General features: G+C 39.4%; 4 protein-coding genes and 1 long non-coding RNA gene across 11 annotated transcripts; all 5 read left to right on the top strand.

Moving 5' to 3' along the window:
* The first annotated feature begins 2,415 nt into the window (after positions 1-2,415).
* LOC121298238 lies at positions 2,416-11,464 on the top strand. 2 transcript variants are annotated; one of them, XM_041225234.1, is made up of 2 exons: positions 2,416-2,697; positions 8,402-11,464. In XM_041225234.1, the coding sequence occupies exon 2, from the start codon at positions 8,459-8,461 to the stop codon at positions 9,587-9,589; it is 1,131 nt and encodes a 376-aa protein (XP_041081168.1). In that variant the 5' UTR covers positions 2,416-2,697; positions 8,402-8,458; the 3' UTR covers positions 9,590-11,464. The 2 variants fall into 2 exon arrangements, with proteins under 2 accessions (XP_041081168.1, XP_041081169.1); XM_041225235.1 differs by having other exon boundaries at positions 2,416-2,629.
* A 46,021-nt stretch (positions 11,465-57,485) lies between these two features.
* LOC121298081 (phosphatidylinositol 4,5-bisphosphate 3-kinase catalytic subunit gamma isoform-like) lies at positions 57,486-83,813 on the top strand. 3 transcript variants are annotated; one of them, XM_041224883.1, is made up of 11 exons: positions 57,486-57,639; positions 60,716-62,679; positions 66,273-66,338; positions 66,820-67,045; positions 69,834-69,928; positions 70,532-70,678; positions 74,109-74,199; positions 74,940-75,070; positions 77,734-77,845; positions 79,800-79,957; positions 81,376-83,813. In XM_041224883.1, exons 2-11 carry the CDS (start codon positions 60,754-60,756, stop codon positions 81,631-81,633), a joined length of 3,210 nt encoding a protein of 1,069 aa, XP_041080817.1. In that variant the 5' UTR covers positions 57,486-57,639; positions 60,716-60,753; the 3' UTR covers positions 81,634-83,813. The 3 variants fall into 3 exon arrangements, with proteins under 3 accessions (XP_041080817.1, XP_041080818.1, XP_041080820.1); XM_041224884.1 differs by having other exon boundaries at positions 57,486-57,616; XM_041224886.1 differs by lacking the exon at positions 57,486-57,639 and adding an exon at positions 59,883-59,901.
* A 12,072-nt stretch (positions 83,814-95,885) lies between these two features.
* On the top strand, positions 95,886-98,241 carry LOC121298359. The gene is made up of 3 exons (XR_005947277.1): positions 95,886-96,377; positions 96,846-96,987; positions 97,715-98,241. It is a non-coding gene; the product is annotated as an uncharacterized LOC121298359 (long non-coding RNA).
* A 7,924-nt stretch (positions 98,242-106,165) lies between these two features.
* Positions 106,166-187,237, top strand: LOC121298169 (laminin subunit beta-2-like). 3 transcript variants are annotated; one of them, XM_041225083.1, is made up of 35 exons: positions 106,166-106,260; positions 126,022-126,093; positions 142,664-142,833; positions 147,428-147,560; positions 148,455-148,528; positions 149,317-149,505; positions 149,602-149,665; positions 152,460-152,662; positions 153,335-153,455; positions 154,102-154,290; positions 155,222-155,401; positions 156,541-156,653; positions 158,102-158,181; positions 158,876-159,032; positions 161,658-161,798; positions 162,944-163,105; positions 163,280-163,401; positions 167,840-167,960; positions 169,131-169,323; positions 171,203-171,346; positions 171,823-172,054; positions 173,275-173,438; positions 174,162-174,386; positions 175,090-175,304; positions 175,920-176,016; positions 177,255-177,627; positions 178,875-179,059; positions 179,541-179,788; positions 180,296-180,502; positions 181,370-181,514; positions 182,590-182,797; positions 183,379-183,520; positions 184,867-185,043; positions 185,807-185,972; positions 186,140-187,237. In XM_041225083.1, exons 2-35 carry the CDS (start codon positions 126,030-126,032, stop codon positions 186,274-186,276), a joined length of 5,541 nt encoding a protein of 1,846 aa, XP_041081017.1. In that variant the 5' UTR covers positions 106,166-106,260; positions 126,022-126,029; the 3' UTR covers positions 186,277-187,237. The 3 variants fall into 3 exon arrangements, with proteins under 3 accessions (XP_041081017.1, XP_041081019.1, XP_041081020.1); XM_041225085.1 differs by having other exon boundaries at positions 106,206-106,266; XM_041225086.1 differs by lacking the exon at positions 106,166-106,260 and adding an exon at positions 120,559-120,640.
* Positions 187,238-189,752: 2,515 nt separating this feature from the next.
* On the top strand, positions 189,753-243,308 carry LOC121298065 (laminin subunit beta-2-like). 2 transcript variants are annotated; one of them, XM_041224845.1, is made up of 35 exons: positions 189,753-190,122; positions 190,465-190,541; positions 208,859-209,028; positions 209,416-209,551; positions 214,119-214,192; positions 214,716-214,904; positions 215,625-215,688; positions 219,381-219,583; positions 220,574-220,694; positions 221,514-221,702; positions 222,661-222,840; positions 222,930-223,042; positions 223,561-223,640; positions 224,286-224,421; positions 224,823-224,981; positions 225,347-225,474; positions 226,080-226,200; positions 227,892-228,084; positions 228,411-228,554; positions 228,936-229,167; positions 229,444-229,607; positions 230,307-230,339; positions 232,154-232,378; positions 233,109-233,326; positions 233,741-233,837; positions 234,274-234,646; positions 235,192-235,376; positions 236,578-236,819; positions 237,501-237,704; positions 238,130-238,274; positions 239,567-239,774; positions 240,346-240,487; positions 240,681-240,857; positions 241,853-242,012; positions 242,873-243,308. In XM_041224845.1, the coding sequence occupies exons 2-35, from the start codon at positions 190,505-190,507 to the stop codon at positions 243,007-243,009; spliced, it is 5,379 nt and encodes a 1,792-aa protein (XP_041080779.1). In that variant the 5' UTR covers positions 189,753-190,122; positions 190,465-190,504; the 3' UTR covers positions 243,010-243,308. The 2 variants fall into 2 exon arrangements, with proteins under 2 accessions (XP_041080779.1, XP_041080780.1); XM_041224846.1 differs by lacking the exon at positions 230,307-230,339 and having other exon boundaries at positions 189,755-190,122.
* The last annotated feature ends 485 nt before the right edge of the window (positions 243,309-243,793 follow it).

Consider the following 243,793-nt stretch of genomic DNA (forward strand, 5'->3'; position numbering starts at 1 on the left):
GGTTTCAAGACAAACTATTTCCTTGTGTATGCTGGATTTCCGTGTGTCCAGAAACAAAGGCACATGATTCCCGGTTCTACTTTGAGAAACATTTTCAAGAAACATTTTGCCTTTAGGAGAGACTCTGTGAGCATGAGTCGTCGATCATGTGACTGTGCAAGATGGTGACTCCTATAGAAAATGACATGGTTTGGAATCCTGCTACAATCAATCGTTGTATTGGTATGTATGCTGATGCATTGGAGTGTCATTTCGAGCTATCCTACAAGCCTCAGCAGCTCCTCAAAAGTGTCTGGATCCATGTGGGCAAAATTGCGATGACTTAAGCGTAGACCATTTAAAGGATGATGGTAAGCTCCTCTCCTCACGTTTAGGATCCACTCCCTTGCCCACATGGCTCTGTCCCTGTGCTTTCCCCAAGTTTTACAAAGTTTTAGTGCAATTATAAGTGCAGCACCACTCAATGCTGTGCTCTCCCTTCATAACGCTGTAGTCGGGGGCCATAGTAAAGAGACTGCCTTTACATGAGAATACAAGTGCCAGTTAATTGACTTTTTGTAGCATATGGGAGCCATGGCCATACAGTTTATAACCCATTCCGATACAGAAAGATGCATTAGGTTTTAAGATGCATCTTAACAGTTATGTTTGCTAAGCTGCTTTTTCATTTTGCCACTGAGATTTGAAATCATTCCTTCAGTTCAATCAGCTGCAGATCAAGATCAAATCAATTTCAATTGGCACTGTGACAGACCCAGTTAGGACTGTGGGCTGGTTGAACTCAATTGTCCGTTATAAAGGAAGCAAGAGTGAGGTTTTAAATTATACCGTCAGGGAAAGGAGGATTGTAAATTAATTCATAAATAGCAGTTATGTGAAATCTAGACAAGGAAAATTGCAATTCAGAGCTCCTGCACACTTTCATATTTTTTTAACAAACAAAAGGTTTAAACAAAAATTCAAATCCAAAAACAAACCAGCACCCAAGCTGTGGCTATCTTTGTGCAATAATAGAGAGCACACCCTACTGCTCCCAGACCTCTGTCTACACTAACTCTCCCTCTCAAACAAACCTTTCTTTGTTCTTTTTTAAATGGTGTGGTGCCTTCTCCAGGTGACTAACTGAACTGCATGCCTAGCACTCTCAGGTGAATCCCCCCCCGAAGGACACCACACCAAACCAATTATCTTACCACGTGGCTGTGCAGAGGGCGGCCATCTTGGCTTCAGGCTATTCCCCCACTCATGCCAAGATGGCTGTCAGCCACAAACACACATATTTAAATGTGCTGGGCCTCTGCTCTGTCACAGGCTGCTTCTCAATTTTAGTCATCCGCCATAGACATTTGTAATGCATTTTCTTTGTATTAGTAAGTGCCAGCAGTGATTTGGATCTGACAAGCTGTTCGTCTTCCTCAAGTGCACCAACTGATGCAGCATAACAATGAAAATCATTAACCCCGCCCCTGGCCCTGCTCGGCAGATCACTAGATGGCGCTAGCACTTACTTCTACACTTCGGCTAATCTAGCCTACGTTACGTGTGTTTGTAATAGGCAACTAGAACAGAAGAGCAACTGCAAATATTATAAAAGGGTTCAAACAAGACCTCTAAAGCAACACACACATTACATAATGCGAATGTGCTCAAAATAACTAAATGCATATTATAGTGATATTTCAACACATTATTATTTGTTTATTTAGCAGATGCCTTTATCAAAGGCAATTTACAGAGACTAGGGTGTGTGAACTATGCATCTCTTACCAGGATTTGAACTGGGGACCTCCTGGGTACAAGCCCTTTTCTTTAACCACTGGACCACATCAGAAATAAAAAAAACAAAAAAAAAAAAAAAAAAAAAAAAAAAAAAAAATACAAAAATAACTGAAAATGTGTAAAACTGAAATAGGTCACTGAAAAGGAGGGGGACACTTGTTTGGCTTAACACTGCTATTAGACATTTTGACAAAAAAACTAAAAAAAAAAACAACAACAAAAAAAAAAAAAAAAAAAAAAACACATTTTAATCACTTCCTGTTACCTCCTCTTCCCGTGGCTTCTTGTTTTGCTCCTCCCCTTCTGTGCCCTCCTCCCCCCCGACTTATTCCCACTCTCTGTGTCAATCATGCTTTATCCCCTCCTATTTGATTAGCCGAACCCGCCTTGGGCGAATCACTTGCTAATGATTTGATGTCCCACACCCACACCCCGCCCCAAACTGCTGCGTTTGTTTCAAACCCCTCCCTCTCCATATATCATTAATTTGACCACACCTTTTTGAGGGGGTCTGTCTCCACGGGGGGCAAAGGAGGTGGGGAAAGGGGTGGGGCGTGCTGGAGACTCTCCGGTACGCCCCACCTCCCTTTTTTTTTTTTTTTTTTTTTTTTTACAGACAAAGCCTGCCCCCTTCTTTGCCTGTTATCTTGATCTGAAACTCCCTATGCTATGTGGTGGCAGCCATTTTAATTTGGTCACTGTCTTTCTCAGTGAGACGCCAACCAGTCCTCCAAAAAAAAAAAAAAAAAACACATCCCGAGAACAGGCATTGGAACCCAGTTTCCCCTTTCTCAGCACCGCTGTCTTTGGCATTGTGTGTCGCTGTTTTGAAGACAGAGCGAACCTGATGGTACGTCGTCTCTGTGTTTTATAATACTGTACTGTTTGTGGAGCTTGGATTCACCACCCTTATTGAAGGTAACACAAACTATTTTCTATTTTTCTTTTGCGGGCATTGTTATGTCTTTTTGAAATGTCTGTTTTAGTTTTCGGTCTGTGACACACTCCCATAGTAATCCCTGGATCACATGCTCCGTGTCTTCTGTAAACCATTTTAATGTTTGTTGTGAGAATACTGAAGTAGGCTTGTGCGAAGAATTTAAAGAGACGCGAACCTTTTAATTTCTCTTGTTTTTCTTCACCTCAGTGTTACAGTTCATATTTGCCTTTTACAGGATGTATATCTCCAATTGTAGGAAACATTATTCAACAAGCAAATTGTTTACATTGATGCTTGCTAACGGTATTGTCTTCCTTAAAATACGTTTGTTGTACATTTTTCGTAAATTTAAACGAAGTTCTGAAAGTATTTGGTAGTTGCTGAGTAGCTTTTTAAATTTTAAAGCCAGTGTCCTAATAAGAAAACGGCAAAAAAATAAATAAATTGGGTAACTTTATTTTTTGACGCGTGGGTTACCGTATATATTGTAAGAAGCACTGCCGTACTTTTCTCCAGTACAGCAAGCATACCGCTATATTACCGTACGGTAAAGTAGTTCAGCAATGAACGTTAATTATGTATTCTAGAGTTTGTCAATTTTTGACAATGCTAAAGGTAGTGTTTTTTTTTAATGTTTTTGCAAGTTGTCAAACATTTGAGAGAAACTAGTAACCAACGTCTTTTGACTACTTCCATTGTTGGCGTACAGTATAGTTATAAAATAACCAATTGCCATTAAGATGTGTGCTCGAGGTGTTGCTGATGACTACCATATGGTAACAAAGTATTGCAACAAAAAAAAATATAGCGAGTATTAGTTTTATCACACACACCACACACAATATATATATATACCTATAATTTAGAAATATAGCTATAAGATATAGTTTAGTAGCATATATGGATAATAAGTTTGAAGTCATCGTTACACCTTGCCTAGCTTAACCTTGATGTCATTTGATTTGCTTGAGCTAATTTTGACCTTGGAATTGGGTTCATTATATCTAATATACACAGAGTATTTTGTAATCGCTGGTTTTATTGGTTTTTAGTGTCAGTGCAAATGGAAGACCCTGCCTACTGACAGTCTGGTGGTTAAAGGGTTATTGGCCTGTGTTTCTGTATTTATTAGTTTTTCCATTTGGGATGAAATGTTTTTTTTTTTTTTTTTTTTTTTTGTTTTTCAGGGACGGCCTTTTTTAAAAATTGATTCGTTTTCCAAGGAGACGCCACCACGTTTAAATATTCTAGAGAATGCAGTTCCAGTTTTCTTTGTCTGTTTTAGAGAGTATCTTTTATGGAAACTGATTTGGTGTTGTTTTAACTGAAAGGGGACTAGTGTTAAATATGGGGCATTGGAGCGTGCGTTTATATAGTGTAGTGTCACATGGTTCACACAGGATGTACAAGTTCCCGTAAACGCACAGATGAATTCCTGAGCAGCAGCTGAACTGCAGCCACCAGCTGTTTTGCGCCTACATGCCACAGAACTGCTGACTGTATTTAGGGTCATTTTACGGAATTGCACAAAATACAAAGAACTAGTTTTTAAACAGAGTTAATGGTTCTGTTTGACAATCTGTATGTAGCGCTACTTTTTGGTTTTTTTTTGCCTTGTTTGTTCTTTTGGGATAGTTTTTGTAAGTTATTATTTTTTTAAACAAAAAATAAATACTTGAACCCTAGCAGTTTGCTCACTGCAGCAGAATTTCAAGTTGCTATTGTCCCAGGACGAGATCTATTGATTTTTTCAAAGTGTTAGTTAATTTTTTTAACATTAAATAAATGCATGTTTATGTACATGTAGCTGATGCAGTTTGCGATGTACAGTAAGCTTGCATTGCAGCAGCATCTTACTGCAGCCAATTAAAAGAACTGCAGCGGACTGGGGCAAAACAAAACTTTATTATCAGTCCCCGTTCCAAGCAGGTTATCAGTCAGTCACATTTTAACTACCGATAAGAATAAGAATAATTAGGTTTAACGATAATAATCAAATTATTTATCGATTGGGACCCCACGGGAACACATCTGTAATATTTTAATGAAATCGAATATTCCATGAAATTAAAAACGTGTCTTGTATGTATTAATTTACTCTCAAGAATGTAATCTGTGTTTCTTCTAAAGTTGCTGAGAATGTGTCTGAACAAATACAGGGTGATGATGCAGATCAAGAATAAATTACTTTGTTAATGTATTTTATACATATTTTGTTTTAAATCAGTTCCAGCTGTAGCCGAAACTAGTAATATTTAACATTACTACATTGTCACGTGTCGCTATTTCAGAACATTTGTTTTGTTTAGCTTTTTGTTTTCGTTTTGTACAAAATAGTTTGCCACCCGTAGAATGCAAAATTATTGTACACAGTCTGCTGCAGTAATTATTGTAGATTTTTTTAAAATTAATTTTTTTATTCATTTTGGACACACACAAAATGTTCACTCGCTTAACAATATCAGTTGAGCTCTTCTAGGATACTAAACCCGCCCCGGATGCCCATGTCTACCAATTAGTGATGAGAGCCCAGAATGGTTATTGGCTGTTGTTAAGTGTCAATCAATAAATCCTGTTGAATTTCACGGTCTGTGTCACGTTTTTCACGGCGGTGAAATAGGTAAGGCCTTAGTAATGTAGTGCATAAGTGTAAGTGAATCCACGTGGGTGAAACGCTTCTCTGAGAACTCCAGTATGTGATGCATTTGTGGTTGCGACGTGGTTTGTAGATTGATTAGGCCTATACCTTTATGAGAGATTTTCTACATATCTTGGTTGCGATGTGGGCAGTCAGTCAATTAATAATAACTCCACATGCTTGTATGAAAGAGATATTATACATGTATGGAGACGCAAAATAAAATTATCAACCGGACTTGCAGCTGTTGAAAGTTCCATTGCAGGAAGGGGTAGGCTACCTCTAACGTACTGTTTGGAAAAATGACGATATAGTTGTATTCACTGAAGATAATGCAAATCTAAGCAGGTCCATTTATTCAGCACTTGTCAGGCGCGTCGGGTCCAGTTTATTTTCACACGCGCTGTTTATTTTACACATGCTGTTTTTAAAATATATATTTTTTCAGAGTAAAATGGGATTAAAAGGCACTGAATAAAAAGGACACTCAGTACTGCATCTCCAGCCAAGCTCCACCCCTTGTTCGCTGTATTTTTCACATACCTCTTTATAGACGTGCATACTGATAAATCCTAACCTGAGCATTCATTTTATCACCAAACTCCTCAATAATGAGATCCAAGTCATTATTTTATTGCTATAACATCTCAAAAAGCTCTGCAAATGTCTGATATTCTTTGAGCGCTGGATGTAGAAGCAGCTATCCCCTTTGTTTATGTCAGTGTTATCTCCGTGGTGCATGGGTCTATCAGATACGCCCCCCCTTTTTTTTTTTTTTTTTTTTTTGGCTTCATTCGGCTCCTATCGGTCTCACTTGGCCATTGAAAGGTTTTCTCGGCATTTTCTGGAGAGAAAACGACTAGTGACCTGTGCTTTATGTCTTTTTGATGTCGGACAGAGTCCAACATCAGACTGGAAAGGGAAAATTGTAACGTCGCACCTGGTCCGACGTAGGACCGCAAAGGGTTGATGAGATGTTACTGGGGAGGGGGGACAACGACTCTTTTTTTTTTACCTGTCTTTCTCTGTGGCAAAGACAGCGAATGAGCAGTGCGTTGATTGGTTGCTGGAGATTAGGGGGATTCAACTGACTCTGTCTGTTCGTATCGGTATCGATCGATATGGGCAGAGAATCGTCGGCTATCCGTATCCGGCTATCCAAGAAAATCTTATCGGTGCACTCCTAATGTGAACAAAATGATATCGCAAGTGTCTACAGGAAGCCATAATAGTGCTATAGTGTTTCGTGTTAGATTTTGAAATGTCATATTTTTAAGTTTGTCAGATTTTCATTATGTGGAAAACTACAAAGCGGTATGTCATTCAGTATGTTAACGTAACATTATTCAGCAGGTTTCATTCGACTTTATGAAGCCAAATTAGTTCATTCTATAGGGCGAGGCAAAACTTTTGGCCATAGCCGTAATGCCCCCTATATAATCTACTAAATAAAAAGGATTGTCCCCTTTCTCGTTAAAATGCCCTGTTGTTTGAAATTATAACCACATCACTGCCTATTCTTACTTTAATACAGTGTTGCATATAAAGGTGTTGATTTACGTTTTGCAAATGAACAAATATTCACATGCTTGGCTGAATGTTCAGCTGATATCCGAACATGAAAGTACCATGTTTGTCCTGGCACTACAATATTGCTGATCTAACTGTCACACCTTATCTTGTTATGTTTGAAATCGTTCTTAGTGGTTCTATTTAATAAATACTGATCATTTTTAAGATGCTTTGACTGAGTTCAGGAGCTGCTCTTCAGTTATAGTGTCCTGCCATAGACATGGTGTTCACTAACCTAAAGTGTCCAATGTGAAGGCAATAAGAAGTGGGCTTTAAAACTCAGAAAGAAAAAAAAACATGTAGGCAGAACTGTGAATACTAGATTGTGCTGTCGGGGAAAGTGTGGAGGTTGGCTGTGACTTGCTTTCTTAATAGCAATTAAATGTGATGCATGTAGATTAAGTTTAGCTTTTATGTAATGTCCGATTTATGTGTTGGATTATAGGCTGCAGTTCGATACTGGGAACGAGATGAGATTTGTTTTTCAGACTGGTTTCATGGTGCAGATGGAAATGTGGCTTTTTGTAAATTTGGCATTATGCTTGCCTTTACAGGATGCTGCAAAATGTTGAAATGTGTTGGTGTTTGTAATGTTGATATGTTGAGTATATTAACACTAGAACTGCCGTGGTTATACGCAACCTAAAACCACAAGTAACATGTTTTCTCTTGCATGTGTCACTCGGTCTTTTCAGAAAACAGGCAGACATCCCTGATATTATCAATGTACTTTGTCGCAGTCAATTATGGGCTTTATTCAAAAATGCTGTAGGCTGCCTACTCTTCCACTATGATGTGCGAGGTGTTGAAGACTTGACTCGGTGACTAATCTTTTGGAAACACGGTGGGGTGGGGTGGGTGTTGTCCCCTACAATTCTCTACAGTTTTCAAGAACAAAATCCTAAGTAAGATAAATGAAGATAACACATAGTAAAGAGAATTCATGGAAAGAATTGTCTATTCTTTTAGGGCTTTAACGAAGGGTATGTTTTGACCTTAAGAGGTTTGGAACACCTTACCGAAGAAAGGTTCGAATCTTCCATGGTACTAACTTGCATAATTTACTGGTGATGTCACCCATAGCTACTAGTTTTATATTTTATTGAAAATCCTATTTTACAGGTAAAATACATTATATAGAACAGTACGACAGAACCTTATTGCAGCCAATTAAAAGAACTGCACTGTACTGAATTCGCATTACTGAGTAGGTTCCTGGGCCCTGTTTAATAACCCTTTTAACAATCTCTTGCTTCCTTACCTAAAAGGCTAGGTTATAAAAAGACTAAAATGTAGTACTGTATAATCTCTAATTTTATACCCAAAGATATCTACCATACCGTACCGTGTCCAACAAGAATATGTATTGTATAGTTGTTGACTTGGAGGGATTTCGTGGTTTAATGGCTTGCCATTTAATGGTTTAATTGGCCTTCAACATCTTACTAATTCTCTATTTTTGTTGCTTTCAGGGCTGAACTTGAAGACTGTTTTGAGGATTTTCTGTTGCTCGTTCATTGACTAATGCCATGAATTGTGAAGAAGAGAGTGCAGAGAAGAAGGCAGTCCATTCCTGGTCCAGAATCTCCTCGGCTGGACAAACTGCATTAGTGGAAGCCTTGAGAGTGTTCAGCCCTATGTCAAAGGACCTTCTTGACACTGAGACACAACTGGTATCTTTCCTTGAGAGTCTTAAGGAAGAAGGGCACAAGGCCACTGTGCTGAGAAGCAAGGACGTTTATGGGTACGAATCCTGTATGGCAGAAACTCCATCGGTGGAAATGGCTTTGAAATCTGCGGGCACATTTTCTAAAGTCAAAGTGGTAAAGAAACGATCTGGAAAAGCTGCATCCAAGAAAAAGGAAATCAAATATACTTTAAGTGCTGCTTCTCAAATAATCTTCAAAAGACAACCAAAAATCCTGTTGAGAAATCTTTCGCAGGATACGCTAAGGCACACAATGGCAGTCCTATCAAAACCTTCATCCTCCACTGCACTCTTGGGGAACAGTAATGGAAAGCAGCCATGCTTGACATTAACAAAACTAACTGCACCTTCAGGGAGTCCAACTGCCAGGCTACAGATCCATTCAGACTTTAGGTCCCTTGGAATTTCTATGTCAAATTCTCTCAGAACGCCAAAACTATCAATAACTCAGGTGCAGCCATTGGAGAACGCAAGTAAAATGACGAAAGGAGTTTCTTCCTGTCCAGTAAAAATGTCTGTGTCACTAATTGGTGGCCCTGCACCCATGTGCCAAAATGGCAGAGTTTTGAGAGAAAGCAACAATTGCAAAACCTCTTCCATTAGGATCAGCAGAACCACCGGTGTGGAACCTGACAAGCTGTCTACGGACTGGACCGGAGTAGCTTCCATGAAAGTGTTGAACATCCAACAAGAGGTTTGTGTGAGGAAACGGAAAAGGCTAGGAGAAACTGAGGAGCTGCAACCGAGGAAAAAAACCTCTGCAAATTTAACCCTGGCTGATGAGGGTCCGGAGGAATCTGAGATAAGGGAGAATTACCTAAGGTCAAAGGTTATCAAGGTGGACGATACTACTTCCGACGAAGAAGTGAGACGGAAAGCCCAAAAGATCCTAAGAGTGAATCTTTCACCGGTGATAGAAATAAGACCTCTGTTGGCTTATCCTAGTCTCTGAAATCTGTTTAATAGAAACCTTTTGCATGTAAAAGATTCTGGCAGTCAAGGTTTTTACAAATGGCGTTGGATAAAAATTGGTTGTATGGCTTTGTGTTTTTAAGGAAGGTTTTCTGGTGTAGATTTGCTAATCTGATAGTATTTATTCCTGAGGGTTAAGGCTGTGTAAACCTATTGAAATGCTACAGCAGATTCAGAACAATGAGAAATAGGGGCGCATTTTATCCAGCAATTGTTTTGTATCCAAACATACCCCCCCCCCCCCCCCCCCCCCCCACCTGAGTGGAATGGGGGATTGTTCTGGATATCTTTGTTTTGTTTTTGTACATGCCTCTTAAATATGGTGCAATGTAAACATATGTACAACTGTTACGGAAACAAATTGTAATAATACTGCACTGTGATATTTTTGGTATTTTTAGTTTTTTTATTTTATGATTATTTAATTTACATTGTCAAGAAAAAAAAATAAATATATAGATAAGCCATGTCATTATTTTTTACTATGCAGTATAAAAGTGTTGTCTATTAATGGGGAGCAATTTATTTGTGTGTTTTCAGGATGACCTTTCTAATGTAATAACAAACTAAAACCCTGCTATGTATTTGCAATGTAGGCATAATCTGTTAAGGTGCCATTCACTCTGGTGTAAATCCACAGTGACCATCAGTTAACCTGTGCCTGAAACATTGTGGTTTGCACAAGGCTGTGCTATCTCTGGCCTGTGCTTTTATCCATTGCCTATAAGTGGGAGGGCAGGTGGAGAAAATACTGTAAATCAGGTTTGATGTCTTCTTGGAAATACCCTAGTCGCAGAGATTAACATTTATTTATTTTGCATCTTTTATATAAATAAATAAATACAATTAAATAGTGTACATTTAAACATATTAATTTGAAAATTTGGTTAAATGTGCTCCATGTTAAATAATAATAATCTTGTTGACAGCTGGATATATAGCCTTATTTAATTTCATTCTAAAATAAATATTTATGCACTTTTTTCCTTCCCATTGAAAACTGTTTATTAATCTCACTGTGGTGAGGCAAGATATGATTACAGACTGTTGCTTTATTAGTTTTTGGCCAAAACTGTTGCCATGTATGGAGCACCGATTTGAAATTCTGTACCCAAAGCAAGAGACAAGAAGAAAAGCTTTGCTGAGACTTGGGTGTTATTTTCCTGGCTAGGTGTTTTTTTTGTGAAATAAATCTTCCTGCAGAAAAAAGGCATTTACTGTACAAACCACAAAAACAATACCTGCAGCTAACTGTTATATAAAACTTTACTTTTAAATATCCAAAGACCACTAAATTATTTCTCTTGATGGGAGGGGGAGGGGGAGGGGGAGGGGTGCATTTTTCACTTAAGTATATTTTCCACTTTTTATTTATATTTTCAAATGAAAGATGGTGAGTATTACAAAAACAAATATTTTTTCAACACAGTCAAGTCCGTCCTTATTTCTAGTTGCTGAAAAAGAAACATTTATTTTCTTTTTGTAGGACTTTCACAGCTTGTCAACTATTCAGTGCAATAAAAAGTTCTTGTATTGGCAAACATGTAAAGTGTGTTTTTCCTGATTTACTTTTTTTTTCTTTGTTTGGTCGCTATGTAAATGATATTTAGCCATTGAAGTAAAAAAAAAAAAATTGCATTTACTTTGAATCGCATACATTATAATGCCACTGTTGTCCCGTTTTCAGCTTCCCTTGCATACCCTATTTGGCTGCTGTTAAGTTCCTGTACCTTTTGGAACATGCCCTTATGAATAATGTACAGCCCAATAGATGCATTGGCAGGTACTATAGTCACTGGTCCGTACTGAAACCCTATATTTTTTACATCCAAAGCAATAGTTTGCATTTAAATGTGTGTGTGTGTGTGTGTGTAATTCAGGAGTGTGTGTGTAATTCAGGAGTGTTTGTGAAACTGAATAGTTGACTTCAGAGTGCCACAAGCTGTTAAATCTCTACAACTTTGCACTTTTCTGATTCTTGAGTCTTTTGAAGAAAACAAAAAAAAAGGAGCATTTGGCTCACAAGTTTGTACTTGACTCTTGGCATTGTGTATATTTTATTAACAATTTTGCTTACAAGAACTTCTGAATACCAGAAATAGGTAACATGTCTTCAGACACATTCGTTTTTGTTCTCCCAACTAGTTCTCTATACAAGTGATGGTTTGTGAAAGTGTTCCAAGGCTTTGCTGTCAGTGTTGTATATTTGGTATTGTTCAGAAATTGTGGAAATAAACTTGGTTAAGAAAAACAGAACAGTTGTCTTGTGTCTTTTTGTTTTACATTGAATTTTTATTAGTGTTTTTTTTAACAATTTGAAGTTTTCTGAAATGTGTGGGACTTATTTAAGGAGAGTTTCTGATTCTTGCTTGGCTGTTAATCCTGTGCTTTGTCATGTTCAATGCCACTTTGGCTGATGCTTTCCTATACTGTTATCTTCCTGTATCTTAATCCATCGCACTCCTTTCAAACAAGAAGTTTAAAGGCCTGCTTCTATGATCTACTAACTCAACAGCCAGTTTCTGTACTGCACATTGCACATGACGTGAAGTGGTGCATGCTAACTAGTACTTTCAAATTATCATCTTACCGCTGAAGATATTTTGGTTCTCTCCTAGTGTTTTGTAATAGATAAACTGCTGTGTCTTTGCATATCTGTGGTGAAGGTCTTGCTGTATGTTCTGATTGCAGCTGAAACTAAGTCTGAAACCACAAAGTGATGCAGTACCAGGAAGTGGGGGCAACTTCATCTGTACTTTTAGAATCGTTTGAAATCTCTGCAGCTCTTTTAATGCAAAATAAAATCTGCACTGGCTTTATTTGGGGGGGGGGGGGTGATAGGATGGTGTAACGGGATCGGTTTAAGTGTGTTTCAATCTTTGTGTTGTAAAGGGTAGATGCTCAAAGATAGGCCAGTCACAGTGCAAACCTATCACAATTTGCATTAGTTGCAATAATGTGCAACGTTATATGTGGTCAGGTACTAAGACTATGTTAATAAAGAGCTGTAATATACTAATTTAAATATTTGTTGTCATCTCCAGCATTGCGAGAGTCTTGCAACATTTTTTTAAATAAAGGCAGTTTAATCCCATCAGATTCTATAGTGGTCCCCCCATCCTTCACTCCCAAATAAAGTGTTCGTATCACAAATCTTTTTTATAATCCTACTGTAATCCAGTAAAAGGTTTGTCCGACATAAGGTGGCGTTGGGTTTAAAAAAAAAATACAATAAAATCGTGCACGTACATTTATAGTGCTCAATGGGCCCGATCTTCGATCTTCACGCAATCCCCTCGCTGAATTTGTGCCTTGCAAAAAAGAAGTGCTTTGGCACAAAATGAGAGAGATTCCAAAATGACACAAAGCAGTTGCGAGACATTGGAATATAGCAGTTTTTTGAGCAAAATCGCAAATCTGTTTGTGCCTCGCAAAACCGTCTGTGCATTCACTACCAATATAGCAACTGCACACAACAGCCAAGCGAGAATACAGAATGATGGACAGTCACCATTAGTAATGGCATTACCCCGACAAGCTGCTATCATTGGTGTCGCCACAGTATGCACCGATATGACAACAGACGAGACCACACAATATATCATGCACACGCACAAACAGACCATTCAAATACACAATTGGCTCCATAGCTAGGTGACGAGTTTTCAAATTAATGTGCTGATAACGCCACTGTTTTATTGAATACGGACAGTATTGTATCACAAGGAAATACTATATAGGTTTCTTTAAAGGCCAGCTGATCCGACATAGCTGTATGTTTTTGAAGTAACATTTTTTTTTTAAAAAGAGGCTTTGGATACTGTCTACTTTTTTTTCTCTTATTTTTATTTTTTTTATATACAAGTTATGCCATGACAAAGTCTACTGTGGTAGCGCACTCTCTGATTTGTAAATGTAACGAGGTCATTCAACTGCAAAGTAAACATCAGTCAAGCATTTTTCTATACAAAATACACAGAAATGTGTTATTCATTCTACTCACCCATTTGAACATCATGATTAAGCCCAGTTTCTAAGGCTTTGAGTGTCGCCGGAATGGATTTTTTTTGTTATGACTTTTTTTTTTTTTTTTTTGTAAGAATAATAATAGTAATAATAAGATTGGCTATCCGAAGTGCAGCTTCTCACCCCAACACCTGTAATACACAGCAATCTATGGAATAGATTAATAAAGCAACAGGCCACAAGATGGGTGTATGTCATATTTATACAATTTACAGATGCGTGACAACACACAGCAAAAACAGGCAGGACAACCCCCCCCCCCCCCCCCCCCTTCATCCTCGAAATCTTCATTTCTATACTTTGATGGCACACATTGGATGCCGATATGCCTGTGGAGCAGTGAAGAACACTTATAACTGTATGTAAATACAATACTCAGTGATAAAACACACAACTGATCCGACCATCCGGTGTGTCCGGAAGGGGGGGGGGGTTGGGGTTCTGTACTATTGTACGTTTGTAGTATTGTACCCTATTCCAGAGTGGACTGTTACTCTGACACTATTTGAGCCAGCGGTGCGCCATTATTGGAACTAGCGTATTGCAATTATTGCGCAGATATTGGTCTATTCAGACAAATTAGGGCTTTCGCCCAATTCAAATTTGATTGCGCTATGTGCATATTGAATGTCCACCTAGAATACATTTGCATCACATGTTTCTAATTACCGATGCATTACCATATGCTAATAGGACCGCATTGAAGAAACAGAAGGAAGGCAGTGTGCTGGACAGAGGTGAGTGCATGTTTCCACATTCGTCTGTTGGGCATGGGAATAAGCTATAAACGTCACTATGATATGAACATGTTATATATGTTATGTAAACAAAAAAGAGGCTTATTGCTTGTATGTTTGTGCTGCAAATTGACTATGGCGATGCAGTATACAGGTTTGCATCACCATCAACTTTAGGTAAACTGGACTCGCTATGTCATGCAGCATTGAGATACAATACAAATACAAGATTTAATACTCATTGTATATTATGTGATTTGGTAGGCTGGACTTCTTTGGCTTTATACAGGTTGAAGCATTGGTATATAAGGCTATTCAATGTAAATTATATGAATATACTGAGAGTTACTTAGAGTTGTAATTGTTTTAAATAGTTGAGTTAGCTACTTTCGTGTATTTTGATTATTGTTTTAAATGTGATTTGCCTGTAACTTAATTGTATTTTATTGTGTACTTGTTGTTGTTGTCCGATTGACTTGCTGCTGCCTGCTTGGCTATGTCTCACTCGTAAAAGAGGTTTTAATCTCAATTTGACTACAAGGATAATATATATATATATATATATATATATAATATATATATATATATATATATATATATATATATATATATATATATAGATCTGCTGATTGCCTGTTGATCTACTAAAAGAAAAAAAGATATTGCATAGTCGGCAACTAGTTTGGGGTCATACAAGTACTAATATATTTGTGCACAGTTTTTGCAAAGGCTTTGCTGGGCACAAAAGTCGTCATCTTATATATTATAGATTATAAAATGACGACTTGTGTGTCTAGAAAAAAAACAGGTTTTCTGAATAAGGTGTCTAGAAGGGCTAATATTCCGATAGTATCCTAATACTAAGTGGTTATTCTGTATCACGTTTTCGGAATACTGGTATCCAGAATACAGACAGATTCATTCAGAATACCCTGTTTACATGGCATGGAATAGCTATTCAAATTTCCCACTATTCCAAGCACAACTGGAATCCTGATAGAACAGGACAACTGGAACAGGTGCCCGGATAGCAATATGGGTGCAGTCAATTGCACCTACCATGCGCGGCAGGTGCACAACCTCATAAAAACCCTGCATTATCTCCTCATTGTTTGCTCAGGTACTGGTGAATTTAATATGTTCCTCAGCACATCGCAGCAACTCGGTTATGAAGTGGTCGAGGTGGCGGGACACCGCTGCCCCTGTAGCCAGGATACACATACAGACAGACACTACCAATTGCCCAGACAAGGCATGACTGTGCAGGTTTTTTCTGGCCAGGTATTCATGCAGCGTGTGGCATAGATGAGTCAAGACGATATCTGGACACGATTTGCTCATTGCTGAGCTCCTCATATGTGTGCCATATATTTTACATTGAAACAATGATTTTAGCGTTTAATTATTATTATTGACTTGGCTTACTTAGTAGCCTAGTCAATTAACACAAAATAGATCATGGTGCCACATTGACAAGTTATGATACTTACAGGAGAACAGTCAATTCTTGTTAATATAAAGGAACCAACAACAAATTTTGCATTATACCAGTAATTTGTATTATCATGAGTAGCCTATAAGCCAAATGTATACTGTCAGTTTTTATTTAAGTTAGTCAGGGGTGCAGTGCTAAATTGTGCACAATTACAAACCACCTGCACATTAATAGAATAGGTGTGCTTCCTATTCCTATACAGATGCTCAGAATGAGCTGGAGGGGTTAGCGGCACATTTGTGCAGTCTATTCCTCCCAACATGTTGGAGAAACCAGAGATGTCATAGGAATTTGTTTTCAAATCTTGTAAGTACGCCCTGCTTTTAGGGAAAAATAGGTATTTGGGTGTTCGCCTCAAATGCATTGTGCACATCTGGCAACGCACGAGAAAATGTGGACTGGGGAAACCCCGGCAACAATTGTTTAAGACATGCTTTCAAAAGTTCTTAAACTGAGTTTTAACTGCCAGCAGCTTTAGTACATGTCATTATAATATTTGTGAACTACATTTACCTATCTCCGCCCCCTTCCTTTGCAAATTTATGCAGGAACGCCCAGAATTGCGTATTCATCTAAGGTTGAACTGCAAAGAAAAACTGCTGCCGCAAAACATTCCCTAAAAAGTTACTAATAGCAGTGCACATACTTTGGAGCATTTCACCCTAGACTTCTGACTTGTTTGCAACTATTACGACAGGCGCTACAGTTTAGTACATCTACCCCTAAGTAGGTTAAAATGTCAACAAATTTGGTGTCTTATCATTGTGAATGATCCTTTGTTCAATTGTTCTAATTCTGAGTTACCTTTTTTTTTTTTACTAAGAAATGCACAAAAACCCCCAAAGAATACATGACACTTGACTAGTTGCTATTTAAGCGTCTAGGAAGTATATTATTGTTTTTAAAAGATTAGTGCTGCTGTTTCATTATGATTCACTGTGGCATCATTGAGTATGAGATGACACATGAGTATATGGAAAATACTGCTATCCAAATACAACTGCATAAACATTAAAGAGATCGCCTATAGCTGACGTGTTGTTTGGCAACATTTAACAGTTGGGAAACTATTTCAACATTTAAACTGTTAACATCCTTTTTTTTTTTTTTTTTTTTTAAAGATTTCAATGTTTGATTCAGTATCCTATAAAATTGACTTAATTCAGAACAAAAATATATAAATCATGTTTATGTTGAAAAAGACATAGCAATATGATGTGCAAGCCAGGCACAGCAATGGTAAGTAATGTGTTTTTGTTTTAAACACTACAACCTTTTAAAATCCTCCCTAGTCTGAATAAGGGGTTTGATGGGGTAAAACCAGTTATTTGTCGCTCCTAGTCAAGTGGTTCGTTTTGGGATACCAATGCATTCTTGAGACAGCCTGTTTGAGCTGGTCTGCAAGGTTTCTTTTGAAGCTGGTACAAAATATGTGACAATATGCTTCATTTAGTCACTGAATATTCAGCTAATGCGACAAACAAGCTCCACAAGTTGTTAAGGCTTCACACAGGCACGCCTTTTAACATGTATATATTGATGCTTTGACATGTGAGCAATTCCATAAAGCCTCAAACTGTGGGTGTGCATGTTGCACATGACTATGAGAACTAACTACTTGATGATTATTGAGCCTTTGGTGGGATGAATTTTCATGGAAATAATTACCCAAATCTAATAGCGGGGTTAAGCAAATTTCTTAGGATCTCATCTTTTAAACAGCTACATAGTTATTCATGGGTTTTTTGTACATTATTTATGTTGTTTTAACCCTTTAAGTGTCTTTCTGATACGATAAACACGATAAATACGATAAACGCGCTTCAATTTATTGACTTACTGGGCCACCATACTTTGCCCATACAGGTTACGTACATCATTGTATATAGGAGGGATTGAATTTCACTCCCTGATTTAATGTTTTTCCCCAGAGAAAGTTTCAGCAGCAAGCAGAAAGAAAAACATCAGAGGAACTTCTTTAGGGCTAAGAAAGAAGCTGAAAAACACTGTAAATCTGATGTATTTGACTTATTCGATTAGAACATCTTATTCTGTCTTGTGTTTTAATATATATGTTTTTACAACATTTATAAATATCAAGAAACGAGTGATATAAGCAGATACTGTTTCATTAACAATTTATATCAATAACCTTTTTTCATTATTACTGATAATAATGGAATGAACTATTTGATTTATCAATGTTTATTTTGAGAAAATAATGGATATGTTAGTTGTGTCCATTTATTGCTGATAAAGACCCTGACAATAAACGTTTATTATGGCACTGCAATTGTACTATGTCTGTTTATAATAGTCAGTGTTCTGTAGTTTGTACTATTTTTTCTGTTAAGAACATTAAGAAAGGTTACAAACGAGAGGAGGCCATTTGGACCATGTTGCTCATTTGGTTGTTAGTAGCTTGTTGATCCCAGAATCTCATCAAGCAGTTTCTTGAAGGATCCCAGGGTGTCAGCTTCAACAGCGTTACTGGGGAGTTGGTTCCAGACTCCCACAATCCTCTATGTAAAAAAGTGCCTCCTATTTTCTGTTCTGAATGCCCTTTTATCTAATCTCCATTTGTAACCCCTGGTCCTTGTTTCTTTTTTCAGGTCAAAAAACTCCCCTGGATCGAATTTTGAATGCTTGAATCAGATTGCTGCGTAGTGTTCTTTGTTCATGACTGAATAGATTCAATTATTTTAGCCTGTCTGCATATGACATGCCTTTTAAACCAGGAACTCTTTCTAGAGCAGCAATATCCTTTTTGTAGCGAATTGACCAGAACTGAACACAATATTCTAGATGAGGTCTTACTAATGCATTGTAAAATTTTAACATTACTTCCCTTGATTTAAATTCAACTCTTTTCACTATATAAAAACCCGAGCATTTTGTTGGCCTTTTTATAGCTTCCCCACATTGTCTAGATAAAGACATTTCTGAGTCAACATAAATTCCTAGATATTTTTCATAGATTCCTTCTTCAATTTCAATATCTCCTATATGGCATTTATAATGGACATTTTTATTGCCTGTGTGCAGTACTGTACACTTTTCTCTATTAAATGTAATTTGCCTTGTGTCTAGATCTTTTGTGTTTGCCACTCCTCCTATTTTTGTGTCATCTGCAAATTTAACAAGTTTGTTTACTATACCAGAATCTAAGTCATTAATGTAGATTAGGAAGAGCAGAGGACCGAATAATGATCCCTGTGGTACTACATTGGTTACCTCGCTCCATTTTGAGGTTTCTCCTCTAATCAGTACTTTCTGTTTTCTACATGTTAACAACTCCCTAATCCCTGTGCATGCATTTCCTTGAATTCCTAATGTGTTCAGTTTGAAAATTAATGTGGGACTTTGTGAAAAGCTTTCTGGAAATCTAAATAAACCTTATATGCTTTGTATTTATCCATTGTCCATATTGCATCCTTAAAAAAATCAAACAGGTTAGTTAGACACGATCTCCAATTCCTAAAACCCTGCTGACTGTCTCCCAGGATACTGTTACCATATAGGTAATTTTCCATTTTGGATCTTATTATAGTTTCCATAAGTTTAAATATAGTAGAAGTCAGGCTTATTGGTCTGTAGTTACCTGATTCGGTTTTGTCTCCCTTTTTGTCGATCTGTATTACATTTGCAATTCTCCTGTCTGTCGGTACAACCCCTGTCTCAAGAAACTGTTGCATGATCTTAGTAAATAACTTCTTTCATTTCTTTGAGTACTATTGGGAGGATCTCATCCAGCCCAGGGGATTTATTTTGTTTCTTTTAAGAGCGCTTAGTCCCTTTCACGTTTCTCCCTCTGTTATGCTTATGTTATTTGAAACTGGATAGGAACAGGCCGACATGTGGGGCATGTTGTCTGTACCCTCCTTTGTAAAAAACAGTTTACTTCCTCCTTGAATGTTCTTTTGCTGTTATGATATTGGAAAAAACTTTTTGGAATTGGTTTTAGCCCCCTTGTTCTTGCTGTTTGAAAAATACTGCTTTGATAATAAGACATTCGGTGTATATATTTACGTTTATGTACAGAAATTCATATGCACACAACACAGTATAAATCTTTTCACTATGGAATTTCATTTCAAGATGGCAAGACCCTCACTGTGACATTGATTTGCCTGTTATTGTGATTATTATTGATTGTTATTCTACGGGCGATAGAGCCATGTTTTATTATATATCGTGCATGCTGTTGCTTAAGTGTGTTTGATATATGACAGCTTGTTGCTGTGTTTAGATTAGTGCGCATTCCTTAATGAAGTTCCCGTAGCTATACATGTGTTTTTTATAGTTCCTGAAGTTTTTATAGTCCTAACTACTTATTTTTTGATGAATTTCAAAGATTGAAAGGCAGTTGGCTAAAAATGTGCACACAAAAAAAATCACAAAACCACTCCGGTGAAACAAGGCCTTTTAATTTGCCCAAACATCACCATTTTTCAACAAAGATTTCAGGATGTATTGTAAGGTCCCTCAAGTAATAGAACACATTTTTATACATGTATCTCTTTTGAAAACACTAAGTGGAATACATAATACAAAAAATACTTAACAGGTCTTGTGAGAGGTTTGGTTTGATGTGCAACTAAATATGGCCAGACATGGCAAAGAAGGTCTGCGTGATTTAAAAGCAGACTCGTTTGTGCTTTGCCATGATGAAAACGGACAGGAACATTTCACATTAAAATTGAATGAACAAACCAAGAATCACAAGAATTATAATGAATCAAATAAAGAAAAACCCAGAGGTTTCTACTACATCCCTGGAAATCCTCTCTGCTCTGTACTAAATTTGAAAAATTACGTTAGTAAAATCCCTGAAGCTAGTGCTCTGAGTTTTTATTTACATCCTGGACATTCTTAGCGAAGAAGGGCTTTAAACACAGAAAATAATGTCTGTCACTGGTCACAGGTGTGATGGAAACCTTAAAATTACTGGGCACCGTCTTCAAGTGATCGAAAACTCCTGTCGTGCCTTATCGCTTACGAAACCCTACCTGTAGAGTGCTGTTCCATCGTGGCATTCTCCACACTGGTACTATTGAAGACCCTGCAGCTCATTCACATGCCGGCACCCTAAAACACTGTTCATTTGTTCATAAAACTAAAAATAAATTGTCTGTTCCCGCTCCTATTGTTGCTGTCTTTAAATTTTTGTGTAGTCGGCCCACATTTTTTTTATTTATTATTTTGTCCCGGCACTCATGTTCACGTGAATCCGTTATCTGCAAGGACTTTTGCCATTTTTTCAGGCTTGAATATTCCGCAGAGTGCCCATTAACCCTTTGCAGTCAATTTATTCAGTTTTTGTCAGGTGCGTCAGATCCAATTTATTTTCACATGCACAGTTTATTTTACACACGCTGTAAAAAATCAGGGACAGAAAAAAGTGACTCAACTCAAACATTTCAATGGACCGATTATAGTGGTATTATTACGACAGGATAGCTTCATGGCCCAAGCTGTTACCGACAGGAAGGGAGATTCAGAAAGCTGCAGGGCACATTAATTAATTAATTAACCCTTAGCGGTCCATTTATCAGCGCTTGTCAAGTGTGCTAGGTCCAGTTTATTTTACATGCGCTGATTAAAATAATTTTTTTTCAGCGTAAAACAAGTTTAAAAGTCACTGAATCGCAAAAGGACACTCAGTACTGTATTTCCAGCCAAGTCCCACCCCTTGTTCGCTGTATTTTTCACATACCTCTTTATAGACATGCATACTGATAAATCCTCTCCTGATCACTCGTTTTATCACCAAACTCCTCAATAATGCGATCCAAGTCATTATTTTATTACTATAACATCTCAAAAAGCTCTGCAAATGTCTGTGATATTCTTTGAGCGTTGGATGCAGAAGCAGATATCTCCTTTGTTTATGTTCGTGTTATCTCTGTAGTGCACGGGGCTATCAGATACAGCCTTTTTTGGGGGGGGGGGGGGGGGGGGCTTCATTCGGCTCCTATAGGTCTCACTCAGCCATTGAAAGGTTTTCTATACAAGCACACGCCTCCCTGCTACGTGAGGACGTACTTCGTTTGTCAGCAGTCTTGCCATATCGGGTACGATAAAGCAAAGCAGGCCAGAAAAACCGGCCACGGCTGGCCAGGGCAGCTGTGGCCAGCAGTGGAAACACCTCTGTTATGGCTGTGACTGGCCACTTATCTGAAGTAACGTTAGGTAGTCCAAGGTTAATGCTGGCTGTGGCCTGTGAAACCAGATATTAGACAAAAGAGGGAGAGATCTAGAACCTGGTTAAATGCAGCAGTGAACAAACAAGTCTTTCCCTGGAGTTGGAGGTCTTGCAGGAGAACATTCCCAGGTGGCAGAGCAGAAAGAGAAGTCCCAGTCCTCTAGTTTGAGCAGGAGTGGACAATTAAGAGGTGAACATCCTAAAGACAGAGCTGACAAACAGGGACATCCAGGGAGAGCAGGTCAGTAAGCTATTGTCATCCATGGAAGTAAGAACATGGTTTTACAGGCAACCAGAACAAAGACTGAAGGACAGGAGTCATCAGGAGCTTGGAGCTGGTGAGCTGTTCATGGAGGATTAAAATATATAAAGAAAATCTTTTTTGAGGTCGTAAACTTGATTTAATCTTTATTTCTGAATGCAATATGGCTATATTTAAGTGTGTTTAAATACAAGGTTCACAAGCCACTACCTGCTTGGGTGCATCATCATGTTGTAGCAATTACTTGCTTCCCACTGGCGATTTTACATAAAATGAACATTTCACAATGAACCCAGAGGATTCCTCTTTCCTGGAAAAATAATGCTTTCAATCTCCAGTAGACAATAGGATGTTATACACAAAACCTAACTGCCAATGAAGAACAGCAGTCTTATTTACATGCTTGTAGTGTGGGCGTGTTTTGTATCTAAGTTTGGCAGGGACGGGGTTATTTCCATCCCTGCCAAATACATGTGTAGAATGTGGCTGGGTCTTGATTTCAATAATTGATCATCAATCAAGTCCCAGCCACATGGTATGAGAAGAGGAGAACTCTGTTTGGCAGTGGTGTTTTGAGAAGAGAAGCCAGATAAGGCATTGCTCAGCCTGGCAGCAGTAAGTGTTTGGATTGTACATATTCCTTGTTGTGACTTATCTTTGGTTTAACTCTTTATCTTGGCCCTTGTACCCAGTGTTTGTTTTGTTCTGTTTAACTCTATGCGGTCCTATGTCGGACAAAGTCCACAATTACAATTTTCCCTTTCCAGTCCGACAGTATCAAAAAGACGTAAGTCTCTAGTCGTTTTTTCTCCGGAAAAAGCTGAGAAAATCTTTCAATGGCCGAGTGAGACCGATAGGAGCCGAATGAATCTGAAAAAAAGGGTCGGATATGATAGCCCCATGCACTACAGAGATAACATGGACATAAACAAAGGAAATGTGGACCACTAAGGGTTAATTAATTAATGTTCTGCAACTTTCCTGTTTCTGAGTCTGACGCTATCCTATCAAAATAATATCACTATAATTGGTCCATTGAAATGTGAGAGCTGAGTCACTTTCTGTCCCTGATTTTTTACATGCTTTAATAATTGGGCAGTTTGAAATATAGGGCTGGCTTAGTATCTTAATAGTTCCTTTCCCTGACCTGTCTCTGGATTGCAAAGTGTTTGTTTACAAGTTTAAGTTAACAATATACATTTTATTGAGAATTTCTGTTACAATCTTGTGAAGAAATTTCCGTTCTTTACTTACTAAATATTCAACCATACATTTTTGCTTGGTGATTTAAACAAGGGGCACACAATGGCATGGTGGTTAGCCTTGCTGCTTCAGTGCACCAGTGTCCCAGGTTCAAATCCAGCCTAGGGGTCTGTTTGTGTGGAGTTTGCATGTTCTCCCCATCTCTCCTCTAAATTTCCCCATGTGTGTCAGTGATGTCCTGCCTTGGACTGGTATCCTATCCAGGTTGTAGTCTGGCCTTGCACCCTGTGTCTGCCAGGTTAGGCTGTGGCTAACAGATTAAGCTATTGATGATAATGGATGGATTTAAACAATTTCTGTCAACCCAAACAAATTTGCCTCAGGTGAGATTCTGCTATGACCATAAAACTTAACATATTTTGGGTTCATAACAATTTTAAATCAAAAAGTAGTAAGAATTCCTAGTTTGTAGTTTTTCTTATGTATCTCTATCTACATTAATTGAAACACATCATCTGTGTTCATGTCCAATAGGTGGTAAACTTCCTTCCTTGTCCCAAGCAGCTAGAGGAATTCCATTTCCATGTAAAGTCGGTTTGCTTTATTGTCTTACCACCATGAGATAAGCGACACCAATTGAGATACTGATTACCCATCTGCTATGTTTGGCATCAGACATCTGTTACAAGAAAAAGTATTCTCGCTTAATCAATAGAATTCCCTTCCTGAAGGCCTTTAATAATAGTATGTTTGTTTTTTGAAACTTTGAAGTAGGGACTGGAATCATTTCCAAACAGAAAATCTTGGCTGCCAATAAACGTTCTTTAGAATTCTCCTGGTCACGATATGTCTTGTAATAAGTCTGATTTTCGAAAAGGATTTTTAAATTCTAATATTATATATTGTTTTTCTCTCACACTAGTATTATAGCAGATGTCATGTTTTAAAATGACAATGCACACACCAGTTACCATCTGGACTGTTCTTGACCACAAAGAATGAAATAACTACTTTGTTAAATCTTCCACTTTGTTGCTGGAAGGTTATTGATTGATTTTCATTTTATTCTGTTGTATCTTTAAGCAGTGGAATTTCCATCAGAAAGCAGAACCTTCTTTTGGCAGGGATACCATTGTCTCTATCGATGAAATTCCCAGTTGTTCTGTGTGTCAGTAACTGCATGTACTGAAGCAGCAGATGTCCTCAACAATTCACACGTTCCCTGGAAGCTGAATACATGTTTGTATAAATCAATGTCTTCTCCATCTTCGCTGGAACAGAGAAGTGCTGCAACATGCCACGCAGGTCTGATTGACTGCACTCTGCAAGCTGTTCCCTCGAAACACTCCAAAAAGACAAAAATGCAGAACGAAATGCTTTAGAAGCACTGGTGATGTTTGCTCCACAGTGGCTCCATGCAAAGCTTGAATCCAGGGCCCAATTCCCTAGTGTTACCGGTAATACTGCACTATGATACCATGACTTTCAAACAGGGCAACAGCGAAACTATTAAATGTATTGCATTTTACTACAGCAATTGCAAAAAGAAAAACACACTCACAGAGGCAGTTAAAAATCAACCTTTTCGTGCTTTCGCAGTGACAAGGCATGCAATTATAGTTGCATAACGCTGTTTTTGGCAAATGTGGTGCACGATCGATATCTGCCTTAGTCTAGTCAAATGTCCCTGCAATATTGTAGGAAGTAGTTTTTTATTAATTTCATGTTCAGGTAAGAAAAGCTTATCTCCCCTGATGCTACGTTAACAGACATAGTCAAAAGCAGACACAAGTTAATAATACTGTGCAAATGCTGTTATAGGTACTGCTCCTGCAGCTAAGATGAGGTAATGGTATAAAATTGTTCAACGTCTCTAAAGGGATTTCATTTTAGGAACCAAAAGGTTTGTGTCAGGCTTTGCTTATTACATTGGTGCCATGATTCACTAAGTCTCTGGAGGTGGTGTTGTGTGATGAAAGGCTCTTATTGGTATGCTAACCCCTATTGGCCAGTTAGTGGGATATGAAACTAGCAATCTCTAGAGCTTGATCCTTTTGTACAGTACAATGATTAAGATGTTTGTTTGGTAGGGCTTTGAACAGCCTTGGACAGGTAAGAGATCTGCTTTGCTTCTCAAGCTTTTTGCACTCTCTGTGTTGTTTGAAGTGAGTAACGCCACTGGAGGGCTCAGTGGTTCATAACACAGCTATGTTGGTCTGCCAGTGGTCTGTGGACACACCCTCACGCTTTATCAAGGTTTTATCTATTTCCTAGATGACAAAAATGCAGTATATAGTGCTCTGGGATCTTTGTTAATTTAAACATGTTAGAAAAGTTTAATCCCAAAAACACAGTATTCCAAACAAAATGCTGCATCATGGGTCACGACTTCTCTCAGGACTTTCGTAAAGATCTCCAAGCCATGGATGATTAAAAGCGAATTAAGAGTCTCCAGTAGATTACCTTATAAAAGCACAACCATTTGCAGGGTGAGTCATGCAGGTGTGGTTAGAATACCACATAGTAGGCACAAGGTTACTATGGCTAATTGTTTACCATATTTCCTTTCTCATACATTGCTGAATATATTTTCTCTCCAATCATTTTAAAGCCAAGTTACCTTAGAAACTAGTTATGCCAGTCACTTTCAGCAAACTTGTTTTAACATTACCAACATGTTATATTTTCTAAGATTACCAATACGTGTTCTTTTCTACAAATGCGATTCCTCGTGTAGCGGGCAGTGTTGGTAGTTTCACTGTTGTTTTGGATTTGAACCGCTGTAGGTTAAAAGCTGTAACTGCTTGTGTAAAAAAAAGGCTGGTTAAGAAGCTCATCTGGGGAGTGTGTGCTTTGTTGTTTTCCCTTATTTGTGCTTTTATTAGAAGTCCTTTCATAGACATAGTTCTAGGTGCAGGCACACAGGCATTCTCTCAAACCTGAATTAGGGCTGGCCTGATCGGTTTTTGTGTTGCCTTGCCAGATGATTTAAATCTGGATAATGTATTACTGTTTATTACTCTGCAGATGAAACATGCAGCAGTCTTAGACAGGCAGATAGTAGAAAAATAGATGCACCTCCATCTATTGTTGGTTTGCATCTGTTCTGGCCAACGCAATAGAAAAATCAGTTTCATCCCATGCACAAACAACACAGGATACAACAAGACTGAAGTAATGGGTTACTTGTAAACGCTGCATGGGCTTCTGTAATTTAGTGATGTTATTACAGTGCCTATAGTAAGTATTCACCCCCCTTGAATGTTTTCAGTTTGTTGTGTTACATCCTGAAATCTTGATGCATTTAAGTGGGATTTTTTTCCTTCGATTTACACAACCTACTCAACACTTTGAAGAGGCAAGAGAATGTTTAATTGTGAAACAACTGTTAATGAAAAAAAAACAAAAAACTGAAATGTCTTGGTTAGATAGGTATTCACCCCCCTGAGTCAATACTTGGTAGAATCACCTTTGGCAGCAATTATAGATGTGAGTCTTTTGGGGTAAGTCTTAGTGCAATGTTCGCCCATTCTTCTTGGCAAAATTGTTCAAGTTCTGTCAAGTTGGATGGGGATCGTTTGTGGACAGCAATCTTGAGGTCTTGCCACAGATTCTCGATCGGATTGAAGTCCGGGCTTTGACTGGGCCACTCTAGGACATTCACGTTCTTGTTTTTAAGCCACTCCAGTGTCGCTTTGGCTGTGTGCTTGGGGTCATTGTCCTGCTGAAAGGTGAATCTCCATCCCAGTCTTAGGTATTTTGCAGACTGAAACATGTTTTCCTCAATAATTTGCTCGTATTTACCTCATTTCATTTTGCCCTCTACCCTGACAAGCTTCCTAGTCCCTGCCAATGAAAAACATCCCCATAGCATGATGCTGCCACCACCATGCTTCACAGTAAGGATGGTGTTACCTAGGTGATGTGCTGTGTTGGGTTTGTGTCAGACATAACGCTTTGTATTTAGACCCAATAGTTCAAATTTTGATTCATCGGACCACAGAATCTTTTGACACATCTTTTCAGAGTCTCTCTCTTGTCTTTTTGCAAATTCCAAGTAGGGTTTTACATGGATTTACATACATCAAAAATGGCTTCCTTCTTGCCACTCTTCAATACAGGCCAGATTTATGGAGTACCTCAGCTATTGTTGACACATGGACAGTTTCTCCCATCTCAGCCATCAGCCATGGAACGCTGTAGGTCTTTCAGAGTTGTCTCTTGGTGGCTTCTCTGACCAATGCCCTTCTGAGCTTATTTAGGAGTGTCATAGCACTATCTAATCTAAGGAATGTATGAAATTTCCCCAGGATGGTGTTGGTTTTTTGGACTAAACCTTCTAGGTAGATTACCTGAAAAAGTCCAAAATAAAAATTGACTACAACAAAAAAGTGGTTTGGAGATTTCGTCGTAGGTAAAACACGACATGTCTTGCTTAAAACTAACTAACGTAATAAGTATGTTTTCATAAGTCAAATGAAACCTGCTGCTAATGTTATTTTAATATAAAAATATACAATATTTATATATGCTTTTGCGTTTTCCATATATATTTATGAATTAAAATAGTAAATATGTAAAGATTTATAAACTGTAAAGATGTTAGAGTTGTACTGCATATATAATAAATCCGTATATATATATATATATATATATATATATATATATATATATATATATATATATATATATATATATATATATATATATATATATATATATATATAATGTCTCAATCCTAAAATTATAGGTGTTGCAAATGTTTTGGTTATAGCTGTAGTTTGCGCAGGGTGTGGTCCCTGTAGTGTGATTTCATAGCTGTAGCTTGTAAAGGGTGTGATCAGTGTAGTGTGTAGCAGATATTTCCTACATAGGTTAGTATATAAATTAGAAATATTATCTAACTCTTATTAGTCAATGTAAATATCTTCAATTAAAATATCACAATTAAAATATATCCAATATCTCCTTTTTATGTTTGTAATATATAGCAAATGTAATACTTTAAACACTATTCTTGATTGGCTTAATAGGCGTAGCAAAGGTGTTTTTAAATTCTGTTTTAAATGTGCACAAGGTTTTGACTAGGTGCTAATTATTAGATTGAAGCGAGGTGTATAAATGAGTGGGGTTTGGGGAGAGAGCTGACCGGAGATTTCAGAGATCAATACAGGGGTTGCAGATCTTGAGGAGAGTGATCAGAGGGAATCCGAGTACTGTTGAATCTGAGGCTGTTGCAGAGATCCAAGACTTGAGTTACCTGTGTTGGAGCTGGCAGTGAAAACTGACCGTGGAGTTGTGCATTTTGGATGGTGTGCAGACATGAGGATTATACAGGACCCAGGGCGATGTGAGACACCAGCATCTGTGAGACTTCCTCCTGAGAGCGACCTTCCAATACAACTGCTACAGATCCTCCCCCTTCTCATTTCTGGACCGCTCTCCCTCTCTTTGAAGTATAGTTTATGGGTAAACTGGCCGAAACCTGGGTGTAGTTTGTTTTTTGTGTTTTACTTGATTGCTGCTATGTTCTTTGAAGGTACATTAATCTTTGAAATCCATATTTAGATCGTAGAGTGGCTTGGTACTGGGCAACATTCGATCTGGTGGTTTGTTTTGGTTTGTGGTTGTTCTCCATACCTTTTATGTATTTTGAAACACAGTTTGAGTAAACTTGAATCTATTTTAATTTCTTTGGTTTTTATGATCACTGGTTTGCTGCTCAACAGTTCTAGTTAGTCTGTCTTTGAATAGTTACAGATTGATTTGTGTGCCTATATTTGAGCTTTTGTTTAATAAAACCTTGACTAGTAAATTTTAACTTCCTGTGCTTTACCTGCCTTTAAGGCCTCTTATTGTACTGGACCTTCCCAGTTCACTAAAGGTGATGGCAGCAACACATGCTAACGCAGCTTCAATCTAGTTCACTGCCACCCTGGGGTTACTGCCATTCTAGTCAAAGAATAAAGGGGACAGTTACATACAGTAGCAGACAAAAGTACTTTAGAACCACCATGGTTATACTCATACCTAAAACCGAAATTAATATTCAAATGAAAGACAAACTATCGATACAACTGCAAAGTTGCATTCAAGCACGTCATATCAAACATCTGCACTGCCGAAACACTGTGTTTAAATGAACAATTAAACATAAAAGGGTTTATTATCTAACTTCCCACATATAAAGCACAACTTCAAAAAATGAAAAAAACTATAAAAATTACTGTAAACAGGCTGCGCTCTCTGTGCCCCTTTTAATGAGACCCAGACACACAGGTTTGAAGTTATGCGCACTTTTAATCATAGGAAAATAAAACAAAACAAACACCAAGCTCCCTTGGAGTGCTAACTACACTTTTAGGCAGGTCCATGACTAGCTTGCAGGACAGCCAAGCCTTTTACTTGTCCTAAAACAAAACAGTTTAACAAAAAGTGCTTCACACAGTACCTTTTGTGTTATGATTGAGCACACTTTCAATCAGACTCTCCACACAGCAGCAGCCCTGAGCAGACCGACTGCTCTCCTTAAATATCCTGCACCTGTCTCTAATTTACAGCAATAGCCAGGTGCAGGTGATAATAAACAATAAAACAAAGGGGGGAGGGTTGGCAGGGAGTATATTAACCCCCTCCCTGCTGTGCTACAGTACATATAAAACTGTAAAAAAAAAGTATTTTTTTAAATTTAAAATGAAAGTGACGTATGTTTTCTCTTGCATGTATCAGTTGGTACAGCTCTGAATCCAGGTTGAGCTGTATCTGCCTGCTGCTTTGCAATTTTCTGATTGAAATGTTTCTACCGAAGCACTGTGGCAAGCTTCAAGATGAAATCTCTCCTAATGATATTTTCCCTGGTGCATTCCCTGTACAAAACGAAGGAATTGATGGCTGCCAGATACAGTAGAGTACAATAGACTTGTATAAAAACAAAATAGAATATTGTAGGTTATATTAAAAAAGAAAAAAAAAAAAACATTTTGTAAAAGGCAGTCAAAGTGACTGCTTTAGTGGTTCCACGTGGGCAGGATTATAATTTCCTTAATTTTGCAATCCTGCCTTTGAAACGTCATTGGTATTTAATATATGTATTTAGGAAAAATCATAAATGGACAACAACATAACTTTCAGACACACAGAGTAATTTAAATTTGAAAACCTCAAACCGTCAAAATGATTGCTGTGGCGGTTCTAGTTTTTTTAAAAATTTGAAAAACTACAAAAAGTGATTTCTATAATTGAATTGTTCTATTGAAAGATATAGAGGTTCAGTTTTATAATAAAACAACAAATTATTACATAACATGCAAAAAATGAAAAATAACATGCAAAAACTAATTTCCCTTACATTAGTTTTTTGTGTGCCCATCGTCTGCTTCCTTTACAGCTTGCAGTCTTTTTTTTTATTTTAAAACCAGTTCCTGGTATCTTTCCGGAGATATTTTTGCCCATTTTTCAACACATACAGCTTTGAGTTCTACAGTCGACTTTGGTTTCCTTTTTGCAACAGCAGCCTTCAAGTCAATCCACACCATCTCGATGGGATTCAACTCTGAATTTTTTCAGAAATTCCTTTTTTGTAGACTTCGCAGAATGCTTAGGGTCATTATCCTGCTGGAACACAAACTTTCATCCTAAGCCTTCTAGCACTGGGTAACAAATATATTTCTTGATATTTTGGAGCATTCATTGATCCTTCTACAATACAAAGGTAGAAAGCCACAACCTCCACCATGTTTAACACTGGGCATTTCTTCAAATTCTACTCCTCTCTTCCTCCAAACATATTGTTAATACCTTGGTGAAAAAAGTTATAGTTTGGATTCGTCTGACCATAAAATTTGATAGTAGAAATCATCAGGCTTCAAGTATGCAGTGGAAAACTCCAATCACTTTCTTTTATGTATTGTTTTTAACAAAGGTTTGATTTTGATTACAAAAACAATTGATTCTACAAAGCTTCAAATAAATAACTTAGTTAAGTTAATTTAAGAGATCATACATTTACAGTTGTTTTTTTACAAAATAAACAGTGCTAGCTCTGGGGTAAAGGCTTGGTGAATATGGGAGAAAAAAAATCTTTGTTACAGCGGCAATTACATATATCTGTCATTCTGAGCATGCTCAATAAAAATGTCCGAACACTAAAATATCTTATGACAAATACCAATAAAATTTCACACTAACATAAATTCATAGCAGTTTCTGGTGGGAGACCTGTAGCTTTGTACATGCATCAATACAGAAGGTGACAAAACACTAAAGCTACGTTTCCACAGCTCAGTGTTGTACTTCTCAGGTTTAAGCTGATAAGCGTTCTTGTTGAGCACCTTGCTTTTGAGCATTGTGGGTAATTATAAATAATTTAACTTTCTCCATTGTTTGTTAAACTTAATATTGGTTCTCCATTCTTCTTTGCAGTTTATGTTAATATCTCAGCTTTTCAAAGAAAGCTTTGATCCTCAGCATCTATGAGGTCGTTTCCTTTTTGTGCTAACTCCACCTGCCTTGTGATTGCTTGACTAGTCATTCCTGACGAGACCCTAATGAACCTGCAAGCAGATGGAGGGGAGAGCAACCACTGGAACAGCGTGCCCATTCAGAACGGTGTTCAGAACAAGGTCAATAATATAAAAGTCATATTCAGTAATGCTTTCTGTAATGTGGTTTATCTAAGACCCTTCACACCATGCTGTCATTGTATTGCCCTGAGCATAACAGCTGCTGTTCCCTGGAAGGCTTCTCCTGGGCTGATAACTGAGCGTCTCCTGAGATGTGATGAGAGATGAATAAAAGAAACTCTGACTGTGAAACAGATGACACAAATAAAGCAGATACAACGATACAAGTGGGGGTGAGGGGGAACCCTAAACCCCTAAAATTTAATCATGTGACAAGAAGACTGTAACCCCCTGCTTTAATCATGATAAATATACAATTTGATTATTGTTGTATTTATTTTAATTACTGTGTGTATACAGCAGTAGTCTAAGGCTGATAATGTATCCAGTTATTATTGCAGCTTAATTGAAGGCTTGTTGTAGTTCCATTGCTAAAATGTCAGTCTCCTTCTCAGTCCTGTATCTAGCCTGTTCAATCTTACCTGCCAAGCAGTGTTTCACTTTGCAGTCGTAGTAAATAAAAGATCCACTTCTCTTTCTCTTTCGTAGTTTGTTTGCCTTATTTGTCATCAATCCATATCTGTCAAGCTTTATACAGGATTACTGTATTTAAAGAGATTCACATGAAATGAATCTTTTCCTAGCGGCTTTGTGGTCCAGTGGTTAAAGAAAAGGAGGTCCTTTTGTAACCAGGGGTTTCTGTAAAATTACGAGACCGAACACCATACCTACTGTGAAGCATGGATGGGGTAACATTTTTCTATGGGGCTGTTTTTCTTGTAATGGCACAGGTAAAATGGATTCCATAGCATACCAAATTATTTATTTTGAGAAATATCTAGAAATTATACATTTCTATTGAGGCATGTACACTTTTGACAACTGTGTGTATATATATATATATATATATATATATATATATATATATATATATATATATATATATATACACACACACACACACACACACACTCTGGGGTTTGACGTTCGAATGGAGCCAATGGGGATGTGGGTTGTGTAATGCTCTTAAATTCTGAATTCCAACCTTACCTACTGTCTCCTTGTGGGTAACTGTCAGAGAACAAAGACTGTCAGTGTGGCAGGGTGGCTTGAGTGGCAATGTAACCAGACCAGTCAGCTGACAAAAGACACAAAGACAGGTACTATGGGCGAAAGCGCTGGCGCGCCGTTTTTATTGAAAACAAAAAATAAATGAAAAAGATATACAAAAAAAAAAAAAACAGATTAGTAATAAATGCAATCAGTTAACCTGGAGGTGGTCACATTCTGCACTGGGTTTTTAATATCTGCATGGTCGACAGCAACTCTGTTAATTAATTCGCTGCCGACCACACAGTCTGGCAGAGACAAGATGCTAAACTGCCTCTGCCAGAACACACTTAAACTAAACAGTAATCAAGAAAATCACTGTTTTTACATCCCACAAAATGCAATCCCTCGTTTAAATGAACAGAAACAATACATTCACCTGTGCTAAATAAACACAACACAATACATTTACATTTATAAGCAGGGCTTTGCCCGGACCCCTAATTATGTACAGGGCTTTTCTTCTGCCTAGCCACAGTCAGCCATTTTGTATTGGATTGAGCTAGGAGGTGAAAAGTAGGGCTTGGCTGAATTCATTTTAGTGCTAGAAGCATAGTTTCACTTCTACTCAACCCCAAACTCAAGCAGTGGTTTCAACAACCCAGTAAGTGCGGTAAGGATTGCCTTACTGCACACCCTGGAGTGGGCTTTTCGCTTATAAAATGACTGACTTTTTTTTCTAGAAAATAATTACACAAAGTAGCATTTTGTAAGGATAAAAAGAAATCCTTCCTTTGTGTATCCTTCCTTTCAGAAAAAGTAATCCCCTGGGACTGTTTCATTTTTCTCTCTCTCTCTCTCTCTCTCTCTCTCTCTCTCTCTCTCTCTCTCTCACACACACACACACACAATGGTTGCATTCCTATATTTGTTGGGACTTCTCATTGACTCTCATTATATTTTTATTTACTATTTCTAACTCCAGTCAGATAACACTCCACACAAAGTGAAAGCCGACAATAAACTAAATATTTTGTCACTTTCTTTTTTTTTTTTTAAAGGCATATTTAGTTCTTAAAAACGTGTTTTATAAAGAGGGTATGTCCCCACAATGCTGTTTTTTTCAGGAGTTACTATCTTTGTGGGGACATTTTCTCAAATTTTGTCCGCACATTCATAGTAATAGCTGCCCTCCTACCACCCACACTTATATTTCTTTCTTTTGCTGGTGTTACATTGACTTCATTACAACACCCCATGAGCTGATTCTAAAGCAGATTTTTGTACCTTCAATATTTTTCCACCTGGGAGTTTTTCAAGTTTGTCCCTGAGAGGATTATGTCCATTTGCACACACACTCACGCACAAACACACACACACAAACACACACATACATACACCGCTTTCTTTAAACATCCATCTGCCTACTCCCCCACAGCCCTTTTAGATTTTGGGAGATTGGCAGAATTTCCCATGTAGATTCTTAAAGGGCTTTAACTGCTGCCAGGCACCTGCCCTAGCCTCTCTCCTCCAGGCAAAGCACGGTCCTCAAGGCTTTCCTCCAGCCTTCCAGACACGAGTCTGCCCTGTAATGAATATCCTTATAGACTCCAAGCTGTAGCAACTTGAGAAATACAACCCCATGTCTGTTTTTTTTATCCCAATCATTAATATTTATATTTTTACTTCCATTATAGAACAATATTCCATTCCTTCATAGGCACCTTTGCTTATAATTAGAGCACCGATCATGCCTTATTGAAACATTGCTTAAAGAACATTGAGCAGAGAAGTCTCTTAAAAACAACATATTCAATACAATTTGAAAGCATTTTTAACACCAATTACAGTTTGCATTTTCTAATTCAGTCAAATTATTAACTTAGCAATAACACCCAACGCAGGGGCAATTCCTAGGAATTATGGGCCAGTTTGTTGCATATAATAGTGACTTAGTGAACATGTTCTGAAAGACCTTGTGGAAGAGAATTGCTATATGTCAGTGATCGTGCGGAATGTGTGTTTATGTCTGCTTTATTGATTTTTTTTAAAGAATTTTAGTTCCTTGGCTTTCTACAAATACTTAAACTTAACACTTGTTATCTATTATATAATAATTTTCACTGAAGGTATGAGTATTTTGTTCTGTAAGTCGTGCAGCAAGCTGATGTTAAGCCCTGTATGTCTTTTTGAACAAATTCGTGGAACCAATATTTTTTCATGTTTTCATTCTTTTAAAGCAAATTTTGCTAGAATTAAGTTTTAGGAGACTTTAATTCAATTCTGCAGGAGGTCGCTCAAGCCTGGTGCTGTCAGTAGCCTGCAGCAATAATAGAGGACACCACTGGCATGAATTCCCAGCTATGCTAATTTAATATGCTTTGGGGTACCAATGTCACTTTTTTTGTCCTTGGTAGGTACCGATGGTAGATGCTACCTAAGGCTAGTGTACAATGAATTGCATCTTATTGCAAAGGGACAGAAAACTCTAGACTTAAAGCAATCAGCGATCCAATGCCCAAACACGAATATAAGAAGTGCAAAGGGTGAAATAAAAATCTTTCTGTACTTTGCAAAGGGCTTCGTTTTTTTATTTACGTATTTATGTTTAGCAAAGGGCTGTATTTTTAATTTGTGACAGCTTCAGTATTTTTTTGTAAACTTGCTTATAAAACAAATAAACTTTAAAATTAGCAATCGAGTCTCAGTACAGCTGCATAAAAGCAGCATGTTTTCACTCACTCGGGTTTGCTGTGTGTTCGGGAGTGGAGAACGGGAGAGAGAGAGGAGAAGCATAATTATAAATATCAATTGCTATGAGTGCTGGAAGCAGCAGCACCGTACTTGTTTTGTGTAGCATTCGTCCACCCTGATTTTTTAGTGTCTACTCGTTTTGTTTATCTATTTATTTTGGCCTCACATGGCGTGTGCTGTTTTTATTACAAACCTTTTATTTTCTGACTGTCTGTTCATTTATTAAATGCTGAGCGAGACCATTCGCTTAGCTCCACCAAACTCCACCTCTCTGTTTATTTCCTGGTTCCTGTTTCTGGTCTGACGTCTCCCACTCCGGCCGTCTTTGTGACAATGTCACATTTAAAAAAAAAAAAAAAAAAATTGCATGAAGAGGTCTCTTTGTACTGTGTGCTTATTTGCCAGGGCTGCTCCCAGCAGATCTCGTTGTTGATAAAGAATTGCTTGGTACAGGCTTTAGTTATAGTACAACATTGCGCCAGGTTACATCCCAAACAGGATTTTCAAGTCACGTGAACATAAGATACAGCTTCCGGACATGTTTCCATGTGTCAATTTGCACAGCTTTTTAACGTGAGAAGATGATTTTATCCATCCTTTTAAGTCGTACCATGTTTCGGCCATGCACTTTCTACAGTACAAGGAACGTGTGTGGCATGTGGGTGCTACATCACATTCTCACGACAATGGAGAGAGGATTAGGAGGTTCAAAACTGCACGAACAACCTGCCACTGTTCTGCACCTGTGTGGCACTGTGAAAGTGGTGTAATGTGTGGGCAGAATGCTTGTGAGATTATGGCTGGAGCCTTAATTGAATGATTGGACCTGTCATTCATTTCCACAGCTCTTCCACGGTCTTAACATCTGCTTATCTCCATCATTTGAATCATTATCCCTTAAGCTTGCAGACAATTCTGCTCATACCAGCATTAGACAGTGTGGGTTTGCAGGTGCAGGATCTATTTACATGGACTCCTTAAAACTGAGTACATTCTCTACTGAACTTTGTATTCAGTTTAGACCCTTACAGTCACTTCTATCTAATCATGCATCTTTCCCACTGATTATACAGGGAGCTGCCATCTTTATTCCTTTATTTGATACATGTTCCTTGGACAAGGCACCACTGATTTGAAGGAAATTGAAAAACAATCTTTTAGTACTGCTGTATATATATTGTCAGTTCAAATCTTAGACAAGGTCGTTCATTAAAATGATCACACATTGCTGTGGCTAGCAAGTTCATTGAAGCCAAGGTATGTAAGGTTCAGATGTCTACGCAATATATCTAAAGTTGAACTCTCCTCTAAATAACTTCCTTTCATATAAAACAGGAAGTTTTTTAGAAGGGGGAGGGGTATGTATTTTTCACTGCCGTTTTGCTCTGGGGCCTTTTTTTCCCTGTAGTGTTTTTTTTTTTTTTTTCTAGGTCTGCAAGCAGTTCCTAGTCTAAAAAATCAACGATTCACTTTATTCACAATCACACTTTCAACTCCTTATTTTTAGGCAGTGTGATTCCAGATACCAGCCTCACGCCTCTTACTTGAAAGACATTGATAACTCAAGATACCACTACCAGCTGGTTTCACACACTCTGATTAGCACTAATCTTGGATTGCCTAATGTTACAAAAAATACATTCTGTCCTTGGAGAGAGTCCAGTGAAAAGCAACCACACTAGTTTAAAGGTTTTAAGCAATGGGCATTGAAAGATGAGAGAGATAAATCAATTTAGCTTAGAACACAGAAGAATTAAGGGGACTTGATTGTAGTCTTTAAAATCTTAAAAGGAGTTGACCTTTCTAATACTTTAAGCGCAGCCTAGAAACCAGGACAAGTGTTGCAAATTAAGTGGATACAAGCATAGGGTAGGAGACACCTCTTCACACAGATTAGTGAGGGTGTAGAAAGGGTTACCTAGCCACGTTGTTGATGCAGAATCATAAGGATCTTTTAAGACCCAACTTGAAGATAAATCACCTAGTAGGAACAGAACAAGCATTGGTGTACCTCACCTACATATCATCCGACCTTGCTTTTACTATGACAGGCATAACGCTCCTTTAAATAATACAACTCATTAACGAAACATCAATTGTAAGCTACTTGGGATATTTTTGTTTAAATGTGTAGCATGGAGCTTTATGCTGGACAACCTGGGCAGGGTTTAGTAGAATGATGATAAACATGAATACAGAAACACGGCTCAGTACTGCTGTTCAGTGTATAAGTGCTTGTGTGAAATGTTATTTGAATCAACTCAATACAACTCTAAGTATAGTATAAACAGTCCTGGATACCTATATTTAGGCTGTAAAGTATGGCATTCAAACCCCTTTATGGATTTCTGGCTTTTTAGATAAACATCTGAACAGACATCAGTTTACAACATACATATTTATAAAACTGAAACGATAGCAATACATTTTTAACTTTTCAACATAAATAGGTTTATCACCAGATGCGCAAAAGCAACTGAACAAGGTAGATAAATAAACTTAGAAGAAAACATTTCACAGAAGCACACAGCACAACAAGTTATAAAAAAAGTCTAATTTAGTTTTATTTTTTTTCTGGGTTTTTTTTTGACAAGAGGGTATTCCTTTACCTTGAGTCTAAGACTGTTCAAAATCAACACAGATAATGTGCTTCTCCAAGCCACCTTTCTGCACAGGACACAGATGTCCGAAGTTTTATTTTTATTGCACTTGCCAACCTGGCATTGGCGTCTCTTGCGGCTCTCAGCGGGGCTGCCAACTTCAGCTGTGGGTACACGCTTGGCAGTCTCCCTCTGTTCCAAATGCTTCTTGCGAAGTTCCTGTGCTAAGTCTAAAATATATTCTCTCCTTGGTAAATTATTCTTATACATTGTAAAACACCTGAACAGACCACCATCGGGAGCCAGCTTTCACTGAATACTTCCGTGCCATCTCATCCAAAACATCAACTCCATATTTTGTTGTGTTATAAAACTCCATGGTCTCTGGTATTTTTTTTCACTAGTCCCGATGCTAACTGACTGACCAAAACAGCGCACCTGACGCGTTGACTGTCGTCCTGGTGGTCGGAAACTTTCCGCACTAACTTTTTATTGAAAAATATCTGAGGTTGTCCTGGAAGAAAACTTGCTTCCTTCTGCTCTGACAATGTTCCCCAACTCTGAGGACTGGTTTTTCCAGCAGGACAATGCTCCATGCCACACAGCCAGGTCAACCAAGGTGTGGCTGGAGAACCACCAGATCAAGACCCTGTCATGGCCAACCCAGTCTCCAGACCTGAACCCCATTGAAAACCTCTGGAATGTGATCAAGAGGAAGATGGATGGTCACAAGCCAAACAAAGCTGAGCTGCTTGAATTTTTGCACCAGGAGTGGCATAAAGTCACTCAACATCAATGTGAAAGACTGGTGGAGAGCATGCCAAGACACATGAAAGCTGTGCTTGAAAATCAGGGTTATTCCACCAAATATTGATTTCTGAACTCTTCCTAAGTTAAAACATTAGTATTGTGTGGTTTAAAAATGAATATGAACTTATTTTCTTTGCATTATTCGAGGTCTGACAACACTGCATCTTTTTTGTTATTTTGACCAGTTGTCATTTTCTGCAAATAAATGCTCTCAATGACAATATTTTTATTTGGAATTTGGGAGAAATGTTGTCAGTAGTTTATAGAATAAAACAAAAATGTTCATTTTACCCAAACACATACCTATAAATAGTAAAACCAGAGAAACTGATAATTTTGCAGTGGTCTCAATTTTTTCCAGAGTTGTGTGTGTGTGTGTGTGTGTGTGTGTGTGTGTGTGTGTGTGTGTGTGTGTGTATATATATATATAAACTTGCTTACTATCTATGAGAAAACTTAGTTTTAGTTTCTCTTACAGAGAAATTACAAACAAGCAGGTAAATTACAGTGAGAAAAAAAAATAACCGAGTAGGATAAATTTTAGTTTTAACAGAAATCAAACCGACATACAGAGGTAATATTTTTCATTAAGAAAAACAACTGCATCACACCCAACTACCGTTCTCTCTCCTCTTCTTGTCCCTCCCAATAGCAACCAATACACACTCCTGAATTGCTGGTACTGTACTGAACTCCCAACTCCCACCTAATAGGTTCTTGTTAACTGTCAGTAAATGTACTGTATTCAAGCCCCAAAAACACACAAGAGTATAGTGCTGCAGATCGGAGCCAGTTCTAAAATGACTTAAATCATGCATAAAATACTGCAGCATTTGTAAAGCATAGTATTATTAATAAAGGCCGCCCTCGTATAATCACCGCTGTCATTTTGATCAATTAAAAAAAAACGCTGCAACGACAAACTGAACTAATATGTGTGTGTGTGTGTGTGTGTGTGTGTGTGTGTGTGTGTGTGTGTGTGTATATATATATATATATATATATATATATATATATATATATATATGCTGTTTATGCTGTTTAATGTAATTTTATTCAAAGTAAAACAGGTTTAAAAGGCACTGCATATCAACAGGACACTCAGTACTGCATTTCCAGCCAAGCCCCACCCCTTGTTCACTGAATTTATCACATATCTCCTCATAGTGGCCATTGAATGGTTTTCTCTGCTTTTTCCAGAAAAACAAACAATTAGAGACCTGTGCTTGATGTCTTTTTGATGATGTTGGACAGTTTTTTTTAATTAATATGAAACTCTACTGTAAGCACTTTTCTAAATTCACAGCATGAAGTCATTTTTTGGCTGGATTCAAGACAGCCTCAAACAGGAATCTTTTCAAATAATAAGAAAGCGTACGTCCTAGTTTTTTTATAACCAAGCTCTCATTACTTCTTAACATAAGATATATACTCTTGTCTTTCTCAAAGCATCTTATTCAAGGTTGACAAATCCCGCTTTCAAGAGCCAACAGAAAAACCCTGCTATGAGGTGCCAAAGACTAAGCCTTATCTTTTGAAAGTCTAATGCCCTCCCCGAATTGTACTGTGTCTGAAACATTTTAATTCTTTCACTTTTGAACTCTACAGTCTCTGTGTAAATAAATACATCTGTTTATTACTGTAGTAAAACTTAAATCAATGCAACACTGTCTTTTTTTAGTTTTAAATGTAACTCTGTCCAACAGTTGCCTTTTCTTTTTTAATACAAAATCCTCCATATTTTTGGCTCACAAAAATCACCTCAATTAAAGTCACTACCTTTCTAATAAGAACTGATACTGTAGACAACTCTTCTACTTTAGCTTGCTTCGGCTGCCAAGTTTTCATAAATTTCTATAATATACAGAGCATCAAAAGAAACATATCACTATTATAACACATTTATTTTCAAAAGAAACAAGGTATATAAATGATGGACATTGATTAAATGATTTTGGTTTCTTTTTAATCACTCGATCATTCATCCTTGACCATGACACGCTTGGACACTGGATACGGAGTGATTTCAGCTGTTGAATTGAAAGCGTGAATAAAAACAATAAAGAAAAATCACAGAAAAAAAACAACATATCATGTTTGTCAAGAGAGCAGAGTCTTTGTGCAATCAATATGATGGAGGATGGACTAGGGCAGCGTACAGTGGCTTGCTGTCTTGGGTGTTCACAGCCAGCAATTTCAAACCTGGCGAGACAGTATAACCAGACACACTCTGTCAATGACAGGCCACGAACTGGGAGAGCAAGAGTCACAACACCTGCCCAAGATCGACAGATTATTTTACAGCATCTTCGTGATATCAGTTGTTAATCAGCACAATAAAAAGTCACTGCACCTGCTCTAAAACAGTCATTTTTTGATCACATCTAGTACATTTTATACAAATATAAGTGATAAGTTTCTTTTGATGCTCAGTATATAATGAAGAGAATTACATTACACCATAATATATCCTTATTCAGGTACCAAAAGGTATTTTGTTAGTTAATTTTGCTCATTATAGAAAGACCTTGGATTAAAAACTGCCGACGACCGAGTCTCTCTTCGACTGCCAAAACCTATTTTATCATCACCACTCTGCTACAAGCAGGTAAAGGCGAGGTCACCAGTGTAATTTTATTTCTTTAGTATGCCCACTGTGTACTACAGTTATTAAATCCAGTTTACACTTTGTCTTATATTCAAACATAACACTTCCTCTGTTATAATAACACATTTACACTTACATTCTGTTTGAATTATTCTAGAATACCTCTGACTAGCTTAAAGGCTCTTTTCAGATCAAGCTTACTTCTTTTCTAAATAACAAACTTGACTATGAATACACTCTCAAGCAATGTAGATACTTTGTTCCTCTTTTTTTACAGTTTTTGCTTGGCACAATAAAACTGAAATAGATGCAATACTGTTTTTTTTGTTTGAAATATAATCCTGTCAGAAGGGTTGCTTCTTTTTTCTTTTGCTGTACTAAAATGCTCTGTGTTTAGTTCTTTAAAAGCTATGACTTAATCTTCAGGTTAATTAAATGAGATTCCTTCTTCTGCCAAGGTTAACACAAGCTTCCACGCGCGATAGTCTTCATTATTTTAAAGATAGAGAAAGCCCTATTTAAATCTGACCAGTTTCCAAGCGTTTATATGCACTCTTATGACAAAGGCACACAGAGGAGCTTTTTTACTAACATTAACATTTGTTCAGTTTTCTTAATTCAAATCCTTGTAACCTGTTCAAAATTTGCTGCAATATTATTTATGCTGGTTGTATATTCTTTAAAACATAGTACAGTTATTACAATATTTTAACATTGACAGTACTGAACCCTTATTTTTAAAACACAAAAGGCAAGAGGTTAATTTTTAATTGGTACATGCTTGGCAGCAAATCAATCCTGAATATTAAAACTGCTATACTTTGATAGAGACTAACATCCTACTGCATTTACTTGAGGTTATTATATTAGGTTCCATATTTTTAAAATCATTTTTTTTTTACATTTGTTTTAAATACTTTAGTTTTTTCTTACTATTGTAGAACCACAAACCTATTTTAGTTCAATTGTTATTCATATAGTTTGCCATTCTGTTCTCGTTGGATCGGAATATTTGAGGTTCTGAATCTAATTAAAAAATACGTTTTTGCCTGATAAGGGAGGTTTGGAACTTTCAGCAGGTCGGCCTGACCTTACACATTCACTAGTAATATTTTTCTACTGTTATACTAGAATAAACTGGAATATAGAACCCTACAATATTCACAGAGACCAATACAGAGTACGTTACAAAAAAAATTCTGACTAGTGTGTTTTGACACTTCTGCTGACTTTGTATTCTTTAAAATACATTACAGTCATTACAATATTTGTTACAGTTTCACAAATGTTCAATTTGTACCCCAAAGATCAGCCTGCTTTCAGTAGCTGTCAGTGGAGGCGGCAGGATTTAATTCCTGGCTGGGTGACAAATTTTCACAGATGGACTGTTTATGACTTAATGACGTAAACGTAATGATATAATATGCGTACTGAGGACACTTTATCCTGTCAGAAATAGCACCATACTCTCCTAAAACGCACACTCTACCAAAACATTTTGACAGTCGGACATCTGATTTACCACCAATTGGCATAGCAGCACACATTTCGTAACGTTACCGAGCTACAAGTCACTAGTACACAAACAAAATGATTCTGACAAAAGCTCTCAAACATGTTTTCAGCTTCCCAAAGTGAGCTTAAAATTAAAAAGCTCTCATACAGTGACTAAAAGTGAATGTCAATACTTCCCTTTGAGCTTTAGAAAAGTGTCAGTTATATGGGAACAAAAACAAAACAGGAATAGAGGCATAAGTTGAGCACAACATACATCTCAGCTGCATCAGTCAACTTAATTCAAATTGATAAAATTAAGTGTAGGTACTTACATTACTGGCGAATTTCTTGATCGTCGGTTCGTTTTCTTTTCACAAAATTTGTCGGGACATAGCTAATGCGTAAAACACAAATATAGCTCTAGTTTACTGCAAAGTTGGCCCAACGTTGTGTATTATTATATTTCTTAGCAAACACCCTTATCCAGAGTGACTTACAATTGTTACAAGATATCACATTATCCTGCGTGCTCATGCATTAACCATACTGCAGCCTGCTTGCTTGAAAACATTTGTTTAAATTTTTTATTCCTGCTTGTGTCTACACTTACTATTCTGATACCAGGATTTCTAATATCTATATTCTACTTACTTTTGTTAGCCATAATAAACTTAATTTATTTTTGCTAAGGAACTTAAAATTAATCATTTATGTTTGCCTGTTACAAGTACTAAAGTAAGTATTTATGATTAACCTCTCGATCCTGAATCTAGAAAGCATATTTTTATAATTTACCCTCCGTCACAAGGCTGGTTGAGTGGTGACGTCAGACCCAGAACAACACACAGGACAGAGACGCGCAGTTTTGGTGAAGCTGAGCGCTTGCTTGCGCTCAGCATTTAATAAATAAACAAACAGAAAATAAAGATGCTGAACAAAACACGGTACTTGAGCCAAAATAAATAGACAAACAAAACAAACACTAAACAAACAAGTACCGTGCTGGTCCTCCAGCATGACATAGCAATTGCTTCCTTTTTCTCTATGGCCCCCCCGGCCCCCGGCCCCGTTCTTTCACCCTGAACACACAACCCCAAGTGAGTGAAAACATGTTGCTTTTATGCAGCTGTACTGTGACTCGATTGCTAATCAATCATTCAATTGGAGTCTCGGTACAACTGCACGTGAATTAATAAAGTGCAATTCCCCGTGCTCGCATATTATTACATTTTACCTGCACGTGAAGGGCTGTGCAATCCTCATGCCTAAATACAAATATACATTTTAAACCAATCATGTTACACAGACCCATATATATCCCGTGTACCAATGACTATACACCAACATTAACACACAACACGCAACATACAACACAAATAAATAGCCCAGGGGCGGGGCACTTTGCCACAGCCTCATATTTATTTTCCATTTTATTTATAGTTATTTTGATATACCGTATTACTTTGAATTAACGCAGCAGGGTTTATCTTAAATTGCTACAAACAGCTGCAGCTCGTATTCCAGGACAGTACTTATTCAAGGGTGGCGGTAATTAGAAGTATTATGGTTTTTGAAAGGGTATTTGAGGGAAGTGTATATTGAAGTTTATGTGAATCATGCAGTGGAGGGAATGAGTATATTGGCCAACATACAATTTATATAGACAATTTCACATACATTATGATGTGTGTACTTGTTGCCAGATTTTTTAGATATTTGAGGGAAGTGTATATTGAAGTTTATGTGAATCATGCAGTGGGAATGAGTATATTGGCCAACATACAATTTATATAGACACTTTCACATACATTATGATGTGTGTACTTGTTGCCAGATTTTTTCATTCAAACACATTTTCATAACCATAATTCAGCAAGATGTATTTATTTTGGTTAGTGAATCAGTGAATCAAACAAACAAATCTGTTGAATTGACTGAATAAACTGAATTAATCAAACTAATTGAGTCAGTAAAAAGAATCCAACTAATCTATCAGTAGTTTTCAGGCCAGAAAAAGTTTAAATAGCGCTCCTACCAGTTGTTAAAGCCTGGTTTCCACACGCACTAATAAATGAAACATCCTTTAAATTCCATGTGAATACAGCTTATCTCATTGTTCTGAGCTGGATGCTCATTTAAATACATCAGCATGCATTACAATAAAAATCACATTGTGGCAGAGCAAAGCTCTGCCCTTTAAATTGGCAGGGATGGGGTTAACTTCCCCTACCTGCCTGGGTTTATTATGTTCAGGTGGCTGGGGTTGATTAGTTGATTAGGTTGATTAACGATCAATCAGCGCCCAGCCACCTGATATAAAAGGAGGCCTCTACTTCTCATTTGGGGAGAGGGAGCTGAGGAAGCAGGTTGGTTTTTTTTGGTTGTTTGGAAAGCTTGAATCCAGTGAAGGCATTGCCCAGCCTGGAGATTGTTATTTTTGTAAATTTTGCTTTTTGTCTTTCTTTGTGTTTAAATTGTTTTGTTTTGGCCCTTGTGCCCTTTCATTTTTGTGTTTTTATTTATAATAAAATAGTTATTTTTTTGAACTGCAGTCTGTCTCTGGGCCTCTTTCCACTCGCCAGCCGGCCACACACATATTCATTCTGATTACCATAGTGTGAATCACTAAATTCACTATGCGTCATAATATGACAAGTATCACGATAATGAATACAATTGCAATAGTAAATACAGGAATCATTAGCGTGCACACCAATTGCAATTATCGCTCATCATAAAGTTTAACGCACGTTCATAAATGAGGCCCAAGGTTTGCATAATGAGGGGTGCCTGACTGGTAACCTGTTTTTCTTTAGTTTTTGAAGTTAACACATTACTCGGTTATTAGTTTCCTACAGAACAATTTTCAACCTGAATGAAATCCCATCATTTTCATTGTTTCTAATTGTAACTTACAAGATTGGTTTGGTTTTGTGGAAGGTAGGTTGACAGGTATGCATTGAGTTCCTTCAGGCTGCGTGTGATGGAGGTTTGTGACGAAATGAAAAGCACTGTTTGAACTACGTCACATTTTAAATGAACATGAATATTCTACAGTACGGTTTTATTCTCCATTAATTTAAACCTACAAAATGTGAATCTCCATTTTCAAAAGGCCGTTAGAATCTAACTGTCTAAAAGCAGTGGGAGTGTGTGTTGAAAAGGAAGTCATTTCACAGGTATGGCCAGAGAAGCATTCCTCAGTACTGCTTTCCCTTTTATCTGAGATTTTTATATTCATGTTTTCCAGTAGCAGTTAGACCTTTGAATTGAGGTCTTTTTTTCCTCCCCACATACTGTTATAAAAAAGTACTCTGCATTACTATGATACAGTTGCCATGAAATACATCTTGTAGAACAGGAGTTTGAAATTCAGTGACAGAAAACAAAATGCCAATACAACATATGTATTTATTACTTTCACAAGTCCTGTAAATACAGCCGGATTTTCAGATATTGAATATTAACAGAGCTATACCGTTTACATGTCTGCAGCCAGTCTCTGTGGGTGTTTTCTCTATTTTACTCCAATCTGCTTCTGTTAGTCTCTGTTTCATTCCTTCATAGTTTGCCTTTTTAAAACTGTAAACCTTAGCTTTAGTCTTTGTTGTGATCTGAGTTTGCCAATGGTTCTCTGACCTCTGTTTTAGACATTCTGTCTTCATTATCTGAAAAGACTAAATCAAGACATGCCCCCTCTCTAGTTGGTGCCTTGACAAATTGCATTAGGAAGCAGTCATTTGTCATTTCTACCATTTCAATTTCAGCTGTCATTTTATATGGGGGGGGGAATTGAAATCCACCATTAGTATGGCTTCTCCTTTGCTACACGCATTTCTATTGTCATTGTATAGCAGGTTATTTTGCTCGGTATCTGAATTTGGCAGTCTATAGCATGCCCCTATTATGCCCTCAGAATTTTTGTCCATTATTCTGACCAATATTGATTCTGTGTAATTTTCCATATTTAACACCTGGGCTTCAAGGCTATGTTTGATGTATAGCGCTACCCCTCCGCCTCTTCTATCCTGTCTGTCTTTCCTATATGGGTCAGACTGAGCATAAGTATGTTCATACATAACGTGACCTACGTAGTCGCATAGTTTGAGAGTCCATTGGTCAAGACGCAATGTAGATACTGTACATTAATGAACAATCACGTCATTGAAGTTCAAAGATTGTAAAACACGGGAACTAAACTACTAAAAAAACAACTCAAGAGGAGGGAAGAAAAATCAAATTACGAAGACTTTATATCTTCTGTAAATGTTAAATTTCACTAATTTGTATCCCCCCCCCCCCCCCCCCCCCCCCCCCAAAAAAGGATTCCATAAATCTTACCTGCGCTCATCCATTTGTTATATACCTGGATCTTCACAGTATATGCCTGCCAGTTTTGTCGCTCTGCCAAAGTGGAGTGCGGCCTTGCAGCCCCAACTCAGCCCCAAGCTTAGAATTATAATGGATGTTTAGCAATTTAACTATGATGTGATAGGTGTTACAGACACTTGGTTGTCTGAGAGTGATGGGGATGAATATAATATTTGTGGGTATACACTGTATAGGAAAGACAGGCAGGACAGAAGAGGAGGAGGGGTAGCGCTATACATAAGAAACAGTCTTGAAGCCCAGGTGTTAAACCTGGACAAAGAAAATAAAGCCGAATCAATATGGGTCAGAATAACGGACAAAAATTCAAAGGGCATAATAATAGGAGCATGCTATAGACCGCCAGATTCAGATGGTGAGCAAAATAATCTGTTATACAATGACATTAGAAATGCGTGTAGCAAAGGAGAAGCCATACTAATGGGGGATGTCAACTTCCCCCATATAAAATGGGAAAACCTGGTGAGTAGCACGAAGGATGAAATTGAAATGGTGGAAATGACAAATGACTGCTTCCTAACACAATTTGTGAAGGCACCGACTAGAGGGGAGGCATGCCTTGATTTAGTCTTTTCAAATAACGAAGACAGAATAACTAAAACAGAGGTCAGAGAACCATTGGCAAACTCAGACCACAACATGGTCTCATTTGAAGTGTTTTTTAAAACTCCAAAAGTAATAACTAAATCTAAGGTTTACAATTTTAGAAAAGCAAACTATGAAGGTATGAAACAGAGACTAACAAAAGTAGACTGGAGTAAAATAGAGAAAACACCCACAGAAGAAGGATGGTTGTTCTTCAAAAATGTAGTACTAGAGGCGCAAAACAATTACATCCCTAAAGTAGACAAATCTAAATGTAAAACTAAATTGCCAAACTGGTTTAATAGATCAATTAAAAAAAATATTCAGCGAAAAAAGGCACTTTATAGAGCATTAAAAAAGGACCAAAAAGAAAGTATGCAGAAAGAGTACACTGAACTGCAAACGCAAGTCAAAAAGGAAGTTAGAAAGGCCAAGAGAGAAATAAAAATGAACATTGCTAAGGGAGCTAAAACCAATTCCAAAATGTTTTTTCCAATATTACAACAGCAAGAGAACATTCAAAGATGAGATTAAATGTTTAAGAGATACAAATGGCAAAATCGTAGATGAAGAAAACAAATAGCAAATATATTAAATGATTACTTTTCACAAGTTTTTACAAAGGAAGATACTGACAACATGCCCCACATGTCATCCAGTTCCTATCCAGTTTTAAATAACTTTAGCATAACTGAGGCAGAAGTGTTAAAGGGACTAGGAGCTCTTAAAATAAACAAATCCCCTGGGCCGGATGAGATCCTCCCAGTAGTACTCAAAGAAATGAAAGAAGTAATTTACAAACCGCTAACCAAGATCATGCAGCAGTCTCTTGACACAGGGGTGGTACCGACAGACTGGAAAATTGCAAACGTAATACCGATCCACAAAAAGGGAAACAAAACTGAACCAGGTAACTACAGACCAGTAAGCCTGACTTCTATTATATGCAAACTTATGGAAACTATAATAAGATCCAAAATGGAAAATTACCTATATGGTAACAGGGTCCTGGGAGACAGTCGACAAGGTTTTAGGAAAGGGAGATCGTGTCTAACTAACTTGCTTGATTATTTTGAGGATGCAACATCGATAATGGATAATTGCAAAGCATATGACATGGTTTATTTAGATTTCCAGAAAGCTTTTGACAAAGTCCCGCACAAAAGATTAATTCTCAAACTGAACGCAGTTGGGATTCAAGGAAACACATGTACATGGATTAGGGAGTGGTTAACATGTAGAAAACAGAAAGTACTGATTAGAGGAAAAACCTCAGAATGGAGTGTGGTAACCAGTGGTGTACCACAGGGATCAGTATTAGGTCCTCTGCTATTCCTAATCTACATTAATGATTTAGATTCTGGTATAGTAAGCAAACTTGTTAAATTTGCAGATGACACAAAAAGTAGGAGGAGTGGCAAACACTGTTGTAGCAGCAAAGGCCATTCAAAATGATCTAGACAAGATTCAGAACTGGGCAGACACATGGCAAATGACATTTAATAGAGAAAAGTGTAAGGTACTGCACGCAGGAAATAAAAATGTACATTATAAATATCATATGGGAGATACTGAAATTGGAGAAGGAATCTATGAAAAAGACCTAGGAGTTTTTGTTGGCTCAGAAATGTCTTCATCTAGACAATGTGGGGAAGCTATAAAAAAGGCTAACAAGATGCTCGGATACATTGTGAAAAGTGTTGAATTTAAATCAAGGGACGTAATGTTAAAACTGTACAATGCACTAGTAAGACCTCATCTTGAATATTGTGTGCAGTTCTGGTCACCTTGCTATAAAAAAGATATTGCTGCTCTAGAAAGAGTGCAAAGAAGAGCGACCAGAATTATTCCGGGCTTAAAAGGCATGTCATATGCAGACAGGCTAAAAGAATTGAATCTGTTCAGTCTTGAACAAAGAAGACTACGTGGCGACCTAATTCAGCATTCAAAATTCTAAAAGGTATTGACAGTGTCGACCCAAGGGACTTTTTCAGCCTGAAAAAAGAAACAAGGACCAGGGGTCACAAATGGAGATTAGACAAAGGGGCATTCAGAACAGAAAATAGGAGGCACTTTTTTACACAGAGAATTGTGAGGGTCTGGAATCAACTCCCCAGTAATGTTGTTGAAGCTGACACCCTGGGATCCTTCAAGAAGCTGCTTGATGAGATTCTGGGATCAATAAGCTACTAACAACCAAACGAGCAAGATGGGCCAAATGGCCTCCTCTCGTTTGTAAACTTTCTTATGTTCTTATGTTCTAATACCTTTGCAAATGTATTATGTATATAATACTGCTTTATTAGTACTGAAAAAATAGTACAGTATTTAAACAAAGTGCAGGTAAAATATTTCTTTATAAGCAGAGTAAATATGCCCCTATGTCTATATGTAATACCCAAAACATATCTAAATACTGTCGCCCTCTAACTCTATATTAATACTGCTGGGGTTTCTGCAACAATACCGTATCAAAAATACTGTGAAATATGTAGAATGGCAGAAATAGCATCTGAATGTTTATTGAATGGAATCTTATAATTTAATGTATTATTACTAATTTATTTCACAGCTGGTGGCATGCAGACACACACATGGTTTAGAACAAGCAAAGAATATATGCAGAAAATTGTTGCTGTTGTGCTTTGTGCTTTGAATACAAGTATTATAATTAGGATTGTATTTTTTTCCATGGTAAAAATGGCTTGTACTTCACATTCTAAAAATAGCAAGGTGTTTTTTTTTTTTTTAAATCATACAAATAAAAGAAAACAATGTGGAATTTTAAACAGGAATAAAAAGCTTTGTATATTTATGGACATTTATAAAGGAGTTGAACATGAAGCAACACAGGGCCGTTCTCATCTTTTATAGTCTGAAAATAGAAGTATAAATATTGCTTTGGGTTGTCACGCTGTGACAATATTAATATACAGACATGGTCAGTCTGCATACATATCTATAGCAGTACTAACAGCTGACAAAACCATGTGGGAGTTGCTAATTTGCATAGTCACGTGCCCAAAAAATCTCTTTACAATGTTTCTGGAGGCCATGTTTCTCAATGTAAAAGCTCAATGTGTTATTTGTGGAAATGTTGTGCCTGGGAGTTTGTTTCATTATGTACGCTGGGCTTGGCGGAAGTACTAAAGGAAATGAATTCAATTACAAACATTGTGACTACATTTCTTTCACAGTGTCTTCAATGTTGAAATTATTTGGTTCACATTCTTATATCTGATATGATTTGAAGTCTTTAACTTTTTAAAAATGAGTTGACATAGTTAACCCAAACCAATACTGTAGTACACAAACCAGTACCAGAGGACACAGTTAGACAATTTTAGATGTGAATGGCCTAATTACAGTCAGTCACCTACCCAAGAAATCCAGTCATAGTTTTTTATAGGTTAGAAAACAGTAGGATTTCAGTGAAGTGAAATGGTATGAGTTATAATAAAAGAGTAAGGACAGGAGAGAAGTTTTGGATATTCTTTAAATGGGATATATTTCCTGTTATAGCGCTGTTGTTTTGTTAACATGTGTTATTGGATGTGTTATTGATTTATTGTTCTCTTCTGTAGCAGGTGGAGATCTGTACTGACTCTACTGACGTGTTCATAGTGCTGCAGGAGGAGGGCAGCAGTCGTCCAATACCCGCCTACACTCCGCTGTTCCCTCCCTTTTAGATGTGCTGAGTATGCGGAAGCACTGGTCCAGGACCAAGAAAGGCCGGGAGAAAGAAACCCGAAAGACAAAAAACAGAGAGAAAGGAAACCTTGGGCAGACCCCCAAAAGTATTGTGTTCAGCAAGCTGAAGGAGCCATGAGTGTAGGTCGGTGACCCGGGTCGTGCGAGTAGTGACGACCGGGGTAACGCTGCCAAGTGCAGCACCTTTTATTTTGTAGTTTTGTTACTGTTTTATTTTCCCATTTTCTTTCGCCTTTTGTTTTCTTTATTATTTCGAGCACCTGCAAGTGCATCTGCATTTGGATTGCTTATCAGCATAGGTATTTCTGTGGTCCTGTCTATCATCGCTGATAGTCAGACGACAGACAATAGCGCCCTCTGCGGGCTAAAAGAACTCACTGAACAAAGAAAGTGAATTAATAAAACTGGGCACCTGTGCGGTGTTTCAAGTATACCTTTCTGTCTCCCATGTGTCAGTAAAATTACCCACCACCCTTCCACACCTTCTCTTCCTTGCTTGCAGTTTTTTTCGGTAGTGTATCTGTGAAAGTGTGGGTTGCAGTGCGTATGTGTAGGGGTGATGCAGGTATTCCAGACAATGACAAACACAAAGTTCATGATTCAAGTTTTTTTATTTTCTTTTGTGGTGGGCTTGACAGTTTAAATAATAATGCTGACTCTACCAAACTATGGGTATCGCCAGCATATAAACCAAGGGGTTGCAGTTCTGAAATAATAATAATACAAAAACATAGACACACAACACAGTTGTGGTGATTAGACAGTGGTGCTTGTTTGAACGCAGGTGCAATGCAGTCTGGGTTTATCGCTGGCTTGAAGAGACAGCTCCTGGATTCATATTAGTTATCTAGCAAAGACAAATATACACAGTTACACAAAACAAACAAAACACTTGATTCATGATTCACAAATTAATCACTTCCTTTCTCGGTCCTAGTGGTAACCACATCAAAAGGAACAGATTGCTGGGGCCACTTCCCCTAAATACCCTCCATCACGCCCTCTTTCGGTGGCACAGCCAATCATGTCTCCGCCAATCCATGACTGACACATCCCCTACCGCATTAAGGCAATCACTTCTGGTATTGTGACTCCGCCCCCTTCCTGGGTGTTCGGCTTCCAACTGACCCTGGAATGAACTGCCAAACCATCCGTTACGGGGCACTCTGCTCCGATTATACAGTGCTCTAGAGGACTAGAGCGTGTTCCCTGGTACACCAAATTGTTTGTAGTACACATACAAAACAACAAGATTTCACTGAAACAATTCTCTGCAATTTTACAATTTTCAACTCTACTACCTCACTTGCTTTGACCCAGAAGACACTGCTGAGGTGAAATGACCCAGGACGTAAAACAATAAAAGATTTCCTGGAAGGCAAGGAAAGCAAATTGGGAATGTTTTTTAAACTAGTGTTTAAAAACGGAAATACATGTTTGCTATGAAATGTGGTTCTTTAAAAACTGCCATTTGTGACCTATGTGCAAATGAAAGTGCAACATGGGTAAAATGTATGGAATTATTTTGCTAAAATTACTTTAATGTTGATGGGCATTCATTTATTACATTATCTCAGCAAAAAACAACCATGTACCTGTAAATAGTACATGCACTCAAGAAAGGAGTTCTACTGCTCAACGTGTCATTACAGCCATGCAGTTACACTGCAGACCCAGGTGACCTTGCTTCACAATTGAACTAGACCTTACATCTTCTATATCTGCTGCCAGCCTGGTGGTTGACATACTCCACCACTGATGAGTTGTCTGTCCGGACCAGCACATGTGCCCCGGGTAGCACCGGGAGAAAGTGCTGGAGAGCAAGGTAAACAGGCTGTAACTCCAACGGCCCGACCAGGTGCCACGGCTCCTTTGCCTTCCCAGATTGGACCCTAACCCATGTTGGAGGTGTCCGTTGTCACCACCTGATGGTTCACCACTGCTCCAATCCGCACACCGTCATTGCAGTTGAGACACTGAGCGAGATACTGTCAGCCAACGGTGTCTGCCGTGCTTTGGATGCAAGTGGAATGCATTGAGCCACGGTTGCAGTGGGCGCATGCGAAATAAGCCCCAATAATTTGTGGCATAACATCAAGGTAACTCTCGATCCCTGCCGAAACAGGGAGAGGCAATTCTGAATAGCTGCTACCCTGTTGTCTGACAGGTATGCGCGCATCGTACTGAAGTCCAGCCGCAGCCCCAAGTACATCTTGCACTGCACCGGTGTAAGCCAACTCTTTGCATCATTGAGGGTGAGGCCCAGCCTTGCCATATACTCTGTCACAATCACCGTATGGGCCAATGCTCCCTCTTCTTACTGGGAACAAATCAACCAATCGTCAATGTAGTTCAGCACTCTGATCCCCTGCAACTGCAAGGGGGCCAGAATAGCATCCAACGCACTTTGAAAACGTACGAGGAGCTAAGAAAAGGCCGAAAGGCAGCACAGAAAACTTTTAAACGGTCTCAGATCATCCAGTGGATCAGTGGGGACCAGGACCATTCGGGTTATAGTGCATGCCTGGGGAGATTACTATTGGCTCGTCCTGCCCAGCGTTAAAGCACGGAGGGAGAGGGAGAGGGAGAGGGAGAGGGGGAGTAGCGTGGCCACTTGCTGAGACGCTTTGTGTTCTCGGTGGGAGCACTGTAGAATCTCCTCCACAGCTGCTTTCTTTCTTGCTCTCCCCAGCTCACCCCACGGTTGTCAGAAACAAACAAACAAACAAAAAACACACACACAAAAAATATTCTGTGTTTTTAGGCAAACCATTGGTACAATCAAAATATTTATTTAAATAACAATAAAAACAAACAACAAAAAGAGGGTGTGTTAAAGTGTGTTTGAAACTAAACCAATAACTAATTGGTTTACAATAAAATAACCGGGAAAAACACAATCCAGGATCGTTTTTGTATAAAATTATTTTTTATAGCATTTTTTAAAATAATTCTCACTGATATACTCAAATATTACACTTGTGTTTCTTTGACGTCCACTGCGTCTGCACCTGTTTATCAAAACAAAAAAGTTACCGTCAAAAGTTTACACAGCCCAGTGTATGTATATTTGGGGTATGTACACTTTTGACGACAACTTAATAAAAAAACGTCGATATTTACAAATACTCACTAATGCAAACAGTTAATAAATTCAAATATTCAGGACGCTTGTGTCTCCTGTCTTCTCTTTTTGTGACGCTGTAACGGCACTGCAGCTTCTTCCTGTTTAGATTCCATGGGGGAGGAGTTACTTACTATGAAGATCTTTTTACAAGGCTCTAAATAACGTTTTGCAGTTGTTTGTTTGCAGGGTGGTTTTTGTTTTTGTTTTGTTTTAAGCCTGCAGGCCATGAAGTTTGGAATAAAGAGTCTCTAAGCTAAAGTGTTCTAAGGTGTAGAGTGCAGGTTAGGAACTCGCAGTGCAAAGATGCATGTTTTACAGATTCCCTTTTACTTCCAGCCAAGCTCAAATCATTATTAATTGCATTGCTCTGTAGGATTGATTGCAACTGATTGATTGATTTGCAAGGACGGGTTGAACTACGAGATTAATAAAAACTGGTATGGCCACATCATCAGTTGGTGTTGCAATCAATATTGCAAGTCATTTTTTTTTTTTTAGTTTATCAATTTGCTATTTTGTGGCCAGGTATACATCTTTAGCACCAGTGCTTTATATTTTAATAGGAACAGATAACTCCAGTAAAACTCAGATTCTCTGATAGAAATGGTACAACAGTCAAAGGCAGTGGTTGAAATGTCACGGCCATGGTTTATTGCTGCACAATAAAATAAAGCAGCTGAGACAACACCAATGATAACACAGCACACTGGTGCTTTACCCGGACTAGACTTTTACAAAACAGATTTTCACAAATGGAAAAAACTAAAACCTACCAAAATAACAGCTCCCTTCAAAAGGTTGTCCTAGGGAGCACTCTCTTTCTACAGACTAGTCAATTTACATTGTTTAGGAGAATTTAGGAAAAGGAAAGTAAACTGGATTAAATGAGGAACTGTAAATGCATCTAAACATGTAAATAGCTTGGGAACCTCTCTCATTGCTTTTAAACACACCACTGACTGCGTGCATGCAAGGCAAGCTAGCTGAACAGCCTGCAATGGAGAATAAAGAGCATACAATGTTGACTTCACAATGAGTTCTCATTAAAAATTCATTAAAAACTAACTTGGATTAAACATATTTCCTGATAGCACTATGTAACACAATTTTTGTTCCTGGGTAGTAAGTGTTATTTCCTAATTGCTTATGCCTCAAAAGTATAGAAAAATGGCTATTATTTCCCCACAAACTTTGATTTTGTGACCAGGACAGGTAAATTTCAAAATATCACTATTTCCAATGAGAAAACGGGCGAATTTGTGTCTTTTCGTTCACATAAAGTCAGAAAAAAACAACATATGAATCCAAATTAACATGTATTTATACTAAAGTAATACAAAAATGACTACAAAAGATTTAGAAGTGAGTAGTTTTTCGAGATTTACGATTATACTGTAAATTTACTGTAATTTAAGTGCAGTTAATTTGTAATGCATACTTTTTAAGGGCAGGGCAGGTCAGGTCAGGGCAACAGTTAAAAAACAGAAGCCAAGTTAGAAGCAATAATTGTGTGAATGTTGGGCCCCAGCACCTTTCCAATTGTGTCTATTTGCTTGATGCTTGACAAGGTTGCCCCAATTGCTTCTCCTAACTTATGCTTTTGTGTTTGATATCACCACTTTAAACGGCTGTTGCGTTTTCCTAACTTGTTTTTTTTACATTGACAATAGATAATTATAGATATCACTTCTTTTTTTACTTCATCAAATAATGAATAAAGCGAGGGAAAGATATTGAATATTGATATTGAAACTTCATCAGGTTATGCACTTTGTTGTGTTACTGATGACTCTGATTTTATATTCCCTGCCGTGACAAGGGATGTCACCAACACGATTGTTAACATTTGAAAATATCAGTTTGAAATCACCTTATTTACTTTGCATACAATTGTACTGTGGCTGTGTAGATCAGAGTGCCAGAGTGCCAGACAACTTTAAGATGAAACTAAGTAATCTGCTTTCTCAGCTATGCAAATCTTTACTCAGGGATATTGTTTTTAAAAATAATTATGTTAACACTGGCTATATTGGTGCCTATATAAAAAAAAAAAATGTTCTGGAACTTTAAGCCTTATCATGCATTTGGCTTCAAGCCAGATCTGTTTTATGAACTAGGGTGTATTTAATTCTTTTGTTAGACTTGCCTTTCAGGTAATCCCAGTAATTTAATTAGGAATGAGGAAGTAGAAAGAACAATCTGTTCCTACAGTAACTCAGGTAATTCACAATAACACAAACAAGGAGAGGAAAGAATCAACGTATGCTCATGTCCTTTATCAGGTCCAAATAAGAAGCTGTGAGGAGAGTTTACAGGACTTTGCTAAAGTAAGAAGGCTCTTTTAAGATATGTAAGTATAAAGACCTGTAGTTACTCAGTGGGGCACGCAAGTAAATTGATTAGCTGTAGGGTTTGTTTACTACATTTCTATGAGTATTTATTTAAGTGTTTAAATATGCTCTCCAAACGAAGAGCAGGTGCAAACTAGCAAAGGGTCAGTCACGCAAAATATGGAATGGTATGAAGGTCTGGCATGTGGTGAGGTGTGGAACTGGACGGTGGGTATTGTTTACACAAAGGCAGGAAATATATGAGGGGCCTTCGTGTTTCTCCTCATTATATCATCAGAGCAATACCAAGTGTGAAGGGGGTACTTCCCTGTTAATTATATCGTGTACGTGTCTAGCACACCACTCACGTGATCCGGCGTGGTACGATATATAATAACAACGTTAAAATGTTTGATTTTCTTGTCAGGTGCAGCACCATGAACCTGCTGTATTGTGCAGGTGTGGCCGGCTAGTAGAAATGAATATGTTTGAATTGTTTTTTTGTTCCAGACTCCATATTGTTTTGCATTGTGTGTGTTTCTAACCCTAAAGGGTGTAGCCAGAATTACACTGACAGTTTGCCCTCTTTTAGTTTTTGAGCTAAAGATACACAATCTGGTTAATCTGCGAATTATATTTAAGATGACATAAAAAAAAAAAAAAAAAAATTTAAAAAAACTAGCAAAAATAAAATCATCACTAAATTATTTTGAACTATGACCTGTGCAGCAATTATTGTTATAAAGTACACATGGCCAAGCTTACCAAAGTGTTCAAAGTGCAATTGCACCAGTAAAATAAAACCGCCTCAATGCCAACATTGCTTTTGTAAAATGTTTTAATTGGTGAAATTGCATCGCTCTTGATAAATCTGGCCCATGGTTTCTTATTGACTTTACTGTGCTATCTAGATATGTGTTACATTATTTATTACATGCGCTTACGAGGGAACTCTGTGCGGGGAAATCAAATTAAATACATGCAGTTAAAATATATCCTTGGCTATGCAATGATTACATTTCTAAAGTAGCAAGGCCGCTGGTCTGGTATCAGAGAAGCTTGGTTATATTAACACTATCAGGTAGGTGAGAGGCCAATCCAATACTTTGTTCATGTTTTTTACACTGGAATTAGTGGAATAGATTTTTCAAGGACAATGCTGTAGACCATAAACAACAGGTTTTTTTTTTTTTATATATATATATATATATATATATATATATATATATATATATATATATATATATATATATATATATATATCTATCAGTTCCTGTCTAGTTGGTCATGTGGCCTGAAGGGCAGGAAGTTTTTTTGTGCCAGGAAGGAGCAGTTTTACATATTTTTGGGGTTTATTTTAAATCTGCATATTTCAAATTCAAGTATAAAAAACAAGCAGAGACCCAACAGATCTTCAGCAGAGAAAGTATTAATATTGCTAGTGCTAATTTCAAAACCTTAGCCCTTCTTTATTAATGTCAGCAATATACCTCTGTTGGCTATAGCAACAGAAAGACAACGGCACAGTGTGGCAAAGTGGTTTGTAGTGCTCCGGTGTATAGGTGATTTGAGGTGCTCCAACAAAGGACAAACACAAAGTTTACCGGTCAGGTTTCTTTTAATGCCCTTTAAACCTGGTTTCAAATAATAAAGCTGGCTCTACCCAGCAATGGGTATTGCCAGCAAAAACTGGACTCAAAATAATAAAGCTGGTTCTACCCAGCAATGGGTATTACCAGCTACAAAACAAAGGGGTTGCAGTCCCGAAATAATAACCACAGAAAACACGTCTCCAAACTGGGTGCTCTGGTGCAGGTTTGGTGCTCTGATTACTGGTGCTCGTGCGCGTTCAGATCTGGGCTTCTCGCTGCAGCTCCAGCTTCGTATCAGCCGTCTGGCAAAACAAACACAACACTTCTCAATGAACCCACACTTCACTCAAGGTTCCATCCTTGTCTCCTCCCATTAACCACAACAAAGGAGACGATTACGGCGTCACGTCCCCCTAAAGTACCCTAAGCCCCCCCCCCCCCCCCCCCCCCCCCGATAGCTAGTTCAATCACGTCTCCTCCAATTCATGACTGAAACTTCGCTCACTGTACTAGGGCGATGACTCCAGGTACCGTAACATCGCCCTCTTCCTGAATGGCCGGCTCCCAACTGTCCCTGGGATGAACTGCCCAACCATTCAGTAGGAAGCCCGCAGCTCCTGTTGTACAGTGCCTTCACCGGTCGAGAGGGAGAATGTTGATTTGGATTCATTCGCTCTCCGTCACACACAGGTTCCTAACATTGTATTGCATTATCTTTGGATAAAATAAAGCATTAATGTAAATTTACCCACTGTGCAATGCTGGGAGTAGGTTTGTTTATTGTTTAGAATTGCCTAATAATAATAATAATAATAATAATAATAATAATAATAATAATAATAATAATAATAATAATAATAATAATAATAATAATAATAATATCTAGAACTGCCAGGCAGTTTTATGACTTCCAAGCCCCAGTACCAGTACCAAAGACTTAAGCAATTACTGGAAGAAGCAGGTTTAGTTAAAAAAAATGCATCAAACAGCCATTTTGGTTTTAGGTCAACACCATTTTTTTAAAAGTCAGTTGTATTGATACAGTATCAGGGATGATGCTTGTGAAGTAACCATTCTGACATATTTGTGTTCCATTGTTACTGGGACAATAACTAACATGTTTGGAGTTTGTTGGACAAACGGTGTTCAAATAACAGCATTTTGCTGTTAAGGGTGCATTTTGATAAGATTTGTGGCAGCCATTTTGACATTAAAATTTATCACAGAAACTTCTGCTTCGCAAACTTGATGTGGGTTTGAATGCTGATGATATTTGCCATTTTAAAGAATGTTTTTAAGGACTGTTTTAAACACATATTTTTGGGTTAAAAAGAGGTTTGGGAAGTGACAATACACAAATAAACAGTACAGCAAATGAACTATATTCCATTAAAACAGTCCTTAATAAAATGTTCCTTAAAAGAGTTTTGTAAAATCATTGGCAAGAAATATATGGACAGGTCTGTTGATTTATGATATTAAACTTGCTTTTTCAAACTTACAGGCAGAGCTGGCAGCACTGGATAGTGCAGATCGACAGAAATGGACAGCGTATTTCAGGAGACGCAGTTTTGTAAAGACGATGATGATATCGCTGATCCCAAAACGATCGGCCAAGGTAACACCCTGACTTTCGACTGCCTACTTCCAACAAAAAAGGCCAACCATGATGCCAATGAGATCATCGCAGTGGAGGTAAACTCCCAGGCGAACGTACGTCAGCTGCGCCTTCACATCTGGATACAGGCGAAGGAGAAGAGCTGTCACCCTGAGATTTACCACATCACTGACCCTGAGTCCTACCAGCTGCTCTACATGAAAGGGGAAGAATGGTACGAGATCTATGATGACTACCAGATCCTGAAGACGCTGGACTCTGTGAGGTATTGGGGTTTACAGGGCATGAATAAGGGGACAATTATTGTGAAGGCAAATCCCAAAGACACAGAGGATAGTTTAAGATTTCAGGAAGACCTGAGTTACATGATTGGGCATGACATTAGTATGGCGGTGGAGAACCGTCTGGATGAGTTTAGCTTTGCCCGTAGGAAACTGGCATCTACAAGAAGGTTGGAGATCAGAAATCGTGACTACTTGGCATATGCCACAGAACCTTGGGCTGCCTCCACCCCAATTCCAAAAGACCTGGAAGCCATGCTCAACTACAAGGTAGCAACCACAGTCTATTACAATGGAACGAGCCATAAATTGAAAGCAGACATCAAGGAGCCACCAACTTCTCTCATAAAAAGCTTGCTGAAGATGATGGCTGAAAAGGGCATGCTTGTTGAACATGCAGAAAGTGGGTTTGTTCTTAAGGTATGTGGGAGAGAGGAATACATGACAGGAGAACGTCCGCTGTCAGACTTTCTGTGGATCCGACAATGCCTCAAAACCAAACAGGAAATCCAGTTGTCTATGTTACCCATTTCGACTTTACAAGAGGATGAAGTCCTAGTGGAAGACTGGCCACTGGTGGACAATTATACTGGGCTAGCCAACACCCATGAAGAGCTGGCACTGGAGAACAAAGACATCAACCAGATTCTGATGATTTCCCTCTGGGACTGCAACCAAAGGTTCAGAGTAAAACTACTTGGTATAGACATCCCGGAACTACCAAGCAAAGTCCCTCCCAATGTCTACATAGAAGCCAGCATTCTCCATGGTAGGACTGTCTTGTCTTCAGTTCAGTCGAAACCCATGCCCTTCACTGATGAAGTTCTGTGGAATGTGTGGTTGGAGTTTGACTTTTTACTTAAGAATGTGCCAAGAGGAGCAAGACTGAGCTTCACAGTGAATGGAATAGTCAACGAAGGCAATACAATGCGGGAAGGCAGGTCCCAACCACAAGGAGCAAGGACTGTAGATTATAAAGGCAAAGCCAGGATTTTGTATTTTGTGAACCTCCTATTAATCGATCACAGGTCACTTCTCTGCCAGGGGGAACATATTCTCCACATGTGGCCATTCCCTGAAAAGGAGGAGGAGTTGTTCACTTACGATGCAGACAAGATGTCCTCTAAAACCAACCCAGATGCTGCTAACTCGATGGCTATAAGCATCATCATGGATAGCTATCGCTTTCCAGTTGTCCTTCCACGTAGCAGGGCATCCAACCCTTCTTGCATTAATCCAGCATCTTCAGATCTGTCACCAGAGGACAATTCCCATCCCACCCCAGGTCTAACAAATAAGGGCCTTTTCAGGGGGTTCACAGAGGATTGTTCCCAGTATGGTGCCTCCTTACCCAAGTTCCTGAGTACCACTAATTGGGGTGACCCCATAGCCGTGCAGAACATCCACTGGCTGGTTAGCCACTGGGACCCCCTGGACTTGGACATTGACATTGCTCTGGAGCTCCTCAGCATTCACTTTGCCGATGAGCACGTTAGGAGGATGTCCATTAAGAGACTGGAGAGACTGCATAACGATGAACTGCTGAGATACCTACTTCAGCTGGTCCAGGTAACTACTCAATACTCACAGGGGATTGAGAAAAAAATCAAAACACTTGGTAAACACCAAATTAGACACAGTACTTCATAAGATGCAGATCAGCTTCAGTGACACTAAGTGTCCCTTTTTCAATATAACGCGTGATATTAATCTCTATACAAATAAAATATTCTGCAAATGATACAGATTAAGCATACAGCAGAGACTTCTCGTGCAATTTAAAAACAAACAAACATGGTCTTCAATAAGTTGCTGTGGTCATTACTGTGAAAATGGAGGTCAAAATGACCTGCAATATTTTGAATAATTTCTTGTAACAAAGGTTTTCATATTTGGGGGAGATGTGCTCGCGATTTTTAGATCCTTTGTATGGACTATGAACAGATAGCAGGTAGGAAATATCAGCTATCTTCAGTGGTTTAGCTTCATACAGGCTAGATTCAGTTTGATTTGTCGAGGCTACAGACGCATGCTGCTATTACTCTGCTTCTTTGTACTCAGAAGTTCTACAGTGGTGACCCAGTGGCCCCTGGAAGACGAGAGCCAGCCATGCATCTGTCTGCTTTGAGCTCACTGGCGCCTGGCCAGTAGGAGCCACTGTAGTGCCGTGAGGAGAAACAGTCCATGGCGATTTTTGCGTCCCTAATGTTTGGGAGCGGCAGAACCAATGCAATACAGCCCTCCCTTATAATCCCTAACAAAGACCAGCAACTTCTCACAGCCAGGACACAAAGCAACACTTCCCTGACTGTATGACAATGTCACATTTCTTTTTTTTTGGCTACATCTCAAGTATCATTCATCCAATTGCAAGGGTGTTTTTTTTTTTTTTTGCAGCTAATAGAAATCTACTGTATATCTTTAGAACCACCTGCGTTAATTTGATGAAAATTTTTAACTGTGAAGGCAGGTCATGATGATTGGTTGACCTATTAAAAGCTTGTGCAAATGTGATGAAATTGATGTTGGTGCTGACACAGGTAATATATTATTTACAGGGCTTGAACAAATACCCACACTACCTTAAACAAAGTGCTTGTAGTTAATTAACCATTTGATATTGCTATTTTAATATTGTTTCATTGTGCTCACAATGCCTTCAGCCAAACACATAGCTCTGGATCGACTAGATAAGCATACAGCATGCGTGCATATACCCCAGCCCTTAGCGGAGAATATGTAGTCTATAGTATGTTTCTACTGTAGTACCGTCAAAATCACCAAATCTACAGATCTAGCTATTGACACACATTCTACTCTGATACATATTATACACACCGTCTCCACATGCTAGGTATCGTCTAGAAACCAAAAACCTGCTTCATCTATGTAGTAAGTGCATTTTATTTGGGTACAATAAAGGTTTTCTGGTGTTTTTTTGCCTTCTACTGATTTCACATTGAATATTTTATAAATAATTAGTTCTGCTTCATTCTTCAGTAAATTATAATCCAGGGTATGCGAATAAAAACAACTGTAATTATACTTAAAAATATATATTTGTGTGATATGTATAGCACAGGACAGCAACCTCAGCAACCCAGAAAGAGAGATTTCATATCTCACTGCCTATCCACAGTGCCACGAGTCCCCTAACACATATTGTGTTGTTTGTGGTTCACCAGATGCAAAGCCGCACTCATTCGTCCTCTCCTTTGACAGCAGTTCTCTTTCTGTTGTGTTTCTACTCAATTTTAAATGATTCAGCGCCTGGCATTCCATGGAAACCCACATTTGACGAAATGAAAGTTGACAAATACTATTATATGTTATGTTGACATTTTTTTTACAGTTATAGAACTCTCTAGCAAGACCAGAATACATGAACAAACCAATTACAGTATTGGTAGTGTTCTGCCCATTACGTCGGTACATTCAACTACCCAATACAGTGGCGGCGGCAGGATTTAATTCTTGGCTGGGCCCCAAATTTTCACTGAAGGGCTGTTTATGACTTAATGACGTAAACTTAATGAGGTAATTACCAATATGCGTACTGAGGACACTTTATACTGTCAGAAATAGCACCATATTCTCCAAGAACGCACACTCTACCAAAACATTTTGACAGTGGGACATCCAATTTACCACCAACAGGCAGAGCAGCACAAATTCCATAAAGTTAGTCACTACCACACATAAAGTAAATTATTTCTGACAAAAGCTCTCAAACGTGTATTCAACTTCCCAAAGTGAGCTTAAATTTAAAAAGCTGTTATACAGTGACTAAAAGTGGATGGCAATACTTCCCTTTGAGCTTTAGAAAAGTGTCAGTTATATGGGAACAAAAACAAAACAGGAATAGAGGCATAAGTTGAGCACAACATACATCTCAGCTGCATGAGTCAACTGAATTCAAATTGATAAAATTAAACGTAGGTACATACATTACTGGCGCATTTGTTGATCGTCGGTTCGTTTTCTTTTTATAAAATTTGTCGGGACATACTGTAGCTAATGCGTAAAACACAAATATAGCTCTGGTTTACTGCAAAGTTGGCCAAACGTTCTGTATTATTATATTTCTTAGCAGACACCCTTATCCAGGGCGACTTACAATTGTTACAAGATATCACATTATTTCGTACACACAATTACCAATTTATACAGTGTAAATAACTAAACAGCAGCTGTACAAACTGGTTGCTTGTTTGCCTTGCAATGAAAGAAAAGTTCCTATGTGTTTGCGTTTAATTTCGATACTATACTATCGAAGACGCAAGCTCTCATATCTCAGCTGTCCAATCACCAATCTTTTTTTTATAACCATGACAACGGTACTGAGGTGGATGGGATGGATATATCTTTTGAACCACGAGGATGAGCTAGACTCATCGCAGAGGATTACTGTCTGATACGGTTTGGCATGAAATGTTTTTAATTGTCAATTGCTCCATAACTGGATGGGCCCATGAGTAAAATGGGCGGGCCCAGGCCCCTCAAGCCCAAGTATGATCCAATATAAAACAATATGAACAAAGTATGATATTTTATTTGAATTGTGTTACATTAGCATAATACCGATAAGGGTAATATTTCTGGAATGTTACCCAGTTCTTAAAAATAAAAAGGCATGTTGAGATTCTAGGAGTGTGGTTGAAGTTTACCCTTTTGCAGACGATTGGGTCTTCTAATTCATCCTGAGCCACATTGTGTATAAATATGTGTATAAATGATGATTACTAAAAATGTTGTTAGCCTTGTTTTTTTAAATTCAAAGTAATACTTAAGAAGGTCTTGGAATGTTTCAATCAGTAACTATGGACATGTTTATCTGGAACAGTGAAAGCACTACAGAACAATGGCCCAGGTTTGTCAAAGTCTTTGCACAACAGTGCAATTTTTTCACGTTTTATCATGAAAGGAAAATCAGATTACATAACGTTAACATTACATAACTAACAACAGTTGACAATTTTAAATACATCTGTGTAGCTTGTTATATAAAGAGACATAAACTTCATTGTTCTGCTATTTTTGCAAGCATGCTATCTAGTAAACTTCCAGGGCAGTTCCTGAGAAGACACTTGTGGGTTGCAGCAGTGGTTGAGAGATTTAACATCTGAAAAGTCTTTCTTTAACCACGTCTTTCTTATCGCTAGGCTTTGAAGGTTGAACCCTACCATGACAGCAATCTGGCAAGATTCCTGATCAGAAGGGCACTACAAGTAAGTGCACTGTACACAAATCAGGCTTTCGTGGTCATGTCACCCGGAGAGTGAAATTGTCCCCAGCTACTCAGGACGTTCTTTCCTGTCAGAAACCAACCAGCTGCTTCCCCTAATGACTGACATGCATTACTGCCAGTGAGATGCTTGACCCCGAGAACATTGCTGAGGGGAAATGACCTGGGATGTGGAAGAGTAACTGATTTCCTGAAAGGCAGGGCAAGCAAACTGAGAACTTTCTGTTACCTAGCATAGTTCCAGATGTCATGTTTTACAATGTTAGTGGTGTCACATGCTTCTTCATGAACGGCACATTTGAGAACGTTATGTTAAATGGAAGTGCATGACAGGTATTGGTTTACGAAATTTAGTTACATCCACTTTAGTAGCACCATTTTGTATGAATAAAACCGTGCATAAAAAATGGCAACCATTTTTAAAACAAAGCCCTAACTGCCTTTTTTTTTGTCCTTGTTAAAAGAGTAAAAGGATTGGCCACTTCTTCTTCTGGTACCTGCGGAGTGAGATTACTGCGTCCCCGTATTTCTGTGACCGTTTCGCTGTGATTCTGGAGGCGTACCTCCTGGGCTGCGGCCAGTCGATGCTGGAGGGCTTCCTGAAGCAGGTTCAGGTGGTGGAGAGCCTCCACAAAGTGGTCACTGACATCAAGAAGATCATCCCAGAAAAGAGTGATCTGCCAGCCAATGGTGAGGGAAAAACATGGGGCTTTATAACTAGAGATGTGTGAAGTTTGCAAAGTTTTTACTTGTAGCTTGTTATGTCAGTTAACAAAGGATATTTATTATATTTTCACTCTGAAAGATGTTTCTCCTTATTCCCCATCTTTCTCTCTTAGGTTCTCAACTGAATCATCTAATGTTTTTCATGTCTTTCTACCTAAAAATGTTTGTACCAGATATGCATGTGCCCATTTATGAGAAACAGAACAAAGGGTGTGCCCAAGTGGCTTGCCTGGTAAAAGCACGGTCGCTTGATGTGCAAGGTGAGTCATGCAGTCAGGGGAATGCAGGTGTGCATCCGGAGTGTGCAAAGTTACCAGTCTTTCCTGGGAATTCCAAAGGGAGCGTCACATTGGCTCTGGCACCCTTGTGCTTTAGGGAGGCAAAATCGTCAGAGACTGCATCATGCTACAGTGGACCTTACTGGCTAGGTGCCTGATAAGATGATTTGTGAGATTGGATGACACCTACTGACCTTCAGATCTCCTTAGCTGTTGTGGGGAATTTTTGCGGTGAGGGAACGTAATTGGACATTCTACATCAGGGAGAAAATAGGGGGGAAAATTATTGGATACTCTAAATTAAAAAAAAAAAAAACATTTGTTAATAGAGAAAGAGCTGGCAGTATCATTAAGGGTTAAAGAAACAGCTGCAGATTATAATTAGAAAATGGAACTGAGATTTCCCTAAATTGATGATGTATTTGTGTATGAGGTTTCCTTGACAACAGTTGAGGAGCTGGAAGCTGGAAGCTTTAATCAGTTCATATGTCAGGAAATGGTTTGGAGTTCCACGCTGCCTTAGCAGAGAGGGACTTTATGGTAAAGGAATACTGCAGCTACTAATCTCTGCTCTAACCGAGGAGTTTAAGTACGCCAAAGTCTGACTGGAAATAATAGACTCACGTGACAAATGCATAAAGGAGGCAGCACCAGTGTTGAAAACTGGAAGAATGGATGGCAAAGAAAGCTGTGGAAGATGCTAAGGCTGCCCTTCGAATCTGAGATATTATGGGGCAAGTTCAGCATGAAAAAGGAGGTTTTGGTCTCAGTTCAGCTCCTTCTACATGGCACAAGGCAACCCCGGCTCAACGAAGAAAGTGGTAGTCAATGAGGTGCAAAAGCAGGAGGAGAGAATCAGGTGTGTAAAGGCCATCTCCCAGGCCAAGCAGGGAGAATGGATGAGATGGGAGAGTGTGGAACAACGCAAGATCGGCTGGCAAGACCTATGGACAAGGGAACAGAGCAGGATCAGTTTCCTCATCAGATCAGCATATGATGTTCTCCCATCACCACAGAACCTAAACTTCTGGGTGGGTGAGGATCCCTCATGTCCTCTGTGTTACCTGCAACATTAAGGCACATTTTGACAGGATGTAAGGTGGGTCTTAGCCAAGGATGGTTTACTTGGCACCATGACCAAGCGTAATCTGACCAATAAGTTGCCACCAGTTCCATCAAAGCATTAAACCCAAAAGACAATATTCCTCCATCCAGGAGAGCAACCACCAAGAAAAGGTGTTAAAATCAAGCCTCGCTCAGGACAACTGGAAGCTGCTAGAGACTGGAAGATGTTGGCAGATGTTGGTCAACGGCTTATTTTTCCACCTGAGATTGCCACCACTAACCTTCGACCAGACATTGTCTTGTGGTCTGGATCAGCACGCCTTGTTCATCTTGTAGAGTTAACAGTGCCTTGGGAAGATGCTGTGGATGAGGCATATGAGAGGAAGAAACTTCGGTATGCTCAACTAGCTGCTGAAGCAGACAGCGTGGATGAAGAGGCTGAGTTTACCCAGTGGAGGTGGGTTGTCGAGGATTTGTGGTACACTCTACAACCAGGTTTCTCAGAGACGTCGGGTTCAGTGGCCAAGAGTAAAGAACTTATCTGAAGCAGCAGAAAGGAGCAGCAACTGGCTGTGGTTGAGACTGAAAGATTCTGGATGGGGATCTCAAGCCCAATAGAAAGAATGCAACGCTGATGTACAGGTAAGTAAGCTGGGCTGAGCTGAGTGGGGGATGGAGGGGGGTGATGCTGGGATGCCAGAATCACTATTGAGCCCTCTTGAGGTGTCGTGGGCTAGTCAACAAAACACAGGATGGAAGGTGCCCACTTGAAAACCCCAGAGATGCACTCTACTTAGTTCAATCCAGATGGTTGTCATGCTGATGCCCTGGGCAGACCGCACTGGGTTGATACCCGGAGCCAGCATCGCAGCTGTTGTGTGTGCTGATGTGCTGGGGAGGCAAAATGAGCTGATCCCTGGAGCCAGCATTACATTTCAGCAATCAACACCAGACAGAAGGATATCTACATCATCAGATGGAAAACAACGCAAATGGATGGATCACATTAGTTTATTGCAAAGCTTCTTCTTAGTTGGTGCTTATCTTAGTGAGAGCCGAGTTCAAATCAGCATGAAGTTCAACATCTAATCTCATGTAATGGAAATCTTAATCCCTAAATAGATGATGTATTTGTTCTAGAAAAATGACAGATACATAATTAAATAACTGAGAAAGTAAAAGGCAAATGTTGGGGAAGGCAAATAATTCTTGTGGACTGCCACACCCTTTCGTATTGTTGAATTTTAAATTGATTTTTTATTTTTTTTATTTTCCTTTTAAAGCAGAATAAAAACGTTGCATTTAGAAAATGTACAAAAGTACTTTCAGGATGAAGTTGTGGTCCTTGTGGTAGCAATGGAAGTATTGTACACACAGATACAAGCTTGTTTCTTTGTTTTCCACCCTAGCTGCGTTGAAACTTCAAGAAATGCTGCTAAACATCAGTCTCCCCAAAGATTTCCTGATACCATATGACCCGCGCATCAGAGCGGGCGAAATTCTGGTATGTACCTACAGTATTGACGCCCTTCTATCTTTTCAATAGCATGTTACTGGCTGTAGTCCTCCATCTGGGAACACAGGGGGTTCAGATAGAAAAGTCAGTTGGGAAATCTGGTTGGTTAGTGGCAAAAGAAACTCCCTGAAGCGCGTGGGGGGGAAAAAAAAAAAAAAAGGGGGGGGGGCGGGGGGGGGGGGGGGGGAGGGGGGGGACCCATAACTTCTTACTACGATACTGGGTTTGGGAATGAATATGGAAGGGCAACTCTAGCCGAAAAGCATGGCTTGAAAAATGCATTTTAATCTATGTTATGGTAACTTTAATCTAGTTACCATAACATTCTTACTACATATAACAGTACTATAACATTCTATATACATATAAAGTAGGCGTGGCTGGCAGTCTTGAAAGGTCACATTGTCAAGTGATTTGAATAGAATGAAAAAGGCTACTAAGTAATGACACAATAGTTACGCAGAAGAAATGTCAATGAATATATAGGTATGTTTTTAATTGTTTCTTGACACACATTAAGGCACATTTATCTGCTAGACTTTCTTATCTCTTCTATCCAATTCATTCCGCTCCCATTGCCCCCCTCCCCAGGTGGAGAAGTGCAAGGTGATGGCTTCGAAGAAGAAGCCCCTGTGGCTGGAGTTTAGCAGCAGTGACTCGGAGGGAGCCTCCGGCTCCACTATCGCAATCATCTTCAAACACGGGGACGACCTGCGGCAGGATATGCTGGTTCTAAAGGTGCATGCAAAGCAGTGGGAACAGCTGACTTTCAGCACCAAGTAGTTCTAGGGGTGCTATCTTAAAGTGTGGTGCATATATGTGTTTTCAAACAAAGAGCCGCAAAGAGTAAAAAAACAAAGAGCCACAAACAGTCAAAAACAAAGAGCCACAAACAAAGAGCCACAAAGAAAGAGTCAAAACAAAAACTCAAAAGCAAAGAGTCAAAAACAAAGAGCCACAAACAAAGAGTCAAAAACAAAGAGCCACAAGCAAAGAGTCACAAACAAAGAGTCACAAACAAGATGCCAGAAACAAAGTAAAAAACAAAGTCACAAACAGAGTCACAAACAAAGAGCCAGAAACAAAGTCAAAAACAGTGACAAGCAATGAGTCAAAAACAAAGAGCCACATACAAAGAGCTACAAACAGAGTCACAAACAAAGAGCTACAAACAAAGAGTCACAAGCAAAGAGTCAAAAATAAAGAGCTACAAAGAGTCAAAAATAAAGAGCTACAAACAGAGCCACAAAGAGTCAAAAACAAAGCCACAAACAGAGTCAAAAACAGAGTCAAAAACAGAGTCACAAACAGAGTCAAAAACAGAGTCAAAAACAAAGAGCCACAAACAAAGAGCCACAAACAAAGAAACGCAAACAAAGAGTCAAAAACAAAGAGCCACAAACAGTCAAAAACAAACACAAAGAGTCAAAAACAAACACAAACAAAGAGTCAAAAACAAAGAGCCACAAACAAAGAGTCAAAAACAAAGAGTCAAAAACAAAGAGTCAAAACAAAAATGCAAAAACAAAGAGCCACAAACAAAGAACCGCAAACAAAGAGCCACAAACAGCGTCAAAAACAAACACAAACAAAGAGTCAAAAACAAACACAAACAAAGAGTAAAAAACAAGGAGCCACAAACAAAGAGCCAGAAACAAGGAGCCAGAAACAAAGAGTCAAAAACAAAGAGCCAGAAACAAAGAGCCACAACAAGGAGCCAGAAACAAAGAGCCACAAACAAAGAACCACAAAACAAAGAGCCACAGAGTCAAAAACAAAGAGCCAGAAACAAAGAGCCACAAACAAAGCGTCAAAAACAAAGAGCCACACAGTTTCAAAAACAGAATAAAAAACAGAGCTGCAAAGATTCAAAAACAGAGTCAAGAACAAAGAGCCTCAAACAAAGAGTCAAAAACAAAGAGCCTCAAACAAAGAACTGCAAACAAAGAGTCACAAACTAAGTCAAAAACAAACAGTCAAACAAAGAGCCACAAACAAAGAGTCACAAAGCACCACAAAGTCAAAAACAAAGAGTCACAAACAAAGAGCCACAAACAAAGCATCAAAAACAAAGAGCCACAAACAAAGAGTCACAAACAGAGTCACAAACAAAGAGCCACAAACAAAGAGTCACAAACAAAGAACCTCAAACCAGAGTCCTGCGCGGGTCCAATTTTTTACAACCCACTACTACTATACCCGACCCGAACCCACTATTTAATCCAGCGTCTGACTCACTTTAATAAGACCTGCAACCCGAACTGAACGCTCAAGTGTTTGTCCTTTATCTGCTGCCTGCACCGACTGACTCTCACCCTCCCACACACACATAGATATTTCTACCATTCTCCACAGATTGAGTTTCTACAATAGGCCAAGGGTGGCCAAACTTCCTGACGCTATGGGCCGCATACCAAAAAGGAATTACAGTACCTGCTCCTGGCTTTGCTTCGTGACTTATAACGCACTGGGATGTGTGGATATTAGTTTATATCCCAGACCCTGTCGTACCTTATTGCTTACATATTAGGTAAGAAAGAGTGTTGGCGAGAGAGTGCAGAGAGTTTTTTCCTGAAAAAACATGTCAATGTAATTGGTCCATTTGAAATGTGAGGAGTGTCACTTTTGTTTCTTAAAGTAAACACGTATCTGTTCTAAATCCATGGAGTGTCGCTGTCTGCCTGTATGGCCCTAATGACTCAACTGAGCTGGAAGGAAAGTGGTTGTTCTTTGAAGTAAGTTTGCTTTCTTCTTCCTTGCTGACAACACTTAAACAAACACTGATTGATGGAGGAAGGACAATACCCACTTGCTGTCATAAGGATTGTTATCATCTATCTCTTACCAGATAGAGTGGAAAATAGTGTTTTTGTTGCAAGAGCTTTGAAGTAGAGACTAAACGTTGTCTGCTTTGTATCAAACAGAAAATCCAGAATTATTATTATTATTATTATTATTATTATTATTATTATATTATTAATAAGAAGAAGAAGAAGAAGAAGAAGAAGAAGAAGAATCAATCAATCAATCAATCAATCAATCAATCAATCAATCAATCTTTATTTTATATAGCGCCTTTCATAGTGGACCTCATTCACAAAGCGCTTTACAAGATGCAGTAACAACAAAAAAATCCATAATACTTTAAATACAGAGAAATGCATAGTACATGATACACAGTAAGAAACAAAAAAAAGCATACATTAAATACATTAAATACAGTGCATAATACATGAAACCACCTTTTCAACATATGCAACCTTAACCTTAAAACAGACCTGTGTGTTCGACTGGGTCTAGGAGAACAGGACAATACAGATTCCCAAAACCTCTCCCAGCAGCAATAGTCTGGTTTATTATGAATTAAAACAATCAGATATTACATGATCAGAGATCTGCATGGACAAATAGATTGCTTGTTTAACACAATCAGTGCATGTTTATTACTAGAAAGCAGCTCGATTCCAAGCTGAAAGTAATACGTTAACAATGTGACTATACCAAAAACACTAAAAAGGCAGGTAATAACCAGTGTACACTCACTAAAGATCACGTTTGAGTTTGAAAAGACGACGCCTCCTTCTTAACTAAACTGAAAACAACTTTAACAGATAAAATCAGTGGAAGAAAACAGTGGCTGGCTGACACCCACATCTAAAATATGTCAGCACACTCAATATTGAAAAAAAAAAAAAACATTGTACATTTTAACAACCAAGCCCGGGATAAAGATAGCAGATGCAACACACTACAAAATACCCAGTACAATAATAAATAAAAAACATTTCAAAGAGAATTACCAATCATTAAACAGTGGAAATAATGCAGTCAGCTTACCTTATAACAGACGAGAAGGGATTGCACAGCACAGGAGACATTTTGACAGGGACACCTGATCCATAACCTATGTGAAATGAAAATATCAGGTCAAAACTGATTTATAACCAGGGATGTGTTAATAAAAATATCAAAACAATCACGATTATGTTGAAAAAGATACCCCAGGAATAGGTACAAGAAAGCAGAAAGCTAGGGGAAGTAATGTGTTGTGTTTTAAACCCTACAGCCTGTCAGTAACACTTTAAGGTCAGTGATTTCCAAGACAATATTATGTCAAATATAAAGAAATAATAATTCAATCTGCTTGTTTCTGGTGTGTGTTTTGCAGACAATGGCAATAATGGACTCAATCTGGCAGGGAAGTTCCCTTGATCTGAACCTCATCCCTTATGGCTGCATCTCCACGGGTTACAATATAGGTAATCAACGCTCTTTTGTGTTCCGCCTTCCATATTTGGAATTGAGGAATAACAGAGCATTTAGGTTTCTGACCAGGTGCTTGTGACTGCTCTCCATCAATGTGCACAGCAACTGACATACTGTGGACTGTATCTCTCTCAGGATATGAAGAAATGGTCCACATCTCCTGCCCCTGTATAATTAAGCAAAGGAGTTAACGTCCACTTCCGTTTCAGTCAATGCAGCTTCCCACTTTGAAGCATGATCTTGACTGATCTTAAAAGCTAAGCAAGGGTACACTTGGTTAGCACTTGGATTATTGCTGTTAGTCACATATTGTGCTTGCAACTTCTATGCCAAAATGCTTTTACTTGAGTTTTGGAGATGCTCTTCAATTCTAACCTCCTGTCACAGACATGCGAAAAAAAGCCTTGATCAGCCAGAGTATCTTTATAGAAACCATCTTGTAATCAGCTACTTTGGATCAATCTTCCTTTTGTATTGCTGGCAATGCACAGATGAGCACTAGATGGTGCTGCCACTTACTAATGTTAAACCATTCTGGCTGATCTAGACTACATAAAGTTGGGACTCCTCTTGGGCCTCCTTTTCTAAGGTTGGGTGGTTTAACTTGACAGCAAAGAGATCTAAAGGAGGGAAATATATATTTTATATTTTTAAAGTCTTTATGAAGAGGCTCTGTGCATTAGGCTGGGATTGTGTAAAGGTGTGTGAGTGTTTTTCTTCCTGGTCTGTGCAGGGATGATCGAGGTAGTGAGGGATGCAATGACCATCGCGTCTGTGCAGAGGAGCAAAGGAGGGACGACAGGGGCCTTTAAAAATGACGCGCTGTTTGAGTGGATCAGGGAGAAGTGCCAAGTGCAGGAAATTGTGAGTTGGGAAGACAAAAAAAAATAAACATCTTCTTAGATAATTGCTGTCCTTCTTTAGCTTTATCTAACACCCGTGATTGAAATACATTTCAATTAAATGTTTACGAAGAAATATAAACCACCACTGTTACAATTTCATTTGTATCATCATCATCATCATCATCATCATCATCATCATCATTATTATTATTATTATTATTTCATTTTTTAACATCTTTTTACTTATTGTTTTTCTTAGGGTTGCCAACTGGCCACATGATTCCAGCACTTTAAGACAGGCCAGGTTATTTAACCCCTCTAAACCACAAATGAAGTGTGTGACTAGTAGGTGTGGTGCTTAGCACTGCTGCTTCACAGCGCCAGGGTTCTGGGTTCAATTCCAGCCTAGGGGTCGGTCTGTCTGTCTGTCTGTCTGTGTGGAGTTTGCATGGTCTCGCTTTGTTCACATGGGTTTTCTTCAGGTACTCTGGTTTCCTCCCACAGTCCAAAGACACGTTGTTCAGATTGATTGGTCACTCTAAATTGCTGTGTGTGGTGCTCTGCAATGGACTGGCATCCTGTCCAGGGTGTAGTCCAGCCTTGTGCCCTGTTTCTAACGGATTAGGCTCCGACCTATAAAGGATTAAGTGGATAATGGATGGATGTTTAATTGTAATAGCAATTCTATCCACAGAGCATTGTAACAACATGGATTAAAGTCATATCTATCAGAATAGTTCAGTTTCACACAGGGCTTTGCACTCACCCACACACTTTTTAGTTTAACCTTGTTAAAGGTTAACACAGTGCTTTGCACAGTCCCACCTAATCAGAAAAAAAAAGCCAATCAGTAAGTATCACCTGTATAGGTTTGATTGTTGGAAACAATCCTTGCAGGAAGTAATTCCTGCCCCCGGTCAGGTGTGTGCTTTTGCTACTTAGTAAAACAATTCAGTTTGTTTAGAAATAATTCACGAATTTCACATATCAATTCATTTGTGGTTTAGAGAGGTGAGTTGAAAAACCTGGCCTGTTTCAGTGTCCTGAGATTATGGAGCCAGGTGGCAACCCTAGTTTTTCTGTTGGTCTTTATTTTCACTTTGGTGGTGGTGGGGCCCATTTATTGTGCCACCGCTTTGTAATAGTACCCGGGCCTATATTTATCATTCGTGCATGCACAAGTATTCCCTTAACTGTGCGTATGGGCATTCAAACCAAAAGTGTGCAATTTATCAGCACAGACATTAGCGTGAGAATGCGCACGATTGTTTCCTTGTGTTAGAATGATGGTACTGTAAGATAAGAGCACACTCCTATTAAATCAGCTAAAAATCCACAATCAATGCAATATATAAAATAATAAGGTTCTCATTTAAGTATTGCTGAAATTGCAATGTTTGTCACATATAATTATTTCATAAATGATTGCCGTTATATACCAAATATGTTATTATTAATATTGTTACTGATATTTAGGCAGTAATATGATATAAGAGTTGGTTACCATCACCATGATTATTACTTAATAAACAGATGGCATACATGCCAACAGTCTCTATATGGCCAGGACAGTTCCGATGTCCTTGCAAATGTCTCACGTCCTGAATCGTAGTAAGAAAAGTCCGGTATCCTTTGAAATTCTTCACAGCTAGTCTGTGGTGTATACAGACAGCTATTGAAATGTTTTTAAGTGTTTTAAATGCAAATGTCCATGTGTGAACCGCTTCAGTGATAAATTGATAAATCAGAATTTAATTATGAACGCGTACAAACAAATCAAGTCATTTATTCATGCACAAATTACAAATACAGGCCCTGGTTTTCTTTTCTCATCCATTTCCTGTGTTACAGCTAACAGGACCCCACCTGACCCAACAGAGTCAAGCAAGGTGGGGTTCTAATATGTGTAACACAAGAAGTGAAGGTAAAATGGGCTTCTCCTGAGTAAAGTGTAAATAACGTTTAGGGAACAACACATCATAACAATAAGTAAGCTGAGTTCATAAGGTAAGACAACGTTCTTTGTGTAATCAAGGTTTTCTTAACACTTACTAGCATTAGCAGTCGCGCTGCATGTAATGATTATTTGCTTATTGGGACTGAGCTTGCTGCTGAAATCAGCAGGTGAGGACAAGCAGGTGAGGGTCATTGTTGTAGGATGGGCTGATTGCACCATTCAACATGGATTTCTGATAATTGCTCCTTTTCTTACTCTGTGGAGAACAGCAATCGCCACACCTCCAAGCAGCTGTCTCTTCAGCTGTTTCACTGGGAATGGTAAATTAACCCAATCAACAGCAATGACCCTCACCTGTGGTGAGCTTATCCAACTGCTCGGCTTGTGCAGCTGTAATTAGCGACTTTACCACTGGCCCCCTCTTTCTTTTGCAAGGATCTTTTGATTTAGTTGTAGAAACACAGGTTTTCCAAAATCAGCACTGTAAAAAAAAATCAAAGTATAGCCCCCTGGTGTTTAATCACATCCTTTACAGATAAACCAACCTGCTTCTCATTTGGTTTCTTCCTATAAACAATCCAATATTTATTTTCACTATAGCCAGCGGTTGTGTGGTTTGTATACGGGATGTGCTGTGGTGGTCTGATCAGTGAGAATCACTCTGTTCTACTACAGCAGTGGTGCACAGTAGCATTACCATACTCGTCTGTGCTTGTGTTCTGCAGTACTATCAAGCAATGGAGAGGTTTGTCACCTCCTGCGCTGGATACTGTGTTGCTACCTACGTCCTGGGAATCGGGGATCGCCATAACGACAACATCATGATAACAGAGCAAGGTAGGAGCAGGCAGGCCAGGGGCCAGAGAAATACATTCTGGCAGCCAAGTAACACAGCAGGTACACAGTATACCCCTTACACAAGTTTAACATAGTAATAGCATAGTGGAAGCATGGTTAAGCATTGTAAAGACCAGAGAGGAATGGCAAAGCATATTAAAAAAAAAAAAAAAATACATGACAAACTCTGGCAAACTATGGCAAATGCTTAGCATGACCATGTGGAAACTGTGCAAATCTACCATGGTAAACTCTTCTAAGGGACCTTGGTAACACAGGTTAATACCTAAGAGGTTGTCTGTAGTCTATGTAGCGTGCTGACGTCTCTTCCGTGTCCTAACTAGGAATGCATGGGACTGATTTCAAAGCACTTGGGTCCCTTGCTAAATTAGGCCTCATACTTTTTAGTTCCATCATTCGGTTGCCGTGCCGTCAGGTTTTGGTGAGCACTTGTATCCCTATAGATAAAACTACTGTATCTTCAGTAATATGAGCTGGACAATCAAGAACTTTTTGCTGATAGAGAGGCTAAACTGCAGAGGAAGCAAAAAATCAGTAAGAACAGCCACTAGTAGAATGAAAATGGGCCTATGGATTGGGTTTGGTTTTATGTGTTGCCAAAACTTGGTAACAATGAAAAATGCTTTCTCTGCAGTTAAGGAGTTAAACAACTGCTGTAGGACCTCAGAGCCCTCTGGTGGTGCTTTATGAAACAACATCTACTGTGTTAAACAAAAGAAAGGAGGGATTTTTGTCTTTGGCAATGTTTCAGGAGGGCGTGATTCATAATAGATTAAGCACCACGGTTTTACTGGCTAATTTGTTTTCAGCTGTGGATTTCTGATTGGCTCCAGTCTTTCAGTGTTTCTTTACTGCAGGGAAAGAAAAAAAAAATGTCATTGTTGTGACTAAAAATGAGCTACAGTACAACTCAAACTGGTCTGGGTTTTGTCTAAAAAAAAAAAAAAAAAGCTTGCCTTGATTTTCAGAGACAGTGTGGAGTTGAAAATCTGCTTTGGGGGACTTAGGTAGTGGTTTTGTTTTCTATATGAAAGCAATAATTAACGTCAAACGAAAGTAGCACTTGCTGTGAGATTTGTGGTCCCCCTTATTGAAACAATGTGACTTTTCAACTAGCTCCGCCTACGCAACTATTACAGTAGATAGGGTAGGAGGGGCTGACATGATTTCAATGGAATGAAGAAGGCTCTTCAGTACCAACACTTTGGGCTTACCAGACAAGTTCAAAGCAGCTTAAAACCAGGTAAAGACAGATTTCTATTCAAAAAATGGTATTAAGTCAATATTGGAGAACCCATAATTATTATGATTACAGACACCATAATATAGTAAGTGGAGTGTAAATCTGAAATTAAAATAAAGCTACTTACTCTTTAATTGAACTAAAAAACCTGGTTCTACAGCTATGGCCAAAAAAGTTTTGCATCACCATGTATAATGAATTGCCTGTAATTTTGATTTATAAAATCGGATGACACTTGTTGAATAATGTTACGTTCACATATTGAATTTATATATATATATAGCTGTAGACTGCTCTGTTCAGAAATGTTAGTAGCTGGTTGGAGCTGGGACTAGAATAGAATTCAAAAACAAGTGAATGCTGCTGCTGTCAGGGTTTCTGATTTTGTTTTTGTCTCTATTTAGCTCTGTTTACCCAAGAATAAAGAACCATTAGGTGGTATTAAATTGAAATATAAAAGCTAAGCCTAACCAGAGACCAGAGGACACAGTTTGAAATTAAGTGTATAATTTGGACAGAGGGTCGGAGAGTGGTGAGGGATATTGGGTTACCTAGTCATGTTGTTGATGCTGAACCATTGGGATCCTTTAGGACCCCACTTGGCAACATTTTGAAATCACTCAGGTGCTAGGAAGCAGACTGACACTGATGGGCTGAATGGCCTCCTCACTCATATCATAATTTCTCCAGGAAACCTGTTCCACATTGATTTTGGGCACATCATGGGGAACACCAAGCGATTCCTGGGTGTGAACAGGGAGAGAGTCCCCTTTGTCCTCACACCAGACTTCCTCTACATGATGGGGAGAGTCGGCAGGAAAAGCAGCCTCTACTTCAAAAGATTCAAGGTGAGGCCGCTACCAAACACCTTCACGCTCATCAGTGCCCATATGCAGTGGACAACAAGTTAGGGTTGGGTGACACACCAGTGTTGTTGTTGTTACAGGTATTTTTTGATGACTATAAAAAATATCGGCACAAATAAATGATATCATTCCTTTTTTTTGGTCAACTCTTGTGCATGACGCAAACTGGAAGTATTAAACTTAGGACAGATCCATTTGAACGTCATAGGGAGTATGTTGTTTCCATTTTTTATTCCAGAACTCCTATTTTATTGAATGTCAAGTCAACCATTTAATCAATCAGGCATCATGTTAAACCTTTTAAAAGGTTCATTTTGTTGTATGTTAATGTATTTATTTATTTTTCTCCTTCATGGTCTTAATACAAGAAGACCCTTAGAAAGGAAAGCATGTTCTGTTTTGCAAAAGATTTCAACATACAATATTATAAGCATTTTGGGCCTGTAGTATTATAGAAAAGCAGCTTTAAAAGCTACTTCAATTTGTGTATTTTAACATAGAATTACAAAAAAAAAAAAAAAACCTTCATCAGAATGTTAGTTATATCGTGATATAAATGGTATATTGTCTTGAACATCGAAAATATCATGATATACTTCTTGAGGTATATCGCCCACCCTACAACAACTGGAGCCAAGCTGACAAACACTGTGGCTAGTGCCTCCCAATTATCAGTGTTTGTGTTTTTGTACATAAACGGTGCAGATTTTGAGTAGTTTTCAGCTCTGTGGTATGTTTATAATCTTCATTTCCTGTAGCAGTGTTAACAGCATGCATTAGGGGTAGCAGCCAATGGTTGACTAGTCAAAAAGAAAAGTGACAGTCCATCTCAGAAAGTGGTAGTCTATCACGTCACGTGATTGTGAAGTGTGCGGTTTCAGATGGTAAGAAGTAGAGTCGCAGCTGCACTCCATTAACATAGAAACAATATATATTAGAATGCTTATTACATAATTCCAAGCAGTTTTCAAATGTAGCGCAGTGTTACGATATAGTAAGTTATAGTAAGTCCACCAGCAGAGAGCCAGTCATTATCAAAGACATGATTCATATTTTTTTATAAAGTGGCAGCTAGTCGACCTATTTGACTGTCAGATTAGCTATCATTCTACCCCTAGCATGTACCATTATACAAGAAAAGGGGTGTGTTTCAGACAAGTAGCCTAACATCGTGGGGTGTCTTGATCCAAATTAGTTTGGGAACCCCTGGTATAGAGAATGTTATTTCATTCCTCCTGTGGAGGACCAGATAGCACTTTTTAAGGAGTTTACAATCAAATGAAAGGTACACTTTAGGATTAAGGTCGGGTTAACGCGTAGCACAAATGCACTGTTTAAATTCTGGTTCTGCCATAATCTTCTAGAACTGTCTGCCAAGCATGTGTATTCGTTTTCTGCAGGAGATCTGTATCCGGGCATACCTGGACCTGCGCTCCAACTCCAACCTGCTGATCACGCTCTTCTCCCTCATGATGCTCACGGGCATCCCCGAGCTCTCCAGCACCGACGACATCAAGTACCTGAAGGAGGCGCTGCAGCTGGGAAAGGATGACAACTCAGCCCAGGAACACTTCCTCAATCAGATCAGCATCTGTGAGAACCAGGGCTGGACTGTGCAGGCCAACTGGTGGATCCACATGGTCGCCGGCATCAAATAAGAGTGACGGTTAGGAGACTGAGCCTGCGCGGTCTAGGCCCGCTGCTTTGCCACTCCTCTTAATCAGCATTACCGACTGCTGGCATGAAAAAGCAGGAGTGAGATTCAGCTCAGTTTGTGTGTCAGGTTGCCATGGCGCTGGTTGCGCCCAGATTTTTTTTAAGCATTTTCTGTCAGAAGCAGCAAAAGCAGAAACAGACACTCCTAATTGTACCAACTGTCAAACAAATTGTGATGTAATGGCAGTTTATTTTGATGTTAAGACTGCAGGGCAATCTAAGATACAACAGTTCCCAAGCCCAGTTTGGGAATATGACTATGTCATATGTTTATTGTACCAAGTTAAATGTGGAATAAATAGGGTGTACAAAATAACTAGTTCTGTCCTCTACGTGTCATTCATGCCATTTGGGTTCCAATTCTTGTTTTGTTCCCATGTTTCATGATATGACTTCTATTTTAAAAAGTTTGAGATTACTATTGTTCACAGCAATATTTCTCAGCTAAAAACAGAGAAAGAACTGCTTTTTGCATCATCAGTGTGAGACTAAAGGTAAGAGAGTGAGACTTGTTAAAGTTAGTCTACGTGTATTTATGATGGTTTTTCATGAAGTAGAATAGCAGATCTTTGTTCTTAATTCATGATCTCTGGTGGGAAAGTATAACGTTTGTAACTTTGGGGTGTTGAATGAAATATCAATTCAAGCTGGACAAGCCATCCAGTTATTTTGATTGAGCTCTCCATAGCGACCAGGTGCTGTCACTGAGGAGAGGGTCATTGGTATTGATTGGGGCCCATTTACCAAGTGAATTCATTCTCTTGCCTGCTGTTTCTCTTAGCCTCTTCCTGGAGCACAATGAACACATTGAAGCAGCTGTCTGTTCAATTGCTTAACTTGGAATCAACACCAACAGCCATAGCCTGTGTATAGCTCAGGGTATTTTTTTGCAGCTCTAATATCAATGTCATATCCCAGATAAAACAATAACTATGACTAACTAACAAGTTGCTATGTATATCAACAGTATATACAGAATAGTATAGAATGAGAAATGGCAATGAACAGTAATGACCATTTGTACTTAAGAACCTTGATGTCATTAGGCATGCAAATAAGGTGTTATTATCACGGTAACGTATATAAAAATGTGCAGAATGTGAAATAACTTTTGTTCAAGATTAATGTAATCGGTATAAGATGCAGATGGATGAATACACAAACAGAGAGACACCCCCCCCTAAAATGTAATACTTCCAATTCTACTAAATAATGTGAATACTAAGTTCCATTATAAATGAATAAGTGGTTTTCCAGCAATATGTGAAAATATAAGTGTGACATACGAATGAACAAACGTACAGACAGATACAAATATCCCTGGATCTAATATTAAAAAACAATAATAGAAGCTACAGTACAAGCTCTCTGTGCTCAATACAGGCCATGTTTTTCTTGCTATATGCATTGTCCACATATTTGTCACTTTGGCTTTCATTTACCCCCCTCCCTGGTGCAGAGTGGAACAGTCCTCCTACCGGCACTGTCTGAGTGCTGCCAACTGTCCAGGCTGTTCACTGGGTCCATCTGGAACCCCTTTCAAATTCAGTGCAAATTAACAGTATTTCTATTGTTGATTTTCATTCCTATGGCAGCATTTCCAACCACCAAAATCTGTCCATGCATCGAACATGTATTTAATTAAACTACAATTTCCAGTCATTATGAGTAAAACACAATCATTTATTATGCTAGCAATGTCGTTTGGGTTTGTTTTGGTGTAGTGGTTTTTAACCCTAAGTACCAACTAATGGACCAGGCTTTAGTTTCGACTCGGGACTAAATATTTTCTTTTCAATCTGCACTGGTTGCCAGTGCCCATAAGACAGCACTTGCAGACCACCTCTTTGAAGGGCAAACACTATGCCACTACAGTGATTGCCAGATGCAATACAAATTTCAAAAAGGAAAAAAATAAAAACCTGCACTGTTGGGGTGTTTCAACAGAAACAACTGAGACCAGCTCATACAAACATCATAGCAGTGGCAATGGAGTGAAGCGACAACATAGGGGGCCAGTATTCGACTGATTTGACATGAAGTTGTTTAAACTGTTCTGGAAGAATATGTGATCATTCTAATTCTTTTAATGCAGTTGGTGGTTAAAACCTGCAGATGACTGCAATAAAGTCTTCATCTCTGTTCATAGCACATCAGTGATTTGTGCATTCTTCAATAGAGAATGCACTCATTTGCACTAAAGTGTCTGCTACATATGGAAGGAGCACTTGGTTAAGTGTGTTGGGGTGGGGGTAAAGACTCTGCTGCAAATAATGTAATTGCAATAGTTCCTATATGGCAGATGCTATCTAATGCACTTTAAATGTTTGGTTATACTGTGTACTGTATACTAGGGTGCCAGAAAAATAAGCAGGGCACAGCCCCCTTCTATTTTAACCTACAGAAAGCATAACATTCATTGAATATCAGCCTCCATCCCACAATAGATTATGGTAAATAACACAAGACAGTTAATATTCCTTTTATTTTATCTTGATTATGTACTATTGAGAGACTGACTTTACCAGTGTCTCAGTCCACTATAATGTCCAGTATGCTACTGTCTAATAGCTGTCTTACAAGTAACATATTATACTAGATTATATTTCCAGAAAAGCTTTCTAGTACAGACATGTTTTTGTCTGTCACATATAGAACCACGAATAAGTCAAATAATTTGCAGCATTGCTCTGACTGAAGTCCATTAGCCCCCTTCTTCCCCCTACCCCCTCTCCCCTTGTCCGTCTGTCATGGATGGGAGGATTTTGGATGAGTGTGAGTGTGGCAGTGTGAAAGAGAAAGCCTGCCCTCCTGCTGGGTAGCACAGTGTTTTTGGTAACCATTTCCCCTTATTTGCCAGGTGGCCTCTTCCACACTCCAAGCTGAGCACTGCAGCACATCCCACTGGTAAGGGTGGTGGTGGTGGTGGTGGTTGGGGGGGGGTCATAAAGATATTATCCCTCCTCATCTGCATTACATACTACAGTAGAGGTGGTTGTTGTTTATGCTGATATTAATACTGAAAATAAATATCTTTAATCTTGAAAAATAACTCCCAAGCACCCCCTTGAACGAAGCATGTGTCTTTATTCAAACTCTACCCCCCTAGACAATCAGCATGCCTCTTCCCTTCTTTCTGTAGTCATGCAGAATAATAATAAAATTCATGACTTTTTGGCAACACTTTAGTTAGGGGTTATGTACATTCATCTTGTAAAGATATATATTGTAGCATTTCTAGACAATCAAAAATGAGTGTTTACCTATAATCATAATATATTACTGTTAATAGCATAATTAACAAACATGTTTATAGATTTATATAACTACTAAGGATACCTCAGTTAATTTATTACAGCTATTTATTTATTTCTTTGGGGGGGGGGGGGGTCGATGTTAAGGTAGGTGAAGAAGTGAATTTGGAGATAGATGCTAAGAAGCAGTTGGGCTAATACATGCACAACTTAGTACAATAAATATTAGTTGTATAACAAACACAAGTCACCATTGTAATAGTTTATTGGATTCAGACTTACAAAGAAAACAATCACTGCAAAGAGCAAGTAGCTTCAAGCTCTTTTTGTTTTCCTGCTGTCCACTTCGTGATGTTTGTATGAGCAGATCTGAGAGCTGTTTATCAAACCTTTGTATTGATATTATTTTAGTAGCCTGAGTAAAAGTGCCTTTAGCTGACTTGAATTTGCTAGCTCTGAAGTTGCTGTTTGTCTTTGTATCCTTGGAAAATCGCAGATCAAGTTGACAAAATACCCATGTAGGAACACATAAAGATATATTGGAGTGGAGTGTCACCAAAAAGGAAGAGAAAGTCATTCACATTGTGGTATTAAATTGACAGAGGGAGAAAGCATCTCTAGAATGCTTGAGCTCAACAGGGGTTAATTATATGAGGGAGGGCAGAAAGGGAGGGTGTGTGTTTGTATGTTAGGCTTGTTTAATCGTTGGGCGATTATGGTTTGAGGTGGAGTTAATCTGTCCTTGTTGGGGAGAGGCGGGAAGGGGGTTGAGGATGGGGTGAGCTGAGAGGTAAAGGGAAGGAATATAATCTCAAGCTCTGAAACTGGACTGGTTTGGGTCAGTCAGAGAATCTCTCACCATCTTGGCAGCAAGGAGAGTCATCTATCCTGCTTCCTTACCAAACGGCAAACCAAGGACCATTTGTTTTCTCAAGGTATTCTGCAAATTGCAGACACAATGCAACTGGAAGCAGCACTTGGAAGGTAAGTGATTAAATAGCGGTTATTGGAGGGGTGTGTGTTGTCGGTACAAATGCAGGAAGATTGAGGTCCTTCTTTTAGTGTCTGTCTATTTGTCTGTACTTTGGTGGCACTGGGGTGTAGCAGAGTAATGGGGCACGATTGGCTACACTGTCTGTCCAGCTGCAATAGCAATGAGTCCAAATGACAAACACATTAAGAAAATGTGAGTTTGTCTCATGAAAAATGTGTAAACAAGATCCACCTTGCAAACTGGTAGCACAGCCTGCAAAAGAATGGTCATTACAGACTACCATTAGGGACATCAAACCCAATGCAAAATAACCTTGACCTGAGTATATTGTACTTGAGTTTCCTTCCTATGGATAAGGAATACAATCAAAACAGTCTCAAAACTCAAGTGTACTGCAGCATGCCATGGTAAAGCATATGAAGTAAAGCGTAGTACTGCCATAGTAAAAGTACAGTAAAGAAATGTGAAAACCATGGTTAGTATTGGTAAAGCGGGATATACATGGTATATATGCGAAAATCATGGTAGTTGAACTTTTTCAGGGAATGGAAAGGTAGTTGGGGTGATATTTTTTTATTTTGTCTCTCTCCTGCCTCCACAGGCTCTCCCTCTCCCTGAAATAAAACCCCACCCTTTCCTGATATCCACACTGCTGCAGCATGACCTAGTTTTGTGGTTTTTTTGTGTCTGCAGTTGTGGCTGCTTGTATGATGGGTTACATGACTCATTGTGAACTTTTGGGTTGTCCTGTGCTACACTGTAACCGACACATTGTTTGTTCGTGATGTATTTGACAATTCTCCGACTTGAACTAACTTTTTAAACAACTGCTTTCAAATAATAATGCCTACTGTTGACATTTATCCTAGTTTTCAAAGCTTTAGTTGAAATTAAATAATAAAATAGTGTTGGGTATCCACAGTTGACCTTTTCAATGCTGTTCTGTAATTTACTGTGAATAAAGTTTATTTGAGAAGACAGACATCTTTTCATGGTCTCTTTGCTGTGATTGTTTACAAGATCCTCCAAACTTTATTCAAAGCATAAAAATTACAAAAACGCAGCAAAAAGGAAGTTGGAAGGTTACCAGCTGTGTATCTTTTATTACAATAACACATTTAAATGAAATATTTGGAAACTATGGTAATTTTTTTTTTTTTAAAGACAAGCCAAGCCGGTCCATATACAAGAAGTACAACAAAGGAGTTATTTATTTAGTTATTTTTTGGTGATGCCTTTTAATAGGATCATTTGAAAATGTACATGGTCTTTTTAGATGTGAAGTGGAAACTGAGGTAAAAAATAAATAAATAAATAAATAAATACAAATTTCAAGTCTGATGAACCTCAGGAGCTTTATTTCTTTACCTCAGAAGAAGAGGAGACAGAGACACTGGTGGTCGCAAGATACATATTCAGCTTACATGTAAAAAAAAAAAAAAAAGTAATTTATAAAAGTGTCCATCTTTAAACCATCCACTGAACTAACTGAAATCCCAGTTTTGAAAGGTGCTATACACATTGATCGCATTCATTATCTCAGAAAAGTCCCTTTTGGTATGGTTCACATCTTGAACACTGTAGTAGAAAGTTCTTCTACTACAAATTTACCACAATCATCAGGGTTGACCATCTTTGTCATACTTGCTTTACATTATGCTTGATACCGTTTTACTGCCTTAAACTTTTATAAAGCTGCCATGACCTAATTGTTCCAGCTCTTCCCTGCCTCCAGTATATAAACAGTAACCTGGATGTGATAGTGAACAGGCTTGCCTGCTGATATACTGTCTCAGCCTTGGCCCGCCCCTGCCTGGAAGCATACAGACAAAGCTGCTGATGCGCATGCTCACTTGGAAGGCAGTACCGAGTGTGTAATATTAGGGTGTAGTGTGTAGAATCAGCCCAGCCTTCTAATCAAGCAGCGCCCATGCTCCAAGCAAGATCCTGAATGCCAGAAATAGCAGCCTGTGTGGAGTCCCGAAATAACTGGAGTGTTCACAGGTCCGACGGGTAAGAAACTTTCTTTATTGCAGTCCTGTGTAATTGGACTTTGATTGACCTGGAATCATGGGCTAGTACTGTTGCTATGATACTGTCGTCCAAGGTGGTCTCATGAGGATTTCATGCTCTTATTCCTCATTGACTAAGTACTGTCATGATCATGTGGCTTGAAAGGCTTGAAAGTGGGCTGGTTCCAAGTAGGGATTCAGCTGGTCATTTATTTTATGTATATATATATATATATATATATATATATATATATATATATATATATATTATATATATATATATAGATATATAGATAGATAGATAGATAGATAGATAGATAGATAGATGGGTAACAGTGGTGTGCTCAGGTAAAAGATCAAAGATCTTGCAATGTTATTGTGAAATACTGGTAGCTTGATCATGTATATGTCATGACATATCAAACTGGATTTATATAAATACCAGCACAAATATGTATTTATTTTTATTTCATTCATGTCTTCTTGGACCATGTGGCAGAGCAAAGCTCTGCTCTTTAGAAATTGGCAGGGATGGGGTTAACTTCCCCTACCTGCCTGGGTTTATTATGTTCAGGTGGCTGGGGTTGATTAGTTGATTAGGTTGATTAACGATCAATCAGTGCCCAGCCACCTGATATAAAAGGAGGCCTCTGCTTCTCATTTGGGAAGGGGGAGCTGAGGAAGCAGGTTGGTGTTTGTTTTGTGGTTTTTGAATTTTCTAAATCCAGTGAAGGCATTGCCCAGCCTGGAAACTTTATTTTTGTGAGTTTTGTTTTTGCGTTATTTGTGTTTGAGTATCTGTTATTTTGCCCTTGTGCACTTTATTTTTGTTTATTTATAATAAAATAGTTATTTTTTTTGAACTGCAGTCTGTCTCTGGGCCTCTATCCACTCGCCAGCCTGCCACATTTGGTGTCAGAGGTGGGATAGCGCCACCTAGAGGCTCAGAGCAGTATTTTTGTTTTTTTTTTTTGGAATTTTTGGGAATTTTTTTTTTTTTGAAAAAAAAAAAAAAAAATGGGAAAGAAGAGCAGACAGCGACAAAAGCAGGAAAAGCAGCAGCAGCTGAAGAAATGTAAGCTGCTGCAGCCACCGCTGGAGGACCCGGCCAGCCTCTTCCCTTGGTGTTCCTGGTGTGGGAAGGAGGACCATCGTTGGCGGTCCTGCCCAGACGTGCCACCGGCAAACTGGTGTGGCCGGTGTGAGGAGGACGGCCACAACTGGGCAGGATGCCCCTACAACCAGGCCCAGGAAGAGGTGCCGTGTTCACCCCGGGCATCAGGGGCCACCCCACTACCTCCAGCACCACCACCTTCACCACCGTCCCAGGAGATCTGGGACTGGTTGATGCACCCTGAGGCAGACCTCGTCCACGATCTCCCCATAGTTATCAACACGCTGTGGCGTCGAGATGGGGAGAGGTGGGAACAGTGGGAGGAACAGCACCACCCGGCCTCCTTCCCAGAGGTTGCCCTCATGGTGGTTAATTACCTGGCGGTAGACATGGGAGATCCACCGGTCACTCCAATAAAGAGAGGTGAGCAGCCTTCCCGAGAGCCAGAGAGGGGTGAGGAGCTGCCGTCGCTCCCAGAGCCAGAGAGGGGGAGGAGCTGCCGTCGTCCCCAGAGCTAGAGAGGGGTGAGGAGCCTCCGTCGCTCCCAGAGCCAGAGAGGGGTGAGGAGCTGCCGTCGCTCCCAGAGCCAGAGAGGGGTGAGGAGCTGCCGTCGCTCCCAGAGCAAGAGAGGGGTGAGGAGCTGCCGTCGCTCCCAGAGCCAGAGAGGGGTGAGGAGCTGCCGTCGCTCCCAGAGCCAGAGAGGGAGGAGGAGCTGCCGTCGCTCCCAGAGCCAGAGAGGGGTGAGGAGCTGCTGTCGCTCCCAGAGCCAGAGAGGGGTGAGGAGCTGCCGTATCCCAGAGCCAGAGAGGGAGGAGGAGCTGCTGTCGCTCCCAGAGCCAGAGAGGGAGGAGGGGTGACGCTTCCGTTCCCCAGAGCCAGAGAGGGAGGAGGATCTGCTGTCGCTCCCAGAGCCAGAGAGGGAGGAGGAGCCTCCGTCACTCCCAGAGCCAGAGAGGAGTGAGGAGCTGCCGTCGCTCCCAGAGCCAGAGAGGGAGGAGGATCTGCCGTCGCTCCCAGAGCCAGAGAGGGAGGAGGATCTGCTGTCGCTCCCAGAGCCAGAGAGGGAGGAGGAGCCGCCGTCACTCCCAGAGCCAGAGAGGGAGGAGGATCTGCCGTCACTCCCAGAGCCAGAGAGGGGTGAGGAGCTGCCGTCGCTCCCAGAGCCAGAGAGGGAGGAGGATCTGCCGTCGCTCCCAGAGCCAGAGAGGGAGGAGGATCTGCCGTCGCTCCCAGAGCCAGAGAGGGGTGAGGATCTGCCGTCGCTCCCAGAGCCAGAGAGGGAGGAGGATCTGCCGTCGCTCCCAGAGCCAGAGAGGGAAGAGGATCCGCCGTCGCTCTGGCGCTCCTTTCGGGCCAGCCGAGGGCTCGGATCTTCCCGCTCCTTTCGGGCAATGGCGAGGAGGTAGTCTCCCCCGCTCCGGGAGGGGGCGAGGAGCCGCCGTCGCCCTCGCTTTCCCAGAGCAGAGAGGGTCTCGGGCTGCCCGCCCCTGAGGAGCCCTGTCGCTCCCAGAGCCAGAGAGGGGTGAGGATCTGCCGTCGCTCCCAGAGCCAGAGAGGGAGGAGGATGTGCCGTCGCTCCCAGAGCCAGAGAGGGGTGAGGAGCCGCCGTCGCTCCCAGAGCCAGAGAGGGGCGAGGAGCCGCCGCCGCTCCCAGAGCCAGAGAGGGGCGAGGAGCCGCCGTCGCTCCCAGAGCCAGAGAGGGGCGAGGAGCAGCCGTCGCTCCCAGAGCCAGAGAGGGAGGAGGAGCCGCCGTCGCTCCCAGAGCCAGAGAGGGGCGAGGAGCCGCCGTCGTCCCCAGAGCCAGAGAGGGGCCGGGCCGCCGCCTCCGCCTCCGCCACCAGAGGGAGCCGGGCCGCCGCCGCCGCCTCCGCCACCAGAGGGAGCCGGGCCGCCGCCGCCGCCTCCGCCACCAGAGGGAGCCGGGCCGCCGCCGCCGCCGCCTCCGCCACCAGAGCCGAGCCGGGCCGCCGCCCCGCCTCCGCCACCAGAGGGAGCCGGGCCGCCGTCGCCGCCTCCGCCACCAGAGGGAGCCGGGCCGCCGTCGCCGCCTTCGCCACTAGAGGGAGCCGGGCCGCCGTCGCCGCCTCCGCCACCAGAGGGAGCCGGGCCGCCGCCGCCGCCTCCGCCACCAGAGGGAGCCGGGCCGCCGTCGCCGTGCTACCTTGGAGATTCGGGGCCCCCTCAACCAAAGAAGGCTTGGGGGCTCCGACATCAACCCCGCCCACCACCACCCACCATAACAGCCCACCCAAGGGACATAATTGGACTCTTGGGGGGGGGGGGGGGGGGGGGGATTGGGGGGGGAAAGGGGGGAGTTGGCCGATTGCGGCCGGTGTACGTTGTACATTGGGGGAGGTGTGTGGCAGAGCAAAGCTCTGCTCTTTAGAAATTGGCAGGGATGGGGTTAACTTCCCCTACCTGCCTGGGTTTATTATGTTCAGGTGGCTGGGGTTGATTAGTTGATTAGGTTGATTAACGATCAATCAGTGCCCAGCCACCTGATATAAAAGGAGGCCTCTGCTTCTCATTTGGGAGGAGGGAGCTGAGGAAGCAGGTTGGTGTTTGTTTTGTGGTTTTTGAATTTTCTAAATCCAGTGAAGGCATTGCCCAGCCTGGAAACTTTATTTTTGTGAGTTTTGTTTTTGCGTTATTTGTGTTTGAGTATCTGTTATTTTGCCCTTGTGCACTTTATTTTTGTTTATTTGTAATAAAATAGTTATTTTTTTTGAACTGCAGTCTGTCTCTGGGCCTCTATCCACTCGCCAGCCTGCCACAGACCAGAATGCATTTTTTGTTTTGGGACAAGATATTGGTAACCCACACAGAAACTCATATTATTACAGACAGAGGAAGCTTTCATGTTTGTTTGTACCTGAATTGAGGCTCACAAATTTACCCAATTAATGTTAGGTACATTTTTACGAAAATGTGATTATCTTGCCCTTCATATGTTTGCAATTATAATTCAGAAAGGTTATATTAAAGTATATTTTTGTGTTGTTAATAAAAATTCTGTTTTTAGATTCTAGATTTTTTTTTTTTAAATCGCCTTACAATAGTACTGAGTAGTATTACTACAGTAAACTGCTTCATAACTCAGTATTTTGTACAAAAGTAACTTTGTACTGCAATACAACAGCAGAACAAATACTGCAAAAGGGATCACAACTGTAATATGGGTGCTTACAAAAATGCTAAAATGTGTTCAGTATTATCATTACTGTATATTTCTTTAAATAATGAAACAGCCTACATGTCAGTATTTAATAACTTTTGTGCAGGGATGTGTACAAACCTGATGCCCTAACAGTAGTAGTCTGATCCTTTTCATGTTGTGAGAGACGAGGGAGGGTGTGGTACTTCTTTGCGTTGTCTTTTTTTTTTCCTTTCTTCCGAGGTGCATTAATAGTTAATGGATTTTAGAGAGATTTCTGCAGGAAGGATCTCTGCTTAGAAATAAGGAAAGGGTAGGGTTTGGGGAATTGCTTGAAGACTAGTACGATAGCTTACGGTTTACTATATGAGAATGTACAGAATATACATTTTAGTTATGACTTTGTTGCATCCCATCTCCACTCTTTTTGTTTGGTACCAATAACAGTAGCTCAATATCTATTTTGAGTGAGTCTCTCGCTCTCTTTCGTTCTCTGCAGCTGGGCATGATGCATTCATTGCCTATTCATAACCCTAACCACCCCCCTCAGTCCCTAAATATCATGTTATCCCTCAATTCCAAGACTTGCATTCAATAGCCTCCTAATTTAATCACATATATGTACTACCTCTGGAAAGTTTGATTGAATGTCTCCATAGAATAGTGAAAAAACTTGAGCGTCTTCAGATGATTGAATTATAGAAACTACCCATGTGTTGAACAATATTAAGATATATCATGTTTCTTCATGTTTGACAATGTATTACGCAGCAACAGTACAAATCCAGCTTGAGCATGTGAATATTGGATTGCATACCCATGCAGTTATACTACTAATCAGATATAGCCATGCAGCTATACCACAGCGAATGAAACTTGCATCACAATTGAATTAGATTGACTGTGGTTCAGTTGAAACACAGCACATCTTGGTGCTGCCTCTTCAACCAGAGTAGACTGCAGTATCTGCCTCCACTGAGCTCACCTGTCCAATGTGAAGCCCCACAGATAGAAGGGAATCTCAGGATTGATTACACTTAGTCAGCTCCTCCAGTTCCTGCTGGTCATGTGTAAGTACTCCCTTGATAACCAGGCACTTATACACGATTATTCCATATTTATCATTATAATGGTCTGTTTATTACAGCACTATCATGAAAGGGTTACTTTTTAATTGGAGGGGCCACCAGATTTGTCTTGACTCATGTGCGAGGGTGTGTGAGGGTGTCTGTGTGTGTATTTAAGTCAGTCGACAAGGTGGAGGTCCTAACCACTAAAAAGAATATATGTCACTGGAGAACAAAAGAGGGAGTGTTTGTGTCGTTGCAATTAGCAGATGGCTGCAACTACAGTGTGAGTATTCCCAACAAATGTGCATGGATGAAGAGCCAGTCCTCCAAGCTGTTGACCTTCATGAAGCCAGTTTTTAAACTGCAACACCAAGGCTATTCATAATAAAATACCACTGGACTGTTCTTAAACCTGGTGAGATGACTGAGGTAGTATTATTTGTTTGCCTGCAAGTCTACTATATAGTCTACTATCTTTGTTTGTCTTGCATGTTTGTAAACAATATGTTGAATATTTATTACTGGCTTGAGAATTAAATGCAACTGAAGGCAGTTGTGTCATATACATGTTAGCAATGACGTCTTCAGGGACATATTTAAAAACAATAAAAGTTTCATAAAACTTCCACAGCTCATCACCTGTATGTAGGTACTGCATTGCAGCAGGCCTGCTGCAGCTCCATGTTACCAACCAGTCTATTCCAAAATATGAACAAGCTAGGTGTCTATGGTTTCATCACGTGACAACATAAAATTATCAGTCAGTTGTTACATCAAAATGTGCCTGTCAATCAGTAGCATGTAAGAGGTCATCATAGTTTTATAGCCTCAGTGCTATAGCACTTGCCGTCTCACATGAATCTCAGTGGAGAGAATGTTACACCTTTCAAACTTCAAGCTAACTCAAAAACGATTAATACAAGATAGATGAATTCAAGAGACCTGTCCTTTATAGCTATTAAGCACTTGTGTGCTAAATTAAGAAATACTAAAATAATTTGATAATGAAATGAGAAACGGTTCAAGGACATTGAAAAAGACTTCTTGTCAAACCATTTGTCATTGTATACGTTTCCTTTAGCTAGTCGAAGATATTGAGAAAGACTTCTTGTGGAAACGTCTGTCATTGAATATATTCAGTTTCTTTTTTGTATTTCTAATGACCGTTTTCCTGCATACAAAGTTCTCAGGAAACAGACCAAAGAGCAGTTTGATTGATGTGTCATGCATTTGCTGTATGAAACTGGAATGGTATAGCAATCACCCATGGGGAATTTGAAGGGGGATGTGATTTTAAGACTGGTCCAGGACTGAATAGAAAGAAACTCCCATAATGCCTGCTGGTACTATGCCATTACACCTCACCCTTCCTAAGCAGTAATTTTGCAGAAAAATATTTGTTTCTCATTGAAGTTTATTGAAATCCAATGTTCTCTAAAAGATGTGCCAACCACTAAGCCATGGGGCGTTGCCAAAATACACATCATAAAAACAGTCAGGAGTTTGGATTAAGAGTTTCCTTCAAGCTCATGCCAAGCTGTCCCTCTTCCCACTCTCCCAGTGATTCCTCTCCACGCTGAAGCAGGGAGGTCTCCTTTCTAAGCTGTCGGACCGTGGCTAAACTGTTATGACAGGCTGCGGCACTTTTAACCTCCCTGGATGTGAGGATCAGTCATAAACGTTGAGGGACGGGAGGGGGACACTCAGACTTTCTCGTTTCCTAGCCCGCTGTTCTGAAATGGAACAGGAATTGGACAGGCACAGTTATGGCTGTATTAAAATCTACCAGGGTTCGCGTTCCCACTTGAGAAGATGGGCCCTCTTTGGAAGGACCTGGCAACAGAAGTTTGTTTTTTTTTTTACATTTTTGTTTATTGTACTTTTGTTGAAGCTACTTCACGGTAAAAAGTATTTAAGGGGTGCTTTGTTAACTGGTAACAATTGGCAAAATTGTGTTCGTATTTTAACTTTAATCACATTAAGCAGAAAAATAACTTTAACTTTTTCTATGTGTTTATTGATCAGTTAGAAATACATGCTTACCAGTGCAGGCTTTCGAACAATCAAGCATTTCTGTTTCATCTTCAAATTAATTAATTTAATGACCAGTGCAGTGGCATGTCAAAATATTATCCATTTACAACCAATGCACAATATCTGGTAGTACATTTGTTTTTCATTTTACCTCCGCAGTATTAAGACTGGTCCCACGGGCAATGCAGTTATTACTGCTTTTCTGACAAATGTTTCTGATCTTTTTTTCAGTATATTGTGGCTTGCGACAGATCCTTTCCCAAGACGACTGATTTCCTCTGGTGTTCAGAGTCAGCTCTAGTTTCTAGCACCATTTGAAATCGGTTGTGTTGAAGGGTCTTGCATCAATTGGAGAAAATGTCGTCAGCGTCAAAACAGACCGTACGAGCCTTCAGCCATTTCATATACTGCAGGGCTCGAGTTCTAAAACTACAACCTGCAGTTTATATTATGTTATATTATGGTTTAAAATGTAAATACATGTTTGCTACAACATGTGATTCTTTCAAAACTACACATTTGAGACCTGTGCAGCTAGGAATACACGATAGGTAAGATGCATTAGTTTTGTTAGCTACAAATAAAAATCAGATTTATTAGATTCTAAAGCATACATATCCACTGTTTTTTGAGAATTCACCAGGAAAATGGTGCTTTCAAAATATTCAAAAGCTATACTGTAATTGTCTCTTACTGCTAACTGTTAAAAAGATGGCTTCTTTATTATATTTTGTTAATGATTATAAACCCCTGTCGGCTCCTTCGACTCTGTTTAAAATTAACAAGAGCATCTGGTAAATCATTGAACTAGTAATGGAACAGTCCCACACACTGCCTCCCAGCCCACTGATACCAACCCACAAGGACAGGTTTTCATTTATAGGATTCCACTATCTGCAGCCAAGCAACCCTCTCTCATAAATTACACAGAACACCACCGCAAAGCCCAACCCAGAAGGAATATATTTAGCAGAAACGTCTCTGCAAGGAAACCTTGTACTGATTCTAGCAAGGGGAACATTTGTCGTACTATCTGGTGTCTGAGTAGTTAAAGGTAAGTGGTAGCAAGGACAGTAAAAAGAGATTATTTTAGGGGGGAATACTTTATTATGACGCAATATTATATGCAGTTACAGTGGATACTAGTGTGTCGCCCAAGAGTCATTGAATATAAGATACAGTTCTATGGGAGTGCATTTCATTACAGTGTATTTTGTGTAAAATATAATGATTTGTTATGAATTTAGTAGAAATATCAATAACAGTTACTTTTTAAACTATTATACAAATAGATCTTGGGGTTTATTTAAGGTATGAATTGAGTCTTGAAATCTAAACATCTTGAACATGAAAGATTGAATGTATGAAAAACCTAAACAGTGGTAACACATGGAAAACTCCTCTTTGAAAGTAGCAGCAGTGGTAGCAATAGAATTAGCATTGTTTTGTATAGTTCTCGAGACAGTTTCATGATTTTGTTTATTCTGCTCTGGTTTATATGGTTTTTCGTCTGGAATCACAGCTTGCCATGCATCACCAGCTGCCAGAGCCCACAGCCAATTCATTTCCTGCAGCAAAGACTCACACGGGCTCGGACCAAGTGGCACTGTGCATAGGGAGGCAGAGCCAGGACCACACGAGGAATTCCACAAGCACTTATACAGGTGCAGCATGTGTTGATGATAAAAGTAGATCTATGGGAGAAACCAATGTTGCACATGTAACAGGCTGTGTTGTGTGGTGCACTGCCCTTACACATTCTCCCACCCGCCAGTCTGCTGAGGTTAAAAGCTCTGCGAATACAAGCGAGTCTGACTCCTTTTTGCATAGTGGTTGAGACACTTGCAGGTTCTTGCCTAGCCGTCGCCTTGTTACGCATACATGAAAACATAAGAACATTAAAAAAAATGAACAGGAGAAGCCAACTGGATACCTGATCCCAGAACATCAAGCAGTTTCTTGAAGGATCCTAATTAGTCAGCAGCAGCATACGCCAGCAATCCACTCTGTGGGATGAAGTGCCTGATCTGTGTTCTTTTGTGGTTTGATATGGTGTGATTTTCATCTCTTACAATCCTGTGAAAACAAACAAAAAATGTTGCGTTTCTGAGATACTTACCCAGTGATGACCTCTACATCTTAATAGATTTTGTGGCTGTGTGTTGGCTGTGTGTTGGTTGCGTGGTGTGCAAATGAAAAATGGCTTCAGTGTTTCATCCAAGCCCACCCCATCAGCAGCTGGTTAGTTGTTTAAGTAGGCTTGGTAAATACTTTGATATCCTTTGCGGATGATGTAATTTAACTATAAGTTCCATTCCGTTCCTCAATCAATGTGTGCTTTAGTTTTGCATGATTGGCTGATCGAACCTCTTCTATTTCTTCCTTCTGAAGGCTGTTTGGACGAGAGACTGCTGAATATTTCCTGGACCCCCCCCCCCCACTGAGGACAGCAGCAAGCCCTTGGGTTCAGAGAGTACCGGAGGAGATGGGAGGTACAATGAAACACTTGGTTTTCTTCCTTAAATGAATATCAGTGTGACAGGACACTTACTGTGGCTCACAGCTGTGTCCACCAAAGCTAATTTGGATAACATTTTGTAGGCATCTTTTAAGAACATAAGAACACTTACGAATGAGAGGAGGCAATTTAAACTCATCCGGTTCCTGATCTGGATCTCAAAACTCTGTCAAGCTGCTTCTGAAAGGATCCAAGTGTTTCTGCCTCAACAACATGACTGGGTAGCCCATTCCATACTCTTTCCACTCTGTGTGAAACTGTGTTTCCTTCACTCTGTCCTAATTCTATCTCTATTTAATTTCCAACAGTGTCCTCTGGTCCTGGTTTCTGTAATGTGCTTAAGGTATTGGTTTGGGTTACTGTAACTATGTTTTTTAAGATTTTAAAGACTTCAGTCATGCCCGCCGTGATTCTTTTTTGTTCCAGGCTTAATAGATTCAGTTCTTTCAACCTTTCTTTGGAATGCTACCCAAGGGAGCATTCCACAGTTGCTTTTCATATATTTTTATTATGTCAAAAATGTGTCCCACATGGCTGGTTTCACAGACTCCGATCAGCATTCATCTTGTGATACCTCATGTTACTTTTGGTAAGGTAATCCTAGATTCGTTCTAATCATGGTTTGTGAAACCAGACGAAAGTCAGCCACTTTGGTTCAGATTTCCTTATCTATTTCTGGCAATACACAGCGGTGCGCTCAGTGGTGCTGGCATTCATTAATATTAAGACACCTTGGCTGATCTAGCTTACATTATGTCTATAGAAGGCAATGAGAATGGAAAAGCAGCTTCTGGACTAAAGCACATTAACACAGACAAACAAAATGATTGTAAACATCATGCAAAATTAAGCGGCAAGCATAAATAATCCTCTACAGAATCTAGACTACATGTTTTTAAAGCCAGCCAACCTGTAGTGTGCACTTTATCAGACCAGGTGTGCAGAGGCACTGTGGACGGTTCTTCGAGAGCAGTCCAAACTCCAGCAATGAGTGGACAATGAACACCCAGGTAAAACCAATTAAATATGTATCTCCTCAGTACTGTTACCCAAACATACCCATTAACAAAAATTGTATCTAAGCCAGTGCATTCCCTTGTTGACTGACTACGCTGCTGGCCAGGTATCCCAGTTTGGGCCTAACAACAGGAGAACTGGCTGACATGTTAAACTGACACATTTCCATGAGAAACGCAATGAAAATGTGTTATCCGTCAGGTCCCAAATAAGCATGTATGTATCCAATAACCCCTTTAACACCATTAATGCCCTAGAAAGAAAGAACGAAGATATACAACTTACAATTTAAACTGAACTGAGCTGTTTCTTGCTACTTTTATCCCATGCAAACAAAGTGGGAGCTAACTTCAGACATAGGGCCCGTTGTATTTGTGTTCTACTGTATGAAAACATCATATCTTAACATTGTAACCTGAACATGCAGGGTCAAACTGGGAACAAGAGGGCCTGGCATAAACAGAGAATGCAACAGTGCCAGCAAGTTAACATGATGCATAGAACCTCTGCGCTACACCAGGACAGCACCAGCCAGAAAATCCTTCCCTGACCTGAATGAGTCCGATGGGCAGGAAGGACCCCTGTCCATCGGACTCTGCCGGATGTATAATATAACTCCGGTGATTTAGTTACAGTAACTGTAACAAGGGGAAAATGACACCACCACGATCTTTAAAGTGTATTTTGTTTTGATTATGATCATTTTAGTTCACAATTTTAAACAATATGTTACTACAGGCATATGGGAATTTATTGAAGGCACCAAGTTTTTCCCAGATAATAACAGATAGAGAATTTCAAAAACTCAATAAGGGTGTTTATGGCAAAATGAATTAAGATTATCATAGAGGAACATTAATCCACGAATGAGAATGGAACTGCAAGGGGCAAGTGAGTGGTTTACAGCCCTGCTGATGAGGGAAATAACCACAGAACTCCATGAAGTTATTGAAAGAACCCATGGAAGTATTTAAATCTAATTTAAACAGCTCTGCATCAGCTTAGCAACACAACATATTTTGTCATTGAATAGATTCCAGATGAGATCTGGAAAGAAGAAGAAGAAGAAGAAGAAGAAGAAGAAGAAGAAGAAGAAGAAGAAGAAGAAGAAGAAGAAGAAGAAGAAGAACGACTCTACAGTGCGGAATATGATGTTTTTTACTTCTAGAACTCAACACTTATAAGTTAGTAGCCTACAATACACAGATATTTTGGAGGAAATTATTTTGCTATACATTATGTCTAACTACACTGTAACTGCATGTGTGGGTGCACAGCAGTCAAATTGTAAATACACAACCTCTCGTGTTAATGCTGTGAGTTACAAAAGACTATGCAATACAAAATGTTTCGTTATGTAATTAAGCATGTTGTTGCATAACCCTATGTGTAGCTACAGTGTGCTTTCTCAGGCATCACTCGACACATCACCTGGGGGCAGCACTGCAAGAACGGAATCTAACACTGAGCTACTCAGGTACAGGATCGCTGGAGGAGGTGTTAAATCCCCACTGCATACCAACTCTCTTTTCTGTATGTAATCAAACAACATCCTTTTCAACATGTTAAGTCATCTCTGAGTCAGAATCCAAGTTGAGCTCATAATTTCAAGACCCAAAAAACAGACACTGAATGCATGTTGTATTCAACACAAACATATTACTAAAATAAGCTTTTGTTTCAAGGTGCCAGCAAGAAATCTTACATTAAAATCACCAGCACAGTAACTATAAAAGCAAAAAAAAACAAAACAACAAATAAACAGTGTTTCGTAGCGAGCCAGTCTTTGCAGTTTAGCTACCAAGCTGGAAAGGGAAACTGCTGTTTATCATTAACAAACACTGGGTCGTGAATCTTGGGCTGTATTGAAATGAAAGCTGACTCACAGCCATGCTCTGGGCAAGTCTAGATTGTAAAGACAAACATTATATCCCTGGGTTTTTGTTCTAAGCACTACACAGTGTTCTGTGACATTAAGACAAAACTAATGTTACCGTATAAATTATTATTATTTTTTTTTTTTTTTTGCAGGGAGCTACTGAGGCCCCCAAAAAAGTTTGGGAAGACACTGCAGTAGGAACAATAACACACCCTCGTCTGCAGAGGGCAGTCAACATTCAGCATTTTTTTCTGCTAGTGAGCAGAAAAAAAACAACCCATATATACTAGCCAGCATGACTGAGATTTCACATGGAAACATTACTGCATGTCAGCTAGAATGTGCAGTGTAACTACTGCAGGTTGATCTGTGCTGTAATGTCAAGTGCATCCTATGCACAACATACATTATTGAGTAGCCATGCAGTAATGTCAAGTGCATCCTATGCACAACACGTACGTATTGAGTAGCCATGGGATTTGCATGGGAACGTTCACTTGCATACTTACATCTGCATAGAATCTTGAATGTATACTTGTGTATATATATATATATATATATATATATATATATATATATATATATATATATATATATATATATATGTGTGTGTGTGTGTGTGTATATATATATGTTTTGGCACACACAGTATTAGTGTAAAAATCACAACAACTTCTGTAAAGGAGGTCCAGTGAATAATACACAAAAAATTAAAAGCCCATCACATAATTGTGTTTAATGATTTGTAAATGTAGTCTCATAAAGTGTTTCCAGATTAAACAGTGGAAACATTTTCTTGTACTAAATAATTTGGTCCATTGTAATAAATGATGTGGATTGCAATATTATCCACTAGGGGGAAATATCACACCATTTTCATATCTCCATCTAGAATAACATTAGTACTGTAAAAACTATATATATAGTTTTACCAATTATCTCACCTATATAAGACATAATAAATCACATTTAAGAAATGAACCAATCCTGTTTACGTATTTCAGTGCAATCTAACATCTTTTCCTGTGTACAGATGTCATCCTGTGATTAGAACATACAACACAATTCTACAATTAAAAATTGACACTTTTAAGGTTTAATCATAGCTCCTGAGTACAATCTTCAATTTTGCGATTGTGAGTACGTGGCATGTGGGTTTCTCTTATTGCTTAACTGCACAAGATGACAGTACTTGTGTAATAAGACACACTATCCACAAAACGCATTAACCTACAGTATATTTAAAATATACAAAACAGTAGTAAATAGAAAATAAAGACATTTCAGGAAAATCACCTACCAAATACTTTTTTCCCCAGCTTTGAAAAAGCTCCCTTTGCCTTTCACCTTGCTCTTTATATAGGCTACAGTGGGAACCCTAATTGGGCTGGCAAATCTCCAGCTGTAGCCAATTCTCTCCCCACAACCATTTAGCAAGAAAAACATGTTAACCACAACACTGGCCACTAGTGATGTTTACATGCCCCACAGCGTAAAGATGCGGTTAAAATAACTAGTTTTCTTATACCTTTAAATTCACAAGGATTCTGTGTTCACAGGGATAGCTCCTTACCTCGTCACAATAATATATATGTAGTTACACTGTATTAACAATTTAGTAATATTAGCTGCTTATATGCACATGTAAGAGTGTTGGTTGCAGTCAGAAAGATAATCCTTGTGGGTTTACAGCTGTGAAAAGCAGTGGAGGGTACATCACAAAGGATTATAGTACAGGCATGCACAGCAACTATAACAACAAAACGAGGAACGGTCCTGTCTGTAGCTCCAGTCTACTGTATATGAATCTGCATGCTATCCATTTCTTATCAGGCTTTAATCACACCAACACTGCACAGTAATGACCATCCTTTCTTACAAATTAACTACCCTCAAGTAATTAAAATAATTGTTAGACTGTGCTTTTAAAATGCAACCATAAATTCAAAGGCTATCAGCTGTGTTAGCAGATGTTTTATAAACCTAGCTGTATTTTAACATACCCCTATGCTCCTCCATCATTCTCATTTAGTCTTCCAGAACATATTGAAACATTTCTAAATGAGCACACACAGAAGAATACGTTGTTACAGTGAGGGTTTCTAACCATATAAACCATATAAGTAATCAATGGACAGGCTTTAGCGGTGCTTTGTAATTTTTGTCAATGGGGCTGCAGTTGTACAAAGACCTTGTCTAGTCCAGAACTACATGTATATAAACTGCATTCTTAATTCCAATGACCTTGTGTTTTATTCATGGAATTTGCATGTTCCAGGGCTGGTTCTCACACTAATTCGCTGATTCCACTCAGAGATCTTTCATAAAAAACTAGCTAACACAGTCCGGTGTCAGGCAATAGGTCAACAATGAGATATTACTTATGGGAAATGAAACTGTCTGCTAATTTCTACATAGGAGGCGAGCCCTAAACACATTGTCCTCAATGGCAATGCAGCAGTGAATGCAATGGTTTCAAACTTACAGCCAATGGAAGAACAAGAACAGCAACTGTGTAATTGAACCATCTGTAATTTTCTACCACAGAGATAGCTATTTTATACTATGATATACAGTACCAATCAATCAATCAATCAATCTTTATTTTATATAGCACCTTTCATCATCACAAAACGCTTTACAAGATGCATTAACAGCAAGAAAATCCATAATACTTTAAATACAGAGAAATGCATAATACTTTTGCTTGGGGATAACAAGCAAGCCAGAGTCGGAGGACCTCAGCTCGCAGGCAGGGACATAGCGAGTCAGCAGGTTGAGGAGGTACTCAGGACCTGTGTGATGAAGGGCATTGTAGGTGAGCAGGAGAGTTTTGAAAGTAATCCTGAACTTTACAGACAGCCAGTGCAGCTGAGCAAGATGGGGGTGATGTGATCACATTTTTTTTTTTATCTGTTAAAGATCCTGCAGCAGCATTCTGAAGTAGCTGCAGTCGGTTTATGGTGCGTGCTGGGAGACCAACATATAGAGAGTTGCAGTAGTCGAGTCGAGAGAAGACAAATACATGACAAAGAATCTCTGCAGTGGTCTATAGTACCAGTGGTCTAAAAGTATACCTTAGTTTTCCATTTGCCTTTTTACTTTAGGAACACAATTATTAAATGTAATTTTTGTCAATTGGATAATCAGGTTTTAGCAAAAATGTCATTTTTTTTTTTTTTACTTATTTGAAAAGGACAAAAAATGATGGTGGCATGTAATGTGAATATAAAATTAATCTGAGATAAAAAATATTTCTGGAACTTTTTTTCTGCACTGCAGACACATTCAGAACATATACAGTATACATTTTATAACTGATGGTGTTATTGGTTGACCAATGTTTCTGTCTGTTATTTTCATATAACCAAAAAAAAATACATTTCAACTTTTCTATCGAAGAAAACATTTGGAATAATATGGCATTATTGCCTTCTTGTATGAAGAAAGCAAAACACACACTGAATTGTTGATGTAGGTCTTTTACGAGTGAATACAGTTTTCATACAATACCCCAGACACAGTACTTGTCCACTCTTAGGAGTCCAAGCTGTTATTTAAACCTGGGACAAGGTGGTCACCTAATTAAATACCATTGGTTCATTCAAATCATATGTCACAGGTGACTGCAACAAAGGCATCCAGCTTCAATGACAGATCATAGCAGCCAAATAGTCATCAACAAGTTCCTGTCGGGAAGGATCCCCTCTGACCTCTACTTAAACTTTCAGTGTGAACACCATTTAACTGAGCATGGCTATATTTTCTCCACTCAGCATCCTTCATTCTTTTAAATCATCTCGTTTCCATCAATAAATCCATCTGCAGGTGTTGCTGCTTTTTCTTTCCTGTCACACAGCTTATAATTCATAGTTAACAGTTCCGCGTTTTGGGATGTTGCCATACTCTAGTCTGAGCTGAACAAGACCCCTCAAGCCTTCCATTATAAGATGAGGATCTGTTTTGCACTTCCATTGGTCTTAAATATGCAGGTTTGAAAGAAACACAAGTTATTCTAGCATGTTTCTTTCATTTTAAAACCTGATAAGTGGTACTACTACGGGCTAAAGAAAGTTTTCAGTTTTATGCCCTATTCTCACAACCTCTGATACATTTCCTGGATGTCTTTACCTAGTCAAAGCATGTTACTGGATTAAATATAAATAGAGGAAGTAGCTAGTTGGTTAATGACAGGAAAGAAACTGTTGATGGGGAGAGGACAAGTTCACCCTCCAGGTGAAATGACCAGGCAAGTGCATCTGAAAACATGTCTTGCAAACAGAGATTTCTTGAACCAAGTGTAGTACCAGATATCAGGTTCTAAAATAATAATAAAAAAAAGGTTTAATTCAAAACTGAGACCTGTGTAACAAATGGAATTGCACAAAACTGTTCCTTTGCCCTTTATATTTTGTTAAGACAGTTTTAGGGTACCTTGTCCTGAGTCAGGAGCTGTTCTTCAGTTCTAGTTGCATGTAACACAGGCTGGATCAGTCTATGTGTCTTTATAGAAGAGCCAGCACTATCTTTGGCTGATCTAGCCTATGTTTCATATATCAATGACAACTGGTACTGTAGAGACTGTCTCGAGGCTGACCAGGTAAGCATAGGCTAGATCTATAAAAAACATTAAAGAACATTAAAGCTACTTTCTCTTAGACTATTGTTTTCAGATATAGGCAGAAGAAATCTGTTGGTTGATTCAATGAAGCAGTTTGTTTTGGTTTGGAAAGAGAATAACATCTTTGATTACAATGTTCGGCAAACCAAGCCAGTAGCTTTATCAACAGATATGACAGTCTTATAAACACCAGCTTGTAGTTCAGTAGTTTCTGGACATATACCAATCACGAAATGTTTTAGTACTACTATTTATTGTGGAGAATGTGGAGTATGGAATTTTACAGAGAATTATGTTGTATATACGCTTTCTTTTGGCATCAAACCTAACTTGGTTTAAGGGCTTGCTGCCTGGCTGTGGACGAGGTGGAGACCCCCATTGATAAAACCTAGAAATTGTTTTTAAGAAAGGTGGACATGGGAAAAAAAAACACAACATTTGGCACAAATGCATAAGCACCTGTTACCCAAAACGATTGAAAATAGGGGATTACAGAATACATAATATCTGGCTTTCAATTAAAAGATAATGTGTGCTACTGTACATATCGCACGTATTTCCAGTTATTAAGTCCACCCCTTGCATGATATCAATATAGTTTACAGATTAATAAGCATAACAAATACCTAGCTTTTTGTGCGTGTGTAAAATAAGATATGGAAAGTGATTTTTTTTAAAAAATAAAATCAGTCGGTCTATTGCGCAGTAATATCGCATAGCTCCAAGTCAGCCTCTATGAAAGACTAAATGACATTCAATGTTGCAGGTATCTATCTATGCGGCTGACATCGCTTTCAGTGGCTCCTCCCCGCTCGTGGTGAGTGAAACTGGACTGTGAGTTGCGAGAGATTGGGCAGGTGGGGGCAGCTCAAGGAATAGGACACTAGAGACCTCTGACACAGGTGAGGGTATGTATTGTATGGTACTGTTCTTGTATTGGTTTTGTATAATAACGAGTGACTTCATTATATAAAAAAAGAGCCTTTTTAAACTTTGTAATAAAGTGAAGCTTTGGTGTTAACAAAAAAACAAACAAACAAACAAACAAAAAAAAATCGTGTGCGTACTAGTCTCATAATGGTGATTGAGATTAGCGACTTTCAAATGACAAATGACGGGAAAGCAGTGATTAGTGGTACGTTAGAGGGTAGATATTGTTTGTTTGAGGCTGCGTGTCATCATAAGTGACTTGAAACAATTACTGTATTTCAGAAAATGAAACTTGAAGGGTTTATATAGTGAAAGTTGCAGATTGGCTTGTTTGTTTAAATTGTAAGATAATTACAGTAGGCGTTGTTAGCACAGCGCAAAACAGGTCAAACAGTATGCAGCGCTTGAGAAAAATGCATTTATTTGAAAACTTTTTGTGCAGCAGTATTATCCATGCCAGTTTCTGAAAACAAAAGTTTTTTAATGACGTCATGTTATTCAACAGTAAATTCATGTTTTTCTTCTGGCGTTTAGAGCAGTATCAAGTGTTTAAGTTATATATATATATATATATATATATATATATATATATATATATATATATATATATATATATATATGTGTGTGTGTGTGTGTGTGTGTGTGTGTGTGTGTGTGTGTGTTGTGTGTTTTTTGTTATTATTATTATTATTATTATATTATTATTATTATTATTATTATTATTATTATTATTATATAAAACTTTTTACAGCCCATATGTCATTTATTTTCATTAAAACAAATGCAGCTCTCCACAGTAATATGTTACCTTCCAGTATGCGTCAGTTGTTGGTGGCAGTTCATGAAAAGGAGTCTGGTAAAACATAATCGCTGGTGCAGTTATCTTGTGTAATGACTGACTTGAGTGTGCATGTATAGTTTTAATTTGTGAAGCCTATTCTGTTTGTTATTTTTACTGATGTTTCAAATCGTGTGTCGCTTCTTTGCGTTTGTTTTGTGAAACGTTATTCTTGTCTTTGGGAAGCAGGTTGCCTCGTGTACTGCACGTTATGTTTTTTTTGTTTTTTTTTCTTACAACACCTGGAACATCTGTATCACAATGTGTCAGACTCCTTGAGTGACAATAAATAAACAAACATGACACTGTTGAGTGTTGTATTTAGTTATTTGTGTTTAATTTATTCATGAATGGTGTAATTTAGCAAGTGTGTCCTTGGTTGGTTGATGAAGACTAACACCTGAGGTCAATAAGGTGTAAGGCCACTGTAGACATCTGGGATGACAGAGAACTGAGGTTGTAATAGTTTAAACGTTTAAACAGTAAAGGAAAATAAAAAAATATTAAACTACAGAGTATGAAGAACTTGCATTGTTATTCCCTTTTTTTTCTCAAAAAGTTTACTGACTTATTGTATCTTGGTGCTTTGCAAACCACTGTAATTTAATACTGTGTGGGGAAATCAGTGTACAATTTGAAATAAATATAAAGGTCAAATATTAAGATGGCTATACATACGAATCAGTAATGTATATGACAGTTTACAACCATTTGCACAAAGATGTAACATTGTCAGTCTGCAAGATGTTTGCATTGTTCAGCATGCATACATAATCATATATGATCTTCTACCTCTTCTTATTCCTTCAGTGGAGATGGGTAATGCTAACCATAGTCTGTTTTGAGTTTGCCTCTTGCTTAAATAAGCTTATACCAACCATATGCCTGGAGTCTGATGGGTTTGTAGGTGTTTATTTACTTAGTCCAAAAGCATTTGAAAAGTTTACAATAAATAAAGAAATTGCCAGAAAACAGCTGATGTGTTGCAAATAGCTTTGCAGTGTGCTGTACAGTAGTTAACTAGAACTGGAAAGCATGGGACGAGAAAATGATTTATCTTGTAATTACTGAAGTTGTGTATTGTTTTACTCCATAGCTGTGCTTTCATACTGGCAGAAACCCTGGTACCTAGATTGTGATTGTGATGCAATACTAAAGGTGCTCTGTAGGTGGCGATGGTGAGTGGGTAGCTGACACTCGTTGTGATGCTCTGTATGGGCATTGATGCAGCAAGACCCCTGATGTTGATGCTTAAGAGTTGAATAAAAGACAAAAGATTAAAGAAACACCAGGCCACAACCATAGATAATTGATTTTTAATGTATTAGCAGCTGCAGTAGGCTTGGCAGAAGTCAGCGGGGCTGTAACATGTAACTGTGATTACACTGTGTAACACAATTTTTGTTCTTGGGTAGTAAGTGTTACTTCCTAATTGCTTATGCCTCAAAAATATAGAACATGGCTATTATTCCCCACAAACTTTGCCTTTGTGACCATGACAGTGATATTTCAAAATATCACTATTTCCAATGGGAAAACGGGCAAATGTGTGTCTTTTCGTTCACATAAAGTCAGAAAAAAACAACGTATGAATCCAAATTAACATGTATTTATACTAAAGTAATACAAAGATGACTACAACAGATTTAGAAGTGAGTAGTTTTTCGAGATTTACGATTATACTGTATTTAGGTCACAAAAGCAAAGTTTGTGGGGAATAATAGCCATTTTCTATACTTTTGAGGCATAAGCAATTAGGAAATAACACTTACTACCCAGGAACAAAAAATAAATAAAAATAATGTTCTGTCAGACTTTGAAATCTTAGCATTAATGTTAAGGCTTTTCCACATACTGTCAAAATAACAGCTGGATTTGAGGCAATTATTTTTTTCATTATTATGTTTGGTTTTCTCTCTTTCCTGGGAGTTCAAATAATCTAATTTTACTTGCATTTGAGGTTTGAAAGCTTCATGTCATAAACAGTACTGGAAGTAGCAGGGTGTCCCTTCAAAAGCTAATTCGCTATATAATTTAAGACCCTGGCAGCTGGTTTAGTTTGCTTCCGGTAAATGATTGAACACACACTGCATAGAGCTGCACGATTTGTTTAAAATGTCTTCAAGCAAAAAGACACCATCTGCATCAAAGAAATATTTCTGCTAAAGATGGGTCTGTCCGGTACAAGAAGGGGACATTTCATGTGTCTGTTGTTATTTTTATATTTATTTATGTTATTTTGTTTCATAATTTATTGATGGTGAAAATACAATGTCTTTAAATGGTGGACATGAAAAACAAAATATTCTACAATTTAGCATTTATTGTTTTTTAGGTAAGCATTTATATATTTAGGGTTATTTATTGTATTGTAACTCTAGAGAAAATGATAATTTTTGAATGTGACAGCAGAATTTGTTTTCAGCTTTAATAAATATTATGTTTAAGTTGAACTGTGCTATTTTTAGCTGTAAAATGCTGTGAAAAGCCGTTTTTACCATGAAAAAAGTACAGCCCATGGTAAATGTTAAGATTTTCAAGTACTGAAAGCAAAAAAGGTGCCATTTCCTTTAAACAAGCCTTTAGTAACATTAATCATCATGGCGTTAGAATAGCCTCAAATGAATGAGGATAATTGTTCCATGTAAAACAACTTCTGGAAACGTTGGCAATGCTAATACAGTGTGTCTCTCTGTGATAATATACCTTAAAACATGTCTGTCATGTAATCCTTTGATCTTTCAATTGAATCATTTTCTCAATTCAACTGAAAATTGTAGATTTGTCCAAGACAACGCAGAGAGTTGTGGATTAGTAAATAAAAAAACTGCCATCTTAGACATTAAAAGAGATGCATGTTCTTGGATTTGGTTGGGAATAGATATTAGCCTTTAAAATTCTAACAAAAATGTCTAATTATCATGGATGAAGAAGGACATTTCCACCTTCAAATGTGCTTCCTCAGTTGGGGCCCTGTTTGTTTCAGTGCTGGCTGTATTGAAGGAGAGAGGGTTGAACGAGCTGGGGTGCTTACAGATGGAGCAGATCCAAGTTTTCATGCCATTGTCCGCTGGCATTGTTTTATATTGGAGATTCCTATGGAGAAATCACATTGATCCGAAATTCATGTCCTTCATATTGAACAAGCAAGGCAAGTTAACCCTTTAGTGAACCTGTATGCTGAAATCTTAGTTTCATGTTGTATGGTAGTACTGTATATTGTACTGTAAAGTAATAGGTGTTCAGTCGCACTGGCAAAGTTCTGGTTGGCTAGACATTTTCCACTATCTAATTTTGACCACTAAACTGTATTATTTAAACCCTATTATTATAAATCCTATTTATTAATTTTTTTTAATAACCAAATGTTTGTTGTGAACTTTTGTCTTTATTAAATAGGTGCTGATGTTTTCTTGTTGGTAGTCAATTTCATCTTGACAAACTGCTCTTTGAAAAATGAACCACTAACAGACACTCAAACACACACATAAATGCACAAGCACACTCACACACACACTCACACACACACTCACACACACACACACACACATCCACCAGAAGATTTTAATATATACTCCTTACAGAGGAGTCTTATTAGCAATGAAGTACTTGTGCAGGATCCGCAGCTCTAACCAATCCAAAGTAGCTTCAACACAGGTCAAAATAAAGGGCCGTTACTGGTATCCATGGAGATCCCTTAACTGGAATGAAGAAGTGTAGTAGAAATTAAAAGTTCTGGCCACTTTGTGAAAGAGCTGGCTTTGCAAAACAGTTCAGAGCACTGTCTCCTAGAAATCAGTGAAAGTCGAGCAACGACTCTGAGAACCTCTCACATATCAGGAAAAAAAGTTTAGCGAGAGTAAACAATTAAAACTGCTTTCTCTTGAGTAAGCTTTTGAACCCTGGAGGCAACGGGCCCCATTTGAATTCCCTAAACTGTGGTGGTATTTAGACTCTGTAGTCGGCATCCCCAGTGGGGCTAATTACAAGATACTTTTGCCACTGAAGTGGAATCATGTTTTGGTTTTGTATTTGTATTGAAAAATAGCCTCATTTAGATGATATTGGATAATAATCAATTGTAATGTTATGATAGGCTTTTGTCCTTCTTATCTGCAGGAACTACACCGAGAGTCAACTCCTGACATCACATCCTGCTTTCCGTGTCAAGGTGTTCAGTCATTTAGAGACTAATTGAACACATTTCCTAAAGATATGGGAGACCCAGTTCAGTTCAAATAGAGTTCAGTCCTTAAGATCCCTCTATGTTGGTGTAACAGGGCGAGCAGCCCTGTACGGTATATTTTTAGAACAGGGTTTCCCCTCCACCCCTGTGTTATTTAGTGTTGTTTTTTATTATTATTTATATACGTAAGTGATGGCGAAAGCCGTGTGGTTTGTTTGTATTATAATTTATTTATTTGTATGTGTGTGTGTGTGTGTGTGTGTGTGTGTGTGTGTGTGTGTGTGTGTGTGTGTGTGTGTATAGAGTACTGTGCAAAAGTTTTAGGCAGGTGTGAAAAAATGCTGTAAAGTAAGAATGCTTTCAAAAATAGACATGATAATAGATTATATTTATCAATTAACTAAATGCAAAGTTAGTGAACAGAAGAAAAATCTAAATCAAATCCATATTTGGTGTGACCACCCTTTGCCTTCAAAACAGCATCAATTCTTTTAGGTACACCTGCACAAAGTCAGGGATTTTGTAGGCATATAGTCAGGTGTATGATTAAACAATTATACCAAACAGGTCCTAATGCTCATCAATTCAATATGTAGGTTGAAACACAATCATTAACTGAAACAGAAACAGCTGTGTAGGAGGAGTAAAACTGGGTGAGGAACAGCCAAACTCAGCTAACAAGGTGAGGTTGCTGAAGACAGTTTACTGTCAAAAGTCATACACCATGGCAAGACTGAGCACAGCAATAAGACACAAGGTAGTTATACTGCATCAGCAAGGTCTCTCCCAGGCAGAAATTTCAAGGCAGACAGGAGTTTCCAGATGTGCTGTCCAAGCTCTTTTGAAGAAGCACAAAGAAACGGGCAACGTTGAGGACCGTAGACACAGTGGTCGGCCAAGGAAACTTACTGCAGCAGATGCAAGACACATCATGTTTACTTCCCTTCACAATCGGAAGATGTCCAGCAATGCCATCTGCTCAGAATTGGCAGAAAACAGTGGGACCCTGGTACACCCATCTACTGTCCGGAGAAGTCTGGTCAGAGGTGGCCTTCATGGAAGACTTGCGGCCAAAAAGCCATACCTCCTATGTAGAAACAAGGCCAAGCGATTCAACTATGCACGAAAACACAGGAACTGGGGTGCAGAAAAATGGCAGCAGGTGTTCTGGACTGATGAGTCAAAATTTGGAATATTTGGCTGTAGCAGAAGGCAGTTTGTTCGCCGAAGGGCTGGAGAGCGGTCCGTGAATGAGTGTCGGCAGGCAACAGTGAAGCATGGTGGAGGTTCCTTGCAACTTTGGGGCTGCATTTCTGCAAATAGAGTTGGGGATTTGGTCAGAATTAATGGTCTCCTCAATGCTGAGAAGTACAGGCAAATACTTATCCATCATGCAATACCATCAGGGAGGCATCTGATTGGCCACAAATTTATTCTGCAGCATGACAATGACCCCAAACATACAGCGAAAGTCATTAAGAACTATCTTCAGCGTAAAGAAGAACAAGGAGTCCTGGAAGTGATGGTATGGCCCCCACAGAGCCCTGATCTCAACATCATCGAGTCTGTCTGAGATTACATGAAGAGAGAGAAGCAACTGAGGCTGCCTAAATCCACAGAAGAACTGTGGCTAGTTCTCCAAGATGTTTGGGCCAACCTACCTGCCGAGTTCCTTCAAAAACTGTGTGCAAGTGTACCTAGAAGAATTGATGTTATTGATGTGAATTGATGATATATATATAGATGAAGGCGAGCGGTGTGTGTTTTGTTTATTTATTATTTATTGTATGACAGCGCCATTTGTGTTTTGTTTTTGCAGCGTGGATGGGAAGCCCATCCACGTTTAATTTTTGTTATTTAATAAACGGCGCACGCCACGCCTGTAAACTGCAGATACCTTTGTTGTTCTTCATCCTTCTTCTGGTCTGACGTCACTGCTCAGCCATTTCCTGCCACAGTTGGATACTGTATACTTTGATTTTACATGTTCTCTAGAATTGTATTATTGGAGCAATGATGAAACTGTTAAAAAGACTAGCAATTTGTAAGTTAAAGTTTTAAGAAACGTCTCGATCTGGGCGTGGAGAAAATCTACCAGCCTACATTACATGAAATGTTTCATGAAATTGCTTTCTGAGAATCAGTACAGTAGGTCACCATTAACTGCAGTAGATTTTAAATAATACTGTCAATACTGAGTAATACTGTGGCCGTGTGGTGTGCAGGGTGAGTCAAACAGTCTATGGAGTTCAGGGTTGCATGCTCACTGTTCTAATCTGTCGATCTGGTGCCTCTGGTGTTCCCGCAGGTTAGGGTGGCAAAAAGTCACCCCACGACACTACAGCCACCCCGGCAGGGCTGGCCTTTGTGCTCCAGGGGCTGGGAGCAAGCCAACATCCAACATCCACTGTTGTGCTAAAGTAAACTTGACCCAAAGTGGGAGCTCGCTACATAGCCATAGCTAGGATAACTTGTTACTTCAGTATCACCTTACTGTAATAATATTACTTTTGTTTTATATACATTTTGTCCATGCTCACTATTATAAAAAGCTGTTATGTAACTTAAGTTTCTTTTTTTATTATTATTTCATTCCTTATGATTTGTGCAAAGTGGCATATATTGCAAGGATTACAATTTACTATTTGCTATATCCAGTACATTATTAAGATTGCGTATTTGTTATACTACAAACATTTTAATTACCAGACATACAGTTACATAGTAAACAAAGGTCACAACAACTGTTTCACAGGACAAGCCAAGCGAAAGAGATATAAAGAGTAATATAATGCTCTACTTTTTATTCACTAATAAGTAGTTTTTTCTGAAGAAACGAGTAACGATTAATAAGTTAGTTAGTTATTATTATTAAAATTATTAGTTGGATAACTTATTTATTTACTGGGGTCTTGAATAGTCCGTGTAGTATTGAGTCGGACTCGAAACTTGTTGTTGGAGGCGGGGCATCATTCAAGATGGCAGGGAGTGGATTGGCTGGTGCGGAAAGAACTGAAACAGGGTTGGCAGTTTGACTGGCTGGTTTTGATTGAGGGAGTTGTTTGGATCCAGCTGATGACAGAATTGTGGACCAATCATGTCTTTCCTGTTGATTTGCTCTCAGGTAGCTGCGAATTAGCCTTCATTATGGTGCCCTGTCACAGACATATGATTTCGCTTGTCTCAAGACCAGCGTCAGAAAGCATGTTTAAGTATCCTTTTGTGTTATCAGATTAGTTGTAGATTAGACTGTCTTCATGCTGGATTGATTTAAAATTTAATTCACAGTTAAGCACTTCAACGTACCAGCGGGCATCTGTGCAAAATAGAAGCTTGCTAGATCTGAAAGCTGTTCGCACTCAGTTGTTTCTAATTGCAATCAGAATCACTTAGAATAATTACAAATATCATAGGTAAGAGCACAGTGCAAATTGAAGCTAGTTAAATAAATTTCAAAGGATTTAATTAGCTGCTACTTGTCAATGTCAGAAGAACTTGCTGTGGGCGATGGTTTGACTTGGCTAGACACTTAGGAAGCTGCAGTATCTCCTGCCACAGGTAGTACATGCGGTCCTGCTGTAAGGTTGCAGTGTAATCTCTAATACCCTGCAGCTATCCTGCTATACAAGAGTAGTAAAAGTGGTCTGTCTCTTCAGGTAGGTGTATCTGGTTAAATTCGGTGTCTCCTGCATTAACCGTTACTAGGAGTCTGTCATAAACAATTGTATTCTATTTATTAGGAAGCGTTAACTATTGTAGAAGCAGTTAGGGAAGAAGTGCCTATTGTTAATCAACAAACAATAGCTGCTCTTCTTAACAAGAGCACACATTTACATTTGTATCACATTACTGCTGCAACGCTGCCATGTTAGAAACTACAAAATCAATCTCATAAACATTTACTGCAATATTTACAGTACCTTGGGGAAAGCATGTTACAGTATTGTGAAGTCAAATTGTGGTAAAACCTAACCAAGCGTAATAGAAGGAAAGTAAAAAACAAAACTGCAAAGATATCCTGCAAATTCCCCATAGTTAATGTTTATAAAATACAGTATACAGGTTAAGCAGAGAGCATCCAGAACTTCAAACATTCAATCAGAAGTGGTACGTGATACAAAATCAAGCTGGTGAATAGGTTAGCCAAGGTTTCAACCTTTTCCTACTTGACTGTGGACCCAATTTAATGAACTTATAGCTGAGAAAATGTTTTAAGAAATTGAAATTGATCAGAGGTTCTGACTGATCATCACTTGCTTGCTCGTCACTAGTAAATGCTTTGTGGGGGTTGAAATCCTGGTTATGCAGTCTTGCCTGGGGATCCATAGTGAGCATTACGTTCACCTTTGCTGTCACAAGAGCTTGGAATGAAAATATGCTAGGGTTAGTTCTCTCCACAATGACACTGCTATACCCCAGACAACAGACGAAGACAGATTGACAGTGGACACTGAGATCTGAGTTGGTACTACGTGAGGTGCATTTCAAATTGGGAAGAATGTAATAAAATAGCTTGGACCCTTATAGGTTTGCGTTATTCAGTTAATCTGTGTACATCATAATGTATGTTGTTTTCCGTTGGCCATTACTGATGATGTATTTGGGTTTCTAGTTCAAAGGGGTCTGAAATCCAATGAACAGAAATGATTTGGTTACAAGATGCCTTTTATAAAACTCTGAGTCCGTGATAAGCAGCAAAAATGCAACCTGCTATATCTGCAATAAGTAGTAAAAGTTGGCCATACATAAGCGCTATTACACAGTAGCATCAGTATACTGCATATCCTACTTAACTATGTATTTAACCACAGTACTTGGATATGGCCGAAGGGCATCAGATTATTAAGGTTTAGTCGTATGACAAAAATCCCTGCAAGTCACTGCACGTGTTCCAGTAAAAGCTGTCTGCAGCACGTTGTGCTGCAGCCTTTCATTTAAATCATTGATTGATTCAGTGTTCACACCAGGATGAAAGGCTGAGCCACATTCCATTTTCAGTCAGACATTTTACAAACAACCGTGCAGTACATAAGGTACACTAATTAAAAAATACTATTTATATAACAAAACTAAAAATAGGCAGCCATCAGTACCTGAAGAGCTTGGTGTTAATCTGTGCTTTAAGTATTACATACACATGCTTTCAATCAGTGTTGTGTATTGCATGTTTAACTTTCTTGTTTCTTGTGTCTCCTCAGTGCTGTGTGAGTCCCCAATCCCCTGCTTTGTTTTTGTACAGTTTTTATCACAGTTGCTGTGCAACATCCTTTCAAATTCAGGCTCTTTTGTTGCTGGTGTAATACAATACCAATGGCAGAAAAAAAAGCTGTGTTTGAAGTGCCAATAAGCTTGTGTAAATATTCTGGTCTTACCAAGGTTTACCTGTGCTGCAAAATAAGATTCTTTCTCTTTTCATTTTTTTTTTGTTTTTTTTGATTGATGTAGTGCTTTTGTAAGGGTGTGGGGCTGATTACACAGGAGACCGAAGTCCTCTTTTTATCTTTAAAGTCGGTGCTGCACAGCCTGTCACACCCTATCCTTGCCAATGTGTGAAAATCCTGCTCTAGAGAGGTCACAGGACTAGGTATGTCAACTTGTCCTGCACCCAGTACTGACTTCAAGAACCTCCTTAAAGTAATTATAGCTAGCAAAATAATTCCCTTAATCTGACCCATTTTGCACAGTAAAAGCATGGCTTGCAAATAGAGCTAAGCCTGTTTTATTAACACTTAATCAAGGAACTTGTGCCCTTGAAAACATGGTGCAAATCTAAAACCGGAGCAAACGCTTAATACATCTGAGCAAAGATTTCAAGCAAGTAAAGGTACTTTAGTTTTTTTGTCACTGATATTTCTGTTTTACACTTCCATTGATAAGCACTTCCAAAAATATAAATAGTAACAGACAACCATATATTTGAAGACTTATTCAGACCTTCAGACATGAACTGAATCAGCTTTTGCGGGTTCCGACATGCATACTGAGGCATGTGATATGTTGTGATTCACAAATAAATAACCTATTGAAAGCCTCCAGTTTTCCCAGTTGACTTGAAAAAGGTTAAAATGGACAATCACCTAGGAAACGGGATCATCTGCATTACATGAAATGTTGTCACCAGACTGTATAACTTTATATTAGGCTACACTAAACCATGAAAATGGTAATATACTTTAACCCTTTCAGAACTTTGCAAAAGGACAGCACTGCTATGACTAAATAAATAGTCACCCTTATAAACACGTACCAAAGTAAACTTGCATGGTACATCTGTATTGTAATAGTCAATATTAAATCAGTTACCATGTGATGGTCTCACGGTCACACCTTTTCTCACTTGCACAGTTTTTAGGGCAACTGATCTATCATTGTCTTAGTGGCAGCATTCAGGGGTTAAACAGTCTTTCATAAAGCAGTACAGCATGCCAGAGCAGCAGAAGCAACTTTTGAGTAATAGATGACTTGCCCACAGGGGAGAGAAGCTAGGAAAGTATCCCAGAGTTTCTGTTTCTAAATTAACCTGCAAGCACATTTAGAACTTGAGACTTTGCTCATGAAAGTTAATTGCAAAGTTTGCACTTGGAGCCCATCATGTGTGCTTTGCACCGGACCTTCTTTACATTTGTTCTGATCTGTGCTCACAAATTTAAACACCAACTGCTAAACCAATAAAGCAAAATCAAAACCAGCAGCAGCATGTTTAAAAAACCTGGGCAAAATGCAAGACAGCAATTCAGTCTCTGGGTTGAGGTGACTTGGTTGTTTGTTTTCTATATGGGCAAAATAGCTCAATTATCCAGACAGGATTTTAATGCAGTGGAAGTTTCTTATGTTCCTGTCTGCAAGGTTTACATCTTAGGCATGCTGTGTGAATGCTTTTTTGTTTCCAATAGTAAAATTATTAGACAAGTGCACTTTGCCAGAAAGCAATGGCCTCTTTAAAAATGGAAAGCAGGGGGGAATTTTAAGAATGTAATGTAGGCTTCTTAGAAAGTCAGCCAAGATACCTTTACAGAGGTGCTTTGCTAGGGTTTCTTAAAGTTAAGCTGTGCAATAGAGTTTTAAAGCTTACCAATACATTTCACCCCAACACTGCTATCTGTTGTTATGGTAAAGGACTGAATTGGCCAAATTATACAGTCAATACCTTTTAGAGCATTTTCCTGCAGTGGTGAATCACCATGGGTTTCATCAAACACTTATATTTATGGGTATTTATAGGATAACCACAGATGTCTGCTATAATAATAATAATAATAATAATAATAATAATAATAATAATAATTATTATTATTATTATTATTATTATTTATTATTATTATTATTATTATTATTATTATTATTATAAGTGTTTGATGCATACCTGGATGATTCTCCAATGTTGTTAAATGCTCTAACAAAAGCTACAATCTCAAAGCTACTCAAAATTGTCATTAGCAAACCAGAAATAAACAGTCCATTGTTTTTGTGTTCAGTTGAAGTTAGTATGTTCCTTTCTTTTAGCTTGGAGAATGTAGCCCAAAGTCTTCTAACAAACCGTCTTCTATGGCAATGTTGTAGCACTGCAACAACGGCAATCCAGTGATATTATAGTAAGGTGTAGTGGTAGCATATGGGTAGCTACAATGGTAAAAGCCATGAATGATGCCACAGTGTAGGACTTTCAGATTTTGGTGTACAAATAATATAGCATATCGGTACCGTAGAAGTTCAATATTTGATCCAAGTTCATTGCATTACCACTGCATGTTTTATTATGTTTTGTGGATTTTGTTAAAAAGCAGACATGGCTGTTTAGAGCTGAGACAGAAATAGGTGCTTGGCAGTGTACTACAGCACATCTTACCTGCATCAGGGGCAGTCTAGCATGCCAGCACAACACACCAATGGCACTTAAACTTTAAGAGAAGAGGTAATCAGGCTATGCCAACTCTATTGTTAATTGAAAGCATACTGTGGCCTCTAAAGGCAAAGCAGTATAACTGTTCTTGAAATAGAAGAACACAGCTCTCTTAGGGCTTAATCATCCAGCATGACACATACACAACCACATCACATCACCATATAACTTTTGTCTATAACCTAGCAATCGTGGTTTCACACAAAGGCTCAAAGATATTTCCGTGCATGAGTTTGTCTGACAGACTCACACGCTACCTGTTTGTTCCAACCAGGCTAATTTACTGTTTCATAGAAAAATGAAAGTGAACTACAACAGCAGTGTTATGCAATTCTCCCACACAAGTCAACGCAACCAAAGTTTTGTTTCTTTTCCAGTGGAATTGGCTTGGGGTAGCTTTGGATAACTGCAATATGTAGCCCATACTTAAACGCACATGTCATCCATGAGATGTATTCGTTAATGTAATCAACAGACACCTTTATCTTCAAAAAATACCAAATTATTAAAAGTTTCGACTTTCTGGTCCGTTCTACTGGCTTATACTTACGCAATGGCTATCGATATATCTAGAACAATTTCAACTCCTTCCAGATACCTCAGTGCTGTAAAGGTTGCCATGCAACCTATTGGCAGTGTTATGGCAGGTGTGTCCAGTTCCTTTATCAGAACCATCCATGTTAACTAATTACCCTGTTTAAAGTGGAAAATATTTGCGATTGATTCCTCCCCTGTGGAGGACAAAACAACAGTGCTGTCTTAGAAACCTGCCATGATGCCCCTTTCCTTTGCTTGTCCTTGTGATACTCTTAACTGAGACCGAACTAATCAGGAACAGCCTAGTAAGTCATGCACTTGAGTTTCCCTGTCAATCCCAGTGAGAATCCCAGTGTACCAGTATAACTGAATGCCTTGAAACTGTTCTAAATATTACCATTGATTAAATCAGTTATGAAAATCATTTTGCCGTGACCCCATCTTTGGAAAATGAACTGGAAGAGTTGATTGTAAAGCCTGAAGTTCTCCTAAGTTCAGTGCAAAGAGGTGCAGTTTTTTATTTGTTTTTTTTTTTCTAAGCTTGCACAAAACCTGCCTGCCAGCCCTGTCTGTTTGGCTGTATGGCCCAAAGAATAGACAGCTACATTCCGCCTGCCTAGAAACCAGAGTCGTCCTTTCATACAGTGCTTTCAGTGTGACAGATCCCAATTTGAATGAGAATTAGTCATCCATTTGCCCCATTACTCCATTTAGAAAAATATCTTAGCCTGCCGATTGGCTGCTGTTATTCTGTTTGTTTTCACACTGACTTGCCTTGACCAGTATGCTAGCAGTTTTTTTCTTTTTTTTTTTTTTTCACACACTGAATGTGAAAATTCAGAAAGTGTGTGTATCAGCTTGGAACCCCAAAGTCTCTCCACTGCTCATGCTGTGAGTACTGTACCTTTTACATTTTATTTTCAGTTGCTGCAGAACTGCTCCTGAAGTTATTTTAAATTATTCATATATATTTTATTTTCATTATTTGAATGGGTTTTAATTTAATATATTTTCCTTACTTTAAATATACGCTGTTTTTGTACTGCCTGTGTAATTGGTTTTTCTTCATTTAATCCTTCGTTTTCAGGCCTTTTCTTTCTTTAATGACTCAGTTTTCTCTTTTTGTAATTTCTGAGAATATTTACCTTTTATGTTTCATGCAATGTTCTAAATATCAGAAGTCTTAATATGCTTCGTCTGTCTATCTATCTATCTATCTATCTATCTATCTATCTATCTATCTATCTATCTCTATCTATCTATCTATACCTTTAGTCACTGCATGTATAATTGTACCATGTTAAGTTTATTATTTTATTAATTTATTAGAAGTTATTTGTTCAGGACTAGTCCGATGAGATCCAAGCATGTTTCATGGGACATCCTGACAGCAGGAACTACTTCTACCTCATAAAATTCACATCAATTAAAACAAAACTGCTTATAAAGAATTGTTTTTTTTTTTTTTTTTTATTGAAACCCGATGGCAAATGCTGTTATCATTTTATGGGAAGTATCCTTCTGTATGAAAAAATACAGTTTTTATTAAAAGCTTATATCACCCCTTGCAGGAACTGAAGGATCCCATAGAAGGGTACAGCATGGTAAATTAGCCCTGTAGCTTTGCAGTTACACAACTTTTCCCCATGATTGTACCATGCTTGCTTGTCTCTTTGACATGCTTTCTGTATGCTGCCCTTTGCCAGGCTTCTACTCTGTTAACGTTGGTGAGATTATGTAGGTTTAATCCCTGCAGCTATTTAAACTCTGTTTTAGTTTGATGCACAAGAGCTTTCCAGCCAGGCTGTTCTCACATTCAATTTGTGTGTGTCTGCTTCCATCACAGTCACATAGGCTATTCAAAAAGAAAAGGGGCATGCAGGCTATGAGAATGTGAGCTTTGATCGATCAATGTGTGATCAGAGGGGATCAGAGCTAACATAATCTTCTCAACATTAACATGGTGAAAGCCTAGCACAGCGTAGTCTACAGAAAGCACGGCTAGGGGGACAACAAGCATGGTGCAAGCAAAGGGAAAAGCCGTATATACAGTACTGCAAAATCACTGAGCCAATGTACCAATTCACTGCCATTCACAGAAGGGAAAAGTACCGAATATCTGAAGGCCCTTTAATGAACTCTGAAGGTGAAATTGAAGGTGTTGAATTTTGATATTAAGTGATCAAGTGCCAGGCAACCTCCTGTGGAATCTACACTGGTTACAGTACTGGAAGCTTGTCTCCATAGAAGAACAGTGGTCTAATAGAGATCTACAAATTCAGGCAGGGCCTCCAAGATAAACAGACTGGCACTGGTTGGAATATGTCAGATTGCCAGCACCAGTTGTAATATCAAAATACTTTATTAACACTTTATAAGTGCTAAATAGATCTTATAAAAGTGTAATGTAGTGCACAGGGGTAACAATATACTTACAGTAAATCTTGCTTGATATCTCTCTTTATAGATGTCACATTGTTCTTTATAAAAGACGCTTGGTACATTCATTGGAAGGTATTAGTGAACGAAAATTAGGAATTCCTCCCTGTCATTCTCTTAATGCTGCACTTCTGCTCCATCACTGGATTCGACTTCAAGAGGTTTCATGAAGAGTTTAGGGGCATGGAAAACACATGATTCATTGAAAAAGCAGTGCTCCGTTCATTAACAAATTGCTGATTTACCTGTATTTTATACTAGAAAATATGAGACTAAACATATCTGAAATTATTTTGTTAGGTGTGTGTTCTTTATTAAATCTTTTCAGAATTTCCCCACGCTTGTGTGGGTGAAGCCATTGACTGTGCCACATGGGGAGGGGAGGGAGCGGTTCCTGACTTTGACAGAAGAAGTCATGTGTGCCTAATAGATTATTCTTTACAAACTGGATTACTCAGTCCCCAGACAGTTAGACAGTTCAGTGGAAAGACAACCCCTGTATACTCTACAACTGTGGCTCCCAAGGACTTGAAAACACTTTTAACTGTACGATACTAGAAATAACTATACTGTAGGTAGTGAGAGTTCATGTATTGTTCTGAATAGTTTGCAGTCGTATACCAATATATATTTTCTATTCCTGTCTTCCTGGCTTCAGATAGGCCAATGCCTCTAAACAAATATAATATATATATATATATATATATATATATATATACACACACACATATATACACACACACACACACACACATACACACATATATATATATATATATATATATATATATATATATATATATATATATATATATTAAAGCAAAATTGTGCTTGAATTGCAAAGGGTAGCATATGGCTACGTGTCAGCAATGATTGTTTAATTCAAGCATGGAAAATATTTCATAACCCCATTTGCTACTGCCTGTATTATTGTACCATGTTAAGTTTCCTAACAGAGCTATACTGTTCTTAATGGATGATAGCGTTGGTACGCTAATGGCAACGTCACCCACAGTGATAACCATTCTCAGGGTTCAGTTAATTTGGTCTCTTCCTCCGTAAGGCAAGTTGTTCCCTCAATAATGACTCCTGGTTCATTAAGTGTATGCAGTTTGTTTTAGAACAGTGGTTTATAATCAATCTTGTCCCCACTTTAAACTTCTGGCTGTTATTATAACACGTGGTTCATTAGTATGCAGTTGTTTTAGAAAGGGGTGGTTATAATAGATTGTCTGACCGCTGTAGAAAACAGTAGGACAACAGTAGCTGGCTGTTGTATAAACACAGTATAAACAGTGAAAAAAAAATGTAAAAAGTGAATTAAAAAGTCACAGGCACAGCGCAGGAGCTTGTGTTTTGATACGTAGTGTATCACATTAATGGCTTGCTGAAATGGATGATGTAGCTGAATTTGAGCCATTTTTGTCAGTGACCACAAAACCAGGGACCTGGAATTTATTCACAGAGTAGTCAAGCAAAGTTCAAACCCTGGGCCTTCCCATTCACATCACCAGATATCTGGGGGTTAGGAACACCAAGCTCTGCTGCTTGACAATGTGAATTCCAACAGCAACTGTTTCCATCACTTGGAGACCAACTAGTGTATTGACTGATTGATTATCTGGTCGACTGATGTATATGTAGCCATACAGATGAGGGACACTGAGACATAACATCTCTTTCTGAGAACTTTGTGCCAGCACACAACAGCAGCTGCATGACAAAGGCAACTCATTGGTATAACACTAAAACACAAGGCTCTAGACATACCCCTTATACCACAGTAAATCTGATCATTTTGCAGTTTTCCCATGCTCTGTATACTTGGCCTTTATTATAGTTTTCTATGGTTTGCCATGTTTTTAAATTGACTTTACTATGCTTTGAATTGGTTGTACTGTGGGAAATTTTTAGAAAGGACCCTTCAAGATGTGCATTCTCAATACTGCTGGATACTATTTGGGGTGATTTGTGTTTTTGTGTTGTATAATTTAGAACTTCAGAAACCTGTAGACGTGATGCTGTTGTATTACACAATCTAAATCCTGTTTACTGTTTATATTCCAATAATTATGAATTCAGCAGGCAACGTGTCTGACACCCAATGTTGCCAAGATGTGAAAGCTATTTCAGCTTGTATCACCAGTGCTGTTAAATGCCAGGATTGTTAGAAGGATGTAATTAACCAAGATATACAATTGCTGTTCTGTTAAATGGCATTAAACAGTATTAAGAACATTTAATTCTGGGTGACGTGTTTGATTTTTAAATCCCTGTAGCTCACACACAGAGAAATCAAGCTGAAGCAGCGGTGCTTCTCAATCTGGTTCCAATTCACACATCAGTAAGAAAGCTTGTTAACAATCCTATTCCTCCAAAGGTAATGGGTTTAAGTTGTAGGTGAACACATTCTCTACCCCTCACAGAAACCTGCTTGCCATTATAGCTGTGAGCCACTCGCAGGGTATCGATTCATCCAATTAAGCAAATAGGCGTTTCTGGCAGGGAACTCACTTTAACCGTAGATCAAATCACATGAACATCAAGCATATTTAGATGCTTCCAATACCAATCGAATAGCTAAGACAAAGACTGTAGTGTAAAATGTGTATCATGTAGTCTTGTTATCTAGTCATGGCATGAGTTTCCTGACTGAACTGAAAAGGGTTCTAGCATTGTCCATGGCTCCAGGAGTATCTACACAGAAATTGCAGAAATTTAAAAAAAAAAAGAAAAAAAGAAAATGGTACCAATTATACAGGATGCTCCTTTACTATCTTCCATTTAAATATGCATTACTGTTCATTCTGTTAATATACTCTAACTACCCACGTCCCTTTCTCTACATTTAAAATCAGTCAAATCTAAACCAAACTAAGAAATATTCTCTTATAACTTAGTAATATAAATATTCTGAACCCAGACATGAACTACACAGTAGAAGCCTAGGATATTATCTCCTGGGGACTCTCCTCTTATTTCCTGATTCTTGTTACCCACATGTGCTTTGCTAATGACTGACTGCAATTCATAGCACATTGCACAAGTAGCAACCTTTTATATTAGCAATTACATGGATCGTTCTTAAAGTTTACTGTGGTAAACTGTGGTAAAACCGTAGCTACCTGTACAGTATTTATAGTCCCGCATGGATAACATTTTGTGAAGCATAGTAAATAATACATGATGAACTAGGATAAAGAACTGTTAATGTGTTGCATTAGCATTAGAAGAATGCAAATACACATATGGGTGCTAATTACAGTATTTTTCACACCTGGCCCTCTGTTAAGACTGACAACTGTGCTAAAGTGTGTAGAGGTTTTGTGTAGTGGACTGCTGTCTGCTGGGGACCACCAAATTCATTTAACTTATTGACCTGGACGAGATGCAATTCCGGCCCTGTAGCAGTGAAAGACAATGAGAAGCTTTAATTAAGGCTCTAGCCCTCTGATTTTACAATACTATACTGACAGAAGTACTGAACTATGAATAACAGGTTGCTTATTTTAATGTTGATGAATATTTTTATTGTTGGTAGTGATTTCAGAAACTAAATCTGCTGTTTTGCAAGCAAAAGAAGAAACCTGTTCCCATAGCACTCTTAGTGCTAAAGGTATATTTAGATGATATAAATAATTGTCCTCCAGAGTCAGGTATCTCGCTGCCAAGCTCCTGGGTGTAAAAAGACAGTTGGCTTGGGGATTGGACACCCACTCACCTTCAGTTGTCTAAGATGCTGCTGGGAGTTTCTTCTGAATACTATCAATATAGAGACAGTAATAATCAAGCAATAACCAGTCTACATCCTTTCATTACCTCCTGTTTTTCAGATTCTTGAATGGGGACCTGCTATAGTCCTCAGAGGCTCAGGATGGCCCTGCTCGCTGGCATCGTTATGCAGGGTAAGTGTGTTTGCACAGACTTTCTCTCCAGTTTTTACTGTATGCATTACAATAGTTTGTGATGATGACTTTTTCAGCTGTTTTCAGCTCAGCCACTGACTCACTGTGTGTGACAATGAGCAAGTCACTTAACCTCCTTGAGCTCCGTCCTTTGGATGAGACGTAAAACTGAGGTCCTATTCTGCAGCAGCAGATGTTGATGCGTAGTCCGCCACCTAGTCTCTGTAAGTTTCTTTGGATAAAAGTGTCTGCTAAATGACTAATAAATAATAATAAAAAGGTGAAGGACTGACAGCAGGGGATACAAGTGCAGTGCAAGCTTTCTCTATTACACACAGGGTTGATACTCAGCCCACCACGTTAATTCGGACAGATGAATACAAACACATATTTACCCTCATTTTACCGAATAGTTGATTGCTTCCTCTTCAAAAAAATATCCAACACCAATCATAAGCAATAAGTTCAGTGGTACCCAAAATGCTAGCCTTTTCCTACTAATGCAGGACAACGCATTTATTTTTCATGTTGCTTCCAAAATGGAGATTTCCACTGAGCCTTGTACTAGTCTTGGCAGTCACCGTTTCATAGACTCATTGCTGGAATTCTTTTAATACAGAAGTGGGCATGTATGTCTGACTGCTATTAAGAACAGCATTTGTTTTCACTTCAAACTATGCAAAACAGTGTATGCATTGTATACAGTACATATGTATAACTAAAGCAAATTGTGACAAGATGATGTAATAATGTAATTTCATCTCTGGGATCTGTTGGCAGTCCCTGTTTTTTTTTTTTTTTTATGTCTTTATCAGATCTCCCCAACATCATTATAATACGCAGAGAGGGAGTACTTAAAGACTGCCACTGGGACAGCGCTATACGACTGGGAAAAATCGCTCCAGAGTTCTGTAGGCATATCTGATTTAGTTTTTCCTCTGGAAATCAGTTGAAACTTTCTTTCCACTTAATTCATTACAGTCTTTTGGATTCTCTTTGTTTGCAGCATGGCGGCCCGTGTGAATTGTCATGCAGCGAGGCATCCTTGCCGTGTGTTAATATAAAATGTCACCCAGTGGGAGCCAGGCTTCTCTGGCAAGTGATGGGTCCCACTTTGCAGGGTTTGATTCAGAGGTCGAATCACATTAGAGGAAAGTGAGGAGAGACAACAGGGAACAAAGACACAAAGCATGGGAGGAGGCAGAAGGAGATAGTGTTTGGCATTTTTCATGTTTTTGTTACACTGAAGCATCGAAAGTATAAGGTTAATGAGTTATTTTTTGTGTGTTCTTCTCAGATACCAGAACTGGTGACTTAGTGAGAGCAAAGTGAAGCCAGACTGTGAGTAAAACACACAAAAAAATTAAGTAAAAAGACGATAGCTATTGGCCACACACTCACTAGCACAGCGTCTTGAGGTTATCTCGCTCATGGTGAACTACATCTTGGGAACTGTTTGTCTGAATTTGATTAGACTTCACATGGACACTGCTGTCGATGTAGAAGGTACATTGCAGAAGATCAATGTGGAAGGTCAGTCGTTATGGCAGTGGCACTGCATGCTAGGGAGAAGGAGTTCCGTGTTTGACTCTGGCACAGAGTAGAAAGGACAGGTGTTCCACCTTCATTAGCGCAGTGCAGCTCTGCTCTGGCAAGTGGGAGAGTTTATTGGAACACATGGACAAGGAAGAAGCCAGTGGATTACAGCTTGTGAAAACTGACAGAATCTTGAGAAGAAGGACTTCTGGGTAAATAGTAGTTTGTATTTTTGTATTTAGGTATTAGAGAACCAGTTACTGGTTCAAGAGCTGCAAAACATGTTAATACACTCAAGCCATTAGCTGTTACTTGTATATAGTTGGAAACCCTCCCACAACTACAGCATGCTGAGGAACCCTGAATGCACAGCCTTTATCCATGGGGGGTGTATAACATATTGGTAATAGGTTGTTGGGTCTTCAGAACTGATTCAGCTTGAGGAGTCTGCAAATGTTTTAATGGTTCTGGAGGAGTATGTGCCATTCCTCAGTTACTTACTGGATTACCTGAGAGATTCCATCAGGGAAGTTGGAGGTAAAAATTGAAAAATCAAATGTTCTCCAGAGTGGCCCATAGTGTCATCATATTTGTTCCTTGTTCTTGCACCAGGAAGACACAGCTTTTATATATTACAATATGCATGTGTGCACAACAACGAACCCTGGGAGATAGTGGCACCAAATGATACACAACAAACTGAGCTTTGAAGGGTATATAAAAGAGCAAGGACAGCAGGACTTCAAGGTCTTCCTTGAGATGAATAACGCTGATATTGAGCAGTCAGTGAAACAGCAGCTATGGCTACAGTTAACACAATTGACATAGTGTGTTTGTCATCTTGCTGGTCGTTAATCAGCTTTTCTGTAATACAGAACCCTGATCAGAATGTATGGTGGCTCGGTAAGGACAAAAACTAAATTGATGAGGAGATAGAATCGCCCATGATCTCATGATCCAAAAATAAATGATCTCGGGATCTCAACTTTTTTTTTATCTTGTGATCTCGAAATAAAGGTTTGAAACAAGATCCTAGATAATGTATCTTGTGAGCTTGACATCTTTCTTTTTTTCCAATTCATCAATGAGTAACCATAGACATGCAGTTTGCATAGAAAGTTACTCAGTCATTCGTTTTTGGCAACTTCAGAAGTGGCCCCTTTTCATCACAGAGAATTGTACATTACAGTATGGCGCTGCAGCAGCTGCTAAATACAAGAGAGCTCATTCCTGATTTGAGTATGCTTGCCTTAAGGGATGCCACACATATCCAGAGGTATGAGTCTCCACAAACTCTGTAGTGCAGAATTAAGAAAAACACAGGATCAAGTGTGCGTCTGAAGAGAATCTGGATTTCAAAACATGATGTCTAGACTATAAATTGGTTTTACGTTATGTTTTAAAATGCTTTGCCATGCTTCTTTTTTTATAATGCTTGCCAATGCTTACATACTTTCTTTAAAAACAGAATTGCAAATTTTCATTTGGTGTAAAACAAATATTCCCATGAATGTGTAGGTTATGTTGTACCCACACGTGTTTTGAATAGATGTGGGTGAAAACCCTGTGAAGTACATACAATATTGACTCTGATGATGGCGTTTGACTGCCTGTGACACAGAGCATTGCATGGACGATTACACATTGGGGTATATTCATATAAGTCTATTTAGTTTCTTTCTGTAAAAGTATGAAAAATGAAGCTTTCACTAATATTCTGATAATTTAAATGATGTCAGTATTTCGATCCCCAGCTGTTTAAATGAATGGAGTAGACTTTTTCAGCCTGAAAAAAGAAACAAGGACCAGGGGTCACAAATGGAGTTTAGAAAAAGGGGCATTCAGAACAGAAAATAGGAGACACTTTTTTACACAGAGAATTGTGAGGGTCTGGAATCAACTCCCCAGTAATGTTGTTGAAGCTGACACCCTGGGATCCTTCAAGAAGCTGCTTGATGAGATTTTGGGATCAATAAGCTACTAACAACCAAACGAGCAAGATGGGCCGAATGGCCTCCTCTCGTTTGTAAACTTTCTTATGTTCTTATGTTCTTATGTTCTTATCTTCTTATATATTCAGAGATATTATAGGGGTGTGCTGATACCTGTCCTTTAAGAAGGATGTAGCATCAGGTATTAAATAAATCCATTCATTTACAACTGAATGGCAATTAATCAGTGGCAATTAACTGCCGCATTGAGTGTTTTAAAAGCCGTTTGGAAGTGAATTTTCCTCTCATACGTTTTTACTGTCAAACCTAGGCCGTAAACTGAGGCAGTGTCTCGGATGACAGGGAACTTCACTTCCAATCGCCTTTTAAAACACTCAGATCAGATGTTAATTGCCATTGATTGGTACTCAATTGTAAAGGTGAGGGAAGGACACATTTTCTCGTTTTGTAATCAACACATTATGAATGGATTTATTTAATATCTGCCGGATTAAATACTTCTTAACAGGCAATTACGAGTATCAGCACAGCCCCTAATATTGAGTAAGGCACGGGTCACTGGTGTCTAACATCTTTGGAGGTCAGGGTATATTTGCATCTGTTTTTTTATGGATACAAACACATTACTGTTATTGAATGGACTCTACATAGATTTGAAAGGTTAACGTCTGATTTATTTCACTTGTCCAGCACTGAATTCATACTATCTTTAGAACCCAAACAATAAGCATTTAAACTCTGAACATCTGAAGAGAAAGTTTAAAAAGTTGATAATCCCCCCCTTATGAAAAACAGAGCTGTGTTGAGCCTAATTCACAGCCTATTTTCCAATATCGCATGGTATAAATCCTGTCCTTGGAAGTTTTATAAGTGCCAAATCATATCTTAGTGACTATATCTGTAACATTATAACATCTCATATACCTCTATTTACAGGCATAGATCATGGAATGCTGTATAAAAACATTTTTGATCTGAATCCTGCCGTCCTAAAATGCAGAAACCTGTTTTTCACGCACACCTCATTTTAAAGGAAACCCCAGCTGAATTAGTATAAAGTTAAAGAGTGGCAGTATTTAGATCTGCCGCTCTTAGATCATTAAAATAGACCCCACTGGCTATACACATGTGGGGGATGCATTGTTTCTGTGAACAAAAACACTGATATCTAGTTTCCCGTACTGTAAGTCTAAGACAGTAATCCTCACCATACGTCACAGGAATTCCAGTTCTATCTTACAGCTTCTCTGAGTAATCCTCTTCCATTCTCAAATTACACTTTATTAATCAAAAGAAACCAAAGGGAATTAACTGAGTTGCTAAAATGGGTCCAATTTCCTGCCCTTGTTTGTTCTGTAAGGAGATAAACCATGTTAGTATTATACACAAGCAGGACAGAGCTTCACTGCAGGGAAGAGGGTAACATTTCAGGTCCTATTCTTAGACACATCGTATTTACAAGGGATCAGGGGGGACGACTTTCATAAAATACAAATTACAATAGCTGTCAACTTTAGCTGTGATTTAGCGTGCACCTTACAATATGTTTTAACTTGCTTCACAACACTACCTTTGTTGTGCTGTAACTGGTTTTAAAATAGGATCCTCTGAATTTCTTAGAACAAGGGTTGCCAAAGTTGGCCCTTCCACTCCTGGTCTTTGTTCCAACCCTGTTCTAAATTGTTTAAATGAACCAATTAAACCTCCATCCAAACCCTGAAGTAGGTCATGATCTCATTTTACCTGTTAAACCTGGAGTGGAATGGCCATTCAGGACCGTGATTGAACAGCCCTGTCTTAGACTGACGTTGAAAAAGGTTTTGCAGAACAAACTGGGGAGAATGCAAATTTGACCAACTATCTCGTTGTGAATTTCACTGGGGAGAGGGGGGTCATAGATGCATTTCCAGATCAAAGATCCAAAAGAATGTCAGATAGATGTTGTTGTTAGAGGTACAGTAGATTTTTAGGCTATCAGATTTTCATTATCTATGATACAGGTATACTGATAAAGCATGTCTCACGCTACATAATATTATGGCATATAATGCTCCTGCATGTACTGAATGACAAGCTCATTTTTGAAAAATAACACAGCTATTCTTCATCAACTGAAGGTTGTGTCTTTAAACCACATTCTGTAATTTCAGAATGCTTACTACTGGTATTTTGTTGCCCCTGATGGGATAATAGATTTTTTTTTTTTTTTTTTTTGTTACACAGTAGAACCTTGAAAATCAGAACACCTCTCTTATCCGAACAGCTCTTCATAACCTGCCATGCTGTGTGCTGTGTTCTTCTGCCCTATTGTAGAAAATGCACTAAAGGGATTGTATTATATCTTTTAAGGAAGTTTCTTGTTGGGAAAGACAGTTTCACAAGTTTTAATTTCAAATGCAGTTATCTGAACAATTTGATTATCCGAACAAACACCCCCTGGTCCCATTTAATTTGGATATTAGATATTCTAAAGATGTATAATAAAAAATATCCCCCATACATCCATCTCATGTGATAATATACTGCAGTAGTGCATAGTTCCTCTAACTACAAAACACATTTTAAGAGTACAGTAAGATTTGTTGTATTAGTGCAGTAAAATTTGTTGTATTGGTACAGTAAGATTTGCTGTATTAGTACAGTAAGATTTACTGTATTAGTACAGTAAGATTTACTGTGTAAGTATAGTAAGATTTGCTATATTCGTACAGTAAGATTTGCTGTATTAGTACAGTAAGATTTGTTGTATCAGTATAGTAAGGTTTGCTGTATTAGTACAGTAAGATTTGTTGTATTAGTACAGTAAGATTTGTTGTATTAGTATAGTAAGGTTTGCTGTATTAGTACAGTAAGATTAGTTGTATTAGTACAGTAAGATTTGCTATATTAGTAGAGTAAGATTTGTTGTATAAATATAGTAAGGTTTGTTTTATTAGTACAGTAAGATTTGTTGTATTAGTACAGTAAGATTTGTTGTATTAGTACAGTAAGATTTGCTGTATTAGTACAGTATTTTTTCATTTGGAATTTCTGGTTATCTTTGGATCTGAGGTCGTATCATTTACCAGCCTCCTTTAATAGCAGCACCACGTGGTTTGCTGAATCCTCATTGTGCACAAGGGTGCATGTGTTTGCAGAGAATTAGTTACTCAGGCATTGGGTGGCAAGATGCCTGGATATACTGTATGTCAAGCAGAGGTCAACATGAGTACGAAAAAGGGATTGACTTTTTAACTAAGGAACTCAATGCACTAAAAAGCATTTTTAGTTCAACCTTGTTACAGTACAAGTATTATAAACCTCAATTATCATCTCAGCCAGACAGTAGAGTGGCCTTTAGCCGATTACAGTGGAAAATCATCTTAATACTTGCTTTAAATGGCGATATAAACTGGAAATTCAATTAAAAGAGTAACCTAAAAGCACATTTTAAAAGCGTCTTCATATCCATAAATATTGTTTGGTTTAGAACTGCATTAATACCTGTAGACAACTGACCTAGTCTTTTGTTAAGTGTCCTGGCCTTTGGTTCAGGGCTTCTCACTGGCGTTATCTAGCACGTAACGACCACAGCGTCAAATGGTAATTTTTAAATAATTTGTTTCTAGTCTCAAGAGTATTCAGAATACACGAGCAGTGTCACTAGTACTATGTAAAATTCAAAAGTTTTTAAAATACCTGTATTTTGTGTTTTGAGTTTACTCGGCTCATATGCTGGTACCTATTCTCTGTTGAGACCTATCCTGTGTGCCAACCTCAGCCAACTCCTTTTAGAATTGACATCCTGTTCAATGTTTTATTTGTCTTAAAATATAAATGAAGGGATACTGTTCTTACTTGTCGAAAGGAGCTAGCCAAACCAACTATGGTTCATTTTCATTGGATATAGCAGCAATTCTGTGCAGGATACATCTCAAAATAACTATTGTCTTTTCTCAGGCTCCAGTAGTTGATAGGTACATAATTTGTTAGGCTGATTTTCAAAGCACTTGTATATTTTTTCGTCTTATATTGTTGGTAGTTAAAAAAGACTGGCTGTCTGTTTGTTTTTTAATTCATCCCCCTTACCTTCAGAGTGCCTTGAGTTTTTGTCGTAAATGGTGCTTTTCAATATAATGGATTTTCTTTAACTCAGGAACATACATTGTATCCCATAGCGGACATTAGTCACCCATAACTATTAAAAACTCAATAGTACTACATTTATAAATACTAAATAAACTAACGTCAATGACAAACGACCCTTTCTATATCTTCAGTGCTTTTTTTTCTTATAACGCATGGATCTGGTGATGCTGTAGACGTATCGTCCATAACAAACAATGGTGCTAAATTTGAAGTCATTGAAAAAGACTTCTGATCAATTCATTATTGACTTTATTTTAATATTTATAAATATAGGACACAAATAACTTTGTCTAAGTGACAATAGGCTAATTATTGCTAAATACTCTTAGTCACATAGACAGAGGAGAGCAGATGTTGAATTTAGTCAAGGCTAATACTACTACACCCTCATTTCTCTTAATAGCCCCGTTAAGATATTTTTACACTTCAACACCTGGGGGTGGAGCCCACACTGAACCATGTGGTGAAAGAATGTCAACTAAAGCTCATTTCACCTTTGAAGACATTGAGAAAGGCTTCTAGTCAAAACGTATTTCAAAGAATTATACAAAGCGTAAATGGCATAAACATTACCTGGCAGTCATGAACGATGCTGCTTGTATAATTTTACACTCGAGTATGTAGGGACAATCAACATCTTGAGTGAGGCATTATTAAGACCTGTTCATGAAATATCATAATGTCAACAGCTCATCTCTGAAGGGCACATGGCAAAGTATAAAGTGTAGACTGGGAAGCAGCTGTCATCCCTCAACCAGATCTGGAATCAACAAGATCCTCTATTCTCCTTGTTGTTCAGTTAGCTCCTTTCATGAGTGCTACACTTGGGTCCAAAGATTTCAACTGGTAGTAATTAAGTGAATATATATATATATATATATATATATATATATATATATATATATATATATATATATATATATATATAATATATATATATATATATATATACAGTATTCTCTAATGTGCAGTCTTAACAGAAACCTGTTACAGTAAACATGTATTTTTGTTTAAAACGTGACATATGGTACTTCATTATATGGTATTTCAATAGATTCAAGAAATCTGTTTGCAAGCCATGCTTTCAGTTAGTCTTGCACTTCCCTGGTAATTTTGCCTGTAAATGTTCCTGAACTCTTTAGTGCTATCTTTCCCGTCAATAACCAACCAGCCGCTTGCCTTTATTGACTGACATCAAACAAGGTTTCAAGCATTTACTGTACAGTATTAAGAAGCAGTTGCTGCTTCTACTTGAGCAGCGTTTCCCCGGATTCTGGTTTTAATCCCATTTAAGACGGATTACTGGATTTTGTGATTTGGAGCTGCAACTTGGAATTGATGGAGGAGGTAGAAAGTGCCTCACCTGCTAATGGAACAGGCATTTCCTCTCTGTTAATGATTGACACAGGAAAGGCAAGTGTGCAGGTGTAGACAGAAAGTTGGCTCAGTAATGTAACCTTCTCAGGTGCTGTCATGATTCATGCAGCTAGAGTCCCAGTCAACACCACACTGGTAAGTTGTCTTGTAGCCTTCCCTTCAACACATTTTTCAAAAACATTTTGTTAAAGCTTTTGACGGAAAAGTGCTAAAATACCTTTTCAAACTTCACTTTGTGTATTACAGTGTATGATGTGGGCCATAGTTAGCAAGGTCTATAAAGAAGTAACAAACCAGTCATAATTTTAATTTAATGAGTGTGTCAGAATAGGGGAGGAAAGATGTAGTCCTGGAGGATAATGGGACTACATCCCAAAACAACTAAGTAATATAATCCACGTTCTCTTCAGCACTCTCAAGGTGTTTGTTTCTTATTTTATAACATTAACATGGCTTTTTTCTTTAAAAAAAGTAGTTGATTAAAGAATCTTAGTAGGGCCCAGCTGCATCTCCATGTAGTTTGACTGCAGGATGTAAATAACCCTAACAAACTAATTCCAGTAAATCTTATTAAATATATAAAGGTATTATCTTCACTTCACCTTGATGCTTTTGTTCAGTATCACAAACATTCTGTGGTCTTATGTAAAGCAAATAACACTTTTCACAGCTAAATTTCATTTAACAAACCTGGTCTCAGGTTTCCTAATACTGTGTGAAAGACACACAATTATGGTAAATGTGAGTTTGATTTTTTTATGTTGTTTTTTTCTACTAATTGATTAAGAACATTTCTTCCTTGCACATACAATACACCCTCGCTATAACGGCCTTCATTATAACGAACCTTCGACTATAACGAACCTGGCCTCTGGACCCCAAATTAATAATAATAATTAATAAAACCAAAAAAGATAACCTAAACACACACTGTCTGTCAACTTCCCGGTCTATATGCACGGGAAGCCACCTCCACAGTGAGTCAACTCTTTTGTCTTAATAAGAAGCGCTTGCCATGTAACTGCCTTCGAAACGAAAGCCATTTTATGTTGCAGCAGAGCTGGAAACTATTGTTTTGAAAAAAAAGAGTAACACAGGCATATCTCTGCCGTGAATACAGGTTGTCGAAAACCACTCTGTTGTTTGGCTTGTTCAACAAACATGCGGCAAAGCAAAATTGATTAAAGAAGAAAAGACTATTCATGTCGGAATGATTTGGAATAAAAGACCAGTTTGGGATTCTTGCATGTTGGATTAAGATTTGGTGCACTTTGAAATGATTCTTGTCAGATTGATTTTGAATAAATGTTCAGCTTCAATTCAGGATTGTTGCTTTTTGTACTGTGTTTTAATTATTTAACGAATTGGATAAAGCAAAGGCAGAATACTGCATACATGAGGTGAACAGGTACATGTAATTCTACTTTTATTCACAATATCATCTTATTAACTTACTGCAACAGTTCATCATTCATTTTGATTGTCCTTTCACTATAACAAACCCCACGATATAACGAACAAATGGCCTGGACCCCAACAGGTTTGTTATAGCGAGGGTGGACTGTATTTTAAGCCTGCACTTCCACATTCAGTTCCTATCCCTGTCTTTCTATTTCAGGTCACATGCAGGAACTGTCCTATTACAGAATCATAGGAAAAGCAATACCTGCTGATATATCATTCTTATATTTGGAACCCATAAGTCATTGCAGAGCTCTGAATTTGCCTCCAAGTTGCTTATGCTTACCTTTCCATTCATTGCTAGTCAGAACACGAACAATGCGGTGAGATAATTATTGAACACTACATACTCTACCTCCGGTCAGACTTGAAAAGGTTTAAATGGCCCTGGTGTTTCTTATCACAGAGATGGAGAGACAAAGGTTTGCACTTTTTTCAAGACCCCAGTCCCCTCTCCACCACTAGTTTCTAATTGTGATAGATTTCTACAAATGCTGCTACTCCAGGAATACAGGAGATTTGCTTTGACACTGCAGTTGGTCAATGCAGCCACTTCACCGAGAGGCAAGCTGGTTGCACAGGCACCTACCATTAAGCCTGTGAAGTTACAGACTTGGGCAAACACAACCCAGCTTTTTTTTTTTTTTTTTTTTTTTTTTTTTGTCTTTGTCAACAGAGATTTTCCCCCCAATTTAGAATTTCCAAATACGTTCCCTCCCCGCAGCAATTCCTCGCAACAGTTCTGAAGTCGGTGTGCGTCCTCCGATCCCATGATCAAGCCAATTGCCTGTTTATAAGCAGTAACTTAAGAGCAGATGTCGGTGAGCTACCAGCCTGTTATGGACAAAGGTCAGCTCTCCAGGTGTCTATTTGCGCTCACCAGGTTCCTGGCAAGTAGGGTCCAATGTAATACGATGAGGAGAAACAGTCCTTGTCGGTTTAGCCTCCCTAACCTGCGGGGGCACCAATGTGATGTGCCCTCTGGAATGCAATTAATCCAAGCAGTGACAGATGTAAATACTACTATTGTTGAAATAATTAATAAAGGGTCAGATATGAAAATGAAACATCCAGCCGTTCATCAAACAGCACTAAACAACGGTTCTTATTTTAGTGATTTTAATGGCTATGGTATATACAACCATCGCTGTTTAGACCTCCTTGTGTCATTTTTCTGTATTTATTTGCAGGATATGTGGGGTCTGTGTCAAAAGCATTAGTACTCATATACCAGCACACTAATGCTTTATTAATATGTATTTTCATTTTAAGAAAGACAAAAAGAACACTATCTGCAAGCTGAAAGAAGTGACCAAGTATTGTCGTACAAGTATTCAGCAGGGAGTGTATTCTGCAATTATGCTATCCAATAGCCAAGAAACGCCAATTAATTAAAGTTTAAGAGCATCTGTTGGGCAGAACGGTGGATAAGAGGACTTCACAAGCACTAGACCAGTCCTTTCAAGACTATTGAAACCAAGTAATTCACAATGTGTCTTTTGCTACTGTAAAGCTATGTTTACCCAGGGAGGGTCTTTGAGTACACCTTTCAGCATTCCAAGGACAGCAGTCATTCTTCATGAAAACAAATTACAGTATATGAGTTACCCAGCTTTCTACCGCCGCTTTTTAAAATGAAGCTTTAACAGCGCTGAGGAGATTCCTGAACCCTACCTAATCAGGTTGTGCGTGACCTTCCCCATATAAAAGCAAAACAGCGACATCCATTTGATTTGTTTTCAGTTTTTTCTCAGATAACTGCAGTGATGTTTTCTTTTACTTTGGCGCCTTCACAGTCTAGTCATGTGACTGACTGGACAAAATATTGCTTGTAGCAGACAAGACCGTGAATATTGAAAAACAAGAGGTACAGACAAGAGTAATGTGCAGCTAGCTTACCGTTTATCCGTCTGTTGGAGTGTATCATTATGTTTAAACTTTAAAAGTTAGTGTCAGACTTTTATAATTCAGCAATATTACCTGACACGGGGAATTACTAGATTTTCCCGACCATTGACATGTTATTTTGCTTAACTGTTTCTTTGACATCTGATCCTCAATGGCAATGCAGCAGAACTACAATGATTGTACATGGGGGCAATGGTAGCACATGGGCAGCTAAACTGGTAAGAGCCATTAGTAGAATGGCACTACAGTGGTAACATTTTTATACACATGGCTAATCCACTGAAGCACCATGCTACTGTACCAGTAGGTAGAGAGCTACCTTAAATTGTTACAGACTAGCCTGCAAAGTTTACCAGGAACTCATCACATTCCCTTTGCTGTGTCCCATGTTTGTCCGTATCGTAACACTGTATTTTTAAACATATTGGCGACTCACACAAAATGTGTTCTCAGGATCTCAGTGTATCCAGATCCCACTCCCTTCTGCAACAATGCTGGTTTTCTGTTCTCACAATACGCAGCTCATTTCAGTCAGAGCGGCTGCATTGTTGCAGGAGAGGACATGAACTGGATATGCTGTGATGCTTAGTAGAACAAATCTCTGTCTCATGGCAAAAGTTTCTGAGCAATTCTAGTTTATTTACCTATGATTTGTGAATAAAAAACAAGCAATAAATACCGAGATATGGACAACACAGGATACAGCAAAGGTAATGAGTTTCTTGTAAACACTGCAGGAGATACTGTAGCACTTTAACAAGAACATTCTACATTATTTGGTCCTGATCCATTGTATTGGCTTTGCTGGCAATGCTGTCTGCTAATTGTTCTCTTCTATGATTTGTTCAGGGTCAAACACTGCTGTGAGGGCCATAGTAGCACATACAGCGATGCTCTTCTCCCAATGACACATGATAAAGCAATGTTCCCCTGGAGTAGGTTGAGTCTATTTACATGAATGCTGTGGTTAGGGGCTTTGTGGTTATTTAAAATGTTTTCAGATTCGTCTTAATGCAAAGCACTGTGGTGCACCATCCAGCACGCTAATGCTTTAATAACATGTATCTTGATTTTAAGAAAGACAACAAGAAAGAAACCTAGCACTGTGCAAGTATTTGACAAAATCTTCAGAGAAGCTATGCAGTTAAGCCATTCACCAGCCAAGGAAAATGAATTAAAGCCTATGGGCTGTTGTCTATAGCTGTGGATTAAATAGGACCGCAGTCTCTGCAGCTCTCAGTCATGTACCTTTCACAAACACAAGACCAGTCTTTCCAAGACTATTGAATCAGAGCAATTCAAAACTGTCTCAAATTGTATCTTTTGCTTATTCCTTGATAGCATCCAACTTCTAGATTCCATGCCAGGGCATGCCAATCTGATCACCATGTTAATTTGTTGGCAACACAGTTTATCAAGGCCTTGACGAAAAAAGGAAAGGAGTTAACATTGCAAAATAAACTCTAAAAGTCCTTAAATACACTTTCTGAGCTGCTTGTTACTAGATTTATAACATTGACAGATTGACTTTGGAGTAAAGACCTACATAAACTTGCCCCTATGTGCCTTCCCCTTTCTCATCAGAACATAAGACAGTTTACAAAAGAGAGGATGCCATTTGGCCCATGTCTAGTCAATTCTTTAAAGTATCCAAATGATTCAGCATAAACAACAAGGCTTGGTAATGCGTCATACCCTCACCACTCTGCATATAGAAGTACCGCCTAACCTAAGTCTGCCTCCACTCAGTGTCCAACTTTGTCGTCTAGTCCTGATCTCTGTGCTGTGTTTAAAGGCTAGGGTTAACTTTGTCAACTACTTTAAAGACTTTTAAAACCTCAGTCAAGTCTCCTCTTACCCTTCTTTATTCTAGGCTAAATAGATTCAGTTTCCTCGAATGGTACGATAAGAAAGCAGCAGGATGCCTGTCATCCTGGTGACACTGTTGGTAGAGCAGCTGGGATTATTCATTCTGTCTCTCAGGGAAACGCTTTTCTCACCTCTGACACTGAGCTGCTGAGGAGAGATTTCAGTCCCTTTCCGGGTCGCGGAGCTTCTCTGCTCGGATCAGTGGCTCAGGAGAAAACAGACTCCCCCGTGAGACCGAGACACAGTAATTAGTCCTCTGAACTTGCACTTGATTGTGTGCACGGAGATAGAAGGGTACGTCATTCTCTTAATTGTGGAGCCACTGATATAGCTGGAATAAAGGGCAGGATTTGCATGAAATCTGCAGGTAGATAGAGGTTGTCTGCCTGACCTGTTTATACAACACACCTACATTCTTAATTATATCTGGAGAAGCACTGATAAATAATGATGAAACCTGCTAAGGACTTTATATTGCATAAGGTATTGATCGTACCAGTCTCTATGTCAACCTTACGTATGGACATACCTAGAGAAGCACTTCTTTATATGGGATTAAAATTAGTTGGGAAATTCATTTCCACTTTTTATTGATAGTATCAGAATCTGAGGGTACTGTATATGGAAGAAAAAGATCATATTTATTCCCATTTCTTCATGTGCAGACAGTGAATTTTACACGATACTGGTAACTCTTATTTTGTATGTACAGCCATGGCCATGGATGTATGTCGCTGACGTACGTGTTGTACGATTACTTATTTATGTATATATATATATATATATATATTATTTAAATCTTGGTGGTATGTTTTTAGTGCTCTTGGAGGTTAAGGGAAAGTTGAAGTTTACCTGAACACTCTCTGCCATTCAATCCTAAGCCTCTCTCAAGCAGAGACTTGAGTTGTGCTGAACATACAATGGTTTTATCTTGTTGAACAATGTACATGGACGGGCAAGTTGAGACCACCAAACTCATTGAACTTGACTTGACCTGGATTCTATCTCAGGCAAGGTGAAAGACATGAAAGGCCGAAGAATGAGTCAGCCGCCTACGCTTTCGTTCATATTTATTGCATTTGAATCCACCTTTACCATCACAGGCTCCCTTCATTCTCACTGCCTAAGAGCTAACCTGCTGAGAAAGGTTTGACTGAAGCTGCAGACTGCCTGTCATAATCATGCATAACCCAGATAACACAAAAAATGAAAACATTACATTGGATCTGCTCTTGTGAATGCTGCCTGAAATGACCTTTGGTCAAAATAGGTAGAACAAAAAAACAGTTATGACAAGAATAAGGTCTTTTGACAAGGGTATATCAGAGTGCGTGCGAAGATTAGTTACAGTAATGTTTTAGGGTTGCATCAATCTTGAAATTCCATTCCATTATATTTATAGGATAGCTAAACTGAATTCTATTTGCACTCCACAAAATAAAAAACTCCACAATTTTCTTCCAAAATAACAACTGAGGTTCAGGTTGTGCTGTTGTTGTTCCCATTCTGCCGTGCCCAAAGTAACAACCAGCAGATGACAGTAGACTCGTAGTCTGCATCCTTTATCCTGTTAAAACATTTTTTTTTTTTTTTATGAGATTATGTTCTGTTTGTAATGAGTCCTTCACCAGGGTGGCATACAACTATAAAATTAGATGTTTGTGTTTTAGTTAGCTTGTTCGATGTTAAGTATGATTAATAAACTAATAAATAGCAGAGATTCCATAATATAAACATGAATCCTACTTTTTTTTTTTAGCCAGCTTACTGCTGTCACAGTTTGCCAGCAATAAAAAATGTGTCTGTGTCTGTGTCCAACAAAGAGCAATCAAACTAACCCAGGATGCTAAAGGAATGAGTTACATAGATAGGTGGAGGGATCTGAATTTATTTAGCCTGGAACAAAGAAGAATTGGGGTAAACTTCATTGATGTCTTTAAAATCTTAAAATGAGTTACTGTGGTTGTTACAAAGTTAAACCCAGTAAGAAAAAGGAAACAACAAAGAGGATACTGTTGGAAATTAAGTGAAGGCACAGAGTGGTGAGGATATGAAATGGATTATGTTGCCATGTTGTTCATGCTGAATTGGAATCCTTTAAGATTCGACTTGACATAGTTTTGAGATTAACAAGCGACTAGGAACCGAACGAGCACTGATTAGATGAGCCAAATGGCTTCCTCTCATTTGCGAATATTCTGAAGTTCTGCTGTTGTTCTGTTCATCCTAATTGTTCTACATGTATTCATCTATCCCAATACTAAAGGATAATGCAAACGCCATATTTTGTGTAAGGACTCCTTCTGGTCTAACTGTGGCTTCTTCTACTTCCTCGGCAGCCCTGAGTGCTCTGGCCCAGGACCAGCCTTCTGTGCCACACGGCTGTACAGAGGGCAGCTGTTACCCGGCAACAGGGAACCTCCTGATCGGTCGAGCAAAGAACCTGCGTGCCACATCGACCTGTGGCTTGCAGGGCCCAGAGGAATACTGCATCGTCAGTCACCTCCAAGTAAGACTCATTTTAGTTTGATATTGTAATGAATCTCCTCCCTAGCGGCTTATGAGTTAATAATTCTGACAATAGCATAAGAAATGTACTTACCTCTTGACTACAGCGCTTGCTCTGCAGTTGAATGACGAGTCGAGCATCCTTGAGCCGTATGGTTTGTGGTTCACATCCAGCACCTCCTCTCCATTTAATACAGTGGGCTGAGATGCCACATCATTACAGTGGCACCCAATGGGAAGAATTCTGACCGCTGTGTTTGAAATAGTTAATTAAATTGGCATGTTGTGTGTATTATTATAGCTATAGCATGTACGCTGGCTTGTGAGACCCGTGATTCTCTAAACCCTGAATCCTTGGAGACAGCGAGTACTCTCGGTTATGAGCCCAGCGTTGAAACTCCCTTAAAATTTAAGTTTAAAAATACACCAACTATCTTCAACAGAATTGAGGTGGTACCAAAGATGATAGTGCTAGGATTAATAAGAGGTAAGAATATGTATTTTAAAATATTGGTTAGCGCTTTCTCTAAAGACTGCCTCCTGGATTAAGCTGTTCTTCTCTACACCGGTCTGCAGTTCTGAAAGAGTTCTATCTATTTTATTGCATGGATGTGCAGCATTGCATTTTTATATGGTTACAGTTACTATTTGTCACATATTTTAAGTAAATGAATAAAGAAGATGTGTAGCTGGGACAGAAACTCTTACTTTATAAATCTATGCAGGGAGAGCAGCATGTGTTTCCATAGAAATCCTTTCAGTACTAGTGTTTGCTTTGCTATAAAGTATGAAACATGAAGTGTTGTGAAAGCTCAAACAAGACGCTGAGCTGTTTGTTTTAGCGCTGTATAGAGCTGTCCTCATACACAGTCCCAGATGGCTACAGCAGTTGCCCTGAGCAATCGGGTGCTTGTATGAAGTGTGAAACGGCAGCACAAGCTTTTGTTTAACTCACAGCCTAAGAATCGTGTTATCTGTTCTAACGTGATGCCTCCTACCATGTGATCTGCAGTGGGGTAACTCTTTATGGACACTATGCAGCATTCAGAACACCTGCATTAAAGCTGTGTAACGCTGCATAACCTTATAATCCCAACAGAAAACACAACATAACATGAATAGAAACATCCGGGCTCGTTGTCATACCATTTGTTACAATAACTCAGCAAAAAATTTATATATATTACTTAAGATCTCCTAATTAAGTTTACCGTTTCTTCTACCTATGTTGTTTTAGAAAGGACCGATGTTATGAGATTATTAGGGTTGAAGGAGGCAGCATGGCCAACTGGTATCGACTGGTATGCAACTTTAATAACAAAGCCAAGATGTGAGTCTGAACTAAATCATGGCATATAAATTGTGTCTAATTCTGTTGTGATTAAATTTGTATCTGGGGCTGTAGAATAACTGCATGGCTAGAATTATACATTTAGCAGTTGAGGATATGTTTGCACAGTTTGGGTTGTATTTGTGCTATTGCTGTGTAATAAACTTATTACCCTTGAGTGTTGTGTAAACATTGGTAATCCACTACAGTACCATCTGTTCCAGTGTCATTGTTCCAAATCCATTGTGTTGCTATTGCTGGTGATGGTGTGGTTTGTAAAACCGTACCCTGGCATTATTTGGTATCCCAATGAAAATGGAATGTAAGGGGTCTAAACAAAACCAGCTGTGGCTTATCAATCACATTTTGAAAAAGAGAATCTCAGCCTTTTTTTTTTAAAATGGTTTGGAATACAGCAAGCAAATAAATAATGTGAAGCTTCTGCAATTTTCCTCTGTGCAACCTCTACAGAATCCGTTTGCCAGTACCTTAGAGTTTAACCTTTTACTTTAATGTAATCTCAGCATCGGCGTAAGGAAACTAAATTGCAATTAATGTGCAGCGTGAAACTTTTCTTATAGTACACAGCAGTCCCAATGTGCTTCTATACAAACTTCTGTGAGGGGTGGGAAGAGTTAAGCTGATTGGGGTGATGCAGGTCCTGTGCCAATGAGAGGGAGCTGGGCTCCACAGATTATTGCACTAATCAGAAAAGATCAGAATAGCAAAAAATGCCAAGCATTTGTAAACCTACAGCAGCTATCATGTGGGAATGGTCTCCAGTAGCAACACAGGCTGTACACACTTCGAAACAGAAAATGAGCTATTGAGTTAAAGAATAGGGAGGGTTCTGGTATACTCTCTGCCCTGCCCGGACTCAGCGTGAGTAATCAGGGTGCTTCTTTTCTGCTCACCACCCTTCTTTGCTGCAAATGTGCTGGTGCATTGGTACAAACTGCTACACAGTGTACCAGTTGCCATAGTACTGATTAGTGTACACTTGATTTTCATGTGGTTGATCATATTCTATTTTTTAGTGTCCCCATTGAAAAAATAGGGACCCTTATGTGTCCATCTGTCCGTCTGTCTGATTGCCATGCTGTAGAGCCATCAAGAGGGCACTAGTGATATTCGAAGATTATCTGTGTGTGTGTATATCTTTTTTTTTGTTTTTGGACACCTGGATTTACCTTTGTTTTCTATGATTTGTCTGCTAAGTAATCCAAACCAGTAAGAAAATAATAAATTATATTTAAAAATAGGCATTTTACATGCCATGATTGCTTTTAGTTTATCTGGACATCGTCAATGAATTGAAACATGGCAAGCAGCTTGCACAGTGAGAATGCCACGGACTCAGAGCTGTTTGTGGTTAAAACAGAAAGAGGTGTGTTTTTGAGCATGCTATGAGCTTTTAAACTAGTAGCAGTGAATCAGGGGCTAACCTATTCTAATGTGTTCTGAAAGAAAGAGACAGACTTATGAAACTGGAAAGGAAAACGAGAAAAATATATGCAGGTTAATTACATAAGTTTGCAAAAGCTGGACGTTGATTGGCTGGTGGTAGTGAATCATTAGGGTCTTAGAACCACTTACAATCGTGTACTTTATAATAACGGATTTGAACAGAGAGCAGATTGAGTTTACAGGTGAGGTCTATTTACAGGGGATGAACTGTGGCTAAAAGAAATACGGTATTCTCTTCCAATCAAAACCTTTGAGGGGGGTTGGGGGGCGGGCTGTGAATATTGTTAGAGAATGTAAAGTTTAGAGAGAATCCATATATGATCATTTAATCAGAAAAATGATCATTTTGAGGCAAGCATCTGTTTTATTTACTGATTGGATTATTCAGTACAATACAATACATTTCAATACATTTCTGACTCTTCATCTACAGTATACTTTTGTATCTTACGTTTTTTAATACAACAGAAGCTGATAAAAGCACATTATTTTGTGTTCTTTCATTTTTTACTGCACTGTTTTCCAGTCTTTCAATACATTAGTAGGTCACACCCCCTAGTTTCTGAAAAGCAAGTGTTGTATACTTATTCTGAGGGACAATTGTTCCATGATATTAAAAATATAAAAAGACAAAGTGATTCATTTTCCATTTCTGTAGTCATCATGGATGTTTAGCACAGTGAGGTCAAAATTAAACCAAAAGGTCTTTGCAATTCTGGACTAGATATAAAACATTCATTTACTGGTGTTGCTGTGATTTCCTTTAATTTCTTGGTTACAAGAAATCTTGACTCATAAGAGGAATAGGCTGCTGAGTCATGAATAGTCAATGCATTGCTCTAATGGGCTTCCAGCCTTCCCAAAGGAGTTGACAAAGTTAACCCTAACCAATACTTTAAGCACAGCACAGAAACTAGGACCAGAGGACACAGCAGGAAACTAAGTGGAGATAGACAGGACAGAGGGAAGGATATATTTTTTCACACAGTGTTGACTGTATGGAATGGGTTACCAAGCTATGTTGTTGATGGTGAATCATTGAGATCACTGAAGACCAGACATGGTGTTGAGATTAATTAGATACTAGGCAAGCATTGATGGGCACAATGACCTCCTTGTATGTTCTTATAAGAGCCATGCATTCCAACCAGGTTAGAGGAGCAGTTTATACCAGCACCTTATACCCCTTGGTCACAGAGAGATCAATCTTTCATTGTTTGCCTGTTCTTAGTTAAAATACCACTTCCTGTATTTATTGCCCATTTACCAACGATACCCAATTAAAACAGGTCAGTGGAAGCTGATTGGTGGAGGACCCAGACAATAAGCACACTTTGAATCAATAGCGGCTGATGAAATCTGAGACATGTGAGGCGTTAACTCTCTATTTCACAGCCACACGCACATTACAGTTAACATTATGCAATCAGGATTGTTAGTGCGCCACAATATGTAACTGATGAGTCTGTATGAGCATCCTCTTATATATTAAATCAAACTGTACTCACTTACTCAAAGCTGTTTTATCTGTGAAACACTGCGCTTGGTCAACAGATAACATGCAGAGCTCAGGAATCACTGCTGTGCACATGCTACAGGGGCAGCAGGGAAACCGCTCAAAGAGATTTTAGTGGAGATAGATTCAGAACATAGGAGGTCCCTTGTATCATTCATAACGTTTCTTATGTTTTTTATGTTCACTGTACATTAGTTCAAATACAATCAACCAAAGGCCATTCTTCTTAGCATTTCTCATTAGGAACTAATTTACTAAATGAGCATTGACGCCTTCCTGTAGGAATCAAAAAACTGTTTCCAGTGTGACTCCCGTGACCCCTACAACTATTGGAACAGGAACAGCCACCGAGTGGAGAATGTGATCTACCTGAAAGACCAGGACCAGGAGAGTACCTGGTGGCAGTCAGCTAATGGTGAGGGGTCTCTGCCCACACTTTTTATTTCTTTCTTTTTTCTTTTTCTTTTTGTCTTTCTTTCACTTTTCATACATAATCAAAGGGAAAGCAAAGAGTAAGCAAATATCAGCTTCTTCTCACATTTCCAAAGGCGTAGCCAGGAGGAGATCTGAGGGATTGCAAGACCACCCCAAGACTATTAAAGTCCATGTTCTCAAAAAGTATTTTTTAGTTATTACTATTATCACAATATAGTGTTAAAGCAGCTTAATACATTGAAGAAAGCTGTTCTGTTAGTATTTTCTTATGCATGTTTTATTTTGGCCAAGGTAAATGACTTCATTTTTATTTTGTCAGAAAAAGGTCCACAATTGTTTTGAAAAAGACCCGCTCCCCAGTAGTGCTGGCAATGCTCTCCTCCAGATTTGTTCCAATCCTTCCTTTAAACAGCCTCCTTCTCCAGGATGGTTACTCATCATGATATGCTTTATCTGCTAATATCAACAATCAATAGGTCCTTTTAAAGCACTCCATTGTTAGAACTTTCTATTATCATATGGGAAATATTGCTAGGTTAGGGCCAGTGCTCCTTTTTTACTGCACTGGTATCCTGCAACACATTCAGCATCTCTTTTCGTTGCTACTCGCCTACCTGTAAGCTTGAATGAAACCAGGATTCTGCCAGGCATTGTAATTAGAGGTCTAAATTGTGGCACCTCAAATATCCAAGATCCATGGCATTAGTTGTTGGTGTGGAATAGAACCAGGTTATACTTCTTGAGTGTTCTTGCTGTTGAGCCAACAATGATCATGACACAGTGAACTTGGCTGTTATTCTGAGCAGTGCATTCCAGTGGCGTGGGGGCACCCATTCCTAGCGTGCAACGGGACATGTTTGTGTTTGGCTTACAGGGGAGGAAAAAGTCAGCATTCAGCTCGACCTGGAGGCAGAGTTTCATTTCACTCACCTCATCATGAAGTTTAAGGTATTGTATCATCGTTTTCACACTTGGGTTTAATACTGTAGCAAGTACTCTACCTATACCAATCAGAGAGAGAGTTTAGATACTCAATTGATTAGTTTGGTTTAATAATAATGAATCCTGAGGAAGTACAGCTCAGTACAAGCAGTGTATGGTTTTTTCACCAGTGTATGCTGAACCACAGTTATGTTGTTACAAGGTCAATGAATTATTAAGAAGGGCAAGGTTTGAATTTGCTGGAAAAAATACCAAGTAAAGATTAAAAAATTGAAAAGTGCGAATCTATATGTCAGCTAACCCTGCACCTACAGGCCATACAGTACCTACAGACCATAGTGATGCCGGAAACGAGCTAACAACTTACGTCTTCCTCTATAAACCCCAGTTCATACAGCTTGGTTTCTGGTATTTGTACTCCTGTGCAGATCAAATGTTTAATGTGCTGCCCAATACAGTAGTCGGTGTGTAAGCAATTTTTTTTTTTTTTACTACACTGCTGGACTATCTCTCTGTTGCAGGCAACAAAGAGGTCTATACTCACTGATTGGTTTATACGTGTATACCAAATTAATAAAATAATACTTTGTGTGAAATAGTATATGTGTGTAAAAGAATATTATAGTACTTTGTATGTATTTATTTAAAATGTACACAGTCATACCAGGAACACTTCATTAAGTTGTTTTCAGGAGATCATTTTTCTGCTATCATTTACCTATGCATGTCACCCGTGTATTTGTCGGCCTTTGTATACAGTTTCAGTGTTCCCTCTGTTGTTTGTTTGCGACCAGACCTTCCGCCCTGCTGCCATGCTGATTGAGAGGTCAGCTGATTTCGGCCGCTCCTGGAAGCCGTACCGCTACTTCTCCTACAACTGCAGCAAGATGTTCCCCAGCGTGCCGGTGCGGGCGCTGCACCTCATCGACGACGTGGTGTGCGAGGAGCGCTACTCCGACATCGAGCCCTCCACGGAGGGGGAGGTCAGTGAGCCTTCTGAGCTGCTCTCCTTGCTATGGGATAACCGTGACTGACAGGGATTCCTTCTAAAAGGTGTGTCTATCTTTGTTTCTGTGCAGGTTATATACAAAGTGCTGGACCCTGCCATTGACGTGAAAGACCCATATAGTTTGGAGATCCAAGGTAAGTGCATAAAAAGCACAGAATGTTATGCTACAGACCGTGCTTTCATGGGTGGCAGTGAGCTGTTTTTAATAATCCCTTCACAAGTACAGCAGGGATGTCAAACTCAGTTCCTGGAGGGCCACAATGCCTTCTGGCTTTTGTTCCACCTGAGCTCTCAATTACTTAACTGTTCTAATTATTTAATTAATTGGACACATTTAACACTTCTGTCCAGGCCTCAACATTTTTTACAGGTAGTGTACCTTGAATCAAGTGCACTTTTGAAATCATCAGCTGTAAAATACCTTAAAAAAAAATATTAAACATGTCCAATTGAACAAATAATTTGATCAATTAAGTTAACTGAACATTGAAAACCAGAAGACCCTGCGGTCCTTGAGGACTGGAGTTTGACAAACCTGGTATACATGGTATACAGCAATGATGTTTATCCTGCTAAAGCAAGTTTAAAATCCTTCTTACCGGTTGCTTTGCAATCAAATTCAGACAGGTTCTGTGTTCTTATTTGCTGATTAATGAACAATACACGGGTTAATTTCCACTTCCTCAGCCTCTATAGAAATGAACCATCTGTGTTATTACTCCACAGTCACCTAACATATGTAAGCTGCCTGCCTTGGTCCTTGAACTTCTCCACATACAGTAACACAGTGCATAAATATTAACTGAAAAAAGGACCGGAGTTATGTTTTAAGAGTTCCATATTAATTGGAATATGTGATGACATACCATCATTTTGATGGTATAGCAGTTAGGCTCACAAAGTTCAAGGCAGACTTCATGGAGGGATGAAACCCCATCTGCTTTCTGATCAAGAAGAGTACATAGAAATCTACACAACCAAAGAATGTGGTAAACCAACACTAACAAATAATATGTCATGGTAAACTTGAACTTGATTTAGAAATACTAAAAGAAGTTTAATACATTCAATGGCAAATGATTTGACCTAAAAGTCTTATTTTTCAAAGCCTAAAGGTCTCCACACACCAGACACGATGCAGTTTCTTAATTGGCGATGAGACACTTTCGTAGCGACATGACCATACACACCAGAAGAGACATAGAGGCGATGCAACAGGTTTTGAAAACTGTACATTGTTAAAAATTGATCTTGACAAACTAGGATCAAGACTGGTACATAACTGTCAACATGATGTAGTGATGAGTGTCCTCACTGATGGTATTTCAACACATGGCAATAAATCAGTGATAAATCTGTATCTTTGTAATTGTGATGACTTTTGTCATAAAGCTATGGGTATTTTTTCAATAGTATTATCAATAATCAAATTTTTCAATATTATTTTGGATACTTCTTCACCCTGCTGGACCACATGCATTGAAGGTGTTCTCTGATTGATCAATGCCCTAGTTGATGAGCATCAAATCGCAAAAATAAGATTCAATCCTATTTATTTCACATCGCTCCAGTGCCCCTTCCGGGACGCCCTGGTGCCGATCCTGTAGCCTTAAGCCGAGAGCAAAATTCCTCAATTTGGTCAAAAGGAGAAAAAACACATTTTGCCATTGAATTTATTAAAGCTTCTTCTCGTATTTCTACACTTATCACTACTGAGTGCTGTATAGTCAAGAGCCAAGACTTTAAAGGCCAGGCAGGCCAGAAAACAAGTAGAAGAAACACAGTTTTAAACAAAGGTGTGGCCGAATATACAGACTATTGTTCCTAACCCCCTCTTTTATAGAGCACTCCCACATGTTCTGCTCCCAGCCTTGGTGTCAGGAGTACTTCCTTTCCCCACAGGTGCCCCCATTCTCCCTTTTATGTCTGTGTCAGTCCTAATGACTGTCAGTCAGCACCAGGCAACTAGTCAATTGTAGTGAATGGCACACAAGGCAGGTCTGCCACAGGTGGGTGTTGATATGCAGTTACATGCTATTTATTCAGCCAATACTTTTGCTTGGAAAGGACTGGGCTGATCCTTATGAAACCTCCACCACCTGCCAGTATGTATTGAATATAGACAAACAAGTATGTCAGTATATAACATATATCCCCCACCATATGTCAACATTATGCACAGAATAGTGTAGAAAAAGAGTGGCCAGGTTTCCTGTCAGCAAAAGTGGTTCTCCAGAGATATGCAATAATGTAAGTGTGGCATACAGGTGGTGTGGATGGATGTACGGACAGACAGATACCCACCTTTATTTGCAGAATATGATATTCTTAATAACTTATGCAAAATAATTTTATTACTAAGTTTCATGACAATTGTATTAGCATTTCTCTAGCTATATGCAGGGATAATAAGGAACCCCCCCCCCCAGGAAACTACTCCACTAACTTTGCTCAGGAGTGGTCAAAGTTGGCACTTCCAATGCTGGTCTTTGTTACAACCCTGTACCAAACCTTCATCCAGACCCTGACGTAGGTCATTTCATTTTACCTGTTAAACCTGGAGTGGTATGGTCCTCCACCCAGTGATTGGACACCACCGTTAACTACAGTAGTTGTGTGGTCAAAAATGAGCCCCGGCCACCCTGTCACATAAATCAAAGTGCAGAAAAGTTTAGTAACAGACCTGAAGATTATGTAAGCAAAAAAACACTTCAGTGTGTGGGATATATACTCTAATATCTACTCGCCCCAGGTCCGTTATAAATCACGAACATTACAAAAAAAAAAAGGAAACATGTTTTAATTAACAGAAAAGTTATTTTTAATAAATATCCTTCCACGTCTGCCTGACCTTAAAAAAAATTGTGAGTGTCTGTCGTGACTCTTTCCTTCCCCCCTGCTGTGATCTCCTTGCTCCCCTGTTTTCAGAGCTGCTTCGGATCACCAACCTGCGGATACACTTTACCAAACTGCACACGCTGGGGGACAACCTCCTGGACCGCAGGAGGGAGGTGCTGCAGAAGTATTACTACGCCATCTATGAGCTGGTGGTGCGAGGCAGCTGCTTCTGCTATGGGCATGCCTCTGAGTGCGCACCCATCCCAGGGATCAGCGGAGGAGTGGAGGGAATGGTAAGGGAACTTACAAAACCAAGATGAAATATAACTAACTAAGCTACCCAGCCAGGTATAAAGGACTCAGCTACTTCATTTTGGGGCTAGTGTGTAGACTATAGTTGTTTCTTAATCCTTTTAGACTTAATTGGTGATTTTCTTTTTAGACTACCGAAGATTTGACGTAAATAGCTGTGAGAATCTACCATATATTCTTTCTAACAAAACAATGTAGTTGCATGTACTAAACGTTTTCTTAAGAGTCACTTGGTATGGGTATGTCATATTACAGTTATCTTAAATAAAACATTCTTCTTGTTGTTTAGATTTATGTATGTTTGTATTGTAAGAAATACATAAGTAAGATATAGTGTTGCAGGGGAACAGGCTCATGGTTACACTCTGGTGTACCAGCTGTACTTATACAGAAAACACTTTGGGGCTCTGTTGGCCACAGAAGTGATTTTAAGAAGTCACCAAACAGAAATAATTATATATCATAGTGAAGCTAAACAAGAAGAATACATTAGGAGGCAGTTTTTTGGTGAGTGTATATCAAGCCACATTGTTGATGCTAAATCATTTGGAGCCCATAAAAAACAGCTAGATAATGTTCTGGATTAATCAGCAGTTAATGGTCTCATCTTGTTTGTACGTTTATTATGTTTCTATATTTCTTCTGTTTTACAGATCCATGGCAGGTGTGTCTGCAAACACAACACGGAGGGGTTAAACTGTGAGAAGTGCAGACCCTTCTATAACAGCCTGCCCTGGAGACCTGCAGAGGCAGGCAACCCACACTCCTGCAGAGGTAAATGGGATCCAGCGCTGTCCCCTGCTCTGTGGGAGCTACAGTATTGGGTCTTTTGAGGACGTGCCTGTGCTCGCAAGTGAAAGTGAATTCTAAATAGCAAACTAGCAAATTGAAAGCTGGTGCAATACTGGGGTAAAGAGAGCTCTCAGTTTGCATGATTTACTTCCAGGTAGTCTGTGGCTCTTACACTTCCTAGGTAATTTGACCTCAGCAGTGGCTTCAAGGAGAAATCATGTAACCGGCTACAAAGCATCTCATTTATTAGGGAAGCGGGATGAAACAAGGCATTGAAGATTTAGAGTCTCTCTGTCTACATGAAGGGACCTGGCATGGGCAGTGTTATTGCACATGTTGGCTATAAAATGTGTATCTTTCAAAGCTACATGCAAGAACTCCAGTGAATGAAAGTGCACAACAGGTAACACCAGATAGAAGTAAGTAAGATAGAAGTTTTGATCAACTGACAAAAATTCTGCCACAAGCACTTTTTCAAAAGGTAGGTTGAAAAAAATGCACCTCCTTTTCTTTATTTGACAGGAGACCATTTTCACACTCATTGTCTTCCCACACTGCCAAAGAGAAGACCGTTTTATAGCTATGAGCTAGGGCTTCATTGTTTTTTTGGGGGTTTTTTTCCCCTCAGAATGCATGTGCAATGGCCATTCCAAACGCTGTCACTTCGACATGGCGGTGTTCCTGGCGACCGGGAACGCGAGCGGGGGCGTCTGTGAGGACTGCCTGCACAACACCATGGGCCGCAGCTGTGAGATGTGCAAACCTTTCTACTTCCAGGACCCCAGCCGTGACATAAGAGACCCGTCCGTCTGTGTGGGTAAGTGGGGGATGACTGGGAAAGCTATTCACTCCAACAGGTAAAGAAAGCCAGACACGTCTCCTCACATGTGGAAAGATTCACTTTTATCTTTTTTGGGGGCAACACCTTGATTGGGTGCATACATCCTGTTGTTATCAGTCAAAATAAACAAAAAATGTTTTGAAAAGACCACCACCTTCTAATGCAACATAATGAGGGCCGAGAATACTACAGCAGCAGAGATAAGGCTGTATATGCCTATTGCCAGACAACTTGGGTAACTTGCCTAAGACCTCACTGTCTGAAGATGGAAGTTCAAAAAAATGCATTCTTTCCCCCCAAGCAGAAAAATACATAATCTAAAACGCAATTAAAAAAAATAAAACAGAAATAATATTCACAGTTAAATGTATAATCTCAATTATTTTGTTGCCAAGAGTCATTTCTGGTAATTCCCTCTCGGAGGTTAATTATATCATTAAGAAAGTGATTGTACTAATTGTCTGAAAACATTTTCCTGAGCGTACAGTAACAACACCCAAAGCAACAGTGTTATTAGAGAATAATAGCACGCTGGCATCAGAAGCAGCAGCACAACATGCTGCTTCCCAAATCTGACCGAGAGCAAAAAGAAACACTTTGAGATAGCAAAGCAAAAGACATTTGCAAACCTATACTAAACAAATCTAAACTAAGACTTAAACAAACTGACTTCATGTTTTACCTTTTTACCCCAGCTAGGAACAGTTTGCATTAATATCAAACTTTATTTTATTCCTAATTAGACTTGTTAAACAATTCTAGGGATATACCTTAGTAGAGAGAGAGTGCTTCATCTGTTTCTTATATTTGTTTCAGAATTTCAGTTTTGTTCTACAGTGTTCTGATTCTTTTGTCTGGCTGCACCATCCCATTTAAAGTGCTTCTGTGTGTGTCTCTATCCTGCCAGCCTGTGACTGTGACCCGGTGGGCTCCCTGGAGGGGGGGGTGTGTGACAGCCACACAGACCTGGACCTGGGCATGATCGGCGGGCAGTGCCGCTGCAAAGAGAACGTCAAGGGCACCCGCTGTGACTATTGCAAGGAGGGCTTCTACGGGCTGAGCAGGAACGACCCGCTGGGCTGTCAGCGTGAGTACTATAACACTGCTATAAGAAGAAAATGTGCATGTATAACTGTATATATATACAGTACAACTGTGTACTTTAAAGATGAATCAAATGAACTCTTGAATGTGCATAAACTGGTCATAATTCAATTGATTTATATATATATATATATATATATATATATATATATATATATATATATATATATATATATATATATATTTTTTTATTATATATATATATATATATATATATATATTATATATATATTTTTTTTTTTTTTTTTTTTTTTTTTTTTTTTTTTTGTTGTCATAAACTAATGAATAAGAGACCCTTAAATGTTTGATAGTTAGAACCTTGAGCTTGGCAATATTTTACATGGTATAGAATATACAGAAATGGCAAGCAAATCACAAGCCTCTTAACTCTTCCCAATGAAATAACTACTCTATCCAGTTTATGTAAGCCGAAATAATGGCGAAAAATAACCTGACAATCCTCTAATATACTGTAAGAACATAGCATTCCCAAACGAGAGGAGGCCATTCGGCCCAGCTAAGCCCCATCCGTTTCCAGCAGCTGATTGATTTCAGAATTGAAGTTGGGTTTTAAAGTATCCAAGTGATTCTGCCTGAACAACATGACCAGGTAACACATTCCATACATTCGCTGTTCTGTGTCTCCTTCCCTCTGTCCAAAGCCTTTGTTCACTGTAAGAACATAAGAAACCTAAAGCAGGTACACAGTGTGCCAGGAACATCAACAACACAGGGGTTATTCCTCGCTGGAATAAGCCACAGCTGAATTTTATACAGAGCATTTTACAGCACTGGGAATTCCCTCCTGGGTTGCATCAACCATCTACCCATGATTATCCAAGGTTTATCCCTACAAGGAAGAGATAATGCAGTCCAGATGGATTGTCTGTTTTGGTATAGCCTGGTGGGGTATACTATAGTTTTATCAAACCGAACCCTGAGTATAGCGAGGTTAAATGCATACAGAGACTGATGAAGTAGTGCTTACTGTATATTTAGAAATAGTAGTCGTTTCTTTCAGTGCATCTAAATACAGCACTGTTGAGTGTTTGATAGATATGTATGCTGACGGTAAATCCTATTCTATTCTATTCTATTCTATTATGTTCTGTTTGTCCACAGCCTGCAATTGTGACCCTCGTGGGATTATAATGGGGGGCTCCCCCTGTGATCAGGTCAGTGGGGACTGTTCTTGTAAGAGATACGTCACGGGACGCTACTGTAACCAGTGCCTGGTAAGTCTACAGATCTTGCATGCGCTTGTTATTAACCTTTACTGATGGGGCTGCAGAGTTTTTGTAACTCAGTATAATGTATGCTTAAGTAGCTTTTCCCTAATATTTGACGTTTTCAGTGATTCTGAGTGGGTCTGGGGTCTATTGCTTCAATATTTAGTTTAGTGATTGTTTTCTAAATCTGGTTTTGAGCTTGCTGTGAGATTCCTATGTGCCGGCACTGAGCCTCCTTAGCAATTATATTAAAATCATGTGACAATATGAGAGACAGTAGTTGCTGCTGGAGTTGAAAGGTCATATTCTTGACGTTTCAAGGCTGTCAGATTCTGTAAACCTGCTAAAAGCAAGCTGAAGCCTTGAAGAGTAAAGGCTTATTTATATGATGAGAATTCAGAACTTAGAACCACACATCATAAAATAGTAAGGACAATGTAATAAACAAACAAACAAATAACTATAAAGTGACATCTCCTGCTAAGTTTTAATTTGCTGAGAAACAAATCCCTGTGTAGTGAGATGGGATGACCTTATGCGGATATATGACTTTGTTGGACAAGAACCCATATTGGACCACAAGAAGCCTAAATTGAAACCATGGTTGTGGGGCTTTAGTACATGTTTAAAGTAAGACAGAAAAAGACAAAGTGAGACTATAATATAAACTCTGAGTGCAAGCCACAAATTTCTATATTTGGTATTACTGAATGTATTTTGTTAAAAAAAAAAGAGTGCCCTTTTAGGTAGAAAAATGGAAAACAAACCAAAAGATAAATCGACATCACTGAGCAACAATGCCACTTCTTTAAACAAAGACCCTGCTATGATTAGATTCCAAGTAAGTAAAGTAACACTGCCTAATTCAACCACCCATGATCAACAGTTCCTACTGCATTTTCAGTATAACTGTACAGTAAGATTAGGATTTGTCTCCCTGACTGTGAGGTGATCTGATCCCAGCAACACTATAAAGCTATGAGAGCAGCACGATTGAAAACAGTGTACCATGAGTAAATGATGTAAAGCTCTAACAGCATTTATAGAGGCATGATTGTGAGTGCGCGTCGAGCAGGTGCCTCAGTAGCAAGGGCAGTCATGCTGGTAGGCTGCTCCTAGAGTCATCAGAGTGGCACAACAATGGAAAAGTGGTTGCCAAGAGCTAGCCGTGGCAGCAAACAATTAGTGACGGGTATAGGGGAAAGCCTACCTCTTTGCACCAACTGCATTAAATATTAATGACTGGATGATTAATATACCTCCAGATACAATGTGGAGTCTATGCCACATCGTATCAAGGCTGTGATCAGGACAAACAGTGTCTCAACCTGATATTAGGTACATCTCTTAATAAAATGGCCAGGCAGTGAATGTACTAGTCATCCCAGAATAAGAAGAGTAGCAATGCCGTTCTGTAACAGCAGTTCCTAATATAGCTTCATTCGATCCTACAGGCTGAATACTGGGGTCTCAGCAATGATATTGCAGGCTGCCGGGCCTGTGGCTGTGACTTTGGTGGAGCCTACAACAACAGGTAGGTCTTGATTCTAAAATTAAATCTACATTTTTACAACCTGGAATATTTTTGTTAAAACACAACAATGTCTAGTAATATGTTTCTCAAACTAATTATTGATGATTTATCTTTTTTTTTTAATATATATACTTTCTGCCAGTATATTACATTTTTCTATTTAAATAAAATACAAAAAAAAAATTGTATTTTTTTTTTAAGGAGCATTTGCAAGTTATGCCCTTCAAAGTGCATTCGTAGATTTAGGATTTAAAACTGTTGCTGCAATTCCATTGTGAAACTGTATGGAGCGGGGGCGCTAATGAAAAGCCACAGGTAGAAAGTGCAGCATGTACCATGAGTCAGTATTGCTTTACTGAGCTGGAGACGCTGTGTTGGGGGGAGTGTTGTTCAAAAACTGAGATAAACTGAGATTTTTTTAAACATACATAAATATTCATTTTAAGTGAAGTTTCAAAATTCTTAGGCTTTTTCACAGGAAATATGTTACACTTGCTTTTCCTCAATGAGGGGGTGGGGACAATGATCGAGGAAGAGCAACACTCTCTGAAAGCAATAAACTTGGTTCTTTTAACCAACTTTAGTACCATATACCATCAAACCTTCACAGCTAATATTTTGGCCTCAGCCTTTATTTCAGGAGGATACTGGGGTTGAACATAAGCTTATGTTTAATTACTTTTTTCTTAACCAGGTGCATGATGGAAAGCGGGCAGTGTGACTGTCGACCGCACATCATGGGCAGGCAGTGTGGCGATGTGCAGCCTGGCTACTTCTGTGCAGGTCTGGATTATTATACCTATGAGGCAGAGGACGCAGTGCCACACTCCCCCGACGACCCCCTGCTGCCTGTGAGTATGCCCTGCAGCTCCTCCCCTTCATCCTGTCCCATACTCTCCCCTCAGGGAATGAAATCCCTGGCGATGGGGATATAGTGGAGGTCACTGTAGGTATGTACCTACTTATATCACACTTACCATATATCTGGAAAACTCCTTACCCAATTGTGATAAAACTGGGTAATAACGTCACTTAACATGTTATTGAGAATATATGGGGGTATCTGACTATATGTCACACATGTAGATTGAGAACTGTTGTACACATTCTTTTGCAAAAATTATTGACATTTCGACAAGGTGATTCCTGTTGGAAAAGCTGGATGTGGTTCCTTATCTGATGTGTGCATATCTGTACCAGCATTACTTCACATTCCGCTGTGCTATATACCCCCCCCCCAGCACCACCACCACCACCACCTCCCCCTCCCACACATATTATCAGAGCTGGAATCATACAGCTGCATTGCACAGGACACAACAACTGCATTCCCTGCTGTAAATATAAAGGAAGTCAAAGCTGATCATCATTGTATATGTTTGATTCTTATAGATACAGAACCATAGACATGCTTTATGTAAATCCATCGCAGTCTGTCCTGTCTCTCCCAAAGTTATTTTAGGAATCATATAAAGGGATATAGTTGATGGGGGTGGGAGATGAATTGACAAAGAGTGTGCAGTTTATAAACGAGTCTTTAAGATGGTTATCTTGCAGTACTTGTAACATGGACAGACAGTTTGAATTAATTAGCAAACCTTTGGGGAATTTGGCAGATCTGCAGAAGACAAGAATCCAGGAAAGAAATTGTGAAAAACTTACCCTAGATAGTAACATTTTTAGAAAGCACAGCATGTAGGAGCTCAGGTTGAAGGAGGCTATGGAACTTTAGTAACAAACCTGTGGTTTGCTCTGTTTTCAATTTAACCATGGCACAAAAGCTGCGTCTATTTTAACTGAGATGCAAGTTGCATCCCGGGCTGTAGTTTAAAAGCATGGCTTTAATTACACATTTAGGCTGTGATCAGCTGAAAGGACGTTGAGCTTGTAGACCTGTATAAAAGGAGCTGTACTGAACGATACAAGCTGAGATCCACTCCATGAGCTGTCAGAACAGTGGCAAGCTTTTTCATTCAAGCCATATTTTTCTTGAAATCATGGTAACTTATCAAAATGTCTTATTACCGGTACACTAAACAGAAAGGTTTCACTCAGGGCTCTCCACTGCTTGCCCAGCAGTTACAGCACTAAGCATACATCCATCACGATACAAGGCTGCAGCTGCTGTGACCCTGAAGGAGATTTGAGAAATATGTAACTGCCAACCTGCCCGGAAGAATTAGGACAGCAGCCATCACAAAATTATTAAACATGATTTAGTGGTGTATCAACATAATCAATTAGTATCAGTTGTCAATAACCTGCAAAAAATGTGGCATTCAATCAGATCTAAAGACATGTAGTTACAGTTTAAAACTCTCTTGTCAGACGTTAAATATGTACGATGCAATCGACCCTCACTAATCTGAAGCAGCTGAGACCAGACTCTGTTCAAGTTAGTGGTGTGTTCTGAACATAATCAGTGTCCTATTAAAAATGCTGGGTCTAGTCTTCCATTTTTGTTTTTGATACTCTTCCAGTTTTTATTTAATTTAATCAATGTTTGACCCCTTAGCATGTTTTTGATTATTTGGTATATTTTCATAAAACCAACTATTGAAGAATTTCTGGTTTATGTGGTTACACACCAAAAGACGCTAGCAGTAGGTCATTATAGTCGTGCAATGTTCCTACAATAACTGAGAGGTTGAAATATTTGTATAAAGCCAAATGTAAAACACTTGTAGGAGGCTAGGAGGGTAGGATAAAGATTTTCTGACCTCATTTACTAAGCTCACGATTCACATAGCAGTATAAAATGATTGCTAGCTAGATCCAGTCAAGGGTTTCTTACATCAATCAAGAAAGTCCCTTTGAGATGGAATTCTATTTGCCTTTTCTTTCCCTATTCTCTTCCTCTGTCTCTCCAATTCCCCACTGGGTCAGGAAAGCATGGTGACCCACTGGAGGAAAGGGGCAGAAAAGCATCCTCAATCCTCAACAAGAGGCCCTTTCGCAGCTAGCAAAGCGTCAAATTGCAGGACCTCCCTCCCTCCCTCTGTTTCACTTCACAGCTCACTCTTCCCAGCCCACACGTCATACAGAAGAGTGAAACAGCAGCAATGTGGAGGCATTTGAAAGGTGTTTGCTTTGCCACTGCAAGCCCATAATATAATCATAATATGACCACTCACTCCGTCACACGTTGATATGCATACAACTAATATGTAATTGAGTGGTCTTCATAATGTGGTTTACAGTTAAACTGTATGGAAGGTTCTCCCTGTGCTCCAGAGCAGCAGTCACAACTTTAACCTGCCTTTAAATTCAGTCACAACTTTAAATCTGGAATATACATTTGTGACCTAGATGCAGTTGAAGATTCAGTAACTTTTGTTATAGGAAAAAACTGTGTGAATTGAAATGTTTTAATTAAGCAATTAATTAAATTAAGCATTAAGCAATTTAGTAATTTTTAGTATAGTAGGTGAGTGAGGTCTACTGCCCTAACCCAGATGCTGTTCTCTGTTTTCAAGGGAAAGCCCAAACCCAAGGCCGAGATCGACTGCCTGGAATATGTGAACACCGAGGCCAAGAGGGTGCGCCGCCACAGGCGGATTCCCAGGGTTCAGCAGCAGAGGGCAGCACTGAGGATGATCCGCCAGATTCAACAAACAGTAAGTGCTTTTCTTTAATGTGTCCAATTAAAAAAATTCGTAAACGGAACCATTCAGCCTAAATACAGCGGCGATAAAAAAAAAAACGAATAATATATATATATATATATATATATATATATATATATATATAATATAGATATAATACTATATATATATATCATATATATATATTTAAATTTATTTATTTTAAAGCTACTTTACATACAGTGTTCTACAATGAATTTTGGATTTGTGTATGTATGTTTGCATCATCGTTCCACTTCTTAGCACAGGTAATTTCAACAGTAGGGACACTGAATAGCAAGTGAGCCTAATTGAAATGCTTCTGCTATAACTTGCAAGAGGTTATAAGCTTTATTGTAGTCCATACAGCAGGATTATCACGGTGAGCTTATGCATTTTAAGATAAGAAGCAATCTTCATAAATGTAATAGAAACATACAGTGAAGGTCATTATAGAGTAGGGTTACAGGTTTTCTGCTGCTGTTTAAATCTGGCTACATGATCTTTGTCTCTGTATCAGTTGTTCCTGTACCACCAGTATAGAATCTCTCTCCCATCTTAGTGTGTGTTTGAAGCTGGCACGCAAGCAGTTTCAGTTGATATCATGGTCCCTGAGGGATTCAATACAGGTAGTTACCATATTTATTGCCTGAAGCCAGGGCATCGAGCCTGAGCAGGAAACATGAACAGCACGCTGTATAATTATTGCATCTGAAGAATTTTGTCTTTACCTCAGGGCACTGTAGTTTATAGAATGGCACAACATCTTTAGTCTAGTACAATGGAGCTTTATTTTTAATCACTTTTTGTTCATCCAAGTTTTATGTTTTTAATCATTTTTATTTTTTTAAATAAAAAAATCTTCAGGTCATATTTCTTAAGAGCCAGCACACAGGAAGTGGCCGGCCCTTGATGTATAGGAAGCTTTCTGTCACTTCCATAGATTAGTATCTGAGAGTTTTGATCAGAGCAGGTACATGGGTTCTATCTTGGCCATTAGAAATCCCCCTTTTCTCTACCTGTGCTGTTGCTTGCAGTCTGGATAACTAGGACTTGGCAGGGATAGATTTGCACATAGCTTATCAGGTAAAACGTTGCTGCTGCCAGGTGACTCAGCGCAGATTGTGTCTTTTTCCCAGCCCGATGTCGTGGTTGTGCGCAGGGAGAGAGTTCCTGGGCAGATGGTGACCTGGACAGGCCCAGGCTTCGCCAGGGTGAGAGATGGAGCAGGCCTGGTTTTCACCATCGACAACATCCCATTCTCCATGGACTACGACGTCATGATTCGATACGAGCCAGAGGTAGGAACCATGCAAACAGATTTAAAGCCATCTGCTGTGCGAAACATCAAATTGTCTTTAATTGTCTGAAAATGTTATATTTTACAAAAGTTTAATTAAAGCCCCAAAGTGTGTATGTGTATATATGTGTGTGTGTGTGTGTGTGTGTCACATTTTGTTTTTTCTTTCTGTCAGTCCACTGAAGATTGGGAAGCCATTGTTAGCATTTCAACTCAGCTATTACCCAGGAGCCAACGCTGTGGCAACGTTCTTCCTTCAGAGCAGATGTACACAGTGACACTCCCTCATCAACAGAGGTACCAATTCCATCTCTATCCTTATTCTCACTCAGCTTGTGTGGTTAAAGAGCAGAGGGGGGGGGGTAACTCGTTACTGTAATTATATTACTTTTGTCAATAATGAGGTAATATACAGCGTTAGATTTTTAGTGGGAGTAATAATATTATAGATACTTTTCGCCAAAAAACAAACTAGCTCGTCTCTTTACCTTTTCTCTGTTATACACCTGCATTGGTGGTCTTTTCTTTTTTTAAAGCCAAAGTACATTTCAGTTCAGTTGTAACCATAAACGTGAACTGCTCTTCATAATATTTTCAGTCAGCACCACACACTGTCGAAACAGAAACACTACCAACTCGGCTTACGGCAGTCCCTGAAGACGTTACTATTAAGATATAAGCTATTTTCCTTGAGCACACGGAAACCCTCAACACAGCTTTCTCTGGGTGCTTGTGCATGACCAGGATTAACTGGCTTGAGTACAGAGCTTAGTAAAATCATAACAGAGATCCTGACAGGTACAGAAACAGCTTCTTCTTCAGTAACCTAAGTTCCCTTTGATGTGATACAACAAGGACTATTTAGATTTATAAGCAAAATGTTTAAAATAGTTTGAATGTACACTTTGAAGAACTTAAATTGCATGACCATCTGTATGTATTACATGATTGCATAATTGCTTTTTATAAATTAATTCCTCAACCTCCAGCATTTCCCAGAAGGTATACTATATTAACATCCTCTGTGTTCAGCCTACCTATTTTTCTTGCAGTCAGAGATTCTGATTCAGCCTGTCTCTCGCACCTATTGGATGCTCATTAGGGAACTTCCACCATCTGTGGGAGTGGGTTGTTCTGCCAGCCTGCAATCCTAACTGGGGCTGTCCCAATAGAAATCAGTTTGATATTGATCTGCTGCTAATGGAAAACAGTCTCTTTCAAGTTAATCCCAGTGGCAGGTGAAAACCATTCACTTTCTTTGTAATGTTAGACATCTTAGACCCCTCCTGGTTGGTTTACAGCATACTGTAGAATGCAAGTGTGAGGCTCAGGTGAGCTCCTGTTACATGTAACACTGACAGGAAGTTAACACCTGCTGCAGCAGTACGATGTTGCAAAATTAAAAAAAAAAACTAAATAAACAAAACAATTTAGAATAAGCAATGGAGACTTGTGCAGAAGGTCCTTAGCCTTTTGGGGTTTGGATTTCTTTGCCAGACTTGGCCGTTTGTTCCTATAGCGCAAACAATGAGGCAGTCCATTGAGAAAATTCCTGCTTTTCTCAGATACCACCCAGCTGCCATGAACTACAAAGATATCAATTGGTGTGTGTGTGGAGTCTTGGGGCTTATGCCATGCCTTGGGGCACACTGGGGCATCGTGCTTTGCTTGGCAGTTTCTTTGGTTTTGTATTGTAGGTCACTTAATAAATAGCAGGCATTGTCTGTGCCAAAGAAATTAAGGCCAACTATTTGACAGCATGCCAGACATTCTTTAAATGTTTCCCTGTACAGGTTGCAAATTAACCTAGTCATGTCAGTGAAGCCGAGGAATGCCTGCTTATTTTCCGACCTGGATTGCACAATTCTAATTGCTATGCACTATACGGGCTAAGGGCTCATTTTAAAAATAAATAAAAAAAATAGCTGTTTTTGTAAAAGTTTAACTTCCATTCATCAGTTTGTCATGTTTATTGTGAACTTCAAGCCTGCTAAATCTCTTTGAAATCTCAGATAAATGCAGTTTGGTTTGCGATAAACATATATTAATCCTATTTGGTTTTACTAAATTAAATTAAATATTAAATTAATTATTAAATATGTGGCATAAAACAACACTACGTAGCATACTTTACCCTGGACCAGCTGTGGAGTCCACATAGCTGATTACACAGTGGTTTAGTGTTTTACTATGTATGTCTGACATTCTGTGGTTTGAAAGGAAACACATATTGTGCAAACATGTATTCTTTGGAGCTCTATATGCTAAATTGCTATTCATTTCCTGTTTAGTAACTACTGAGTGTGTTTTACATTTCTGAAACTGAAAACTTTGATGTGGGTGTGAACTTACCCCGGGAAGCACAAGCAATGAGGAGGTTCCCTGGAGGACGGAAAAGGGAGATATTAAGCAGCTGAATTGACGTTTCTTCCAAATACAGTGCTTCTTCCATAATTCACAATTCAGCACTTCACTAATATTGGTTCATTCACGTTTCAGCCATGTTGACAGTACAAATATTATATTTTGCTGTGTAAGGGCTCTTTGCCTGTTCAGTGTTTTCAATATTTCGTCATGTTTGCAATGATTTGTGTTTCTTCCGCACACAGGAAATTGCACTGAAACAAAGGAAAGCATTAATGAATTATTGCATCAGCTTGGTGAACTTTAAACAGTGTGAAATACAGTATCTCAAGGTCGTAGTTCCTAACCAAAGAAAATAAACCCTCTCCTAATCACAGGGTGAGACTATCTTCAAAACTCTACTTGATAGCTATATCTTTGTATTATACAGTTTATAAGAAATTCAGAAACCTATGAATGGGTGACCAATGGAAACCATTTTGAGTGGGAAACTCACAAGGGAGTTTAACCGCAAAATCTGTGTTTCTGTCTAGCGATGCTTGTCCCAGGGTTTTGCTTCGGTTGTTACTAATTGTATTGAGTGCCTGAGTGTGTGTGACCTCTGTAAAGCTTGTTTAACTGTGAAAAGGGAGGGTTCTTTATTCTCGGAGACCCTCCCAACAAGTGAATGGGACCTCTGTCCTCTCTCTCGCCTGGCTTCGTCTCATTAGTTCCAAAAAAGCTGAATAGAGGCCTTCATAATCTCCCCATCGCAACTGGCTTTTGTGTTGGGATGGGATTTGGACTAATGTCATATTTCATCTTGTCACACTGTCTGCCATGAACAAGAGGCTGATAACACAAACTACGAGGCTCAGGGTTATGTTTGTACATGGTTTTCATTGTACAGCTTTATTTAAATGAATGTCCTACCTGTTTGATATGATGTATGTGCTCTGTCTCTATCTCTGTATTGTTGGTTGTGCTTAGATCATTTTTTCTCAGGCTTCGGAACTGATGTCTGTTTTCAACCACTGAAAATGATAACCACTAGCTGTGTACATCTGTAATTGCTGTGCCCATTCTGAAAATGTAAATGGGGATTTTTCATGTACTTCACTTACTAACTTTTTGATGGCAAGGGTCTTGCACCTGAAGAGTCAACTCTACTTGCTACCTCCTGCCAGGTTTCCACTGTGTCCTCTGTAGTGGTTCAGAATGGGGGTGCTGTAACGTGCAGGGTGTCTGTGATGTTGTGTGTTCAGTGTAGTGGTTCAGAATGGGGGTGCTGTAACGTGCAGGGTGTCTGTGATGTTGTGTGTTCAGTGTAGTGGTTCAGAATGGGGGTGCTGTAACGTGGAGGGGGTCTGTGATGTTGTGTGTTCAGTGTAGTGGTTCAGAATGGGGGTGCTGTAACGTGCAGGGTGTCTGTGATGTTGTGTGTTCAGTGTAGTGGTTCAGAATGGGGGTGCTGTAACGTGCAGGGTGTCTGTGATGTTGTGTGTTCAGTGTAGTGGTTCAGAATGGGGGTGCTGTAACGTGCAGGGTGTCTGTGATGTTGTGTGTTCAGTGTAGTGGTTCAGAATGGGGGTGCTGTAACGTGCAGGGTGTCTGTGATGTTGTGTGTTCAGTGTAGTGGTTCAGAATGGGGGTGCTGTAACGTGCAGGGTGTCTGTGATGTTGTGTGTTCAGTGTAGTGGTTCAGAATGGGGGTGCTGTAACGTGCAGGGTGTCTGTGATGTTGTGTGTTCAGTGTAGTGGTTCAGAATGGGGGTGCTGTAACGTGCAGGGTGTCTGTGATGTTGTGTGTTCAGTGTAGTGGTTCAGAATGGGGGTGCTGTAACGTGCAGGGTGTCTGTGATGTTGTGTGTTCAGTGTAGTGGTTCAGAATGGGGGTGCTGTAACGTGCAGGGTGTCTGTGATGTTGTGTGTTCAGTGTAGTGGTTCAGAATGGGGGTGCTGTAACGTGCAGGGTGTCTGTGATGTTGTGTGTTCAGTGTAGTGGTTCAGAATGGGGGTGCTGTAACGTGCAGGGTGTCTGTGATGTTGTGTGTTCAGTGTAGTGGTTCAGAATGGGGGTGCTGTAACGTGCAGGGTGTCTGTGATGTTGTGTGTTCAGTGTAGTGGTTCAGAATGGGGGTGCTGTAACGTGCAGGGTGTCTGTGATGTTGTGTGTTCAGTGTAGTGGTTCAGAATGGGGGTGCTGTAACGTGCAGGGTGTCTGTGATGTTGTGTGTTCAGTGTAGTGGTTCAGAATGGGGGTGCTGTAATGTGCAGGGTGTCTGTGATGTTGTGTGTTCAGTGTAGTGGTTCAGAATGGGGGTGCTGTAACGTGGAGGGGGTCTGTGATGTTGTGTGTTCAGTGACGTGGGTTTGTTTTCACTCTCTGCAGGTACATAAAGATGCCCAGACCCTTCTGCTTTGAGCCAAACAATCATTACGTGGTGGCTATCCGCTTCCAGCGCTTCAGAGTCACGGAGAGACACCTGACAGCCTTCATACTGATCGATTCAGTGAGTCAAAATGTGCTTTACCTGCCTGATGTTTTCTGAGATGTTTTGAACAGCGCAGTGCATTTCCGTGATGTAAAAATGAAGACAAATAACATTATGAGTAAGTCAATAGCCTGTACTTTATCAGGTGGCAGTACTGTAATAAATAATTATGCTTCAGTGGGTCCTCCTTCAGTGCCTGCCACTGTCTGTTGGGCTTGGCTATACTCTGTGCCCACTTAGATAAGATGCCATACCTAGATAAGAGTAACCTGGAGCTTTAACTTGTGAATATTTTATTGAAACACAAATATAATAACAATTATTGGGACATGTAAGGGGGTGTGAAATCCATGGCCACCGCTACCAATATAAGTGGCAGGTATAGGGCATGGTATTCTGATATAAGCTCCCTTTCTCGTGGCGACGCCCCTGGTTGGCATAGCTGCAGATACATGTTATACACTATTCCTTATGAAAACGTGATGGTGAGTGAAGGGTAATCACTTGGTCTCAATGTGTGTTAATTGGGTATTATTTAAGTTGTGTGAAAATGGTGTAAGATGACATTGCTATCTGGGTTGGGATTTTAAGCTTTACTCAAGGTTAAGATGAGGTGGGATTACAACCTGAAATCTTGGCTCTGAATCTTAAACTCTCACCGCCTGTTATTGTAGCTTGAAATTGCCTCCCTGCAATAAATAAACAAGCAATAAAGTGATAGTAGTTTGTAATTGACTTACCTTTCATTTTTTCACTTTAACATATTTTTGTCTCCTCTATTGAATCAGTAGCCTACCATGGGTTTGTTATTTCATGTTTTTCTTTTAGATATACAACCCCACCTACTGGTTGCTTGTAGAAGTGTAACAGTCAACTCCAACCAAGATGTTTTGAGGCCCAAAATTATAATATTTAATCAATTAAGTTTTAAAGGATAACTAACACTAGTTATCCTTTAAAATGTTTCCTTTAATTAATTACTTGGTGGGACAAAACTTCAAATTGTTTGGCAAATTAACTCCCCATTCTTAGGCAAATGGAAAAGCAAAGCTACATTTTTTTTGAGTGGAATAAAACAATTGTAACTAGCAAGAAACAGCAAAAAGTAGTCTTTTTATTCCTCTGTGTGCAGTAGACCTTTTCTTTGCACTAACTTTCACCATCTTATCTCCCTGCTCTCTCTCTTAGTTGGTTCTGTTCCCAAGGTACACAGAACTGCCTGGTTTCCATGGAAACAGCCCGGCCGCGATACACCACCGGGAGGAGATGGAGAGATATGTGTGTCTGGACTCGTTTCTGGTGGCGCCGGTGCCCATGCTGGCAGAGATGTGTGCCAAGCTTCTCTGTAGTATCTCAGCTATCCTGCATGACGGGGCAGTGCGTGAGTACAGTACAGGATAAAGAGGAGTGAAGAGCTACAGCTCTGATTGGTTACAGAATCTGGGGGTTATTTGTTCATTTCTCTCTTGTGGGCCACTTGTTCCCGCTGCTGTTTTTGTGTATTCTTTAGGGTTTACTAGGGTGACCACCCGTCCCTAAATGGGCGGGAAAGTCCCCAAATGTAAAGATCAAGTCCCGGTCCCAGGCTTAATGCCTCCGGGACGGCATTTGTCCCAAATTTGTAGACACAGTGCAATCTTACAGCGTAGTGCCAGTCAAACCATAGCATACCTGTTTATAGTGCATCATAGCACCACCCCAGCCACAATATTTTTCAATGCCTGACACTCACTCGCTTGCCAGTTAAAAAAAAAAAAGTATGTTTTTATCCAGGCGCACTCCCAGAAATCTTTCACATGGTACGCACAACTAACCACATCGACATCTCACCCCCTCTCATGCTGTTAACGAGTCTGCATCAACAAGCTGTAAAGTGTTTAAGTCAGAGTGCTACATTTCTGTTCTTTCCTGAGTTTCCCTTTTTGAAAATGAATAAACAAAGCGCGTTGCCATCAAGACAGAAAAGCAACTACAGTGACAGCCAAACAGTCCACAACAACAAAAGCTACAAATAAACCTATTTGAAATACAGACTTAAAGGGAAAACTAGCTCAAAAATATTTTATGCTGGTTCCATTTCTAATCTTTTTAATCTCACAATCACTACAACTAATCATTGCTCACCACCCCACCATTCTTCAGGGGCAACAGTAAAAAAAATGTAAATAGTGTGTCCCGTTTTTGCATTTTGAAAAGGTGGTCACCGTAGGGTTCACGTGACTCGACTCTGTTTTAACAAGACTTAGGAAACTTAAGTAACCTCAAGCCCTTAACAGCAGCATTCATGTAAATGAATTGATCCCCCAGTCTTGGGAACATTTTATTTGTTACAGCCCCCCTGAAGTCTCCAGCCCCCAGTCTGGGAAACCCCGATTTAAGCCATGAGTGTATATGCACAGCCATTAACGAGGCACACTTGAGAGAACACCAACACAAGTGTGTTTCTGAAAATGGCTGTTTTACATGGTAGCCTGTCACGAAGACAGCTGTAGTGGGTGATGTCAGACCAGAACCAGGAACCAACAAATAAACAACAGAGAGGTGGAGTTTAGTGAAGCTGAGCGCTTGGGTTGTGCTCAGCATTTAATAAATGAACAAGCAGAAAATAAAAGGTTGTAAAGACAAACAAAACACAGGACACAGCACTTTAGCCAAAATAAAGAGACAACACGGTGAGCTGATATTTTAGCTTTAACTATTTTTATTACCTCCGTCTCCACACCCGGTCTTCACTCACCGAACACACAACCCCAAGTGAGTGAAAACATGCTGCTTTTATGCAGCTTTACCAAGACTCGATTGCTAATCAATCATTCAATTGGAGTCTCTTGCAATTCCCCATGCTCACATATTACATTTTACCTGCACGTGAAGTGCTGTGCAATCCTCGTGCTTAAATACAAATATACATTTTAAGTCACTCGTGTTCATAACCCATATTATCCCATGTACCAACTACAGTACACCAACATTAACACACTACACTTAACATACAACACAAATAAATAGCCCAGGGGCGGGGCACTTTGCCACATAACCATTTGAGTATGTTTGCCTTTTCAGAGACTATCTATCGACTGGTAAAAAAAATGTGTCTTTTATAAGACAGAAACTTTTGTAGAACGTTCTCGGCCCAGCTCAAAACCATTATATCTTTGATGGCAGCAGAACTTACACTAATTGCAGTTCTTTTTTAATGCACCTGCACTGTAAGGGTCTAATTGAATGGTCGATGAGCCTATCCTTTGTTTCGGTTGCAGCCTGCGAGTGTGACCTCCAGGGCTCTCTCAGTGCAGTCTGTGAGAAGATTGGTGGGCAGTGCCAGTGCAAACCCAACGTGATCGGACGCCGCTGCAACCAGTGTGCACCAGGGACATATGGCTTCGGACCATATGGCTGCCACAGTAAGTACATTTCAATAAACCTCCACCATCTACACCAGGGGGTGAAAGGATAGAGGTGGACCAGCAGTATGGAAAGCCATGTACAGTACAGTCGATATCCATGCCACCGACATGAATTTATAAAGGACTATGTTTTATAAGCATTATTATTTCTACTTTTATAATCATTAATGAGCTTGGCCAACTCTTTTGAATGACATGGACTTGGTAGTATATGATAGCCAAGTTGCAAAAAAATGTCAGAAATTTGTATAGATACACTAGTGTAATTCATTTTACAGGAGCTAACAAAGTTAACTGCAGCATGCTATGGTAAAAGAATACTGTTGTAAAGCACAGAGAAGTGTAGTAAAGCACTGTAAATTCATATAAGTTTGGGAAAAGCATGGAAAACTACAAAATCACTATATTAAAGGATTTAATGTACCACTGTGTTACTGTGTCTGTAATTAACTGCACACCTCATATCCCTCCAGGCTGTGACTGCCACCCTCAGGGAGGGGTCAGTAGTCTGTGTGACCCAGTCTCGGGTCAGTGCCGGTGTCAGCATGGTGCGACTGGACGCCAGTGCAGTAATTGCCAGCCTGGGCATTGGGGATTCCCGAGCTGCCGGCCCTGCCAGTGTAACGGGCACTCTGAGACGTGTGACCCCCAGACTGGGGCTTGCACCAGCTGCAGGGACTATACCAGTGGGCATCACTGTGGCAGGTTGGTCCCAAGCGGGTCTGTTTTCTATTTAATGTAGTGTGGGCTTTTAGCTCAGTTATTATAGGAGGAGTGGCAAACACTGTTGCAGCAGCAAATGTCATTCAAAATGATCTAGACTAGATTCAGAACTGGGCAGACACATGGCAAATGACATTTAATAGAGAAAAGTGTAAGGTACTGCACGCAGGCAATAAGAATGTGCATTATAAATATCATATGGGAGATACTGAAATTGAAGAAGGAATCTATGAAAAACACCTAGGAGTTTATGTTTACTCAGAAATGTCTAGACAATGTGGGGAAACTATAAAAAAGGTCAACAAGATGCTTGGATATATTTTGAAAAGTGTTGAATTTAAATCAAGGGAAGTAATGTTAAAACAGTGCAATGCATTAGTAAGACTGCATCTAGAATATTGTATTCAGTTCTGGTCACCTCACTACAAAAAGGATATTGCTGCTCTAGAAAGAGTGCAAAGAAGGTCAACCAGAATTATAAAAGGGTTTAAAAGGCATGTCATATGCAGACGGGCTAAAAGAATTTAATCTATTCAGTCTTGAACAAAGAAGCACTTAGAATTCTAAAAGGTATTGACAATGTCGACTCAGGGGACTTTTTCGACCTGAAAAAAGAAACAAGAACCAGGGGTCACAAATAGAGATTAGAACAGAAAATAGGAGGCACTTTTTTACACAGAATTGTTAGGGTCTGGAACCAACTTCCCAGTAATATTTTCGAAGCCGACACCCTGGGATCCTTCAAGAAGCTGCTTGATGAGATTCTGGGATCTGGCAGTCACTATCAAATAGGCTATTTTTTGTAACTTCATTAAAGTTACTCTATTCAAGATCGATAAAAAAAAAAAAAAAAAGTTGAAGGAAATTCTAAAGACAGTTGCTAATGGTAATCACTTGATTTTATTGCATGTTAAAGGCAAGTTCTATGCTGAAATGCATTTATATTTAAAAAATAATGTATTATTAGTGAATACAGTAGAATTCCTGAGTTCTCTGACATTTTAAATGGTGATTATGAAACATTTGAGAAAGTAGAATTAAAAATCAATGCCATTTATTAACTTTACAAATTGATTGAAAGGATAAGGCCAGGTATTGGATATGAATTATGTAATTACTGTAGTAGCACGATAGTAATATTTTACATAGTCCTAACTGTATGCTGCCACCTGTTTTCAGTTGAGAGTTTATGTATTTCGCAGGTGCTTGGATGGTTTCTATGGAAACCCGATTCTGGGATCTGGAGAGCACTGCCGCCCGTGTCCATGTCCTGGCAACCCAGGAAGTGGTCATTCCAATGGGGACTCGTGTTCCACTGCACCGGCGTCCAATCAGATCATTTGTCACTGCAAACAGGGATACACAGGTACTCAGATCATCACTGCAGACAGGGATACACAGGTACTCAGATCATCACTGCAGACAGGGATACACAGGTACTCAGATCATCACTGCAGACAGGGATACACAATACACAGAGGTCACTGCAGACAGGAATCAGATCATCACTGCAGACAGGAATACACAGGTACTCAGATCATCACTGCAGACAGGGATACACAGGTACTCAGATCATCTCAGATCATCAGACTGCAGACAGGGATACACAGGTACTCAGATCATCACTGCAGACAGGGATACACAGGTACTCAGATCATCACTGCAGACAGGGATACACAGGTACTCAGATCATCACTGCAGACAGGGATACACAGGTACTCAGGTCATCTGTCACTGCAGACAGGGATACACAGCTACCCCAAGGGAGGAGGGGGCTGAGTGGTATAAGAAACCACACTGTGTAAAGCTTACATTGCATGGGTATCAAATTGCTGTGTTTTGTTTACTCAGTTGGTGTAGAGGGGAGGATTTAAAGGTTAACAAATAAACAGTGCCATTTTTAAATTGTCCCATATAACCATAATTATAAATTATAATTTATAATTATAAATTATAAAAATGTCATGGCAAGTAAAATGTTGACCTTACTAGTAATTTACCATTTAGTTGTTTCAGTTGTTGGTAATGATATGGGCCTTGTTTTGTCCTATTCCTGAACTGAATACTGTTTTCTCTCTGCCTCGCCCAGGCCCCCGCTGTGACAGATGCTCTCCTGGTTATTTCGGGAGCCCCGAGAGACCTGGGGGAGAGTGCCGTCCCTGCCAGTGCAACAACAACATTGACAGCAGAGACCCCGAGTCATGTGACCCACACAGCGGCCAGTGCCTGAAATGCCTCTACAACACCGATGGGCCGACCTGCGCGGCATGCAAGCCTGGTTACTATGGCAACGCAGCTGCTCAGGATTGCAGACGTGAGTCTCGTTTCTTTGTCTTGTCTATCTTGTATATCTTGCTCATTATATAGAATTGTTCAATACAAATATAATAATAATAATAATAATAATAATAATAATAATAATAATAATAATAATAATAATAATCTGTGCAGCTAAGCAATTGCAGGCTATATCTTGGGAAAAACTTGCCCAAATGTGATTAAACCATGCAGAGATGTCATAAAATGTTGGCGACTGCTTCTTCAAATTTTATAAAGGTTGTTCGTCTCGGATTGATTATTCAAAACCAGTGGAAAGTGTGTTTCTTAAATAAAAACTGGTCATTTTACTTACTATAACTTGTTAAACTGAACAACAGACACTCTGCTGTAAATACTGACATCATTTAAATCACTAAAATCGAAATATTCCTGAGTTTATTTTCATGTTCAACAGATAGAAGGAAACATAATTCAGTGGAAAGCTAGAGTGTATCCCATATGAAAGTTCACCACTATAAACTGTGTGATTTGTCAGATTGCCCGTGCTTTCCCCATGCCTCTCTTTAATATGCTTTATCATACCTCTCTGGTTTTACAACACTTTACCATGCCTCACTGTGCTTGATTACTTGTTGCTTTGATTTTTACTATGCTACACTTTTCTAAGAGATCTAAAAAAGAGAATCAGCTCTTCCAATCAATCCTCAAAGTGACTCCTCGCTGGCTGTTTCTTGCAGGCTGCACCTGTAACATCGCCGGCACGCTACAGTCACAGTGCTCCGGAGATGTGTGTAACTGTGACAGAACCACAGGGGCCTGCCCATGCCGAGCCAACGTCATCGGGCAAAACTGCGACCAGTGTGCCCCGGAGCAGTGGAACTTCGGGAGGGACAGAGGCTGTGAACCCTGCAACTGCTACCTCCAGCACTCCCTTGGGACTGACTGCAACATGGTACGTTGGAACCACAGTGTCTTTAACCTTTAAAGTGATTGCAGCTGACAAAGTAATTCCAGTTTTGCACTTCCATTAGCTTCTACTGTACATAGGTCTCAAATGTGCAGGTTTGAAAAAAAAAAACAAGTTTTTTTTTTTTTTTTGTTTGTTTTTTTCATTTTAAACATGATTCCCAGTTTGAATGCTTTACTGGTCAGGAAATGTGTTACAGTTCCTCACTCATTTCACGTCACCTTTCTTCTGGATCAAAGCATGTATGAAAGCATGCCGGTCAACATGGGAAGCTGTTAGGTGGTATTAGTAGAAAAGAAGCCAGTGAAGATGTAGGGACAGTTTCACCTCCCAGATGAAATGTCCAAGAAACACAATTATTGGCTAAAAATTATCATGATAATCCAGATTACTTTAGATCATTCCATTAACTGCAACATTCTCTCTAATAAATAGTTCTCTCTCTTTCTTTCTTTTTAAAGTAAAGCCATGCTACTGCGCTCTCCCACAATGTCATACACATACCTAGCTGTTGATTAATGAACACAAAATAAAACTACCATGTTCTGCCCTCTGTTCTAACCAGCATTGCTGTCATTGTTTTCTGTGTTCTCTGTCTAGTTTACCGGACAGTGTCTCTGTAAGCCTGGCTTTGGAGGGAGAGTCTGCTCTGATTGCCAGGAAAACTACTGGGGAGACCCCAACACAGAGTGCACAGGTACCCAGTGATGTAACCAAGGCGTCTTTTCAGGTCTACACCTACCAAGTTCCTGGGGGATCATCTAACTAAATCTATACCCATAATAAAGAGGCAATTGTACTATAGTCTCAGTACCACATCAAAGGAAATACTTTAGCCAACTTATAGCTACATTTCAAAGGTTTCGAAGGTAGTTGGCTGCCTATACGTCTAAAGGTGCCCAAGTTAGTTTTAAAAATTGCAAGTGTATTGAAATCTGTTTAACTCCAGCATATCCAATTGCACATTTGTTAAATACAGTCATCCATTGTTGAACCTGTTATGTATATCAGAGAGCGGAACCTGTCGACAGTAGGGTGTTTGTATACTTTCTTAAAGGTGCTGTGGTTTAGCTGTAAGGAGAAAAGCCTCTTCCTTTAACTATGCTTACCACTACTGTACCCTCTGTGAGTCAAATAAGCATGCTCCTACTGCAGCATGACATACTCAGACTGGTGAAAGCTTGACCGTGTCATTTATAACCTCCTTCTGCTGTAAGTGGTAGAACGAACAAGCCTGGGGTAGCTTTTGGGAATGTAAACAAAGGTGACCGTCAATAATGCCTCATGCATAATTTTAGACACACAGTGATACAATTTGACAAATGCTTGAATGTTTGACTAATTTCTGTGACTTAAGTAATTGTAGCTAACAAAATAATTCCGTAAATCTAACCTGTGTTGCACTCCCATTAGCTAAATAGGTCTCAAATGTACAGTTTTTAAAGAAATGCATGTATCGAAAACATGATCTCTGGTAGTACTTTAGGTTAAAGGATGTTATCAGTTTCTATGCCTTTTTTCAGGTAATTTGTTAGACTTGCTCTTCCTGGGTCATTTTACTTCATTAGTGTCTTCTGGGTCAAAGCATGTTACTGGCTGAAAGCCTGTCAGTTAATCTAGGAAGCAGCTGGCTGGTGAATGACATGAAATAAGTGCAACACTAACTGAAAGCATGGCTTGCAAAGAGATTTGTGTAGCACGTTTTAAAATAATAAAAATATGTTTACTATAGCATGTGCTTCTTTCAAAACTGCACACTTGAGATCTATATAATGAATGGAAGTGCACAACAAGGAAGATTTATGGAATTACTCTGTGAGCTATAGTCAAGTCTCTTATTATTACTGCTGTCAATAAGGTGAGACAGTGGAGTGAATGGACACCAGTGTAAAAGTGATCATTTTGGGATAATGACACTGTGTTTCCTCCCCCCAGCATGTAACTGTGACCCCTCTGGCTCACTGACGCTCCAATGCGATCGAAAGATGGGGCACTGCAGCTGCGTGGAGGGGGTGACGGGGGGCCGCTGTGATCAGTGTGCCCGTGGTTTCACCGGCAGCTTCCCCAGGTGTGCGCCGTGCCACCCCTGCTTTGAGGAGTGGGACAAACTGGTGTGCATGCTGCGACGAGAGCTTGATGAGATCCAGGAGAGGGTGAAGAAAATCCAGGAGTCCGGGGTGACCTCGGACTACAATGTGGAGCGCATCCAGAAACTGGAGGAGAAGCTGGCTCAGATTCAGAACCTCATCAATGACCGCTCCGCAGAGATGCTCTACCAAAGCGTCCACCAGACCGCTGATCGGCTAAGGTACAGTAAGAAACAGTTCCGAAAAGCTAGCGATGAAACTTGGGATACTTGTAGGTATTGAGATGAGCTAGGGCATGCAACTGCTTGAACCCATGTGTGTATAAACATGCCAACTAGGAGTCAGGGGGTAATTGGAACCCTGACAAACATTTGTCAGATATTATCCACTTTAGATCTTTAACACTGTTTATGAGAGGAGGATTTTTCCCCTGCACATCCCTACATACTGTAGTCTTGTTTTATTCTGGCCTTGTTACAGTAATTCCATATTTTATTAAGCAGGCTGTTAAAAACCGTAATACATAGTGATTAGGAACACATATCATGGCATAATAAACTGAAAAATAATAAATAATATTCAAATGCAGTCGGTACAATGTATTCCTTTAACAAAGTTATTTTCCTGATCATATGATTCTCTTGTAAGTACATATATTAAATAATTTAACACAAATGGAAGTACAGAGTAGCTAGTACAATGCAGTTAATGTTTCAATAATAAAACATGAATTGTAAGGTTTGTGCTTGCTACTGAGTGTGATTGTGCACTGCTGCTGTATTCCAGGATTTCCTTGAAATGAGGAGTTCTCATGCTGAGAATGAGAATCAGTTCTCATGCTGGTTATACACTGAGGAGTTCAATTTATTATGTAACTTCCCTAGATTTCCAGCAGTGCACTTACCAATACAGTTACTCACATGAAGACTCTGTCACCATTCTTTTCATTTTCTAAACGTTATAGATGCTGAGACATCTAGTGGTTGATTATAGTAACACATGTGCACGTTTTAACACAAAATAATGATTTAATTGCCAAGGCGTATTTCAAAGTAATGAAGTGGGTGGGGAATGCTACCAGTCTTTCATCTCTGGAGGTCTGGGTTCAATCACATCATAGATTACATTATTTTGGCAGGCTCAACTTAGCACTGAGGTTAGTTTAAAAGATACAAATGACATCAAAGCAGTTCAGCATGACTTACATCCACAGTATGCACATGTAAAAATAAGTTTGAATACAGACAAATGGAAAAATGCATCCATTTACCCCCAGACTATAATACACTCAATAACTTGACAAGCTTCATCACAATAGGTCACGAGGCTCTCTAGATATACACAAAAGTCTAAAGTGCGATATACATACTGTATGTATAAATGTGCTTCCTCCTTCACTATATCGTCAGAGCCAGCGGGGGATAATAATAGCTTCTTCTTTATAAATGGTGCTGCATTGTTTTTCCAGGAACGAGGTGGTGCACACAGACAGGAGGCTGCAGGTGCTGTCTGGAGAGCTGAACAGCACCTCGCACAGTGAGAAGCAACAGAGAGAGCGCCTGGGCCAGCTGGAGACTGAGCTGAGAGAGCTGAACGACACTGTGACCAAGCGGCGGAGAGAGCTGGAGAACCTCATCTCTGCAGGGACCAGCGGTAATTTCAGCACTTTTCAGCAGCTGCATGCTTACTTGAACTCGTTTTTTTCTAGCAAGCAATACAGAAAACAATGAATCCTGTTGAAAGATTTTGATGGATTTTGACTGCAGTCAAGTCACCAGCCACACCAGAGTGCAACCATCTTCATTTCTCGTCTGCCAGAGATACATGTAACACGGGCTAGATGAGTCAAACTGTCTGGAGACCTAAGAGCCAGGGCCACCTAGTGATCCTCTACTTTTGATCAAGTTTCCTTTAGTTTTTACTAGTAATACACAGCAGTGCTCTAAATAGTGCTGATGCTTACTGATATAGACACTTCTGATCTTGCCTACATTAAACATGTCTGTGGTAAGCAACTAGAGCAGCTCTTCAACTTGCAGTCAGGGCTGTTTACTCTACCATTTGCAGGCATCTGAGCAGCTGCTCCCTTCATGAAAGATGTGTCCTTCAGTTTTGTCCCCCTCTTGTTTTCCAGAGAAATTTGAGAATGTCCGCAAGTACTACCAGGAGTCCCTGGATGCAGAGCGGAGAGCCAATGCCTCAATATTGGGTCCGGACAGCCCCGTGGAGCAATCACAGGAAATGAGGAACATGACTGAGAGCCTGATGAACAAGAAGAAGGAGGAGTTCTTCCGGACCATGACAGCGCAGAAGAAATCACTGAAAGAGTTGCAGGTGAAAACCAAGGATCTGGACAAGAGCATCAACAATCTGAGTGCAAAGGTATTGTATTTATGTGATGAGAAGCTAGGTCAGGGTGGGGTTATCAGAATCCTCCGAGGATTCGACCCAGCTACCTACTTTCATGCATAATATGAATATTATACATTTATGATGAGTGGGCATAAAGAGAGCAAGCGTTACATTCCAAATAACCCCAAGCTCATTCATGAAAATGAATTGATCCCCCAGCCTGGGGACGGTTGCTTTGTCAGTTGTGAGCACTGTTTATATTTCTGTATGTACTATGCCCCCCTGAAACGTGACTTATAATGCATGCTAACAGAATAAAGCGATGGCTACATTATAAAGCTAGCGATTTTGGGTTTGCTTTTTTAAAACATCAGTGAACTGAACAATGACCCTCATTAGCATTAATTTTGGACTACCTAAAATAACATCAGGTAGTATTATAATAATAATAATAATAATAATAATAATAATAATAATAATAATAATAATAATAATAATAATAATAATTAACCAGTAGTTTGTATTTTTATTTTCAAGGTTTGTGGCAGTAAGAAAAATGGAAAGGGCTGCGCTGAAGATCCCTGCGGGGGGGCGAACTGCCGCAATGACTTTGGGAACCGGAAGTGCGGCGGAGGGAGCTGTAACGGCACTCTGAGTGCCTCCATAAGAGCGCTGAATCTCGTGCAGAACAAGACGAGAGAGATCGAAGCTGCTGCTCAGGACCTCGACAACATCCAGAAGAAGGTATTCCCCAGCTAATCTAATCAGCATTGAGAGGCAGAACTGAGTGTAGACATTTTAATTCAGACATTTGTCTATAATTGTTTCCTGCCAGCTGTTGGTTGGCTTTGAGACAATCCCCTTTCATTTCCACCAGCAGCAGAATAAAAAACAAGCAAGTCTAATTTTTGGCGTAACAATATTTACTGAGCGTCCCTTCTCCTTATTTTATTTTTTTGGGCAATTGATATCGCCCTGTGAAATGTTGTATTCTGCTGTTTTTAAGTATAACGAAGCCAATAGCTACCAAGAACTATTTCCATATCTGTCATCTTTTTATCAACTAATGGAACTGGTGGTAGTCCCAATTGGAGGGTGTTACCATCAAGCTTTACATCTGGGTTTCACAGTGCAGATAGAACCATAATGGAGCAGAACTCATGGTGTAATTGTACAGCCATGGAGTTCCAGTGTGTGTTGGTTGCTCATATCATTAAGATACAATTGGTAAAACAGAAAAAAAGTTACCACTGTGTTACCATTCTGCTCGCACATTGCAGCTGCCCTTGTGCTATCATTGCCCGCTTTGTATATCACTATTGAAAATGGTAAGGGCTGTCATTTTTGGTTTGAATGTTTTTATTGTCTGATTAGAGTCTAACGTTTTTCGACTAGAAGAACCGCATGTCCGCTTCTGATGAATCAATTCAGAAAGCTCTAATTTTGAATGGTTTGGGAAGTATGTTTTAATTGAACTGCTGTCTGTGGTGTTAATGTTCTTCTGTTGCTGTTGTCCTGCCAGGACCATGGAGACGTTTACCTCTGTGGATCTTCCATGGCATAGTAACCACAGATGAACCCTCTCTATTCATGCATTGTTGATGTTCGCAGCTTCAGGATGTTGCAAAACTGACTCAGAACATCAAAGCCCAGGCAGAGGGGACCCTCACCAAAGCACAGAGGACCAAGGATGAAATCGTGAGCTCCAACCAGAAACTCAGAAAATTCATCCAGAAGATTAGAGACTTCTTGACTGGTCAGATCATCTATATTTAGTAGTGACGCTGGCTCTTCTGAGCAAAATAATGTTGACTGTAATATACTGAAACAGTATATGACATTTTCACATATATTCATAAAAAGTATATTTCCCTTTTGTCTAACAGGTGACTGCATTGTGTATGTGTGTTAATCAATTCAATTGCAATGACCTCTAAGGTTACCTTGTGCTGGCAGCATACAAGCAGTACTCTGTATTAAGAGCCTATAGACTTTCTCTATTCTTAATGATTATAGAACAACTGAACAATGCTTTCCTATTGTTTTCTATGGAGATCAACTTTCTGTTATAACAGTAACTGAAAAGATGACACTAATTAAAGACACCTGCTTTAACAACACTGCTTACTAATGAAATGCTTGAGCCCCGCTCTCAAAGTGTTACCTCTTTCAGTGGACTACTATGAGTATTTAAGACAAAGAGGTACATAAGTAACTTTAAAAAGTTCTATTATAATAGCGATAATGACGTTGCTGTTCATTGGTCCACTTCCAGTCTTGGGCTTTACTGACTCAGAGCTCCATTATTACCTTGTAACACACCACACCAATGCCATTATCCCCTTATTGAAAGACTGTCATATCAAACAGCTTTGTATTTATACTTTACATCACAGTTAACATTACTGTAAGTCATTAGGTTTACATTTCCATTCAAAATAAATCACGCAATACCAAGAACTTTCTGGTGGCTGTATCACACAGATATTACTGACCACTATCTAGATGATTTCTATTATTACAGGGTGAGCATAGCTTAACATGCCAGATAGGAGGTATTTTGTATTTGAAGTTTATGAAATGTATCTACCCAGTATGTTTTTATATCATTCAGTGACAAGGGGGGCATTACACCTTTGTGAAAGCACCAGTAAGATTAATAATATTTAGAGGTGGTGGTTTTTTACATCATTAAATGAACCACATTGTCTTTCTTGTACTGAGGTGACAAGAAAGAAAAAACAGGTCTAAACACAATTAAAATTGTACCTACAAAATACATCTGCAGTTTGTATAGCCTTTAAGAAACCAGTCTGGTTTTGTTATTGCAGTGGATGGAGCAGACCCCCAGGATATCGAGCTGGTGGCCCGGCAGGTTCTGTCCATCTCACTCCCCGTGAGCGCCAGCAACCTCACCAAGACCATCCAGGAGATCAAGGAGTGCATTGTGAACCTCAGCGACGTCAGCTCGGTCCTTAACGCCACGGCTCAGCAGCTCACCATCGCTCACGAGCTTCTAGAGAAGGCCAAGGATGCCAAGTATGTTCCTTCAGTCTACAGCTAATCGAAATACAGTGCAAAAAGAGCCCATTTCCTGTAATAGAGGAGACGTCTAACCGTATCCTCTTTGAAATGGATACAAATCACTTTTCCTAACCACAGCATTTCCCATCTGTCGCTGCTTTTTAACTCTGTAAACCATTTGAGATCCACACTTCACATTTTCAGTGTGACTGGTTTCCGGATGACCAAACGCTGTGACATGTTGGCTTCACATTTGATCCTCCGCTGTGTTCAATGATTAACTTTAAATACCTGCATATAAGACTTTAGGTGGTATCAGTGGAACCTACAGCAGAATAAATATGCTTTACCTGATTCACGGTGAAAATAAAGTCATACTAATCATAAACACAGCAATTTGCTAATGATGGGTAAAATGTTTTTCAGCCTTTTTCTATTTATTTCCTAAGAAAATCAGAAAATAGCTAGTAAATAAACTGAACTGGTTTTGGATCAGTTCAGTTCAATGGCAGATAGAAGCATGGTATCAGAGACGTTTTCTCGGGTATTGGAAACTAACTGCGATCTTACAGTGTGTGTTTCTGTTGTCCGGACAGGGTCCAAGCAGATGGAGTGGAGAACCTGGTGAACATCACCAAGGAGTCTCTGGACAGGGCCCGCTCCACCACAGACACAGCAGAGAAAGAAGTGAAAAAAGCAAAGAAGAACCTCAAGAACGTGCTGAATGCAACTGCCGAGGTACAGCTCCTGCTTCTCTTCACTGTGCTTCAGTATGTACTGTAGCAGCGGTAGGGCATTAGTAATATTATGATAGATGGTGGAGCTGTTCCTGTAGAGTTCTGATCATGCAGTCTGTTTTCTCGCATTACTTATCAGGCAGTTTACATTTTACCAAGCTATTTTCCCTCCTCTGATGCCATTTTATTGCAAGATGATATGAAAAGCTCGTTCATGTGGCATGTAAAGATTGCCATGCACTGTTGCAGCGGTTTCTAATTTCCCTGTTATGCCTTTTCCCTTGTCCTTTTTTTTTTTAATGTAACTAAAAGTAACTGAAGTATTTTTTGATTTAAAATATAATGCATTACCATGTTTCATTACCTGTCTGAAAAAGGCACCATTACAGTTACAAGTTACAGAAAAAATCTAATCAGATTACTTCCTGTCGTGCACTTCTATTCACTCACACATGGAGTTTTAAAAGGAGCACATGTTATTTCACACGTTATATCTGGCACAGCTCTTTTTGCATGCCTTATTTGAGGAAGCAGGGGGTTGGTATTTGACCTCAAAGATATTATTACCCTATTTAAAGGAATGTACAAGTAACATATGCGCTTCTTTCATTTTGGCTGTAATTCACTACAGTATGCTGAAAAATGGTGACAAGTCTCATACTTTTAAGTACCATTTTGAATATCTGCAGAGAAGAAAAAAAAACAACAATAGTACAAAAATGTAATCGCTCATTTGTTTAATAGTAAATTAATAGTAATGAAAGGCCAGTGGTAAGCCCATACCGTGACAACAGCAACTGCTTTCTGAGCACTGACAAGTCTGAAGAGTTCAAGGTTTTCAGAGGTGTACCAGAGTGGGTTACTTGAGCTTACTGGGTGTCTGCAGTAGACACATCTACAGGAGGAAGCAGAACTCAAGTAGGGCATGCAAACTTAATGTTGGCATGAGGATATTGTTGGGCATTTAAGTTTTAACAATGAATGTCAACCTTACAAAAGTTTACCACAGTGCTTTTGCAGTTTTGCCATGCTTTTTACATAGCTATAGTATGCATTTACCAGTTTACCCTGGTTTGCCATGTCTATTAACATGCTTTTTCATACCTCGCTGTTCTTTACAATGCTTACGACGTACCTCTGCTTTACCATGCTTTTACTGTGTTTTATTACACTTTGCTGTGCTTTTACTATGGTAAACGTCTATAAAGACATACCCATGAATTCATGTTTGTACTGCTTATTAATGGTAAGATTACTGTGTATATATTTTCTAATTCCTGTCTCCAAGTCACATAACCTCTCCTCTAGAGTGGGTTTCTATTTTGACCTTCTCCTCGATAATTACAGATCACAGGCAAGCTCCAAGGCATTGAAGATAAACAGATGGATGCCATGATGCGATTGGCTAATCTGTCCAAACAGGCAGAGTCTGTGCGCAACAAGATGGAGCAGAACCGAGCGATGGCTGAAGAAGCCAAGGCCCTATCAGAGAAGGCAACCGAGGCAGCAATGGGGCTGGACAAGGTCAGATTCCATCCCACATGGGGTTTATATTCCTCTTGTGGTACTTCCTAATGAAAAGAGCAAATAGGATGCATTGGCTTATCCCACTGCCTGTCAACCTGTTTATGCCAGTTTCCTCTCAATGCTACATGTCAAAATAATAAAAGACATTTCTTGACAAATGTTTCAATGCCTTCACTGAGAAAGTTTATTTTAGTGTTACTACATATGCCAGCAAGTGTTGATAGTTATAGTGAGTCCTACAACAAGAGATAATTCCTTACTGTCTTTTCACTGTATCATTCCATAGTTGGACATTCTAGGTTCTTTATCAAGTTATGCACTGTTGATGTACCATTTTGTATACGTTCTCCAGAGGTAGTTTTAGGGCTACTACAATTAGAACCATCTTAAATATGTAAAAAGTATCCGAGGAGCCCACCTGATAAAGGCATGATCGTGTGGTGTGCAGGGTGAGTGAGGTTTGCCTTGTGACTACTGGCTGTGCAAAATTGCTGCTCTTCACTGGGGATTCGCACGTGTTTGGGAGGCAAAATTGGCAGGGACTGTCGTGGCTCCTACTGGACCAGTAAGCTCAAACGAACACCTGCAGGGTTGGGTTGGTGGTGAGATTATAGGACACCCACTGGCCTCCTGAGCTCTTGAAGGTGGGGGAATCAGTGAGATGACATTCTAAATTATGGAGAAAAACTGGGGTAAAAATAATTGGTCATGGGGTTTAATGTATTATTGAATGTATTTGTTTGATCTTGTGCTTGATCAGGATCTAGAAGAGGTGGAGCTGAAGTACAAAGAGCTGGAAGGAAAGGTGGGCGGACTGGGCAATGGAACCAGCAATATAGATAGCGTGACCGAGAGAGCGAGCAACATCAAGAAGGAAGCAGAGGAACTACTCAAGAAAGCCAATAAGGACATGAAGCAGTTAGATGGTATGTTTGGGTATTGGTTTGATTAATAGATCCATGAATGATTAATTGAGGCTTGTAAAGTAAGTCATATTAATCGATAATCGATTAATTGTTACAGCTCTACTTGACGAGCGTTTAAGCAACTGAGTAAGAGTTCATGTTTTTTAATATTTTGTTCCCCCGCTTAGAACTGGAGAAGAAGTTTGGGAGGAACGAGAAGAGAATGAAAGAGCAAGCCAAGGAGCTGATAGATCTGGAGAAGAACATCACCAGCATCAGGAACATTATTCGAAGCAACGTGACGCAGTACACCACCTGCTCGTAGCCAGGAGGGGAGAAGCAGCCCTCTGTCTCCCTGCAGGTCACCGGACACAATCTGCACCAGTCAGTCAACACCTTCCAACCATTTTCTATGACAACTGTTCCTTTCTGGGAAAGGCCCGTGTTCTACAAACATGTTGACTGTCTTCTTCTTTCTTAACGGGTGATAATAACTACAGTTCAGGTCAATGGAGATACAGTAATGCTGAATGCTGTTTCTAAACCTGGCTGAACCATTTCCCAAGGTTTAGGTTACATATTGGGCATTTGTGTTTTATTAGGCCCTCACAGCAATGAAAGCGAGATGGAGGTACTGGAATGGGGTAAATAACTCCAGGGATTGAACATGGTTCTCTGTAGGTCAGATAGTCTGGACAAGGGATTTTGGGTTACTTGGTTATAGTGCTTTAATACTGCTTTTGTTTTCTCTACTTACTATCTACAGGAATGCAGTCAATAAACCCATATGTATGTACTTTTCACCCAGTTTTAATCTCAGTCAGAACTATCTCCTTTTGCCTGAGCTGAGCTGTATTTGAGACTTTGCATGGACATTTGTTACATTCCACATTCTGTGAACCTAGGTCACAGTGACCCAGTTTTCCACAGTGCCTTCTTTTCTGATTTTGACGAAACTGCAATATTGATAAGATTGTAGGTGGACATAGATCATGGTGACCTAATTTGACATTGATTTGGTTAACCGTTCTTGTTGAATCAGTTGCAGAAACAGCTGTTTGAATCTGTGCAGATTGCTGCTCTCTGCAACTCCGATCCATGCACCTGTTGCTTCAACGGTTTATATTGGAATGGGCAAATTAGCCCAGTCAGCACCATTACGTTCAATCTGAATAATCAAATTATCCTTTATGCTGTTCTGGTACTAACACCTGTAATGTGTTTTTTCCTTTTCTGTAAACCTGATCTAGCCTATGTTATGTTGTTCTATGGCAACAGTATTTGAGTAATTGCAATAAAAACCAGTATTAAAAAAAAAAAAAAAAAAAACAGTATAAAAATAAAAAAAATGCAATTTATGTAATTCAATAAACAACAGAGAGCGCTGTGGCCCGGCAGCTGCAGGCTGCTCTTATTCTGCAATGCAGTATCAGGTTATCAATAATAGTGTAAGCTATAAACTGAATAACAGTGGGGGAGTGGGGTGGGGGTAGTGAACAGAAAAAAAAAAAAAACGTATGACAGAATGCAGATCATTTTGAGTTTCAACCCATGTGGTTCTTGCATCTTTGTAGACCTACAGTACTTGTTTAAACTACAAAATAAACCCATTGGAGGGAATCACATGAGTTCCATAGCTAAAAGACTGAAACAATGATAATAAACTATATAATTCTGTATACAGTAATAAGAACAGGGAAGATTTTATATATGAATACGATTGCATTTTACCCACCTCTGTGCTAGATGGTGCTGTCCTAAGTGAGCCTCATTGCCTCTCATTTTTCAGCAAGGGATAAAACAGAATCTATTTTTGTATATACAGTACTCTACACTTAAAAAAGCAGGTCCTCAAAAAGGTTCTGAGACACACATGCAGTCAGAAATTAAATATATACGATTGTTTACTGCATGTGCCCCATAGGACCCCAGTGTAAATGAGCTGGCTTCTCCCAGTGAGAGAACAACTTAATAAATAAATCGTGTGAAATTTCCACAAAGAAATAATAAGAATTTAGCAATCGAAAACCTCAGAGCAAGTGCATTTCATCAACCAGCTTTGATAGTGGCTTGCTTCACAGAATTTATAGAATAATCGAGAATTAAACTTGTCTAAAAAGCAGGACTAGTTTGATTAGTTTGATATCCATGTTTTCGAACACAACATATTACCCTAGTGCCTGTACAGTGGGTTGTATCAGGGTCACCCAGTCTCTGTCATGTTTGTGTCTAATTTGTAGTTTGATATGCACATGATAATTCTCACAGACTACAATATCTGTGAATGCTGTCTTTAATGTACACTGGAGATCAGTTTTAAGTTCCAATATAAATGTAATTACATGCTTTAATTAATTACTGCTTTGTTAGGAGGATCTTGCTTACTTGTTCCAATCAAGTTAAATCTTTTAGTCTGTTTCAGAATGTGGTTGGAAATAATATCTATAGTGGAATGCATGAGGGCCAGAGTTTGGGAATCACTGACCTAGAGGATCTTAGCTGGGTAACCTTGCTCGAAAAGAAGCCAAGCGCCATGCCTGTCAATACTGATTCGCCCCCAATACCAGCTAAAATGTGTTCTTTAAATCTGTTGTACTAAATAAGTATTATTATTTATTTTCTGGTTAAATTGTGTTTGACAAAACTGCTAATATATATTTTTTCTCAAAGCCAGCTCGCCATTAATATCATTGTCTGCTAGTGTGAGTCAATCCCAATACCTCACTCCTATCAGGGCCAGCTCTATATTAACAGAATGCATATGCATTTTAATAGAGGTGTGGTGGAAATGTAATTGTGTGCTAATTAGGGAATTATCAAATATCACATTGGAATGTATTCTCATGTAACATTTTAAACATACAGGGGTTTTGGAACACTTATTTCAGCACAACCACGCAACATTAAAACAGCAGTTCAAAATTCAATCGGGATGTGATACATCTTTTTTCTCCAGTAGGGGGAACTCAGTACTCTAAAACCGTCCTCTCTGTTGTCCCTGAAACGGCTCAGGAGATAGACTCCCTCCTGTTAATGCTTCGTAAAGAGGACTATTAAACTTGGTCAGTAAATTCCACTTTTACAGCAGTCACACTTTGTGTGCCTTCCTCACTCACAGCAAGACTATAAAAGTTCGTGTAAAATTCTGTTTTCATTTCTGAACATCACAGATGACTCAGACAGTTGAAGGCACATTCATGAAGCAGGTGAAAATACCAGTGACGCTAACTCACAGCCTTGCCATCTCACTGAGGGCCCTTTCAGCACAAACGCTTTAGACATAAAGCTCCCTGTCTCCTTTTGAACGGCAAATGAGGGGTTGCAAACATTACTTATTGTTTGAAATAACAAATAAAATAAGCATAACACCGAATAAAATATTGACTTTTAATACTCAGTTGTAATTTAACGTAGAAAAAAAAAACGTATTTTAAAATGTTTTTTTTTTTTTTTCACGGGAGAGTTTTTAGAATGAATTACAACTAATACTAAATTGTAAATAATTCGTTTTTTTAAAAAGTTCTAGTGAATTAAGACGTGGATAACTTAAAATAATGAAAACTACACAACATACATCTTACTACGTTTTTTTTATTTTATTTTTTTTTACTTTACCTGTTGAGCCGGGTGAAGTATTTTATTGTGCAGACCGGGGGACCATTTCAGTTTGCAAATTCCAGCCTGAGAACGCTGCTAAGACTAAGCGCTCAACTGGGAAGAGGCCATTAGGAAAGCCCGAAGTGGAGTTTCAAGGGGCCTGCAACAGGAATAGACACTGCAGAACCTTCAAATGGTTTGTGAATTAAATAACAAAGGATAGTAGACACGAAGTGAACAGGTTTTTTCACCTATAAGAAAACTCCAAGCTAATGCTTAACTAAAAAAAAAAAACAGCAGGAAAGCCAGGAAAGTAAAATGCAAGCTTTAAAAGAAAGCCTCTGAAATCTAATAGGTTGTATTAAATGTTTAGTGACGTCTGTGAACGGAAGCCACAAACCTTAAATCATTCAATGCTCTTGATATCCCCCTTTCTCCTCAGTCCCATCCGTAAGATCCATCACATAGTTTTCATGTTACAACTTTTGCTCTCAACTTTTGTCAAAAGTTTTTAGGGACGTTAAATAACAGTGCGATCTGCTTCAGTTTGTAGTCGGGGATACGCGGCCCATCGGTAAGTAAATGTGGTGGTTGTTTGTTGTATATGTTATTACGAGCACATTAAATGTAAATTAAAATGTACTGTATGGAAGCACACCTTTTTTGTGCCTACTGTATTTTCCCAAACGTGCATTTCCCATTAATTGGTTTTACCAAGTTGCAGGTTTTTTTTTTTTTTTTTTTTTTTTTTTAAAGCTGAAGAGCTTAAATACCTTTTTAGCCTAATAAAACTTTAAAAGAAGTTTTAGAAATTATTTTGCAAATGAGGTTACGGTATACTATACGGAGGGTTGTGAACAGTTTCAATCAGTTTTCAGATTTTTCCAGCGATTGACTAGTCCTTTTTATATTTCAGGTTTTAACGGGAAAATAGGTTTAAATATAACAGCACGTTTATGAAAGTCATGAAGGAGATACTCTTATTATTATGTGGTAAGTACAATTGTTATTAACATGTCAATTTAGCGCAGAGGGGGAAGTGCTGCAGTGAGTCTTGGAAGCGCTAGTTGATGTGTACGTTCACCTGGCAAAAATTAGTCCGGTGTGCCCTTTGCTTGCTTTATATAATAATAATAATAATAATAATAATAATAATAATAATAATAATAATAATAATAATAATTCAATTTTTGTTTTTGCATGGATGAATGGTAAACGTATAGTTACTTTTTCTGTAAAAGCACTAGGTTATTGTAGAGCATGTACATGTGCAAATATGCGATTGATTGTATTTTTGCTGAACAAAAAAAAAAAGCAAATGGTTTAGTTCACACATGTTTAATAACAGTAGATCTCTGTATGCGAATATGTATTTGTAGTAGGAACACAGTGGCGTGTTTGGTGATATTTTTATAAGTGTAATGTTTGTTACTTTGTAACACGGCCGCTATCTACTTATTATTTATTATTATTATTATTATTATTATTATTATTATTATTATTTTATTTGTTTTATTTCTTTTTTGAGCAGTATTAATCTAAACTGGTGCTAGTCCTATTGCTTTTTTTTTTAAATTTCAAAAGGTTTGTGCCTGGCCTACAACGTATTACATTTTTGTCTAGTACTTCTTATAAATAGCGCATTACTGAGGTAGTACACTAATACACAGATTGGACTAGGTGGAAGGCGTTTATCCTCACGTAAGCACATTCTGTTACCATCATGTGTTTTAACTGAATTGCAGCTGAATTTACAGTTGTCTAAGCTTGTGTCAGGACTTGAGGCTATTGTGTGCCCTGGAATGTAGTTCCAGTGGTCACAGTATGGCAGTAGATTCTAATATAGAACCCTTGATTCCTCTTCCCTGAATAGCATCTATAATGTTCCCTAACCCTTTCCTCACACCCTCTATATATTATTACATGCTTAACTTTAAATACTCAAATGAACAATCTAATATGACTAAGGGTCTAGTGGACAAACTTGTGTGTAAGATAGTCCTAACCCCCTGTCACTCCCAGATTGTTATGTTTGAGTTTTATCTGCAGGTGCTGGATACTCAGTTCTGTTGAGCAAAGCATGTCAGTTTTCAACAGAATTAACAAGTCACCCACCTGTAAATAGCAGTATTATTACAGGAATACTGCCTGAGTGCCAAGGTGTAGTATGTTATAGCGTGGACCAAACACATTTTTTGTTTTCTGTGACTAGCAGTTTACCGCTTAATGGCTTTCAATCTTTGCAGAGCTTAAAAAATATTCAGTGTCTTGTCCGATGAAGGAGCGCTCAGCTTCTGAAATTCCAGTGTTCTCTTTTACAGTATGGCAGCTGTCGTTGAGGAACTGTGTTTAACCGAGGCAGTTTGGTATTCACTGGGTTCTGGTTGTGCTCACTTGTTTATTGCCTTTTCTGAATGTTTTGTTAGTTTAACCACAAACTGCATTTTAAACCAGACACCCAGTTTCCCAGAATATTATTATATTTTTTCTGTCAGCCTGTTTTCTCTCTTGTTTTGTTTTCTTTTATAACTTGAGCTGAGGGATTCTCTGTGGCCTATGCAGGGCTGCTGTGTCACATCTTCACAGGTTTTCACGTTTTCATTTTTTCTTTTTTTTTTTTTTTAAAGATAATAATGTTTATTTTCACAGCATATTATAACAGATACATGACCACACAACAGGACAACGCAGTGTCATTACCTATAGGATAATTGACTGTGGTAACTCTAAAGGTCAGTTAGCGACTGTAGAATGACTGTACAGTATAATGCTACAGTATAATATTTTTGTAAAAGGATATTCTTAAAATGTGGTTTTAGGTATAGGTGTTTTAATTTGCTGTTAACGCTGGTTTCAAGAGTTTAACATCCCATTAGCCTTAGGGAGTATCTACCATAGCAAAATGAACTACTCAGAACCTTCAGCTGAGACAGTCCATGAGGTTTAGAAATATGTTTCAGGCTGATTCCAAATGTTACAGGCCTGGATATTTGAATGGGTTACTCTGTTTATAAGCTGCACAGACCCCTCTTAAGCACGCTTTGAAATGGATGGACACACTCCAGCACAGATGCGTTCAAGGTGAAAAAGAGGCCCTGGTTTCTCAGTGAATCTCCAATGTTTACGATTATTATCATCTGTTTGGATACAGCTCTGCCCTGGATTTTCTCCTGCCCTTGTCACAAATTAACCAGAGAGGTGCAATGCAGTGTTATTTACAGCCCAAGCCCCAGATGCCTCTTAGAAGGCGCTATTCTTATTCTCAGCTCTGTGCACATTTAAACCCTCCTCTTTATTTTTGGCTCGCAAGGAAAGCTTAATGCAAGCCTGTCCAATGATAATGAAGTCTGTCCAGCTGCTGGGCTGGATCAAGTTTGCCAAAAGGTTTTGTTTGAGTTGAGTTTAAATGTTAGTTGATGGCTTTGCCTTTCTATTTTTAACTCGGGTTTGTTGTTGTGGGGTTGTAGTTGATTGATTTGTAAAGGTTGACTGGGGCTGTACTGACTCCATGATACTTGGCAATCAAGTGGTTTGTAAAAATAAATAAATACATGTTTTTAAAAGTGTAAGATGCTTATTAGGGCATAATTATGTTATACTTCTAAGGGTTAATTTAAAAAGTAATTAAAAGCTAAGGAAAGATGAAGGGTATAATGATACAAACTTGAACAAACTATTTAGTCTAGAACAAAGAAGAATTAGGGGGACAGTGTTAACTCTAGCCAGTACTTTAATGACAAGAGGACATAATTGGGATTTAAGTGTAGACAGACAGGGCAGAGGGTAGGAGGCACTTCTTCACACAGAGAGTGGTGAGGGTTTGGGATGGGTTACCTACACGGTAGTCATGTTGAGGCAGAATCACTGGGATCCGTTAAGACCTGACTTGACAAACGTTTCAGCTACAGCACTAGGAACCAGACGAGCATACTGTAGATGGGTCGAATAGCCTACTCTAGTTTTTAAACAGACGAGCATACTGTAGATGGGTCGAATAGCCTACTCTAGTTTTTAAACAGACGAGCATACTGTAGATGGGTCGAATAGCCTACTCTGGTTTGTAAACTTTCTTATCTTTGTAAGCTCCTCACAAATTGTAAACACACTGTATATTAGACATCTTAGGAACAATAATAAAAAAAAAAATTCAACTTAATTCATTTTTCAGGTAAACCAATAAATGGAATTGGAAGTATCTTGTAAATGTTTGCTGACTTTCATTTTTGTATGTGTCTCTAACAGTGATTTTGTATAGAGATTTTAAGCTGTGGGCAACTGTTCAGCAACAAACATGGCATAGCATAAAGATCTATGTGACTTTACTAGGGGCTTGTCGGTAGGTTCCCATGTAACCAGTTCATCTCAAAATACAGTGGCTGTATTAACCAGTGTGTCCTTTTCATGGAATGACCACATTTGCAAAAAGAAAACACATTGGCCTAAGTCACAGAAAACACTGGACACTAGAAACCTATTTCCACTTGAAGAGCTGGGCATTGTGTAGCAGGTCAGTCAGTGTCTGATATCAACTGAGATGGGAATGGGTCATTAGACTCTGTTACCTCGGTTGTATGGCTTGTTCAACCTTTTGAATTGAAATTCAAGCCTACACAATGTTACTTATATGGCTAGATACGGTAAATTGCTTTTCAGCAGGCTTTCTTTAATCCCTTCTTAAATACAGTGCAAACAAAGATGACTTAATAATTGTTGAGATGAATGCATGCAGATGAAAGAGACGAGGGTAGCTTGTAAAAGGCGGGTAAGCCTTGGCTCCAAGAACATTTCCATTTTATTCAACCACATCTCCTTCAGGCAATTCCAATTGGTTTGTGGTCTGTTTAGCAAATGGAACAACCAGCTTTTACTCAAATCGTTTAATAGCTCTGGACCAGGTGAAAGTCCCCTGACAGTGGAAATGTGAAAATCCTACAGGAAGCGAAATGTCAGGAATGTGCTGCTGATTTTGTGTGTGGAGCAGCCGGAACTGGAGCGTTTGAAACAATGGGGTGCTGTAGAGCGCCAGTGCCATGAGAGTAAACATGCTGAGGCTGAGAGACCTGGCAGAGTGAACTGAGCGTTTGAAACAATGGGGTGCTGTAGAGCGCCAGTGCCATGAGAGTAAACATGCTGAGGCTGAGAGACCTGGCAGAGTGAACTGAGCGTTTGAAACAATGGGGTGCTGTAGAGCGCCAGTGCCATGAGAGTAAACATGCTGAGGCTGAGAGACCTGGCAGAGTGAACTGAGCGTTTGAAACAATGGGGGGCTGTAGAGCGCCAGTGCCATGAGAGTAAACATGCTGAGGCTGAGAGACCTGGCAGAGTGAACTGAGCGTTTGAAACAATGGGGTGCTGTAGAGCGCCAGTGCCATGAGAGTAAACATGCTGAGGCTGAGAGACCTGGCAGAGTGAACTGAGCGTTTGAAACAATGGGGGGCTGTAGAGCGCCAGTGCCATGAGAGTAAACATGCTGAGGCTGAGAGACCTGGCAGAGTGAACTGAGCGTTTGAAACAATGGGGGGCTGTAGAGCGCCAGTGCCATGAGAGTAAACATGCTGAGGCTGAGAGACCTGGCAGAGTGAACTGAGCGTTTGAAACAATGGGGGGCTGTAGAGCGCCAGTGCCATGAGAGTAAACATGCTGAGGCTGAGAGACCTGGCAGAGTGAACTGAGCGTTTGAAACAATGGGGTGCTGTAGAGCGCCAGTGCCATGAGAGTAAACATGCTCAGGCTGAGAGAGCTGGCAGAGTGAACTGAGCGTTTGTCTGGACACTCGGGGAATCTCAAAGAAGGGTAGAGGAGATGGCTTTCTGTTTGAGGTTCTGACTGCTTCCCTTTACCCATGGGAAAGCATGGAAAATCTGCAATTCCACACAAAATTACTGTTGTACACTTTTATAGAATTGACCTACATATGCATGAGGTAATGTTGCTGAGATGGAAAGTTGGAGTGTTTTTTTGTTTTTTTTTCTGGGGGTAGATTGATGGAATCTGAAACACTTACTCATACTACCATGGGCGGTAGCATAGCAAACTTCTATACAGTACACTGCCCCACTCTTGGTTCCACTCATGCCGTGGCTGCATCACTCTCTTCAGGTGGACTCTGCAGTTCAATTCCCATGCTGTTACCATGCTTGACCTGTCAGAGAGTCTGCAAAGGAACACATGTTAGAAGCCCCTCAGAGCTACCAGATTCATACAGCTTTGAATCACTTCATACCTTGTTGCATTTGAACATGAGAGGGGGAATTCAATCAAAAAATACAGCTCTGCTTTATGAAGTTGTATAAACTTGTGTTGACATTAAATACACCCTCAAAAATGTGTTTGTTTGGTTTTAGCCCAATTCTAAAGTTGGCTAGATCTATTTTTTCTGTTCAGCAAAATACAGTTTTAACAGTTTGCTGGTGTAAGTTTCTGTTTCTGGTTTATTTATTAAATAATCACACTTGCTTCCAGCTTTTAATAAGATTTGTTGGTAAACCATGAATGTGATTTGTTATTGAACTGTACTGTGTACCTGCTGCCTCTTTCATCTAAATTCAGCTTCTTAATGCAGTAGACTCCTGTGTTTCAATAGTTCATGGTTCGATAATCTCTGTGATTTAATACAGTACATCATCAAAATGTATTAGTGTGAAATCAGCGTATCTGCGCGGAAGTGGACGGTCATCATTTAATTGAATTCAATTAAATTGAGTATAGTATAGTGCAAGCCAATGGACAGTACCGTATTGTAGTCACTGAACCAGTGACAAGCAAGCAGAAAGCAGACTTACAACTCTGTTAGCCTGGCAGTCTGAATATGAAGAGCAGGAATGACAATTAAAGATCAGTGACTTTTTTTAAATCATCTCTCTCTGCCTCTGAACAACACTGATTTTGTACAGTATATATTTTGACCACTGTTGTGACATTATATTTTATTTGTATGATTGCATTTTTGGAGTGTTCAATTAATAGCGCAGAGATTCCCCAAACAGTAAACTCAATTTCAGCTAATCCTTGCTTTTCACTAATTTGGGCACAAATCGTGAGGTTTGTAAACCCCACGATGTAGCAGGTGTACTAAGTGCTTCTCTGCCTGTATACAGCAGAATTGTTGTATGTATTAATGAACAAAGATATTACTTACAAGATTCCCATTGTTTTACTATGCATTTACCCTAGTTTACTTTGGTTTGTTTTTTAATATGCTTTTCTGTACCTCTCAGAGCTTTACACTGCTTACCTATGTTTAACCATGCTTTCACTATGCTATATTACACTTTGCCATGCTTTTTTAATTGTTTATAGGGGACACTTTCATGACTTCTCTCATAAACACCCTGTCTTGAATGCTTGTTGAATTCAGATAGTTTTTTATTTAAATGAAGGTGTACCTGGCCCTGTGTGTCTGATCGTTAAAGTACAAAACAGCAGGTTACTCCTTTTTTAACACAATTCACCCGAGATGGGTTCCTCATTTTGAAACCAGATGGTCTTATGTATCGCACAGCTGTTCTTAGCAAATTCATGGTTGTTCTTTATCTGGGGAATGTAGCTCCAGCTTCCTGGCCTCCAATTTGTCCAGCCCACTTGGGACAATAGTGTGATGCTAGACTGGTAGACAATAAGTGAACCCCGTGGTAGTCACCACAGGTTCTGCATGGTAGAACTTCAAAGCCTTATCCCTTTTTAAAAAGAGAACCTTGCATAGAATTTGGCTGTCCTTGAGTTCTGTAGCCATGGGCTGTGTAAAACGAAATGCTTTTTTCCCCATGGTAGCTCAGATAAAACGACCTGCATGAACTTTTATCCTGTTTTATAATTGGGGAGGATTAAAGTAATATACAACTAGCATAAAATCAGCAAACTGATCTAAGATTTAAATTCAGGTTTAGAAATAGTTTGACCTATTTCTAACGGCTGACACTATAGCGAATTGTTAGGAAAACACCTTATGGAGAAAAGGCTGCTTTTTAGTTTCAGTTTCAGTTGATTTCTGAGCTAGTATATAGCAGACCTTGAAGATGGCCAGTGCTGCCTGCTAGTCACAGCAGGATCTTGCCTTTTTAGCAAGCAGCTTTCAAGAGAAACAACATGTTCCTCTACTGCTAAAACCGATAATGCTAAAACCACCACCACCCCCATGTAATTCCCAATAGAGATATTTGGAAAAGTACAGTCAAATCTGAAGTTTCCTGTGTAATCTCAGATTCCTCAAGTATTAACAATCTGACTTTCCATACAAACAAACTGTGATTTTAAAGAGCTGTGGCTTTACACTTGGTAATAATTGCTAGTAGACAAACTGCTGTTGAATTGCCTCATGTAATATAATGAGCTTTAGCTTAAAAATGCTTTAACTAAAATTAGGTGATGCATTATTTTGCTAACAGGACATTTCCATGTTGAGATAATCTATACCGCGATTAAAATAAAAGTACAACAACAAAACAACACAACTACAAAAACCGCTGCAATATTGTTTTAAACTGAGATCCGAAGATTAAGTCATATTTAGGGTAAATATTATTGTACTGAATTATAATATGTTATGTACTGTGAAACAGCAGTACCCCAAACAGATCCAATTTTAATCTGAGATTGGGGAGCTATAAATTGGTTTACAGCAGCATTTAATCAGGTCAATCTCTGTTAGTTAGCTTGTTCTGAAGCCCTCGTCATCATGTTTAGCTGTATAGCTTTACAGGGTGTCTTGCCTGTTAATATATTTTACTGAACCCGCTAGGGAGATGGTGTACAGTTTAACAGACTGAAAAGTAACTCAGTAACTGTGAGTAATTGATGAATATAGGATAAGTGTGCACAAACACGTCCAGAAAACCTTATTTAGAATCTAACTTTCATTATGAAATCCTTACGATCAGAAAGGTAAGCACCATCAAAAAAAGAAAGTTAGAACCATTACGGAAGTCATATTATTGCTAGTTATATATCCCTGTGGTGTTCCCGACAGCTGTAATGAGTGTATTGGTGAAACAGCGTTCATGGAATTTGCTAGTTACTGTACTTCAACCATGCACAGGTCTGTGTAGCTTTAAATCCAGCAGTTTAGTAGAGAGCTGCCATTACAGATCCTGACCTCAGTCCATGTTTGGAGGTTTCAAAGCTCAGTAACTGTGTGTACACATGAGCTCTTTCATATATCGGTTAAGATGCTCGCTTGGAGGATTTGTGGTTTCCGGTTGACGCCCAGCTCCTGGCCTGCTACACATGCTTCCAGTTCATATGTTATAATATAATAATATTACCTCATTTTGCATCCTTTTGTCATTTGCAGATTGCAAGTGGTTCATTTCAAAGTTCTCTTTACGCTGTTCTTTTAATGTTACGAAACTAATACTAAATTACTTTTGCCCATAACTATCAAATGCTCAGTAGTGCTAAATTCAGAAATACTAGACTTACAAAATGCAACGTTTCAACGGAATGTCTTTTTCAGTGTCCTCAAATGTTTTCTTAAAGATACCTTCAATAAAAATACACAATTGCTTGGTTCTAGTTGGGTAAATATTGCAGAACTACACTCTTCGCAGAGGGAAACACTTTGAGAACAGGCCCCCGATGTTCTTCTGAGTCTGAGTGCTCGGCATGTCTGTCTCCCATTGGAAGTGATAATGAATTAAGCTTGGCTGAGGAGCTTGGTACTGGTGTGTACAGAGGATATTCCGCTTGGCTTGGATGCGCCAGTCACTCCCTGAAATTTCACAATTAGAGCTGAAATTCCTTGGATTACAGTGTTGGGGAGAGAAGGGAAGGTGAGAGTCCAACACATACATGGAAACATGATACAGAAAAGCAGTTTGATTTAGGGAAGTGTTGCAGTATATAATAGTATCCTGATTTTACCTAATTTATATCCTGCTGTTAGTTAGAACCTACTAGACCCTTTTCATAATGCATTGTACTATTATAAATCACTTCTTAACAAATTATCAGGATACACAGCTGTAAAATAGAAAGTTTATTAAATAGAATTATAATGATTCATTATAATGTTATGAGTAAGGCTACGATTTTGCCACACTAATTTTTATATTTCACCACGGGGGTGTGGGGAAAAAACCAAGAATTCACGGAAAAGGTCACCAAATAATGTAGTTTTACTTACATCAACGTACACAACAGCTTTTAAACATTATACTAAAACCAGTAATAAAAAGACTACTGCTTTCGACTCCTGACAAGTTTAACTGTTCCTTTAGGTAGAGTAAAAAACCTACAGTTCGAGTTTTGCACGAATCTCAGGCTGTCATACTTGATTCCACACCTGTCATCTCGCAAGACGTTTCTTCAGATTTTAAATGCATTACACTGTTTGCACGTACACTGAAAACACTGTTTAGCGGGACACCCCCCTTGTCTCTTCTCCTCTCCTCTGTTTATCCCAACACCCCCCTTGTCTCTCCTCCTCTCCTCTGTTTGCTGAGGTTGTTGGAAATGCCAGTGCTTTAACTGGCGCTAATCCCATCCTGTTAAACATTGCTAGCCGGCACGGACAGTTTTAATAATGACAACATACCAGGGAGTCAGCTACCTGGAGCAGGTCTTGGGCTATTGTCAGTGCTCTCAACTGACAGACGGATTTAGCTGGAATCTGGGGAGGGGAGGGGGGGAAGGGGGGGGGGGGGTGCAGTCATCTGGATTAAACACAGAGAAAAATTTAAATTAGAAAATTTAAATTAATTAAGAAATATTGAAATACTGAGAAATTTCGATTTAAAAATGACTGACTACATTCCATTTTACATTATCCATTTTAAATGGCATCTGTTTGGAAAGTGTTAAACGTTCCAGAAATGTGGCTGGTAGAAGATCATACTGATTTTGTAACCAGGCGGGGGGAAAAGACTCATTTTCCAGCTCTTTTTTAACGTGCTACCCAAACACTTCATATGAGAATGCTGTCCTGTTTCAAATGAATACATGCAGCATCTTCTGAAGTGTTGTTCATGCACAAGGATGCCAGGACACGTTACAAAAGCACTTCCTGCAGAACTAGATTTAAACAAAAGCTTGATCAAAAAGTCTTCAGCCTAACCCTAAAAAGTGCCTCAGTCTCCACATGCCTGGTTATACAGGGGAGAGTATCTCTGAGCTGCTAAACGACCTTTGGTGTCACTGCAACATTCCAAACTCAAGGTTTCACATCACAGAAGAGTAATATGGATGAAGATCCAAAGTCAAGTATTGGTTTGATATCCACTATAGTCCACATAGTAGAACATATAATCCATGAAGTTTTAGAGCAGAATTACACTGATGCTGACCAAGCAATGCATGCATCTGATAATGGGATCATTCCAGTTCAGGTGGACCAAGGTTGATCCTTTCTGTCATGGTTTGTTTTTTAAAGGAACGCCCTTTAAACATGCTTTGCAATGATACAAATGTTATTTGTGTAATTAATCCCCCATATGGAGAATAATCATCTTTTGAATGCACAATGCACCCAGCCCTGAAACCCTCTCTCCAGTATTTGTTCCACTTATCTGGAATGACCAATGGACTGAAAAACATAGGAAACATTTGTTTTGTAAAACACAGAGACTGGATAAATCGCATCCTAACCACAACACTGCAGTCCTGAATTACACTACAATCCTAAATGACAGTATGCAAATACAGTGGGCAGCTTTTAGTTAATAAAAAGGAGATATCATTTTGCATTGGATCAGGATCACTGGTCTCCTAGCCACCAGCTTCTTGGATAATTTGACTACAGCAAAGCCTGTAGTTACACAGGAAGGAATCGTTCAGCATGACAGCTGCTTGTCTGGGGCTGTTCAATTTGTAAATGTGTTTGTTGTTGGAACTGCCACAGTAATTAGGAGAGTAATTGTAGAGGCAAGTTCATTGCTGTATAGTAGAGTAATTATAGTCTCTGAAGACCAGAGAAACACAAGGGACAGAGAGATGCATTGAGATTAAATTATGCTGCCCCAGACAGGCTTGGGAAGAAGCTAATTTGAGCCTGTGGTTTATCTAAAATAAATATACAAACTGTAAAAGAAGGCTGGGGGGCTCAGTATGCTGTATATTTTGCTATATAAGTTACACATGAGAAAGCGTTGAAATATTGCGCACAGTGAATTTGTGAGATTGTCCTTACATATAGCATGTGTAGTAGACCGGGGTTCACTGTGTAGGATACTTTATTTACATGTTATGTCATATTCAATGCATGTAGAAGACCAAAATCACAACATAACTCATTGTAGTTCTTTTAATTGTTAACATTCTGACAACTTTTTACATTTACAGTTTTCAAGTCTGTTTCAAAGCCCCTTTCAAAATGTCCGCTCTAGCGCACCGATAGTGTAAGGATTGTTGCCCTCATTATCCAACAGGTAACCCAGCAATAACAATCGATCATGTGGTACGGAACAGAAAAGCACTTGTTATGACTCTTCCAGCAGCAATTTAGACGACAGATCTCAAACCCCAGAGCACTACAGCAAACATTTTGAAAAAAGCTTTGAAACATAATTTTAAATGTATAAGTTTAAAAAGTTGTCTGGATGTTACATCCAAAGAAAAATTCCAGGTAGGTTATTTAAGCAGTTGTAACAACACGTGGGGACGTATAACACTATATTTTGGAACCCTGCTCCTTACTGTTTAAGGTAGAAGCCTAAATGTTCTGCCGTTGATTAAAGTTTTATTTTCTACGGTATGCTCCTGTGAGTTAGTTTTGTTCGGTTTGTATCTAGTAGTATTATTAGTCCATGCACCTCTGTAGTGCCAGCTATTAAGAACTGTATGATGCTGAGAATGTTTTGACAGTTTTCAGCAATTCTCAGCTTTACCAGAGCGAATTCCCCTTTCAAAAAGAGGGATTATTCTTCTCTGCGAACAAAAAGCTATTTGTAGTCAAGATCAAAAACAAAACTACAAACTTTTACAGTACAAACTATAAAAAATACTGCAAACAAACGTAAGAACTGCAGTCTGTGAACTGTCTGAAAAATGTCTTGCTCGCGACCATGTGAAATACAGTTCTGTTATCTTTTACTTTGGCAGGAAAGTACCTTGGTGCTGGCTCATGTCATCCCTTGGGGGTGGTTTCTCTTCTTTATAAAGTAATTCTGATATGAGTGGAAGTAGATTTTACCACAGTTCATTATTTTCTGATGTTGTAATGCTCTGCTCTTAACTCTGGGTTGAGGTTTAGGAATTATTTTACCCCCTTCGGTGTGTGGCTTCTATTTGGAGAACAGAGTCCACCTGGGCTTTTGTGTCAGAGTTGGAGTATTTCATTTTCTTTTGTTTGTTCTGCTAAATCCAAAAAGGCTCTCAAATCCCCCTTACACTACATTGCTTATTTAACTAAGGCTGGCCTAATAAAAGGCCAGTCAATCTAAATCTGACACTGACATCATCAGTTTTTGTACCAGCAGCTTTAACATGTCCTGCTCCTAATGGCAAACAGTGACAGCCTGAATTACTGTTGGCGAACAACAGGAGGTTGAAAAACAAAACGAGCCTCACCAGTTTTGAGCCACCACAAGCAGGGCTGGCTTGACTAGACACAATGTACTTGTGTGCCTTTATGCACAGTACCTGCTTCTTTATGAATGGCAGTGCCTGGAAACACTACCATTGAGATGTATTATAATACCATTGCATTACCCTGATAAAGACTACAGAGCCGTTACCATTCGCAGCATGTCGACTGTGGAGAACATCTTACCCAAGTGCACTAAAACTTGGTTTGAACATTCTTTAGCACAGTTGTGGTCTGACTGAGGTTTACCAAGGGCTATAATATATTTCATTTGCAGGCTGGTCTTCAATTTTATTTTGGTTTATACTTATTTTTACAGGTACTTGAGGAACATAAATTGATGCTAACCATTATAGAAAATAATCCAACAACTGGACCCTATTCTCCCATAGTTTTCTATGAAGGTCAGCCTATCTGCTATAACTCAATAGTGATAAAGTTGGCACTAACAGCTGTTCTAAAAGCACTACTTGCTGATGAAATGCTTTACACTGACACTCGAGCACAGCTCTGAAGTTACCTCTTTCAGTTGACTAGAACGATTATTTCAGACAAACTGAGGTAAATAAATAAATAACTTAAAGTTGCAATATCATAGTGATAGTGCCATTGCTGTGGCATAGTCATCGGTAATAATGGAACTTCTTTCAGATGCATTATTACTTTGTAACACAACGCAGCTATGCCATTATCCCTTAAGCCAACACTATAGCCAACATGTATTATATAGATATGATATGTGTTACTAAAGGGATTAACCACTAAGCTATTGAGACAATGTTAGGGTAAGGGAGCTCGATTTGAATGAAATATATCATAAAGGGACAGTTAAACGTTATAAATGGTGTCCATTGTGTTATTTTAAAAATAGGCAAGACCATGTTAATTGTTATTGAGTCTTTGCAGCCCCATTTCCTGTCAGTTAGCTGTTAAATATTCTTCCTACACCTGTGAGTCCTTGTGGCAGAGTGGTTGCAGTACATAGGGGCGGTGACGTCACGGACCAGGAAGAAGCAACTCTAACCCAAGAAGAACGGCGCTCAGCGCGTTTATTAAATAATAAAACAAAAGATTTAAACAAAACGAAAGACGCACAAAAAAGGACACTTTGGCCAAACAAACAAACAAACAATAAAACACTAACAAGTATCGTGATGGTTAATAACCAGCATGTCTAGCAATTGCTTGTGATTTTTTAGACTTGTGTCTCGTCTCTGACGCTCTCCATATTCTGTCTGATATTCAGTGGCTGGAGCCTTAATAACCTAATTTGATACAATAATTACCTTAAGGCTCCAGCCACATTCCCACGAGGGTACTAGGGAAGGGGCTTTAACCCCACCCCCACCGACTACACACTATAAGACCAGTTAATTTGCCGGTCTCAAACAGTAAATAATAAGAAGGATGGCTTTGTCCTTCAAAATAATAATAATATATAATAATAAATTGAAGCATACATACATAAATAACTACCAAGGGGTGGGCACTTTACCATAGTCCTGGAAAACTGGAAAGAAATTCTGCTGATTTTTGCCCATCATTTACTTGTCAAATTCAAGCTCACATTATCATTTGATACCTTTCCTGTTTGAGGGTCTGGTGAGCAGGTTTGAACAACACTTCAGGCCTGGCTCCTGAGTCAAACAAATAGCAAAGCAAGTAAAGACATGTTGTATTGAGGGGAATGGGGCGGTCATATTGCAAAAACAAACATGCAACAAAGGGACTGTTCTATCAGTGAGGTGCTATTGTAAAAACTGTGCCTTAGGACATAGTGAAGTATCAGCGTGCAGATGTGTTAATCCAGCTAGAGGTTGCTCTGCTTAACTGTGTTCTGTATCAAATGTCTCCAGTTGCACTGATTTGATATATTCTTACTATTGAAACAATGGACTCTATTCAGAAATCCTTATCATACAGATGCATGCATTAGGCTGTAAACTGCAAAATTACTGAAAAAAAAGAGTAAATTAATTGGTCTTTAAAATAAAATAACTAATTGTCAATAATGTGTTACAATAGCACTCGGTTTCCAAAACTGTAAAATTCCATTTACGGTACCGTATGTGGTTCTTTCACTGTAGAGTTCAGCTAGACTGATAATACTAAAAGCATTAGTCAAGGTCAGCTTGACCGCATTATAGATTTTACACTGACTTAAACAATGACATATGCTGCTGCTTGAAACTATTGACTTAGAATCTGTCGAACCTTGATACTCTGCAACAATAAATCAATTTGCAATTTACATTGTGGAGGTATCAAATTGTTACTCTTAACTCATTGCTTCAGCTGTTGAGAGTGTCATAGACTGTGTGGTTAAAACAAAGCTCAAAACTCCCTGAATATCTCCCAGGCTCAATCTTTTGTAAATAGTTTCCTCAGTTGAAGCTGAGCCTAGCAGGTTAACAGTCACGACACCTGTCACTGTCAGAGACTCTGTTGCTCCCTGACACAAGATTGCTACGCCTGCCAGGTTTTTAAAGAAATTTATTTCAGGATGTGGGCTGGAATGTCTGACATCCGCAGAGTGTCGGAAACATTTATTTTCAAACAGACATAGTCTGTTTTATTGAACTATTCCAGACTGACTGTCTCGGGAGTCAATCCTCTGAAGCATGCTTCTATATTCTGCCACACATGCAGAGGGCGCAATTAAAGAACAGGTTGTTTATTTATTTATTTATTTTACTGTGTCCTATTACACATTTTCCCATGATTTTTCTCCCAATTTGGAATGCCCAATCGCTTTTCTCCTTACCGCATCAATTTTCCACATGGCTCAGGAGACCCAAAGATTCAGTGGGTGTCCTCCGATCCCACGACCAAGCCAGCTTTCACCTAGGAACTCGAGAGCGGATGTCAACAAGCTACCGACCTCTGAAGGACAAAGGCCAGCCCTGCATGTGTCTGCTCTGAGCTCAATGGGCAGCAGGGCTCACCGTAGAGCGATGTGGAGAAACAGTCCCTGCCGGTTTTACCTCCCTAACCCATGGGAGAGCCTGAGCCGATGCAACGCTCCCTTCAGCGTCCCCAGCGAAGACTAGCTTACTTCGCACAGCCAGGACACGAACCTGCGCTGTATGACTCACCCTGCGCACCACGCAGCTGCGCTTCTACTAGGTGAGCCACTCTGGGACACCTTCAAGTTTCTTTTTAACGTCCCATTACCTTTTTATGACATTTGCGATCGTTCAGGAGCTGCTGTTCAGTTCTGGTTGCCTGCTGTAGATATACTGTATGTAATGTGGGATTGAGCAGCCAGTGTGTCTTTATGGAAGTGAGAGCCAGCTCCATTAAGCTTCCTTTTTGTTTTGCTCTTAATACAAATTCTGTGCACTAGATGGTGCTGGCGCTGACTAACAGAAAGACACTTTGATTTAGCCTGTGGCTTGCAACTAAAACTGAAGAGCAACTCCTGAACTCACAGTCAAAGCACATTAATAGAAAGCTTGCAAGGTTTCAGACAGGAAATCTACAGTACAAGTGCCTGCTACATTCATTGGTTAATCTACAAGCCTATTGCCAGCCAGTTCTAATTAACCTATAAGGTGTATACATACACCTATTTCGCAAACTCAGACTTGCCGTTTAGTCGAATTACCACCTCCTCCCTCCCAGCCTCGTCCTGGGGGAGGAGGGGAGTATGTGATGCTCCTCTGCCTATTTTTGTTCACCAGGATGAACACGTCGCATAGCCGGGATGCTCCAAGGGATGAGGCTGTGCTCCAACTATTTTTTATTTTTTATTTTTAATCACCCATTGTTCGGGTTCAATGTTTTTGGAAATCTGTAATAGTTTGTATTATAATAAAGGTAGTTATTTAACACAAGATTGTCTTGACTGAACAAGGACAATATTTGAGAATTTACATTAAGATCTGCTCAGAAAGATGGCAAAGGTAAGGGAACAGTGACAAAAGGAGTACAGTAATGTGCAACGTTATTAGAACACCTCATGATTATTTATATCGTGTATATACAGTACCTGCCTGCATGAAAACCTCTGGGTGTGAGAATTTTAATTTCTGTAATCAGTGATATAGATACAATAGGCACTCGTGTGAAAATGTTAGACCACTTTGTGCTTTAATTAGGCATCTTATTGTTAGACTTCTAAAAAGTCTTAAGCATTTTATCATTTGTGGCTAAGCATTCCTTTTCTCTTACTGTTTTAAATGAATTGCATGTGTGTCCTATTAAAGTCATCAGTAAAATCACTAATTTACCCATGTTTACCATTTTCAAGATTTTGAGTTACAGTGGTTTGATTTCATATGCAAAACAAATCAAAACAGAAGAATTGGGGCATTCTAATATATTTTTAAAAAAGTCAGCTATTTTAATACCATTATAGATGGTGCATTATAGACTTTGACAGAAGGCAGTTGGGTCCCAGGCTCACCTCCCTATAAACACATGTGGTGTGAATGACCAGCTGATGGTCTCTGAAGAGCAAATAACCTGGGATGGAGTAGAACATTAAGCTAACCCAGGCCATTAGCACACCTTAGGTTCAGAAGGTCACACTGCTCCCTGTCCATAGAAATAACAATGCAAATAAAGACATTAGCAGCAATGTCTTATAGTTATGTGTTTCTGATGAGTGTATAAAGTTATAACGAACTGCCATCAAATACTACTCTGTAATATAGCTGAGCTCAAAACCAAAGTTAATATTGCAGAGTATACAGCTTTCACACATTATTTACTATAAAACACTCAGTAGTGGTGAATTTAGAAATAATACAGTAAAAGAAACTTAAATTCATTGACAAACTTTCGGGCTAGAAGTCTTTTTCAATGTCATCTTTGTTTAATGTCTTCACGCTAAAAAAGACTTCTAGTCCAAACTTTTATCATTGAATTTAAGTTTCTTTTAGTATTTCCAAACCTTCAAATCACTTTTCACTAAAACATTTGTTCCGACTGACCTACAGCTGTCATCTTTGTTTTTAAAGCTCTCGGAAAAGAAAAACAAGTTTTCCTACCTGCACTTAATGGTAAAAGACAGGCTTGTGTGATATTGGATACATTCTCAGGAATTTAGAGAGCAGCAAGAACTTGGTAAACAAATGGCATTCAACTAGCCACACGGGTCTTTACATGTGAAATCTACACAGAGCCAAAGGTCAGTTTTTACAGTGCTTTTGAAAATATATAATTGGAAAGGGTTTGAAGAGAGCTTCAAATGAGCTCCGAGTGACCCCTTTAAAGTTACCTGCCTACTGATTATAGGTAGGTAAAGGACTTAACTATGAGTCTTGTTTTTCCCACAGTATTTTCTTGACTTTCCTTTCTCGCAGCAGGGCCACGGAATTTTGTCCAGGCCACGTTTGTTTTTTTTGTTGAGAGATCTAGCTTGGAATAACTGTTTTGTATTCAGCTGTGCTGAGTGAGTATGTTTGTTTTATTGTATCTAATCTATATTGCATTAATTTAAATCCAACGACAGAATGACCAGGCGTTCTGAAGTACGTCGCATTGCTAAGTAGATATAAAGCTTGATCGAAGGGAAAGTCATTCTTCAGAGTCAACTTTTTAATTTATTTAAAACTTTTCTTCTCCATTATCTTCTACATTGCCTTGGTTTAATAAAATGGTGCCTTAGTTAAATAAATCTGCAGACTACTGTATGTGTTAGTGAGAATTTCTGTTAGCTGACACTAGAAGACACATGCTATAAATGGCAAACAAAGGATGTGTAGGGTTGTTGCTGCGGTGCCAGCTCCCTGCAGAACTCTGCTGATGATATGACATGACAGAGTATGCTGTTTGCTTTGTGTTTCAGTCTTCACGGGCACCCTGGCCCAGGACCCTGACCTGGCACATGGCTGCTCTCAGGGAAGCTGCTACCCTGCCACGGGAGACCTGCTGGTGGGCCGGGCCGAGAAACTCAAGGCCTCCTCCACCTGCGGCTTGAGAAAGAAAGAGCCTTACTGCATAGTCAGCCACCTACAGGTACTGTGCCAGCTGTCACACTTGTTCTGAGCTAGACTGAATTCTAGTGTCTGACCTCAATTCAGATCTAAGATGTACAGGAGTTTGATAAGATGCTCCGGTAACAAATCGAATTGCGGAGTGGTATAAAGAATCCCACTCTCCCACCTGTCAGCCTTCAGTGACCTTGTTTCATCTCTCATATCTCACCTCTTCCCTCTTGGTGAAGGAGCTATGCTCTTCTTTTGGCCTCAGTTGTTCAGACCACAGCTAACCAGTCCCAGAGACTCAAAGTGGGGTAAACAGTAACACTGTAATACGCCACTATTTTGCCCCCTTTTCTAATTGTGGTGATAGGGCCCTTAGTCAAGCAGACAGTGGTTGATTGTCTCATGTTTAATCTGCCAGGATGAGAAGAAATGCTTCCAGTGTGATTCCCGGCGTCCCTACGACCATAAGTACAACAGCATCAGCCACCGGATCGAGAATGTCATCACCACGTTCAAGCCGCACCTCAGGAAGTCTTGGTGGCAGTCTGAGAATGGTGAGACACTGAACATCAGTCTCTGTGCTTTTATATTTCCAGATTCCAATATTACATCAGCTTCCCCAAGTGGGGAAATTAAAGTGAGATCCTGAAATACATCACTAAATTGCAAACACCTGCAGTATGTGGCACACACTGTTCCGTATGCATAAAAGGTGGAGGTAATTTCCGGCCATTAAAAAAATTGCTGGGCAGTATTTAACACATGATTTATAAAACTACTGCCTGGTTATTTTACTGGCCAGTAATAGGTTTAGATGTGATTTGTCATCACGGATTGTTTCTGTATCTATCCAATTGTCAGAGGTATGCAAATGAGCTGTGTCCCTTACTTTATACATCAATGGCATGCACCATCTGTTTAAAAACCTTGACACTTTTAATTCTACACCTTATCTGAGACTCGTGTTAATTGCGATGCTGATAAGGGTCAGTTAATGGCACAATACAGATTTGTGAATGAGACGAATAATAAGTTAATGAGAAAATTGGTCTCTAAGGGCGCGTTATTCTAACGTTGTGATGGGTGATGTTTTTCGACGGTAAATGGTGTTTATGCATCACCTGATGAAATACTGTCATGTTAAACACTATTACTAGCACGATAAAGGAGATGCTAAGTTTTATGAATATGGGCCACTGCGTACTAAAATCTTAAGCTTTTATCTCCAAATCCAGACACACATCTCCAAAATGACTAAATCAGTCATTGTAAGAAGTCTTAAAGAAGTCTTAAAGAGTAATTTGATCGGACATGACCAATCAGTTTACTTATGTATTTTTCTTGTTTTTTAGATGCACGTTTTATAATTTCTAGTTTCAGTCATTAGATCCTAGTGATTTTAAAATAAGTTTTAAAGCAACCTTGTGGCCATAATAGAGCTTTCAGAATCCCGTCTACCACTAAGTACTTTTATTAAGCAATGAATCTGCCCCCCCTGCAAGAGTAACCCTAGTGGAAGTACAGTAAGACAGACTTCAAAGAACAAGGGATGTTTCTTACATCCACTGGGGCCACAGTGTTGCGAGGAATATATAAAAGAGAATAAGTCCTTTTTTGTTTAAATGGTCTGTGCCCCAGACTGATTAATCTGTCATCCAGATGGCATCCCTCTTAATTACGACATGTTCCCATTGGATCCATCAATAGCAACTACACTTTTAAATCTGTTAGGAAGCTCATAAAAAAAGTTAAGAGTGGGGAAAAAAAAAGGTTAAGAGCTTTTTTTATGTGTGTGTGACCCAGTGTCCTGTTTTCGATATAGCTCAATAGCGCTGGTAGTTTTGGGTCCATGTGAAGGACATGCCTGTGCTCCGCTCTCAATCCCTCTCTTGTCTCAAGTGGGATTCCTGCACATCCTCAGTGTTTCTCGGAAGTAGGTTTAGTCACAGAGCAGGGTGCCAAGAATGAGTGGGCTCCAGGGAAATCAATCTAATCATTGTGTTTGTCCTGAGTCTCTCTTCACAGCTTTCGCAGAGGAATATTTAAAAATCTAAAGCAGTAGGAAAAAAATGGTTATTCATTTGCCTGCCGTCCAAAAGTTCAGTCGTTCCTGCTGTTTCCTAGTTAAACACGAACACAGTTAAATGGGAGAATTGATGGGTTGTAGATGTGCCCACATTTTTTTAAAGCACCTCAAGTTTTGTCATTGATATCCTGTATATATCTACCTGCATCAGCACCTCAGAGTGAGAATTTCAATTTTCAGTCAGTAATTAGTGATGTAGAAACAATAGGCACTCGTGTGAAAATGTTAGACCACTTTGTGCTTTAAGTAGGCATCTTAAACAACTTCTAAAAAGCCTCATGCATGTTACCATTTGTGGCTATGTGTTCCTTGTGTCTTACTATTTTAAATGAATTGCAAGTGTGGCCTATTAAAGCCATCACTTCAATTAGACAATCACTAATTTGCCTGTTTTGAAAAGTTACTGTGGTTTGATTTCGTATGCACAATAAATCAAAGCAACAGAAGCAGGGGGATGTTCTAATAAATCTGCACACGATTGCATATACTGGGGTCCATTCATCAAAAAATGTGGCGGATCTAAATACCGCCATCAATTAAATAATTAAAATAAGGGCGCTTTGATACAACCAGCATTTCTAACAGTGTGAGCGAGGCTCTTAAAATACGTGGTGCAAACCAAATAATTCCTGTAATTCTTATCTGATATACTGTATATTGCCATTTGTTATGCTTAAATGGAAAACTCACAGATTATGGTAAAGGTGAGTTTGATTTTTTAATGGTAAATTTGTTTGAAGCTGTTAGAGAAAAATATTTATCGAACACTCCTTCCAGATACTTCTATGCTATCCTTCCGGTCAACTTTGTAGAGTTACAAGAAGTCGACATTGAAAACATCAGTCACGGGGAAAGCAGTGATTGCTACTCAAATGCAAGCCAATGCGTCCGGCTTCTGGAAGTTAAAGAAAATAAATGGCAAACATTTAGAATGTTAAGTGTTTTTTTTTTATATATATATTTAAAAAAAGCACTCAGAATGGCTTTTCCAGCAAGGACTCAAACTCCCAGAAGCACCTCAGGTGTGTCGGGTGTGTTCCTTCAACAGGAAATGCAGCTTGGAAAAGAGTTCAAGGTGCTTTTGCCATTTTTTATTGTTTATAAATGCTATGAAAAATAACAATTAAAAATCAAACACATGTTTCACATAATGTGTGCCTCTTCCATATAGTAACATTTAAAATTAAGTTAAATTCCAGGATTTAAGTGTAATAGTTAAACAGCAGCAGTGAATAGATCTGCTGCTGTGCAGATCAATTGAATATATTGATTTACAAAAGTGTTTACCAGTAAATTTTAAGTTATGTCATTTGAAGGAATAGACATTTACCACAGGTTTAAAAAAAGAAAGCACTACTGTGCTTTTTAGAATGTGGCTTTTCTTAAAGCTGCAGCAATCACAGTCTTGTTCCGTTTCCCACTGAATATGATTATTTAATGTTTATCCCATTCTTTCATAGCTTAACCTTCTGTGCACTCTGCTTTATAAGAAATGAATTTGCTTACTGTACATCCCCCCTTGAAACCTGCTCACCGCAGCTGCATACCCAGATGTGAACCAGTACAGCAGCTGTATTCCTACTGCTATCACAGCTGTAGGAGGTTACCAACGATGTTTTCAAACCCTGCGATATTTCCAGCAGCCTTTTAAAAATATGTTTCACTTATTAAAAACTGAGTGAAGCGCTACACAATGGTACCGCATTTTAAATTTGTATTTTATACCATCTCACTTTTCAGCTTGCAGGGAGTCTTTTCAGAAGCAGACCCCGTAATTGAAAAATGAATTATTAACTGTGATGGTTTCGTAAGCATGGGAAGCAATGATCTAATCAAAAACAGCAATACCCCTATAAAAGTGTACCATAGCGAGTGGAATAAAGCATCATGGAAGCATGAGAACGCATAAGTAAGCATTGTAAAGCCTAGAAAGGTACAGCAACTTCAAAAAAGCATGGCAGACCATGTTAAACTGTATTAAATGCATAGTATAACCATGGGAACAAATTGCTATGTGCATTTACCATGGTAAACTGTTATAAGGGTACAAGTGATAGGGGACACATGTGAAAGGACATAAACAGTATGGGTATGTAGATGATATAAAGTGGACCTTTTAAATAAGCATACTGTGCTACAATGAGGAATAACATGGTTACAATATGTATTAACTTATTTACAAGATAAACTTATTTTCAGGCAGATACCTGCAGAAGAGATTCAAACCGTTCGATTGAACCTGTCACTGGGGTGACTAATAACCTCACATTAACAGCAGCAGCTCTCAGATAATACAGTTGTAAAGTGTGAGTCCACCCAAGGCGAATGGAAGACGTGCTGTTCTCAAATACATCCCTGTTTGAGAAGCCCTACAGGCTGATGTTAATGGGGTGCAGGTTGTTAGCTGTAACCCTGCAAGACTTTTGGCAGCTAGATCCTAACATGCAACTATGCCAACACATCCATAACCTAAACACTCATAGTCACAGAAATACACTTGAGCAGACATTGAAAAGGGCTTGTGGAAATGTCTAACAAGAAGCTATAGTTTTACTCCGTCATGCTGAGAGTGCAGACACTTGAGTCAAATCCATTTTCTTACCTCTTAGTAGCTCTGTAAATATTACAAGTTCACTTTGCTTGCTGGTAGATAATCACATTCTTTATGGTTTCTCTCCAACCTTTTTGGCTAAAAGAGCCATACCACCAACCGGTGAGTGTTTACAGAGCCAGAAAATGGCAAACACATAGTAGACAACGTATGACAGATTTGAATTGTTAATGGGATTGTGCATTGAAAACTATACAGGGAGAAACTGTCTGTATGGGTTTCTTAGAGTTTAATAATACGAGAAAAAAGTGTATATACTCTAAAGTTCATTAAAATAATATTTGGGTAGAGGTGAAATTGAGAGGTAAAAGCTAACCAACCGATTTTTTATCGTGATATTTAACGTGCAGCTGACACTAATAGGTTGTAATGGCGAATTTATTTGTATGGCTCATTTTTATTTTATTTGCTTTTTACCATCCAGGGAAGTCGGAAGTGAGCGTGCAGCTGGACCTTGAGGCTGAATTCCACTTCACTCACCTTATCATGACCTTTAAGGTAAGGTCGTGCCCACACTTGCCCTGTGACCCTAACCTTCCATTAATCAACCAATAACAAGCGCATTCCGCTTTGTCAAGATTAAAATAGAGCTTTTTCCCCATGGTCTTTGGTGAAACTGGGATTAATGGTTGAACTGGAGTTTTCAAACTCACCTAGCTACTGTACTGAACATTTTAAATGGGTACTTGTATGTACTCTGATAATTGTGTTTCTGACAGTCATCAAAAGCTGAACAGGATAAGGACCACTGCTAAATGGAGAGAACAAGAAAAAGTCATTGAGTGGATCAGAATCCGAACAAATGCCATAATCTACTTTAACCAGCCTTGAGCAAACTGATTTATAAATATTACCCTGTTTAACAAACCAAACAAGCTCCAGTGGTCCAGTTTGTCTGAACTTTTGCTCCAGTGTAATATAACTGTTGGTGTTTCGCAACTAGTAAAAAAAAACACTGAGATGCATGGATTCTGGGATGGGAGTACAATATAGATACATATTTTTTGCTCTCTCTTGATAGACATTCCGCCCTGCTGCCATGCTGATCGAGCGGTCTGCTGATTTCGGACGCACCTGGCAGGTGTATCGCTATTTTGCCCAGGACTGCGCGTCAGCTTTCCCTGGAGTCTCCACGGGTCCCCTTCGCAAGGTGGATGACATCCTCTGCGAGTCCCGTTACTCAGACATTGAGCCGTCTACAGAGGGAGAGGTGAGCAAAGAACTGAATGACTGTTGAGAAACTGGAGGGTGATTCCAGAACGAAATACAACCGGAAACGTTGATGAAGGATTTCATTACATTCTCCTGGTTATAATACCTGACACAGGTGGGATTACTTGGGATTACAGACTGCTTTTTAAGCATCAGTGCACCTGAGATTAAAATAAATACATATGTAGATGGTATTATTGATTTTATATATGTAAATTAACATATGAAATATGCATTTTTTCTGCTTGCTTTTTTGCATTTTAGGTTTTGTATTCTTCCACAAGGGGAATTCATTTTGTTTACATGATCTCCTTGTGTGTAAGGATATTTTCCAACTCACTGGCCATGAGGTTCAGCAGTCAAGGGGTTTGGGATGAGAAGGAATTTGTTGACTGTGTTTAATGGAATATACTTCACCTTCCAGTTCCTTTTTGAAAAGTCACCCATAGTAAAAGCATAATATAAAAGCATGGTAAAGCATATATAAGCATTGTAAAGCCCGGAGAGGTATGCAAAACTGTAGAACACCATAGGAAACTATGGTATAACCATGGAAAAAGCATGGGGAAACTGCAAAAAATAGTGTTCAGATGTCAGAAAGCCTGTTGTGATTCTCAACAGCACATACGAATCTTGTGATCTCCCTTGTGTTACAAGATTGCAACAACAGAATAAACAGCAGATGAAACGTGAGTGTTAACGCTTGTTTCTTGAACAGGTGATTTACAGAGTGCTGGACCCGGCCATTCACATTCAGGATCCCTACAGCCCTCCGATTCAGAGTAAGAAATCTCTTCTTTGTTCATTAATATCTTTTTTTTTTTTTTTTTTTTTTTTATAGTTTAAGGAATAAAGAATGGCGCCTCAGTTCTTTCATTGCTGTCTCTGTGAATGGCTTTCATTTTTGTCATGGGACAGAATTTAACAGGATTTTTTTTTTTTTTTCCTTAGCTGCTTTATAACATATGTGTGAAATCACTGCTGAGATGTGTTAATACTAGTTGTGTCACAGAGAGACATATTCAGCATCATTTTGAATACGAGCCAAAGAAACAGGTTGCTAAGGGATACTGAAAGAGGATACGCTGCAGTTCTCCTGGTTACCACTTTAAATATACACAAAGCGTGTACACCAATTTGCACAATTGGTTGTGAAAGAAAAACAAACATGTCCCTTTTTATAAGAGTTCCAAATAGTAAAAGCAAGTGTAATACTGAACAGTGAAAGCATGGTCCAGCATAGGTGAGCGTTGTAAAGCATTGAGGGTTATGGTATAATGTCCAGGCAGTGTTTGTGTGATTGGTTCAGGTCCTACTGAAATCAATTAACTCCTAGGAAAAAATGTGTGGTACTGTATAGCAGAACAGAAGCCCTGCTGCTGTAAATAGTGTGTGTGGAAATGTAAGGTTGGCAAGGGTGGGGTTAAATGTAACCCTGCCAGCAATCACAGGTGTGACCATTCCCCAATCAGGTAACTGGTGCTGTTTTGTGTTAGTCTGTTTAATAAAGTGGATGGTGATATGCAAAGGAATAGTGTCTGTCATTGTGATGCATCGTTAGGCCACCAGGGAGGAGGGTTCAATAATGTCAGCATTTAAGTAGAATTGAAAACAATTCAAAACAACAATGTTGTGCGAATTATGGATCACCCTGTGCATGCCTCGTTTGGTTATAGTAAATTTAACAGGTGTTTTTGTGCTTTAAAAATCAACAAAAAATGCTTATACAACATGCAGCCTTAATAACAAGCAACATTACCAAGCTCTCAGGAAGCAAACCAGAAATTAAAAAGGGGTTTCCGTATTTTTGTATTCATGTTTTCGGGCTGATATTTTCTTAAAGCTATGTTTAAAACTTGATGGTGTATGACACCTTTAAAACTGGAACAATCATGCTTAAAAAATGTGTGATTGAATGAGCTCTCAATGCATGTGCTATGTATACCCTGCATAGGGGAGAGGTATGTAGGTTCAGGCATTTTCAGGCAAAAATATTAGTGTGCAGTGCTCATCTAGGTTATTATAATTAGTGGTACTTTCCTTTTTTAATCTTTTTTTCATGACAAATCAGAATAGTAAAACCTGCCTTTGTCTGGAAAATGTATTATCTAGCTGAAACCCTGTAAAAACATTACTGGAGAAACAATACTGAGTATGATTAGAAGTGTGATGACAGATCGCAGCACAGTATATTTAACTTGTTGCCTTCAAAGCCCATAAAAGGCTTTCCAGTCAGTGTGGCCGATTGCCAAGATCAAGAGCTGTATTTTTCACTAGGGGCAAATTACCCATTTCTTTGTAAATGGAACAATGGAAAACCTTGCCTCTTAGGTTAAAGGAGCACAGTACGTTTGTCATAAGTACATGTTTCCAAGCTTGTAGTTCATTAGGAAGATTTGCAAGAGAAGACAGACTTTCCAATCTATCTATATAAGGTCATGTGGTAAAAAAAAAAAAAAAAAAAAACAAAATGTTTCAGTCTTCACATCAAGAAGACTAAATCACCATTGTGACCTTAATAGAGCACTCTGATTATACCAGGTACAGAACAGTGGTTCAGACATGATTCTGAGAACTCTAGTGAGACCACCAGGATATGACGACTGAAACAGAAAATGATATAAAGTACATTAGTTTCTCAGCTGTTCATTGTTATAACCTCTGGCCAAATCAATGACAGATCACACAGTACATTTTACTTTGTGTTTACGAACTATTCAGTCAAAGGCTGTGCAACATCTAGCTTTTCATGGAGTTCTGACCTCACGGTTCACTTTGGCTTTTGGTTCCAGCTATCTTATTACAGCTATGCCTTGCTAGAACACACTCAGTGGTTTAGTAACTAAAACACAACTTTCACATCTTCAGGCTTAACCAGTAGCCTTGCTGTCCAGTTAGGCAGTTGCACGTGTGAAATTAGCTCCTGGTTTGCTGCTTCTCTTATCTGTGGGTAAACTCCAGGGTGCTCAAGCACTGTTATAGTTGGCCAGCCTCCAGTTCCGTGTTCTATCAGAGAGTTGGCTCTAATCTGAGTGACTCCCCTCCGGCAGGAAAGCCATTTGTTTTGGCCTGCAAGGTTGCGAGGGCCAGGGGAAGGCTGTAACCTCTGCTAATGTTTTGAAAACAAAGTTACATGGATGTTTGTTTTTGTGGCTTTGTTGTATCAGCAAATACAGCTTAAAGACGCATTTATAAATCTTATCAATGGTTTTAACATGTTATAAACTTTACATAAATATTCAGGTTATGTATGAATCCGGCAACATGTTGCAAAAAACACTTTAGGAGTCTCCTTCAGTTTCTAATTGCAAAAACCCTCATTAGTCTTGAATTTTAAACATTAGTGAATGCTGCCAGGTTTTATTCCATAATGTTCAAACACCATTACCCAAACCTGGGAACGAGAACAAAGTTCGCAAAGCTTATAACTATTGCTGGAACTCTGTAAAAAGGGTGCCGTGCTATGTTTGCACAATAATCTTGCAGTTTAAATGGAATCCACGCTATAGCACAATAACATTTACTTAACCATGCTACATTACCAGTTTACCATGCTACACAATCATCTTGCAGTGTACCGTAATCTTAGTTAAAAGGATCCAAAATTGTTCTCTTAAACATAGTTTACCATGTTTAATTTGTCACGCTTTACAGCACTCATACATATTTTTATATACTCCTCTGCAATAGTTCATAGAGTTGAAACAATAACCAATTATTGTGCTATTATCAATAATCTGTTTGGTCTTGATTATGTATTGTACTGAACCATTCTTCTTGTTAAGAGTTTGATTGCGATAATCATGTTTCTTACAGTCATCCAAAGATAAAGGGTCAGCAAAACTGCTGCTGAGGTGTTTTGTTCTTTGCTTTCAGGGGTGTTAAGTGCCATGTAATTAAAAGGGGGTATCAGAAAATTGCTTTATAATCAGCACCCCCTCAATTTTGTACAATGAAATGGCTTGAAAAGAACAAAATGAGAGCATGAGAGACTAAGAACTACAAACTAGGGAAAACATCACAACAAATGGCATTTAAGATGATTATCAATGTCATTTGTAGCTACACATATAGGTAGCATCTGGTGTATGTGGATGCAGTCTTGGAAAGATACCATTGAACACGCAGCACTGCAGGACCGTGGCCCTTTAACTGTATTAATCTCACTGTGTGAAATCTGACTTATTAAACGCTGATTAACATCCCTGCATGCAATAATAATACAGTAGAAAGATGGTTCAGTAGAGCGGGTTGACAAGTTAAAAGTGAGATTCAGATCATTAGACCCCAGTGGGAATTTTCTTTTTCGGTTTAAAAAAAAAAAAGTTTTCTTTTAACTAGTGCCTGTAATGTTTGTAACAGTTTGTTGTCTGCTTGAAAATGGGTCACAAATCTCAATATACTGGTTGTCAATAATAATAATAATAATAATAATAATAATAATAATAATATAGAGTGCACTGCATTGTTTCAGACCTGCTAAAGATCACCAATCTGCGGGTGAACTTTACCAAGCTGCACACCCTGGGGGATAACCTGCTGGACTCGCGCGCGGAGATCAAGGAGAAATATTACTACGCCGTGTACGAGCTGGTGGTGCGCGGGAACTGCTTCTGCTACGGGCACGCCTCCGAGTGCGCCCCCATCTCCGGCATCCGAGGTGACATCGAGGGCATGGTGAGAGGGCAGGGATGTTACCCCTGGTGCTTGCTATATTGCCAACGATATAAACCTCAGCTTTTTTTGGATGACACGACGTGTACTTTATAGTGTGGGTGTATATATATATATATTATATATATATATATTATATATATATATATATATTTTGTACAAAGATATAAGATTTTTAATAAAATATTCTCATGTTTTATCACTGACGTATGACTGAACTGTTTCAGGAGTAGTAAGATGATAATGGGCTAGAGGCTTTGGTTTGGCATGGGTACAGATCCTCCATTGCCTTCATCCTGCGACCGTGATCAAGTTCAAGGGAGAATTCACCAAGACCCACTACTGACACAGTCAGGGGTGTATTGAAAATAAGTTTTTAATCTTTAATCTAGTAAAGAAGGCCCTCATAGATGCTTAAGTCGATTAATAATCGCACAGATATTTGCGTTAAATGGAGTTTATTGCATTATAGCCAGATGCATCTCAAAACGTGTATAGGAGTCCAGGAGTGTCCCTTATAAAAGTTTCCGACTGTAAAAACATAGCAAAGTGTAACAAAGCTTTAGTGAAAGCATGGTAAAGTATACGTAGGCATTGTAAAGCAGTGAGGTATGGCAAAGCAAATAAAAAAGAGAAACCATGGAAACCTATGGCAATTGAATAGTAAAACCATGGGAAAATCATGGGAAGACTACACATTACTGTGCAAAATTTGTAAACTTTTATATTGGTTATGATACAAATTTGGTGAAGATTGGCTGGACACGATTGGCACATAAGGATCCCCAATAAAAAAAAAAATTGTACAGTATTGTAAAATAACTATAAAATGTATGTCTATGGAACTACATGTAATTAATGTTATTTCAATAGAAAATACTGTAATTGAGTTGCATATTGAATATGAATAGTAATGCAATTGCACTAAGTTTCCATGCCTGTTTTGACAGTGGTTAAACGTCTGTATTTTGACTGGCGTTCAAACTCTTGCAGGTTCACGGCAGGTGTGTTTGCAAACACAACACTCAGGGCTTGAACTGTGAGCAGTGTGATGATTTCTACAATGACAAGCCCTGGAGACCGGCTGAAGGGAGGAACACCAATGCCTGCAAGAGTAAGTGCAGCACGTCAATGAGAAACGAGAAGTACATGAGAAATTCATTGATTGTGCGTCATGAAAACATCCCAGCCTGTTCAGATGGGGGCCATTCCTTGGTTGTTTCACAAAGCAGTCGAGAACCTGAGTTAGGCTGAATGAGTGGAAAATGAGTTAGACCTAAGGGTAGCCGAAAAGAGCAGAGCTCTGGCATATTTACCATGGTTCAGAGTTGTGTTTTGGTGGGAGTCCCTCCATCTGAACTTACTTTAAGTTTATCCATAACTTTAAAACACCCAGTCATAAGATAAACATTAATTCTCAAATGAAAAATAGTCAAATGTAACAAATATTACATGTTTATTAGTGTTTCTTGTGTTATACACCTAATACTGAAACCTCAAGTTAACAAACTCTATTTAAAACCCCAATATAAAATATATTTTATATTGGGGTTTTAAAACCTTGGACCAGGGGTGGTCCAAGTTTGCCCTTACACTCCTGTTCTTTTGCTTCAGCTCCATTCTAAATTGTTTAGTTGAACCAATTAAACCTCCATCCAGACCCTGAAGTAGTTAATTATCTAATTTAAACCTGGAATGGAATGGCCCTCCAGGACTGTGATTGGTCATCCCTGATTTATACTGCACCTTGGATCTTTTCCATCAGCATTGAAATATCACCCACAATGCTCCCTTTGTGTAAACACAGCCAAAGACTAGGCTACTTCATATAGCATTGAAAATACAGTGAAGTTCTGGGGCTGTGGTGTACTGTGCTGCTGGTGAGTGAGATACTGTGTCATTGTGTTTCTGAATGTGTTCTTGGCTCTCCCAGAATGCAACTGTAATAGCCATTCCAACCACTGTCACTTCGACATGGCAGTGTTCCTGGCAACTGGGAACACGAGCGGGGGCGTCTGTGACGACTGCCTGCACAACACCATGGGTCGCAGCTGTGAGATGTGCAAACCTTTCTACTTCCAGGACCCCAGCCGCGATATCAGAGACCCGTCCGTCTGTGTGGGTGAGTGGAATCATGCTGTCCCTGGAAGAAAGTCTTGTGCTTCTGAAAGATGCTAGATTTTCATCCTGATTCTTAATGAGGTTGGCAAGAAACCATTTAGTTCAGTACCCAGTAACACATCTTGTTTGGCTCTGTAAAGACCAAATTGTTTGTTAAAAGAACGAGTCTTGTGAATAATTGTTGGGCTGTAGCCACCATTGAAAAAAAGGAAATTAAAATGTGATAAATTAATTTATAAGGTAGAATGACTAATATTTGTTCATGTGCTGGTGTATAGAACTTCCTTAGGATGGTTTCAATAAAAATACAGAGCTGTTAATTTTCCAGCTGTATGACTGTTCAATCAAATTCAGAGACCCAATTCAATTTGCTTTTTGCTGGAGAAAAAAGAAGGGAAATATCCATTCTTGACATACATAATTAATGGATAAAAAAATGATTTGGATTTGCTCTGTTTACCACATACACCCCTGCAATAGTTTCAATGTTCAAAAAACTCCTAATTGTAAACACAACCCCTCTGGACAATTTGACTGAATCTCGCCACTGCATATGGAAATAACACAATCATTCATATTTTTAATGATTCAGAAAAAGACCAATTTAAGGCCCAATGTTCTGTGGTGCCTCTAACATTCTACTGTGTCAATAAAACCTTGGTTGAAAACACTAATATCACTATATTTGATTAATTCAAGTTTGCAGTCCATTAAACCCTTGTCAACCGTTTCAGAGAGATTTTGAAGTGTATTACTATTTCCAAAGCTCTGTTTAAACTAAGACAATAAATACAGTCCTTAAAAAGGTTTTGGGAATTGAGCATGTTTGCCCTAGAACAGTGAATGACTCCGGTACTGATTTTGATTTTTATTCATTATCCCGATTCAGCATTTGTAATCGCCCTGTTTGTCTGTATGATTCTCTGTCTGTCCCTGATTGTAACCATCCTGCTCCCCAGCCTGTGATTGTGACCCAGACGGCTCTTTGAACGGAGGGATCTGTGACGGGCATGACGACCCCTCTCAGGGCATGATCGCTGGGCAGTGCCGCTGCAAGGACCATGTGGAGGGCCCACGCTGCGACAAGTGCAAATCTGGATACTTCGGGCTGAGCACCAACAACCCCAAGGGCTGCCAGCGTAAGTACAGCTTGGTTTGACACAGACTAGACTATAAACTGCATGCTGTACGTCCACTCTTAATGCCTCCATTGGTCTCTGACCCCCAGCCTGCCAGTGTGACCCCCGTGGCACTGTGAGCAATGGCCCCCAGTGTGACACCATCAGTGGAGACTGCTTCTGTAAGCGCCTGGTGACCGGTCACAGCTGCAGCCAGTGCCTTGTGAGTCATCTTTCATTCGCTTATATTCACAAAGCATCAGTGTGACTGTAAGTGCAGTTCAAAGCCTTACCAGGCATGTCTGTGTGTCATATACACTATACAGACCGTACTAGAGCTGAGTTCTTGTTATATGGGAGTTGCATGGGCAATTTATTAGCAAAGCCCATGTTTTAAGGAGCTGACCCGCAAAAAGTGTTCCAGTTAATGTTTGTAAATCCCTTTTCCCCCCCAAGAAGACCAGAAACACTATCCAGGAATACTCATTTGATGCTGGGCTCTTTGCCCACACAGTACAGTACAGTGAAAACATGTCACACTTTTGTTATTTCTACCTTGAGAACCGCTTGTCCAACTGTGAGGAAATCTGCTATGGGCATCCTGTATCAGAACAGGTTCTGGTCTCATGGTTGTTTGTTAAGCAGCAACAAAGAAAATCACAAAGTCACTTTGTTTTACAATCCATATCTAAGACCAGACAATTGTGTGATCTGCATGTTTTAACTATGCTCTTTTCCTAGCCAGAGCACTGGGCCCTGAGTCATGATCTACATGGTTGCCGAGCATGTGACTGCGATGTGGGAGGAGCTAGTGACAACCAGTGAGTACAGTATGCCTCCCTTGGGTTTACACTGTAGGGTTACATGCAGTTTGCAAGTTTATATTACAGAAAGGTTTGACCCATTTTTATTTGGAAATGCTATTTTTAAAAGTTTGTATCATCTTGCTTGCATTAATCTTAACATAGTTCTTAGATTAAGTATTTTCATAGGCTTTGTAACTAGGGGTAGAACAACTGTTAATTTGAGTAAAAAAGTTGAGTAAATATAATCAAATAGTTACTACTGTTAAATACTATATTAATAAATCATGTCTTTAATCATGCCTGGTGCTCTGTTTGTGAAGATTTGTAACACTTTGCTGTTTGTGCACTGTATTTTAAAACTGCTTGGATTTTTTTAAAAACTTTTTATTAATGTTATAAAATGCGATTTACATGTTAATTGATTGCAACCGCAACTACACTTTCAGCAGGGGATTCATCACATACCTTGTTTGAGAAAAAAATATTCACACTTAAAGAAAGGTGCAGTCCCTCTCAGGCAGTTGCGAGCCTGGGTTGTTTGCTGATATGCTGTAATATACAGTTGGAATAGAGCTTGTGTGTTTCTAGGGTTGCCAGTCTGATACCCTTTCATAGGCACTTAATTGCACTCTGAAAGACTCACTCTCCTCTGTTCCCCAGGTGCTCCATGGAGACGGGGCAATGCCGGTGTCGCACGCACATGGTGGGCCGGCAGTGTAGCCAGGCGGAGTCTGGATATTATTTCATGGCTCTGGACCACTACACCTATGAGGCTGAGCTTGCTCGACTGGGGCAGGTAAGACTGGGGGGGGGGGGGCACCGCAAGAAATCTATCACACTAAATAAAGCAGGAACACTTTTTAAGAAGTGAATTTTGTTCCTCAGACTTGACTCTTACATTACCAACAATTGATCAGTGTAGTACGTTCATGTGTTTCTTCTGCACAGTATCCTGCCTTTGTTTCAGTTACTGGCTGTGAGAAGTCGACCCTCTTCGGAAGGGATTTCCCAGGGTGTGTTGCACTGACTCTCCCATGAGTAAGGGAGGCACCTCACTGTAGTACAGAGGCCCCTGCTGGCAGGGCTGGCTTTTGACCTCCAGGGACAATTGGTTTGGCAAAAGAATTAGAGGACGCCCACTGGCTTGAATTTAGGTAGTTCCTATACAGAACTTTGTACCTCTTCTTGCTTCCCCAGGGCTGTGCAGTGGTGGTGAGGGAGCCCCAACCCAACCGCCCCCCCACCTGGACTGGCACCGGCTTCGCACGTGTCCCAGAAGGAGGCAATCTGGAGTTCCAGATCAACAACATTCCCTATTCCATGGAGTACGATGTTCTGATCCGATATGAGCCACAGGTACCACAGCTCACCCACTTACATTAGCATTCACTCTAGTAATGATGAGCACATTTTGATTTAATTCATCAACAGAGGCTTTAAAAAAACAATTCTTAAAAAGTTTTCTTTATAACAGTTGTATGAATAGGGTCCTGTATGTTAATCCCAATTATGGGTACTGTCCAATAACAGGTTGTTTTAACCTCTTGTGTTATGTCAGAAACTAGTAATGATACATTCTTATTCCACTTTTAACCAATTTTTGCACATATCCCATTTTACTTCTTGTTTCCAAGCTATTATAGGCCACCACAGGTGCCATTTCCCCTATATCTATTTTTTGAGTATCTGCCTCTGCTCTAATGTAACTTTTTTCCTGTCAGTTCCCTGAAGAGTGGGAGAAGGTGCGAGTCTCGGTTATCCGGCCCGGTGCGATCCCGACCAGCAGCCCGTGTGGAAACACCATCCCTGCTGACGATCTGCTGATGGTCTCCTTGCCTCCCTTGTCCAGGTAAGTAAGGCCCATCAGAAGCAAGCGCATTCAGAATGTCAAAGGTTATCATACATTCTGAGGAACAGCTCTCAGTGGTCTCCAGTGTCTTACAATTTTGTTTAAGGGTGTTTAGAGAGTGTGACTGTCAAATTTGATTCCCTGTGAGCAAACACTGTGATTGTGTATCCTGTCAGTCTAACTTGTAAAGCACAGGACGCATAGTCACATAGACAAAATTAATCAGAAAACCAAATTCAACACGGCAAAGAAACCGTGAGAATCTACTGTTGGAGCAAACTTTTCTTGAGAAATTCAGAATACTAAATTGCTTTTATTTTTCAGGAAACCTGAATTAATAGCAGCACTGAGAAAATAATTCAATTAAGTTTTGTTTCTGAGGAAAAAAATGTCATTTATAAAGTGGGAACATTAAGTAAACGTGGAGCTTCAGGAGCTTTTTTCTATGTCTTTATGAGGTTATGTATTAGTGGTATTCACAACCATTTGTTTTGCATTCTGAGTAGATATAATGGTGCAAGTCTCTCATTACCTGCTGCCCTAGTGCGCCCCCACCTGGGCACTGTACATCATTACAAGTCTATCTCCCCCCGTCCACCCCACAGGTACGTGGTTCTTCCCCAGCCTGTGTGTCTGGAGCTCGGAGTCAGTTACACCATCCGCATGGAGTTCCCTCAGTACATCTCCAGGGAGAGAGTCCCCAACGCCAACATCCTCATTGACTCGGTGAGACCCAACACAACAGGAAAAACAGCAATATGTAGCACACCCTTTCTGCCGGCTGCCCCTCACAATACTGATTCATGTGTTGTGACATGTATTCTGTAAAATCTAAGTGTCAGTTTCAGTAACAATGGACAATACAGTAGATCTGACACAGTGGAGGTCAGTTGGCAGGTACTTATCCAATGATGTATAAACTACACATATTTTACGGCAGAGTCTGAAAATGAATGCTGTGTTGCTTTTCTGGAGAGCAGACTTTTCTCCTCTGAATTCATTTGAGATTGTAATCATTAGGTATTGGTCTTGTATCCTATCAGAACAATACACAACAGACTTCTAATGGTGAATCAGTGGCCATCCTGCCTACACCCCATTGACAGTGTTATGGCAGGTGATTTCACTCTTTTTTCAGCCTATATTGATTACTAATTTTTAGACTGGTTTCTCACCTCGAGTTGAGAATTGCAGTACGAGTCGCACAGACACAAACTTGTGTTTGTGTGACACACTACAGGTAGATGGGTTATCTCAAATACGTACGTTAAACTAATCATGTTTTTCAGAATCACCTCTGTGATAAACAGTGATCTTAAGCAGACACAGCAATAGAGAATGATAGAGGAACACACAAATGAGATTTAAAAAGGCATGGCATTAAATACTGTGTCAATGTACGTGATATAAATTATCCCTTCAATGCTAAGGGCCTTTTAATATTCATAGCTATGAAACACTCAATAGTGGTGAACTTACAAATACTAAAATAAACTTATATTCAATGACAAACGTTTCAACTAGAATTATTTGTCAGTGTCTTCTATTCTAAGCATTGTCATTTAATTTTAAGTTCCCTTTAGTATTTCCAAGTTCCTTGTAAGAAATCTCTTTGGGGGTAATTGGTAAAGACTTTAAACTGAGTCCTAATTTGTAGATAAAGTTCTGAGGTTTAGAACTGTCTATAATCTTAGCAAGAAATTTCTTAAAAGCATATTTGACTTTACTCCAGTACCCATGTGGGAAACCAGTGCTGATGTCAATGATTTAATGACAGTTTGGTTAATCTCAGTTTGTACATGTAGTTTCCGTTCAATTTAGCATCATGTTTTTAACGTACAGCTTTTATGTGACGAGCACACAATCTACACTGGGCTTTCTTCTCCAAATCGTCATTGGCGCAATTTTTTCATAAAGGAAAACCTCATCAGATAAAGTTACCAAAAGTGAAATAATACAACTCAGAAATTTAAGGGGCTTGTACGTGTTACAGAACCCCCTGCAGTGTTTCTAAGAAACACATTACCTTTGCTTTATCCCATGTTAAAAATCAGTTCAGTGTCTTCTCTAGACTCCGTGTCAGAGAAGCCACTGTCATTTCTGCACAGGAGACTCTCATTAATCCAAAGCAGCTGAAGCCTGGCTGTTCAGATTACTGAGTTGTTCATCATACTGATTGTAATTTGACTTCCATGGTTCAGAGTATGTGACTTTAAGTGAATGTGTGCTCCATAATTGAAAAGGTCTGATTAGTTTATTAGCCACACATATGGTACGGAGTTGAGGGAGAATCCTGCATTTCATACAGGTGTTCCAGGGCTCAATGCAACCTGTGTCCAAGAGTTCAGTTGGCAGAGCAATTTGAGTGTCTCGTCAGTAACTAATGGCCTGTTGCTGTTCATGCCTCCCTCCTTTAGATGGCGCTGCTCCCCCGGTACTCCTCTTTGGAGATGTTTATCGGCGGCGACCCTGTCTCCATGAACCGGAAGGAGAGCTACGAGCGCTACCATTGCCATGACAACAACAAGGGTGTGATCAGGCCGCAGCCTACTGATATCTGTGCTAAACTAATCAGCAGCCTGTCTGCCACCATCCACAACGGAGCTCTGCGTGAGTACATCTCAACTCCACCAGCAGGGGTCACTTGCACTGCACCCTGGATCTCACCTCCAATGTATTGGGGGGAGGGAATATATTGTGTTGAAGTTCTGAACTGTCACACTTTGACATTTCTACAATAACTAAATAAATGAATAATGAGCTATGAACAATGTGTCTATTTACACATCTCAGTAAACCATAATACACAAATGAGTCCATAGAAAAGTTAATGGCAGAATTAGCCAGTGTTGGTTTCTGTTAATGTCTGCTGCTATGTTCGCTTGCTGGTTGACAGTGTCATTCTGTTATAGCACCATGCCTTGTCTCCCCTCCAGCTTGTCAGTGTGACCCTCAGGGCTCCGTCAGCTCGGAGTGTAACCCCAACGGAGGGCAGTGCCGCTGCCGCCCCAACGTGTTCGGCCGTCGCTGTGACCAGTGTGTGCCGGGGACCTACGGCTTCGGGCCTGGTGGATGCAAACGTGAGCTCTGGTTCCACCTGCAAAGAAACTAAGTCAATCAGACAAATGTTTCAGTGAAAAGTTTATAGCCTTCTCTTCGTATTGTTTGTATGCAATTATTAGTTTGACCCTGTGTGATGTTTTGTGTATGTCATGGTAATAAAGGTGTTAACACCAGTTTCATTGATTAATTTCAGTCCAGGTCATACAATACTGGCCTCCCTAAATCCCCCTACCCTGATTATTTCTTAAAATAATTAGGCTTCAATGTTTTTTAGCAATTCTCAGGGCCACAAAATCCCAAATACAAATATCTTTACATAAATAACTTAGATCTCCATTGACAACCCTATAAGTGGCAATGCTACTCACTGTCTGATGATGTCTACTTTGCTTCCCCAGCGTGCGAGTGCAGTCTGGAGGGGTCTCAGACCCGATTCTGTGAGCCGCTCAGCGGTCAGTGTCCATGCAGCCCGGGAGCCTTCGGCCTGCGTTGTGACCGCTGTCAGCCTGGACACTGGGGCTTCCCCAATTGCCGTCTGTGCCAGTGCAACAGCCACGCTGAGGAGTGTGACCAGAGGACTGGAGCCTGTCTGACCTGCCGGGACAATACATCCGGGGACAAGTGCGAGAGGTGAGCTAGTCGGCTAGTCTGACAGTGTACAGTATGTTAAACAGGACCCTGTAAAAATTAACTTACAAAGCCTCTTCATAAAACCTGCAGGGCAGTTATAGGGAATGGTTATTTTAATACAGCGCTCCCTCTTTATTTCATAATCTGATAACAGTAAGTTAGTGACAGACCCTTATATAGTACTTATAGAATTTACTGTTAAATTTATGCCCATTGCGTGATGTAGGATTATGCATATTGCCATCTAGTGAAATAAATGCATATTCATTTGTGCAGGTGTATCAGCGGTTACTATGGAAACCCTGTGCTGGGTTCAGGAGAGCAGTGTCGCCCCTGTCCATGCCCTGATGGGCCCAATAGCGGTCGCCATTTTGCTTCCTCATGTCACCAGGACAATCAAAACAGGCAGCTCGTCTGTAACTGCAACCAGGGGTACACAGGTAAGCTCAGCTCCATTAATACTCCAGCACATGAATCCCCCAGTGTGTCAAAAAGAATAAATGGCCTTATTATCAGGGAAGTCTCTGTACTCGATTGGAAAAACTGCTGGGGATAGCTCACGCATTGACTCTAGGCTAGGGAGGCAATTTCTCCAGGGATTGTTTCTCCTCATCACGCTTGGTTAGCTCAAGCGGACACCTCCAGGGCTGGCCTTTGTACCCCACAGGCTGGTAGCTCGCCGATATCCCCTCACCGACATCCTCTCACGAGTTCCTGAGTGTGAAGAGGCAGTCTGCTTGGTTGTGGGATTGGAAAGATGTCCAGTGGCCTTCAGGCCTCTGTTGTGGGGAGTTGCTGCAGTGAGGGAAAGTAATTGGGTGTTAAATTGGGAAGAAATGTGGACAAAATAATTTTGGCACTCTTAAAATTAAATTAAATAAAAAAAGTCTGAAAAACGTGTGATTGAATGTTACCAGGGTAATAAAGTGGTGCTGTATTTTAGGTGTAGACATTGCTGGCTTTGTTACCATTAAATTATAAAGAGAAGTATTTTTTTCTGATACTGTATACACTTATTTTTTATGGTGACATTGAGTGGGTGGGCTCGATAAGGTCAAGTCCATGCAAGAAGGAGCGAGTTTGTGATTATTAGGTTTGTATTGACTCTTACCATTTCCCCCTTACCACACACTCTATAGGAATGGTTAAGCGATCAAAAGGAAGCTTCCAGCGTAAGTATCTGAGACCTCCACTCACACTGCATGGCTTTAAAGACACCCTGCAAAGCTGAGGCAGGCAGCACATAGGAACACAGTGCTTCAACTCTCGCTTGGGCAAGCACTCCCACTTTATGATAAGCTGCAATCCAGTCTATAGTCAAAAGCATCAAGCCCCACTCCGCCAATCAGAGGTTTACTAATACAGTAAACCGTCGCATATCTGACTGACCAGAGTAAGGGCGGATATTTAAAAAAGTCAGATGAATGAGTCCTGTTTTAAATACAATCATACACAGATGTAACAATTACTATATTCACACAATTATTGTTTTGAGATTCAGCTTTTATTAGGGAGCTCCCCTAAATCCCTTGTTTAGAAAGATACAGGGTATAAATGCTTGTGACAGAGTAACCGTCTGCCGTTTGGGTGCCGCTGAGTGACAGGCAGGATATTGAGACGGAGCTCGAAGTTGATACGCCCCCCCGCAGGTGAACAGGATTTATTTACATAGCAACACACTGAACAGCTCACATGACACTACCATCAATGGTAGCGCACAGAGTTCATACAACACAGCGTACAAAAACTTTGATAGGATCTACAGTATCTGAGCTAATCTGCTGTGTTCGGGTGAATATGTGACAGATTACTGTAGGTAATAGGGTTACTAAGTATTCAATAAAAAAAAAATCACTTTTCAACCACTAGGTCTGCTTTTGAAAAGACTGCATTTTTTAACCAATGTGGTTTAAAAAAGGACCATAAGGAATGTCCCAACTGCATATGTGAATTAATAAATGGAAAATCTCCATATATAATCACAGTTACAGAGCAGGTAGAAATTATAGTTGAACACTCCTAGTTGTAATTTATAAACTACCTCGCTTTAGAAATTCGGCTTTTAGTCAATGAGTCATTTTAACATTGTTAAGTAAGCCTGAGTAAATAATGTTCTGAACAGAAACGGCAATAGAAGATTATACAAAACCAAATCACTGGATATTCAACAGGTGTAAAATTAAAAACTTTGAAAATGCATATGGGGTGAATGAAAAATTGATAGTATTAAGGTGGTATTGCTAGATTATGGTCGAAGGAAGCTTTACAGTACCACCTTAAATCTTTCTGCTATCATCGAATGCTACCTAACAGGAGCACAGAGCTGACATAGTATCATTTTAAGAACACTGGCCATTTTTGTTTACTTCCTGCAAAAATAAATAAGTAATAAGAAAATAAACAGATAATGTAAAAAAAAAAAAAAAAAAAAAGGAAGCAAACCTTTTTAAGCATTCTGTTTATTTGGAGTGTCCAGCTGACAGGGAGATTGTGGAATGAGTTTTTCTATTAGCTTGTCGCTCCAGGTGTGAGTGCCTGCATAGGAGCTGAAAGCATAATCACCCAATAATGCTTTCTGGACCCTGTGTGGTTTATTTCTAGGTGATAACAAGTAGTGGTTTTTATTTTATTTTATTGGCTTTTTAATACACTTGAAGCTGATGCTGTTGGTAGATAGGAAACACGAACACAATGTAATGTTTTTTTTTGTTTGTTTTGTTTTTTATCATCCATGTATCAGACAATGTTAGGTTTAATAATTTAATAAATTGTCATAATAACACCAATTTACCCCTTAGGTTATCACTGATATTATAACCATCTCAGATAGCCTCACAGACCCAGATAAGCACTAACCCTGGACTACCTAATGTTACCTTGGGAATATATACAGTTTGTCTTGTAAAATGACCAATCACATTGTCTTTTACGCAACTTGACTAGAATATACTTGTTGCCTTCTAAGCTTTTCCCTTTACCCCACTAGGCCCCCGTTGTGATGAGTGTGCCCCTGGTTTCTATGGTAACCCCTTGCAGCCTGGAGGCCGCTGTCAGCCCTGCCAGTGTAACAACAACATTGATATCTCTGACATGAACGCATGTGACCGACGCACAGGGCAGTGCAAGAAGTGCCTCTACAATACAGAGGGGCCTGACTGCGGGCTCTGTCGTCCTGGTTACTATGGAGACGCGACCAGACGCAACTGCAGGAGTAAGTACAGCTGCCTGTTCTGTTCAGTAATAGACCTTACAATAATTGATTCTGACTTTAAGTGTTTTAAAATAAAATATCGAACAGAACGAAATTTCAATGTACCATTTGTAATTCAGTAATATGAGAGATTTGGTCAGGGGTCTGAATACTTTTGCAAGCCACTATGTATGTGTGTGTGTGTGTGTGTGTGTGTGTGTGTGTGTGTGTGTGTGTGTGTGTGTGTGTGAGAGAGAGAGAGAGAGAGAGAGAGAGAGAGAGAGAGATCCTGATTCAAAAACCTTGCAGTATGTGTTGATCATGTCGGTCTCGTCACGCTACATGGTGAACACGATAGCTGGTTTGATTTTGCACTTATCTTTACCAAACTTCACTCCTAGCCTCCTAAAGAGGTTTCAGATTGCATTTGGCTATAGTCTGATAAACTTACAAAGGTTTTCCAAAACATTATAAAGCATGGAGAGGTATGGAAAAGTATATTAAAAACATGACAAACTATGGTAAATGCTTAGTAAAAGCATGGTAAAACTGAAAAAATATTGTGCAAATTTACCATGGTACACTTTTATAAGGGTTAAAACGCTGTTATTTGTTAAAGAAACAAGTAGCTAACAGTGCATAAGCAAGTAATGAGACACCTCTTGGTTCTGAGTGTTGTATGTTTAACACAGCAGTATGGGTTGTTGCTAGTCGTCTCCCCTCAGCTAACACGTGCTTGTTTGGTTTTCAGAATGCACGTGTAACTTCCTGGGCACTGACCGCAGTCAGTGCAGCTCTCGTGATCAATGTGAGTGTGACCGCAGTAGTGGGCAGTGCCAGTGTCTGCCCAATGTCACTGGCCAAAACTGTGACCACTGCGTGGCCAACTACTGGAATCTGGGCAGTGGGAATGGTTGTGATCCCTGTGGCTGTGACCCCAACAATGCTGTCAGCCCCACCTGCAATGAGGTAAGACTGAACCCATTCGAACAAGAATACAGAGCTTGAAACTAACACTAGCCCTGCACCCAGTCCAGGGTTTCAGAACTAACCCTTTAGTTATTGAAACAAGCTGGTGCCAGGAGTTTTAACAAGAATCACAGCATTAATTAGTCACAACTGAGTCTGTAGGTTTCCTAATTTGAGTGATTCAGGAGCTGTCAGGGATGAACAACGTATTTAACCCCGGGCTCCTGAATAATTTACTTAATTGAATATATGATTGAATGTATGATTTTTTTTTTTTTCTCTGTAACCGTATGAAGTTGTAACAGCTAAGACACTTTTTTTTTTAAAGAAACAATTAACTATTGTCCTTTTTTACGGTATCCAGTATTGTGCTGTTGAAAAAGGCTCTGTGTAAGATATGTTTTGTGCTTTTAGTTTACTGGACAGTGCCAGTGTCGCCATGGTTTCGGAGGGAAAACTTGTCAGGACTGCCAAGAGAACTACTGGGGAAATCCCAACGTGCAGTGCAGAGGTAAGGCAGATATGGAGCTGAGCAAACGACTCTACATACTGCTGAGAACCTAGTGTTATTCATACAGAAGGACATGCTAGTCTCCCAGTGTAAAGCTGGCATCGCTGGATATAGTAATAAAAAGCCCACACCTGTTGTATAAAAATGTTCAAGAGCCTATCTATGTGACAAAAATACAGTGACAGAAAGCTAAAACAAACAAAAAAGTATAATAAAACCGTTAATGTTGTGTAGCTATTAAAGATCAATTCTAAAGCAATCTTTTTGTAGAATCCCTATTTTTAATAAGTGTATTAAACAGAACCACATTTAATGTTAAGCTGCTGGTGTTTTGTTGGATTAAATAGGACCCAGTTATACCCAGTTTACCCTGTTCAGTGGGAGCTGATAAAGCCCCATTAAAAGCAACATTTAACCTGTCTTGTTTTCTGCGCAGCGTGTGACTGTGACACTCGCGGGATCGAGACCTCTCAGTGTAACCGGGTGACGGGGCACTGTTCCTGCCGGCAGGGCGTGTCGAGCGTGCGCTGTGACCAGTGTGCCCGGGGCTTCTCTGGCCAGTTCCCAGATTGTCAGCCCTGCCACCAGTGCTTCGGGGACTGGGACCGGGTGGTGCAGGACCTGGCGAGCCGCACTCGAGCGCTGGCGGCCCGCGCCCAGGAGATCCAGCAGACCGGCCTGACCGGCGCCTACGAGAAGAACTTCCGCGAGCTGGAGGAGAAGCTGTCCGAGGCACAGGTCATCGTGAACGCACGCAACGCCACCGCCCAGGCCATCACCGACCTCGTGAGACTCCTCAACCAGCTCCGGTCAGTTTAGGATACTTTTGGCAGTAGCGTAATTTCTACATACAATTCTAAAACAAAAATAAAAACAATTTAGTATTAACAACTGATAGAGATAATTTTGGGATGCTGTTTTCCCGCTTGAAATAAATGATGAGAATTTGGAGAATTTGAATAATCTAGCCCTTTGGGTATACTGGTAATTGTTCCATTTTAACCTAAGGAAATCACTGTTGGATAGATCTTTTCAAATCCCATGCTTTTGTTTCCAAAGTGATATTAACTGGGGTGAAAATCAGTTGTAAGACTGATAATCTGAGTAATTGTTCTCATTGACTGCTGTTATACACTGCTTCGTATTAGCGAGAGTTTACTGTACGTTTGATCAGATTAGAGCAGTTCTTTACATGTAGTCTAAATGAAATGTTCAGTTTCTCTACCGTACTGTTTGCACTTCTCTTTTCTTGCAGTTACTTCACCATAATACACAGTTCTAGTAGTATTGGAAGTCCTTTTTGTATTTTTTGGAAGTACCATTAACTGATACTCTTTCGACTCTTTTTTACTAGAAACAAGATTGAAGAGACAACAGACTCTCTGGACAAGATCGAGAGGGACCTGACAAGTGTGCAAGACGGCAACTTCGCAGCGAGCAATGATCTGAGCGCTCTGGAGCGAGAGGCCCGGGCTCTCAACCTGTCTGCCAGCGAGCTCGGACAACAGCTCGACACGCTCAAGAACTCCAACTTCTTAGGTACGGGCAAGGCAAGACATCCTGTCACAGGCTGCAGGACAGTGGGGGGGGGGAAGGGAGCACAGATTACTCATGAAGTGTCAGTGAGGATTGCTTCAGAAAGTTATGTGTAAATGAATATATAATTCCAAACCATGTAGCTAACATCATACGCTGAGTGCTTTATAATTAGGGCGTCTGATTTTTGGTTTTAACCTATAAAACCTGATAAAACATCCCCGATACAAAAAAAATGAAATCAGTGACTACCCAATATACACCGGAAAACACTGTAAAAACTGTGGAAATGGTTAATCGATTCACATTGACTTTATCCTTTTCACATAAAAAATGAAAGATAAAACCTACTACAAAAATAAGAAGTATATTTCCCTGTTCTTCTGGACAATGTCCCACCTTCCTGACTTGTATCTATCATTGATTAGTCCTGAATATTTCTATTGGAAACTCCATCTGCTAGATTTAAAACGAGATTACAATCAGGATGGAGGCTTGTTAGTGGGATTTAAAACTGTATTTAAAGGAGGATTTATAACAGAATTGTGGCGAAATGTACAAAAATGCCTCCACACAAAAACCCCAGAAGAATGTGCCCGTGACCATGGGGATTTTGTTGTGGAAGACAGCAAAAGAAAGAAAGCACAACTTAAGTGTGTAAGTACTGTCGAGTTACTATACATATTTTTACAGAAAAAAAAACACTCAAGCATTTTGCAGAGTAACCAACACTAATTTCATAAAGTATATCAAAAACAAAAGCACAGAAAAAAACTCAAAAATAGCTAAAAATAAGCACTGAAAAATACAATTAATAAAACCAGAAAAACAGAAGCCCTAGTTATAATATAAATACCGGTATTTATATTACTGGGTGCTACCTCCGGGATCAGTTACTCAAATATCCTAGTATTGATCACGGTTGATATAAGCAGAGGTGCAACACAGTAACAGTAGATTGTAAATCACATTCTTTATTATTATTTAAAAAGATGGCCTTCGCCAAGCTTTACTTTATAAAGGAAGGATGTTATAAAGTACGATCACTGAGGTACAGCACAGTAAGAAATGTGTGTAGAGCAAACAAAAACAGTGGAAATGTATCAACAGTGAGTAACCACTGGTGAAAATATTATGGAGAGGAAAAGGAGACGGCAAACAAAAAACAGAATGACTCACAGTTTCTCCTGTTCCCTCACCACAGGTGCCTATGACAGTATTCGCAGCTCCTTTGATAAGTCCCAGGCTGCAGCGCGCCGCGCCAACGAGTCCACAGTCGCCACACCCAGCACTGTCAGCCAATCCGGCGACACTCGGCACAAGACCGAAAGGCTCCTAGCTGAAAAGAAGAACGATTTCAACAAGAAGAACGCAGCCAACAAACGGTCCCTGATCGATCTGGCCGCCAAGGCTGAGACTCTGGACATGAAAAAAATCAACGAAAAAGTAAGTCTGCAGTCTTTGTGTTTTAATCTTAATATACAATGGGCCTGGTTTTATTATCACTAGCAAGAAAACAGTACTCCGAACTAGGTGAGACTGCATGGTGTGTAGGAGTCATACAGTCAGGGGAGCGCAGGTTTGCATCCTGGCTGTGCAAATTGGCTGGTCTACGATGGGGATTAGACAAAAACCTGCAGGGACTCCTCCTGCTACAGCAGACCCTACTGGCTAGGACACCTGCAGGGATGGCCTTTGTCCTCCAGAGGCCAGTAGCTTGCCAGCATTTTCAAGCAATTGGCTTTGTTTGGCAATCAGAGTACATTCTCTTACCCCTCATTGGTATAAAAATGTTTTTCCACGTTCCAGACTTTTTTTTTGTTGCAGTATAAGTGGTGTCCGTTGTCAGATGGTTACATATAGAGTGAATCTACAGTGGTGTGGCAACATAAATGGACGACACCCAACTCAAATGTGATAATTAGGTCTGGAAAGCTAAGCGATCAACAGAAAAATGACAAGGCAGTTGTAGGATCCAGAACATTCTAGCCAATTAGAAATCCGTAGTATGAACCAATCAAAGAACAGGGTTTTTTCCGTACAACATATTGATCTTTGACATTTTTAGAATAGCTGCCTCTTGGTTGTATTTCACTCTGTTCTGTTATCTCTCGCCCCCTTCTCCAGGTATGTGGAGCCCCCGGTGATGCCCCCTGTGCTGAGAGCCCCTGTGGGGGAGCGGGTTGCCGTGACGACGAGGGAAACAGGCACTGTGGCGGTCTGAACTGTAATGGAGCGGTGGCGACTGCGAATAATGCTCTGGAGAGAGCCAAGTATGCAGAGAAAGAGCTGAGCAAGGCCATGGGTGAGGTGGATGAGCTCTTCCAGAAGGTGAGGCGCTGCATGTATTGAACCAAACTGTACAATAAAATAAAACCAGGGGTCCCAGGGGCTCATCCAGTAAAGTCAGGGTGAGTCACATGATCTGGGCTCGCTGACTCAAATCCTGGTCGTGCTGAGTTGTCGATCTTGGCCTCTCCGCTCCTGTGGGTTAAGGGGGAAATCATCCAGGGGTAGTTACTTCATGGGTTTTCAGTGACCCCCACTGAACCAGTTGTAGACTCTATGGTTCAGTAGTTTGGAAAGATTTGTTGCTTACAGTACATTCAAGGGGTGAAAAATGGATGAATTTCATTGCCGATATTTGAATTGGACATTTCAAACTGGGGAAAAATAAGGGTAAAATTGATTAAAATGATAAAAGGAAATACAAAAAACAATACAAGTGATTACTAACAAGCTTGTTGTGTTTTTAGGTGGCCCAGGCAAAGGTGAAAGCTGATGAGGCCAAAGTGAGGGCACAGGCAGCACTGGACAAGGCCAACGCCACCAAGACTAAAGTGGAGCGCTCCAACAAAGACCTGAGGGACCTGATCAAGCAGATCCGTGACTTCCTCACTCGTGAGCCCCCTCCCTTAACAATAACATAATCAGCTGGCAAGGCACACTAGCTTTTAGGCTCAAGTTGCATAGAAGTTTTTTTTTTCTTGCCATCTGCCATTTGCTCTTCTCTATTCTGTAATACAAGTTTCCTGTACAAAATAGTCATGTTGTGTCCAACAACAACATCTGAAATAGCTCAAACTGCCATCCACATAGAGTAAAATGGTATGGATGAAGAACTATAAATTCATGCATTTCAGTCTTGCTACATTGGAGTGTATGTCAGTCAATAGGAGATGCAGCTGATTGGTTATTGAAAGAAGGTGTGGGGACAATTTCAACTCCGTGTGAAGGGACCCAGCAGGTGCAAGACAGACTAAAACAGAGGTTGCTTTAACCCTTTGTGGTCCATTTATTCAGCGCCTGTCAGGCACGTCAGGTCCAATTTATTTTCACACGCGCTGTTTAATTCAATGTGCTGTTTATTTTACATGCGCTGTTTAGAAGTAGTTTTATTAAAAGTAAAACAGGTTTAAAAGGCACTGCATGTCAACAGGACACTCAGTACTGCATCTCTAGTCCCGCCCCATCCCTTGTTCACTGTATTTATCACATACCTCTTCATAGTCATGCATACTGATAAATTATCTCCTGATAACTCGTTTTATCACCAAACTCCTCAATAATGCAATCCAAGTCTTTATGTTATTACTATAACATCTCAAAAAGCTTGGCAAATGTCTGTGATATTCTTTGAGCACTGGATGTGGAAGCAGCTATCTTCTTTGTTTATGTCCATGTTATGTCTGTGGTGAAGGGACTATGTGTATTGCTCAGATCCTCCTCCTTTTTTTTTTTTTCGGCTCCTGTCGGTCTAACTCGGGCATTGAAAGGTTTTCTCGGCTTTTTCCGGACACAAAACGACTAGAGACCTGTGCTTGACGTCTTTTTGATGAGGTCAGACAGGAAAGGGAAAATTTTAAATTCGGATCTGGGGTTAACGTGGTGTAGTGCTTAAACCTGTGTTTCTTTCCAAACTGCACATTTGAGATACACACAAGGAATGGATGTTAACTGCGGATAAAATTTAGGAACTATTTTGTTAGCTACAATTACTTTAAATATGTCTATGTACTAAAGACTGTCTAATCTTTATTTCCTAATTTCCATTTGATAGATGCCATCTGATACTTGCTATCTGATACAAAGAAGTTTCAGGTGATATAGTATTTATAAACCATACCACCTTAAGTGGAGTGTGGTAGCTAGACTTCAGAGGTGCTATTGAAGCAATTGTTGTGTCTCCACAGAGGATGGGGCGGACCCTGACAGCATTGAGATGGTGGCCAGCCATGTGCTGGAACTCTCCATCCCAGCCTCCCCACAGCAGATCAGACACCTGGCTGAGGAAATTAAGGACCGAGTCAACAGCCTCTCCAACGTGGACGCCATCCTGGAGCAGACCAACGATGACGTGCGCAAAGCAGAGCAGCTTCTGCAGGACGCCAAGAGAGCCAGGTACTGAGGAACCCTTAGAAAAGTTTATCACAGCATTTCAGCATGGGAGCTTTGCAGTTTCCTCATGGTTATACAATGTGTTTACCCTAGTTTGCCATGTTTTTTTTAAATTTGCTTTACCATACCTCTCTGTTCTTTTACTATGCTTTCACTGTTCTTTATTACAATTTGATATGCTTTTACAATGGGGAACTTTTATAAGGGAGGGGGCAGGCATGCTGGTCTGGGCTCAGGAAACAACATTCAAACAAAAGAGAAACATGACTTTTAAACTAGAACTACCAATAGAAACTAGTCAAGTCCTTTGACAAAAGTTTAGACGAGAAGTCAGTGTCTAGAAAATATCTATCATAAACTGCTTATTGTGACACAACGATGGGCATGTTTTAGGGTAGCCTAGAGGGTCATAGTCAGTCCTTGGTGGGGTGTCATTGTCTTGTACTGTCTTTCATTTAATATTTCTACAATCTTACAATCTTGCTTATAAATCAATTGGACAGGAACGAAAGGTTGCAGTTGTCTATATGGAAGTGCTTTAATATAACTGTCTTGTCTCTCCGTTCACCCCCAGAACTCGTGCAGAGAGCGTGAAGAACACAGCAGAGACGGTAAAGCAGGCTTTAGAAGACGCCCGCCGGGCACAGGCCGCTGCTGAGACAGCAATTCAGCGAGCCAAGAGCGACATTGGCCAGACTGAGGACAGACTGGCACAGGTAAAACAATCACATGCATGTAAACTTCCATATGCAACCTGCTTTATTGTTGTAGATGTAACAGCCAGGGCAGCTGCTGATTTCTCGGAGATCTCTCAAGTCAAGCAACTTTTCATCAATTAAAAAGCATCTTTATAGGATAGTGAACCTATTGCAGGGTGACACCCATTCTTTACCTCCTTTCTTCTCTTAGATCCAGTCAGAGACTGCTGCCAGTGAGAAGAACCTGAATGATGCCATGGACCGCCTGGGCCTGCTGGGCGGACAGATTGAGACCCTGAAGACCAAGCGTGCCAACAACAGCCTGGTGGCGTCCAGGGCAGAGGAGACAGCCACCATGGCACGGGACAAAGCGAACGAGGCTAAGCAGGTAAGCACAGGGTGACTGTTTGAGAGAAGACATATTATCTCCTGCTGGTGATTAAATATTGAAGTATGTACATGTGTGTATGTACATAGTGCTCCTCGTGGTCATGGGTGGCACGACACTATTTCTGCATGTGAGTGAAGGTGAAATCAATCCTTTTGGAGCTCTAACTAAATTTGAAACTGTTTTCTCCACACTGTCTATGCTTAAAGGGGGGGAGGCTAGTCCTTTTCCCCCGCTAGCAAATACAAGCAACTCTCCTGGTGGATCCACTCACACGGCAGAGGTTTCTATAGGCTGGGAGACTGGCTTGCTGGGGGAAAAGTAAAATGATTGTCAAGGCGTCATTAATGTATTACGTTTTTTAACCCTGCCAATCTTGTAGCCTGGCCCTCAACTCCGCCCACACTGGAGCTAAAATGTATCCCACAACTCCATAGAACTGCGGACAACAAAATCTCTAAGGAAGCTCATGGTCCAAGTGCCCTATAATTTCAAGCATGCATACACAGTCCATCACAATGTACTTGTATTCCACGTAACGGATTTCTCTCTGTATCTGACAGATCGGTTATCCAACTGTCATGAAAGTTATTGAGACTATAAGATGTCTGACTATAAGAGCTAAACAAAACAATTTAAATGCTGTACATATAACAGAGGAAATTCCATTCTGTCAGTCCATACATTTTGCCATCTCTATGTCACACTAACATTTTTGCATGTATCTGGATAACCACTTATGAAATTGTCTTCAAACTTCGTAATTTTTACTCAGCATTGTGTTGATATAGGTCATGTTCATCCAACTTTCCATCATACTGATACAGTGGCTCAGATCTTGAGTTTACAGACATGGCTGGTAATGCATGTTACTGACATACTTGTTAGTGTTATTGAAGTAGGATAATTGCTAGCTGTTATGTCAATGAATCCTCAGTGTGGAAGGTATTCCGAGGGCCTCCTGTTCATTTCTCAACTTGTTTGTTTCCCCACAGCTCTTAGACGGCGAGCTTATTGACAAGTACAGAACGGTGCAGGACCTCGTCGACAGGAAAGCCAAAACCGTCCAAGAGGCCAAACAAAAAGCGGAGAAACTGCGAGACGAGGCCAAGCAGCTACTGAAGGAGGCCCAGAACAAGCTGCAGAGACTGAATGGTAGGAGAAGGAAGGGCACTGAGGCCTACAGCCTGTGCAAGGAGTTCTGGTGGGCTCGAACAAACTACCAAAAACAACAGTTGTGCGGCCGCTGAAAAATAGTTGACCTGTTGAATGCTGCACAACTTCGGAACCTTATGAAGATGTACTGTTCCATATTAGACATACAGGGGGTGTATTCTTGTAGACTTTATAGGGAGATATGTATATCCCCTCAGACACAGTGGAACCTTGTATATGTATTGCATGTCACACTTACCTTTGCAGCTCATCCATTTGTAATGATACTTTGCATGGATATTTGTTAAAGTTGTTCCCCATACCATGATTGTAGGTCATGGTATTGATAGGGTACCTGAGGATAATCTATTGAGAGATATATCTTGGGAGTGCACGATAAAGGCTTGAGTCAAAGTGTTTGTCAGTTAAAGTCAATACGAATAAGAAAACTAATTATGAAATTAAACTTTGTCTATTTATTTTGTGATAATGCGGCTCCATTCACAAAGCTTTACTACTGTAATACTGTATTGAAATGCATTGACAAAGATATGAATATATTAAGATAGCCAAAATCACTTCTTCTCACAGGAACTATTTTGACCTTGTTTCTTTTTAGTCTTGATGAATATCTTCTCATTGAGTGTTTAAAGTTTTGTTGTAACTGTAGCATCAGGAACTACAGACAATGATGGGGGTGCATGTATATATAATAATACTGAGCTTGTAAAATGACAAACATTTCAACTAGAAGTATGTCTCAATTTCTCAGACAGTTTAATGTTTCTTTCAGTATTACAACTTAAATATGAACTACCTAAGGATAAGTTCATTGTGTTTTCTTTTTTTCCTGTCTGCAGACCTAGAGGTAGATTACGAGGAGAATGAGAAAACACTTGAGAGCAAAGCAAGGCAGCTCGATGGACTGGAGGACAAAATGAGAGGGATCCTGAAAGACATCAACCAGCAAATCCAAATCTACAACACCTGCCAGTAACACACGCTCACTCCCACAGCCAGCAACCAGCTTACACACTTTAGTTTTCATTATGTTCATTTTTTTTTTTGTGGTTTGGTGTAAACACAGTCCTTAATCAGGTAATAGACCTTTGGCTGAAATTAGAAGTACATTAGTTTCCGGCTAAGAGAACGCCCCTCGAAGAAGCAAGTGAAGTGTTCTGTTAGCCAAAATGTTCTCTAGGACAGAGTTGACAACCAGTCACAATATGAATCAATCAGTAAATAAATATGTATTGCTTTTCATGATGCACTTGCATCAACATATGAAATGGAACAGAATAAGAAAAAAACAATAGGCAAGTATATGTTATAAGCTATAATAATAAACTAACTGTCAAACTAAATTAGCACAGCGCAGCTCTAGATTAATTATGAGTACATGTACAATATTCAAGACATGCGCAAAATTATTTACTAGAATGGTGAAGCAACTCGCCAGAATGGGAAAGACCAAATTGCTCAGTGACTTATCTGATTAAGGTTTTTTTCAAGAGCTCGAACAATTTACAACTTTTGGTAGCAAGAGAAACAGCAGCACATTTCACCGTTTGTTTACATGCCTTTCTATAGTGATGAGGTGCACTCGTGGATATCAGAATACAAAACGAGGCAATGATAAATGATGAAAATATTTAATAAACCAATCAGTGTGCCTCAAGACACTCTTGCGATGACAGGTCACTTTTGAAAAGATTGAATATCTATTTTAATTTAAGTTTGATGATGATGAATTATCAGGTTACAAAACAGTACTGTATCAG

Source organism: Polyodon spathula, chromosome 23 (genome assembly GCF_017654505.1).
Source record: "Polyodon spathula isolate WHYD16114869_AA chromosome 23, ASM1765450v1, whole genome shotgun sequence".
Lineage (NCBI taxonomy): Eukaryota > Metazoa > Chordata > Actinopteri > Acipenseriformes > Polyodontidae > Polyodon > Polyodon spathula.

Bases quoted from the DNA above. Each gene is read 5' to 3' on its own strand.
- LOC121298065 (XM_041224845.1), top strand. From the start codon at position 190,505: ATGAAAGTCATGAAGGAGATACTCTTATTATTATGTG. The intron at 215,689-219,380 runs GTAAGAAATCTC...GCATTGTTTCAG, and splicing joins CTACAGCCCTCCGATTCAGA to ACCTGCTAAAGATCACCAAT. The intron at 222,841-222,929 runs GTAAGTACAGCT...TCTGACCCCCAG, and splicing joins CAACCCCAAGGGCTGCCAGC to CCTGCCAGTGTGACCCCCGT.
- LOC121298169 (XM_041225083.1), top strand. From the start codon at position 126,030: ATGGGGACCTGCTATAGTCCTCAGAGGCTCAGGATGGCCCTGCTCGCT. The intron at 155,402-156,540 runs GTGAGTACTATA...GTTTGTCCACAG, and splicing joins CGACCCGCTGGGCTGTCAGC to CCTGCAATTGTGACCCTCGT. The intron at 173,439-174,161 runs GTACTCAGATCA...TGCCTCGCCCAG, and splicing joins CTGCAAACAGGGATACACAG to GCCCCCGCTGTGACAGATGC.
- LOC121298238 (XM_041225234.1), top strand. From the start codon at position 8,459: ATGAATTGTGAAGAAGAGAGTGCAGAGAAGAAGGCAGTCCATTCCTGG.
- LOC121298081 (XM_041224883.1), top strand. From the start codon at position 60,754: ATGGACAGCGTATTTCAGGAGACGCAGTTTTGTAAAGACGATGATGAT. The intron at 62,680-66,272 runs GTAACTACTCAA...TCTTATCGCTAG, and splicing joins ACCTACTTCAGCTGGTCCAG to GCTTTGAAGGTTGAACCCTA. The intron at 69,929-70,531 runs GTATGTACCTAC...CCCCCTCCCCAG, and splicing joins TCAGAGCGGGCGAAATTCTG to GTGGAGAAGTGCAAGGTGAT.